Raw genomic sequence first — 225,700 nt, 5'->3', positions numbered from 1 at the left:
ATTGTAATTAGTTGTGATTTGTTTACTTAACCTTGCTTTTTAAAAATGGGGCAGTAGGCTGAGATTGACTAGGATATAGGGAACAGGTTGAAGCTCTGGAGCCCTCTTCCTAGAATTCTCTTATAAAATATATTACACCTTTTGATATGGTGTCTCTCTTCTCACTACAGTGTGAACTTGTTCTATTCCAAGTGCCTAGCACTGTGTCTGGCATAGCCATTTATTAAACTGAACTATTAACACTATCTTCTAAAGTCTTATTTTAATTACAGCACCCTCTTAACTGCATTGCTCACTTTATACAATGAAGGACAATGATACTGTCACTCTGAATGACATTTATTAGACTTTCAGAGACTTTTCAGTTGAACATTTGTGTCCTCATTAGAAAGGATTGGGGCCACCCATGGCAAATTAACTTGCATCAATTACTCAAAGAAAATGGAATCTTTAAGGATAAAAGTCTTAAAGTAAGCAAATAAAGATTTCCCCCCCAAAAAATATAATGAAGAAACTCTATTCATGGAAATGGTATTATACCGAATATGTAAATAAAAGATGCTGTGCACTTGCACTTAGGGCAGATTTAAGATTTCCATATTGCTTCCATTTTTTCTAAATTAAGAATATATGACTCCTGGGCCTCCCCTGGTGGCACAGCGGTTGAGTACTGGGCTGCGAGGCTGCCCACAGCCTCTGCAGCGCCGGTTCAATCCCTGGCTGTCAGAGAGGGTCCCACATGGTGAGACAGACCTCTCCTTCATGCCCGCTGCTCCCCTCAGCAGTGAACTTAGTCAGTCTGCCTGTTCTGTTCCCAGCTCTGGCTCTGGTGAATTCTCTCACCCTCCTGTGCTTCTGACTGTACCCAGTGCTTGTATAAATAAATAAATCTTAAACAATTAAAAAAAGAGTAGATAACTATATTTCCCTTTTATTTTGCACCATGGGCCATGAATTTGGGCCACTAAAATGAATCTATTTTAGAGATCACCTAAAGCCAACGAAGTTACTCAGCTTTGCTTTTCAGGAACCCCAGCTCCTCATTGGGTCATTTCTCTTCCATATAATTACTTTCTTTTCCTAAGGAACGATCACATTTCATATCAAATCAGTAGAGATAAACAAAAAGCCTGATTGGTGACTGGGTGGTAGCCACCCTGCTTTCTGGTCAATCTTTCCTGGCCTGATTCTATAGCTTTGGGTTCCCTAGCTGACTCTGTGCCTCAGTTAAATGGGTCTTCATTGAGAAAGTCAAAAAAATGTGAAGCATGAATATTCACATATTCAGTAGAGGGTAAATCTGATGCTTTAACAAAGGATTGAGACTCTGTGTTACCCACTGAGCCAGTTCCCTTCGGTTCATCTCCCATTAATTACTCCCAGTAACTGAACTATATTTAATTGAAGGATAGGATTTAAAGCGGTTTGATGTCACATAATTTGCTTTCACGTAGATTAGAGAACCTGTTCTGGTGCTGCCTCGGGGTGTCAGGGACTGGTGGAACGCTGCCTTGTTTCCAGCTGATTTGACCACACCCCCCAATTTAAGAAGGCAGCGCTATTAGAAACATTATGGTCTTCGCATCCTCTTTAGCCACCGAGCAGAGGATTCCCGCAGGTAGTTGGGAAGAAACCACAGACGTAGAGGGAAGCTCTTTCGGGACTATCTTCACCCAGTTTCTCCCGCAAAGTAGTAAGTGAGGTAGGAGTTTTGCCTAAAACTTTGCCGTCCGTTTCCCCCCCTCCCCTATTTTTTAATTTTGTGGAATTAAACGGTAAATGGATTGGGACTCTCAGGAGCCAAGGGGGGGTTTCTCTTTCTCTTTGCACATTTTTCTGTATTTTCCATTCAATGGCTTCATAACAATTTTCAAAAATACTTGCTAGTCTTGTTCGTATAGTCTGAATTCAAGACTACATTTCACTCTTTTCCGTGATTTAGGAAAGCAAAATCATGCACGTTTTTTGATACTCGCAGGCTGCTTGTCAGAAACTCTGAATTTTCTTCACATACTGGAGCACTTCCAATGAAATGAAGCTGTAGTTAAACACAGTCATTTTTCTTTTTTCCCCTCTTGCATTTCTAGTGAGCCTCTGGTTTTACATCCTTTTTTTTTTTTTTAATTGTCTTTTTTTTTCTCTCTTTTCTTGCATAGCAGTTTAATGAATTGCTTTTATAGAGAGGACGTTGTTGCTGGTTTGAGTCTTGGAAGCTAAACGCGCCTATTTGGAGTTTTCCCATCTTGAGACTCACAGTTCTCCAAGGGTCCACCCATCCTTCAGAGTACACTATGCCTGGGGGTCTCAAAGTCAGAGGGCATTTTTCCCCTCCTGGGAAAAGCTGAGCTCCAGCAGCACTCGGGTGAGAAACAGGGGGTGCCCAAGGCCCTTCCCCTCTTTCAGTGATTTTTAACAACAATTCCACTTTGTGGCTTCTCATATGCTATTAAACTCTTACCTCCTTTGAAAGTAGTGTTTTATGTGGGTTGTCTGTTCAAAAAGATACTTAGTTACTGAGCTCAAGGCATTGGGTTGTAGGCTTTCCTTATTACCTTTAGGATGAGATTTTTTTTTTTTAAATCTCAAGGTCAACTCTCTTCCTACTTCATATCATTACTGTGCAATTGAAGAGAGAGATCTTTGTTAAGCCACAAGAAATACTGATTCTAAGATGATAACCCTGGCAGCTCTTTCTTCTTGTAAAATGACTGACATGTGGACTCTATCATTGGCCTCCTTTTTAATAGTTTTTATTTTAAAAAGACAACTCTTTGGCTTCTCCTGGCATGAGCTGTGCAGGGAGGGTGGAGGGTGGCCCCTAGTACTGTTGAGATTCTTACCTGTTGTTCCTGAATGGAGAGAATGAGTTAATGTCTGCAAAGTGCTTTGAAGATGAAAAGACCTTTTCATGTGTTCAGTATTGTAGTTATTAATATTAATATTTGAAGAAACATGCTGCTTCTAATTGTGAATCAACAACTTCCATCCTTGCCAATTCAGTAGCGAAAAAACAAACAGTGAAGGCAGCCACGCAGCCACTTCCGTCTTGGTTCCGCTGCTGGGGATGTGGGAGGCCTGGAATCTGATTATAGAACGGGCATCTTGGCCTTATGGTCTTTTTACATCAAGGTGCTGGTGGGTAGAGGGGCCAGGAGACCTAGCAGCAATACGTGGTGGAGGGTGGGAAACGGTGTTATCCTTCAACATCTGGTCCTCTGTGAACCTTGGAGAACTGGTTGAGAACTTGGACCTGGACTGATGACAGGCCTCAGGTCATAATGGAGCAGGATCAGAACTGGCACCAGCTCTGGAGCAGGAATCAGGAAAACGGATGTACGTTGACTCTATTAGAGATTGGTCTTGCAACTGAGTACAAGCTGTTTAATGAGATTGTGCCATCTGTATTTTTTTCATTTCTAAAATGTGAATAATGATTTGTACCCACCTGTTTCACCAAGATGAGAACAGAAATAAATAGCACAGGGCTGTGAAGAATGAGAGCACCAGAAAGTTGAGGGACAGTCTGAAGGAACATTGTAGCAAGTTGGGTATGTAGGTGCAAGTTCCTAGGGGAGGGTGAGGCAAACAAATGTTCTGGAAACTCAAAATTGGTTTTGACATTTCTCTTTGATCACACAGAGTTTCAATGTTCTGTTGAATTTATTACTGATAATTCAATTATCAGTGCCTGATTTTATTTATTGGTGAACAGATCTGTTTTCTACAGCAACTCTCCTTTTCTAATTATTCAAAATTCCCATTTCTGCATCAAACAGCAGAAGGACTGGCTACTTCCTCCTCCTTACTCTTGCTCCTCTTTTTTGAAATTAAAAAATATTTAGTATTTGAGCAAAATAAATGTGGTATACAGCAGTTTAGTGCATTTGAGGCAGACCTTTCTTGAGTCTCTTCAGTCCTGGGAAACTTAATTTGGCAACTCATTTTTGCCGACTTACCTACTTTGTCCTGGCTCTATTGAAAATGTAGCTTTAGGGAACTCAACTTTTAATCTAGATGATTCTGGGGATACCTGGTTTCTACCACTTCACCTGAGGAAGGATAATAATCCTTAGTGTTAATCGAGTACTTAGTATGTTCCAGGACCCTTATTAGTTGCTTTGCTTGGACTACATTTAACCCCTGAAGTCTTTGAGGTGGGCACTCTTGCCTCAACAATGAGGGCTCTGAAGCTGGTTTAGTGGTGGGCTGATTGGAAACATGGGAATATATATTTGGAGTTTATTCTTGTATTTGGAGTTTAATCTCATAGGAATCTTAGTAGCTTTAAGACACACAAAATTCAGGTTGCATTTTTTGGCTTAGACTGATTATTTGCTTATCTGGAAGAATAAGACGTGGATTATGTTTTTTTCTTCCTAAGGGGACTCTGTAGATTAATTATTCATTGTTAGGAAGATACCAACTCTAAAGACTACAAAGTTTCCTAGATTGCATCAGTAAACCTCGCTCATTCTCTCTTGAGATAAATAGCTATTGAATTTCTACTACTTCAAGCCCCACCTTGCCTTGTGTTGGGTGCTCTTTGGATAAAAAGAAGGAAGACATTGAGTTCCATCTTTTGAAATACTTTAAGAGACAAGATCTTACCAGAAAATTGATCAAAAATAAAAGACGATAAAATTGTTAAGTGATGTGATATATTTATGAATATATTGAGAATTAGGATGGAGAAAAAATTATTTCTAGAGAAGGGAAGGAAGAATGCTCCTGATCAATCTCATTTCTGAAAGAAGAGAGTAGTTTGATACTCTGGTTGATATTCTTGGTACTATTTCAGGAACTTAGGTGAGGCAATTTGGGTAATATCTACCAGAATGAAAGTCAAACAGCAAACTTTTAGTGCAGATGTCAGTGTTCTCGATGGGGAAGAAATGAAATCTATACATTTTTAAGAGTTGTTGAAAAGTAGAAAAATCAGAATTTCAGTCATTTCACATTTAATTTTTTTCACTTTTCATTTTCAAATAATTTCAGATGCATAAAAGTTGCAAAACAGTACAGAATTTCCGAAAGATTTAAATTCCCTCAAAACTGTGAAAAATAGGATGCAAACCATTCTCCCTGATTATCTTTCAGTGCCTCTGGATCACTTACTCCAAAAGCATTCTTGCCAATGGAGAGAGAGCAAGGCTAGTTTTTTACCTAAGAGACTAAAGAAGCCAAACCATGCTTCTTAGGAAGGGCAAGAAGCCTTGTCAGCTGTGGCCAACATTGGTCTGTGGTTGGAGGAGCATGAATGTGTCCTGGGCAGCACACTGGGCTGAGCTTGTATTGCAGCAGAGATAAAAACCAAACTTCTGCTCAGCCCGTGGCAGCGATGTCTCCTCATCTGTTTCTGGGTGGGCTCAGCCCCCTAAGCACCTGTTTTGTTATAATTACTCGTGAATTAGAACAAGTTAGGCCAGACATTGACCTGCTACTCAAAGTGAGGGCCTCTGACCAGCAGCCTCAGCCTCATACTAGATCTGGTTAGAAATGCAGACTGTCAGGCAGGACCTCAGAACTGCAGAATCAGGCTGTAGTTGTAACCTGATTCCCAGCTGATTCCTATGCATAGCAGTTTGGGAAGCACTGTTTTAAAGAAAGAGCAAAAAACCCAAAAAACAAAAACCAAAAAACAAGTTTTTTTAAAGCAACCAAATAAAAACTATTGCAATATTTCCTGATGCCACTTTCTACTTCCTTCTATTTGTATCTAGTTGCTAAAGTATAACTCCACAAAAGGTCGACATTTATATCAAAAAGTTGTTGGTTTAACTCAGAAGCTGAATTGTTTTTCCACTTGTGCTATGCAATCTTTCAATGAGTTTGCTCCCCACTCTAAGAAAAATGCCTACATCTTGGTTTTATGCATAACAATGACACAAACAGACTACCATTCAACAGAAATTGGGCTCTTTTCTTTTGAGAAATTCTTGACTAATGCTACTCTTACCTATGATTATGGAAGGGAATCCTTTTATGATGATTTAAATGCAAGTCCTTTAAGAAGAGATAAGGGATGTAGGCCATCTGGATTCTAGCTTTAATACCTCAGTAAATAACTTGACTCACTGTAGGCAGCAAAAATAATAATAAAAGCATTATTTCTATTAATTGATATGCATACTTATAATACCATGAATAATAATGATAAAATTGCAATAATAATAATAATAACCATTATTTATTGGCCATTTCATCATGTAAAACATTCTGCTAAGCACTTTTATTTTATATAACCCTCTGAAGTGATTACTTATTTTCTCCATTTTATAGTTGAGGGAACAGGAATTTGTAAGGTTAAGAAATTCGTCCAAGGCCATATGCTCTGTAAAGAGCTCCAGGTTAGTCCACAGTGTATGATTCCAAAACTCTATCAATCTGCTAACCTCTCTGGTCTCAGTTGATGCAAATTAAAAATGGGCAGATATGATGACTTTTTCCTCCAACTCCAAAATCCATTGAATTGGTAAAATCTCTCTCAATATAAGAATGTCAGCAAGCTGTTTAGCATTATACTGAGAAATTTGAACCTTCCAATTTGGGCAATAAAACAAATGAAACTCCACCATGAAAATCGCAATCAGACGCAGTCCAAAGAGTTGCTTGCTGGATTTGTGAGATCTAAGGCAGCTGGTATCCTTTAGCTCAATTTTAAAAGGGCATTATTAAAGCTATCCTGTCCCTTTCATTGTTTTCTCTTTCTCTATCTTTATTTACGGTGCCTCTCAGTTTTGTTCAGAGCTCCTTGAGAGCAAGAACCATATCTAAATTCTAGATTATGTCTGACATGCTCCACACGCTAAGTTGAAAAGTAATTATTAAAAATTCTAAGCTCTTCAGGGATTTCTTTGGCAGCAAGCATTGGGTTAGAGTTGACATTTTTAGTTTGCAGTCCTTCTTTGGGTTTAACTTGGCCAAGAATCTCATATACCATGACCTCTGCCACATCCATCCTGATGAAGAGTCCTGAATAACATTCCTCCAACTCACTCTTTCTTGTATTTGTTTGTTCCTAGTTTCTTAGCTTAAAAAAAAAAAATCTATTTTTTTTAATTCAGTTTTTTTATGGTGCCCTACTATGTGCTTGGCACAGGACTACATCTGAAGACCAGCTGTGACCATTTACAGAATTTCATGGCTAAATATAGGGTTTGAGGAATTACTGTAAAATAATTTATTGATTGCTGCCTTCAATCTTGCAGAAGCTGTGCCCACAGGAAGGTTGATAGACTAGAAAAAGCAGAGTGTTAGTTTCTTTAAAGTTTCAGGCACTAGACTTGGCATTGAGCTTAGAAAAATCCTGGACTATATGTAAATGCAGCAAGGTTGTAATGAGTGTTTATGCTGCCCCATGTTGATGTTGCCATTCCAGCAGTGTCATGGTGAGGGATTTGTTTTCATGAGGAGGAAGCATAAAACAGTCAGTGAAACACTATTTCCAATTGCTATGGTACAACAAGCTAAAACCACCCTCTATGTTTTCTCTTTTCAAGAGTTATAAGTGAGTTACTCCTGGAGGAAGGGCAGAACAGCATATTCTTGTAATATTATAAAATGTGAATCCATTTTACTATTACAAAAAAGATTAGTTGAGCTGTGTCAATTCATATAGAATTTGAAAGTGTTATGTTTCATTAGGGGATGACGTTGTTAAGAGAAGTAGGAGAGACAGGGATGAGTCATTTTCAGACTGTAAGGGGTAGGGGACTGATACCAGTTAACTTGGGGAGAGAAGTCAGAAATGTTAACAATTCTGAGTTGAAACTTTGTGAACTTACACAGAAGCTGATAACACATGTGTCAGAATATTGCCTTTATTTGTCAGTGTTGGCTAGTTAAGTAAGGAATATTTCTTACTGTAATCAATGAAGAAAATGAGACTGTTATAGGTTTAGAAATTAGACAGAATTAGACAATTTCAATTCTTCTAATCATCCCCTCCTCCCATTTCTTGTAACCACAAAGATTCCTAGGGAAAGTATGGGATATTCTGCTTTCTAAATATGCTTAAATGTGAGCTTTTGGAGAAGTAGACACGGTAGCTTTGTTACACTGCTAGATAAGAGGACAAGGCCACTAAAGTATTTTAAAGATAAAGATAAACTACGTATGAGAATTAGGAAGAAAATGAAGTAAGAGAACATAGAAACTTGTCATTCTGGCATATTCATTAGTTCAGAGAAAGATATCTTCTTCCTTGTAGTTAGCATTAAGGAAATCTAACCTCAGGGTTGTCTGTGGCCACATGTCAACACACTGATGAGCCCCCCCTCCCCCTTTCTTATCCCAGAGATATTTTCAATCTCTTGAATATACTTTGATACAGAAACAGAACTCTTACACATATTATCTCCATTTCATGGACAACTTCTTTTCTTCATTCAGTCAGAAAGCATAAATGTGCCACTTGAAAAGATATAGTTCCTACTTTCAAGTAACTCCTGGTTCAGAAACAGAAGCAGACATAGCAGGGAATAACATGAGCTGAGGTAGAGGTGGTAGGGGGAAATTTCCCCCTAATGCCTGGGTTCTCTGGCTAGTTGAATAATCAAATATGCATCAGGCAGATTGGTAGGAGGAACAAAAACCCCTTAATTTAATTATGTACACATGGGGAATCCACATAGATATAGAGTCCAAGGTTCGTGGGGGGAAATGGAGGTATATGTCTCAAGCTAAGGAATGAGATAGGGGCCTGGTGCTTCAAGGAGAGAGATAGAGAGATGGGGAACTCACATAGTGAGGAGAGCGTGACTCATGATGAATCCAGATGCTCTGTATTGTAATTAGATGTTTTTCTCTGTCATGTAGATAGGTTTCTCTGATAAAAAAGATTTTCTTCTGGTAAAAAAGATTTTGTAGGTAATGCCCACAATTTTCATTCTTGTAGGTAGCTAAAGGAGTGATAAAAGTTTCTCATGAGACTACAGGGCTGCATTGTACCTCAACTTCAAATAATACACATGTTGGGAAGGCCTGTCTGAACATCTTGGGGGCCTTACCTCAGTACACTGTTAGTGTAAATCCTGTGGAGGAAGATCAAGGATGCCCATCCAACACCTAGATGTTTATAGGGGATGCTCAGTCTGAGGCTTTAAAAACAGATTTATGTGGTATTTGGAAAGAATGAATACGTGCTCAATCTATAAAGATGTTGCCTTGATGGATAGTCTCACTCATAGGAATTTAGAAAACCTAAATAAGGGACCAGGAAAAAGACTAATTAATACAAAGTAAAAATCAAAATCAACAAGCAACTATAAACCAGAGACACACTACGGGGGCGGGGGAGGGGCAGGGGGAAGAAGGACTAGGGTCAAAATAAGGGGGGGTGCAATTGTATGGGAAATATAACCAAAATGAAAATGCATACATTGTGCAAAAATGAAAAATGATGTAAGAATTATATAAAATAAAATATTAATTAAAAAATAAAAATAAAATGGCAGTAGCAGAAATGAAAAAAAAAAAATAAAGTGCAGGTGAGGCAGAACCCTCTCCAAATATACTCCATACCTCTCTAAGCAAAAAAAAAAAAAAAAAAAGATGTTGCCTTGATAATGAGAATGACAGTGTTTTCTTTAGCCTGTGAAAGGGATTGTCACCTGGAGTATGTTCCCTGGAAATGACTAGCTAGGCAGGAGGAAGCCCAGCGGTCTAGGGTAAAGGACTCTAGGTGCTTTGGTGGTGGGTGGTGTAGTGACATACATCTGCGGAGGTGTGTACCTATCCTCCTATATCATAGGCAGTGCTGTAAACCAATGTTATATCAATCAGTCAATCAATGGCCAGCCAGCCCTTTTGTCCTGTATTCCAGACCAAGAGGATCTCCTTTTTATAAAGATGAATGGAAATCCTAAATTGTTGATATTAAGAGAAATGTTAAATGCTATAAGTCTGCATAGCTTTCCAAGAGGAAAAAATAGGAAAAGGCTACCTTATTGATATTTCCTGTCAAAGCTTTATTATACAGTTTGTATTCCCCATCTGCAGTCTTCATCCCAAGATATATGTTAGCCTTAATTCCTGATCTATGAAAATTATAACATTAGACTAGCGCGTTGGTCAAATTTAAAACTCAGTGTCTTTGCCGGAGGTGATATAATTTTGACTTCTCTGTTAGGAAGGCAGTTTGTCAGTTTGATTACAAATATAGGATGTATACATATTTTGTCTCAATAATAACCAGGTTTAGGCTTTTAGTGAGAGTATACGTATTTTAGGAACTTTCATAATAATGGAATTGGGGACAGATTAATGATTCACTAATAAGAGACTCATTAAGAAAAGTATAATGCACACATAAATAGAATATGTGGCAGTCATAGAATTTGAGATGAAGAATTATTTATTGACATATGAAAGTGTTCATAGAATTTTATCAAACATCACTGAAAGAAGAGCACATTACAAAACAGCCGTGTGGAGAATAATATAAAGGTAAAATTACGCTCATATGTAATGTTATATTTATATTTGTATAAACACATGTAAAAACTCAACAGAATGTTGATCAAATGTTAGTATAATTATCTCTAACTGGGGAATTCTGGTGATTTTGACATTCATTTTAGGCTTTTCTCTATTATTTTTATTCCAATTTTTGCAATAAATATATTAGCAAAAGCAATTACTTACAAAAACAAAATTAAGGGGCTATTTATGGAAAAGTCTCGTCTTTTGTTGAGGAGGACATAACCCAAAATAAAAACTTTAGCTGTTCTCACAGTTGTCATCTAGATATGCAGGGACAGGGTTGGTGTGAGCAGGATGCAGCCTCCTTTAAGCCTCCTCTCTGGAGATTTCTAGCTCTTTCGCGACCTTGGCCTGAAGACCCCTCTGGCACTCCAGTCCCTCTTCATTCTGGGTTTCACTCATCCTCCCCCTGGAGACCTGGCACAAGGGAGTGTCAGTGTGTGTTCTCAGCTGGTCCCTAAGCTTGTGGAGGGTGGAAAGCTCCGGAAGAGACTGTGTACATTATGATGAACAGATCTCTCACCACAGAAAACTAGTTTTAAAGTGTTTTGTTGGGGCCTGCCTGGTAGCGCAAGGGGTTAAGTCTCAGCACTGTCAAGCTTTCTCCAGTCACTGCAGTATGAGTTCAATCCCTGGCCAGGGAGCTGATCCACATGGCGCAGCAGACCTCTCCTGTTTTGCCTGCTGCTCCCCTTAGCAGTGTATTTCAGTCATTCTGCCTGTTCTGCTCCCCACCCTGGTGAATCCTCTTACTTCCCCACCTCTGGCCTATACCCCAGTTCTTGTATGCATAAATAAATAAATCTTTAAAAAAAAAAAAGAGGTGTTTTGTTGGATGTGAGACATCAACATCAACCAGAATTAACTTTGTTGTCCTTTGCACAGATTACCAGTCTTTATCAGGAAAATCTATGATGGTGAGGATGGGGAAGTTCAGGAGAGTTGATTGAAGACCTTGCCAATTAACAGCATGGCCTCAGTCTTTCTCTTTTGTAATAAAGGGGTACTGTAAGTTAAAGGGCGTGTATAAGCCTCTGCCTTTTACTCCTATATTCAACATGTTTGTGTGCAAACTACCTCTCAACACTGCATAGGATCTGGGATACAGAGTGAAGAAATAAACTAAATCCTGACCCTGGGGTGGGAGTAGGGGACACCCTAATAGGGTGGGAGGAGGAGACACAATATAGAAACCAGTGAAGATCAGTGAGGAGTTGTGAGCTGCAGTTAAATGGGAAAAGTCTTCTTGGATAAGTTGACGTTAAATACTGAATAAAAAGAAACATTTCTCTTAGAATTGGATCACAAAAACAAACCAATTATTTCTAAGAATCTTTATCCAGGCCTGCAATCTATTAGGATTTTTCAGTCTGAAAATCAAATGCATTCACATCTGATCCACCTCCTAAAGTTTTAGTTTTGAGATCTGTTCACCAACTTAAAAATAGAAAGGATTTCCATTATGCCCCTTTGTCTGGCTTAAATTTTGGAGCTACCAAGACGAAAAAAGGCATAGTGCCTACCTTCAAATAGTGCAAGAGTTTAGTGGGACAGGCAAATAGAAATGTGTTTATAAAATATGTTACACATGGTGACAGAAATATGTGGGGAGCACAGAGAAGGGAGAGCCAGCTCTGGTGGGGTGAGCATGGTTTAGGCAAGCTTTTGGCAGCTTTAACTGTGAGATCAGTTAAAGGCTTTTCATCTTGAGTTATGTGCTCCTCAACAAAAGACAAAGTTTTCCATTAATAACCCAATAAATAACCACTTTTCTTTTGGAGGTAATTTCTTCTGCCAATATAAAATGTATTTATTACAAACATTAGAATAAAAAATAGAGAAGAATCTAAAATGAATGCCCAAATCACCTGAATTCCCGATTTAGAGAAGATGAGCCTGAAAACTTGGGGCAAAGGAGCTCACTAGTCCTGAGGACTAGGAAGGTAGACCAGCATTTCTTTGAAGGGCGATCACAGGGGAATATGGGCACCTGAGAAATGGCTCCACGTGCCTCAGGGAACAGCAGAATTCCACGTGGAAGGAGTGGAGAGTGCAGTGGAGCCTGGGAGGAGGGAGGGCTGGACAGGTGGGGGAACACAGGTCCTGGAGGCTGTGGCAGGTGGCAGGTCACCATGGAGGACCGTCATGGCAGCTTCCTGAGGACAGAGTCACTTCAGACTCATTTATCCTGCTGCTCTTGCATTGCTGCTCCCATTCAGGAAAAATGAACCTAGTTCTTTACATCTCAGTTACCAAGTATTCAAATCATTTGTTCATTCAAACAAGCCTCATGGATACTCGTAGTCTGGGGAATAAATCTTAAATCACACGGTTGTTTCGTATTTAGGTAATAAATATTTATAATGCCAAGACTGAAAATGCTGGTCTAGATGATGTTAGATTGCTGTCATGTGGGAGGGTCTCTTTGACCAGTAAGTAAAAAAAAAAGATCATCCAAACGCTCTTTTTGCCTTTTTTTTTTTGAAAAGGTTTATGTCTACAGCAGCTGTTCTGTGTCATAATCTACAAGTGGAAGTGGGGTTGTTCTTTTTTTCTTTCTCCAAAAAATAATAAAGCAGTAATCCATTTCTGTCCCTCAGTTATTTCCTGAGATGAGAGCCCTTAACAGCGCTGGCAACTCCCCTTTTTCTGCTTCCTCCCTGGGTGCAGGGCTTTTTCTCCCAGGGAAGAGTCATTCATTCAAATAACTCATGTAGCTTCAAGAACACGGCCCAGTTCTGGCTCTGAATGCACCACAGGTGGGGCCACAGGATCCCCTCTCACTTGGAAAGAGAAAACATATTTCCACGGAACCTTTTCCCAAGCTCTGCGGACTGTTGTTTGGAAGAGGAGTGTCTTCTGGTTGGCTGGCGGAACAAAACTCTTGGTGCCTCCGCACCGAGACTTCAGGGCATGATTGCCATTTCCTAAAGACCTTTTTCTTACACGTTTATAAGTAAAATAGGAATTCAGCAGGGCAAAGGTCTTTTGCTGTTTGGGGGAGTCTAGGGATGATTCATCACGCCATGTGCTCATACTTCACCCAGTGCAATCTTCCACAATTTCCTATTCTAGCAGAACTGACTACTTGCTTTTTTCCATATTGTTGGAAAAAAATCTTATGAACATTGCACACATTATCACCAATAAACTATATTATGTAGCTTTATCATGAGTTTGATAGGAGGTCCATGAGTTTGCAAGGTCCATGTCATGTTTACCAGAGTGTCTCCAGTGTCCAGAACAGTGTCTGGCACATACAGACACATCGTTATTATTTATCAAATGAATAAACAAGTTCTTAACAAAGGGAGCCTTCAATGTGCTTGTTGAATGAATGAGTGATGTCTGTGATGACTCAAGGGATCCGTGGAGCTTTGGGTAGAGGAAATCAAAGGGTGGAATCGTTTGCAGGAAGCAGAACTTCCCCCCCCTGACATATCCCAAAGGGGCAGGTTACTCTCCAGACTCCTGGTGGGATGCCCAGCTTTTCCCTGGGGGAAAATCATCACAGCCCATTCTCAGTATAACAGTCTATGTGGATCACTTTGAAGTTAACATCCATCGGTAGATCAAAACCTTTCAAGTGAGGGGATGTATGGATTGATGATGAGTTAGAATGTTAAAACTCAATTTTAAAGATTGAAAATGAGGAGTGCTTTGGTGGGAAGAACACAGTGAGCTCATGGAGACTATCGCAACACTTTGTGGTCAGGAGGAGCCTGCATTGTCTTCTGCTGTGCCCACTTTATTTGTATTTCATGATCAGTGTCCAGTGCAGAGGCTGACAAGTGGTAGCTGCTCATCAGTGTTGGAAACAAAAGCTGGAGAGGTGACCAATGACACGATGTTAGCAATATCCTTGGCCTAGAGTACTTTGATCTTTTCTTATTCTTCAGTTTTACCATAGGGGAGCTCGTCCCATGGGTGATTTTTGCTGCAGTGGAAATGAACTTGAAAATCTAGAACAAAATCTTGATCAACACAGTCTAACTAACCTTATTTTACTTTTTAAAAATTAATATTATTTTGATTGCATTTTACTTGGGTGGGGGAAGACATAAAGAGGCGGAGTTTTAGTTGAAAACAAACACAGCCCTAAGAGAAGTTATTTCTTTTTTTAAAATTATTTATTTATATGTATTTTACATTATTGCTCATTTTTAAAACAATGTTTACTTGTTTTTTCCCCTCAGGTGTAGTCCCCATAGAATTTCCTCCGCCAATTCATCCGTGCACCATCACCTCAGTCCTGTGTGCTTCTCCCTCCCTCCCTCTGATCCTCTCTGTCCCCCTCCCTTGCAGGATGTCTCTGCTTTATAATAGTCTGTTTGTTTTTGTGTTTTTTTGTTATGTTTTGTATTATTATTTTTCCCTCCTGATGTCTTATTTGGGTCCCCTATATTCCTCCTATAAGTGAAACCATCCGATATTTTTCTTTTTCCTTCTGACTTATTTCACTGAGCATAATTCCTTCTAGCTCCATCCATGTGGTTGCAAATGACATTAGTTTGTCTTTTTTGATTGCTCAATAGTATTCCATTGTGTATATATACCACATCTTCTTGAGCCAGTCATCTATTTTGGGACATTTGGGTTTTTTCCAGGTTTTACCTATTATAAATAGTGCTGCAATAAACATAGGAGTACAGGTATTCTTTTGAATCAATGTTTTTGTGTCCTTTGGGTAGATCCTTATGAGTGGAATTGCTGGGTCATGTGGTACCTCCATTTTTAGTAGACTGAGGAACCTCCACACAGCTTTCCATAGTGGTTGGACCAGTTTGCACTCCCACCAGCAATGTAGGAGACTTCCTTTTTCACCACATCCTCCACAACATTTGTTGCTAGTTTTTTTTGATATGTGCCATTCTTACTGCTGTAAGGTGGTATCTTGTTGTGGTTTTGATTTGCATTTCCCTGATGATAAGGGATGTTGAATATTTTTTCATATGCCTGTCGGCCATTTGCATTTCCTTTTTGGAGAAGTGTCCTTTAAGTTCTTCTGCCCATTTCTTGACTGGATTGTTTACTTTTTTTTTGTTGAGTTGTGTGGGTTCTTTGTATATCTTTGTGATCTGTCCCTTATCAGTTAGTTGTATGGAGTGCAAAGATTTTTTTCCCAATTAGTGGGATGTCTCTTTGTTTTGGAGAAGTTATTTCTTCAGAAGTTTTCTGGCTTTCTTCTTAGTTGCTCTGTGACTGTAACTCTTAGTATAATATTATATTCTGAGACTAACAATAGCATTTGATTCCATTTCATATGAAAGAAGTTATGAAGTTATGGTCATTGACTGCTAGGGTAAATCAAGAGGGGAACCAAAACTGTGAATTGAACTCCAAACATACAGCTCTTTCTTAACTTTTCTTGAAATGCTTCAGTGACTTCAATTAGCAGAAATAAAGTAAAAGGACACATACAAACGGGAAAGCATTTAAGTTGAAACTAAAATGTCACTAACAATAGGAATTTGCCCTTTGAGTGACATGCTTAGGAATTTAATCTCCGAAATCATGCAAGAGAGTTTTTTTAGTGTATAGTATTGAGTTTATGAAAATGTGTGAACTAATGCACTTCAGAAAGCATTTAGATCAACAGAATTGTTCACATGTATATATAAATGACTTTCCTGTTGACGGACAGCTAGCTGGAAAATCCCTTTAGCCAGAACATTCCTCAAGCGTTCTGGTCCTTCAGACTTGCAATGTAGATAATAGCTCTCAACAAGAGTTATTTAATAGCCCTTATCCTTTCTTCAAGATGAATCATATCCAGTCCCGATTTCTGAGCTTCTCCTTGTTTATCTGTCTTGTTTGATAGGGCTCTTCAGTAGAGCTTTTCAATTCTTCTGTTTTCTTAATTTATTCCTTTATCGATTAATTTACACCAAAACTGTGTATTCAGTTCCTTCCATATTCCAGACCTGCTTGGGGTGCCAGGAGGGTGACTTATGGGTGAGATTACTCAAAAAGATGCAAGACCCAGCACTGCTGGCTGGATGTGCTCCAGAAGATTTCTAACTTTCATGAATTCTTATTGCTGATTGTCTGCAGCGTGCAGAGGCCATGCAGAGGCCTTGCAGAGGTTGCCCATTATCTGTGCTGCCTCAGGGGCCTGGATCTGCCTCCCCGGGGTTGTCACTTTGTCTATTTATTTGTTTGTTTATTTATAGTTTAGGTAATATTTGGATACCCCCATCAGGTATTCCCACCATACTGCACCCACCACCAAATCCCTGGTAGACCACCACCACCATAGCATATTGTTCTTCCTTCTTTATTTGTTTTAGCCCTCTCCCAACCCTTTCTCCCCTTTGGTGCTGCAGTTATTTCTGATTTTTAATTCCTCCACTGTAACAGAAGGCAGTGACTGACAGTTCAAGATTCCAGCCCTCCAGGGGTTTCTAGTTGACATTCGTACACCCAGTAGCTCAGTGAACACTTTCTCTCCTGCAGGTCCTGAGAGCACCATGAGCTACTTTGTGGATCCTTCCGTGAGTGGCCCGGTCCCTTATTCAACCCCACGTCCTGCAGTGGTGGTAAGTGGGGTCCTTTTCCTGCTCTCCCCTAAGCTATTCTGCCTTCTCTCCTCCCCTTCCTGCATTCTGACTCTCCTATCCAGAGAGATCAGTGACCTAACTCAAAGCTGGAGTCAGCTTTGAGTCATTCAGAGGAACTAAATCGTGAGGTTATCTATCATGTTATCAGCATATAAAGTCAAAATCAAGACTGATGGATTTGCTGGGAAGGCTTTTTTAGTATGTTTGTGTTTCAGAGCATGTAACTCCAACATGATTAACAGTTAAAACCAGGTGATTTTTCACTTCTCAGTTCATTTGAAGATTTCTCACATATAGATTGGTGTACCATAGACCTATTTTCAGCAGGAATTAAATTATTTTGGGCCACATACATAAAAGGTAAACAACAGCTTTCTGATGACAAAATTTGAAATTGGAAATGAAAGCAAAAATAAGTTTTTAGAAAAATGTCATACATCCTAGAATAGAGGGTTAAAAGGAGCTTTAAGATAGGACTAAATGAAGTTTTTGTCTTTAGGCTTTATGCTTGATTTTCTAAAGATAATGCTATAAAGATTGGTTAAAACAAATGAAGAGATTGTGATTTCAGGAAAAAAATATGTGTCATCGACTCGGACAATTAGATTAGAAAGTCAAGCCTATGTTAATTCTCTTCATCAAGATTGTGATGAATTAAATAAGATTAATACCTTGTCTTAAAAAAAGCAACACCATACAAATTTGTATATATTCTGTTTTAGGTAGTGAATTTAAAATTATTTTAAGTGTACCGGTTGTAGGTATAATACTGAATTATCTGAACAGGGTATCTGGAAATTGTATGAGATTAAAAAAACCAAAAACCGAATTACTCTAAATGCATATTTCCAACTAAAGACCCTCAACCCAGCTGAATACACTGGGTATTTTTAATGCATTGTGAGTGATTTCTGCTGGTTTCAAAACAAAAAGCCTATTTACTCCCACCTTATCCCCAACAGCCATATCTGAAAAGCATTATCAACATGTGGGTTCCTTTTCGCTACAAATTTCAAAGTGGCTTTAGCAAACGCAGAAGGCTACATAAGAGAACTGCTAAATTTTCCCAGCATTTTCACTCATCACTTCTCTCTGGGCCTCACTTTCTCCATCTCTGGAACTTGTTAGGCAACTAAGAACCATAGAGCAAGCAGAAAAGTCCTTTAACTTCTTCACATACGTTCTGTCTAAAATCAACCCTTCAGTCAGTACAAACTCAAGTTCAACAAACCAGCTCATGTAGATAACCTCTAACTTTAGGCTGGACTCTAATAAACAAAGAATCTGTAAATTGTCTACAAAATATAACCTTAAGACAATGGCATTAAAAGAGCTAGCAAATTAACCTCCCACTCTTAATCTTAATCTGACACTTCCTGGCAGAGTGAGTGTAGCTTCACTAGCTTTCCCAGACAAGACAGTCAAAACTCAAGGTTGCCACGTCTTCCCAGTTTTGTTGGAGCATCTCTAGAGCTCAATGAATGGCATTTAATCCAATAAGTAATCCAAGTCCTGCCTGGTGCCCTGGTCCCTAAATTAGGCTGGACCACCAAGAACAGAAACTCTGCCCCAGATATGGGAAGGTTGATGGGGGGAAAGGGAAACCCTAATAGCAGTGGGTTTTTAAAATTGGAGTCATTTTGCTCCTAGGGGATTCTTGGTGGTATTTTGGTTGTCAAAATTTGGGGTGGGTGGAAGGGCATGCTCCTGAATTCTATATGGCAGAGGCTGGGGATGTAATGAAAGATCCCACAATAAACAATACAGTCCCCTAAAACAAACAGTTTTCCAGGCTCAAATGCCAATAATGCTTAGATTGAACGGCCCTGGTGTAGAGTTGCCTTGAGGCCAGCCTTGAAAGCAGGATGATATTGTGGTACAGATGGGCTAAGCAAATCTTTAATATGTGGAAACTAGTGATTTAGAACAAAGTCTGTATAGGGGAAAACGTGAGGATATATTTATAGCATGAGAGGCTGTGTTCATTGCCCAAGAAACAACCTTCTGAATATGACTGTCTTCTATTCCCTGAAGTTTACTAAGTTTCAGGCTCCTTATTCTTAAATTAGAAGCAGCATTAGCATACTTGATCATCTGCTATACTAGACAATGCTTAAAATAACCCCTGCAACATGGTGAACTGGTGGTGGAAATTCTCTGGGGGCTACACCTGAAAAAAAGAAAGCAAACATTGTAAAAAAATGAAAGATGATGTAAAATATATATAAATAAATTAAAAAAAATAATAATCCCAGCAATAGTCGTAAATAGTCGTTTTACACACAACTCACATTATCTGCCTCAGGGTCAGTTTGTCAAAAGCAGGACATGTTTCCCCATTGTAAGGTCAGTCCCCCTGGAGACCATTATGAATGAAGTGAGGTCACAACCGGGAGATAGAGCAACAACACTTTTGGAAATCGTCTGGCCATTGTGTGTGGAGGAGTGACGTGGTCAGGTTCTTACATGGATTGTGTGTCAGGGACCCTTTCATCCATGGGGAGGAAGTGCTCTTTCCTGTTATGCTACCTCAGCAAGCCCGGGGTGGCCCTGGAAGACCCTGGCTGCCCAGGTCCTCTCGTCTCATCTGCTAGAGCTGTGGGAGGGCAGGAACAGGAGGGAAGGACACACCTAGTTTTGACCAAACATGTCCCAGTCCCGGGCTACCTCATGAACAAAAAGGATGTGTGGAGGAGGTCCTGGGGACTATGGGAATTTTAGGAAGCACCTTGAATTCTTCAAAGGAAAGGAACAGACCCACCCACCCACTCCTCTCAGCTCCCAGGCCTTGGGGCGATAGTAATATATCTGGTGAGTGTGGTTGCTGAGCACGGAAGGCACTGAGACCCAAGAAACACTAGCATTTCCAGAAGACACAGCCTTTAGTCTACTCCATGCCTTGTAGTTTGAGTTGTGTTAAGGGCTTTGAAAATGTGCCACTTGTTCATTCTTTTTAGCTCAAATGCACTTTTCTTATAAACATACTGACTCTATTTTCTAAATCTGACATGAACCAGAGTTTCAGTAACTGTCCAACAAGACTTTTGTTGACTTGGGACTTGATTATTTGAAAGATTTCAAAGTTGTATAAATGGAATCACATTTATTAGACCATAATATCTTTGATTTTAAAGAATTATATGAGAGGAAACCAGGTTATTTCAGATACATGATCACTGAACAAACAGGAATATGACAGAGTGTATGTTGGCTGTCAGCTGGGAGGCCATTGACGGCGAGGCTGTCAGTCATGGACTGGTTTCAAGCATCACCTCCTCCTATCCTTTCTGTGTCCTTCCATTGGGATTGGTTGGTCTTTTGAATCTTCGGTGCAATGCCAGCAAAGGGATAGTATGGCCATGGGGCTTAGCTAAATGCTTTGCAAAAATGCACTTCAAACCATTGCCCTTAGACAAAACTCCTTGTCCCAGACACCTCTGTGATTGTCTGTGGAGCTTGCCAAACACATCATGGTTTGAGCAAATTCTCTTTTGTACACTTCCTGTCTTGCTTTCATGATGGATTGATTGATTTTTTTTATAGATTTATTTTATTTATTTATACATACATGAACTGGGATGTAGGCCAAAGGTGTGGGGGTGGGGTGAAGGGGGTGAGAGGATTCACCAGAGACAGAGTGGGGAGGCAGAACAGGCAGATCTACTAAAATACACTGCTGAGGGGAACAGTGGGCAGGAGAGGAGAGGTCTGCTGCATCATGAGGGTTAGATCCCTGGCCAGGGATCGAACTCATGCTGCAGTGGCTGGCGATAGGTTGATAGTGCTGAGATTTAACTTCCAGCGCCACCAGGGAGGGCTAGTTGATGGAATTTTTTTTTTTTTTTTTTGGACATATAACTCAATTTCCAACTTCTGAATTCTGATGAGGCAAAAGGAGGGACTACATTGCTCCTGCCTATTTTAGACCAGGCATTAAAAGGGGCCTTCTTGCAGCTCTGAGTCAGGCATCTGAGAAGACGTTGCAGTCGCTTATAATGGAAAGCATGTGGACTTTGGTGTCAGAGAGATGTGGGCTAAATTCTGACTGGTTACTTCTTAGCTATGTGACCTTGGACAAATTACTTAATCTGTCTGAGCCTCAGTGTCCCTGTCTATAAAATGGTGGACAGCGTATGACTTTCCATGTAAGGTCACTGTGTTGATTAAATCAGAAAATGCTTGATGACTGCCTGTCACAGAGATGACCTTGATTAATTTTCTTTGGGTTTATCATTTCGTCTCTGTTTGTCTCTCAACTTCTTAATTGTGTTAGATGTCTCCATGGAGAGGTGGAGATGATTCAACATACAAGGGTGTTGCCAGAACAAGATGGGGCTGCTGGGGTAGAGATGGAGACATTCTTATTGAGAAACTCCTTGCTACATCATTGCCCACCACTGGAAGCAGCTCCCTTGCCACCAGATCAAAGTTCCCTTGTAATGGGCTAGTGGTTTACAACCCCATTGTGTAAACAGACCTGGTTCTCTTATCTTGAGTAATTGCAGTTTAATTGGGTCTCCTTGGGAAGCAATTCCTTCTTACCCAGGGCTGTTCGCACACTCTTCACCTCAACCCCACATGCGCCAGGATTCCAGCCTCAGGATGTGCTCACAGAGGAGTCTGCCGTCCCTGCCCTTCTAGGGAATGCTTATTCCTGTGAAGTTAATGCAGACGCCCTTTTTTCTCTAGCAATCTTAGAGAGCAGTGGAGATGGCATTCAGGATTAGAAAAGTGGGACTAGCCCTCTAAAATTATAATGCAAATGGAAACTGGAAAAGAAATTTTATTCTTGTTGTTTGGGAGAGATTGCTCGAACATAATATTGAGGGGTATTTATAGCTATGGTTCTTAGTAGTAGTCAGAAAATCAAAGGAAAAAAGAGTGATAACATATATGTGATGTTATCATATTATAGCTTATCAAATGATATATCATTACTTACTACAGTATCTTTGAAAGGGAGGCTTTTCTAAGATACTTGGCTCAGACAGCACAAACTGGGGAACTTCACAGCCAGATCACAATCTAGAGACCATCTCTCAATATCAGAAAATTAAGATCCTAAGAGGTTAAATAAGTTGCCAAAATGAACAAATTGGCAAGGGTGGAATGTGGTCTAAGTCTCCTACTCCTGGCTTAGAACATCCCCTTAATCATTTTTCAGATATATAGTGATATCCACACATTTATAATGGACTTTTATTCATGCATCTTTGTGCCTTTTTTAAACGAATTGTACCTTTTTAAAAATTTATTTATTTATTTTAAAAGATTTATTTATTTATGGATACAAGAGCTGGGGTGCAGGCCAGAGATGCGGGTGGGTGAGAGGATTCACCAGAGACAGAGTGGGGAGCAGAACAGGCAGATCTACTGAAATACGCTGCTGAGGGGAGCAGCGAGCGAGACAGGGGAGGTCTGCTTCGCCATGTGGGTTGCTCCCTGGCCCTCCGGGGATCGAACTCGTGCTGCAGAGGCTGTGGATTGTTTCATAGAGCAGTGCTTAACCCCTTGCGCCACCAGGGAGGCCCCAGAATTGTACCTTTTTTCAAATGACAAATTGGTCTTTCTTGTTTGAAGGAAAAACAATTCTACCGTGTGGACAACTGAGCAAATCAGTGGGAATGAATCAATGCCCAGTCTTTTTGTTACGTCCAGTTCTCCCACCCATAATCCAGCATGAGTTCTGAGCTGGCCTCCCCTCCTCCTCACCACGGGGTGTCTGAGGCAGTCACTCATGGATTTCACCAAGGAGTCTGAGGATTTCATGCTAAGGGAGGAGAAGCTGGTAAATACCATGTCTCACCTGGGATCTCTCAGCACGAGAGTGTCAAGTTCAGGTGCCCAGTTCTGGCTCTGGGATTCAGAGGCTGCCCTTTCCAGCCCGGAGCAACAGCCAGTCTTCTCCTGCTGAGAGTAGACAGGCTGGGGTCTCTGGCTGACACAAGGAACTGCAGGATGGGCCCTATTACCACCAACTTGGGGTGCTACCCCAACACCAGGATGTGTCTTGGGGTGGCCTCAGCTGTGGCCGACGTGGAAGCCAAGCACAGCTGTTGATGAATGGCAGCATATCCCTGTCTCTATAGCACTCTCTTCGTGCCTCAGTTTTTTTTCTCTTTAGAAACTTGCCCTGTGTCAGGCCTGCCCTTTTACCAAGGCCCAAGCCCATCACCCTTATTGTTTTAGAAAGAATTTCCTGGCCTTGAGTCTAAAATTAGATTGCCCTTTGAGAGTTTCCTATTTGGTCTGTCCTGCCTCTCCTGGTGGCAGCACCACCCTAACCCCCTCCCCTGTGACCAGAACTTAGAACTCAGCCAAGTGTCTCTGGGCTGCCTCCTTCCCCTCTGCCTCTTAAGGGAGCAGGACAAATGTACCCCCCCTGTAACAGAAAGGCCCCAATGTCCTTTTGAATGTGCTTTGTCCTAAGCTCCCCCCTCAGCATGGCCAAAAAGCCTCTCCATGGTGCGCCAAGTATAAGGGACACTAGCTAACTTAGCATCTTCTGAGGGAGAGGAAGCCAGCTCACGAAGACATCTGTGGAGTCGCTCAGCCTGGGGTGAACAAGGAACTCTGTGCAATGAGGTGAGAGGTTTTAAGCTGAGAAACTGTTCAATTATCGCACAGACTTTTGTTGGGCCCCTACAACATGCAAGTCCCTAGAACTGTTTCAGAAGCCTGGTGTTTCCTTTTAGCTTCGCGTTTCTTCATTACTGAAACATGGCGAATATGGCACAGAGTCAGCACAAGAATACAAAGGCTTCCATATGCTAAATTCAAATTATGAATCCAAATTCTGTCTATGGCTATATTCAAATTATGAATCCAAATTCTGTTTGGCTCTCTAGGCTTCTCCATCCTGGGTAACGATTTATCATATGAAGGTTGTCAGTCACAAGGCCAGCAGAAAGAATGTGGATGTATCAGCAGAAAGGACACTTGGAGTTGGAAAGGAACTTGGAGATCACTGGGGCCAGCCTGCTCAGGAAGCCAAAACTTAAGGAGGTTAAGTGGCAGGCAGAGGGGACCCAGCTCCTGAGAAGAGAGCAGGGCTCGAGTCCAGGCTTCCTGACTTCTAGTTTTCTGTTTTCCTACCAGAGCTTAGGAATATCTAGAATATTCCTAGAATAGTTAGGTTCATGTGGATGGCAAACCACAGTGCCTCTCCCCTCAGGGCTAACTTGGCTTGGCCTCTGGGTATAAGATGCTTTTTGTTTTTGTTCTTTAAACAGTAGCATCTAGAAATGTTTATTATGTCGTCGATGTTTATGGCCCTCTACTTGGGCTGAACCCTGGGACTCTGCAGTTGATTAGAGAAAACCTGTATTTGCTCCCAGAATGTGAGTGCTGAGTAACTCGTGCCAGAGAAGAGTCAGGAGGGAGTTAGGGAGCAGACACCTGGACGTTCAAGGCTGCTTGGTGAAAGAGAGCAACAAACCTGAAGAATGGCTCATACCTGCCCTTTCAGGCACACAGACTCCACATTTGTGGTCTAGTGTGTCCTTGTTCTTCATTTCCACTGTTTCCATCTTTGGGGGCAGAGAGAAGGAAGGCTGTGGCTGTGAGGTTTGGCAGGGCTGGGTGGTCACAGAGAGATGGCGGCAGAGGAGGGAAGGGACCATTCAGGTCCCTGACTCTGAAGCACCAAGGAGCAGAGCTGGGAGAGGTGATAAAGTAGATGAGGCCTTACCTGGAGTCCACAGTAGCCATCAGAGTGGGTTCGCCTCAGGGGATTGGATAGGATGTGTCCCTCGTCCTAATGAATCCCAGACGCCTGGGGCTCTGCTTCTAGGATCAGAAAGACGAAGCATGGAGGATGTGGGCTGGTGTCCTCCGGCAGCCTCCTTCTGGGAGGACAAGAGAGAAGTACGTTTCCTACCTGGTTCTTCGCTGTGGGTGTGACAGAGTAGGGCGAGGCCATGTGCTTTCCTGAGATACCAATCTCAGGACCCAGTCACTCCAAGGCTGCCTGACTACCCACCTTTTCATCTCAGCCTCTGGCTCACCACCCCTAGTTCTCAAAGCTCTGTCCTTGGCTTCTAGTGTTCTGTGTACTTGTTTTTCCACCTATGTTTCAATTTGCTCCTTCTTTGTTGATTTGCCCTTTTCATTTTGCCTTTTAACTATAAACAACTTCACAGACCCATTCTTGATCCTTTCTCTTAATTTCCACTGGCATTTTCCTTGACTCCATATGCTAACTAGACCTTTAGTAACTAGACTTTTATGTACCAGAGACCCATACACTGCTAGGTCTAACCTTACTCCTTCTACTCCTCTTCTTTCATACATTTGCTTTAAGGACCCCCTCATCAAGCTGCTTGCTCTGCCATCCTTCCAGCTAAACACAACTAAAAGTAAAGTTGTCTCCACCCTCCTTATTAATGGACCTAAACTAACCATGGTGGAAGAAAGCAATCTAAATGTTATCTTAGATTTCCCTCCTTTCCTTCAACTCCTATCAGTCATAAATTCATGCTGATTCTTCTGTTGAATTCTGTCTTGTATTTCTTGTTTCCTCTTCACCTCTATACTTGTGACCTTATTCTAGCATTCCAACTCTTTTTTCATCACTGGACTGTTGGCAGCATTGAACTTGGGTGAGATGAGTAAAGCACTTACATGGAGGCAAAAATGAAAGCGTGCCCCCAAACTGAGTTACCACCCTAAACTATGTCAATGCAGTATTTTTGAAAATAAAATTAATGCAAAGATCATTACAAGCAAATAAATATCTTAAGTGAAGATTAGTACCCCAGTCTGTGGTATGGTGCTATAGGACATAGCCTACGTCAGCCTCCTCATCTGCTTCTGCCTAAACCATCCCAATTAGCACTATCAAGCAAGTCTTTCTAGAACATATTGATTCACCATGTCACTACCACAAGCAAACTTCAGTGCCTTCCTCCTAAAGCCAAATTCCTTTTGGTATACATGGTCTTCAACACTGTGAATTTACCCTTTCCCTCCCTCCTACTAATCATACACCCCCAACCCATTATAGGCATCCTTACTGCCCAAGAGCACACCTTTCCACGTTCTTGTCATTGCAGAACAATATCGTTATCTCTCTGCATCATCACCTCTCTGAGTCTCTCATTCTCCCTTACATAGTTGTATATGTTCCTTTGCATCTAGGTGTGTTATTGTCTTCTTTTGCTCATTAGATCCTTCACAAAATGTTCTAGGTTAAATCTTACTCAACCTTTCAGTTATTACCTAAGTCAGCTTCCTCCAGGAAGTCTTCCCTGCTGCCACTCCCCTGCTCTTACACATTGGTACTTAACCCTGTCACATTCCCTAGCTGTAATTTCCTGTTTACTTGCCTGTGTGCTCCTAAGGGTAAAGTTCATTTTCTTGCTCATATTGTATTCTTAGAAGCCAACATACTTGGCATGAATCAACTGCATGATATAGATTGGCTTTATGCATGCCCATTACCATAATTAATGTAGTCCCCATTAAGGGATAGTGGCTACCCTTCTTGAACATCTGTACCAGAGCCACACAAGCTTCATGTTGCACAAGTAGGAGAAAAGTCTGAAGTCAAATGGACCTGGGTTAGAATGCTACCACCATTAGTTTATTAGTTGAATAGCCTTTAGAAATTCACTTGCCCTTTTCAAGCCTCACTTTGCTCTTCTGTAAAATGGAGATAAAAGCACGAATTTTGTAAGATTGTGGTGAGGAATAAGTGTGACCATCTCTGCACAATGCTTAGCACACCAACTGGCACTGAGTGGTATGTAGTTAAGTTCCTTTCAGTATGACTTGTTGGATGAGTGAATGAGATCCAGTCCAATGTTCACCTTAAAACTGTGACAGGAACTGGAAGTGTGGCTTGCGGCTCATGAACTTGTCTCCAGTCACAGCCAGAAAAGAAGGTATCAATGAAAAGACTTGGCCGTGTTCTGGGTGGTCCCCTATCAAAGCAATGAGGTGAGGGCTGTGCTGTTTAGATTTCTGACCTGTTACTAACCTACTTCTTTCGCATCAACTGAGACAGTTTCACAATGAATTGGAACTGGTATGTGGTTCTCTTGAGTAAAAATGTCATTTTCACACTCTATGAAATAGTAAGTCAGTTTGTGAAATGTCTAATAACCAGCCAGGTGTCTCGGTAAGGACGTCATGCAATGTCTGGTTCATGGTGGGTTTATTGCATTTCTCTTCATTCTACATATAGGGTCCTCTGGCTCCACTGAGGGCAGCTAAAGAGGAAATATGTCTTAAAACTAGAATTTCATTTAAAAAATCACAAATGAACTATCCCTGTCAACAAAAAGCCTGACTTGAGGGTAGAGAGACTCATAAAAGTCAACCACAAAAACTGAAGCTGATGTTGCGTGAGATCGTTACTTAAAGACTTGTGAGTTGCTTACTGACCAGCTGTGTCATTCATATCTGAGTCATTGGTTTATCCCTAACCCTCTGCCTTCCATCTCTCCCCTGCACACTGCAACAAGATAAATTTTCTTGAACATATCTTTGTATATTACACAGGCTCTTCAGTGGCCTGTCATTAGAAAGTCTAAGCTTTTTTTGTGTGTGTAGAAAAACCGTGGTGTAGGACAGAGATACGGTGGGTGAGAGGATTCACCAGAGACAGAGTGGGGAGCAGAACAGAGAGATTTGCTGAAATGCACTGCTGGGGGAACAGTGGGCAAGATAGGAGAGGTCTGCTCTGCCATGTGGGTTAGCTCCCTGACCAGGGATCAAACTCAGTATCAGTGATGGTGATAGCACTGAGACTTAGCCCCTAGGCCACCAGGGAGGCCCAAAAGTCTAAACTTTTAAATCTGAATTCAAATGCCCTTCTGGTTTTCATCACCCTATCAGGGACTATAACAAAGAACCAGCCCTAATCTCTGAGGATCCTGCTTGGATGACCAAAGACCGAACTTGGAACATACTACCTGTCTCATAAGGATTTTCTAATTCAGGCAAATCACACACACACGGTTCCCAATGAAGACATTTGAAATGAAAATGACCTCACTTAAGGCCTTCTTTCTACAACCCTAAATACTTAACATTGAAATTCGAGGAAGGCTTTGAAAAGATAGGGGTAGATCTTGAGAGCACACAGCTAGTCTAGGAACTGTCTATCAAATGGATTCCATTGCAGAGTATCATGGAACACCTACTTAACTTTGAGCATTCAAAAGAAAACCTTATAATATTAAGATACAATGTCAGGAAGGTAATCTTAAGCCAGAATTATGGAATGTTTTTTGACTGAAGCCTAAGAGAATGTTCTTGACTGATGATTTCCCTGAATCGCTTGGTCACAAACACACTGACCTGCCATTGCTACATTGATATGCTTGTGCTTCTCACCAGCACTCCTGGTGTCAGAAGGCCCAGGATGTTAGCCAGAGACATACAGCAACTCAATCAGTCCCATGAGTGTGATTATATTCTCAGTACCTTTAGCCTATTTGGAAGATGAACAGTTCAAAGTAAACTTCATCCAGTCCTAGTTAGTTTTATGAATATTGTGAAAATAAATAAATCAATTCCAAATGAATGTACACAAAAACTTCTATATATTGGGTTCATGTTTCATTTTTCTCTGTACCAATGTACTCTCTTCTGTCATTTTACTGAATTTATATGAATGAACAGTTGCAAAACTGGGAGAGAGTAGATAGTGAACAATTGAATGTGATGTAATAGCGTTAAATTCTACTGCACCTCAAGGGGAGAGCAAGTAATAAGAGGTTCTTCAATTAGAGGTCTTTTGGGAGTTATTGAGCTACTCTTTAGGGATGAGAATACCAACTGAGGTTTACTAATTAGCAGCTTAACATCTACAGATTTCATCACATCTAATTCTAGCAGAGGTCATTTTTTTTTTTTTTTTTAAACAGGGGTCTTTATGGAGGTGGAGAGACCATAGAAGAAAGAATAAAAAAAAAATGTTGAGAATGGACCATTGTAAATCAAGACTTGTATTCTCAGGAAATCTTTCCATGAACCTGCTGCTTTTCCTTTTGTGTCTTAATTTTTAACCATCTTGCCCAACCCCAGAATTGTTAAGGGTCTCACATTAAAATTATCTTACCTTAGGCTTCACATATACTAATACTTGCATTTCATGTGATATGTGATTTTACTACAAACACTTCATGTATTATTTTATTTTATATAGAATTTTCTTAGACATGTTATTTCACTGAATGCCCCTATGTTTTGAGGTAGGGATTATTGTGTCCATTTTATAACCAAGTAAACTTAAGTTTAGATTAAGAAATATAAATAAATGGTAGAGCCACCATTTGAGTCCAAGTATATTTGACTTCAAAGGACAGGGTTTTAAGCACTGCAAAACAGGGCCTGCCATACTTGACATTTGTCTTCTTAAGAGCATACTGAGCAGATGGTGTATTTCATAAAACTGATCAGAGTAGCACAAGTCCCCAAGTGTTGGAGAAACTGAAAATCTCATCTAGCAATCAGTGTCCATAAAACCTATACATACTGAACAACTGAAAAAATGAGCGACTTTTCTTATGTAGGTCCATTTTTTGTTTCCTCATTAGCTTTTGTCACTTATTGGTTCTATGATACTAAGCTACGTCTTGTAAGACTATCACTGCATGATATTTTTACAGAGTAAGATAACATAAAAAAAAAAACAAAAAAAGGATTGTATAAATTTAAGATGACCTATAGCTGCCTTGCTGTTAACTGTGGGTGCTTATTTGAGAATTAGTAAAGGTCATCCTCAAGTACTTGAAGAAATGGATGAAAGTAAATGTATTCACAGACCAAGTCACGACTTCTTCTCCATCCCAGTGTTTTGTTTTTTCCTGGTAGGGGTAGGGTGATTGATAGTTGGTTCCATTCTATCATCTAGAGATGAGTCTGACTTACATGTGGCTGGATGATATAGTTATTGTTCCATTAGGGCTAAACTATCGAATTTTCCTCTTAATCTATTTCTGTTTTTTTTTCCCTGGCCACAGAGACAAGGACCTTATGAAGATCCTCGAATGGCCTATGGCTTCCAGTCCAATTATCACCAGCAACGATCTTGCTACCCCTTCTGGGATGAGATAGCCACACAGGAAGTCCCTACTGGTCTTGAACACTGTGGCTCAGGTAGGAACAAAATCAAAGACTGAGAATGAGGATAAAGTGGAAGGATGTGGAAATTTGATGATGGCTGCAGTCTCTGAAATGACAGCTCCTTTGTTTTATTTGGTTACGGGATGCTATTGTTCTCGAATGGAAAGTCCCAGTTTTCTCAACAATTTTGAGTTACTTTACTCTCCAATAACAGGAAGACTACACTCTAGGAATGAGCCCAGGAGTGGTTGTTTTCGATCTTCATTTGGTAAATAGTTGTGTCTACTGTGCGTTTCCTGAGATTTATCCATTTCAATTGGGCTGTTGACAGTCTTGTTTTGAGGTCATAATGTATGAACTGGATAAAAGAGGGTGTATGAGCGAGCTTTCTTACAGAACATAATGTCTGTCCTGGTCTCTTTGCAATCTTTTCCACCTCTGTGCATGCCCAGCTGCATCTGGCTTCTTTTTTTTTGTTTCTTTTTTGTCTCTCCAACTGCTCTTCACGGAAGCTCCTCTCCTCTCACACCCCTCCCCTCCCTGACCCGCCGGCCACACTGCTGCCCTCTGGCGAGCAGGAGCCACACGCCTCCAGAGATCCCCAGTGGAGCCTCTCCCAGGGCCTGAGCCATTGAAAGGCCTTCCTTCTAAGCTGTTTTGCACACACTGTGTGTCTCACACATTCCGTTAGTCTTTGCTTCTCTGCTAGTTTCTATTTTTGTTTATTTTTTAATCCAAAACGTAAAACTTAAATGGGGAATTCCAAAATGATTGATTTAGACATCAAGTTCAATTTTTCACGAAACCCGGTTGTGAAAATACACCTGAATATCAAAAGTCAGCTACAAGCTAGGCGTTCAGCCAGGATGAATTCTTGTCATAAGAAACATCATTACTCTTACGTGTTAAAAATACGTAATTCTGAGGAATTACCTAGAGGGAAAAGCCACTGAAAACTAATTTAAGAATAACTTTTTTGTTTAGTGTCTCTTTATTCCCACAAAACGATATAGTAAACTACTTTTACAATAGTGAAGAAATAGAATGGCTTGCTTTACTGTCCAGTCTTTACTTCTCAGTGGAAATAGACACAAAGCAAGATTCTGTGGTAGTTGGGGGGATTGGGGTAGTTGGGGAGATTGGGGGGATTGGGAAATCACAGAGTTACCCAGTTCTTCATCAGGGCAGAATGAATCAACTCCTGTGTCTCACATTCTCTTGATTTATTTATTTATTTATTTATTTTTAAAGATTTTCTTTTTTTTTTTTTTTTAAATTTATTTATTTTTTATTTATTTATACAAGTACTGGGTACAGTCAGAAGCGCGGGAGGGTGAGAGAATTCACCAGAGCCAGAGCGGGGAGCAGAGCAGGCAGAAGGACCAAAGTACACTGCTGAGGGGAGCAGCGGGCGGCTGGAGAGGTCTGCGCGCCATGTGGGACCCTCCTCCGGTGGCCGGGGAGCAGCCGGGGATCGAACCGGCGCTGCAGAGGCTGAGGGCAGCTTCGCAACCCAGTGCTCAACCGCTGCGCCACCGGGGAGGCCCACATTCTCTTGATTTAATAGTCATTGATCTCTGAGTTGTTTTTGCACACTGTCCTGAATTTGATAATTTATAAATTTAACATTTATAATGTCACTTTCTTCTTGTTATCTTAGTTCCTCTTAGTTCCTCCAAGCATAAATACACATATCTCAGCTATCTACCCATTTCAACAGGAGACAGGAGGATTTTGCACCTGTTCACAGTTTAGATCGAAGGACTTAACATTTTAAGAGATAAAAGAGTGATCCTTTCAGACACTAGACAAAATATATTTTATTTGCATAAGCAAAAGGTCAAATTGGTTGTGTCTATATTTGTACAACTCTTGAATCCTATTAAGGCAAATAGCTTAAGTTTTATATCTCCCAGTATATCAGAAGTTAAAACCACCTTGCTTAACGCTTTCAGCTCAGGATGGTGCTTCTGCTTGCTACAAGTTAGGTTTTATTAAAATCTGAGGTCATCTTTACACCTATCCATAGTCCCAAGACCTGAATTTGTCTTCTTTGTAGCCTCAGTTGAGAAACAGATAACGGTTTCTCAGTTGAGAAACAGATAAACCCCCAAGTGAAGATGATGTTTCATTCTGTTCTTCGTTAAGGTTCTCAGAGGTAAAAGAGATTTTATTTCAGGGCCAGTGAGACAGTGTCTGTGACGTGTGTAAAAAACTTCTTGGGATGAAACTGCTTTAAAACGCAAGAACTTATAGCAGTATAATAAATATAGTTTTCTTCTCACAGTCTACTTTATTGCTCAAGAAGAAGGAAGCTGGGGTCACCCAGACTAATGACTTTTGGGTAGAGTGGGAAGATGAGGGCATATAATAACGAGTCCGAAAATGACCTGGGGTGTTATCAACTGCATCCCAGAAATGCTAGAAAGCTCCAGGCGGGAGTTGTGTCTTGATGGCAGGTGATGTCTGTAGTTCCTCTGTCCTAGGCTTCCTCTGATAGAAATATCTGGCAAGAGCCCTGAGCTTTTCCAGCCCCTCCTTCGCCTTCTGAGGTCCAGACGAAGCAGTTGCAACAATTATTTCTGGGCTGTGGTCCAGCCTTCCTCAGTGATGGGTGTCTTTTGGAAGGAGATCTTGGGGTTATAGGGAAGGGAGATGGAGACATGGACCAACCAATGATTTCCCCAGCTGCAGCACATTTCTTAGGAGATGTGTTGAGCAAAAGAAAAAGAGAAAAAAATACTCTACTTTTTTTTTTCATCTTCTTTTATCCTATTTATAACTTCAGTTTCCTTCCCGTCCTCCGTTTCATGGCCATCCCCCACCCCCACTCCCGGCTCACGTTTGTGCTCTCAGAAGGGATGAATGAACTTCTTTTCCAAGGACTGCACATCTGTCAGTGACTGGAATACCCGACAGGAGGGGCCATCGAGAAAGGATCAGGCCCCTTCTGAATGTTGTCCCTATTCACCCAGGGACAGAGGCTGAGGACGAGGAGGAGGAGAGGAGAGTGGGAGGGAACAAGAGCAAGAATAGAGCTGATGAGCCTTACCAGGTGAGTGGGTCAGAATACTCAGGAATTGAGACAAGAAGAGAATCAGTGGGTTGGGAAGGGTGGTTATAGGGATGCTGAAGAAGAAAAAAAAAGTGTGGAAATAGCAAACAAAAGGGAGTATTAGTAGAGAGGTGGTGAATAATGGGAAGAGCAAACGAAAGATGAATGGAAAGGGGAAAAGAAGGGGACCCAGAAAAAGACAAGGCAAGAAGGGGAGGGGGACATGACATGAAAGAGAAAAATAGATGAATCTGAGGACATTAACTACACAGCTAAAAAGGGAAGCCACATTTGCATGCAATTGCCTGTGCAGCTGTACATTTCTTCATGACAATCTTGTAGTCATCATTTTCTTTCATTTCTACCTCCTCCTCCTGTCCGCCTCTTCCCCCTCCTCCCTATCAGCCTGGAGCCATTAGTGAGAGCCAATGGGGACGGAGAGCTGGTGTTCTGCATGAATGAATGGGCCCTTTCTGTCTCAGCTTCTCGTCATCCCTCTGTCGGGGAGCCTTGTGAATCAATGGAGCCCCTTAAACAAGACAGGGCTGAAATGTCTGTTACTGTTTATAGTCTGACTGGAGTGGAGCCCATGACCCTGCCTTCTCTCTCTTCCCCTCCTCTAGTCTGTTCCCCAACCTCAGCTCTTTCTTTCAGTCATCATTGCAAGAAGCTTATTTTTATGTCAGTCCCTTGCTCCTGTCTCTAAGACCTCATGGCCATTTCACTGCTGTTAACTATTATGACTAGTTCCTCTCCACAACCCCATAGAGAAGGCACTGACTAGGTGGCATTGGTAGATACAGGCAGTGAGCCTCAGAGTGGTGGGTAGGCCTACTGGAAGTCATGCAGTGCCTTTTTTCCACTGGAACTAGAAAACTGACATCCAAGACCCAGCTGAGCACCCAGATTACAAGTCACAGTCCATCCCATCAACTGATAGCTGTCCATATTTGATTTTAGCCTCATAATCACAATGATCATGAATGACAACCATGTGTGTCAGAAAATACAATGCTTCTATGGCATGTTTCCAGAGTGGTATGCCTCCGCATTTCTCATTTCTGAAATGGATTCGTCTTGAATCGAGTTGATGGATTGGATGTTGTGATCAAAGTATACTTTTGCAAAATAGTGCTTAGAGCTGGAAAGCTGTCTGTGTCTACAGAACATGGTAAACCCAACTTGCCCTCCTGGGAATGAACTTGTGCTTTGAAGCAAGACAATACTTTTTTCTTCCTGTACAATGCTGTTTGGTACTTTTTTGGTCATTGAACATAATAAAACCCTCATGTACCCACTTTCACGGCTTAACCCTTCACTTTACTCTTCATGAAAGAGGAAGTACCTACACTGGGATAGAAAAACATTTAGACTCTGGAGCCAGATTGCTTGGGTTTGAATACCTTCTCTTCCTAGCTGTGTGAACTTGAGCAACTTAGTCTTCCTAACCAGGTTTCTCAAAGTGTCAGAATTACCTGGCAGGCTTGTTGTGGGATTCTCATCCAAGGTTTCTATCTCAGTGGGTCTAGTGTGAGACTCAAGAATTGGCATTTCTCACAAATTTAAAGGAGGTATGGCTGCCGGGGGTCCAGAGGTCATACTATGAGAAATACTAAGTTAATGTGTATAAAGCTTGAAACTCCACTGTCACTTTGCAAATATGATTGACTCTTTGTCATTATAGCTCATTGTCCTGAAATACCCGAGAGTCTGGGCATCAGTAACCCACTGATGAATGAACACTTTTGGTGGCCAGTATCTGGAAACTGAGTAGCTCTGGAGACAAGGGGTAGCCTCAGTCCTTACCGCTAAGAAACTTTTGCTTAAGCGTGTACGTGGGAGTACATTTCCATGATAGAAAAAAATGGTTGCTTTATGAAATATGACACTTATTTATGAGATAGATGTTGGCAATGTAAGTGCGCGACTTCAGATCTCACTATTAAAATTTTCTAAAATAAATTTACTAGTAAAATGATAGAATGAAAGAATGTCTTTCCCAAATAAACTTTGGAAGTTCAAGGGGGAGCTATACTGAGAGTCTGAGTTCACGGTCTCTCTGGGGCCTTCTCAGACGTCCAGGCGGCTGGGAGAGATCAAACCCGCACCAATGTTTGGAAAGGGTTATCGACAACCAGGTGGGACATTTCAGCAGGAAAAACAGATGCCTCCAGTTTGGCTTTTAAGTGTTGAGAACATTGAAGGGATGCCAGAGAGACTTGTTAAATGGAGATTCACCTTTTGCTCTGAAATGTTTATTCTCCTAGCAGGTTTGTTCTTTCAACTGACCATCTCAGATAGTCCTGTGGTTTTAAAAAAATGAGATTTTAAACTTTGCTGCACTATCTGTTCCCTCCGGGTTCTGGCACGTTCGCCTTTTCTAGAGGACCTGTTTCAGGGCCTTTGTTCTTCAAAATGGTTCTGATCCGTGTATTGTATGTTTCTGGAATCTTGGAATGTGAACTATTCCTCTCAGGGACAATTTTGACTCTCTCAGATTCTAACTTGATAGTTGTGTCACTTGGGAAGAAGGAAGCTGCAGGAAGGGGGTTAGCTTTTCACAGGAGGCTGTGGTCGGATCCAGCTGCCCTGACCAGCTACTTCCAGGGGACAGCGCGCCCAGGGAAGCTGGCTGCAGGAATACCCTCTTCCCATCCACCTTCCATGTTTGAGAGGCCCAGAGGTTGCAATGAGGAAAGGCTGGAGGAAGGAGAAGCAGATCTCTCTCACCATAGCAGTAGTTCATTAGGAAGAGAATCCACATGCAAAAATCTATCCTATGTGTTGGCCCTCCTTCTGTCTTTCCGATCATGAGATTTCTGTTGTCATCTCCCTAGGGCAGTTCCTGACTCTGTTCTCCATAAGTGAAGACTGTTTTCTGCCTATGGACCGAATTTGCTCCTGTTTCCCAACATGACAAGGTCTCCTCCTCCCAGCCCCAGCTCCCTGCGTAGTTTTCCAGCCCGTGCTATTTCATATTTGCATTAAGAGAACTTTGGGTTTAAGATTCTGAGTATAAGCTGAAAGGCCTTGAGTCCAAGCAGAAAGGTTAGTATGGTGTGGAGGAAAGAGCAAAAACAGACCCGGACTCTTGTTCCTTCACATTTAACAAATGAGATACTTACACTTACTTTAAAGACTTCTTGTACACTTACTAGGTCATGGTATGTAGCAGGTGATCAATAAATGCTGCCTTCTTTTTCCTTCTGGCACCATTTAAGTGTGCATTTAAGTGAGGCGAAGACACTAGGGGTCCCACCCTTATCTAATGCTTCTTACCCGCTCTCATCTTGCCCAAGGCTAATTTTCTCTCTTTAATTTTAACATTTATTTCTATTGGGGTAACATTGGTTTTCAACGCTGTATGCGATTCAGAGATACAGGATTACATGTCTTCAGATATTTGTTACCACACCATATGCACCACCAAGGCACCCACAGTCCACCATAGCCCACTGGGCACCCTCCACACTCAGAGGCTCTGCACCATTCCTCTCTAGTCCAAGACCAATTTTCTGACACCTGTCAACTGTGCCTCCTTTTATCAGGGAATGGAGAGGTGTCTGATGAGGACCAGAACGCAACACAGCTGGTTTAAAGACCTGAGCCCTGGGACTCAACAGAGGTTTTGGCGGCTCTGGGTAGTGAGCAGAGGAAGAGCGTTTACAAATGCAAATCACTCTGCAAGTCCTTGGGAAGTTAGGTAGCCACGGTTGGCCCGGTTCAGCTTAGAACTCCCACTTCTGTGGGCTGAGCTCCCATCCATCGCTTCTCAAACATCCCAGGAAGTGACAGCATCGCACTGGAAATCCCTGCAGGCTGGGGAGAAAAAAAAAAAGTTCTCTTAACTTTTTCAAACCACAAATATTTGGTCCGAGTTGGGAAAAGGTCCCTGGGGCACCGAGTTCTTATTTGATTCAAGCAGTTTGACCCCTCTTCTGGAACTCCCGGGCGGGGGCTGGGGCCGGTGGAGGCGCGGCTGGCGTCCGCCCCCGCTTGGCTCGGCCGGGCTGCCCGGCTCGCGGCCGCTCGGCTCTGTGAATGGAAATCTCGGTGTGGGTGGATGATGAGGGGGCAGGAGCCGGGCAGGGAGGAGAGGGCTCTGTGAGTGTGCAGGGGTGGGTGGTGGATGCGCAGAGACAGCCTGTTTTTCTCCGTGTCTGGCCGCGGAGAGACTCTGCGTCTCTCTCCAGATGTTCGCTGTGTTTATAGCTGCTGAAGCAGGAGACCTAACTCCCTCATTAATAAGTTTCTTTCTGGCACTGCAGCCAGGGGTCTCAGCCCGGAGCCTGCAGCTGGACGAGGCGCGGTGGGGGAAGACGAGGGAGGAGGCGTCATGCTCCCTCCCCCGGCCTCCCGGTCCCTAACCCTCACCCCGCCTTCCTCCTCTGCAATCCTCCCAAAATACACGAGCACACAAAAAGAAAAACACCAGCAGATTTTTTATTTCAGAGAGTAAACACTTGGGCCATGGGGGTCTGGAGGTTATGGGAAAAGAGGAAACCATCAGGCTAATCAGGCAGGCACACACTTCCCCTCCTGAAATAAAACAGAAATCTTTGCTCCGCAGGGCTGGTGGGTTAACCCTGGCGCTGCCAGCCACGCTGGCTCAGGCAGAGCTAGCCCGGGAGGCCGGGCGGCCCTGGGCCAGAGTTTTCAAATCCAGAGCCCGCCCTGAGAAGAGGAGAGAGCGTCAACTCCTCGGACCTGAATGCCTTCCATTCAGTCAGTGCTAGTACATCTGCCCCATTGGGTTCTGGAAAGAGACAGTTGGAACAGAACAGATTCTGGACTTAGGTGCAGTTTTGCAGGAGGTTAGAGGGAATTATAGATCGTTTGGAGAGAGCACTCTAGGTCAGGCTCTCCCCAGAGCTCACTGGTGGATTATATCTGTTCAGAAATGGGCAGAGAGTTTAGTGGGACTGATTTTGGCCAAAGTTTTAACCCTGCCACATACCAGCTCTGCACCCATGGCCACATCAGTGACCCTGTCTGAGCCTCAGTTTCCCCATTTGAAATATAATAGCGCGTGCCTCAGTGGTGAGGCCCAAAAATCCATAGTGAGTGTGGAAATGGTGAGCACCAAAGCATAGCTTTCAATTTATGATTCCATAAATTACTTCACGTTGGTTGGAACGCTTCCTCCCCTTCTCTCTCTCTCTCTCTCTCTCTCTCTCTCTTTTTCTCTCTCTCTCTCTCTCCCTCCCTCGCTCCCGCCTTATTAAATGCTTTCAGCTTTCCTCTTCACTCATTTGCCCCCTTGCTGCCTGTCTGGAGAGCATAAATATCTCATGGGCCAGAAGTCACAGGTCAAACATGAGACCTAATTGCACTCTGAGGGAAATTATCCTTCCACTGATGTATAGGGCAACCTTTGGCTCTCTCCAAGGCAGCCGGTATGAGTGGTCCATCAGCTTTCTGTTCAGACCCTGCCCCCAAATCATGGTCTAGTCAGTTGACCATTGCCTCCCCCATCATCACTGATTTTTAAATTGTGGGGTATGATTTTCTTCTCCCATTCCTGAGCATCCCTGTTAGATTGGCTCAAGACCTTCAAAGAGATGTTTCACTCCTTGGCTTTTCTTGCTATTTAAGGAAAACACACTTTTGGACCCTCTGCCCATCTTTGCAGGTAGCTTTGAAAAACCACAAAACAAAGCCACCAATTCCTTAAGTTGTTTTGCTGGTCTTTTCCATACCTCCCCAGACTTGCTGAAGTGGCACTTGAGAAACAAATAGCAGTGATTTAAATATTCTCTGAACCAGGGTTCTAGCTGCTCTTGCACTTGTCACTTGATTTCTTATCTGCTCCGTCCATTGTTTTAATCAGCCGTGACTACTTTCTGCCAAGTCTTAGACCTACAGATTCTCACAGAGCAGGGGTGCTATTCCTGGATGAGTGTCAGGACTGTGTGATCTCTCAGGAATGACTGTGTTCAAGGATTTTTCTAAAAGCCTATAGCTTCCCTCTGATTCTCAGAGTGGCCCAAGAACCCCAAGTGGTTAAGAGCTACTGCCCTAGGGAAAAGGCACATCTGTCCTCCCTGGAGCGTTTAACATATTCCAGACTACACCAAGCATATTTCATTGAACTGGTTTGAATTCACTGGTATGAGCTTCCTGTCCATTCCTTCTTACCACTCTAGTGGGATCCAAGAGAGTGTATTTAAATCTGGAAGCTGTTTCCATCCCATTGTCTTAGAGACACTTGGCTCGGATGTCTTCCCTATAGACTAGCCGTCGCCCCTCCTTTTTCTTTTGCAACATCTTTTAATTCACGCTCCTTAGAATGATCTCTCCAAATGGACCTGTGGGCTTTCCTCTGTGAGGTGGAGCTGGAGATGGAGCAGAACACCATAGGAGAGTCAGGCCAGGGTGTGCTTGTCACAGACTTCCCAGTGAATGACCGAGATTTCCCCAGCATCCTTATCTCTAGGGGGTGATAGAGGTGGTAGCGGAAGTGAATGGTGCAGAGTGCCTCTGAAGGGGAGCAGGATCCAGAGCTAACACCCCCTCCAACTGTGTCCATAGGAACCATTAGGACACATAAAGCTCAGATACTCCAGATACTCTCCCAGACAATTGCATCCCATTCTGGACCATCCCTTGGTGTCTTCACCCTCATTTCTGATTTGGTTTCTCTTGGAACCATTGGCTGCTATAGCTATGGCCACCAACCAACTTAGACAAATGGAGAGAAGCTTCAGAACTCTCCAATCTGGCGAGAGAGATTGTTCTGCAACTCTGAACTGCCTGGAGATGTCTTACATCACCTTTGGTCAATACCAGTGGACATTTTAACTGAACAGGTTACCATGCCTGCAGGTTGACCTGCTGGTTAACACACCCCAAATATTCAGACATTTTATCACTATCTTGTATCTTGAAAAATCTGATTTTAAGGTCTTGAACAACAAAACCAAATTTCCAGTTTAGTATCTGAGTTTCATCTTTATTTCTGTGTTTCCTCTCTACTGATCTATAAAAAAGTAAAGTATATGGAATAAAATAGCTTGTACCCCACTCTTCAAATTTAAATAATCTTAGTGTAGAAAGTCCAGGAACTGTTCTGCCCTTCTTGAACAACCGGAGAGTAGAGTTGCTCATTAAATACTTTCTAGGTATGCTAAGGGTCACACTGCTGTGTTCTCTCACAATATTCATTGAGAGTGATAATATGCCCATTTTGCAGATGAGATGAATGTGGTTCAGAGAGGTAAAGTTACTTTCCCAAAAAAGTGTAATATCTGAGAAGTGGCAAGAGAGCCCACTGAATGGGGATCTTATGCCACAAGCCATGTTCTAATCATCATACAAACTTTGTAAGTCTTCACTGTTGCCTAGTGGCTAATGTCCATCTTCTAGAATAAGTGAACAGAAGCTTTATCAGCCTCCCCACAAACCAGAAACCTGTGACTATCTTAGGGAAAATAAGCTTCTGTGACCTGATATCTTTTGGACTTTCTCACTGGTTTGTTTTGGTCCAGCATTGGTTCTTAAGAGCAAAAGGAAGCACAGTGATTAGCAAGGTTGCTTGGGAGAATGGTTTTCCCTTTGTTGGGCATGCACCTAGGGGCTGTCGTGTAAGTATTGCCCTCCTTTTGCCCTCTTCTCCTCCTCCAACTGACTAACTCTGTAAAAGCAGACAGAGGCGCTGAGCAAAGTGAAACCCTAAGAAGTCTCTGAAAGGTTATACCCTTGAAGCTCTCCACAGTGTACATAGCACGTGCTGAAGTTTACACAGACTTCTCAGACCTCTGAATAGAGACACTAATTGTGGGGAAGCTGCTTTTCAGCACACAGGATGGGCTGTTCTCTGTGGGTTTTACTATCAAAAGGCTTTTAAAAGTGCAGTGTAGCCATTGTTGAATATTTCACAATGAATTAAATACCATTTCTCTCCTCGCAGCTGTTCCATGTGAGTGAGCGTAGAGTGCTTTTTTTTTTTTCCTGGCAGGAGACGTCTGCTGTATAAACCTCAGCGCTGGGGTAATGAGATTATTTGTGTGCGAATTCTTTAGGAAAAGCATTTCTTTATTTTAAACTCAATGTGATGCAGGGCTGCTGCTCTGGAGACGGAAGACCGGAGAGGGAGAGCCTCAGAAAAGAATGAAATTGAACTGTCTCCTAGCAGAACAAGGAGAAGCAGGGATGAGGGCACAGGGGTGGGGCTTCTCATCTCTGCACATTTATGCACATTTCCGCAGGGCTGCCAGAATCTCTCAGCCCTGCTCACTGTGTTCTGGAGGAGAGAAATTCTGTATATGTTTGTGTATAAACACGCACACATACACACACATATATAATTTTTTAGTAAACAACCACTTTCCCTCTGCCCTTTCAACATTCCTTCCTGATCTCACAAGTTTTTAACGGAATTAAAGGGACATTTGTTTTGCTCTCAATTTTTATAACAAAGAGCATTTAAAACCTTAAAATTGTAAAATGGACAAGGAAAACAGCTGTCTTATAACAGTTAAGGCACAGTCCAGAATTAGGACATAATCAACCTTGCTGATGCTGTGCCATTAAGTGCTATATCAAGTATCTACTTACTTGATTTACTTTTTTCCCTTGCTTGAATTACTTTTTCCCTTCAAAATTTTCATTGCTTTTCATCGAAATGCCGTTTCAGGTAAGCAATGAGTTGGAACTACGTATAAAATCAATTAAGATTAAATACTAGTGTAGACTTAACTCCTTCTTAAAGTATCATCAGGGAGTTACCAGCTGTTCTTTAGATCCATTGAAGACTAAGAAAAAAGATGGGAATGAATGGGAGAGAGGATTTAGATTAGCTGTGGTGAAATTTGACTCTGAAATCCATTATTAAAGGAGCTTGTGAATTACCTCTCCCCGCAGATATCTTCCAGGATATTTCAGAAGTTTTTTAAGTCATTTTTTTATTATTCCCTGCTCCTATCATATAAGACAAAAATTTCAGAACCTTTTAAGGAAACGGGAAGGGAGTGTTTAGGAAACTATCAAGTGGGAAGGAGCAGGTCAGATATGAAATGAAAATCACTGACTTTTGGAATAATCTTTAAATTCTATTTCAGTGAGAGAGGCAAAACGGAGCCTTCTGCTAGCCATGCTGATGGGAGACTTCAACAAATAAGATCGAGGGGCAACAGATAGAAAGTTTGAAATGTCATTTTGCACCTCTCCCATTGTTATTAATCACTTACTCTTTTCACTTTTCACAAACTTCCCCTCCAGGAACACAGGGAACACTCTGCCAGGGAGACTGGAGAATCGATGTCCTCCCTGTGGCTCTGAGACACACCATCTTTTGCCTCTTGCCGGTGTGTGTGGTACTTTGCATGGTGCAGGCGTGCCATGTTTGGCTTATTTCTTCTGTCATCATCATTATAAAAATAATTTATCTCTTTAAAGAAAATTTAGAAATTACAGTTAAGGGACAAGTTTAGTCCCACCACTTAAGTTAGTTCCTTGAGTTCTCTTCCATGGAGGTTTCTCTGGGAACAGTTCACTTGATATCACACAGACATCTCAAAGTTACACCCAAACTCATCCCTTTCTCTGCTGCCACTATAACTGGATCTTTCCACTCTGTGCTGTCTTGGTGAGTGTCACTGCTTTCTACCAATCACCAGGCTGGTTTACTGACTCCTTCCTTCCTGCTTTAACCCTGTGTGGGCTAGGACCTTTTGGTTTGTAAGTGACAGAAATCTCACTCAACTAGCTTAGAAGGAAAATGATTATTATTTTTATTTTTTATATCGTTGTTCATTTTTGTTTTTTCTTTTGTGGGACCCTCGCCAGTGGCTGGGTATCGAACTGGCACTGCAGAGGCTGTGAGCAGCCTCGCAACCCAGTGCTCAACTGCTGCACCACCAGGGGAGGCCCATCATTGTTCATTTTTAAACAATATTTGCTTCCCTCCATGCCCTCAGGTGTAGTCCCCATAGAGTTTCCTTCCCTAATGCACCTGTGCACCATCACCTCAGCCCCCTGTGCTCCTCCCTCCGTCCCTCTGATCCCTCTTCTTCCTCCTCCCCTGCAGGATGTCTCTGGTTTATAATTTTCTGTTTTTTTTTTGTTGTGTTTTATATTATTATTTTTTTTTACACTGATGTCTTATTTGGTTCCCCTATATTCCTGCTATAAGTGAAACCATCCAAAATTTTTCTTTTTAAGAGGGAAATTATTGACATAGAGAAGTGAGTTGTCCAGTGCAAGAGCCAACTTGAGGAACTCCGGAAAATCAAATAATCTTGTTCAGTCCTTCTTTACGCCTTCCTTCTCCTCATTTGCTTCTCCTTCTCTTCCCTTTTGCCCCCTATTCCTCACCCCCCCCTTTTCATCCTCTTTTACCTAGTCTTACTCTCACTCTCTTCCTCTTGTCCACCCCCACTCCACCCCAAGCTCTAGCTTTTGCTTCAGTAGAAAAAAGGAAGTGGGAGGAGTCCTGTATTGAAAGAAGAAGAAAAAAAATTTTAGGATGATAAAAACAGTGGGTGATCACTGTATTCTCACAGTTGGCCACAGGTCCATCAATTTTATGTCCTAAATATCTCTTGAATTTATCCCACATTCTCCATCATTATTGCCAGCACCTTACTGCAGGCTCTAATTGTGCTCCCCCACGCCCAGTGAGTACCTGTGTTGTGAAAGTTGTCGCTCAGTGTTGCAAACACTGACCTTTGTCTCGCTTAGACTCTGTGTGCCTGGAGGGTAGGGCTTGGGCAAAGCACGTTCCTAGCATCTAGCAGAGAGCCTGACTTGTCATGGGCACTCACCTCACACTTGTTGGCGAAACAAACCAGGCCTATTAAGTCCATCTGTCAGGAGTATTGTAATAAATGCCCAGGATTATAAAATCAGCTAAGTTGCGGACATTGAAAACAACAACAAAAAGCTAAAGGTTTTCAGAACAAATTTCTAAAGATTGGCCCAGAGGCTCTTTGTATTCTGGTTCCTCTCCCATAAGACTGAGGAACCCTAACCATTTATTTCTATATTCCCAGTGTTTAGCTCAGTGCGCACTCCCGAGTGGAGGGTATGATAAATGTTTGTATCCTGCTTGGACAAATTCATCACAGCTGGTGGAGGACTGGTTGGTGTCTTGGTCCTCAACTGGGTCAACTAATTCAGGGTCTCAGCCACATTTTTATTCTGTCCTGTAGCAATCAACACCTTCACATTGAGTTCTTATTCTGCTTGGAGTACTGGGGTCACAAAGGAGATGGCACAGTCGTCTCCCAGGAGCACAGGATACCCTTGAAGGGAAGGGGAGACAAGACAGATGCAGTCACACTGGGTAGGGTCAGTTGAGCACTGGGACAGTGGGAATGGTAAGGAGAAAACCGCTGCTGCAGATTAGAGGTTGAGACACATGGATGCAACATGGTTCCCTTTGGGGTCTTGTTCCAATTTGCATGAAAGTCATAGTGCAGGGAGCATGCCTTGAGGAGCTCACATTTGTCCAAACTTGGTCAGCAGAATGAGGACAGAGAGTTTGACTTGAGAAGGGGCTGTTTTACTGATGTTTAGAATAGTGGTCACTCCTGCTCTGCTTTATGTATCTTCCTTGGTTGTTATTCTTTCCTCCTCTACTGGGTGCTGAGTTTCACCTCCCTGGTCTTCTGTGACCCCTCCTGAGCTTGCCTGCTTGCCTTCAGAGATGAGTTTAGACTTCATCTTGCCTCCCAACCTGAATGAAATGTTCCATTCGCTAGGTCTGCTGCTCCTCACTTCATTAGCGTTGCCAATGTTTATAAAGCCAGGAGATAATATTTTTAGGTTCCATTTGGAGTTTCCCGGGCAGCCTCTCTCTGAGCCACTTAGGAAGTTTAGAAAAGAAGGTCATGGAAATGTTAGATGTTTTTCCACTGAACTTTGGTTCAGCAAATGGTCCTGAGATGATGTTCATAGACTCCACTGGGCAGACTTAGCTGGATGATAGAAAATTCTTTCTCTTTCTTTTACGTGTCTTGCCCTTCACTCTGGAGAAGCAGAGGGAATATTTTTTAAATAATTTTATTGAGAGAAACTTTGTTGAGGTATAATTCACTCCCTGTACAGTTCACCCATCAAAGTGTACATTTAAGGTTTTTAATATAATCACAGTTTTACAGCACCATAAACAAAATTTAATTCTAGAAGATTTTCGTCTCTCCTAAAAGAAATCCTATACAAATTAGCAGCCAATCCCATCCTTCTCCATCCTTCCCACCCTCAGGCTGTAGTAACCACTGCTCTAACTTTTGTCTTTATAAATATCGCACTCTGGACTTCTCTAATAAGTGGAGTCAGTCATGCAATGTGTGGCATTTTGTGAGTGAATTCTTCCATGGTTTTCAAGTCTCATCCATGTGGTAGCATGTATCAGTAATTCATTCCTTTTCATCACTGAATAATGTTCTATTTTGTGGATATGCCAATTTTATTTATCTGTCACTTGATGGACATTTGAGTTGTTGTTCACTTTGGGTCTACTATAAGTGATACTGTTGTGAGCATTTTGTGTAAATGTGAGTTTTTGTGTGAATATATGTTTTCATTTCTCTTGGGTACATACCAATGGCTGGAATTGCTGTGTCATGTGTTACCTCTATCTTTCACTACGTGTGGGGGCATCAGATTGATTTTCAACGTGACTGTGCTATTTTGCATTCCCACCAGCAAAGTATCAATCAGTGCTCTAATTTCTTCATATCCTCACCCATATTGAGCATGTCTGTCTTTTAGGTAGTAGTATCTTGAATGTGATATAGTATCTTGTAGTTTTGACTTGTGTGTCCTTAATGATTAATGATCTCCATCATTTTTTCAGATGTTTATTGATTATAGCTGTGTCTTCTTTGTATATTCAAATCATTTGCTCATTTTTGGCTGAGTTGTCTTTTTACTGTCAAGTTGAAAAAGTTCTTTATATAGTCTGGATTTAAGTTCCTTATCAGATATGTGATTTTCAAATTTTGTCCCATCATGTACATTGTCTTTTCACTTTTTTGCATCACATCTTGCAGCACAAAGGCTTTTGTTAGCCCAATTTATCTATCTTTTCTTTTATTTCTAGTGTTTTTGCTGTTATATTTAAGAAATCATTGCTTAACCCAATTACTATGTTTTCTTTTTCTTTTTAAGATTTATTTATTTATGTGTACAAGCACTGGGTACAGTCAGAAGTGCGGGATGGTGAGAGAATGCACCAGAGCCAGAGTGGGGAGCAGAACAGGCAGACTGATGAAGTATACTGCTGAGGGGAGCAGCAGCCATGGCAGGAGAGGTCTGCGCGCCATGTGGGACCCTCGCCGGTCCAGGGATTGAACCGGTGCTGCAGAGGCTGCGGGCAGCTTCACAGCCCAGTGCTCAACCACTGCACCACTGGGGAGGCCTTACTATGTTTTCTTTTAAGAGTTCTATAGTTTTCATCCTTACAGTTAGATCTATGATCCACTAGGCATTAATATTTGTTGATAGCATGAAATAAGGGGTTGAATTTCTTTCTTTGGCTTATGGATAGCTCACTGTCCCAGCACTATTTGACCCTATTGTCTTGACACTCTTGTAAGCACCTATTTTAAAATACATAGCCCACCTATATTTATGAACTATCTTCTTAATCTAAGTGTAATCATTAGTATGTAGTGGTTCTTCATCATGACTCACTATGCTAAATGAGTATTTTTTATGTCTAGTGAACTTGGTGGGTTGAGGATACCTGAGTTCTAAGTCTGGTTTGGCATGCAATTTCTTTTTTTTTTTTTTTTTTTTTTGAGGGAAGGGGATCTGAAAATAAACCCCAAATTTGTATTTATTATTTATTTTGAGCCAGGTAGTGTCAAATATTTTATGTACAGTATCTTATATAAAACTTGCCCCAAAATCCTGTGAGTTACTATTAACTCATTTTTAGAGAATAGTAAGTGAGCTGTACATAGCTGAAGTAACTTGCCAAAAGTTACAGTTATTAGGTTATAAACCCTGAACTTTAAGTCAGGTCAGTCTGACTGGTAGCCTAATATTAAAGACTATCCTGGGTCTTAAGCAATTTATGTGAAATCACAGCAACCAGGAAGAGGCAACAGAAATAGCAACTATGTGTGCAGTTTGTGAAGAGCGTAAAGTCTGAAAATCTGGTTATGCTAATAGTTATCAATTTTCTCATCTCTAAATAAGAACATTAGTACCTTCCCTTTACGTCCTGTATTATGGCCAAACCCAAACCAACAGTATTTAACTTTTAAGTTACTTCAGTGTATTTTCACTCCAAGGAGAAAAGAATTCAACAGACTTTTCTAGGGAAATTTCATTTAAGTGTTATGAATTAATTATATAAATCTCATTTAACACAAATTTGATCTTCCAAGACCTTAATATTGATATTTCTTTGTTATCCTTTTAATCTTATCTTTGATATTTTTAGAAGAAAGCCTCTAGCAGTTGTCTGGCAAGTACCCTGAATCTATTGCATTTACCATGTGTAGGACTTTTAATACAATGAATATATTCAATCTAGGCATCTTAGTGCAAGAACCACTATGAATCCACCAGATGCAGAAACACCGCTTATATTTGAGGTGTCAATGTATATTATATCTGAATCAGCCTGCCAAGTCCTCTCCCCATCTCTTTCTCTCTTCCCCTTCTTTCAGGTGCTCACTTTGCTTTTGGCGAAGGATTTGGGTTACGTGGTTTTAGAACAAAGCAACTTTTCCCAGATTGTATTGTTTGTACATTTATAATGCCATGTCCTACTCGTCCCGAAGTCTCTATTGGAACATGTTATTATAAAATCCCAATATACATACATAAATGGGAGAAACAATTAGAAATACATGTTTTGTGAGCAGCTGCTCTTAATTCCAATGCTTCCCAGCATCTCCCTGCTGCAGCTGCGAGGGAGCCATGTGGCAGACATGGAACATTCTGCGCACAGGAGTTCACTTCATGTCAGTTTCCCTTGCCCCTTAGTTCTCATGGGAAGGGACTCTTTCCTCCCCTTTCCCTTAATCCCCAGTCCCGACTTCACTCCTCTGGTTCATCTGTGAGCTGAGGCAGATACTTCCTTTGGAAGCCCACTGTATCCAGCTCCCAAGGATGGCTTTGCTTGTTCACTGTTTTGAGTGGACGTGGGTAGAAATGAATGTACCTATAGTTTCTTCTCTACCGTGCCATGCCTTTCCTCCTCCTCCCTCTTTACACACATTTTCTTGGTGGAGAAATAATGCTCACATGCTTTCTGGTATCTAAGGGATAATAGGTCCCACAAAGGGGGACCTCCCTGGTGGCTCAGGGGTTAGGCTCAGTGCTATCACCACCACGGCCTGGGTTTGATCCCCAGCCAGCCAGGGAGCTAACCCACATGGTGCAGCAGACCTCCTCTGTCTTACCCACAGCTCCCTTCAGCAGTGTATTTCAGTAGATCTGCCTGTTCTGTTCCCTGCTCTGTCTCTGGTGAATCCTCACATCCCCTCCACCTCTGGCCTACATCCTAGCTCTTGTATGCATAAATAAATTAAAAAAAAAAAAACAACAAATCTGTAAAAAAGAAAAAGATCTCACAAAGGATGACAAAAGACTTGGCAGGAGAAAATGACTTTTAAAAGTCTCTAGTGGTAGGTGAGGATGATTTGGGACGCACGGATGATTTGAAAGAGTTGAGTGGAACGTGTATCTTCAGGACTTTTTGTACAGCTGACTTGGATCAGAGTTGTGCTAGACCTTGGAGAGTCTCTCCACCCTCGACAGACAGATGCTGAGTCCTGAGGGCTGGGATGCTTGCCTTCCTTCTAGACATTCTCAGCGGTGCTGGGAGATGAAGTTGCTGGAAGTGCTTTGTGACTGCAGACAAGGTGAAGCATTGCTGTTATTTGGATCAGAGGAAAAGCAGCCATGCTTAATAAGGGGTTGAATTTCTTTCTTTTGCATGTGTATATCTCACTGTCCCCACACTATTTGTTCAAATACATATTTAGTTCTAAAATAAATTATCTTAAATAACCCAAAGTCTGTGAAGATAATGTGAAATGCACTTCTAAGGGATCCTATTTGCAGAATTACGTGGCCGGCTTACCTTGAAGTCATTGCTTAAATAACCTGCTAACTAATATGTATTGACATGAACTGTCAACACGGCTGCCCTACAGTCAGTTCTGAGCTCTTCCTTCTAAAGGGAGATTTCTGGTGTGTCTTGATTTGTCTATTATGCCTGTTAATAGTACTCAAAGCTTCCATTGGATTTAGAAAGTGGTCATTTCTATCTTATACAATGTATGCAATTTTCTAGGACTTTAATATATGTGTGTTTATGCAAATACTTAATTCTTTTACCAGTATCTCCATGACAATATTCACATTTGCAATATATATTTCTTATCTTATGTCCTCTTAGACAGAAGTACACTGACTGTGTGCGTCTGATAGTTTTATTTGATCAATACTATGGCATTCACACTTACATGCATCTCCAATTCTTTTTCCACCAGGCTGTTGCTGTACCAGTTTATTTCAGCCATATATATTATTTGATCTGTCCTTGATATATTAACAAGTGTGATGTTTACACGTTTAGTGGTCAATGGCTGCTTTGTGTTTATGGCATCTTGAGGAGAATGATCTACATAAAATACAGATCTATTTATCTTCATTTATTATCCTCTTCCACATATTTCAGAGGTTTTGGATGAGTCTCCCTTAAAGCAAGACCTGAGAATGGAGGCACATTGTTAATAGCAAGTAATAAAGAGCTATTGCCAGCTCAAATCTAATTTTGCAGATTTCTATCCATTATGACCATTATAAAGTGGGCATTCCACTTTAGCAAGTAGGAGGCTTGCCAAAACAAAGTGATTGCCAAATGAATGACTGTGTTTTCTCCCTTAGCCTCAGGTTAGAGGTTGTGAACTCCTTCCCAGATAAAGTTATTCATGGCTGCAAGATCATGGAATCTCTCTCTGTGATTCTAGGCCTAGATTTCTCTTCGAATGTGGAAGGCAACCTCAAATATTCGAAAAGCAAATCTTCTAAAAAGTTGAAATGGTAATGGTAAAATAACAAGTTCCCAAATGTCACCATGCATTGAGGTGAACTTATACATGAATCGTCAGACAATGACTTTTGCTACAGGTTTTATGTTTTAAGGATGGGAGTCATTCAATAACTTTGACTGTTTTTAAATGTTTGGGGATTTGGCAGAGTTTAAAATCTGTTTTTTCAAGTGTTTTAATTTTCTTTTTTTATTTTACTGCTAATTTTGAGGCCCATGAGTAGTTCATGGGAAACTTAAATTGTATGTGGAATTGCTTTATAATTTAGTCATTCCCTGTTGTGTATAGGCTATTCAAGAAGATTGGTGAATCTTCTTAAAAACACAGGAAAGGAAAGGATTGTATGTTTCAATGATTAAATGAGCTATAAACCTCAAAGACTGGAGTTTAGTTTGAAGAATTAAGCTCTAGAACTATTAAACAGATTTAGAAAATGACTGGTCTGCTCCTCTTCCATTTTATGATTTAAAAAAAAAAAGTGTATCTGACAAGTATGTGTGTGAGTATGAGATCTGACAGTGTCAAACAGAATCATGTCATCAAATAATAATATTCTTTTCCTAGTACATAAGGCCATTTGTATCAATGCTAGAAGTGGGCCAGATTTTATTATCTCAACCATTTGATATAAAATGGTTGCTTCATTCATTCACCCATTCATTATCTTACTCACTTATTTATTTAGTTATCTGTTCTTTCTACATTTATTAAGAGTTCACTATGTCACCATGTCCAAGTCACTGTGCTTTAAGCTGGAAATTAAACATTTGAGTAGAAGATGGCTGCTGCCTGGGAAGAACTCAGGGCTATTTTTAGAAGTGGAGAAAGTGCTGTATCAGAACGCTGCTTGTGCTGGCTTGAAGGCAGTTTGAGCTCTAGGGGAGGAAATGCCCCCTTTTATCCAGGGAACTTTGGGAAATCTTCATAGGGGCTGATGTTTGCTGTGTCTTTGACATCTTGGTGGAGTGGGACAGGTGCCCACAGCTTTCCAGAAGGGGAAAGACCTGCAAAAAAGGCACAGAAGGGCGAAGTACTCTGGTGTAGTCCAGGGATTCTAGCAAGTCTAGGACTGTTGGGGAGCAAGACCCCTCTTTGGGAAAGAAGGTGAAATGTGGTTGAAAGGTAGATGGGTCAGTTTTGCCCTTTGGGGCTTGGATTTTTTCTGGTTAGTAATAAGGAGTCGTTGAAGGAATTTGTTATTTCTACACCGTGTTTAAAAAATGGTTTTCTCTTATTTCTGCTTTCCAAGAAGTTTGTATTTCATCTTTCATAGAGGTCTGCGGGCTCTGCAGAGACAACTATCTGTGGACACCTTGGCCACTTCCGCAGGTTCTTCCACATTCTTGAACTTTTTCACAAACACTCCAATGGCAGGGCAGCCCTCTGGACTGTGAAGTGCGTAGAGTCCCTCCAACGGTTTCAACTCCTTTTACCATAATGTACTTGAAGTAGGGATTAACTAAAGTCTGAGATACAGATAGACATGGAGCAAACTCAACAATATTGACGAGGGTGGTTTTTCAGAGATTAGTGATTGGGGATGGGATGGAGGTATTTAGAAGTGGAACATTGGCTTGTCTGTCTCTAGGCGCTTTGCAGAGGTTTTGGATGGAGGAAAGCTAATCAGGAGACCTGCATGGGGAGAGAGGCGTGTTATTTAATTAGCTTTACAATGGGCTGACTTGAAGGCACGTGGTGGTTTTAATGGAGGGAGATAGATGTCCTTTTTTGCAGGGCTAATTGTTGGGAAAAAGCAGGGTCTTTGTTCAGGCCCAGCATGAGGGCTCTGATCTCTTGGAGCCTAGGGCTGCCCCTGCTTATAATTTTAGACAGAGCTATTCAAGGCTGCTCTATAGAGAAAAGAAGAACAAGAACAGTATTGTGTGTGCAGGATCAGTGCCCAAGCCTCCCCAAAGTCACTGGGGAAAAAAAAGGAGAGCCAGAGGACCCAGCCATGTGCATTTTAGAGTATTTCCCCATCATTTATTTGCTACGGTTGTTAGAAAGGGCAAAGCTACACTTTAATCAAGTTGGAGCTGAGGTGGAGTGACTTAACTAAATACCCCAGAAAACCAATTAAGTTCACTTTTTCAGTGATAGGGCATTCATCTTGCCAAAATGCAACGGGCAACTAGTAAGGACACTATGTGTGTTCCATGCTGTCAGTCTTGAAGGCTAGATGCCAGGTACTGGTAGTGCCAGAATACAAATTATGTAGCTGTTGCCTCCTAAATAGCTAAATCTGTGTTGCTAGAGGGCAATGTGGAGCAAAGGTGGTTCTGACTGACAGCAGAGGGGCAATGTGAAATGCCCTTGTCTTGGGTTTTTGTGGGCAACTGACCAGTCCAGGTATCTTACACCAGCAATTACAACACTTCATCTGAATTTCAGGTGGTAAATCCAAGCTTGGAGGAAATGCTGTATGGAGTCAGAATTCTGTAACTAAAATGCATGTGTCTGGCACCATTAAAGATGGTTAGAGGCCCAGGTTTACAGCACAAGGTGCTAGAAAACTTCTGGCTGTCAGAGCAAGCTAAGGAAAATGGAAAAAGCGAGAACAAAAAGAGACCTCCGCAAAGAGGATGTAATGATGTTTTGCCCACAGGAGCTGGTTTGGGGTACAAGGTAGGTACTGCTCAGAGGTGTGATCCTGCTTAGTCTCTGCCCAACTTAAAAGCCAACTGTGAGACCAATTGCCTAAAGTCTTATTTTGCTCAGGTTCTACAAAATTACTGAATGGGTAACAAACCTACCCCAGAGTGAGGAGCATGCAGTATTGGAAGGCACCCCAGAGGGCTCATATTCCTCTCTTGGCTACTAATATGCAGTTAGCTGTGCACATATGATTAGAACTTCCATAAGCGTATTTCACATCCGTATAATGGAAATCAGTCCCCTTTCATCCAAGGGGGATAGTGTCAGGATTTGTGCGACATGCAAACTCAGACCTAAACTTGTGTTAATTATTAGATTGTGATTTTCATGGTGCACATCAGGAGGGGCTACGTTGTTCTGATTTCTTTGTGGCAACACTGTGGACCACAGCTTGGATTGACTCCCATGAAAATTTCATGCTCACTAAATCCAAAATCACAATTCTGATTTTTAAAGTAGCGATAGCAGCTAAGGGTGGCGGATGAGTGCTCTTTCTGCATGAGACACAGCACCAAGCACGAGAGACACAGTCATTCCATGTGGAGTTCAGTTCTCTGAATTGGGCTCTATGATCAGCTCATTCTAAAGAGGAAGACACAGAGGCTTTCTGAGGCCAAAGGACGGAGAGCTGGATAGCTGAAACTCAAACTCTTACCTGCTACCAAGGACTGTGCTCTTTACCACTCTGCTGTATTGTCTCCTGAGTTACCTTAGAGTTTAAGTGCACTCAGAATAGGTAGGAAACCAAAGCCTGAGCGTCTATTTGGCTTGACACTGAGGTCTTTGTACGTGCTATCTGGAAGCAGGGCCGTTTATTTGGAGTTGTCGCCTAAACTCCACCCGCCAGTTCAATTCCATTTAACTAAAAAAATACTCCATGTGAGAAAATGTTAGCTCACTAAAAATGAGAAGTTAGAGATGTGGATGTTGAGCCTGTCCTGGACCTGGCATGGCTGTTGCCAGCCATCTGGTCTCTCTCAATGCTGTGGAGGTCCCTGAAAGAAAAGTCCATAATCTTTTTGATTTTTAAAAATTCTCAACGTTATTTAGAATTTTTAATTCCTGGAAAGGGCTTTCTCCTGGGAACCTGCCACAAGAGAGCAGACTGCTGTTCCTTCTTTCCTCCCACAGTCTGTTGCCAGCTCCCCACCCAGCTGCACCCCCTCCCCCCTGCCCCCTCCCCAATGGGTCCCTGGTGGCGCTTCCCACCCAAGGCCTTTTTGTGATGAAGTCTTTCAAGATGGTTTCTCAGTCTGGGGAAAACACATGTTTCTGATTAATCTGATGAAATATATTTCCATTAAGAAGTAACTTCTATATTTTCTATTTTCTTCATTCTCTACATTACCTATCATTTCAAGTCCCTAGTCTTTGAAAGCACTTCACAGACCTGACCGATTAAACAGAACCTTGTTGCACTTTGCACATGGGACTTGCTTCTCTTCTCTCCACCAACTCGAAGGGAAAAAGGTTTTTATTGTATAGGAGCCCATCCAAATAGATGAGATGCGAGCTGGGGTCTGTTCTACCTCATGCGTCACTGCAGAACCTTCCACCACATCCCCACTCCTGCACGGGGGCGAGGCGAGTGGTGGAGCACACACAGCTGGCTTCTGGTAAGCAACAGATGCCTCTCTTTTTGGCCCTTAGGAACAGAGAATTAAACGTGCACTGTAATCCCGGAGATGTTGGCTATCCCTTCTTGAGGTTGCTTTTCAACTGTCAACTTTGTGTTCTTGGCATATTTAGTGTTTAGCAAATTCTAAATATGAATGATTACTCTGGGCACCCTTGAGTTGTTTTTATGAATTTATGTTCCTGCTATTTATGAACTCATTGTACATGTTTTCAGCACATTACACACACTCAGACACACAAAGAGCAGCATGGAAACCTAAAAAGTACTGTGTATTTCGCTTCCTCTGTTGCTCTATTTAGCATTGGCAAAGGTAGGGCTTGAGTAAATTCATTGTGACACACTAATGCTGTGTAGGGGCGGATGCTTGAGGGGATCAGATTTCCGGATAAGATGTTTATGGATGACTACGATGAAGCACTCACAGAATGTTATATTTACTGATTAATCAGATGTTCTCATGTGACACTTTCCATTTTCCCTTGGGCCTATAGCTGGACCTAGGTCAGGAGGAAGTGACATAAACTAAGGTGTGTTCATCATGAGCCTCATCACAGCTCAGTAGTGATGATGGACCCTACACAAGCCAGCTATTTCCTTGGTTTCTATGGTTTATGATTAGCCTATTTTTCCATTGCAACATCTCCATTATCCATTAGCAGATACAACCAGGTAAGACCAATTGGCAGCCAGCCACAATCCAGTCAGCAAGAGAGGTTAGACCTTCTTTATGCATTTTTATGCCACCTGCTACCTGGTAGCAGCTTAGGTGATTCTACCTCTTTCTCCATTCTTACCTACTCTAGGTCCTTCCCATCCTCAACTCAGGTATTGGATGGTTACAGTAGGGTAAAAGGATTTCAAAAACAATGCTCTGGGAATTGGACCAATTATAGTAAATTTGAGAAGGATTTATAGCAGGCACTGAGCACCCTATGAAGTGCCTATCTATTCCTCCCCACAAAGATGGAAAAACTTTCCATGTATTCTCTTTTGCAACAGAGAATGGAGTTAACAATTATAGATCTTCCCTCTCTGGTAGTCAGTAAAACAAAAGATTCAACCTCAAGATCAGCAATTCCTGAAGACTGCTTCTGAGAACAGGAACATTCAGCTGTGCAAAAGTTCAGGCTGACAACAAAACCACTGGTTTGCCTTTGTGGTGAGCCACATGCCATTTTTTTACAAACAGCAATCCCCATGTACACTAGGATGAAAAATGAAAGGGATAGGGTGACCTTAGGCAACATGTTACTTTAAGGGAAGGGAGGTAGAATGTGGGAGGAGCAGAATAAAACTTTACAAAGACTCATTGGGAAAAGCATCGCTTGGTTTGCTCTTTAGGGTTAAACTTTGGGTAAATTTGAGGTCTCACATCAGACAAAGAAAAAAATATGACCCATACCTGATAGGTGGATAAAGACCCATATTGGGGATGTTAAAAATTACCCATGGATGAGTTAAATAATCAACACAATTTATTAAGCTCTGACTGTCTTGAGTTAAGCATTGGAGGTTGTAAGGTCAGCATAACAATAATGAAACCAGTCACCACCTGTACACAGTGTAGGTGAATATTTAATAGACACTCAGGGTGTGCCCATGCTGCTAAGTGTTAAGGGGCATCTTGAGGAGTGGGGGGGAAATTTTCTGCATGCGACAAATGTCCATGTCAGGGAAAGACTGAGAAATACCCTTTGTGACCAGTGGAGATTTCTAGTTTGACCTCCCGTGACCTCCAGAGACCCTTTCACCTCTACTCCACTCAGTCTCCTTTGCAACTCTTCCTACTTGAGGACCTCCTACTGACTTGATTTATTGTCCATCCATGACTGTTGGCCATGTGGGACATTAAATTGGCTCCTGAAGTTACTGGATCTATTACCAAGCTATAATTTCATTTTGAAATCTTAGGGATTTAGGTCCCAGAATGACAAGGACATAGAATCACTGTGACTCAACCTTTTCATACCACTCCCCCCATACCCCCCCCACACCACCATGACCCATTCTTTCCAGAGGAAATCCCTTCTGCTGCTCTCTGCTGTACCATCTTCACTTTTCCTGCCCAGGAGATTTCTTCTTGAACTTTCTGCTTCCTTTGCCTGATTTCCAATATCAAGAAATGATGGAGAAATTCTCTACCCCCTGGCGGCTCCTCCACATCTAGGGTGGTAAACGCTAATCTTTTGGGGCATGTAACTAGGCATTTCAAAATGAAAGCGGGAGGAGAAAGGGGAAGATTCCAGGATGAAATGATCTTAATTAGAGATTCAGACCACAAGTGCAAAGAACATCTGTTTTGAAGTTTGGTGTTGTCTTTGTAACCGAAGAGAAAAGCAGGGTGAAATCAGAGGAAGGCCTTAGCCTCCTGCTGGATAGAACCACCTGCACCTAGAGAGGGGGCTGTGTCCTCCCCGCCCCCGCCCTGGGAGCACAGAGCTCCATGCTAGGAGCCTGGTTATCTGCTTCTGCCATGTTATTAAAAGACATTGGTTCTCCTGCCATCTGTGCTAATGCCAATGCCATCATTCCTTTACTTCCTCGTGAGGCCAATTTAGGACGACTTAAATTGGAATCCAAATTACATGGTCCCCAAAGACTCACAGGGTAGCCTGCATTCTGCATTATCTGGACCCAAGAGGGAGAAATAACCTCAGGAAATATGGTCATTTTGCACCAGGGAAGCAAATTGACCCTGGATGTGGAGGGAGCCTTGACTGGCAGCTCCTGCCCTCTTTGCGTGAGCAAGGTCTGATTTACTGCAGGAGGAAGACGTGATGTCTAAACTGGTGGATTTTAAAATGTCGCTTGGTCTGTGGATTAGGCCAATCCATCCCACATTGTTGGGGCTGCAGATGCAGATGAATGGTTCATAATTACAGTCTAAAGAAACTGCAGACAGCAATAGAGCCAACCCAGACCCTTTTTCTCCTTACAGCCCATGCCAAGCTGTCTCCTACAGCGAAAGAGCGTGTGGTTATCCTGCCATGTGCTTGCCCAGAGACAGCCCATTCAGTGCAGAGCAGATTGTTAGAGTTCTAGAAATCGAGTCTGAGCATCTCTCTGTCCCTTTTTCGTGTCTCCAGGGTCCAGTAATTGGCCAAACCGAATAGCAGTGACTTCTGCTGAAGTGACATCTGTAAACACAATTGATGCCTTAGAATAAACCTACCAGGGGACCCAGTCTCCTGAGCATGTGGCCATTGGCAGAATGACTTATTCTTGTAAACTCATTTTTTAACTGGCAAGTAGGAGGCCTGGATGCAACCATCTCCAGTAGTCCCTTACCTCCTTCTAACAGCCGATAAACACAGCACAGATCACCACAGTCATGATCTTCTTTCTGAAAGAGAACTACACAGCACCCTTGTGATTCGGACAACAGAGATATATCTGTGGTTTTCTTTTCTAATCAGGTAGTTCTGGCACTTCTCCAGGGAGGCTGTAACTGGCCAAGTTCCCAAATCAGCCCGGGAAAAGGAAGCTTGGAGAGATTTTGCAACTAAATTGCTTGTTCTCCCTAAGTCTCCCTGGAGACAAATCAGGTAAATAGAGGGTCCAAGCTGCTCTGCTAAGGGGGAGCCATAGAGAAGAGTTGAACATGATTTCTATATTATTCTAACACATATTGGATCTTAACAGCAGTTAGAGTGATTTCATCATCAGCTGAATGCTTTGCATGCAGTGTCTCATTTACTCCTCCAACCAGCCCTAAAAGGTGGGTGCTATTATCATCCCTACTTTAAACACAGAGGATCTCAGGTTCTGGATTGTGATTTATTCCAAGTAATTCATGGAGCTGGTTAGTGGGTAGAGCTGGAATGTCAATTGGAGTCTTATTCCAGAGGGGACAGTACTCCTCTCATCTTTGTTTTATTGTGGAGAGTTCTCCAGCGGCAAGTGCTCCCCTCTCCCTGCCCTTCTGGGCTAGACTTCCCCCAAATGCCTTTCCCCTAATGGCTCATTGTTTATTGTACCTTCTAAACAATAGCTAATGAGTCTGTTCAGCCTGGTAGGAGAGCCAGGGGTGGTTTTATTCCTTGAAACAGCCCGGAGGTAGCAACACAAAAAGGTTAAGTTGTTTTGGTTGAGGTCACAGAGGCTTGCTGTTGTCAGAGACTTGTACCTCTGAGCCCCTACTTGTGTTCTTGAGCGGACCCTAAGTTTAATTACTGAGGCTTGGTTTCCTTTTCCTTCTCATCTCCAATCTTCCATTTAATTGCATCTTGATAATGGTAGATATCAAAGCACCGGATTTTTTTGTCCACCCCCCCTTGTGTTTTCAGTGACTCAACACATAGAAACTACTTGCTTTAGAGTTAAGCTTTTAGAAGCCTATTTCTGTGTGTGACAGGGACTGTTGCCATTTCTCAGAGAAAAACAACCACAAAAGTAACTCAGGTTGTTAATTGAGTCCTTTTTTTTTTTTTTAAATCTTACTTTTAAACCAGTAAATCATCATCTCTGAGTCAAAAACTTGTTCAGGATCAGCCGTTAGTGGTCTGAATGTTTTTTGCACCTACCTTCATTAAAGTATGTTTTACCTCAAAACTCAGAGATTCGTTTAGGTTTATTGATATTCAAGATTCAGGAAATAGACAGAGAAGTTATTCTAACACTTCCGGAGAGGGATCCTCTCTCTGCCATGCTTTGACATTGGGGTACTTTTTACATTTCTTTTTTGCTGAAGTTGGGCTGGGTTTATGTTTCTTATATATTGCATGTGTTTGAAGCAGTTCCTGTGTAAATGTGACTGTTTTCTTGATCACATCAATCCTTTTGCTCCCCTGTCGCCCCACTTCTACAGCACTTTCTTAAAAGATTTATTTTATTTCTGCATAAAAGAGCTGGGGGAAGGCCAGACGTATGGGTGTGGTGGTGAGAGGAAATACCAGAGACAGAGTGGGGAGCCGAATAGGCAGATCTACTGAAATACACTGCTAAGAGGGACAGGCAAGACAGGAGAGCTGTGTTGTGACATGTGGGTCAGATCCCTGGCTGGGGATGGAACTCAGGCAGCAGTGGCTTGCAATAGCTTAGTAGCTGAGACTTAACCCCTTGCTCCACCACGGAGGCCCGCCTGCAGCCTTTTTTGGGTCCTCATTGACCTGATTTTCCCAGAATAAGGAGTGTTACCACTTGCTGGATGTAATTCACCGATGTCTAAGGAATACTTAACAATACGATTTTGTTTTCATCCATGTGCAGGAGAAATAGCCTGCTGCTTGGGTGCCTTAAAAATCACATCTGGTCCTCAAACAACTTGCACCAGTGGATGGAAAGTAGGCTAAGCTGGTCTTGTTTTGCTGTTGGGGAACCGGGGCAAGAGTGAAATCAGGTGGACATGAGGGCTGGAAAACAGTTTTGCTCTGCCATGTGGGAAAAAGCTCAGATCTAGGGGTAGAACCACTGACATCTTTTCATTCATCTTCACCAACCTATAGTGTATCATATTCACCTCACCATGGGGTGAGGAGGAGTTGTCACAAAATAGAAGGTCATAGCAACTGGAGGCTATTGATAGTTCATCATTCAGCACGTATTTATTGAGCATCTGCAGTGTGCCAGGCACTGGGTTAGGAATTGCTTTTTAGAATGGGGCCATACAGAAAGGCCATCTCAAGGCCCTAAGAACATTTAGAAAGATCTACTTGTGTCCAAAAGGGAATGTAAATTTCCTTTATCAAAATTGATTACCTTCATCAAGCATGAACCATACAGACCTGATTGGATTATTAATATCCCAAATATGTGAAAATATTTTAACTTGATCATATTATTGTTTCGTGATTTAGGGGGCATTTCAACCAGATTCATAGTCGCTGTATAACTTCTGATGACAACAGTATTCATCTTGAACCTTAGGTAGAAGTAACATTCCTGAAGGTCTCTGGCAGCCCCAGGATTCCCCTCCAAACCTTCTGTTTTATAGGATCCCATTCCTTGATTTGCGCACTGAAATATTTTGAGCTTCTGTACTTTAGTACTGCATTAGAAAAAGAATGATTGACAAGTTGAATCATCACAGTTGAAGAGTTAGAAGGACTAAATTTCCCCATTGCTAGAATGGAAAGCGTATATGGTTTAATCATGTCAGGCTCTTGTAGTGGCTAATTTGGGGAATGGCAGCAGCAATGTTTAGAAAAGAGAGTTGAGCAGATTGGGGAAAAGAGAAAGGAGTAGTTTTGAGGAAACTGTGTTTGAAAATAGAGACATGCTCACCCTTGGATTAAAAAATACCAGCATTTTCTTAGAACAACATTAAAAATCCCAAAATTTCCCAAAGCAACTCTTGATTTTCTCACTTCTGCTGCTGATGTATTCGTAAGGCAGGACTGATTTAAGATCTGTTAACTTGCTGCTCATTTGAATGTGTGAATGTACAATTCATTCATCAGCTGTTTCCCCCAGCTTTTCCAGGATCAGAAGTGTCTGTTGTTGTCATCTGGAGGCCAACATTGTTTTCTCATACCTTTAAACACAGCTGGATCTCAAGTCTTTGTTCCTTCAAAAATTAGAATTAGTGTATATCAATGTTTTCTTCTGGTCACAGGAGGGGAAGAATCTAAAGTTTGAAACGGGAGCCTGAACTGTATTATCTATTTCTGGGTCCTTCCCTGACTTGTGGTGGGAAACCTGCAAATGACTAACACATCAGTGGGGCAGAACTGAGATTAGGTAAGCCGGTGTGTGAAAATTTATCAGAGGCAGAGGTTACAGTTGCAGACAAGTGGAGAGAGCTCAAAAATGCTTAGAAATCAGGAAACAGGATTAAAAATAGATTTTTTGAGGTTGTTCAGAAAGGTGTACTTTAATCTTGCATTTAATCAAAGACAGAGCTCAATGCCTGGCTCTAGCTTTACAAACTTGTGTCTATGTAAGTACCATGTGGACTGATCAATTTGTTAGTGAAGACTCACCATCTCCATTTACGATAGCCAATGCATCAGTGGCAAGTTGTTATTTATTTGGGATAGTAATGTGGTATCCCAACAGCCTGGAGTTCCCAAATGGAGCAAGGGCTGTGCACTGTAATTCTGTCATGACTCTGTCATTCTGTCAAGCTCTGCCTCCTGTTTCGGCGGTGCTAGTAAGAATGTCACTTTTACCTTGTAGTGTCTGCGAATGGACAGGCACAACGTTGGTCGATGGTGACATATTTCAAGGAACGGAATAATTAGAAAACATAGCATCTCCATCCCGCCATCCACTGCTGTAGGTAAACTAGAAGCGGGTGGAATCCCAAGTCTGGGTTCTAGTCCAAGGCCCTGTTCTCAACGCTCCAGGTAATGCAGAAGCATTTGGACCTTTGCTTTGGGTCTGGGTAGGCTGTGTCCATTCTTATCTAGGGCAGCGAATGTAGGTTTCTGCTCTTGCAGGTTGCCTCTGTCATTTCTTAGCAGGGGTGAGCTCTGAAAAATCGAAGGCTTCTCCGGGAACATGGTCCTGATTTTTGACTCACTAGCAGGCTGGAGTCCAAAATGCATTCGTGAGGACAGGGCTCCCAAATCCCCCTGCGCCTGCTTGCACGCACGCCCCTTCGGGGGCATGCCTCACGTCCTGTGTGTCAGTCTTTGTGAATGAATGATGCACACGCACTTGGAAAACTATGCTGCTACTGGGAGGGGGACAGGAGAGGGGTGACCAAGTATTCAAGAATGCGTGGAGAATCAGACGGACTTTCCCGAAAGGGTCGAGGCGGCCTGCGCGCCCAGCCGGCTCGCGCACTCGGGGCCCCCCCTTCTTGTCCGCCGAGGACTCAGCCGCCGGCGGGCTCCCCGCGCGGCTCCCCCTCTCCGCAGCGGGCGGGCGCGCCCCGGCCGGGTGCCGGCGCGGGTGGACGCGGAGCTCCGCCCTCCTCCTTTCGTTTTGGGTCGCCGGCGGCGATTGGGAGCGCTCCCTCCCTGCCCCGACCGCCCCGCCCCGATCGCCCCGCCCCCGCACCCCTCTCTCCGGGCCCCCCTCCTTGCGGAGATGGGGGGTGAGGGGGCGGAGGGAGCCGGGGCGCGCAGACCCAGCGGCCGAGGCTGGCGCCGCGAGGAACGCCCTAAAGAGGAGGAGAGCGCGCAGGGAGAGAGGGAGGGAGAGCGCGGCTGGAGGCGAGAGCGAGCTCAGGCTGCCGGCCGGCGGAGAGGAGGGAGCGGGCGAGGACTAGCAGGAGGGAGCGGGGCGAGGCTGGGACCCGGGGCGCGCGCACTTCTTCGCCAAGTGCCAACTTCCCGGGAGTGCCGGGCGCGCACCGTCTGGGCGCCGGGGAAAGTCGGAGAATTTGAGGTTTTAGGGAAGAAAGTCGGATCCCCCCCCCTTCGTCCCCTTCCCCTTTTATTAAGCCCCATTAAAAAGAAAACAGCGAGAATAACAGCCAACTTGCTATAATCCAGTCTGTCTCCCCACTCCTGGCACCATGAAGGCGGCCGTCGATCTCAAACCGACTCTCACCATCATCAAGACAGAAAAAGTCGATCTGGAGCTTTTCCCCTCCCCGGGTGAGTGTGACTGCTGAGGCCCCCACCCCAGTTCTTGGGGTCCTCGCTCCCCCCTTTGCTGTTTCCTTCTGTATAGTACTCTTCGGACTGAGAGGGGATGCTAGTGGCAGTGGGGAGAGGTAGAGGCTAGGAGGATTATTGGGGGCCAAGATCCTTTTTTGGGGGGGCATTTATTTTCACAGCTGTGTTTTTATAGTAATGGAAAAAAGCTTCTAGAATATCCAACTTCCCCATACCGGCTTTTTACTTCTTCCTGAAGGGTGAATCCTCTGGCCTAACTCTTTAATATTAGATGGGGTGGGCATTGCCATAAAGGGGGCATCATCCCCTGATCCTGCATGTCCCAGAACTGGATGGAGAACTCTGGGTGTAAGAACCAAAACCAAAACCCCTAGGCTGGCCTTGAAGCACATTTTCAAATGTCTTGCCTCCCTGAACTCCCCTGTCACATGTCCCTTTGCTCACTGTCACCTCTCTTCTGGGGTTAGGGTGAGAAGAAGAGAGGAGAACCAGGAGACGGGAACCTGAAATTATCATCTAAACTTCAGGAACATCCCATTCTATTTATACAGGCTTCTCACTTTCCCCATCTTTCTAAACTCCCATCTATCTGGTGCCAAAGATGTATTAGAAAAGGCAAAACATCCCAACACCAAAGGTGACTTTGGTTGGTGGTTGGAAGGATTTGAAGAGAGGTATAAGAAAAAAATTTCATTTAATAGACACAAAATTTAGTGCAAGCAGCTCAGTGGAGTCTGGACTTCCAGAATTCTTGGAGTCAATGCAGTTTGGGAGAGAAAGATGCTGTCTTTAAGGATAGGGAACTACCTGCTGTCCTTACAGTTGGAGATTTTAGAGGTAGGAGATATGTATACACACACCTATGTAGAGAGAGTAAGGCTTTCTGGAAAATAATGAATTGCAGTGCTATGTTGCCCTCTTGTCTTCGATTATCCATAAGTTTAGCTGCTGCTCCCTGTGGTTAATACTTTTTTGCCTCTCCCACAATTAGCTGTTTATTTTAACCCTTAATCTGTTTAAACTTTCAGCACGAACCAAGCTCTTGTTTTGTCATTGGGGGATTCTTCCGAAATGTTAATAAACAGATCTGGTCATGTCCCGTTAGAACCCCTACCCTTCACCCCAGTACTGCTGTGCACAAAGGAGGCAGGGCTTGTTCTCACAAGGAGGATCATGGTCTTAGCAATGCTAAGATCAACTGGAACCTGAACATTTCAGGCACTGAGAGCTATAGTTCTGAAGTGATATTGCAAGGATGGTTGCATTTGGGGCTTCAAAGAAGACAGAATAAATTCTGTTCGTTAATTGATTCAAAGCAGGTATAAAAGAAGTGCAAAGATAGTCCCCAGAAAAGATGTAAACTCAACTAACAGGTCCTTTCCTTCAGGATGACTTGTTTATATGTGTGTTTATGGGGAAGAGACAGACTTGGTCATCTGGGCAATATCATGAAGCTATGTCAGTCCACATACCTACAATGGGTCTTATGTACTGGAATGAAAAAGAGCCCCGGCAACACATGTTTTAGATCACAGTAAACAGCTGAAGCAGTTTTTTTCTTGAGGGGGTGTTTAGTATTAAATATTAGAGATTTTAAATCAATGGTGCTGTTCTTTCAGTTATTGATAAAAAATTAATTCTGGGCAAGCGACGTCCCTTTGCTTTGCCATCTGTAAAATGGGCCAGCAGGGCCTTGGTGCTGAAATCAACATCCATGACAGTAAGCACCTCTTTAGTGTTTCTCATTTTCAAAAAGCTTTACAAGTTACTTAGGAGGATTTGTATGCCACCTTTAATGCATGAAAATTTCACCTGGTCAAAGAAATCAGGCCAACTTCTGACATTTGTTTGAAATGAGATTTGATTTCTTACACTGTTTTGGGGAAAATAAAGGAAGAAACTTGAAAAAATGTTCCAACTAATTATTAGTTTTATTCTGGATGTTTAGAGGCATAAAGTTGAATATTACACCCTTGTAATATGTAGAGGCACAGAACAGATCGATAATTTATCTGTGAGCCAGTGACTGAAATGAAGATAATCCCTGCTTCTAACTCCTCAGTGTATGTTGCTTTGAGCAATGCTGCAAGTTACCTCTGAAGAGCACAGCAAAGAAACTTCAGTTGAGAACTAAACTTGCAGGTGCAAGGATGGAAGAAACATCTTCCTGTCTGTTTTTGTTGTTTAGAAGTGAAGACTCTGGCTAAGTGGGGATTTGCTTTGCCCAGCAGACCATATAGGACATGTGTTTAAAGTTTAACTTCTCACAGTGTGGCCGTGTGTCCACAGCTGTGACTTAAATATTTGTCAGAATGATTCTTTGGGGGTTGTATAGTTTCTTATGTGTGGAGACAACTAGTTTGGAATCTTATCTGGCTTAAATAATTAAACTAGAATTCCCCCACCCACCCAAATAGGAGTGCCAAAGAGAAGTCATAGAAGATAGGGAGTCAAAACAGCATTTTGTTTTAGTTTCAGCTAGTTTTTTTTTTTTTTTTCTTCTGGCTGTTCAGTGGCATATTATATCTGTATCCTAGAAGGGGAAGTAGAGGCACTGAGAGGCCAAGCCACATATCCGTTTGCCAGTAAACTGGGTTATTTGTTTGTCTTTGTGACCAGGACCTGATCAAGACCCTTTATTTATTTTTATTCTAGATTGAGATCTCTCTTAGGACTTTTTGACAGGTTTAAGCACCAAATTAGCATATACTTTGAAATTACATTGGAACTGAATTTTCCTTCTTGGTATGAACTGGAATAGACCATTTTGATTGCGATGCACAATTGCAAGGTTCTCAGATCTCAGATGGGCTAAAACAAAGCCATTGAGTGTCTATGAAGTTCCCTCCTGATGTGGAGCTGGCTGAGAAGGGGCCCTGTCCGGTGCCAAAGCAAATACATTCCCAGGCCGCTTACTTTTCCCTCTCCTTCCCTATTCCACCTTCTTGAGAGGTGAGCATCATGCCCAGAGAAGCACATGAGTGCAAATTCTGCCTATTTGCCCTTTTATAATAATAAAAGGACCAGCCCCGGTCCTCCCAGAGAATCCAGAGGGAAGAAGCTTTGTCCCTTGCCCAGTCCCTTTGGTAAGGCCTCTTCTTCAGCACAGGCAAGAAAGAGGGCAAAGCTGCCTGCATCACGGGGATGGCTCCTTCTGGACTTCTACTACCCTCCATTAGTGACCTAAGAGTCCTGCAGTTCAGAGTGGGGACTCTGGAGCCAGCCTGTCTGGGTTAGAATCCCAGCTCTGTCACTTATTAGCTGTGCAACTTGGGACAGATGACTTAATCCCTCTGTGCTCCAGCTCCTGTGTCAGTGAAATGAGTGGAATAGCTGTACCTCACAGGTAGACATGAGAATTAAATAAATATTCATGTGTGCAGCTTCTTAAAACAGTGTCTAGTCCATAATAAATTCTAATAAACGGTTAACTAGAAAACAGGTCAGCAAAAAATGACCCTGAGCTGTGTAAATTTTTCAGGGGCCCTTGAAATGATTAACAGGGGCCCTAATCTGTTTGAGGGAAAGAAGAGTAAAAGCTGGAGAGAACTTTTTCACCTGTTTGGCTGAGCGCTCAAGTCCATGGGGCTGGCTCCCTTCTGAGCCAGGCCAGCGAGCCAGCCCCATGAGCCAGGGTGCAGTAAGAGGCAGGAGGTCTCCAGGTCACGACTGTCACAGTTCAAGGCACAGGGTGGGTCAGTCACTCAGGGTGCTGGAGGCTGTCAGTGCTACCTCAGAGCAAGAAGGTCACCAAGACTAGGACCCAGGGGATATTTGCAGGACTGATGGAAAAGTAGTTTTTCATTTATGCATAGTTGAGAATTGTATCATGTCCAGTTATTATAAAGTATCTCACATTTTATTTATTTATTTGGTTGGCAGAGCTTGCATTCCTGGCATTTTTGGTTGGTTTGTATTGCTGTTTTTTTTTTTTTTTTTTCCTTCTCTCTCTGTGTAACATTTTTTCTTTCTTAAAGAGACCAGACCACCCTGTAGGAGGATGCCTCCCTTCCCGGAGACAAGCTGGTCAGTGGTCAACCTCTCAGAGCCGGGTCTGCTCTGGGCTCCATCAAAATCTCTGCACAACCAAGAACTGGTTAGTTAGGTCAGGATTTTTCAGGAAAGCGAAAGAACCCAGATAACTGTGCAATGGCTGCAGCGACAGCATAATTACAGACCTTTTCTCTGGTCTGTAGAATGAATTACCGTGGCTATGGTGGTGTTCTGGGAGCTTGCATTGGAGGTCAATCCTGCCATGCACAGGTGATCCGGCCATTTCAGAATCCCATACAGAGCTTGCATTATGAACCAGGCACATAAAATAGCACTGTCACAGTCCTCCTGCACTCTGGGCTGGAATGAGGTATTATTTTATCCATTTCTCAGAGAAGGAAATTGACATTTGGAGAGATGGATAATTTGCCCCAAGCTATGCTTAGAAACTTACCAACTGATGTGCTGTTGCAGGCACTTTACACCTAAAATTAAAGCACATTGTTATTCACAGAAACTTTGAAAGTTAAGAAGGCCTAAGAGAAGGCAATGCTGCTTGGTGCTTTGGGAGTTGAGGAGTTGCAGGGGCGCCTGCTGTCCTGCAGCATTCCCCTGTGCTGGAGGACAGCGCTGTCCTCTCGGCTTGGTGGTCCAGATGTTTTTAAGAAGATGCTCGAAAGTTCCAGCAACATTTGCCTCAAATTGCCAAGCAGGGAACCAGGGTTGTCTTGTTTTTCCAGTAGTGTCTCACAGGTGGGAGGTGATTATGTTTACTTCCAAGGTCACGTCCTTCCCAGAGCCTCCTGAATCTGCCTGATTTACCGCTTTCATCACAGAGGCTGCTTGGCGAATAATCTCTTGCCTTCTGGGCGGAGAGAAACATAGATCAGCAACTAGTTTGTTTTCTTAATGCAATTACTGGTTAATTTTCCGGCCTGCAAAAAGGCCATAGGTATCTACATTTGCTGTCTGCACAGCAAATAAGTTTTTAATTTATTTTTGCTTAAAATTTAGTGTTCTCATGTCCATTTCCTGGGTCAAGGCACAATGTAGTTATTCCTGCCTACTGGGCTGGTGTGCCCTGGAACTCTGCCCACACACCTGCTAGCCTTTCACAGCCCATGGCCAAAGGACAGACAGACGGAGATCCTTGCAGCTTGTCCATGGCAAGGTGTCAGTTTCTCTATCATTGCCTAATAGGGGGCATTTCCTCCAAATAACATCCTTGTGTTCACACAGTCATCATGGAGAGAAATTTATATACAAACAACACAGAAACCGTGCTTCTCTCTATCTAGCTGCTCCAGAATGAAATTGTCAGTCTCTGATTGGATTTGTGACCATGTTCACAGCATCCTAAGACTACTTTTGGCTTCCAGCTCTTAAGCTCTTCTTAACTGGAAGTTGGGGATGACAAGGCAACCCCAAAATCTATCATTTTTACTCACCCTGTGCCTATAGTTGCTTTTTGCTTTTTTCAGTTGGGTTGAAGTTACGTTTTCTCAAAGGGTGTGTAGATGTTTGTCCAGATTGCATAAATGAGCTCTTTCTACTTGGCTGCTTCTCTGAAGCCCTATTTCTGCTACTTTTCTTTTAATTTTATAGCTTGTAGTGTTTAAAGAGATACAGAACAAAATTGGTCTGTGGTGTAGGTTGCAGTAGATCTTATTTCATTGGCAGGGAGCCATGCTTACAGACCCACTCAAAATATTGCTGTTCAAGCCATAAATATTGATTGATTATTCGGCCAAATTTGTTATATGTTCCAGGTGCTTTCTAGTAGCTGCTGCCTGGGTCCCAGTCTTCCCTGGACACTTCAGTGTGGCTGCTTTTGACCCGTCAACTTTCATCAACTGTCCTTTTGAGTAGCATTTAGTTCTGTGTCAGAATTACAAAAGATTGGTCTGATGTGTTCTAGCACCCAAAGTAGCTTTGGAGAGTTTTGGCCTATGAGATTTCAGCTCTTGATGGTGTACATAGATAGCGAGATCATAGAATTTATCATCCAGCCTGGAACACTTTTGAGAATGTAATGGGTACTATTAATAATTGTACCAGAGCAATAGATATCGTCTGCAACTCTCTCAGCTTATGTAGGTCACGCTATGTAGACATTGAATTTGGGTGATAACATTCTTTGTAATAGATAGTCTTAATTACTAATCTTAGGGTTTAGTAAAGTAAGCGAACAGGACCAGATTAAGAGTTAGCAGCAATTTTAAGTGCAGTGTGGTTTCCTTCAACCGTGAGTTACATTCTTAAATTTGTGTCTGACGCACAGTGTAATATTTCTCAGCGTCTGAGAAACAACTAAAAATCAACCTCAAACAAGTTCAGTACAAGCATTTGAAACCTCTTGGTAGCTTTGGGTAGCTATGCTAAGCTGTTAATTTTTGCTTTGCAAGATTCTGCGGGGGAGCTGTAAACTTTCTGCATGATTGTGTGTGTGTGCGTGCCTGTGAAAATGAACTTCTTTAGTAGAGGTAAATGTCATCATTATACAAGTGAAGATAATTAAAATTTTTATTTGTTATGTTTATTCAAGATGAGAGATTTGACTGTTGTCATCAAAAGGGATGGAAAAAAAAAAGGTTCTTTGTGCCATTTAAGTGGGTAAAAACAAAAACAAGTAAAAAGGCGAGGCCTCAATTCTTTAGGAGGGAGGAAGGGCATGGTGGGTTCAATTGCAACATCTCTTTTGGCTAAAAAAAATATGTAGAAGAGTGGTGACAGAAAAAAGGAAGAAGGTATGAAAGAACCAAAGGAAATACGGGGAAAAAAAAGAAAAAAGGAAGGAAGGAATCTAAGTGATATGGTTCTCCTAAGAACCAAACCATAAGCTGGGGTAGCAGTCAGTCTTAGGTGGCAGGGAGTATATTGGGAACCTGTTGTTTCTACTCTGTGCGACCATTTCTGAATATTTCTGTACCTTCTGGGTAGATGGCTGGTCAGGATAACTCAGAGGAAATAGTCCCTGTTTTCCAGGTGTTTCCACTCTAAAAGTGTAGGCGAAGACCATTGTTTGAATTGATGGAAATGTTTGTGCATCAGCAATTCCTTATATTTTCTGTGCCTGTTTGGTCTTTTCTTCTAACAGTCCTAAGCTAGAATCATTTCATGGTTCAGCTTCAGGGGGAGCATGGGTGTATTGCAGAAGCGTTTGAAGGAGGAGGGAGACTAGAAGAGGGGTTATTTTCGATACAGAGAACAGTGTGGGAAGCATGCAGAAAGTTTGGGGTAAAAGAAAGCTCACATAAATATGAAGAACATTTAATACCTTGATTGTAGTAAGGGAAGAGAAGCTGACACATGAGACTAGGACCAATGTAGGAGCATTTTGAAACTCAGGGTGAATTTTGCCTTTGAAAGGAGAGACATTTTAAGGACACAGCAGTGTTACTGAATAGGCTTGTGAGAGAGGTGATATTTTTTTCTTTTTCTTAGCATTACTTACCTCCCACTCAGACTGTTAGTTGTTAAAACCTCCCTATCAGTTTATCAGAACAAGCGTTAAACCTCAGAGAAGACGACAGAATCAATCAGGTACATATTTTCAAGGTACAAATGGAAAATAAAAGACTCTAGGTCAAACAAGGGAACTCTTAAACTTGAGGAGTTTGTAGTTGCATGCGTTGAAGTATTTAGGATCTCCTACTTTGTGCCAGGTACTATACCTGCTCTCAAGTCATGACCTTTGTGTGCAATTACAGTTTTGTGTACGAATTCATTATTTATCATTCCTGCTTAACATCAGTGTGTTGTTGAGTCTGTAAAGCACAATCAGAAAATACAATTCAGAAAATCTACCACAGGAAATTTACTTACTCCAGGTGATGATTTTCATACTTCTAATAGTTACACATTTTTCTTATCTAATTGATATTCTTTGCCTAGATTTAAGATAATTATGTACATTAGGCATATGCTGTTATAGCATTGGAGCTAATTGAAGTGTAGTAATGAGGATTTATGAATGATAAGGGAAGACCAGTCAGCACAGTAGAAATAAATATAGTGTACAAAATAAATAGTAGTGTGTCTGTCCCCCGGGGAGGATGTACTGGCTGGGAAGTCTGGAAGCCTGGATTGTAGCCATAGCTTTGTTGGTCTGTGTGCTCTTGGGCAAGTCATTTCATTTCTCTGGACCTCATGTTCTTCATTGGTCCAAGAAATTCCCTGGAGACGATGACCAGTAAGGTTTCTCCTAACACTGGCATTTGATGACTATAGGGAACATCTAAAATAATGAAGCCTTGGAGAAAACCTAGACTGTTTTTCAAGGGGGTGTTTTTCTCCTAACCCCCCACATTCTGTTACCATTCAATCACTGGTGAAGGTTAACTTCCATGGATATTAGAAACTGTTACTGGCCTTGCTGAACAGTTGGAGAAACGGGGTGCATTGTCTCAGGGGTGCCTCTGGACCAGGAGTCACGCCTCCCTCTTGATCTTCCTCCATGAAACAGCTTCCTTTTTTTCCATAAGCCTTGACGACAGTTGCAGCGGAAGGCGGCTCCCGTGGAGGAAGGAGATGTAGGTTGGGGGTCCAGTAGGTGAGGCAGCCAGCCCCAGCTGCATCCTCAGGGCTGAGCGTGTGGTCTGAGCCCTGGGCTTATTTTATCCAAGCTGCCCTGCTCAGTGCACTACTCTGAACATAAACAGTCCCCCTCCTGCAGAGGGAATGCAGGCTGCTGAAAGCCACCTCAGCGCCTCTTCCTGGCAGACAAATGAGTCAAGGCCCTGCCTCCTGTTTGTGCAGAAGGAAGGGCCCAGGCCCGTTTGCTTCTGGCTGCTTGGGAAGGTTGTCAGTGCAGTGCCCGACTGACCCTTCAGTAGGCGCGGGCTGCCTGGGCAAGCGGGGGCAGACAAGATACCACCTGCTTCAGTTTTCCCCCGCTCCCCACCGTCCAGGAAGCTGCAAGTGTGTGTCAGGGTGTGGTAAGCATAGGCCGCCTTGCTTCTCAAAGATGTCCCTGCAGCAGGGGCAGAGCAGCGCCTACACACAGTTGTTATCTGAAAATCACTTTCTTGATGTTATTTCTACATTTTGAGAAAGGCCTGCCACGGTTACCCCTTTCCTTTAGAGTAGGGGCTTAAGGTCAACATGCCAATTGTGGCTGAAAAACAAGGGGGACTGCCATTGAAAACTGGTAGAGTTTCCTACTGGAACTTATGTAGACCCTGCTTGTTTCCGCTCATCTTTTTATTTTGTTTTGCTTCTGTTAGTTATAGGTATTGATGTGCTAACTCACTAATGTGTTAACTTATTACTGTGCCAAGAGCCTCACCGTTTCACCCTACCTCCTAATGACTAAGTGTTATTCCCGTTTCATAGATGACAAAACGGAGAAGTTAAGTGACTTGTCCAAGGCCACACAGCTGGTGCTTGGAGGAATTGAGATGCAAACCCAGCTGTGGTTAACCCTCACATTCTCTGTCTGCTGCCTTCAGAATTCTCAAAAACATTTGGATGTTTGTTGAATTTGGAGAAATATTTGGATTAGGTCTCTCTGTGTGTATTGTTTAATAGTTCACTTTGTTATAATTTGACATATGACTTCAAATAGGGAACCTCCAGGGCAGTGATCCTAAGTTTCATGAAGCTGAATTTCTCCAAATCCCCTGGTATTTCCATCTAGCCACACACATTTTAGTTTTTTTGATTTGATCAGTACACGGTACAGGCCACTCTAACAATAATAATTAATAATAACAGTAAAAACAGTAGCAGTGACCACTTGCTTGAGATCAGATAACCTCAGGGAGGCACCCTCTTCTCTTTTTCTGGAAATAATTGCCCCCACATAATTTACATATATTTAGTAGGTCCTACACAATTGGATAATTGGCTAATTATTGATCTTTGAGTTGGTCGCACCCATCACTATGACAAAAGTTCTGGAAAAACTGCACAGCTTTCTATGATGTCAAGCCACTAGCCAACATTTAGTAGTATGGCAAGTTAGTTCCTTCGCAAGACATTTAAAAAAAAGAAAGAATTACCCCACAAGTTACTAGACTAATATGCAATTTCCCTATGGTGCAGGTTGACCTTGGACTTTGAGAAATACATTTTTTTTTTAATTGAAAGAGTTTGTCCAACCTCTGTTTTCCTATGTTGAAATATGTGGCACATTGCTTTGGTGCTCTGGGCCTTACTTCTCCCCTTTACGCTAAATGACTAGCCAGAACATCAGGTAGCTAAAAGAGTGTTCAGGGAAAAAATAAACAAAACCCCCAAATCTTTGAGTTATGGGAAAGAATTGTGCCCAAGAGGTATATAAGATTTAATAACATCTTAGATGAGTGATTAACCCTCCCTCCACCCTGTCAGTTTCCATTTGGGGCAGGGCACTAAGTATGTACACTTGGAACTTAACAAAATTATTAGATTATTTCCTCCACATAATGTGTTGTTTCAGAGCAATAAAGTAAGTCCCTTCCTTCCCTGTGTTGGTCATTCTGGAAGCCAGAACATTCCAAGGCCAAACGACAGGTTGTTGCATTGAGAAGAATCCATTTAACACATTGCTGTTTCCTTAGGAATGAATATCAGTCTAAAGTAGACAGCAACACCCTTGGGTGCTGGGTTACTGGAGAAAAGGAGGTGAGCAAGGCAAGTAGAGGGTGGATGCCTGCTTGCAGTAGAAATGAAGATAATAGTTTTATGTTTGACATTTTTAAATCTGGGCACTAACTTTAATGCTTGCCAGGAAACATTGTGACTGCAAAGTGTGTCTCCTCAAACTGGGGTCCAGACCCCTGTCTTTGTGCTGTCCACTTGTGAATAGAGCTAACAAGACTCTTACCTTTTCCTAGTTTGAATATTTTCTTGGTGACAGCTGGGCAGGTCCAGCTATATTTTGGGTGATCCTTTACCTTTCATTGTCTGCTCTGAGCATCGGGAACTCTGAGTCTGTTTTCACCCTGAGCTGCCAGACTAGAGCCACAGCTCGTGGCCATCTCTGTGTACTCTATGGAGGACATTCCTAGTGAATGAGCTGCCTTTCATGGGGAGAGAGTGGGAGCATGAATGAGCTCACCTTAGAAAGTACTCTGGAGTCTTGATGATGCAATGAGTGCTATTAAATCAGGGGGAGATGGGATCCAGAGTGGCCATAGGGAAAACAGGAGACACTAACGGTGAGTCATGTATGTACAGGAAATGCATCCTTGATTTCACAGATCAAGGAGTTCAATCTTAACACCTTCCTTGCTTCTTAAGCAAACATTCCCCCAAAGGCCTGGATGCTTGCTTTTAGTTTCTGTACAGATCCCTGATTCCTTTTACAGGAGAAAGAAGTGAAACTGGTATTTAGAGAGACCTACTATGTGCCACATGCCTGGCAAGGCGTGTGACACAAATAATGGCAGTCTTCAGACAACCCTGTGAAGTTGAAGTAAAAAACCTTCATTTTGAAGATAAGAAATTGAGACTTAGAAAGGCTGAGTAATGTGCCTAAGGCCATAGGCTTTCAAGTCACAAATATGAGCTTAGATCTTCCTAATTACAGTCCGACCAACTTAGACCCTGGCGAGAAAATGCTCTGACATTCTCCCCAGAAGCTTTCATTGATGGAACAGCCTTTCGTGTGCTGTGCTTTTAAGCTCCTTGTTATTATCTGGGTGAGGAAGAAAGCATTCAGTTTATCTATAAATATCTGCCATTGGGATGTGTAGTTGTGAGAAAGTCAAAATAAATAGAGTTTAAGTCATTTCCATTGTGCATTTACAAATTCAAAATGGGCACGTGAACATTGCCAGACTAGATAAAACTTGCATATAGAATTGGTGCTGTGATCCCCATTTTCCTGATAGGGAAATGAAGGAATGAAGTAAGACTTCCACCTTATTGAGAATTCTCCAGGAAGGGGATATTCAGAGGCACAGGTGTAGGCCTTGAGGTCCCTTATACTACGGGAGTGGTTGTAGGAAATAAACACACATGAATGAATGATTGTCTACCTGCAGATAACTGCTGAATTAATCAGAGATTTTATTAATAAATAAGGTTTGTATTTATTTTTGGATTTCTGCAGACCTTTTATAGGGGAACTGTGACGTCTCTGTGTTCTCACCCAGGCTTTTCTGTGATGGACAGATTGATGGGAGAAATTAGAAATCGCAGGCTGGCTACACAGTCTCCAAAGCTTCAAGGTGCTAGTTGGATGAAACAGTGACTGAGGTTTTAAAATGAGATTGGGGCCTGGCAACTTGGCATTGGTTTCCCAGGGCTTTGATGAGTATGGGCTGCTCTCCCGCATGAGGGTGAAGAGCAAGAATGAGCCGAACCCTGGATGCCTCCAACTGCCTTGTTTTTAGAAAAGAATATTTTCAGTGTTTGTGGGCAAATCCATTTCCAAAGAATGAATATTTGAATTTCCAGAGCTGATGCAAGAAATACACCGGGCTTTTCCTACACAACCTAGTCACACATTTATGTGCAAACCTCAAGATTCCTGTTCTAGGACCCTAAGTGCGAAGTTCTTACATTTGTTAAGTGGATTCGTTAATGCCCATGTTACTTAGCATAAACTTGTGTTATCAATAAGTCCTCCTTTTCCCATTTGGTAGATAAGATTGCTAAGTCAAAGGGAAAGGGTTTACATTTCAGTTGCTCCAGGTAAGTCATCTTTGTCCCCGAGTCATATAGCCTCTCACTCATTATCTTGGTTATACTGGTGTCCCTTGGTGTAAACACCTTGGGGTCCAGGAAAGAGCAGGGTCTGGATGGGAGAGAGTCCTGGGTTAGAGTTCAGGCTTTCTGCTTGCTAACTTGTGCTTAGACAAATTATTAACTTCCTAAAGCTTGCCTTTCTTACCCTTACAAGGAAATAATAATACAGAGCTTTTGGGGCTATTGTAAGCTTTTGAAATAACTTCTGTAAAACCTTTCCCCTGCCACAGGGTTTCAATAAATGATATCTTATCATTCTCTCTTATGCTACCTTATTCTGTACAAATGTTCATTGCTGACGATGCTCTTATTACTTCAGTGGTTGTTAAAAATGTGGTTACTGTTAACCTGGTTACAGAAAATTTTCCACTTGACACCCCCATAACCAAGTGGGCCAGAGCAGTCCCTGTGGCCAGTTACAATATTTTCTTCCTCTCACGCAGTCTTACCAAAGTTGAGTTAGGGCATAGGTCATATTTTGAATTCTAAAGCATTGTTTCCAGACCTGACCCTTGCCATTATGATGAGGCCATTTCTTGAAATTGTTGTTATCAAGATATAGAATTATTTTATTTGCTGAAGGGATCACCTCTTTGCCCTGCAATAGTTTTCCTTTCTGGAAGGCAGCCTCAGCAGTTGAGTTTCAGGAGGAAAACTTTACTCCTTGCTGATACGGCAAGACAGGGGTGGAACTTACATTATATTGTGGTCACTTCCCAAGCCAGGCTTCCTTCCGGGTACCTAGCTGTGAAAGTCTGGGTCGATGCATCCATTTGGTAACTTCCTTGAGACTAGCCTGGGGGACTGAAAAGCCCACTGTCCTTTCTTCTTTATATGCATCTGTTTCTTCTGACTCTCAGGCAAAAGCCTTTTAGACCCTCCCAGTTCTAGCAGACTCTCCCTGGTGTGCTTTGCAACCGGAGACATCTATAGTAACTGTGTGCCTCTGAAGTGTGCCAGTTGCCAATTGCAATGGTTGATTTACAGTCAGAATTTGGCACCTAGAAAAGGGGATCCTGTGTCTTTAAACAGCTGTGTGCCAGTGTGTGTAAATGTGTTTGCTAATCCAGTGACTAATTCAGTATATTATAAAGCAGCAATGAGCAGGCCGCCAAGGCAGGGATATAGCCCAACTGGAGTTATGTGTAAGACTCAGAGAATTATTTCTTGAATTCTGCCATACCACCTGTCTGGAATGGACTGGAAATTTCATGTGTGTGTGTTCCCTGCTCCAGAGTCAGCACTTGTTTCTCCGGGTTCCCTGTCCTGTGTCCTGCTCCCCCTCTGTCCTCCATTCACTCTCCCCCACACCCCATTCTTTGGGTCAGTTTATTTACTCATCTGAGGGTGGAGCCTTACTCAATCTGAGTCAGGGCCAGAGAACCAATCCCAGCTGCTCTGGGGCATTCCAGGGGACGAAACTCATGATCCCTTTTGGAAAAGAATTTTCCAAAAAGATCTCTTTCGGTCACACTGCCCGTGACTGCACCTTTTTCAGTTCCTGTCTAGAGAGCCTGGCCCTGCGCATTGCCTGTTTTATCTGCCTTTATCTCCTGCCAGGGGTCAGGGAAGAAACCTCCTGAAAGAGCCAGGTCCGATGCAAGTCCCCTGAAAGTCTTACACACAGAAATAAAAAGATACAGAAAGATAAGTTTTTGGACAGCCTCTTCTCGAGGCATCTGTGGGGTAGGAGAATTCGAGGTATTCCCTTGTCTCCAGAGTCTGTGGCTCTCTCTCTTAGTCTCCACATAGTGGGCCCTGGGTGGAGCTCTCCTAGCCTACCCCCCGCCACCCCAGGCACTTCTGTTTTCTGCAGTCCACACACCATCTTTGAGTGTAGCTGTTCTCTCCTCTCAAGTCTTCCCTGTCACTAGTGCCACCATCTGACGTTGGTGTTGTACTTGCCACCTTGTCCCCCCTCCTTTTCTGCACCCCTCCACTCAGGACATCAGCAGGCTCTTTCCTGCCCCCTACCCCAGTGCTTCTCGAACCCAGCCACATCACTCAGTCTCCATCGCAGAACCTTGTGTCTTTGTATCGGTGGGCCCCTCACTGTTGTGAGTATGTCCTGTTGTGCTTATGTCCCACTGGAAGAGAAACCCCACACGAAGGCCCCATGTCTCCCACCCAGGAATCCCTGTTGCTCTGTCTGTGGCAGGTGGCTCACTAGCTCATTCTTTAAAAATAAAAACAGTGTTTTTGAAATTGAAGTACCATCCACATAACATAAAATGAACTTTTTGAAGCGTGTGGTTCAGAGGTTTTTTTAGTACATACACTGAGTAGTGGCGTCTCATCCGTATCCGATTCCAGAATATCTCATCACCCCCAGATGAACCTCATACCCATTAGCAGCCAGTAGCACTTCTTGAATAAAGGGATGCTGGGGAGGCTCCAGCGGGGCACATGTGGAAGTGGACCTCCCCGACGAGAGCCTCCCATTCTCCCTACACCCTGAGCCTTCTCCCTACACCCTGGGCCGGTACCTGGAGGAACTAATTAACCACTGCGAGGGTCGGTCCCTGCCTCCTGCCCGCTCAGGCTACCGCTTACTGTCTCCTGGTGGCTCACATGGGGAGGCTGCACTGTGTAATGAGCTGCTGTGCGTCTGGGCAGACATAATGAGTGCTTTCACCAGCTGCATGCAGACCATTCAGGCTCTGAGCTTGGGGCTGTGGCTGCAATTTCCTAATGGCTTCCTGATGAGGCAGAGTCATTTATTAGCAACGGAGGAAGGCTGTGCATCCCTGTCTCTCCCTTTCCCACCTGACGCAAGCAGATGGAGAGTGGCTTTTGCTCCCTCCCCCTTTCTGCATTGATCACTGTTTCTCTGCTCTCCACCCATTGGACTGTTCCGCCCATTGATCTGGAGATCTGGTCTGCCTGGCGACTTCTCAGCCTCTTGGGTTTGCCAAGGTGAGAGGCATCGGGATGCTGTCTGCTCTGGGCCAGCGTGGGCGAGACTCCAGGGCAGCAGTGGGATTGGCGGATGTCTATGTCTGGGTGATTGGGGCCATTAGGAGAGGCCCTTACTGAAGGGAGGGAAAAAAGTCTGTGGAGGCCAAGAGAGCACAGCTAGGTCTATCTGTCCTTGACCCCTTAGCTCCTGGCCATCTAAGTGCACTTGGTTTTAGAACCATGGCCTTTGTGCGAGACATAAGACCTTGTTAGTAAGGTGCATCAAGTTAGGCTCACAGGCCAATGCCTCTGATTTTATGTTCTGGTTTGTCAGTAGGGTTTGTGTATTCTCTCAGCTCTATCTCCGTGTCTCTGTTAGGCTCTGTGGAATGCCAACCTAGTGAAATTGGTAGTGATCTAGGACCTTTGAGTGACACCATGGTGACCTATTCTCCTTCCACTGCTTTCATAGTTAAGGTCTCATTAGATCTCTGAAATTAACTACTTCCTTCCCTTTTTAATTACGAATAGCAACCTCAAGTTTTTAATTACGAATAGCACCCTCAAGTTTCAGAGCTGTTTCATACAGTGGTGTCATGCATTTGCAGTTGGGTGTTGAAGACGAGTTGCTTTATAAGCTCTGGTATTTATTGGAGTCACTGTCAAAATCTTTCTTATTTTTTTACAGTCTGTAAAATTCCAAGTCATGTTCATCAGAGCTCTAACGGTGCTGTTCCTCTGTGGTTCTTAAGAACTTGGGGAGGAGTAGTGTTTGTCCAGAATGACGAACTCGATGGTAGTGAAGATAGGAGGGACACCTCCCTCTCTGTCCACTGCTATAAATAAATAGGAGTGGTGTAGAGGAAAAAAAGTACTGGACAGGGAGTCAAGAGGTCTAGAATTAGTAACCATGTGACCAAAGGCAAGTTGATGTCACCTCCCTGAGCTTCATTTTCCCCATTAGTAAGAGAAAAAGCTTGAACTAGATGACTGCGCAGTCGAAGGTCCCTCCTAATTCCGTCTTCCAGGAATAGTGTAGGACCCGGGACCAGTGAAAGCTCTGCTCCTCCTCCTCTTTACCAGCAGCTAACTTTTCATTCATCTTATAATTATGTCAGGTTGCCAGGAAGGCGCGCGTCCCTCCAAGGAGTTGTTAAAGTTTTACAGCAAATTCTGTAAATTCCTCTTTCCTGCTTTTTGGCCCCAGATGAGGCTTTATACACCATGTAACCATTTTGAAGGTGAGATGGAAGCGCAGAGCCCAGAAAAGTGAACACACAAGTGGAACCCACGGGGTGATGGTTATTGATTAAGGCCACAAAACAGACCAAACCTGAAGGGAGGTAGGGGCCAAATGATAGCTTAGGTGCCCTAAACAAACCTAAGAGTGGCCTTGGATGATAGGGTGAGTGGTGAGGAGCCCGACGCTTTAGGAAGAATATGAAACTTCTTCCTCTGGGTTCTGAGTATCTCCTTGGCAGCCCGGGAAACTATTGCCTAAGTCCCTCACAGCAGTGGGATTTCTGATTCTTCCTTAGGGACATACATTTGAATTTACGAAACCGAGTGTGGCCTTTATTTTGTGATTGGTGAACGCAGAGTGCCTGATATGGGCAAGTCCAGCTGGCCTGTTTTGGGCGGTGCTTCGGTGTTTGTGTATGTAGCTGGCTTGCAGTATTTTTGTAGGCTGGGACAGGTCGAGAGAGGAGCTGTCTCCTGTGCCTGCAAAGCACAGTATGGGTGGGAAGTCTGGCAGCTCCTCTGATGTCAGCCACCCTCAGGGTGGGGGTGTGTGTCTCTGCCTGCACTCCGCTCCTGCCATGTGGCTCCCACCTGGCTGTCTTGAGTGACTCTGGGGTCCCTCTGCCGGGCCCTTGGAGCTGAAGAAGGGCATGCTCAGCCTGCTGAGAGCAGCGGGTGGGGAGAAGACAAGGCAGACTGCTCGACGAAGTCCTGGGAGCAGAATAGGTGGGCCGTGCACATACTGAGATCATCCATTTGGTATATTTCAGGTGGTCAGATGTTCCATCTGGGTGTCAGTGTCTGCTGTCTGCTTAGAACAAAAGCTGTTCAGGCGTATTTGCCTGCCACAGCCTTATACATGTTATCTCAGATCTCCTATAATTCGAGTTCATTAGCTCCCCTGCAGTCTGCTCCCTGCACATCTTGACTCATGGACTTGAGTCGGGCCCAGGTGAGGGTGGGTTAAGGAACACCAGGCTTCACGTTCAACCATTCTGTTTGCATTGGCCTCCTCCTGGTCCAGCACTTGCCTGCTCTATGCTTAAGCTTTTAAATGATAAACCGTGGAAGTGCTTGCCGGGAAGCCCTCTGAATGCAGTGGCATTATTTGGGAACTTTTCCCGTGAAACGCCCTAATCTATTTAAATGAAAAAGAGAAAATTATTCCAGTTTAAGTTCCTTTCTACCTACTGAGTGTCAGTTTTCCAGAAGCAAGGAGGGAAGTTGGTGAGGGAGCTGGTAGGTATGAGTTTGGAAACTGAAGTCACTTCCCAGGGAAGCTCTGTCTTAAGCCCCACATTTCTTGCCTTTGGGAGATTCTTGCTATTTGCTTAGGATTCTTAGGGCTGTAGAGTTGGACTGGATCCAGGGGTGCAGTTGCTGACTCTATGGGGTGTCTGTTAATGTTGAGGACTGTCTGTGGAGACTCACAATGAAAGCATTTCACAGATCATGCATCCCCTGGCCTGGCCTCTGTTCATTACCAGGTCGGTGACAAATACAGGCTTAGGTGACCAAGGCTGGCTCTCCTTGGTAAACCAGAAGGACGATTAAGAATTTCAATAACAAAAGAAAAAAGAATTTCAGTTACACAATTGGGAAGGGTTAAAATTGATTATCACTGCAAAGTCATGTTAAGAACAAAAGATAAAATTTCCAGAAAAAAAAGAAAAGAAACTGTCAAAAGGGGCTGAACTAAAGGGAAGGCAGAGAGCCTCCTGTCTGAATTTCAGCTCCACAGCAGTGAGGCTGGACTGGCTTGCAGATAAGCTCTTTCACGGTGCCCCAACCTTATATTCTAGACCTGATAGGACTCCTGCTTGGGGAACCACAAAGCATACCTCCATCTGCTGGTTAGTTTTCCCTGGGCCTCCCCACCTTTCTTTGACCTCTGGAGAGAGAGGCCTTAATTGCTTTGGACTAAGCAATACTTCCATTTCTGCTCTGTCCTCTCAGTGGTGGCTGGTTTTAGCAGTGGGCAAGCACACGTCTTCATTTGGCTGAATAGATCCTTTAGGCTAATCAGAAACGATGCCAGTGAAAAGAGCCTGTTCCTGAGCAGGCAGCATTCTTGGTGACCTCATCTTCCTCCCAGCGCGGGTCCAGTTGGAGCTGTGCATGCAGGGCAGACTTCCAGTTCCTCCTGTCTGGGTCTAACAGTGGCAGATATAAATAGACCAAGACTTTGTCTGTAGCCATTGTTCTCTAACTGCCCATTGTTTTCTGGAAGCTAAGAGACTGTCGCTTGCTTGCTAGACTCTTCCTCTCTCTCTCTCCCCCTCCGGTGTTTCTCAGTCTCAGTCTTGTGCAGAGATCTGAACCCCAGCTCTACCGTCTCTCCCAGTGCCTTTGCACTTGTCTGTAGCTCAGTGGGAATCTCGAGAGGAAAACTGGTTCCACAATGGGTACATCAGCTGATAATCAGATCCTCCTGTTTTAACTCTGGCGAGGCTTTTGTCTGGGTCTTTCCATGATAGATCTGTGTTCAAAATGAGTATCTGTGGACCCAGTAGTTGTAGAGTTCAAGAGGATTTGTAACTGCTTAAGCAGCTACACCCAAAGGGTCGTGATTAATATGTCAATGACAGTGATGCGTGGTCTCTGATGTCACGGTATGACACTCAGTGCTGGGGTACTGCCTTTCCTACAGCTTTATCAGGGGCTCAGATTAGAGATTAGAGAACACTGCAGAAAGCACAGTTGGTCATTGGCAGATGGTGCAAAGCTTACAGGGTGAAAGCAGATTCATGCAGTAGAAGAGATCTGTACGCATGAAAACATGAATCAAAACAAAAAAGGTGAGTTTCAATATGGATGAATGTAAAGTTATTAAGAGTCCATTACTGTAGTGGAATTGGCTCAGCATTACTTCCTATGGAGAAGGTCTGACAGTGGTGCTGAGTGGCTTTTGGAGAGTGGCTGTTAGAAAAATCACGTGCATCCCAGAAGTGTCTGGAGTAAAATGGTCCTCTTGGACCCCTGAGAAGTGTGGTGCCTGTGATGCTGTTTGGGAACACGAAATGATGCTCTGTACGCTTGGGGTGAGGCAGGGAGGGGGACAGTCCAAGGCCTGACTTCGTGAATGGTTGAAGGAGCCAAAGAGTTTAAAAACATGGACGGAAAGTGATGACAGACGGCGTGATTAAAGCTGTTGAAAGTTGTACCGGGTGGCTCCAACCAACAGAATTAGGGTCGATGACTAGAACTCACAAGATGGAGATTTTAACTCGGTGTGTATAATCATTAAAAAAAAATTATTGCAGTCCAGGAGTGAAATTGAGTGGCACTAAAAGTAGGAAACAAATGAATGCTTAAATAAAGTGTTGTATGAAAGGGCTCTGCCGGCCTCCTGGGACATGGTGACTGTAGCCAGCCCGGCCACCGCCTCCAATAGTCATTACTCACGAGCACTGGGAAGTTTTGGGCCACTCTGTATGTGTGTTTGCTTCAGTGCCTGCATTTGGCAAGTGGAGAAGATTTGCCTGTGGACTGGGGAAACGGACTTCTCCCTGTATCCCTGGGTGGAAGACAGACTGTCGTACTGTATGAATGTGTATGAGTGTGCTTTTTCCTCCTTGGTCCAGATTTATTTATTAAAAGAAAAACACATCTGCATAAAAAAGCCTTAGAACACAGGAAGAATGTCCACTTTGTTTTTCTTTCTGCAGCACCAAGCCGTGTGGGGTCCCAGCTTCCTCTTAGGGTTTTTGAAGATTGGCTTTCATCTCAAACAGGGCTTTTTTTCCCATTGGAAAAAACACTCCTTTTTTGGTTTAAAAATGTATTTATATAATGTATAAATAAATAAGAAAGTTGAGAGAGAATTTCCTTTTAAAATTAATGGAAAAAATGCTGCTTTCTGAAGATCTTTAATTGGGAGTAAGTAGCTGGCTCTTCCAGCCCAACTTCCACTCTACTGTCTGTCCATTTATTCTGGTTTCAATATTTCAGTATTCTCTTCCTCTGCCTTTTCCTTTCTTTCCCTCTGCCCTCTTCTTGCCATGTCTTTACTGCCGGCACTTCCTTCTGGCCAGCTCCTCCCATCTGCTTCCCGAGTGGACAGGCCCAGGACTTCTCCTCCCTCGTTTCCCTCAAGCCCCTCTCCTTCTGCCTTTCTCCTGGTTTGCGTTCAGCCACTGGAGCCCTCGCTAGAAGAGGCCTGTCTCTGTGTTTGTTTCCTGCGTGGGAGGGAGAGGCAGGCCTTGAGCAAACAGTTCAAAAGTGTAGAAAAACTTTACCTCGTCCAGCCTAAATAAACGGACTCCACTCCATTTGTTTGCCCAGATTTTTTCCTTTGCCCATGGAGAAAACGCCTCAGGCTCCACCTTGACCAGCCTATCCTTCCTGGTGATCCCCGAGAGCCCCTTTCCATGCCTGTCCTGCCTCCAGTCCCCCAGACCGAGTGCCAGATAGGCCCTGGGCCCAGCCTTTTTGATTGGGTTCTGGGCAGAGCAAGCCTGGAGCCCTGACCTTTGTGTGTTGCTGCTCCTGTCTGCAGGGTCCCAGGGAGCAAGGTGTTTTCCTTCTCCAGAAGGAACTGGCTCTGTAATGAAAATGATGGAGAAAAAGCAAAGAAATGCTCTTGTGTCCATCGTTTCTGCTTCCCCTGCTTTTAACTCTGCTAGCAGGTACTGGCTTTAGTGTCTGAAGACCTAGCTGTGAGTTGTAGTTATAGCACTTGCCTGGACTGATCATCTTGGTTAAGTCCTTAAGTAACCTTAGGCAGCCTCAATTTCCTCACCTATAAGATGGCAAAAACACTCCAGCTTGCTTGTTTCTGGGATACTAATAGGAAACAAATTGTCTAAAATGTGGAATTTTATTGAGAGAGCAGCACTCATGGTTATAGATAGAAATCAAATGAAGTTAAAATAAATTGACCAGCATAATTAACTGACACCTTAAGACTCCCAGAGGGTGAGGCTTCAAAGACTGATAGGTAAAATAGAAGTAGTGCAATCTGGGAGGGGAGCAAGATGTAGGATGCAGTATACTCTCCGTATTCTTGAGTTGGCTTATCGTAGTCTGTGTTGGTACCTTTTGACCTGATTGTGAGTTGAAGGCTGGGCAGGTGTTTGCCCTCACTAGGCAGTGTAAGGTATGGGAAGAACCAGGAGGATCTCTTGGCTCTGGGCAAAGTCATGGGCTTGAAAGGATGCTTTCCTACTCAGTAGTATAGAGACTGTGGCTCTATGATTTGTGGTTGAAACCAAGTGGAATTACCTATATAGGCAATAATTTGAAATCTGAAGCATTCTGTAGATGGCTTTAAATGATCACCTAAGAACTTTATACTCTAAAGCACTACTTCCTTGCTGTGGGTCTCCTTGTAGGTATCCTAATCTCAAGAAGTTAAAACATTCTTTTATATCGTGAGAGTGACATGCACTTAAGGACAATAAATGATGAGGTGAAATGTAGCTTGGGTTTTGGCAAATGCCTAACATACAGAAGAGGGATTTGATCACAAGTGGTTACTTTTGTTGTCTGCCTTGTTGACACTAAGATAGTTCCCTTAGAAAGTGTTCAAAACCAGTAAGCGTCATAGGTCCCCTGGATCTTGTAAGCTGTGTGGTGTTGTCATGGCAAAACATATATTTTAGATGATTTTTTTATTGCTACAAAAATGCAGATTAGAGGATGAACTATAGATAAGAAATTAGTATGTTGTGTTATAGACAAAGACAGATTCAGGGAATGTCAGTTTCTATCAGTGTCTCTGAGTATGATTTTTATCCTCATTTTTCTCAGTTGCTGAGTTGGACTTGGGGGAACTGCCAGAGTCCTCCTTGCTATCTCTCCAAGCATTGGGGAATAAAATTATGTAACTATTTAGTCTTTATATTTTACAAGATGCTTTTCACGGTTGTAGTTCAAATCATCAATTACATAGTAAGCACCTACGGTATATTCAGCTTTGGCATTTTCAGACAAAATTTAATCCTCACGGTCAGGCAGGCAGAGAATCCCAGAGAATAAAGAAACACCCCATCTCAGTGTTCTTCAGAGCCTGCCTCGCTCTCCTTCCCTGGCCGGGGCTGCTAGAGAAAACGGGTGTTAAGGAGTCTTTCTGGCAGGGCCCATTCATTCAACTATTTCCTCTTTCAGGCCATTTGCCCAGTGTTTAGGGTGGGAGATTTGAACTGTTGTAAGGAAAGAGCAAGAAAATGTAGCTGCGGGACCCAGGGGGCAGTTCTGCTTTCTGGCTCAGGTCCTGGAGCGGAAGAGCCTCTCTGGGTTTCCCTGAACACCTGGAATTGATTTGGGGTTTGCTCTGACTTCGAAACATTTGCTGAGGTGGAGGATGGTGGAGGGGTAGGAAAGAAATAAATCCAGTGATTAAAAATAGCTTTTGCATGTCAGGTGCCTGAGCGAATTTGGGAACATGCCTGCAATCCCTTTTGTCTGGCAGGTCTGGGCTGCGGCGCTGCCGAATTACAACTGCTTTCATTTGTTTTTCCTGCTCCCCTACCATGTAATGGTCAAGGGCTCATTGGAACCATGTGTGAGCCTGGTGAGTCACCAAATCCTCAGGACTTCAGTGGTAATAATGTGTTAAAACTCCTTTTGGGGGATGGGGCAGGGGGTAGATGAGGGGAAGGAGAGAGAAGACTGAAGTCACTTCCTACAGATGTTTGGTGTGTTCAGCCCTCTCTGCAGGCTGCTTTCCCAGGCCTGGCTGCAGGACCTGGGAGCATGCCGTGCCTCTCAGAGGACCATCTCTTTTGTCCTGGGGCTGTTTCCCTCCGAGGAGAGGCATCTACTTCAGAGTTGGCACATTGTACCCAAGCAGTGTCTGTTCCCTGGTGGCGTGGGCGTTGGCAGCAGGGCTGAGATGCTGTGATTGGAGACAGGCTTGCATTTTTGGTCATTCAAGTCCTTGGATTTTCTGTGCAGCTGCTTTCTCCCTTCTTTGGAGTAGTTTTTTATTGGCTGGTGGCTTCAAGAATGGGGTGTTGAGAGAAGGCAAGAAACCCAGTTGTGTGTCCAACTCATTGATAGGAGCCTGTGTCAGGGTCCTGGGTGTCCATTATTTGGGGCATTTATCAGCTGTGCTTGCAATGGGTGGCCCAGTAAGGGCACTGAGCCATGTCTTACTTAGTTCTTGCAGGAGCCAGGAGTCTTCCTTGCCCCTCACTGCTTTGTCACCCATTGTATATATGAAAACAGAGCCAAAAGGGCTGAGGAGAGACACTTATTTCCCTTCTTTGCATTAACCTCCGCTGGAAGCCTGGTGGATTATGCCAGCCTCCTCAGCTGCAAGTCCCGTCCACCAAGTTTTTGGGAATGACTACAGGATTTGGAGTCGGGTGTAGAAGAAAGAAGGGCCCCCTGCAGCCCTCTATACGATCCTCTCTTCCATGTGAGAGGGCAATAGTGATTGCTTTTGAGATTCCCTTACCCATTCTTCTGAGATATTGGCATCTTCTTTGGGTAAGTATTAGAGACCAGTAGCAAGTCTCCAGGGAGGATGAGCTCCAGAATCAGAGTGAGCGGTCATTTCTCTCTTTGGGTGCCTGAAGGAGTAGAGGTACCTTCTCCCTTGCTCTGGGCCATTGGGCAACTGCCTTTGAGTATGTGGCAGAGTCCTCAGCCTTCAGCTGCAAACTCCTTGTTACAGCTATAAGGTCGTGAGAACACTGACAATTAGGAGATGCCATCCCTGTGCTCTTCCGCTTTAGTGGAGGGATCAAAGGGGCTGGCTTAGCACCACCCTGATCTGAAGCCATCACTTTCTGATCGTAGGTCACCATACTCCAGATCACGATAGTGTTGTCTTAAAAGGCGTTCTCTGGAGATCTATAGGGACTACATCTGAGGGGAGAAATCAAATGCTGTGCAAAAATTAACAATAATGTGAAAAAATTAAGACATTTAATTAAAAAAAAAAGTAGTTCTCTGGTTCACATGAACCAACATTTTTAATTTGGACCTAGATTTGAGCACCGTGGAAATCACTGGAGCCTTGTCTTTTTTTCTTGAATTGATCTGGCTCTCGTATGCTTGCATACACAGATCCTCCTTTATCTCAAAAATATCCCGGTGACAATAAAATACTTGTGGGTGGAATGACATGTTGTCTGGGATTAGCTTCACAGGTAGTTCCTCAGTGTATGTCTTGGGGGTGATGAAATTAAAACTGGTAGTTCTGATAGAGCCTGGCATTCATGCTACTGTTCTCTCTACTTTTGCATATGTTTGGAAATAGCCATAATGAAAAATTTAAAACCCTATGAGGGATGGAGACACTTTATTAATAGACTTCTTTTTACAACTGCATTGATTAAATGGCTTACCCAGGGTGATGACATTAGAGGCAAAGCTAAGAACCCATGGATTCTGACGAGTGAGCCAAGTCAAGCCCAGTGCATGTCCCCATTAGATCTTTCCTTGTCTTCAGGGTCCCCAATCTTTCCAATTGGCACAGTTCTTCTTTGTTCCTTCCTGGATGAACCAGAATGCTGCTTCTTGGCTTTCTTTCACTTAAAAAAATTTATTTTAGTAAGTCTTTAAGTAACTAATTAACCTTATATTATGTGCGCATTTGCCCATCAGGGTGACTCAGGGGTGAACATAGGCAGGGAAGGAAGCCGGACTGTCATTTAACCTGTGTGACTTTGTATGGAAGGAAGGAAGCCGCACTACTCTCAGTCCCAAAAAAGGAAGAGATTACAGCCCGTTCTGTAAATGGCTTTTAATTATGTTTTTATGAAGCTGGCCATATGAAACTCTGGATTTTTTCTACCCAGGAATGGTTTTGTTTAAGTTTTTAATTATTTCCTTAAATATATCAATTTTCAAACTAAGAAATAAAAGTTTGCTTTCAGCTGTAAAAAATCCCATTTTCTGATCTCTTTCTATTTATGACAACAGTAGATTAGAGTAGAAAGACCCTGAATTGAAGAGTTGAAAGACTGGGGGCCAGCCCTAGCTGGATCCCCTCACCTCTGTGACTTCAGGCCAAGCTTTTGATGTATTGGAGTCTTGCTTTTCTCATCTGTGGTACTTTCCAGACCCCTGAGTAGTTGCCCTGTGAGGACACTGTGGAATGGTCCATGTGAAGGCTTTTAGATGGAAGGCGTCCTTTTCTACCATCTTTTATTGTGCTTCTCTCATGGAGCTTAGCAGATAGGGTGTTTTCTTAAAAATTGAAAGTGTGTAGCATTCTTGTGTGGAGCAAGTCTACTGGCATCATTTTTCCAACAGAATGTGCTAGATTTTTGTCTGAATCATGTTTAATTAAGGTCTGTTTGTTGTTTCTTTAGATGTAATGCTGTTGTACACTTGACACAGAGCTTATATGCACTGGGAATAAAAAATACTCACATGGCTTGCTTTATGGCAGGGAAGGGGAATCGAACCCGCATTGTCTCTGGGTGAGACACGTAACACTTAGTACCCCATTCTGGCTGGGTCTGCCTAATGGAAGTGCAAGACTGCAGCTCATACCTTGCACCGCTGGACCATGGCTGTCCCTTATTGCTGGGACAGCAGATGCTCCAGATTTTTGGATACCAGATGCTCCAGATTTTTCTACCATATATTTGAGAATGACAACAGGAGAAACTTCTCAGGTTACTAAGACCTAGGTCTTGAAGTTCTTTCTGAACAAATGCTCCCTCAGGCTTAGATACCATGTTTCAGGGTAAGGTTCTACATAGCAATGTTGATATAAGCCATTCGGTTTTTAGCAACTTAATTGACCGCTATGAAAAGGCGCCTGCTTCCTACAGGCCCACACACTGCAAGTGTGGCCTGGACAGGACCGCCAGGCTGACGACTCTCCCTGCAGGCTTGTGCTTCCTGCCAGGGTCAGGGCATTTCCAGGTTCTCACTTGTTCTCTAGGGGAAGCAGCTGGAGTTACACTGGCCTGCCCACCTCAAAGCCACCTCCAGCAGCCCAGCCCACATGCACTATTGTGATTAGGAGACATCCTGATCTGGAAAGGCTTATGGGTGGTGAACAGCCCTTAACTTGGAGTTTACTGAATTGAAACCCTTGTTTTACATTTCACGTAACACATTCGTGGAAGGGTGTAATCTTTTGTTCATGGTTAGGCCACAATGACAAGCAAGGAGATATTTTCCTGCATTCAAAATACCTCTGGCTCATGGTGCCTGTGGAAATTCCAGCAAAGCTACCTGCTCATGTTGGTCTGAATACTGTGCAGATTTAGTAAGCGCAGGTTCAGAGAGTTGTTAATTCTGCACCTCGCTGCTTTCTGAAACTTAGGGTGATTCTTATAAATATCAATTCAGATTTGGGATCCTGAGGAACAATCAGTGGGCAAGAGCTAATATAATTACAATATTATTTGTATTTTCAATTTCTAATTGAAAGCATTGTCATTGTGCTTTTGCATCTCCACCATGTTGGCACCGTCTATCTCCAAGTCATGTACCTGGCATTTTGGGACGAATGTGGTGTTTGAATTTAAAATATTGTAATTAGTAACACAAAAGCAATTTCAGTACTCGACCATAGAAACAATTAGAGGCATTGCTTAATTTCTAGATGCGTTCCCTAAAATTAAAAATATTTGGTACCTAACACAAAAGTATTATAAGTAATGAGATAAAATGTGTAAGAATAACAGAGATAACTGCTTGGGCTAACTCGCCTCAGATTCTCCACCTGTGTGATGTATTCATTATTGCTGTCGATCAGTGTGATTAATAGGACTGTTATAATCAGAACTAGGCACACAGAGAATTTTTGCACTCATTTTATATGAGTTTAATATTTTATATTAGTATCTACTTTTGAATGTGATTATCCATCATTTTTGTGCTATATCTGTGCTACTGAAAAGATAATTCTGGCTAATTGTTACCTCTTTCTTAGAAGAGGTTTGATTATTATTACTATTTTTTGAAAATCCTCTGAATTTATTCAGAAAAAAATAAGATTTTATAAATTTCTTTGATGAAAATACTACAAGAATAAACAGCATACTAATAGGACTATAAGAACTAAGCAAAAACAGGACTCAATTACAAATGAAAATTTATAATGATTATTATTTTTTTAAAACAACCAAGAGGTCACATTTTAAAAACATGGATAAAGTGCTGACTTTGCTGTCTGAAACCTCTGGGTTCAAGAGCAATGGTTATGCTTTCTCCCAAGCCAGTTCTTCAACTGCTCCAATCCCTTTGCACCTGTCCCTTGAGTACAGGGTTGACTATCACCAGTGGGCCATAAGCACTTTCTCAGGATCTCCAGCACTGAGAAACCCAGGGACAGAATAAGCCACACGCAGGCTGGGCGCAGGGCCCCAGTGCTGCTGAAGGCATGTGGGCTGGGCTGCTGGAGGTGGCTTTGAGGTGGGCAGGCCAGTGTAACTCCAGCTGCTTCCCCTGGAGAGAACAAGTGAGAACCTGGAAATGCCCTGACCCTGGCAGGAAGCGCAAGCCTGCAGGGAGAGTCGTCAGCCCGGCGGTCCAGTCCAGGCCACACTTCCACAGTGCGTGGGCCTGTAGGAAGCAGGCGCAGGGCAGCCTGTTCCTCAGGCTCTCTGCTGTTGTCCTTGGCCTTCTCATCCTTCTGGCACTGGACTGCTTAAACGGTCCTGTTTGGAAGATGCCTGGGGTCTCCTCACCTGTCTCATCCTTCAGTTTCAGTTTGCAGCAGAACCCTGCTCATCCGCTTAGTCTGGCCTGCATCTTCCACATCTGTTGTCCTGGCCAATTTCCGCCATCAGTAAAGTCCTTTTCATCGAGTCATAAATCTAACTGAGGGAACAAACACACAAAACAAAACCCACACAGTTCGAATTCATGAATTTGTGTTGGATGGAAGTGAAGGGAAGGAGAATTGATTCAGTTTGGGAAAATATTTAATTCACCAAACATTTGTTTATTGACTCTGGGTTTAACCCTGTCTTAAGGGCTAGGATGCTGCATTTGTCCCTTCTTTCAGAGCAAATATTCTCTGGGTTGAAAAAAAAAGAAAAAAAGAACCCCTTTCTATTTAGTAAAACCAGCTTCTGCTCAAAGAGGAAATATTGCAGGACCTGACACTTAACTGTTCTGGGGTGAAAGGGGAGCACTGATGACTTCTTAGTGACTCATTTGATGATCACGCCATTGTTTGAAGGACTGGATATTACGTAACCAACATTTTACTCCTCTCCCTCCCCACCTCCCCCCAGTCTGGGATTTTCCATCATTTTGTCAATCTTCCTGGAGGCATGTTGATTTTTCCATTAGATTTTTTTGGGCATGTCCCAGGGCAACCCAAACTCACCACTGCTTAGAACTTGAGATTCCCCCGTCAGTGGCAGGGCCTGGGAGAGCAGCTGAGTGGATCCTCCTGTTGTTTTAGGGCAGAGGCTGGGTGTACGCAGGTCAGAAGAAAAGTACCTCCTGCCCTTCTGATTCTTACAGTGTCATTACCCTTTATTTTTACATACAGAGGCAATCTCTTTGCTTCTCCCCCCCCCCCCCCCCGCCCCGACATTTGGCATCTTTTCCCCCCTGTGTTTCCATTTCCTTCAGCTGATACCACGTTATATATGTGCAGGGAATTTTTTAACTAGCCAGGGTTTAGAGATGGCTAGTTGAGAACTCCTACAGTAGTCCAGCCTGGAACTCAGCCATATGACCGGTCAGTTACTTATGATACACTGAAGATTCAGCTCTCGAGGAGGAGAGCTTCTGCACATTACTGCAGTCAAGTGAATGGCTGTCTAAAGGTCACAGGAAAGCTGGTAGGGATTATTGGGTCACTTCTCTGCTTTATTAACTTTTTGTGGTAAATTTTACCTGAGGTAAGTGCAAGAGGATGTTTTATCTTAGCTATATTTATGTATCTTTTGTTTTGAACATGATTTGCAAGTACAGGAGGGGTTGAACATAGCAGATTGATACATGTGGCAATAGTAAAGGATGACACCCTTGCCAATCCCGGATTTCCATACCTTGCTCTTAACCACCTATGCAAATCCTCCATGCACTTATGTTTTTTGCAGTGCTACTTTTTAGTCTAAGCCACATTCATCACTCATCACAACAAATGCAAAAAGTTTTAAATAAATCATCTCGCATCCATTCATAGTTGTCTCCTAAGCATTCTTTACAGAGCAGCTAAGGCAATCCTCTCATTTATCTTTTTTTCACAGACTTAAAAATTTGATAAAATAAACATTACATAAATTTACCATTATTAATTTCTTTATATAGTTAAGTGGCATTAAAATACACATAATGTGCTAGCATCACCACCATCCATCTTGATTCTTTTCATCTTGTAAAACCGAAACCGTACCATTTAACAATAGCTCTTGATTCCCTGCCTTTCTCTGCACTCTGGAAACCACCCTTCTGTTGTCTGTCTCTATGAATTCCACCACATACCTCATATAATTTAACTTTTTGTGACTGGCTTAGCATAATGTGACATTTCATCTGTGTTGTAGGGTATATCAAAATTTTATTCCCCTTGAAGGCTGAGTAACCCTCCATTGCATGTATAGATCACGTTTTGCTAATCTGTTCTTCTGTTGATGGATACTAGGTTGTTTCCATATTTTAGATATTGTGACAAATGCTGCTGTGAACATGAGTGGATAAGTAACTCTTCAAGACTCTGCTTTCATTATTTTGGGCATACATAAACTCCTAAAACCTAACGATAACAAAACCAAATGGTCAACCCTATCAAAAAATGAGAAAACCTTATTAAAAATACTTGAAAAACATTCCTCCAGAGAAGATACACAAATGGCCAGTAAGCACATGGGGGTAAGCGCAAGATCAGTAGTCATCAGAGAAATGCAGATGCAAACTACTATGTGATACCACTACCTTCATTGTGATGGTTACTGTTTAAAAAACAGAAAGTAACAAGTGTTGGAAAAGATGAGGAACCCTTGTGCACTGTGGTAGGAATGTAAAATCATGTAGCCACTTTGAGGAAAAGAATATGGCAGTTTCTTGAAAAATTAAGAATAGGTGATCTTAAAACAAAGTGTAGTCATGCTCTGTATTTCTCAGCATAAAACTCTCAATGCCTCTCTGTTTTGCTTAGGATAAAATTATAAATTTTTGGCATTCATTATCTCTTCATCCTCCTTCCTCTGTCCTCTGACTACTCTGTCTCATTTGTATTGATTTTTTTTTGATACCAAATGCACCAAGATTCTCGTCCTCTCCCCCAACTCATGTCCTTCATTTGTGCTGTTCCTCTTATCTAGGATCATGGTTCTCTAACTTTAGGTATCATCAGAATCACCCGGAATCTGTGTCAAAATACAGGTTTTTGGGCTCCACTCCCTAGAGATTCTGACTCAGGAAGTCTGGAGTGGGGCTGAGAATTTGCATTTCTAACAATTTCTCACAATGCTGATGCAGCCGGTGTGAGGACCACACTTTGAGAACCACTGGTATAGAGTATTTTGTCCTTTTTTTTCACTCTGGTTAGTGCTTTGCCTCTCAAGTCAAACTTCTCTCTTCTAAGGGAAACCTATTCTGATTCTTCCAGACTTGCAGGAATTTCTGTAATATGTTAGTTTCACATATTCTCCTTCCTCTTTGAAGCCCTTACTGGTGTTGTATTTGAATGTTTAGCTGTGTAAACAGTGTTTTAATGACCGAATCCCCTGCCATAATCTGAGATCCATCTTCATGAGGGAAGGGATCATTTCTGTCTTGTTCACTGCTGTTCCTCTAATTCATTGCACATAGTGTTAAGAAATGATTTGTCAAATGAATGAGTATTTTATTTCCTCTTCATATGTAACTGGAAGTAAGGAGTAGTACTGATCCTTTTAGTGAGTAGTAAGGATATGTAGGGACTATGGGTGAGAAAATAGAGCTGCATAGAAAGAATAAGCATATTTTGCTTGTCAGGGATATAGAACATTCCAGTAAAGAGTCTGTTTTTTTAGGGGCCCATCATGGTATGGAAAGTCCCCCAAAGTGTACCTGCCCCAGTGAGGATATTATAACTGTTATTTCTCAATTTGTCTTCTTTAGACTCTCCATGCCCTATTATATTTCATTTAGGTTTTTAAAGTGAGGTGTAATTGACATATAATATTAAGTTCAAACAGTCTTTCCCCAAATAATAATAACTTGATTTTTATATATATTATGAAGTGATCACCATAATAAGCCTAGCTACCCTTCTCATCACCCGTTTAGTTTTTATTTTTCATGTGCAACATGTTACTTTCTTACAGATATGGAATGTGCAGACGTCCCACTGTTAACCCCAAGCAGCAAAGAAATGATGTCTCAAGCATTGAAAGCTACTTTCAGTGGTTTCTCAAAAGAGCAGCAACGATTGGGAATTCCAAAAGGTATGTTTGGTAGTTGGAAAAAGAGAGGGTGGAATCAGACTTTTGACTGAAACTAGTATTATTATCTGTAGTGTGAGATAGACATGGTTACTGACCACACTTCAGTCAGCAGCTACTGACGGTTGCAGATGTCTTGTTCACACAAATGTCACCACACATGCTCATGCATCTCCATCTCCCAGGCTTGTGGCTGCCATCTTGGTCTTTGGGCACTGGTTCCCAAACTTGTTTGTATCTTTAGAATTGGAATTTTCAGAACATTCCACAACTGTGCTGAGAACAATTACTGGAAGTGTCAGTATTTTTGAAGCCCCTCTGGTGATTCCAAAGTACAGACAAGTTTGGAAAACACATTCTGGGCCTCCATTGGATGAACTTAGCCACCTTCCTTGGAACTTACTGAGTATTTATTCTTTTCCACGTGCTTTGGTGAACTGTATTTATGCTTTGGTTTATTCAGGAATGGAAGGGACTAGAACTGTCAGATGAAATGCCTGAAGAACACTTCAGCCTTCACCAGGGGATTGAGACCAGAACAACTGAGAACAGAAAGGCCCTTATTTTATGAGTATGAACAGTAATGTCTGTGGACTAGGCCAGTTCTGCTAGATAAGAAACTAAGGCTTAGACAAACCCAAACCTTAGATAAATTCTGTGACTATCTATATACCTTTTCCTGCATACACTCGTATCCACAAACCTCAGCTGACAGCAATGCCCCGCATCCTTTAGAATCACAGACAGAATAAAATGAATTCTGATTACTTGGTTTTCCAGTATCTTAATAAACTCATCCTGCAAGAGTTGACAGGGTAACCTTGAGATCAGGTTGGCAGTGCTGTGGCCACTGCCATCATCCCAACTTTTTAAGCGTCATGAACTTGTGTAGCCAAAATAAGCCTCGAGCCATGTATGAAGATTATATATTATCTGTTCTACAGTGCTGCTCAGCATAGGGCTGTGAGGTGCATGTATATTGCAAGGTATCTGGCCTAATACCAGCACCTAATAATATTGTTATTACTAATTAGTATTTGAGTGACTTAACTGTTACTAATTGCTATGATTATTACCATAATTAAGATAAAAATAATGAAGACAATGGTCTCAAGTGTAAGAGTTCAGAGGAGAGAGAACTGGTGCAGTTGCCAGAACGCACTTGACTGTTAATATTGCCATTCAGGAAGTCATCTGCTCCCTTGTCCCAGGCTTAAAAAAAACAAAACCCACCAAAACATTCTAATGGAACTAAGGCAGGGAGAGAGGAGAGTCATGGACTATTTGGAGGGAGGGTAGAGAATTCTGGGGTGTTAACTTTTGGCTGCTGATAGTGATCGCCTGTCTGGCAAGATGGAGAAGGTGGGGATCTTGAATGCAGCAGGAAGGTTCTGGGAGGTGCCCATGACATGCATGGGCTTGCCATCACAGGCTGGTGCCTCCTAACTCTAGATATCAGAGAGCATCCTGAGCTCACCTCAGGTCTGTTAGTGTCTGCTCAGAACCTAACCTGCTTCATCTTCATTTGATCCCTTCCCCAGATCCCCGGCAGTGGACAGAGACCCACGTTCGGGACTGGGTGATGTGGGCCGTGAATGAGTTCAGCCTGAAGGGTGTTGACTTCCAGAAGTTCTGTATGAATGGAGCTGCCCTCTGTGCCCTGGGCAAAGACTGCTTTCTGGAGCTGGCCCCAGACTTCGTTGGGGACATCTTATGGGAACATCTTGAGATCCTGCAGAAAGGTAAATATGCAGGCCAGGGTGAGGTGGGTTTATTTGGGAGCAGGTAGGGGAAATACACCTGCTGGTGGGAGCCCGATGCCGTTAGCCATGGGGTCCTAGCACAGTGTGCATGTGTACAGAGAATTGCCTACACGGTGCTTGGCATGGAGCAGGTGCTCAATAAATGTAGTTTCTTTTTCTCGTGTGTTGATGGTTCAGATGTTAATCTTTAGCAAGATTATACTCCTAAAACTTCTTGGTATGCAAAGTTCTGATCCTAGTCCTTATCGCAGACACATGCACTGTTTGGACAAGCGGTGCCCACAGACAACTCCAAGATAAGTTTTTTTTTTCCCTGGCAGTCTTAACTACACTCCCTTGATCCGTGGCAGGGTGATACCTGGCCATGTCCCTCAGAAAGCTTAGCTTCTCAGAGCTTATGAGCCAGACGGGCTCCTCTGCCTGACTGGGATGGCTAGTGCAGCGCACCTTTTCATCTGAAGCAGAAATTGGGGTTATGTCAGGACACCGTGTTGCAACCTTGTAATGACATGGCCTCCCAACCAGCCTCTTCCAACCTTTTGGACCAAGTGACTCATGTACCACAGTCCTGGCCGAGTATAGAAACAGCAGCAGGCGGCAAACTTGGGTGTTTTTGCGCTTATTTTTCCGAATTTCTTCTTAAAATAAATTGCAGTTACCAGCAGTCAGCAGTGCCCTGCAGCTGACTGTAAGCCTAGCAGCCTGTTGCCCTCTCTGACCCAGGCCCACCCTTTCCCTGCGGTCACCAGCTCCAACCCTGGGTACAGACGCTGGGGGCAGGGAGCAAAGCTGAGGATTAGCACTTTTATTCCATACAATACCTTCCTTTGTTTAAGAAAATTTGCTACTCTATAGTGCACCCCAGAGACCCAAATTCGACTCCTTTGGGCACAGAAGTTTTATCTTTCTTCTTCTCTTCAGCTTCTGCTGAAAAATAAATAAATAAACACAAGTCAAGAACGAGGCGGATCTCTCCTTGGCAGCCACACAGGCTTCCCCGAAGCACCGATGCATTCGTCTGTCCATGCACAAGCTCCCGCTCACATGTGTTGACGTGAGCAACCTGTTTATAGAGGGAAAGGCTATGGCCAGCTTCTCACAGATCTGATGTAACCCTTGGCTTGTAAACACAGCAGAGGATTCTAGCAGACTGTTGCCCAAATATATTCAAGTACAATATTTTCCTCTATTTCTGGCTGTGGAGAGGCCAAGCATCCCGGTGTGTGTAGGCCTGCCCCTGAGTACAGTTGTAATTCGTATCTGAATAACATCTCCTTGTCTCCAAATGCTTTAAAATTCACCTTCTCTTTGGATTCTCTAAGCACCCCTGAGAGACTGGATGGACATGTACACGCACTGCCCCCATCTGTAAAATGAGGATGGGTTGGCGTTTCCTCCTTCCTATCACTCATTGCCTTAACTGTGCTTTGTTTTGTTTTGTTTTTTAACTTTAGTTCTTTTCACTTTAACTTCCTGTTCTGTGTTCTTTGTATAATAATATGGACCCGAAGGGGAACTTCTTGGTCCCAAGACAAATTTGGCTTACTGTACTGCAAAGGAATAATAGAAGCGAATTAGGAAATAATTCAGTTTGCTCGATAGCAAAAGTCATATCATTCCACCCTCATTGAGAGAAGCAGTAAGACTCTCTCTTCAGATCCTTGAAGAGCTGAGCTAGATGTTTGTACTGAGGCTGCAGCTTTTGTTCTGTAATTAAACTGATGCTACACAGCACCAGAAGAACATAGCTGTTTGGGGTGGGGTGCAAGGCCAAAGGTGCAGGGGATGTTTCCATCTGATAAGCTGCGAAAGCAAAGTTTAATCATTTTATCTCAACTGGGAACTGTTTTTCTGTGCAGGCATAAACTTGTTTTCCCAGCAACCTCTGCTCTCTACAAGCTATCAAATACGTGAGGAAAAACCCAAACCAACATTTTCTCTTTATGTCTGATTCTTCAGTGAAACACGATCACACTCTTTCATACAATGGTTAGAGGCCACACCACTGGATTCCAGGGTAATGAGAGGGTCCCCACAGTTACCTTAACTCTGTGGAGAGCCTTTCCATGCTCAGTAGCCCCGCCTCCACATTTCTCACTCGTTCCTATGGAAGTTGGCATCTGGGCAGAACTTTGTCTCTGGGGCTCCTCTCTCTTTGCATGAACCCTGTCATAGTTACCAGTCACATGACCAGTGTCCTGCTTCTTACCCACACCTGAACTTGAAATCTGAGGAAAATACACAAAACAAAAACCAAACTTTTGTTAGAAGAGGAGATGGAGGATATACAGTCTACCTGTCTAGACACTGCAGTCTGTTTCTGCAAGATGGTGAGGGTTGGGGACTCATTCAAGTTCTGGGAACTTCCCAAGATGTCTTTCAGCTTTATTGCTGATGTGGTACATGCAGGCATTATAATGAGGCTGAATGTCTTCCCTTAGAGACCCTGACAGATTACTCATTGATTCTCTCTCCAAGATAATAAATCCCCTTTTGCAGCTACTGAAATAATCAGCTTACCCATACTTCTGTGATCTCATCTCTAGACAAGGCCCAGTCAGGGTAAATTCAGACACCAGCTCAGTGAGTGAACATGCACATTTCTTAGAAGGGAGGCTGAGATCATTGCAGTCCTTTTATCCAAGATCCTCTCGGGCTAAGTATGATTTGTGTGTTGACCTCTTTGTTTGTCCCCCATCCTTTCTGTTGCAGAGGACGTGAAGCCATATCAGGTTAATGGAGTCAACCCCACCTATCCAGAATCCCGCTATACCTCGGATTACTTCATTAGTAAGTCCATCCTCCACCTTTCCTCCCTCACCCCTCCCTTGCTCACTGTCGTGGCAGCTTAGGGAAGCTGACCTCAGGCTCCTTTGTGGGAAGTCTATAGAAAATAATACATAGAAATACACTTCTTAAATGTAGGCTATTTTTTATTGTAGGATTTCCACAAAGCACAAGGCTCCAACCTATTTACATATTTTATTAACTTGCAAGTCCCTACACAAGGATCTCTCTATGTTTAACATGAAAGTCAGAGAGACTACAACACGAAAGTCAGACTGTAACTTGACTCCTAAACTTTTGATCATATTTGAATCTGGGTTAGCGACCCTGGTTCTTAGCTTTTTACTAGTAGATACTCCAAGTTTTCCTTTGAAATCTTTCCTCTGGAGTGTGCCAAGCAGCTTCACACACTATTACAGAAAATCAAGCCTTTTTCCTTCTAGTGGAAGAGATCTAGCTACGCTGGAGAGTTAGCTTGAGGGAGGGACTCAGGGTTGAGCTGTCTTGTCTGATGGCCTTCCTTTCAAAGGGAGTTTTTAATAGATTTGTTGACATTTAATCTTTTTACTTTATTAACATTTTTATTATAACAACTTTAACTTCTGTCTGTAAAGAGTTTACTGTGCCAGAAATGTCCTTTGGCATTTTGCATGTACACTGTCATTTGGTCTCCATCACAGAATTTTGAGGGAGATTGCAATCATTTCTATTTTCGAGATGAGGAAATTAAGTCAGAAAAGGGAAGTATCTTATCAAGGGCTGTAACTATTAAGTAGTGGAGCAAGGTTGAAACCCAGGTCCTTCTGATTTAAAAGGTTTCCCTTCTGGTCTCTAAGGTAGCAGCTTGTTTTAACTTTGGGGGATCATTGTGTATGGGGAGGGACCGCTTATTCCAAGTGCAAATCTCTCCTCTCTCCAATTGCACACACTCTGTTTCCAGGCTATGGTATCGAGCATGCTCAGTGTGTTCCTCCTTCCGAGTTCTCAGAACCCAGCTTCATCACTGAGTCCTACCAGACCCTCCATCCCATCAGCTCAGAGGAGCTCCTCTCTCTCAAGTATGAGAACGACTACCCCTCCGTCATTCTCCGGGACCCTCTGCAGACAGACACCTTGCAGACTGACTACTTTGCCATCAAACAAGAAGTTGTCACCCCAGATAACATGTGCATGGGGAGAACCAGTCGTGGTAGGTCAGATTTTGTCTCTAAAAGCCTTGCATTTCCAAGAATTACCTACTTTGTGAGTTGGTCAGCTCCTATTATTTTCTTTTTTTCCCATAATTGGCCCTGTACATTCCTGAGTTGTAGCCTTTCTACCTTAGGCTGCCAAGATATTAAGATCTTTCCAGCATGGAATTTTAACCAAGTCCATCATGGTGACAAAGACTTTGGGTCCCTGGTGGAGTTGAAGTTGGTCAGGATCACCAGTAATCTCTCTTATGGGGGTAAAACTTTTTATCGAATCACTCTAGTTGAATATGGTAATTTTTAAAGGTATGCTTTACTTTCTTGGAGAGAATTTTACTGAAGGGGGACACAATTAAATAAAATGGTTCTGGTGACCTTCCTGGAAAGCCCTTAGTCTCTCATGTCACCTGGTGTTTCTCCAGGCGTATTCCTGGGTCAGAGTGCAGATCCTGGCTTGGTGCTTGAACAGCCTCTGCCACTCAACTGGGACTCTGTAGTCCTGTGACTTCTCTGATTTGGAAAGAGGCAAGATTACTGACCAATGGTTTATTCAGAACCAGTCATCATCTGTGTGGTAAAAGCATGCATTTAGCTAGAGAACCAGGGAAACATGTGTTCAGAGGGTCCCAGAGAATGTGCTTTTGCTGACGTGACTCTAATGACTGATTAAATATTCACTGACAGTGAAGTAAATGTTTTACAATATAGCTGACTGATTTATGAAGCAAAGATGGTTAAATACAGTCCATTTTTAAGATCAGAACATAAACACTCTGAAACACAGTTCTCCTAGTAAAGTGTCCAAATTGTTTTGTTTCTGAGAAAAGTGCAATCCATCGTATTTGGAAAGGGTTTGTTCATCCAGGAAGAATTAACTGATTGCTCAAAAGTTGGGGGGAAAAAAAAGGTTTTTCCAATGGATAAATAGGAAAGAATTACAAACAGGAAGCGGACAGGAGAAAACCAGTCAAATACTCAGGGGGTTGCTCACAGAAGCCCAACTTGCCTGGCTTTGTGGCGGTTTCTGCTTGGTGAAGGGCCTGCTCCCTGTTCTGAGGCTCCAGGATGGGGGCCCAAAAGGCATTGTACTTTGAAGAATCATCCCTTAGGCATCGTGGGTCGTGAACATGGTCATCTTCTTCGAGTGTTCAAGCTCTCACTTCCTCCCAGCAGGCCTTAGGATAACCATCAGGCCCTGCCTAGGGAAAGTCCCTCGCAAAATCAGAACCTGTAACCTTCCTTCTTAGGGCCCCTGGGTGTTTGTGTTTCAGACTGAAGGGTTGGGTGGGGCCAGCTTTGCCTTCCCCTTTTTGATTCTTTTTTTATTTTTGGATGCATGTCTATTTACACATGTGTTTGTGTATCTCTTTTCTCTGGCAGGTGAAAAACTAGAACAACTTTATTTCTCATGGGGCTTTCTGTACCTTAACGTGATGAGGCTGAGTCTGTGGGTTTGGGGCTCAGCCATGTTATAACTGAGGAGATCAGCTATCATTTTGTTTTTCAATTGCGTCTGATTCTGTCTTGATGTCATTTGTCCTTCATTTTCCCTCTTGCTTGATTCTGGGTTGTGGTCCCTTCCAGTCTCAAACCAATGACTGTGGAGCAGTTAGTGACCTGTACAAAGAGATATGAAGAGTTTCTCTCTGGCTTTATTCCCTCACCCTCACACCATTTGTCCATTTTGGTCAAGGCTATTTTTCGAATGTTAGAAGTTCTGCAACAGGACATATTCCAGAGGCTGATTGACTCTGACATGGTTGGATTGGTCTAGACTGAAAGCATTCCTCTTAGCTGGTTGTTATTAATAATAATCATAGTATTCATAGGCTGCATTATCGTAGACAAAGTGCTTCTATGTCTTACTGACTTGGTCCTGAGAACAGTCTTTGTGCTGATCGGATGGGTGGGCTGCTGTGGGGCTAACCCACTACTGTTCCGAGGCCTGTTGGGTACGGTCTAAGAGCTCTGGAGGGATCTTGCTTTTCTCAGAAAAGCTGCCCAGTGGACCTCTTACAGGACATATGTCACCCTGCAAGAGCACAGTAGCATTATCTAGTGCCTAATCCAGTTGGATTCAACCCATTTTTGGAGAAAATACCAGTAAATGAAGATTCCCAGCTCCAGGATTGTGAAATGGAGCTAAAGCGAAAGCAGCTCACGGCTACAACCCACACTTCTCGCCAGAGCTCTGCGGCTTATGTTTGAGAGGCTGCCAGAGCGGCCATGGTCTAGTTCAGCCCCCTGATCCTGGGGACTCCGTGGAGGCGCAGCTAGCTTGCTCATAGAGATTCCTGGCCTTGTGTGTCCCTCACCCCACCCCCCATATAAGAATAGTTGACAGCGACAGAGTCGTTTCTGAGATACTTTTTAAGTATAAATACTGCCTAAATATCAGTGACTTGGTGGGGGAGTTCTTCATGAAAACATGAATTCTCTTTTTCAGGCTTTTGGTGTGTTTGTCTCACAGAAAAATTGAATGACCATTTAGATGGAAAGCTGGTATGAGCAAACACCTTTTTATGAGAGGCCACAAAATTTCCTGTTCTGTTAAAAAAAGGTTATTGCATTCTGGTCGTGGGCAGTTTTCCTGAGTCATCTAGTGTGGATTTCTGGAAGGGATAATTCCTTCATTCTTAATAATAATGAAGAGTTGCAAATGTGACAGTGGACTGGGTGGGCAGGGGCTGGTCTCACTCCATTTGCTTTCTGGAGCTTACTCTTCTTGGAATGGATAATTGGAGGAAGGAATGGATGAGATGAAATAGATGAATAACTACCTTTCTATTCTAAGCTGTTTTGGAGGGGTAAGAAATTTAGGAGATCTACAGCAATCCCAATTACATATAATTGAATATATTTTACCTGGATTTTTTTTTTTTAATTTTGGAAGCAATGCATCTTCTTTCCTTATTATTACATATTTAATTTTGATTTGGTTATCAGTTCATATTTCAGTTTCACTGTTCAATCAATGTCTATCATTATGGAAGGGAAAACTACACTAGAAACACCATATAAGGTTGTATAGGACAGTCTTTTTCTGGGATTAACGTTTATAGTTGATCAACCATCCCTGGACAATTGTAGATTGACTTGTAGCATTTCTACAAACATTGATGTCACATCTTTTTGCCTCTTGACCCGTGTTGAATTGAGGTGACTGTTTAGTCTCTCATGATTTAATTCAGGTTGCCAGTAAAGTATCTAAAAGTAGAACCTAAAAAATGCCTGTGAGGCTTTTCAGCTCCTAGATGGATGTATTCTTCCCCGCCCCATTTTTTTGTTAGCCTTTTTCTAAATGGCATTTTTACCAATGGAAATTTCTCTAGGAGCTATTACGCAATCATAGCAGCTGTTTATAACCTGGTTTGGGAAATTAATGAACTTGCATGATCTTGTGGTCAGTTAAGAATGCCTTAAGCAACTCACAGAGTAAAGGATTTCTGACATCGCTGTGGACATTAACTCTTTAGTCAACTCTTCTGTTTTTTATTACTCACACTTTTCCCAAAGAAATACATATATCAGGTACAAAGGTGTATTTGGAGAGGATAAAGATTTTTTTTAAAAATCTATTTTTTAAAAATTCTGGAAAAAAGCATCTGATAACTTCTTTCTCTATTTAAGAAGGCATAGAGACAGAACGCATGATTCATTTCAAAATAGTATTTGGAAAAAATGTTGAAAATAGTACTTTGGTTCCAAGGTCAAGGAAGGTCAATCTACTGGTCTTCATCTGATGGATTTTTTTTTTCCTATGAGCAAATATTTTACAAAATCGGGCCTTTTGAAATCATCTCACTGATTTTAGTTGGAATAGGGAATAGACACTGCTAAGATTTCTTCGTCTATTGATTGGATCCAAGGCTCTAGAATTCTTAGGGTCCCAAATACTATCTGCCTCTGGCAAAGTTGAGCTGTGTTCGCCTCTGAGTCTCTGTCCTGGGAGCTGTAACCCAGAAAAGCACAGTGGCAGTGGACTCAGAACGGGGCCCCATATGCAGCGCAGCCCAGAGTAAACCCATAAACTTCCATTCCCACAGGCCTGTCCCTTCTTCCATCCCTTCTGCGGATCTGATTAGCACTCTGTCCTCACTAAGAGGGTTTTTACAGTTGTCTTTTCCCAATCCCTCCTCCCCTGCCCTCTTCCTACCTCCCCCTTTACCTCCAGGTAAACTCGGGGGCCAGGACTCTTTTGAGAGCATAGAGAGCTACGATAGTTGTGACCGCCTCACCCAGTCCTGGAGCAGCCAGTCATCTTTCAACAGCCTGCAGCGCGTCCCCTCCTATGACAGCTTCGACTCCGAGGACTACCCAGCCGCCCTGCCCAACCTCAAGCCCAAGGGCACCTTCAAGGACTATGTGCGTGACCGTGCTGACCTCAACAAGGACAAGCCTGTCATTCCTGCTGCTGCCCTGGCTGGTTACACAGGTAGGCACTCTGCTCCCAACTCAGCAGCCTCTGTGCCTGATGCCTTGGGGCTCCGTGGACGACACTGCACACCTGTCCCCAGGCCCTCAAGTCAGCTTCTTTCTTTTTGGGGAGAGTGGGGAGGAGGAGACTGTGAGAGGTGTGGTCAGTCTCTCAAGCCACTCTGCTTGTAACTGGCTATGGATTTGGGGAGCAAATGTTATCATTCTACCCCAAGGGATCATTTTCAAGAATGGTAGGAAAAACTTGTCATTGAAACCTTTTTCCAATTCTGGAAGGAAGGAACTATAATGATTTGGTGTTTCTGGAAACTCTGCCTAATTGGGAGTTCTTTCTAAACACAAAACCAGCAACAACATCTCTTCAAGGCATCATGGAATGGCCTACATTCTAGATTCTTCTGTAGTGGAGTTCTCAGTGGGTTAGCTCTTCACATGGGAAAAAGCACCTTTAGTCACTCGAAACTGTCCAGTCCTGGCCTAGATAGGAGATCCTTTTTCTCACTTAGCTTTGTTAGTGATTGTTTTCTTGGAGTGAAAGTTATAGTAGCAGTGAGTGAAGAAATATAGAGAGGATGATGTCAATGGAAAGTTTGGTCTTTGAGAATCCTGTAATAGAGCAAAACAATTCATTATCTGAGTGGGTTGTAATGAACCTGCTGCCTAACTTTGGAGACATTTGAAGACGGCATCTGATAAATATACAAGGAGCATTAATTTGTCAGTGATCAGATCCTTTTTATTAAAATTCTAGTGTTTCTAAAAATTACAAAGTATGCTGTGAGTGGAACTTGTTTGAACCTTTCAATACTTAGCAGTAGTCAGTTTTCCTATAATTTGCTCCACCGTGGATAGGTTAGCATGTGGGGACCCTTTGTGGGGTCAACATCAAAATCTGTATTTCTGTTGAGAAATCGGTTTGGTCTTCTGAATGCATTAGATCCTTATTCTTGTGATCAGGGCAGTCACGGGTTTTGCTAGGGAACCAGCTGACCTTTGAGAACAACTCAAATATTTAGAAGAGTTGCTCCTTCAAATATCAGGCGTGTGTCTTTATGCTGCATTCTGAATCACCCAGATTGCACTCACTGCATGAATTATGTCTGTGTTTTGAGGTAGGACATGATCTGTCTAGAGAGCCATGGACCAGCGAAGGAACCTTAAGATCCCTGTCTCTTCTCGTTACCATATTCGCTTTGAACATTTCTAATATGTGGCCACTCACGGCTCTTCAAGGGAGTTCTTTCTCATCTCCGGACAATAGACTGTTCCAAAATTTGCCCATATCCAAATATATATTGAGTCTCTTTCAAAATGCAGGAGAGTGCTGACTCCTGTACTCATAACCTCCAGGTATTTTAAGAATAAACTCCAGTTGGACACATTCATGTATGAGGGAGAAGTGCTGCCCAGTTAGGAAGAGAAAGAAAGGACTGAACCTAGTTCCAAAATGACTTTGTGGGCTTAGGAGGTAGCTGGGAGTTCTAAGTGGTCATGTTCACTTCTGATTGATGATACAGGGAAAACTATACTTTCGTAATTTGCCGAAGAGCGGAGGCCAGCTCTTTGACAATTTCCACCCTCACTTTCAGAACCAGATCATCATTTAGTTTCTCCTTATTAAAGATATTTCTTTGTTCTCCCTGACATAATCACCACTCTCACTACTATCAACGCCCACAACCATACAATCATTAATTCTTCTCCTGTGATGTTTTTCATCATTCTCTTTTAGCTAGAGAAGGGATTCTGAAAATTTTGCTAGTTAGGGCAGCTTTGTGGATAATGAAAATGAATAAACTGACTTAAAATTCTAAAGCTTGGGTTATTGCCAGAGAAAATCTTACAGTAGAGTTTGACCTTCCTGGGATAAGATTCTGGTAAGGATCCATGGTAAAAGGTCTAAAAGTATATAGAAATGATAAAAGCCCAATTTCAACTGCAGATAGAAACTCCTCTGAAAATCTTACATATATTTATTACTGAATTTTATATAATATATGGGAGATGCCTGCGGAGCTGGTAGTCAAGAATTTTGATTAAGATGAATTTAGTTCATTTACAAAAATTATCTGAAAGTTAAGGGATCTTTCCAAGTGTCCCAATTTCAAGGATAGAAGGAGAAGGATGACTTAGAATTTCTAAAAATTAGGAATGAGTGTGAAGTCCAAATTAGGAACATTGACTGCCATCAATGAGATTGTTAACCAAGATGCCACTCTTGCAAGGTTTCTCTGGAAATCCAAACCCAGAGCCAAAAGATAGGGTATCAAAAGCTCAAGAGCACAACTGATCTGGAGGTCAGAGTTATACCTGATGTCACACCATTTGTTTTATTAGAGATCATGAATACTAATTTTAATTTGTTAGATTGTTTTCAATAGGTGCATGCATGTGGGCACACACCTCCCTTCCCCCACTTTGTAAGGGGATAAAATGTCCAGTGAGTGGAAGAAAGAGAGGGTGACGATCAGTTAAAGTTATCCAAGAGTAAAGCAGTCATTTGAATTAGAAAACATTTTTTAAGCCTGTTGCCATGCAGTTGTTTCTTCTGTAAGTGGGGATTTAACATGTCATACTGTCTTAACTAGTGGTGAGACATACTGACCAGAAACCAGAAGTCCTCCATGCCCCCTCCCAACTCTAGCACACTGTGTGATTTTAGGCAAATTTATCTTGTACCCTTTTCTACTTTTAGTGAAGTCGAAGTGTTCATCCTTATCTTGGTGGTAGGAGATTTGTGAAAATGTAATTGAACTAAATCAATCAATTAAATGAGCGCTGGACATGTGCTAGACTGGGTGCTGGAGTGGGGGAAGCTCAGTTGCAACAAGTCAATTATTTTAACAAATATTTCTGAGCACATGTTGAGTGCAGATAAGCTTTAGTGGCCTTTGAAGGGTCAATGTCTTTTTGAATTCAAGATACTGTAATTGGATTTTCTTCCTGCTATGTTCTGAATGAGGGTCCAGATTTGTTAGGCAGGTGGTAGGCAGCCCAAGTTTTGGTGACTTTTTCATGTGTTCAGAATTGGGTGAACATTTGCCCACACTGCAGATGGGTTGCCTGGCTCTGGCAGCCTGGTTGAAGCTACTTACCATTTTGATACATCCTGTGGGGGGGGGGAGGGCTGGAACATATTCAGTCCCTCCATCACCTGAGGAGCAGGCAGTGAGTGGAATGTGAATAAATGGGCCTCCAGTTTATTACAGACATGTTGAGATGAGCTGAAGTTTGGAAAAGCACTTTGGAAAATGGAAATCATCGTATAAGTGTTGGTAAAACTTTTTATTGCTCGCAAAAGTCACACCTATTTTCTTTCTGAAGTTTTGCCCTCCTGTTTCTGTTGCATTCCATTTCTTCACAGTGTGTGGTCACACAGTAGGAGCACTTGTAGCTTTATTGCACTGGCTCTTGATCCAGACTCTACGGTGTATGCAGAGATTCTCCTAACTGGGAAGAGAGTCCATTTTCCTGCTTCTATCATGCTAGGAGCCTCGGTCTTGGTCCTTACCACCTTCAAAAGAATGCATTTTACTTCTTCATACGATGTCTTAGTTACTGCACTGTATGTGTGGAAATCAGTTAGAAACTGAATTTTCACATTCTCTTGCACAGTTACATTCTTCCTCCAAAGATAAGAAAATTGCATCAACCTTCACTGGGCTCCCATGGCAACTTGTTAAATTAGGTCAAGATGTGGGGGCAGATAACATGGCTTGAAAGCCTGCCTGTTAGCTGAGTTAAGAATACATCAAATGCAATGCTGGCTTCCGCCAAAATGTACCTTCTTACCTTACTGTGAACTGCTTACGGTTATCAAACTGATACAATCAGAAAGCTCCATTTTCTCTTGTTCAAAGATACATTATGAACCTCATGTAATTATAAAACCATCTGAGAGAAGTGGCCCAATATTTTCATTATTTGCTAGACTTAAGCAAAATGCTCTCCAGGTCCTTGAAAAACATAAGCATCTCTCTTCATCTCTCTTCTCCCCCTGCCCCGCCACCGCCCATCCCAATCTCAGTAGGTTTAAAATAATAGACTGGGTTGTCAGATAGTATTCTCCGTCCCTTTCTGTTCCTTCAGCCCCATTTTATAGAAGATGAAACTGAGGTACAATAAAGGTCTTACTCAAGGCCATATATTTCTGTCTGCAAAGAAGATACTGCCGGAGCTGCTTCATAAGTGCTTAGATCTCTCATCCGAGTATGGAATGTTTCTTCATAGTGAGGAATGAGAATCCTTTTTGGTAATCTCAGTTCTATAGAGTTAATTAGAGGCCTTGTCTCTCTCTCATCATTAATTAACACTATATGTAGGTGGGCAAAGGGCATATTGGAGGGGTGGAAGTAGCCTTTGGTTTCATTCCAGAATTACTGGTCAGTAAATCACCTTTATCTAGCTTCATTCCAGATTGCCAGACATGGCCACAGATAAGGAGTCCATTCCTATCACTTCTGCAGTTGTTACTGAGTGAGCCTGGTGATGATGTTCTTGTTCTTGGCATCTCAGTATACTTCCACCTTTCCAGTTGCAATTGTGAATGAAATGGTTAGGATTTCTTTTTCCCTTTTCTCCCTGGAGCCGGAAAAATGCTCAGCTCAAAGCCATTCATTAACTGTAATGAAATTAGATTTTATAGTGCTGTGCAGATCTGTGGATAGATAGTTCCTCGATTTCCTTAAGGCTAAATTTAGGACTATCTGGAATTCAAATTCCAAATATTTTTTGTATGAGACATCTCCCCCCACCCCCCAAATGTACCAGTTTTGTTGGAAAAATAAGTCCCCTACATTCCCCTGTAGGACCTCTCATTTTACTTCCAGTCTGAAATAGGTATTTTTATCATTTTGTAGATACCACTAGGACCAGCCTCAGGCCATACCATAAGAAAGTCCCTGGGCCAAGCCTAGAACCTTGGAGTTCTAGCTTACAGTTGAGTTGTAGGATTCAGTAACTCAAAGCTACTACTAAAACATGTTTGTGAAAATAAACAACTTTATTGCAAAAGGAAGTGCTTCAGAGTCCTTCAATTCAGACTGAAAACCGAGATTTGGCAGCATTACCTGAAATCACAGTTTTCTGAAGAAAAGCTGGATTGCAAAATAATCTCAGTGTATTCAAGTGCAAACAACCACAGAGGAAACCTGTGGGGATGAACCCAAATTTCTGATAAGGAAAAGGGAGAGGAGTGACCCCAACGAATGAGTAGTGCAGTGTGAATTCGGGCAGGAGATTTTTAAAAATGTTAACCTAGGTAGGTGTGTTATTAAAACAGCCTAGAAATTTTTAATTTGGGGGGGTTATTACCTGAGCCAAACTCTGGGATACAGGCTTGCCATGAAAATACTGTTGGTAGAAGACAACATACATTGAGAAAAGTCATGAAGAAGCAACTTACTGACATGGGCATAGAACTCTGGTGCCCATTTATTGCAGGAACCATCTTGCACAGGGCCCTGCGGCTCTTGGCCAACCCTGATGGAGCTGGAGCTGGCTTGTTGTGCTTGCAGGAACTCAGCAGTCTCCACAGAGTGCATCCCTGGGTAGCACCAGCCCATCTAGGATGGAAAGTGGTTAGAAATGAGAAAGGCAGCCACAGAATGTCTCCCCTTTCTTGCTTGGAGGCCTCAGTGATTAACAAGTTGCAGAAAAACAGAGAGACCCCCTCAAACCCAAATGGAGCCTTGCCGTCAGCGGGATTGCAAAAACTGGAAAGGATTCTATTTCTCCGTGCAGTGTTTGTGGGTTCCAAGGGGGTGTGTGGGAGGGAGTAAGGTCTCTTGCTGGAGTAATGTGTGAACAGGCTGCTCGGTTCTGAGACCTATAGGAAAATACTTTGAAGTGCAGGGTAGGAGAACTCCTAAATGGTGTGCACTGGGGAGGAGAAGCCCTTTCTGTTGTCTGCATAGCATCTTAATGCTTCTGCCTCCGGATTCCTTAGCAACGGTTTTTCTTTATCACCTGCCCCCAGTAGAAAAAGATCACATGGTGGAGCGTCCAGCCTCACTATTATTTTTTTCTAAAGACCTTTTAAAACGTGGCAAGTGAGGCTTCCCTGATCTCTCCATTTGCCTTTGAAGACCACAGTGGGATGGTCCAGCTTGATGTCTCTCATTTTGGCTACTGTGATGCCTTCCCAAATGCTTTCAGGGTGGAAGGGGCCCAGATACGCAATTTACACACCCCTGGTGCTGTTGACGGCTATCTGAGGCCTAGTGGCTGCCTGAATTTTGGATGGCAGGAAACTCGCCAGTTAACCCCTCTTTTCTTTTCTTTTTAAAGATTTATTTTTTATTTATACACTAGCTGGGCTACAGGCCAGAGGTGCAGGAGGGTGAGAGGATTTACCAGAGACAGAGTGGGGAGCAGAACAGGCAGACAGACCGAAAGCACTGCTGAGAGGAGCAGCGGGCGAGACAGGAGAGGTCTGCCTTGCAATGTGGGAATCTCCCTGGCCGGCCTGGAATAGAACCCGTGTAGCAGAGGCAACCAACATCTTCACAGCACTGCACTCAACCCTCTGCGCCACTGGGGAGGCCCCCAACCCATCTTTTCTTGCGTGTTTTAGAGGAGCCTCTAAGGCTCACTTTTTTGGGTCACTATTTCTTTAACAAAATCTAAGTGCAAATAATGGAATGGGGTGGTGACTGTTCTGGAATTCCAGTCTGTCTCCAGTTTGAAGCTCCACCTTTTTGTCTTTGAAGTGAAATGTTTCCACTGAGCAGATTCAGCCAGCCTGCTCCCCAGGCATCTACACAAGTCCTTGCTGCCTTTAAACTTACAGGCTTTGGAAACTCCCCATAGCCATCCTGGGGATAGGCCCCGCCAGATATCCCAGATACTCCTGCTTGAGCCCTTTGGCATCTTTCTCCTTTCTCTGGATGGCCTTCCCTGAGTAAGCAGTGGCTCCTTGTGTAGCGCCTCCATTCAAGAGAAGCTGTGAACCCTCTTCCCTCTCCCTAAAGTGAATGTCATGTTGATGGCTCTGGTAGTGTGCTCATTGGCTCCCAGGCATCTCTGGGTGCCTTCAGCTTTTAGTCCATGCTAAACACACCAGAGTGGGCTCCCTCCATGCTGTTTTACCTCTGGTTGTGTTGCAAGGGCTCTATCATGTGGGCTTAGGAGCAAAACCTCTAGCCAACCTGAGAATGTCTTGGCTTTGCCCCCCAACTGTGTGACTATGGGCGAACATGTCTGGGCCTGAATTCTCTTATCTGCATAGGATTGTCATGTGAGCCAAATGAACTGGTTTATGGAAACCACGCAGAAGAGTTCCAGGTACAAAAGTCTCCCGTGTAGGTCCTAGTTGTTGTCGCTATGACTGATCATTCTCCAAATGTTTTGCCTCTCCAATATAATTCTACATTCTCTGAGGTCAGGAGACAGTATATTTTATTTACAAATTCTAGTAATTGATGGCAGTGTCTTGGGGCTGCAGTGCACATGTGCTAGCAGATGAGGTCATGTCAGCATTCGGTTCCAGCCACAGATGTGTTAAGCTCCTAGTGTGTGCTGGTCTTGTTAATATACATGACACTTTTTTTTAACTACCACCAAAAACCACATGAGGAAGGTTCTCTTGTTCTCATTGTACAAATGAGGGAATCGAGGTTCAAAGGGAGAGGAAGCCTAGCCCAAAGCTAGACAATAAACAACAAAGAAGGTGCCTTTCAACATTTTTCACAATGTTAGACAACAAATGAGCGTATTTGCTGTTAGCATTGTGTTAGTTTGGGTCTGCTAACAAGCAGACGTCAAGATGGGATTAGACTTGCAAGACCAGACATTTATGGGGAGCATGGCAGGGGAGACGTCCATGAAGGACAAAGTGGGACCAAGCGGGAGAAGGCAGAAAGCCTCAGCTCCTGCTGCAGGACTGTCACTTGTGAAAGGAGGGAAGAAAGGAGATTTAGGTAGGAAGAGTCTCTAGCTGCTACTCAATTCCAGGCTGGTGGTGGTGGTAGGGGGCGGGGTTTCTCTGGGTCACAGTTGCCCTGTGGAAGGAGCTCCAGCTCATGGGACCCCTGGCTCGAGCAGCCCCCAGAAAGCGTGGCTGGTTAGGCATGTGGGGTGGCTCAGCTGTGCTTCCTGCAGCAGATCTGAGCAGCACGTTGTCATGGCGGCCACCATCATTTGCCCGCTGCTAAACGTGGGTGGTCAGATAGTTCGGCTTTGCTCTCCCATCTGGCTTCCCGTAGGCAGTGCTCAGACAAGGTCTCCGTGCTCTTGGTGGCCCTTGGTTGGCTTCCGAGCTCCCAGCCTGTTGTTGAAGGTAACCAAAAAGCATCTTCTCGTGTGTGACTCACCTTTCCCTGAGAGATAATGAGAGTGAAAGTTCTCCTGAGGTGAGTGAATGTGAAAGTTTAAACTCTGAAACTGGGATGGGACTGGCTTTGCCGAAGAAAGGCTCACAGGGAGGTGTTTCATAAAGGCAAAGTGGGTGCAGTTTCTGGTGAGGGCCCCTCAAGTCTAGTGGCTCTGTCTTTTCTTCTTTAAAGGCATAGGTGGACTTTCTCAGCTCATCACATTGTGGTAGAACAAAAAGTACTTTTCTGTTACTTCCATGCTGTGGTTAATGTTCTGCTTTTGTTATTCAACTCAGTTTGGCTACATTGTCTTTCCTTTGAGGTCTGCTTATTATTTGCTAGATGAATGCTTGAAAAATTCAATGTTCAAATGATCCCGTAAGGTCTAGTTCACTTCCACAAGACTTCTAATATGCTTATCTAGTAATTTCTTTCACCCTTGACATGCAAGGGAACTTACAAATATAAATTGTCGAGGTTACATTGAGAACCCTCCTGAGAAAAGGTATAGGCCTCAGAGTTTTCAAATCTAGTTTTCTGATCCATTTTTAGCAACTTATCTTTCTTTCCTCGTGCTACCTAGATGCCTAGGAAGGCATTTTCTTTTGATGTTTACATTGGCTAGAAAAAGCGTTTCTTTGATTTATAACAGAATTCTAACCCCGGACCCTCAAATCCCAACCTAACCCATTTCTGGTGACTTCTTAAAACAGTTACCTAGAAGACATCAGGAGGAAAAAACTCTAAAGAAAACCCACTTCCTGACTTGAGTTTCACGGGCTCGCTGTCCATGTCTGCTTCTGAGTGGTAGGCTGAGGGTGGTTAGACAGAGTTCTGGCGTTTAGCAGAGAAGGCAGCTGCATTCAAATAGAGGCTGCCCCTTTAAGAGAGGAGCAGGCTTCTTCCCCACTAACCCCACCCTCCCATCCCTCACCCCCACCCTCCCATCCCTCACCCCCACACATATTGTACTTGAACACATGCAGGTGTTAGGAGCCTCAGCGAAAACATGGTCTTTCCTCCTTAAGCTAAAGTGTGGAACAGTCTTGTTCTCAGCCCAGGCAGCTTCTCCAGCAAGCCTCCCTGCCAGTGAGAGCCTCACTATGTTCCAGGCTCCAGAGGGGCAGCCTAAGGGGTTGGAGGATACTGATGGTCCCCTGATGATGGACTGTGTCTCTGGGTCCTATATTCCCCACATGTGCTGAACTCCTAGGTCAGCCCCACCTGATAACTAGGTGGAATGTACTTGGTGAGGAGCGTGATTGATAAGGGAAAAAAGCACATTGGGGAAAAGAGGATCTAAGTCTGTCTGTGGCCAAGATTTCCCCAAACCATAAATGTCTCTGATACTTTCACTTGCAAAGCAGTTTGCATCTGCTCTATCTTCGTGCCTCCTTAACTTTGAATTAGAGCAAGAATTTCATCTCTCACTTTAAAAGTCTTAAATTTAAGCTGTTTGCATCAACACTATTTTTTAAAGTTACATTTATATACTTTCACCTTCTGTGTTTTAGTCTCCAATGTTCTCCTTTTCCAAAGTTGCCTTATAAAAGCCAATGTAATTCTTGGAAATAGACATATTTTATTTAGTGCTTTTGCCCTGCCTTTTTCAATTCCACCTTTTTGGCCTGATCTTTCAAAGCCTGCTTTTAAACATACATTTTCTGTTTTATTCTTCTGTTTCATTTTTTCTTGTATTTTATGTCATCCTCAAACTGTTGTGCATTGTGTACAGTACTTTATATACTAGGGACTCACTTGATAGCTCCGCAAAATAAGGAGGAACAGAGTCTACTATATACATTTAACAAATAAGAAAACTAAAGTTAAGAAGATTGAGTTGCCTGAGATCAAACAGTGAATCAGGATAGAATAGGATCAAAGCACTGGGCCCTCAACTCCCCACTTTGGCTTTCCCATGGGTACACATACACACACACACACACACACTTAACCTCCACTGCCTGACTTTTTTTTTTTAATTAAATGCTTCCTCTTTACCTTTGGCCTAATGTATCAGAGACATGGACAAAGGCTGGACTTAATTGATTTAAGAATAGTTGTCTGTCTTTCTTGCTTTGATAGATACTGGCTATTTCAACAATAAATAAATGTAAGTTCATGAGTTGTGTGCTATCTTTATGTTCTGGAAATGTAGTTTTCAAGCTCCCGTTAGAATGTTCTTTTGGTGATGAGTGGAATTATTATACCTTCTAATATTGCTGCCCTTGAGTTACTAGCTATTGATACAGGAACACATGTAGAGAATATATTGAGTCTGCAGTGATTCATTAAGCCAGTGTGTTGGCTAGTTTTGGAATCTACCATATATGGATCATGTTAGAGATGAGATGAGGTTGGTTCAGGCTGGGGGCAAAGGAAGAGCCTAACTCAGAAGAAATGAGAAAGACACCTACAGGCAAAAAGCCAAGCCAAATTTTCAAATAGTCCTTACCTTTCCTTTTCTTTTGAAAATCTTGTCAGTACCTTTATTGCCAAAACACCCAGCATTGTGGTTGCTTGAATGATGTATCACTAGGCAGAAAACTCTGAGCTTCAGACTGAATTTGCTCCAGAGAGCAAAAAAATGCAAGGATGTGTTTTCTTTACCATTCAGTTTCATTTCCTAAGCACTTAATGGACATACAAAGATTTTGAAGACTTTGTGAATGATCATTGAGAAAGGGGGTGCTACTTGAACACTGGAGTTACCCATTCCACACCAGAAGTGAGTGCTACTAAAGTGGAATGAAAGAGAGACTGTGACCAGATGGATCATTTCTGGATTCTAGTATTCTGTTTTTTGCCCTCATGGTTTGGCTGTGGGTAGAGACACCTGGGTGGAAAGGAGGGGCCAGTTGGACTCGTTCCTCTGTTTTGGGACCCACCTGCCAGATGGGTGCTTTTGGGGCAGAGTCAGCCCTGTTGCAAGGGTGACCAACCATGAGAGTTTCATAGGTTAAATGTGGTGTCCTGCCCACACTGAGGTATCTGATTTGACTGTTTTAGAGTCAAGCTAAAGTGATTAGCATCTCAAAGTAGCAAATCAGTCCCCAAAGGACAGGAGGTGTGGTCGTTTTGGGGTATTTTGGGGCACATGTTGATAAAACATAGCCTGGGAGTCACCCATATTGTTTGGGTCCAAATATAGCTTAATAGAGAGATAAACAGTTGGGGTAACTTTTAAAATCCTTACACCATCAATGAGAAGAGGATTGTTTTAGTAATACACTGTAGTAAATGTTCTGAGAACATCTCTGCCAGGCCAGATACCATACCTGGCAATGAGAATATAAGGAGCAACAAGATGGACAGCCCCTTGTGGTCAGGAGCTAACAACTGGAGTTAACTCAACAACAAATAAGCTTTTGGATGGTTGGGGTTTGTAGACGAGGCATTGTTCCAGGCTTTGGGTGTTAGCAGTGAAAAACAAAAGCTCCTTGTCCTTGCATCATAGATTCTAGTGATAGCAATGGAGAGAGACTAAACCATCAGGGTTGAGTTTGGTGTAAGCAAACCATGATGGAGGCTGCTTGCGAGTGTCTGTCTTGCACTCACCCCCATCTGCAAGGAAGTCCCACCCCTTAATTAGTTAATTAATTTTTGCTGGTAAGCAAATGCAGACTTACTATACAAATATGAAAGACATGCTCCTATTTCTGTTTTGGAAGTCAACTCTTACGTGTTAGCCTTGCGCTGGGGCACAGATGACGGGGTGAGAACTTGCAGTTGAAATAGAAAGGAAAGACAGTCAACAGCAGTTCAGCCTGGAACTGGCCGTGAACTCATTGCCCTGGACAGACAACCGCCAGGCCTGGATGACGAGAAGAAAGATACCAACAGATTGCTACATGCAAAGGACTGTTATCAGGAGTATCTTATGAAAATTTTATCCCAGCCCATTTCTCTGTATTTATTTAAGTTGCTTACTTGTTCGCTTCTGGACTCAGGAGCAAAAAGGCAGAGTGGTTTTAATAATTAACCCTCTTCGAACTAGATGGTCCCCACCTGATACTTCTTCTGAGGTTGTACCATGTTCTTCACATCCAGACAGTTGTGTTATAGTAAGAACTTTTCTCTTACCCAGAAACTGAGAAGAGCAAAGCAGTGAGAGGAAATTCCCCACTGCAGCTGGTGAGGGAGGGCTGGGAGGGGACCGCAGGGGGTGTGGAGGCTGAGCTGGTTGGGGGTGTAGTGTGTGTGTGGTGCCCTCCCGTACTTCTGGGAGAGAGGCTTCCTTGTGACAGGGACCCTCTGTTGTTGTGGCTCAGAGCTTCCACTTGAGAGGCATAGTTTCCCAGTGATGCCACCGGATTCCTGATGTGTGACACTGGGGGCAGCGTGGTGAAGGACGCCGTTGACTGACTTGGGGCCCCAGACAGGGGCACCATTGTGAGTCACATTTAGTGTGTGAGCTCCCCCTTCCCATGACTGGCACTATTCTTAGTACCAGGCTCTGCTCCCTGGGTCAGAGGTCACTGGGACCACAGTCCAGTTGGGTGGGTGGAAGAGGCCTGGCTCAGGGGTGAGGGGGAGGTGCAGGGAGAATAGAGGGAGAGGCTTCACAATTCTGGAATATGTTGGAGCAGGGGCCAGGGATGAGCCCTGCAGCCCTGAGGGTCTGGGCAGACTTAAATTAAGCAATGCAAAACATCCTCTGGGAGAGCTGGTAAGTGGGGGTCTGGCCTCATCCAGTGTTTCAGCAAGTCTGGGGCATAAGAACTTCCCACGACTCCAGATGTGGATGTTGCTGGCCAGTCTCTGTAGCCAGCAGGCATTCCAGCCTAAGAGCTACTCCAAACTGTGGCTTCCGGCACTGTTATCAAGAGCATCTTACTTAAACCTTGTCCTACTTCATTTTTATACATATATATTTTTTAAGTTGCTCGCTTCTTAGCTCCAGAGCGAGAGGGGGATGAAAAAGCAGGGGGAGTTTAATAACTAACGCTCATCGAGCTGGATGGCAGGCCTTCCAGTTTCTAGACAAAGAGAAGGACTCGAAGCATGACTAACAGTAGGAGGAATTTACTTGAAGCTGTGTTTAAAAAAAATTGAGATGGTAGACTTGAATTTGAAGCATCTGAAGGGTCTCCTCTGGAGGTCCCTGATCTGACGTGAGGATGGCATGTTGTTGTGGAAACAGACTCCTGGGTTAGATGCTCCTTAGTCCTGCCTGGGCCCAAGCCTGCCTTGAAGCCAGCATTCTGTCCTGACACTGCATTTCTGCCCATGAGAGTAACTGCCTGACCTTCCTGTTTCTATAACTCCCCACGACCTAAAAGGGTAGCAAAGAGGTAGGAAGGTGAAATCTGGGAGGGATCATGCTTCCTTTCATTTGGTCACAATGTGGGCTGTCTGAAGGGTGAGCAGCGACTTTCAGAAAACCCATTGAGAGTGCTGGGTGGGCCCCCAGCCTTGAATTGCTCTTCAAGAACTGGGGGCAGGAGATCTGAGCTGACCTCGCTGCTGTGTTGACATTCCTCCTGGGAAGCCAACCAGACCTTTCTTCCCATCCGTGTGCCTGAGCTTCCTTAGGCGTCTGCTTTTCTCATCTACCCTCCTTCTTCCTTCTGGTAGAAGTGGGTAAAGAGTTTGAGAATACAACACCCAGGCCTGTGTCCTCAGTTCCTGAATTTCTGCTTTATATTCTTTATGAAGAAAGAAAATTCATAATGAGAAAAAATAAATCTGCAGACAAGGATGCCCATAGCCCCCAGGCCAGATCCGCACAGTGAAAGGCTTGTGGGGCATAGGGAGCCTGTGGGCCTGGCGTTGCTGTTGGGGAAATGGTACCAGCAGGAAAAATCGCAGTAATAATTCCATCCAGGATTTCTTCCTCCATGAGCTGGTTCCTACAGCATGAATTGAAGCTGTCTTCTGTACTTTATGATTGCCCACAGTCAAAGGCAAGGGCTGTAGGGCCTCCCTGGTGGTGCAAGGAGTTAAGACGCAACCTATGAAGCTGTTTGCTGCCTCTGCAGCACGAGTTCAATCCCCAGCCAGGGAGCAACCCACATGGTGCAGCAGACTTCTGACTGGTCCGCTGCTCCCCTCAGCAGTGTATTTCAGTAGATCTGCCTGTTCTGTTCCCCACTGTCTCTGGTGAATCCTCTTACCCCCCACACCTCTGGTCTGTACCCCAGCTCTTGCATGCATAAATAAATTAATTTAAAAAAAAAGGCAAGGGCTGTAGTGTTCTTCTGGGCCTTCCTCTCTGGCCTCATGTGGGCTGCTCCCTGCCAAGACCAGGACTTGCCTGGAAAGAAGAATCCTGATATTTCCTTCCCTTTCCTCACCTTGCTGTAATTAACCCCCTACCCTCCAAAGGAATTTTAAGATAAATAGTGTGAGAGGGGTTTTTAAGGTAAATAGTGGGAGTGAGGAATGGTGAGGTAACATAGTCTAGCAGGGATTACAAGGGGCCTGACCAACTGAACTGGAAATATGATATGTAGAGGTGGACAACGAGGTCGCTAGTGGTCAGGGGCCAGGAGAACCAGTCTAGCTGAGATGCCTCATGGCTGCCATGAGCGGTGGAAGAGAAGTTGACTTTAAAAGCCTTGTTCTGCTATTGCTTGGATCCCGACACCCAGGCAGGCCGCTTGGATGGGGCTCTATCCTGGTCTTGCTTAGGGGCAGTGTAGTGCCAAGATGAGGACTGCCTGGGTTTCCGCCTGGCTGCTCGGCTCTAAATTGATTGGCTTTGGACAGGTTACAAAGACACTCTGTGAGTCCATTTTCTCCGCTGTAAATGAGCATAACAAATAGGGTGACAATAGTATCTATAGCATGAGTTATTGTGAGCAAAAAGTGAGAAGACTTTTTATAAGGCATCTAGTGTGTATGGTACATAGTAGGTGAACATTAAATCACGGCTCTTGTTCGTATTATTCTCTCCAAGGGTGTTCTCTTTCTTTTCTCTCTCACTGTGTGTGTGTGTGTGTGCGTGCGCGCGCGCGTGTGCATGTATGTGTATCTGTCTCTGTCTCTTGTCTGTGATCTTGATCCAGGATTTACATAGTCTTAGGGTAGATTTTTCTGTGTGTTTCCCTTCAGGGCTCCTCAGGGGGTGTATGATCATTTTGCATTTGTTCAGCTAAGCTCTTTTGTCACCAAGCCTCATGCTGTTGCTTTTCATTAATTCCATTTTTCCAGCAGAAAAATCATATACCATTTCTAAATAGACTTGCTTTCGTTTTAAGTTTAATTTTGTTATTGAAATAACTTTGCCTGATAACCTTATATCAGTTTCAGGTATGCATCATTAAAGCCAGCATGTGTACTTACTATGTTGGGTTCACCACTGAAGTCCAGTTCTGTCCTTTCTGCATCTGCCCAATGACTTCTCACTTGCAGAGCAGGCTCCCTAACACAGAGGAGTGCTCCTGAGCGTTGTATCACAGTGTCACTTGCCTGAGTGCTGAGCACCTGTGTAATGATTCACACGCCTTGTGTTTCCAGGCAGTGGACCAATCCAGCTGTGGCAGTTTCTTCTGGAATTACTCACTGATAAGTCCTGTCAGTCTTTTATCAGCTGGACAGGAGATGGCTGGGAATTCAAGCTCTCTGACCCAGATGAGGTAAGCGGGGAGTGACTCCATAGGACTGCAGAGGGAGGATGAGCGAGAACACTGGAAGGGGAGCTTGTGGGCCTGGGTGACATTTTCTAGAATCTGAACTCCAGCACCGCCCCTGCTACTTAGGTGATTTGGAATGACCGTTCAGACAGTGGCTTGTCTGAACCTCAGTTTCATCATTTGGAAAATGAGAAAATATCTATGCCACCTGTTTTCTGGAGTTAACTGATAGGAGGCACCTGAAGTCCTGGCCCTGGCACATAGTAGGCCCACAATAAATATGAGTTGCCTTCTCTGACTTGGCCTCTTTCTGGCGCCCTGGCTCTGTGAATCTGAGTGGGGTCTTACAATACAACAGGCCTTGGAGGGTTGGTATGATTTGTTCATTCATTCATTCTCTTATTCCACAATGGTCATTGAGTGGTAATTTGGTGCCACGCCATTTCTGAGGATAAAATAAACGAGCAAGAGGGAACAGCATCTCTGTTCTGGTAGACGCGAGAGGACTGTGTGCCCCGGAACAGAATGAAAAGGGGCCCTGTGATGAAAGGCACATCTGATTGTAGCTCGGGACCATGCCAGCCCCTCACACTGTATTTCCTACTTTCAAAACAAAGACTTCCTACTAATTCCTAATAATATAGGGAAAAGGGAGGGTAGAGAGTGGTGCTTTTCTTTATTTTCAATGTCAGTTACTCCATTACATAGAAGTTGAGGGGTTCTGTGTTTTAATCAACATAAAGAATCAACTTGACTGCCCTTCTTGACCAACTCTTGAAAAGTAGAATTCAGAATATAGGCCAGAAAAACATCTTCCAAGTCCATGAATCTCTGACTGTCTTACCTGTACACCTGGGATGCCTATGAGTGAGTATAGGCATAAAACATGTGATGTTGGATTCTTCTATAGAATTTGACCTTTCCTCACTCCTTGCCCCTTTTTAAAAAAAATTTTTCAGGTGGCCAGAAGATGGGGAAAGAGGAAAAACAAACCTAAGATGAATTATGAGAAACTGAGCCGTGGCCTACGCTACTATTATGACAAAAACATCATCCACAAGACAGCGGGTAAACGCTACGTGTATCGCTTCGTGTGCGACCTGCAGAGCTTGCTGGGGTACACACCCGAGGAGCTGCATGCCATGCTGGACGTCAAGCCCGATGCCGACGAGTGACGGACACCCAAGGGGTCAGGAAAGCTATGCTGAGACATTTCAAAGAACAGCCACGGCGTTCAGACTCTTAATTTTTAAATGTTATTCTATTTTTAATTTTCCAGAACTCGTTTTTACGTTCAGGGGTGGGAGCTAAGTGAGCTGCAGCTATTATCGATTGTGCTCAGTTGTAAAACGAAAGCAAGGATTTGTGGGGTGGGTGAAACAAGAAATTCTTGAGCAAACTTTCACAAGACAGAGAAAGGTGTTCTTAGAGGCCAGATGCGTCTGGCTTAAGGGAGGCGGTGACTAACGTGTTCAATCAGTTTGTAAAAATCATCCAGGGTATTGAGTTGTGGACCTATTAGCAAAAGGAATTTACACATCAGGAGGCTTGAGATGAATGAGAGGCAATTAATTTGCTTTTGTTTTTAGGTCTGGTAAGGACAAAAAAAAAAAGCAGGAGGTGGGATAAAACATTGTGTCTGGGGGATGCACTAGAACCCAAGGACCTTTTACTCTACTTTCCAAACAAAGATGGACTTCAGTGGGGAGGGGCCAAAACTGTTTTTGTGTTAAAATTTATTTTATTAAATTTTGTGCCAGTATTTTTTTTTCTCTTAAAAATCGTCTTAAGCTCTAAGGTGGTCTCAGTATTGTATCATGCAAGTTTGTTTTATTTGCCGGCTGAGGATTCTGTCACAGTGAAAGAAACTGTTTATATAGACCCCACTGGAAATGCAAAGCGCTGTCACGGAGATTGGGGATCCCAAATTCATGTGACTTATATATGAAGGAAAAAACAATGCTGATTTGGGTACAAGGGAACTGTGCATGTGAATTTCATCTATAATTTTTTTAAAGATTGTTATCACACCCCTCTACTTATTTGTCATCAGTGGATTATCGGGGTTTGGGCTTAACGTTGAGCTAAGAAGCATTAAGTCTTTGAACTGAATGTATTTTTTCAGCCTTGGTTTTGGACCACAGTAAATGTAGGAGCACTTGTTGAAGTCCCAGAGAGGAAATCAAAGGAGGAAGATTGGTTTGGTTCTTTATTGGTTCTCTACCTATAACCTATATGGCTTGGAAATACAAGGGCATTACCCTTACATCTTCAGAAATAAGTCCTGAATGCATGTCATTCCAAACACCCTACACTTTGTCCATTACAGCTTATTTTCCTGGCATCCCCGCACTTATTGCTTTCCACCACTCTATTTACAGGAGAGAGAAGTGTGCAGCTTTCTGATTGGTTTGGAAAAAAAGAATAACTGCTGACATGACGTGAATTGAAATGTGTTTGGTAAAGCCGTTTGGACTTACAGGGTTTGGGGAACAGTGGAAACTAAGGGAGCATATAAATAAAATGTGGCTTCCCTGTCCTTTGGAGAAGCAAGACTTTCCTTTGAAGAACTAAGCCAGCTAAGTGGGATGTCACGTGAGACTGTATGCAGAGTGAATAGTGTAGTAGCAATTAGGGCCTCACACTTGTTGTGCGATCTTATCACAGGGAGAGTGAAGATTGATAACTGCAGAAGAGAGGAATGGCTTGAAGGCAAAGGAAACATACAAGGGAGCTGGAGTGAAGAAAGTAAGGTGGTCCATGAGATTTGAATATAATTTTAATTCCCCCAAAGTTTAAACAGACATAGTCATTGGTGGTCATTGTCTTCCTGCTGGTTGTGAGGGTGATCTGAAAATGGGGTATGAGGGGAACGGCATCTACTAGTGAGGAAAAGTGCCTAATACAGTCATCCCAACCTTGCCTCCCCTCTCCCATTATTAGGATGTTTTATTGGGAAGATGAGAACAGAGGGGCGGCTTTAAGGACTTTTGTGAAAGAGGTGAAGTATTTAAAATGGGCTTCTCAGGGCTAGGCTTTCTTGGGCTCCTGCTGAGAAGCTGGAGTACTAACTACCTTCTAGCTCATCTTCAAGAAAGTGGATTGTGTCCTTCCAGGTCTTCTTGCAGATCCTGAATTGTCAGGAACTTGGTTGGTTCTGTGATCTGAGTTTCCTCATTCTGATGAATTGGAATGTCCACTTGGAAAGCAAAAGCAGTGTGTTTTGATCTTCTTTCAGATGCAGGTGCCTTAACAAAGCTCTCAGAATATTTTAGGAGCAGCTCAGGGAGTGGTAGGTGGAACTGTTTGAACTACATTGTTTTCTCTTAGATTATGTGATCTTTTTTGGGCACTGGGAAAGTGTGTGTGTGTGTGTGTGTGTGTGTGTGTGTGTGTGTGTCTGTGTGTGTGTGTCTACAGACATGCAGAACTGCAGCTAACATCATCATACCTGAATTTTCTAGTTAAGTCTTTACACATTTCAGTAATGGGCAACAGTTAAACCAAGGCCGGACACTGGCCATTGCTTGCTTTTGCAACCAGGCATAAAATCGCTTTCTCAGCTCATCCACCCACCCCATTCAATTTATGCCGAAAACTCCCCTTGTGTGAGCGTAACTCCTTCAGTAATTCCGTAGCAGATAAGCATAAGAAAGTGCCTCCTCATGCTCCTCAGCCTGCTGTTTGCTAAGATGCCCTTTCTCTCTAAGTCCGCCATTTTCAGTATCTGTAGATAGTGTATTAATGAAGATAGCTTTGTCATTCTGGCCAGATGCTTTTTTCTCCTTCTGTCCAAAGGCCAGAGACCATCCCAGGAAGAGTGGTGAGTGGTTTATACACTGGAAATGTAGCAGAATTGTTGCATTTATGCTTTTTAAAAACACATGCTAACTTCAGAGGAAGGATGGGCAAATCTGGTTTAGCTGGGTGAAACCCTTAGTTTCCTGGAGATGCCTTAACCCATGTCGGTTTTGGCTGTAGGGTTCAGAGGCACTTTGCTTCCCGCCTCCATTCAGGGGAGGAACTTCCCTGGTTTTGTGGCTGTGGGGGATTGGAGGTAGCATTCAAAGATCAGATGTGCTTTTCCTCACTTTGGAGATCAACACTCTGGGTTTTAGAGCATTAACCTGCCTAATCTTCGTGGTGAAAATCACACCTTTTCTATTCTAGTCATGCTGTGCATGCTGCTTTCTCGTTGGGGTCTATATAAATGTGTTGAACTCTTCTCTACATTCCAAAGAAGTTTCAAGGAACCATAAATATATGTATACATATACATATATAAAATATATATTAAAAGGAAATAATCTCTATCAGGAATACTGCCTCAGTTATTGAACTTTTTTTAAGAATACTTTTTTTTAAGCTGAGAAGTACAGGGGTTTAAAAAAAAAGATGTTTTATTGTGTTTGACTATTTTCCAACTTGTATTTTCATATAATTTATATTTTTTAAAAGCTGAAAATTTAAAAGCAAGATGAAAAAGGAAAAGCAGGTGCTTTTTAAAAAATCAGAACTGAGGTAGCTTAGAGATGTAGCGATGTAAGTGTCTATATGTTTTTTTTTAATGCAAAAAAATTTTCTTACTCGGGAGGTTTTTGTTCGTTTATTTTAGTAGCTGATGCTGGCACATCATTTTGCTGGAGAGTTTTTTATATACTGTAGCCTGATTTCATATTGTATTTTAAACTGTGTGAGATTAAAAACAAAGAAATTCATTCATAATGATGTGGGTTGGACTCAATTCTTTTTCTGGTTCGTGTGTGAAGACAGGACAAAGTAACCAACCAGAGACAGGAGCACAAAGAAATGCAGCTCCATCTGGCTGATCTCACTGACCCTGGATCATTTCAGATGTGGGTAAAGTGAGAACCACACTAGGAATACGCGGGGGGAGGCTATAATCTTACATCCCAGTTATTGGATGGATGGTGTCATCCTTGGTGGAATGTCCCTGGCTTTGTTACCTCACCTTGTTTATGCTGAAAGATTAATGGCCATGTGAAGACAACTTTTAATGGCTCAGCAGATCCACATTTGATTTCAACTAGGTAAAATTTTTGCTGTTGACATAAAAAGCTGAGTTTCAGTTCATCCCCAGGACAGAAACACTGTTCTTGTTTCTGTTCAGACACTAATTTTGATCCAGGCCAATTTGGGCTCATCACATCTAGTACCTTGGTCCCAACTCTTTTGTTGGGGCAGAAAATTAGGAATGATACTATACGTCAGAACCCCCAGCAGCCTATGTCAGAAAGAAAATCATATTTTTAAGTGCTTTGGGGAGGAGTGCTTAGGAATACATATTGAGTGGTGCTTTTCTCTTGTTGAAATTGTAGAAGGTGGATGTTTTTAATTAACACCAGCATTTGCAACATGAATCCTAACTCACAGCTGGAAAGAGAATTTTTGCTGAATTGTTCACAAAGAGAGCTCTGTTTTTGGAAAATCTGTTTCTTCAGGCCTGGAACTTGAGGTTTGCTGAGTGCACGTTAAACACTGGCTGTGTGGTCTAGTGGTTAGAGAGCCCGGCTGACCTGGAGGAGAGCTCTGATTCTTACATCCCCATCCAGGCACGACCACTCACTGGGAGCCTTTGGGAAGATGCCTTGAGAACCTTCTATTTTTCGGTCTTCAGCTGCAAACCTGGGCAAAGCCACAACTCCTGAGCCAACCTGAGGCCACATCTGAGCTGTGCTCCCCCTGAATAAACAGCACGCAGAGAATAGGTTTCTGCCTCAGTCAAGGATTTGGTCAGAGAGCTTTCTTGCAGTGCCAAGTCACTGTTATTCTCCAAAAGTATCCGATTTAATGCTGACCAGGTTAAAAGAATCAAGATAGGCTTGATTCAACTCGGCTTAGACCTCTGAAACTAGGATATAGAGTTTAGATGGGAACTCAGAGAGTGGGGTTTGGCAATCTCTCTCCACGCTGCTGAGCCCGCCATGTTGAAATCGAGGTGGCGGGAGCTGGGGGAGATAATGATATCTTCTGCAACAATTGCAGGATTTGGGGGGTAAGGGAGTCAAGGCTAGAAGGAAACTCATGGAAAAGAGGGGGGTGTACAAGAGAAGCTGGTGGTCAAAAATCTATAGGTTTGACAAGTTTAGGGGAGCTTGTAATGTAAGTCAGGTTCCCAAGGATGGTCTGGCTCACCACTGCCATGGCCCTGGAGCTCCCCATTGCTCCCCTAACAAAACAAGAAGTAACATCTTTTTGTGCAGTGAAGTGTAGCTTTTCCTTATCTTTCAAAATTAATACATAAATAAGAAAAAGGGCATAAACAAAATACCCTCCACCATCCCTTCCTTATATATAACTCCCTACACTTTTCCCCCTTCCGTCACCTCTGGTAACTGTCATGCAGAGGCTACCCATGTGCACTAGTTTATTTTTATTTTGCTTTGTTAGTTCATTTGCTTTGTTTCCTTAAGTTACTCATACATGCAAAATCATCTTTTTGGCTAATCCCCTCCAGTTCCTTCTATTCCATGGCCAATGGTGAAACTTGATCTTTCCCTATGGCTGAATATTCATTGTGCATGTTGAAGTGTAACTTTTTAAATCTAAAATGGAGGAGGGTTGTGCTTTGTGTTTTGGGTAAAGTGAGACAGGCAATGGAGACCAGCGGTTGCACAAGGACTGGCTGGGGGCTGGTCCTATGCCACAGCTTTCAGTTTAGCCTTATTACTGTTAGGGCTCACCTGTGGCCAAACACACAAGGTACAGCAGCTGGGTTGTAGGGTGATCTTTGCATTCTGGCACTCCTTGTTTGCACACACCCATGGACACTCAGTCGACGAAACCTCCCCCGGAGGAGCGTGCACTTCCTCTTTGGCCCTGTAGTTCAGCCCCACACATTGACATTCCTGCCTGGCCCATGTAGAATTTGAGTTTGTGACCCCTATTAAGGTATGTCTACATTCCATGTTTCCTTGGCATGATGTTCATTTTATTCCAGAACCTGCAATGGAAATGAGTACAAGGGATCATGAGATTCATCAGAACCATCTGACAGAGCCCTTGTTCTTTCCATTACACCATGTTGCTTCCCAAGAACTATGAAAGTTCTCTTTGATGATGCCGGCTCATGGCCCTGGTTACTGGAGGTACAAGTCATACACCAAATGTGGGACAAGAACAGTCTTCTTTCAATAAAGAAGCCTCCCTACTTTCATAATGCTTCTGACCTCTGCTTTTCCCCCAGGGTTTCTCTGGGAAGATTTTGTGGTGCAGTTCCAGTTGTACAGAGATTTCTCGCTAGATATAGAGGTTCTTGGCCTTCAGAGAAGGTGCACCAGGACCTGGCCCAGGGCATTTATGGGGACATTGGGATCCCTCCAGGCTATGAGAATCACAACCTAAGAACAATAACAGAGCAGAAAGGTACTTTCCTGTCACCTCTTGCAAAGAGGCAGAGAGATTTATAGCATCTGATAACAGCTGGTGTTGATCAGCTGGTGAAAATTTTAAAAGGCCCCAAGTTAAGAAAAATATTTATTGAAAATTTAAAACTGCAAATTAAGGGGTGAGCTGACTCTGGCCTCTCTGCCTATTGGTCAGTTCCATTTCCTCTTTCACTTAATGTTCCAGTCCCTTTCCCTTTTCCATTTTCCTGGGAAAATATTTCTAAGCTGGGAAAGCCACTCTCATCCAACTGCCTGGTGTATCTCCATGTGCTGACGCCCAAAGTCGAGATAGCGCTGATCATCTGCCCATAGCAACACAAGAAAATCAACAGCGGCCAGGTCTCATGACACACAACGCAGTCCTCAAGGCCCTTTGGGGTTTGACAGTCTTGTCTCTAATCTCTCACTCCTGCCATTCAGGCTCTAGTGCTCTTTCAGCCACAGCATGTTTACAGAGCTTTGAAGCTCGGTCAGCCTGGTCATTGTATGGGCTGTGATGTTGAGGAGCAAGATGGTTCTCAGCAGCCACTTGGGGGAATTACTGAGGGTCAAGAGATAGCTGTGACCTTGTCCCTGTCCACCCCATACTGTCAGCCTGAACCACTGACCTTGGGCAGCAGCAGGCTGTTTTTAACCATACTTTAGTCAAATCTTGAAATTTCAAGCATGAATTTTCGTGTACTCTTTAAAAGGATGTCCCCTAGATGTGCCTAGTAGTAGTGACTCGAAGAGGTACCTCCATCCTCACAAGGCTGGAAAATTGGTGAGGACTATTGACTTTAATGCAGGGTTGCCTTTTTGAGGCAAGAATACTCCAAACGTTAGGAGAGATGGAACTAAGAACTGCCAAAAGGCTTTGGGAGTAGGATAGTATTCATAAGAACTGGTCATAAATCGCATGGATCTCTGGGGATGGGCAAGTTCAAAACTAGAAGAGATGGACTGGGAGAGCCTCTCTCCCCTAATCTGCCTCTCAGACTGATTTTGGATCACCGGTTGACACTGGGCTCAGAGCTAAGAACACCGTAAGGGAAAATATAAACACCTTTTCCTTTACTCTGCTTTTAGCAAACTAAGAGGTAAAGACAAGTAAAGGGAAAATCACCACTCACTATAATAATAGTATGGTTTGCTCTCAGAGGAATGCCTAAGCTGGAAGAATTTCTGTCCTCAAGCAGTTAGCTAGGTGGAGAGTAAAAGAAGCTCAGTTTGAGCCTCAGATGTGAGCAGTACGGGAGTGGATAGAGAAATGGGAGGCTGGTGATGGAGATAGGGCAAGTGTGAAAAGGAGGAGCGCTGAGGGTTAGGGGAGGAGAATGCGGAGATGACTCAGGACCTGTGGGTCATGTCTGAGAAGACAAGGTGGAGCCCTGAGGACCTTCCAGTGGGTGATTGAGAAGTGCTTAGAAAAATCATTCTGACTTTACAGCAGAGTGGAATCAGAGGGAACAAGAAGGCAGCAAGATCATCTGGAGAAAGGTTGCATTGGTTCAGAGGAGTGCTCACTAAGAGAACCAGCTGTGAACAGATCAGAAAGGTACCCAGGGTAGTGGGTCCCTGAGTTAGGACCAGGACTTTGGGTTGTCTGTCAACATGACTATGAGAGTCCTTCTTGATCCCAACCTCATAAGAGATCAGATTTTAGAACTAGAGAGAATCTTAGAATTAAAATCCAGTTCCCTCATTGTAGAGAAAAAGACTTTAAGGTAAGAGGGTTTAGGTGACTTGTCTGAGATCACGTTGCTACCTGCTAACAGAGGTAAAAGTAGGCCCTAGACCTGCTGACTCAAGGCGAGTTGTTTTATCTGATGAGGATGCAGGGCTTATCCCTCCAAATGTGGACGAGAAATAAGTCCATCTCTTCCTTACCGCTCTTCCTCCTTCTTTTCTTCCAATCCTTCCTTCCTCTGGGGACAAAAGTTATTTAGCTTACAAATGTATGTGACAGACCTCCCTGTATGACTGACAGGTTGTCTTTTCTCATCAGGGAGCTAATCTCTCCCCGGAGTCCTGGGCATCTGTCTCCACCCCAGGCTGTAATTGGAAGAAAAAGAGAAGGTCTTCATTCCTCTGCTCCAGCTGCCTGCTCCTCACCCTCCTGATAGTTTCTGAGCTTATTGAGGGACTTCTGAGCATTAGTCCCAGAATCCACTCTGAGACACAGGAAACAGCAGGGGTGTGCTTGACGGGGACTATTACAGATTCCATTTCCAACTCAGCATTTCTTGCCATCTTGTATCTTAGCCTCACACCCCATGTCTTGGACTAGTAATCTCCTGTCTGCCCCCCACCCCCACTTTTTTTCCAATCTTCAAGACCTTCCTGATACTTCCTCCTTCCTCATCAATTTTCTTTATTCTCTACCTTTAGTTTCCTCTCTGTCTCTCATTGCTTATATTTCTGGAGAAGAAATTTAAAGGGAAAAGTGAATGCATTTAACACCTTGTCCTGTGACTTTTGAGCTATGTGACCTCAGGCAAGTTATTTCCTCTGAGCCTCACTTTCTTCATCTGTGAAATGGGAACAATAGTACCAGCCTCACAGGCTGTTACAGTGATTGCCAATTCATACGCGTTGGTGCCTGATATAGTAAGTGTTATATAAGGGGGAGAATTCATAAACCTGAGGCTACAGCTCAAGAAAATCATTCTCTCCCTTTTTAAGGACCATTTTTTTTTCTCCTCTGACCAGGAAAAGACCTCATTCAGAGCATCCTGGGTCAGGAGTGTGCAAGGCTTTCTGAACAAAGAGGAGCATCTGTTTCCCACCCTCCTAGTCCTTGGCCAGGTCCCTGGGTGCCAAGGCCTCCCTGCCGCTATGGCCCTGCCCACTGTCACAGCTGCAGGTGGGCAGAGCGCTGGCTCCGCTCATGGAAAGGCCAAGGCTATTCCGGTCAGCTCCAGGACTCAGCATTTTCCACTACTCCTTACTCTGTTTGTTTTCCTCCCTGGGCTCCCCCTGCTGAGTGGGGACTTCTGAATGATGTCCAACAGCAACGTTGGGCCTGCCCAAGTCCTCTCCCACTACGAGCTCCAAGCCCTCCTCTTGTCTCCTCCTGTTGGCAGGAGCAGGGAAATGGGGCCCGGCTGGCCTGTGCAGAAAGCACTCACACAAAGTGCCATTGTATGGGGCTGGTCTGTGGGAGACAAATGAAAGGGATTTCAAAATCAACGGCAAGTTATTTTTATCCAAGAAGGGCTAAAATGCCTTTATTTTCCATCTTGGAAAACAAACCTTAAGGGATCATTATACTGCACAGTGTTTTCATTTACTCTGGTATTCAGCATTTAGAAGGGAGGCTTCTGAGACCTGGACTCACAGAGCGTGCAATCTAGAAAATCGGGCTGTGGTAGCTGACAGCCCCTGCTCGGATGGCGGCCTGCTGGGGATGGCCCAGAACCCGCTGCTGGGGGCCTCCAGCTTGCAAGCCCTCCAGCTTTTCTCTGGCCCTGCTCTCATTGCTGACTTTGCTCCCCCAGAGTCGGTTCCTCCTCCTTCCACCCACCACTGATGCCGGGCTTCCTCACAGGCTGCTTTCTCATCCAAACCCTCAGCCTCTGAGCTGGCTCACCTCAGCTTTGCTCCAGGGCAGGGGTCTCCCAAGGGGGCAGTGTGCATGCTAGGGATAGCACAGAATGAGAAATAGGATCCTGGGAGGAAACCACTTGAAACTTTTTGAAAAATTGAAGAATAGGGGTCTCCCTGGTGGTGCAAGGGGTTAAGATGCAACTATGAAGCTATCCACAGCCACTGCAGCATGAGTTCGATGCCTGGCCAGGGAGCAACACACATGGTGCAGCAGACCTCTCCTGTCTTGCCCACTGCTCCCCTCAGCAGTGAATTTCAGTCAGTCTGCCTGTTCTGTTCCCCACTTTGTCTCTGGTGAATTCTCTCACCCTCCCACACCTCTGGCCTGTACCCCAGTTCTTATATGCATAAATAAATAAATCTTAAAAAAATAAATAAATAATTGAATTATAATTAAGAGACAACATTATATTAGGTTTAGGTGTACAACGACATGGTTTGCCATGTGTTTGCAAAGCAGAACGACCCCCACAATATCTATTTCCCATCTAAGCAATTTTTTGAATTTGCAGCGCAACCTTATTGTTGCAGATTCCATGCTGCACACTATATCCTGTGGCTTATTTATCTTATGGCTGGAAATTTGTACCTCCGGATCCCCTTCATCTTCTGGTAGTTTGTCCATTTGTTTTCTTTAGATTCATATATCAATGCAATCTTAGGGTATATGTCTTTCCTTAGAACTTTTCTTCATGTTTATTTTTAGTCTAAAAACATGAAATTCATTTTTATTTACTAATATTGAAATACATACCTGACCCTAGAGCCTTCTTTCAGACTTTCTTGGATCACTTGTGTATAGTGTAGACATCGTGAAGGACAGTGGTGTTATGCAATGTGAAGAAGGGTCTGCCCTGGGGCTCTTATTTCTCTTTTGCTTTTAGTACGCTAGAGTGTTTGGAGGTCTATATATACATGATGCATAGCTTTACAAACCAGATTACCTAACTTTCACCAAATAACCTTCACAAGATGAGCAATTGACTAGAGATGTTTCCTGCAATGCAACTAGATCATAGACAACAGGAATAATTCAGACACATGAAGACAAGGAAAAACCCGATTACTTCTTCTGTTCCTGGAACAAATTATTTGTTAGGCACATAGTGAGGTTAAAACAACCTTGATTTCATTAGATTTGGCCACAACTTTTCCTAAATTATCAACACTAGATTAAAAATAGATTCACATCTGTTGCCACTAATGACTATGAGTGCCCTGAGGAATTATCAATCAATACTGATAGACATGAGCTAATGAATCTAATTTATAAACAAATATGCATAATATTCACGTTAGTGCTTCAAGATAATTACCAATGGGAGTATATAGGATCAGAGAAATTTTGCAATGACTGCTCTAAAGGAATATAAGCTGTGTGCCAGCAAGATTTCCACTTCTGGTAGAGAAAACTCGGTATTTGTTATCAGTTAAAACCAAAATTTAAGTTCTGACTCCATCATTTCATAAACTATGTGAGCTTGGGACTACATATAGTTTCTCTGAGCATTAGTTTCCACAAAATCATAAAGATTCCAGTACTTAACTCACAGGTCTATTTGGAGAATTAATTAAATCATTCATGGGAAATACACAGAACAACCCTTAACATACAGCAAGTGTGCCAGAAAGACTTGCTTACTCATTTTCACCTTACTTCTGCTGGAAACTAGGGAAGATAAGAGAGTTCAAGATGAAGTTCATTCTCTACTGAACCTACTATAGATCTTCAAGGAAATATGCTTGTGACCAAGAAAACCATTTGTCAACATAGATGGGCTGTTCTTGACTCTAAGAGGAGAGTCAAGTTTGTGTATGTGTTTGAAAGCCACCCTGGGGACCTTCCTGGTGGCTTCCTAACAAATGGCTGTACATTGATTTTAGTCCAGTTCCCAAGAGACCATTTTTCCCCTTTGCGTCAGAAGGTATAACACAGCAGTGCTCCAACTGGCAGCAATTAACCCCCATGATGCAACTCAGCTAAAGGTCCCAGAAGTGACTAAGCCCTGGAAACTAGGAAGCCCCCACTGCCTGGCCTTTGGCAGAGGATTTGGCATACTCTTGCCTATTATAAAAGAGGCAGTTGTGGGAGTCAGTTGGCAGAGGAACTGGAGAGTGAGACTCAGTTCTTTTGGTCCCCATTTTACACACCAGGGTATGAAGGATGGTGGAGCCATAAAAGCAACCCTGTTTTATAACTTGCTCAAACTACAATTTAGATCATCTCATTCAAGTCGTATCTAGTTAAGAGACTAGTTTGCACCCTCTAGATCCCCACTCTAAACAGAACTTAGGCTCAAGTTGTAATTCCATATCCCCTGCCCTTTCAAAATTGGACCTGGGAGAACTTTCTGGAAGCCAGACACTCCATTTTAAGCTTTAAGAAAATGTTTCATGAATGTTTCATTTTAAGCTGGAGACGCAAGGGAAAGCAAATGAGGTTAAAGCCCAGCATATAAAATACGTTGTAGAGATTGAAAGAGATTCATTTCATAGACAATCTCCAACAAAAGGTGGAGTGGTGAGGAAAGTCCTGTACTCAGAGGACAAGGAAGCTGCTGTGGCCCACTGATATGGGGGTGACCTCACGGGTGTGCTCACCGCAGTCCATTCCAGACAGGTGACCAACCTGTGAGTCAGGCTTGCCTGGGGAGGAGATAACTGATAGGAAGAATACGCCCATTCCAGTAACCTGACAGCCTTGACCCTTGGCCTTTGAGTGGCTACCCCATTTGGGGACAAAACAGTCTTTGTCCTTATAAGCTGCCCACAGGTTGTAAGGAACACATTCCTTCCGGCTACTACCTCCTACCACACAGGGTCCTGCCTATATCTTGGGCTTTCTCTGAGCCACCCACTTTCTCCTTTCTCAGGTCAGACTTCCTTGGGTTTCAGATTAATTATTCATGATTTGTGACTCTGTCTTTTTAAGAGAGAACTCCTAGAGCCCAGAGTGGCAATTCTTAAACCTGCAGACAGTGATATATTTCTGGGACTTTTCCATTCTGTCAAATATTCTTTGTTCCCTGAATTTCCGGTATGCTTTTGGAGAGCTTACCTCTTTTTTTTTTTTTTTTTTTTAAGAATTAAAACATAAGGGCCTCCCTGGCAGCGCAAGGGGTTAAGCACAGCACTATGAAGCTATCTGCAGCCTCTACAGCATGAGTTTGAGCCCCAGTGGGCCAGGGAGCTACCCACATGGCACAGCAGACCTCTCCTGTCTCACCTGCTGCTCCTCTCAGCAGTGTATTTCAGTGAGTCTGCCTGTTCTGCTCCCCACTCTGTCTCTGGTGTATCCTCTCACACCCCCTGCACCTCTGGCCCATACCCCAGTTCTTGTATGCATAAAAAAAATAAATCTTAAAAAAAAAGAATTAAAACATGTACTTCAGAAATAGGCAGCCTAAAATCGAATCTGGCAAACTTTTATATATAACAACCTGTCTGAATCACCAATTTCTCTTTTGCAAATGAAATGCCTACTTTATTGAATTGTCATGTTGATCAAATGGAATAATGTGATTAAGTGTCTTTTAAAGGGCCTGATATATAGCAGATGTCCAATAAATATTAGTTTCTTTCCCTTCATTTGTTCTACAAGGTACAGAGTCTTCCCCAAATATATCCGTTCTTTTCAAATACAAGCTGTATGTATTTTTAAAATAAGATTTTATATTTTTTGAAACTGAAGATGAAGTATTCAGAAGATAAGAAATTATATAACCTACTACTGACATATTGGTATATATGTCCTCAGAATTTATACATATGCACATATATTTGATTCTAAACATGCTTTTTCATTCAGGTAAATTTACATACAACGACACGCACACTTCTTAATTATTCAATTTGACATCTGTGTGAGCAACATCCCAAAAGCTTCTCATAACTACTCCTATAGATAATCACTATTCCAATTTCTTTTATCATAGGTTAGTTGACCAATTCTTAAATTTCATATTTCAGGGGACTTTGGACAGAGTAGTGAGAAAGGTTTTGCATCAGTCATGGAACAAAATTAACCCTGGACTAAGTACTGTTTTACTCCTGCCTGAGAAAGCTTAAAAGCAAGACTCAAAAGAATTAAACTACTTCAAATTTTAATTTGGCTCAAGCATATTTTTAGTAATACAAAAATACTGAGCAAATCACAGAGTCTGGCATCCAATAAAAGAATTACCAGGCATACAAGAAGTAGGGAAATATGACCCAGAAAGAGGGGAAAAAATCAGTTAGTTGAAAATTTCCCAGAAACAACACAGGTAATAAAATTAACACACAAGCAAATTAAATGAGCGTAACAATTTCACATACTCAGAAAGCTTTAGGAAAGAATGAACATTCTATGTAGAGATGGTGGGGAATCACAAGTCAAACTTTTAGTGATAAAATTTATACAGTATGAATGATGGGATTAATGACAGATTTAATACTGAGAAGAAAAAGCGTAGTAAACTTGGAGTCATAACAATATAAACAATCAAAAATAAAGCATACAGAAAAAAAAAGATTGATAAAATGAGCAGGGTGTCAGTGAACTGTGGGAATACTTGAAGTGCCTGTGAAAACACGTAATTGGTGTCCCCAAAGCACAAGGGATAGAAAAAGCATTTGAAGAATTATTAATGACACACATTGTTCCTAATTTGATTAAAGCTATAAACTCACAACTCCAAGACACAGAAGTCCAACTAACTGCAAGCACATGAAAAAAATTATACAAAACACATTGTAAGCAAATTGCTTGAAACCAGTAATAAAGGAGAAAACTTATAGGTAACTAGGAAAACAACTTACTTACAGAAGGTAAAACAAAAGAATAACAGTAGCTCTCTTATCAGAAGCAATGCAAGCAAGAAGACAGTGCACAACATCTTTAAAGAAACTAAAGAAAAAAGTCAACCTAGAATCCAATACCTTGTGAAAATATCTTTCCAAAACAAATATCTTTTCAGATATAAAATATTGAAAGATTTTACTAGCAAGAAAACTACACTATTAGAAAAGATAAGTTCTCAACATCAAGAGAAAAAAATTTGTAATTCTGAGTGGTGATGGGAGTTAACCAGACTTATTGTGGTGAACATTTCATGATATGTACAAATGTTGAATCAAAATAAAATAAAATGAAAGCAATTAAAAAGGAAATCACTAAGGACATTTCTCAAGCAGATAAAGATTGGAGTAAACACAATAGAATTAAGAGCTTTCCAAATGGCAATTAGGAGAGGAAACATAAAATATGTTTTATTGTTATTGAAATCCCTTTGAAGGAATATTGTTTATAGCATACATAGGAGCGATGTAACACAGGGCTTTTGCATATGTAGAAATGAAATGTATGACAACAGTAGTTCAGGGGACAGGGAATAGAAGTTTATAGTTTCAATCTATGTAAAGTGTCATAATATTCCTTGATGAATGACTGTGGTATGTGAAAAACATATTCTATAAACCTTCAATCAACATTAGAGTAATATAACAAAAGAGATAAATTGGAATAATAAAAAATATGAATTTAATAGGAAAGAGAGCACAACAAGAGAACAAAAAAAAGATGGAATAAATAGAAAAAAATAACCAGCCAGGTATATTTAAAACCAACCATATACATAATCATATTAAATATAAATAGTTTACTCAAAATTAAAAGTAAGCAATGCCAGAGTGATAAAAAGAAAGACCAAGCAATGTATTAAGAAATGTACTTCAAACATAAACAGGTTAAAATAAAAAATGATATACTAGTCAAAATAAAGCCAGAATGGCCATATTATTATCAAAAAAGTAGATTTTAGAGCAAAGACCATCACCAGGGATAAAGTAGTCATTTAGTAATGATAAAGTGGTGTTTACATCTCTAATAACTGGTTTTCATTTTACTTGGGACAGAAACAGATAAACTGAGAAGAGAAATAAAAAAATCCATAGTTATAGTCAGAGATTTAAATAATTGATAGAAAATGTAGATCAAAAATCAGTGAGCATTGGGTCTCCCTGATGGCCTATGGGTTAAGTCTCAGCGCTATCACCTCTATAATCTGAGTTTGATCCCTGGTCAGGGAGCTAACCTACATAGCACAGTAGACCTCAATCTGCCTGTTCTGCTCCCCACTCTGTCTCTGGTGAATCCTCTCACCCCCCACACCTCTGGCCTAAACCCAGTTCTTCTATGCAAAAAAAAAAAAAAAAAATCTTTAAAAAAAAAATCAGTGAGTATTTAGAGGATCTATAAGATTTGAATACTATTAGTCAAATCGACTTAACTGAGAGTTTCAGACAACTATACCCAGTTACAGCTGAATATGCTGTCATAACAATATGACATTTACCAAGATAGACCACGTGTTGTGTTTTAAAACTAATCCCAGTAAGTTCAAAAGGAGTTGAGTTGTAGAAAATCTATTCTATATCCACACGGAATTAAATTAGAAACTAGTATTAGAAAGACAGCTGGAAAATCCCCAAATAGCCCCAAACTTACATTCATATATAACTCATGGGTCATAAATCAAAAAAGAATTGCAAATTATTTTGAACTGAATGAAAATGGAAACACAACACTAAAAAATGTGGATTCAAGTGGCTTTAAGGGGACATTTATAGCATAAAAGACCTTAAATTAGAAAAGAAAAAAAAGGCCTCAAATCAAGGAACACAGCTTCCATCTTGAAGAAACTAGAAAAAAGAATTGAATGAAGCCCAAAGAAAGTAAAAGAAAAGATGCAGAAAGACCTGAGTAGATCAGGTTTCTGTTTCTAGACCAATTAAGTACAACCAAAGGTCAAGGTTCACACAGAGGAGCTATGAATGGTTATCAGCCCCTAAGGGTGGCATCTGTAGTTTCTAGAAGAGAGTATAGGGGAGGAAAACCCTGTTGGTGGCCATGACTGAGCCACTGATATATCATAGAAAGAGGTTCAAGTGTTATCTAAAATCAGACCTCGGGATATACTTCACAAATTGTTTATGAACATTAGCTTCAAATATGGATTTCCTGAGGAAATAAAACTTCATTTCATGCTGAAAATATTCATATCAATTATATGATAAAAAAATCTTAAAAATGCAAATAAACTTCATCCCATCTTTCTGGTATTCAATTGCATAGAAAAATCACACTACCAGCAACTAGAACCTTTTCAGACTCTTCATTTGTCTTCATCCAGACATGCAGTATGTGATTCCCCTGACACCGAAGTCTGTGGCCTCCAGCTCTCATTGCTTCATGCTGCTGCAGTGACATCAGTATTCTGGGTTTTCCCAGATGTGAGCCCAGAGGCTCTTAGTACACTTCGTACAAGTTGTTTTTGGATTAGGGAGAGTAACCAGACAGGTTTAGAGGAGGCTTCCCTATAGCCTAAAACAGTGTCCTTACTGCATTGACAATCAAAATTAAATTCAAAGACAGGAAAATGAAACTCAGGACAAAGTCATTCCTTTTGGCTGTTAGATTTTTTTTAGGTGTTTTTATTGTGTATTCCAGGGTAAGGAAGTACATTAAGTCCTTCCTGCTTCATCTCTCATAGGCTATACTATATTCATGCAGTGTCTTTTTTTTTTTTCTTTCCCATCAAAGACTTGCCCAATTCAATCTCATGCCTCTGGGCTTATGCAACTATTGTTGTCTTTGTCTTTTCTGTGTAGTAAGAGTAGACTCATTTGCCAAATTCCAGCACAAATATCTCTTCCTCTATGAAGTCTTGCCCTAGTTTTTCCTTCTGTTGCTACAGTTCTTCCTTTTTAAGTTAACCTGCAGCATTTGGGTTCTTTATTATTTTTCAACAACATTTAAAGAATTGGTTGAACAGCTATTTTGTGCCAAAGTATTTGACTGGCTCTTGCATAGGATGCAAGTATACAATGAAAAGGCATATTTCTTGCCAACAAGTCTGTTAATCTCAGGGAGAGAATAAAAAGGAAAATACCACATAAAATGATTAAGAATTACAATGTTTTTGTGGATGTAGGAAAAGGAATAGGTAATTTTCTCTCTGCTCCTGATGGTTCTTTTAATGTGAGAAGAGCTGCATTAACTCTCCAGCCTCTTTTTCTGCCCCTCACTTACTCCACTCCAAGGAGTGATAAATTTGACTGGTGACTTTTGAAAGAAGAAATTAGCTTTCTTTATATGGGATTCATGTTCTTTTCTGTTAGCCCCTGCCATAAATCTTACACTGGTAGGCCCGCCAGTGGGGAAGTCTGACTCATTCCATCTGAGTCTGTGCCTTGGAGGATAAGTTATCTATTTTCTGGAGTTCATTAGGTAGCTCCTTTGTCTAATAGCTCACAGGTATAAGCATCTCATCTCACTATTGTGCCAGCTTTCTCAGGAATAAGGCAATATTTTGGTATTCTGTTGCATCTGCTTTTTTGCTTTTTTTTGGTCCTTTCAACCCATTTATTTCAGAGCTCAGATAGGCTAAAGTATACAGTGGGAATACTCTGCAACAAACTGTTCTGGGAAAAGTGGATACCCACATGAATAGGATGAAACTGGACCCCTACCTCACACCATGCACAAAAATCAACTCCAAATGGATTAAAAATTAAAAATAAGATCTGAAATTATAAAAATCCTAGAAGAAAACATAAGGTAAAGGCATCATGATGTTGGTCTTGGCTATGATCTCATGGATATGACACCAAAAGCACAGTGAAGAAAGCAAAATAAACAAACAGCACTACATCAAACTAAAAATCTTCTGAATAGCAAAGGAAACAGCAGAGTGAAAAGAGAACACATGTGAAAGGAGAAAATATTTTCAAACCATGCATCTTATCAGAGGTAAATTTCCAAAATATATACAGGAACTCCTATAACTCAGTAGTAAAAACCCCAAATAACACAATTTAACATTAGGCAAATGACTTGAATGGACAGTTCTCAAAAGAAGACATACTAACAGCCAATTGGTATAGGAAAAGGTGATTAACATCACTAATCATTAAGGAAATGCAAACTAGAACCACAATAGGATATTACCTCATACCTGTTAGGATGGCTATAATTACAATGACAGGAGATAACAAGTGTTGAGAAATTGAAACCCTTGTACACTTTTGGCAGAAATATAGAATGGTATAACCATTATGGGAAATAGTATGGAGGTCAATAAAAATGTATAATAGGACTATCATATAACCCAGCAATCCTTCTTCTGGGTATATCCAAAAGTATTGAAATCAAAATCTCAAAGAGATACCTGCATTCTTATGTTCCTTGCAACATTAATTGCAAAAGCCAAGATGGAAATAACCTAAATGCCCATCAGTGGACAAATGGATAAAAAATTATCACATACACAGATAATGGAATATTATTCAGCCCTATAAAAGAAAAAAAGCCTATGGTTAGCAACAATAAAGATGGATCTGGGTGACATATACTAAATGAACTAAATCATTCACACAAGGACAACACTGCATGTTTCCATTTATATGAGGTATCTCAAATAGTCAAACTTAGAGAAGCACAAGTGGTGGTTGCCACAGGATTGGGGGGGGAAGGAAAAATGGGACATTATGATTCAATGGGCATAATGTTACAAATATACAAATTGAATAAGTTCTAGATATCTGTTGTATAGCATACTGCCTATAGATGACAATATGAACATGGTGTTGTGCACTTAAACATTTGCTAGGAGAAAAGATCTCATGCTAAGCATTGTAACTACAAAAAGTAAAAAGCCAAGTGACACAAGAAAAATTTGTTGGTACTGGATATGTTTATTATCTTGATTATGGTGTCAAGGCTGAATGCATATGTCCAACTCATCAAATTGTGTATATTAAAGGTCTGAAGTTTTTTGTGTATCAATCATACTTCAATAAAACTTAAAAGAAATAGAAACTGATATGGTGGAGGTGAGGAGTTTCCATGCCTTTAGGCATGGTTTTGTGCTAGTCCATGTGAGTGGTGATGAGGGACTAGGTTAAGCAATAACAATGAGAAGGGAGCAAAAACAATAGATTGTAAAGAAGTAGATTCTATAGAATGTGGGGACTGAATGCTTGAGATAAGGGAGCTGGAAGGGTCCTTCCTGGCTTCTAGATTTCAGGTTGAATCATCTGGAAGGATGGAAAAGATGAGATGCCAATGATCAAAACTGTTGTCTTACTACCTAAAATATTGCACAATAATTCATTGATAATTCAACTGCACATTTCCATGACCTCCTGAAAAAGAGGGACTATGACTTTCACTTAAGTATCCAGAGGGTCTTGCACATTGCTTGATGTATGGTAGGCTTAAAATACTTGATTTTTAAAATATTTTGGAAAAACAAATACTTCCGTTGAGGGAGGTATTATTCCAAATGCTTTACAAATACAGGTATACCTTACTTTATTGTGCTTCACAGAAAATGTATATTTTATACACAGAAGGTTGGTGGTAATCCTACATCAAGCCAGTCTATAGGTGCTATTTTTCAAACAGCATGTGTTCACTTATTTCCATCACATCAAATTAAGGTGTATACATGGTATTCTTTACATAATACTACCGCACACTTAACACAGTGCAAATAACTTTTATATGTGTCGGGAATCCTAAATATTCTTGTTACTTGCTTTACTGTGATATGTGCTTTAGTGCAGTGGTCTGGAATTGAACCCCCAATATCTCTGAAGCATGCCAGTATTATTTCCCAACCTCACAGGATAAGTATTATTTCCCTCACTTTACAATTTAGGAAACTGAGGCACAGAGAGATTCCCCTCACTTGCTTAATGTGATAAGTCACCAATCTGGGTTTTAAGCACAGGCAGTTTGGTTTCAGAAACGTTGCATCTAACCATTCTGCTACCCCAAATAACTGTATGAAGCTCTTGGAGCATGCCAAGGTAAAACTTCGAAAGTGACTTTCATCCACTTTCCACTGAACTGTATCTTCAAAACTCAGCTCAGAAGTCTTCTGACATCCAGCATTACCCTGACCCCAAGGTTGGGTTCACTACCCCTCTAATATGCTTCCACAGTGACCAACACCGACCTCTGTCTCTGGACAGACCCTACCCTCTTGTTACTTACTTCTTTGTCTTGCTCTGTGGTGTGAGTTCCCTGATAGCAAAAGATTGTGTCTAATACCTGTCTGTGTTCAGAGACCTAGAATTCATTGATTTTGGCTAGACCTAGGGAAAAAAATGATCCAACAAGATAGAGACTCTTGGGGGCAGGGTGCCAGGAAGACCCTGGAAAGATGGAGTAGCAGTTGGTGGGGAGGGGAGGTGAAATGCAGGTAGAGCAAGAGACTGCACAAAGAGACTAAGCCCTTCTAATCTTGCAGAGAGAGGGAGTCAAGGTAGAGAATTCCCTGCCAGCGAAGGCTCCAAACATCTGTTTCTCATCTTACTATCCACTTATGATTTTCTCCCTCTTCCTCCCTCTGACTCTTGGGGTTGGCTGCAGCCGGAAAGCCCATGTGGAAGTAAAGTTCTCGGTAAATCACCGAAAAGGCTCCAGGGCTTTAGGGCTCATTTTTCACTGAAAAGAGCCAAATCCATCAGAGGCTGGTGAGGAATAGTAAGGAAAGCCTGGTCTAGGGTATCTCTGGTCCTGTTTCTCCTCTATGCAATCAGTAGGCAGTGTGGAATGGGGGTGGTGTGTGTGTGTGTGTGTGTGTGTGTGTGTGTTCTTGAACTTGTGTTCATGAGTCCAGGTGATGTCTCACAACTTTCCTTGCAGCTCTCCACAGGAGTCAGATCATCAAAGTATCTCAGTGACTGAGCTTTGACTGTCCCCTTCTTACTTGCCTGTCCCTCCTGCTAAGGACAAGGGTGTCCTTCCATGAGAAAGTGGCTGCAGGGGCCAGGTCTTTGCCAAGGCTTTGCTCTGTGCTTGCCGCCCACAGACTTCACAGGAAAGAAAACAGGGAGGGAGAGAATGCCCAAATGTCTTGGGAGTAGTGGCCAAATTGGACCAGAGCTAGAGAGAGCAGACTGTGAGAGCACAAAAATTAAGTAATAGTTGAAATATCATCTTCTGGAATCTCCAAGGGCTGGTGGTAAAACTTATTTTCTCTATGACAGGGTTGCCTTCATATTTAAGCAACTTTCTACTTAATTATTTCACATTGCCATTTGGGGAGAGCGAGGTTGGGGTGCAAGTTTCCACAGGCTAGGAAAATCACAGATGAGCCTGTTAGGGCAGCTGAGTTCCAGGCTGATAGCTCTAAAACTATGGGTAGTTTATTAGTCTCCAAGTTTTTACTTTGTTGGCCTTTGAAATTCAAGTGATGCTGATTAAGAATAAATCAATTTTGTTGTAAGGCATGGTGTTAATAATTCCCTATTATGAACTCCATTGTTTTGGGAAGGGTGGTGGTGGGGGGTTTATTAGAACTTCAGACATTGTGGTTCTTTCTGGAAGCTCTGAAATGATCTAGAATAGGCTTTTGTGAATAAGGCTGGGTTCAGGGTATTATCTGTGGTCTCTTCTACTTCTGAGATTCTTAAAGTTCTAGAGTGATAGTAGAACAAATTCTCACTCTAGGAGTATTTCTTTTAACGGATTGGCTCACTTTAACAGACAAAATTTGAGACTCACATGTTATAAAAAAGGATTTCTGTACCACATCCAAGTGTGAAGAAATGCCTGGGAAACACAGTCTCCAAAAAATGTTGATGATTTATGAGAATAACAGATGAGATTATTTGAAATTGAGACCATTCCTGACGACCTAGGACTCGAGGTTCCCATTGCACAGCGCCTTTCCAATTTATTTTTCAGGATTCCAAGAAAGAACCTCTAATTTTTCACAATGCTTTCTACAGATTTCCATTTAACCCTCAGAATACATTTTTCAGTTTTTTCACTGGGTGGGAAAGGTAATAGACTGGCTGAATTATACTAAGAGGAAAGTGATTAATACAAGAACCTGAGGGTTATGGGAGGGTGTTTGCACTGAACTGAACCCCACTCAACCTTAAACAAGGGCGTAGTGTCCCGGTATTGGGGGCCTAGATTCTTCTGGGGGGTGGTGCTCCCCACAGCCTTGTTTTACTAAAGCTCTGCCATTGGGACAATTTCCCATACCTGCCCCTACCTCCAACTTTCCTTAGAATGAGTTCTCTCCCAGAGACTCCACAGGGATAATAAAAATAAAATTTTTGGATGACCCTAACTATGAATGTAACAGAAATACACAAACATGTTTGAATCTAGCAGCCTAGATTGGCTAATAATAGTAGCAACAGTAACACACCCCACTATTGGTTGAGTGCTAATCACCATGCATAAATTATGTCATCTAATTGTCACAACAATACTAACAGGAGAGTGCTCTTATTACCTCTATCTGCATATGAGAAAACTGAAGCATGGGGAGAGAGGTTAAATCATCTGCCCAAATTCACACACCTGATTAAGTGGCTGAGGCTTTTTGTACCCAGGGTGACTAGCTGCAGTTTGAGTACTTATTCCCTGCTCCCCAAAAGGTTTGGTGTCTCTCTGGAAACCGAGAGGTCTGAGATGTAAGTCAACATTTAGCCCAGAACCTCTGTGGAGTTATCACTTGACAAAATCTTCCACCCTAATTATTGTAGAAATACAGTGGACACTTGCAGTCTTCAAACAGCATGTCTCCGGGAGTCAGAGGCTTAGCCTTCTTCTATGTAACACTCCCAGGAGAAAGAACGGCTGGTAAAGTTTGTCATTCAAGCTTCTTCAAGAACATACCAAATATGAGAAGACAATAGGTGATTCTACCCATCCCACTACCCCCTCCCCCTTTGATATGATGAGAAGAGAGACAAAAACAGAGATAAGTGTCTCCAGATCTGGGTCACCCATTGAGAACATCCTAGGATCAACCAGCTCAGCCAGTGGGAACTGGATCCTTCTAAGACATCCTAGAGCCCAGTGAGGGCAACTCATGGGGGCCACGCCCACGCGCTGCCTGTACTATCCCTATTACCAACACATCCCACACTTTGGAGAAGGGACAGTCCCCTTTTGTCAGTCTCACAGAGTCCATTGTCTTAGAGCCTCCCACTTCCTTTCACCACAGTGCTCCACACTTGGATGGGGAACCCCCTGTTGAAGTTTTGGAGGGAAAAGTAGGCAGCAGGTGGGAGAGTGAGTTCCTAACTCTCTTACTGCAGCTGTGACCTTTAGGTAAAGTCTGATTCTTGGGGCCCTCAGAGCCCATAGTAGGCTCTCCCAGGCATGTTATTTGCATATCTTCCAATTGCCATAAGCAGAGCAAGGGCTAGAGGACAAGTTCTGTGGCTGGGAGAATGCAGAGTGGGGACCACGTCTGTGCCTCAGATGATGAATGCAGGGAGATGCTTCAATAGAGATGACCGCAATCTGAAATGGCCCTTCTTAGAGGCTGAGGGAACCCGGCTTTGAAGGTGCCTGAGGGTTCTCCCAACACTGCCTGCCGCAGGGTTGGGGATCCCTACTCCCTTCGTTCTCCATGGGTCTCTTGAACAGGATGGGTAGAATTTTTTTCCTGGCATGAGACATGATGTGAAATGAAGGAATTTCATACAGGTGGTTGAAAGAAACTCTGCTTGGAATTTGAAAGCTTAGTTTCAAGTCTAGCAAGTTGCCAAGTTTCCTCAAGCCCTATCTATAAGCAAAAGGAATGCCAGCCATTTTGTGGGTTAGCTGTCACTCAAATTCCTCCTCAAATGAGGTGAGAAAGTCAAAAATGTTCTGTCAATCCTAATGGATCATTCTCCTATAAGAGGAGAGTGATTATTGCTGTAGTAGTAATATAGAATTTTGTTACTAACTATACAAGGCAGTCTATTAGCTAATGATACCTGTGTTCATTATCAGTTACTAATAGAAGCAATTAATATCTTGCCAAGAGATACTGCATTAAGTATGTTTATTTAACTTAATAAAACCAATATTTATTGAGTACCCACTATATGCCAGGAGGCACTGTTCTATGAAGTGGCAATTCAGTTGAAAACAAGTTCTTTCATGGGATTTGCTTTCTTTTGGGTGAGACACACAATTGACAATTATATGAAGGGAATGAAAACAATACACATGAGTGGCCACTCTCATATAAATGACGCAGGACATGGAACCATCTCTTCAGTGGAAGCACGATGGTTTTATGTGGATGGTGGTCTTTGGAGGTTGTGATGTCTGCGCCGAGCTTTGGGGAGGTGAAAAGCCACTCACATGAAGGGGGTGGTGCACCTGATGGGAAGAAGGGCAAGTGAATGTCCCATGCAACAGCAAGCTTGAAGACCATCAAGAAGGTGACTGTGCAGATTCAGGAGAGGTCTTGGCCTTGGGCGCCACAGCAAGACTCTTTCCATGGAAGCCACTGGAAGTTTCTGAAGGGAAGGAGTGTGATCAAATTCATATTTGAACAACAGCTGTTATTTGATATGAATTAGAATGAGGCAAGGTGGCACAGCAGACCTCTCCTGACTCAGAGATCCTGAGTGACTTTTGTGAGGTTCTATCCTTAGTAAATGTTGATAAAAGGTGAAAGATTTATGTGATCAGAAGAGAAAACAGGATATCTTTGTGCTAGAACCAGAAATTGTACCCCAGGCTGCTCTGTGTTCTTAAACCTTCAGGGTATTGTTTCCCTCCTGTAAAGCCTCTGGAAATTACTGCCAACCATGCGGTTAATTGTGGCTGCGCAGTGGATGGAGGGAGTGGATGAGATGGGAGAAGAGTCCTGTTTGGGTGGGGTCAGGCTGGTGGTGGGAGAGGCCAGGCAGCTGTTATTCACATCAGGGTCCAGATGGCGGTCTCATGGCAGGAGGAGGCCCTGCTCCAACCTCCCGTGGGTTTTCCTGTCTCCGTCACAGGGTCTCCATTCCCACCACAGCATGACCCAGCCACTCTGTTTGTCTTTGTACCCAGAGTGCTCCACTGAGGCCTGTGGTCACAGAATGGCTTCCCTCCATGCTTGGCCTCAGGTTGCAAGCCATAGGGTGAAGATCGGACAGTTCTGTTTTGCCATAACAGCTGCCTCCATGGCAACAGCATGTGATATCACTGGAACAGCGATTTGTAGGACTTATGAGCTGGAAGGAGGGAGAGAGGCTGCAGAGAGCGGGAGCAAGACCAAACAAGCAGGGACCTGGCCAGTGCCCCAAGGTGTTAGCCACACATGCCCTTTCTGTGGTCCTTGTCACGTCCTGGCTTTTGATTCAGGCTTAGCAAATCCAGATGTTCCTTAATAGCAGAGGCATACTTGACCTAGTCATAAATGTCTCTTCATTTTTCAGCCAGTCTGACAAATATTTGTCATAACCTCAGTCCGTGAGTCCCAGGACACTTTCAGGCTGGAGGGGGTTAATGAGAAACAACCCTTACAGCTAGCTACCCCTCAGCCATGCCCAGGCCAGCAGCATTGCTGTCCAATGGACCTCATAAGACATCCGAGCAGTCTTTTCTTAGAAACAGGAAATTGTCTTCAGCCAAGTACAAATGAACTGAAGCACCCAGAGACCTGAGGATCGCTCCAAACACAGAGGCCTGGAGGCAGACAGGGAGGGCTGAACTCCTGGCAGGGTCTCCCCGACTCACTTGCTCATGAATGGGATTGATCTCAGCTGTGTTCCCAGCCTTTATTGCGTGCACTCAGACCATTGTGTCAGTGCTCAGAACACATTCATTGAAATATTTGCAGCAAAATCTTTTTCAATTCTAGGGGTGTGTGTGTGTGTGTGTGTGTAGTATGATACTATTACCTCTGCTGTTTTTCATAACTGCATGACCTTGGATTCACTAATCACTAGCATGACTTGCAGCTGAGGCAGGCACTTAATAGAGGAGAATGGAATAAAATAAAGATTATGTTTCTAAGTGCAGCAGCAGCAGCACTGACGGGAGTGCTATGTAAAGGTGGACATTTGTTGTGTCTTATTTGCCGAGCTGTTTCACATGTCTGTAAACTATCATTTCAAAGGATAAATCAATATTTCTGTGCTCTTTGAGGACCAGGAATCTATCTCTAAGTTCTCCGTGGCAACCCCAGCAACCTAATTTCATGCCTGAAATTAGTTCTTGATTCATCAAGTCCTTAGTAAGCCGGCACTGGAGTAGGGGGTGTTATTTGCCAGAGAATGAATGAAGAAAAATAGGACAGGGAGAGTTGGTGTTGTGGTGGAAAAGAATTTTCTCTTAGTGATGGTGGTGGATGTTTAGGGAAGGTATGTAAGACTTAGAAGAATAAGCATTAAATCCTGACTTTGATACCAGATAGCTGTGTGACCTCAGAGAAATGGTTCAGTGTCTCTGAGTCTCCATTCTCCATCTCTAAACAAGACTTTTAATACCTACAAGTATTATTATTATAATAACTTGGGATAAAAATATTCAAGGGTAGGAGAGAATGTAATAGTGTCTAGCACACAGTAAGGCCTCATACACCTTTAATAAGTTGGCATTTCAGCTGGTTTGGTTCTGTAGCTCAGTCTTGTTTACATGGACCATGTAATTTATTTTCCCATTTTTGGAGCTCACCATATATTTTCACAATCCACTAGCTTACCTCCTAAATTTCTTTCCTATAGGCTCAAAGCCAGAAAGCCTCCTCTTGTCCTGGGTGTGTTGCTTCTCTGAGGGGGGCCACTTGACCTGAGTGTGTCCACCGTTCCCTCTAGGTTATGGTAATCATCAATGCAACTGAGTAAGCATGTCATAAAAACCTCAGAGGGCCTCCTCATGTATTTTTGGAACTGTGGGGTATCAACCACAGATGGGACTTTTGAGGTGTTTTTACCTAAAATCAGGCTTGGGATCAGCAATAGTGACTGTGCAGGGCCCGCCCTTCCTTTATGCACAACTGTGCTGAGACCAGAGCCTGGCTATGGCTGAGCCTCCTCCTGCTCTCTCCCCATGCCTGCCTGCCACCACCTACACAGCGTGCCCCTGAGGACTCTTCTGGAGGCAGCTGCCCTCCCCCACCGATGGCACTTGGGCTTTCCGATGAGCCTGCCAGCTGAGGGAGTGGTTTCTGTGGTAGGGCCCACCACAGCTCATTTTCCATTAGGGTCACCAGGCAACCATCAGAAAGCGACAACTCCTGATGCAAACTCTGCTTCGCCCAGGGCAAGCCCTGGAGACCTGATGAAGCCTGGGCTAGCTCTAGGGCTGGATGTGTCAAAGGTGTGTGGCTTTTGGGGGTGGCCTGGAGTGCTCTATCCAGTGCTGGTGAAGCTGTGGGGGAGGTGGTAGGTGGTGTTGCCATCATCAGGTAGAGACAGTGAGGTTGAAAATCAGAAAACTTTGACCCCAAATGAAGCAATCTCTTTGGTCTCTTCTGGCTGGAGCATTTTTTCAATTAGGGTGTCATCTAGGAAATTGCTGTGTGTCTTAAAAAGATGATGCCGACATCTCATTTTAATAAAACAATTGACAATGCTCAAAGCAGATTTATTTCCATAATTGAGATTTATCCTCCAACTGACTGAAGGATATAGGATATTGACTCCATTTTAGAAGAGGAGAAAATGAGGCTCAGAGAGTGGTTCTTCAGTCCAGTGTCATCAGTGAGTGGTTTATTGGCAGCCTCTTTGTGCTCTTCCCATATCACATGGTGGTGTTCATCTGTCATCTTTCCTGGACTCTGCTTTCCCTTGAAACATGAGCTAATTAATCAAATCATTTACTTATTCATTTAACAACACCTTTGCCATGCCAATCACACACCAGGTATTAGCATAGAGGCAAAGAAAACACTCAACACCCTGTCTTTGTGGCCCTTGAATTCCAAGAGGAGAGAGGTAAATACGCGTGAAAGTGGGGTTCACAGCACTGCAGAAAGTATAGCAGAATTGAAGGTTGGGGAGAGTCGGTGTGGACTTGTGTTGGGGACAGAGGAGAACCTCGGTTTTATACAGAGGATCACAGACAGCCTTCTAATAAGCTGCCATTTAATGGGACCCGAAAAGAAGTTGAGGGAGCAAATCCTCATGGTGGTTCTGGGGCAGGCACTGGATGGCATGGGGAGTTCACCTCCGCACCCTGCTCTCCATTGCAATATCGATATCCCAGTGAAAGAGGAGACTCCCTCAGGAAGTAGCTGGTCCAAGTCTTGCAGCTATATGTAGAGGGGAGATTGTGCAGACCAGATCTGGCTCCAAATTTCTGCTGGTGACCACGGCCCACCTAGGACACGTCAACAAAGCTCATGCTGGCATAATAAAAACAGTAGACTTTTTTTTTTAATGATTTACTTATTTATACAAGCACTGGGTACAGTCTGAAGCGCGGGAGGGTGAGAGGATTTACCAGAGCCAGAGCAGGGAACAGAACAGGCAGACTGATGAAATACACTGCTGAGGGGAGCAGCGGGCATGGCAGGAGAGGTCTGTACGCCATGTGGGACCCTCTCTGGTGGCCGGTGATTGAACTGGCGCTGCAGAGGCTGCGGGGAGCTTCGCAGCCCAGTGCTCAACTGCTGCGCCACCAGGGGAGGCCCAACAGTAGACTTTTTGTTATTTGACTTCCATTTTATTTCCTGTTTATATTTCATATCAGGCAAAGGAACCAGAGTCCAGAAATTATAGTTAACCTCACGTGCTGTAGTGAGAGACTGGGGTAATGACGATAACTCTTCTTCCTATATTGTCACACGCCAGGCACTAGGCCAAATACTTTATTTGTGGTGTCTCATTAAATTTTCACAAAATCCTATGTATATTTTTATCTTCATTTTACAGATGATGAGCTTGAATTGAGTAGCCAAACTGCTTCTTCACACCATGAGCTGAGCTTTTGTGTCTTAAGGAATGGGGGAAGAAAATTATATGTGGCAAGAGCTGATGGAGGGGATGCATGAGGGCTAAAAGCAGAAGAATTTTAGGGTCAGTTTTGTTGGGATCCCATATTTATACCCTTAATGGAATAAATTGGGATTGGTGCTAAGTGAAATTTTTTCTCCAAATTTACACTATGGAATCATAACAAGCAATCTATTAACTCACTAAGAAAACATGGGGGAAACTTCTGACATACTTAACATACTTAACACTTTTCTTATTAAAATACAAGCTCATTGGCAAAACAAGAACATGCAGAAAAGAGTGCATAAAATTAAAAGAATTTTTAATCTTAGCACTCAGACAATCTCCATGACCATTCTGATACCTCAGTGTTCTGTCTTTTAGGCCTCCTTAAAATAAGTAATTAAATTAGAAGAGCTCTTTACCTATAATGATGCCAGATCACCTACCTTATGAATTGAGCTCAAGCTCAGTCCCCAACTCCTCTTACAGCTCTGGTCCCCTCTGCTTATCACCTTTGAGTTGCATGGGAGTTTATGGGAAAAGCCAGGCCACAACTGGGCCTTGTTGTCTCTGGAAGGATTTTATCTGACCCCAGGCTCTGGCACAGCCAAAGGGCATCCGCCTCTGCTACTGAGCCATACATTTCCCCTGACAGCAGCTCCTCTCAGTCCTCCCAAGTCTGAACCTTTGCAAGCAGACAGCAAGATTCACAGCTGTCTGCCTTCTCCCTGTCCTCCCCCAGATGAGTTGAAACCAGATGACAGAAATCTAGACAGTCCCAGGGAGGAGAAAGGATCCACTGCAAACCAAGCAGGAATGGACACTATCTGGTCTCAGCTCAGACTTTGACTTAATCGCAACCACATGAGAAAAATAAGGGCTATAGAGCAAGGCTGGGATGAGAACAATTACCTTTGGAGAGACTAATGGGGCTACGGCTATTGCTGCATGAGACACTATGCTGTTGTGGACCTTATTCTTTTCTCAGCTGTAGTAACGGTAGCTAAGGTTTATAGGATGCCCAACATTTGCTCAGCGTAGAGTTCATATTCTGTGAGTATCGCATCATTTGTTCTCTTAACACGCTGCTAAAATAGATGCTCATTTTGAAAATGCAAACACTGAGGCTGGAGGTAAGTCAGGTGCCCACGGCCACCAGCTGGTAAGGGGTGTCTTTTAGGCCTCCTTAAAATAAGTAATTAAGTAATTAACTGCCTTTGAAAGAAGGCAGTTTTATTGCAGACCCCAAATCTCTCCTTGAAGTTTAATTTCATTCATTCACACATTCATTCATTCATTCACTCATTCATTCATTGACTAAATAAATACACTAATTTAAGCTACTGTCATGTCTCACCTATGGATGAAAGGTGATAATAGGTTCCTTAGACTCGCCTTTCTCTGTATAAAATAGAGAATTTCAACTTGGTATCACTTGGGAAGATTTCGATACCACAGCTCTCTGCATGTATAAATTCCAATCATGTCCCTTATTTGCTTAAAGCATTTTCTCAGGCAAGGTCCCACATTCTGTACCTGGCTGGACTTCAGGGCTCTGCTCCAGTTCCCCCCTTCCTCCTTCCCAATCTCCTTTCATACACCCCCTCACTCTCCGAATTCCTCCAGGACCTGTTACATGCTGACCATAATTTTCTTCTCTGTTTGTATGGTTGACTCTTACTTATTCTTTTGGTCTTACCTTGGCAAAATTGATGACAAAAGTGGCCACATTTCTCCACCCCTTCTCTCTACTTTTCACCATGTGACTTTGCAGCTCTGCCCATCAAGGGCTAGATTTGCTTTTCCTAACCTTGGATCTGGACTGGCCTTGTGACTCACAGAGGTGAAGAAAATGCTGCAGAAGGGATGTTGTATCAGTGCCAAGCCAAGCCTCAGCTGTCTTGATGGCTCGGTCTGCTCTCTGGAAATTCCAACATCAGCAGGCGAATAAGCCTGGCCTGGCCAGCTGGAGGGTCCCAGACCAGCCAAGTCCCACTGACTGGAACACAAACTTCTGAGGCAGCCCCCACTGAGGTCAGAGACTGGGTCCAATCAACAGAGTTTCTCTTTTTTATTTTTATGTTTTGAAAGGACAGGTTTATTAGGAACAGGAGAACGGAAAAGAGAGGCACCTGCACAGTTACAGGTGGGCAGAGCTGCCGCTGCTGCTTTGCAAAGGAAAATGTTTGTGAAAAAAAACACCTGCATAGTCACAGGCAGGCAGAAGAGCTCAACAGAATTTCTCCATTGATCCACAGACTTGTGAGCAACAAGTGGAGGTTTTTTTTAAGTCACTAACCTTTGGATCGATTTGTTAGGTGGTAACAGCTTAACTACTTTGGGGTCACTTCTTTTTTTCTCTTCCCATCAGATCTGTTTCTCCCATTTATCTACTCTCATAGCACCTTGTGCTTGTCAACTGTAGCCTTTAGGACAATTCTATCAAAGCTGAAAATTGTGTAATTAACACCTTTTTTTCCCTCTGATTAAACTTAAGCTTCATGAGATCAGAGACCATAACTGATTCACTTTCTGAAATATTCCTATCATCTAGCACTGTTTCACACACAGTAAATGCTAAATAAATGTTGGTTATGAAAGAATGTATTCACTGAACATTTATAAAGCACCATCTATGTATTAGGGATTAAGCAAGATTCAAAAATAGACAAATGAATAAAACATAGACTTTATAGGTGCTCACATTTTAAATGTTGGGACATGAGCATGTAATTAAAAATTGTGGACCAAATCAGTAAGTGTAATTGAGGACATTTTTAATGTTGATGAGAGACAAGGTGAAGTAGTTGGTTGAATACATTTGGAAAAAAGATTTTTGGAAAATGCTATTTAGAGGAAATATTTCAGATGGTAAGTGTGTTGCAATGGATATTCAAATACCATGAGTAGTACTGCCATTAGCAATATGATTTTTCAGAATGATGAAAGAAGCTTGTTAAATTTCCATACAAGACAAGTGTAATGTTCCCTCAATTTACATAGCAGTTACATTTATGGAAAATTTAAACCTCATGAAACCTTGTTTCTGAAATGTACAAAAAATTAGGCCCAAGATTTTTATATGTAAATGGAATTGTTAGACTCAGATAATTATAAATAGGTTTTCACCCATGTGAGTAGGTCTGGGGAGACATTTGAAAACTGAGAGGAAAGTGGAGTCATTTCTGCTGCCCAGGACTGTCGTTTTGTGGGAGAATAAGCATCCTGGTCATTGAACACTCAACAGAAGTAGCTTCCCCTCTGGAAAAGGTGACAACCCAAAATATACTTCAGACTTCCAAGATGCTTTTACCACATGGTGCCACATCTGTCTGGAAGCACTAATGCAATGAGATTTGTTTTGCTTCATGTTTTGATTAATGTTAATGTTTGATTAATGTTGTTTTGATTAATGTTAACATTAATGTTTTATAGACTAGCAGTATTTGCAAGGCCTCACACTATCCATACAGGTCAATACCTGTATACACTTCCAGGTCACTTTGGTATTATTATAAACATGACTCAGCAGACTTTCTTGAAGAAGAAGAAAGATCCCATTATTTCCAATACTCTAAACACTCCATTTCTAACCCTGAAGCAAATAACCTTAATATGTGAATCGTTCACAAGGAGGGTGTGTTCAGGAAGCCCAGAGAACTGACAATCCCACAGTGCTGGGAATAGCCCACCTACAAACTCACTGCCTGCTTTTGAGGGGATGAACGGCTTGGAAACAAATTAAATTTCCTGGAGACTCATTCTAAATAGAGTGAGTCCTCGTTAATTTTTGCTGATAGAAATTGTTTGGATGAGTGAGGAATCCCGGTTGTTATAAATTTGTAAGTACTTCAATATATCATTTTAGAGGGTATACAGTCAATGAGCAAACACTGAAGCACTTACATTACATGAATTCACTGTGCTACTATTTTGAGAATACAAAGAATACTAGTAAGTGTTGCTGAGCTTCAGGGAACTGAACGTCTAAATGTGGAGATAGAAGATAATTGAGCAAAATTTACTGATATCTACAAATGCCTATTTGAGTCTGTAAGGGGCGGGAAGGGACACGGAGCAGGTTTTCTATGACCAGAGCAGATGGGTGAAGGAAGAGAGTCCTGGAATCCTCGGTGGCTTTTGCAGGCTTTTGTTGGGATTTACCAGGCACATGGCAGGCAGGGGTTCTAGGGGGCCGGGAGGCTGGCAGGCCTCCCAGCCCCTAGCAAGTCTTCACTCTATCTGGGCTCTCGGGCTTTCTCTGGTGGCCTTGTTCTCCGCTCCCTGCTCTTCTCGTTGTTCTCCTTCTGGTTCTACTGGTGTCACCGTGATGCTGCCCTTAAAAGCCCAGTCTTAGTCCAGTCTTATCCCATCTACATATGCCCACACCCTACTCCAGGTGCCCGCCATCAGGCATGCATTCAGGACCACGGGGTTCCGTCATCTATCCTACTGGGGGGAGGGCAGAAAAGCCTGATACTTTTTACCTTACCTTACAGGTCGCACAGACACAAGGACTTTAGGAGTTCAGGGGCACCAAGGACTAGAGAGTGTCCAAGTAAGTTTTCATGGAGTCTAGACCAAGCTCTAAAGCATGAATCAAATAAGAACATTGGGGATGGTAGCCCAGGAGGGAGCAATGGCACGGACAAAGAAGAGACAGAAATAGGAAAGTTATGTTCTAGACTATCAGTAGACTTTTCTGGTAGGGTCATTTGAGGCAGTGGCTAATCATACGATTAAATTGACAGTTTATTTATTTATTTATTTGTTTAAAAAAATACTCCTGTATTTTTCTGCAGAAAAAAAATTTTTTTTATATTCCCCATACAATTGCACCCCCTTATTTTGACCTGAATCCCTCCTCTTCCCCCCCTCCCCCCATAGTATGTCTCTGGTTCATAGTTGTTTGTTGATTTTGATTTTTTCTTTCTTATAGTTATTCTTTTTCCTGGTCCCTTATTTAGGTTTTCTAGATTCCTGCTATGAGTGAGCCAGAAACTAATCATCTTTAGTGCTAAGATATCAGAATTGGGGCTCTCAGGAAAAAGGGGCCTTTGCACTTTTGATGGGGAGAAGACCACAGTTTATTTAGGTTTGGGGAGGAACACTTTCTCCCCTCCCCCCACCCTGGTTTTATTTCATCGTGGATGAACCACTAGTACAGACATACTCCTGTATGTCTCAATCCCCTATCTCAAACCTCCCCAGGCAAGGAGGAATTGTTGTGATTGAGAATTTGGGAGATAAAGCAGGGTATGATTATTCACCCCCTTCCTCAGGCCTCTCCTGGGAAGTCCTGCAGAGGGTGTATCCTTGCTACTTGTACTCTTATCTTTGCAGAGTGAGGCCTGTATCCAAATGTGTTTGTGATTGGGTAAATTTGCCTAACTCAGAACCAAATATTTGCATGCCTGCTTGCTGTCTCTGCTGTAATAGCAATGACATTTTGATCTCCACCTGTTTAAAGCCTGCATTTCTCTCAGCTAATTCCAATTTAGGTAGAAGCTGGCTGGTGCTTATTAGCCTCTACCACATCAGAGATAAAAAAAAAAAAAAATCCATTTAGACACAGGTGGAGGAAAATCTTCACCAATACAAAGGCCCTAATGAAGACTCACTGAGGAAATTGTGCCTGATAGGACTTAGACTTAAAAATTAGTTTGACACTAGAATAGTTAAAGTCCCAGAGCAGTAAAGAGAGAAATTTCAGGATGCTTTAGCCCTCTATGACCCACTTGGTTGAATCAGACCCATTGCTTGTTTGTGTAAACAGTTTTATAGGAGCATAACCATGTTCATTCATTTGCACATAATCTATATTTGCTTGAGTATAGATATATGCCCAATCACTACATTTATTTAAATATCTTAATCAGAATGCAGTAGTTGTAACAGAGCTTGTGACCTACCAAATCTCAAATTGTTTCTGAATTCTGAGCAGTCACTGAAAATCAGATACCATTTATAAATGTCTCATTTAGTTTACAAAGGCATGATTTACTAAATGGAAAGTCCAAGGCAGATTGTGAAGGGAAAGGAAAGGTCTTGAATTGAACTTTAAAAGATAAGTAACCTTCCAAATAAATAGCCATAACTAAAAATTTCTCATTAGTTCATTCTGTCAATAAAATTAATTCTTGTGCTGCTGGTTTGTGGATAACAGGCTGTATTCTTGAATTCATCTGCTTTCGAGCTGAAAAGATTCCTGTAAATCCCACCTCATTCCCAAGACTCAGCCTGACAGTTGGCTAAGGATTATCAACTTTAAGCTCTGAAGCCTATTGTTATAAATCCCTACTCCTTGAAATATCAATAGTTAAAAGTACTTAGTAGAGTCCTTTGCATGAGAGGCTGAGATTGCCCTTTTAAAAGACAAAAGTTCTATCAGCCCTCAGGTAAGCATAGAGGAAAGCAGACAATATTTTTAGATGAAACTAAATTAACCATAGCTTCTGTCATTAATTTATTACAGTCATCAATAATATCCAAAAGGAGGAGCACAAAATTCTCCATGGGGTTGGGGAGGAGTTATACATAACTACTTTATAAAGATTTGACAAATGTTTCTCCTGAGGATAAAAACATATTATGGAGACTGACGACATTAATACATCTCTGAATGCTTCCAATCCATAAAGTGTACAGTCTCTGAAACATTTATATTAATGACATTTTATCTACATAAAATGATCCTTTGATTTAACAGTGCTTTCCATGCAGCTCTGGAAGTATCACTGAGCTAGTCAGGAAATATAGGGCCTGCCAAGTTTACCTATGAACTTCTACTATTTGTCTCTATATAAGGAGAAATAACAAATATTTGTGATTGTCCAGAGCTTTCCAGGAAATCCCCAAAATAGTTTTGGGTGTAAAAGAAATTCTAATTTTTTAAAAATTTGTATTTTCTCTTAGGAAAATAAATTCAGAAGAGTTCTAGAAGTACATTGGTGACTTGATTGAGATAGACTCATAGGTACCTGAAAAACACCAGTGTGAGGGTTTATTTTATGTGTCAACTTGTCTGGGCCAACATGACCAGATAATTGGTTAAATTTTATTCTGGTTGTTTTTATGAGGATGTTTTTTGATGAGATTAGCATTTACATTGGTGAATTTTGAGTAAAGCAGGTTGCTTTCCAAAATAGGAGTGGGCCACTTCCAATCAGGTGAAGGCTTGAATGGGATAAAAGGTTGGCATCTCTGTACAAGAGGGAATTCACCCAGCAAGTGGCCTTTGGACTTGAAATATAACCTCAGTTATTCAGCTGCTGGCTCACTCTGATATTTTCCTTGATCAATAAAAACCACATTCTATCACCCCACAAGCACAGTTATATTTTCCTGCTACTATCTTTGCTATACAATAATAATCACTCATGTTACTAATAATTTGTAACTAAATTCACGTTTACTTTCACAGGGAAAAACTGGGAGGTAAGTGATTGATAATTATCTTTGTACATACAAGTATTTTAGCAGACTTTTAGGGATGAAGTCAGCTGTGGTCACACACATCCCTTTGATGCCTTTCTAAAGTGGAAAAAAAAATATATTTGTTAACATGACCCAAAGATATAGTGACTCCATGACATATAAAAATAAGCAACAAAATTGGATATATGGTGATATATATTATGATCAATGTTTTAGTAGTCTATCTTCATTGGAAATTATCCAGGTGTACAAGAGTAGCCTTCAGTTTGATTTACTATCAGTCCAAGTTAAGTTAACTAAAGATCTTGGAAGTTATTTTTCAGCTCAAACATTGTAGAACACAAAACTTTGTTAAAATTATATTTTAATTTAGTTGTACCTATAGTGTTACAATTTTCACAGTCATATTGATTATGTAGAAGGAATTATAGCTAATTTGTTCAGTAAGTCAATATAAGAAATTTAGGAAGTTCAGAATAACTAGTCTTTTCATGAAAAAACAACTCAAATCTTATAAAAACAACTACATGCTTATGTAATACTTAATACCAATACAGCCAAGGTTTAAAACATGGCTATTTTCAAATAAAATGACCAAATCAGAATGATCTAGCCAATAATTCATCTTGATTACACAAACTTGTATTTTTAACATAAAAATTCTTCTGTGCTATCAGTTTCATAAAACATTTTATTCCTTTAAAGCTTGTTTAAGATATTGGCTATTTAGTTTCTCTATTTTTTAAAAAAATATTCTGAATTCTGGGAAAAGATTAAATTTACCTAAGCACTTATTATCCTCTCTAAACTAATTAAAGCAACTCCTTTAATTTAAAATACTTCATGACTAAAATTCCTTTTTTTAATTTAAAATATATTTATTAATTCATTTAAAAGCAAACTATTACATGTTAACATAAATACATTTTTATGAAAAATAACTCTATTTCCCCAAAGGAAAAATGCTTACTGAGGGAGTGACAGTGTTTCATTTTGATAAATCTCATTATTGTTTGATTTAATCAAATATTTCTGGATTCTTATTTCTGCTTTCACATTCAGTCTGCTGTGATATGCTGTTTTGATTGAAGTATGTGAAGAAAATCCAACTTTACACAGATACATAGTTGGAAAAGCTAGGAATGATGTGATAACCTTTTGAGATCATTGTGGATATTCTCTGATACTGCACCAAGTGACAAGTGGTATTTTCTTTTTTTAATATATTTTTTACATCATTCTTCATTTTAAGTAGTATTTTCTTAAAGGTGAGTTGTAATATATAATCTGAAAAACTATCAATGAACTTTCTAAAAAAGATTTATTTATTATGCATACAAGAACAGGGGTACAGGCCAGATATGCAGGAGGGTGAGAGGATTCACCAGAGACAGAGAGGAGAACGGAACAGGCAGACTGACTGAAATACACTGCTGAGGGGAGCAGCGGGCGAGGCAGGAGGGGTCTGCCGCACCATGTGGGTATCTCCACCGCCAGCCGGGATTTGAATCCGCACTGCAGAGGTTGCAGACTGCTTCACAGCTCTATGCTCCATCCGCTGCACTCAACCCGCTGCACCACCAGGGAGGCCCATCAGTGACCTTTTTGTGTTCTATGATATTAAAATCCATTCTTTCCATAACTTGGCCATTACAAAAATAGATGAAACCTTGCCACTTACCACAACATGGATGGAACTAGAGCGGATTATGCTAAGTGATTATGCTAACTCAGAAAGAGAAAGACAAATACCGGATGATTTTACTCACCTGTGGAGTAAAAAGAAAACAAGCAAATGAGCAGACAAAACCAAACTAAAGCAAACCCTGGAATTTGATTGTGGAATTGAGATTGCCAAAAAGGGAGGTGGAGGATGGGAAGCAAAGTTAGGAGGGGGCCCATATAGAGGATTATGAGTGCTTTTTTGGTGGATATGCAGTGTAATATACACTCCTATAGCATTGTGACCCTATACCCTTAAAACATATATAGTGTTGTAAACACTATCTCAATAAAAATAGCAAAGGAATTCATTGTTTCACGCTGAACTTTGAGCAGATGATTTTGTAACATTATGCAATGTAATTTCCTTATATACTCCAAAAGCAGAAAAATATTTCACATTCATGCACTGAGAGGGAGAGCTCTTCCTCTCTTTTAGATGACAAGTTTACCTGTACAGCTATAAGTAAATACAAAAACAAAAACATACCAGACTTAATCGCAACTATTTGCTCTCCTTTTCAGGGGGTGTAAGATAATTACTTGAGCTTAGAAAGACAGAAAGACAAAAAAGGTTAGTAAACCCGATTTCCTGCTGTTTCTCATCTTAGAGGAGATCATTATCATCCATGTTCTCAGATGAAAGACGTAGATTCCCAATCGTTGTTGCCATCTTTGGGGAATCATTCATCAGCTGTGCACAAATTAGACCCAGAACCAGACTTGGCTACTTACAGAAACAAAAACAAAACACAAAATTAGGAGGAAAGAAAACAGAGAAAGAAGACAGATTAGGTTGTAGTAATGCTATTTAAAAGACATTCTTGCATTTAAGCTATTTGTGAAATGGGCTTTCAGTCAATACAGTTGCATTGACTGGGCATCTCAGTGGCCCTCCCAAGCTGTAAAGGAATAATTTTCAGAAAGTTAAAAACATAACTCTCATTCAGATATAGAAGGACTGCCTCTCAGACATTAAATCTTACCATTCCTTATCAAGGGAACCAGTAAGATGGAAAAATGGGCTCAAAAAGAACAACTTTGAGGAAATGGGTATTTTATAGGCATAAGAAAATGTAAGAATAAGATTGCTAGAATAAATGCCAAATTGCCTTATGTCCTACAGGGTAATAAAACTGTAATCTTTGAGATTATCTTCTTTACCAGACAGAAGTATGCTAGTTAAGCCGGAACTTTATGATGTCTGGGCTCTGATCAAATTGTAATAGCAAAGTCAAACAGAAAGAAATTTCCCAGGAAAATGAAAAGAATCCTTGCTCAAGCTTATTAAAGAATGCTTCTGTATGATATCTAAATAAAGGGCCACTCTGCCTTTTGATTTCTTCCAGGTTTTGAGCAATAATTTTTATGATTTCATTGTCCCTGTACTATTTGTATGACTCAAACATGTTTTGTTTTTGCAAAGTATTCATTCCTTTCAGATTTCCTGAAGCAGACTTGATTCATAGAGATCAAGCATTTTAGATAAACTTCTCTGCTGGCCTTCTGGCATTTTTTCCCATGTAGAGCATCCCAAGATAATGGCAGATTCTTTAAATAGTAAGGACTTCCCTTTCTTTTTCTTTGTTTATTCAAACAATCCATTTTTCTCTGGAAGTAGTTGCAGCTTAGGACTCCTAATCGAACACTTCTTTCAAAATTTCTGCAATTAAATTATGCAATTTTTCCTGAGTCTCTCTTGAAGCTATGGATAAGCTACATGTAATCAAAGTTCTTCAATGTTTCCCTCTTCAAAATAACATGTCAGATGCTATAGGACTGTTCCTGGTTTTGGATTTTAAAGTTAGCGTCTCACACAGCAGTGCTCTGCAACACAAATGGAAAATAGTTACCTTTGAAGTTTAAAGTCTAGATCTACTTTCTGGATGGAGAATTGCAGTTGACACAGCCAACAGTTGCTCTGCAGCATCTCTTCCTATAGCGCACCACAGATTCTCCTCCCTGGCCTCCTGCAATGCCTAAAGGCATGTATTAGGAAGGTGCTCTTTTCCCTTTGATCAAGGCCTTGTCAGAACTGGCACAGCTTGCACGTGTGTACTAAGCCCCCTTCCCCCATTTGTTTGGCATTCTGCTGAGATCTGTGGGTGTTAAGGAAAGCAACTCACCTGCAGACACAACTGCCATAAACTATAGTGACTTACAGAGGTCAAAATCCCATATGGTTTACTTCTAAAGCCTGAGACCTAAATATGCCTCCTTGAGCTGCTCTAGTTAAAAGCCAACCACACAACTATAAAAACCAGCCATGGCATAAGGTCAAAAGCCCACGAGACTTAGGGTTGCTAAAATCTACTGCCTAAAGCTGGCACTCAAGACCCCATAGGGAGCTTTTATCTACAGGTGCTGCTTAGTTTTCCCAAATTCCAATCTTTTTCTATTTGTGAAGACTTTCAGACCATTATACTGAATGCTGGAGCTTATGGGGATATTACAGCACCCCACTTATTTCTTGCTTCAGTTTAGACACTGAGAAATGGACTATGGAGTCAACAGGTGGAGGATGAATATAATGCTTTTACTATAAATGAAGAAGTTGGAGAATATGGCTTAGATGTGAAGGTCCCTTGGGCTTGAGAGAGGCTCTGTGCTGCCTGAGCCCTCCTGTTCTGCACTCACCCACAGGCAGAGTTGCTGAAAGCTGTGCAGAGGTTTAGGCCATGTGGGTGAAAGATCTGCCAAGGTAGATGATAAAGGCACATTGACAAGTTACTCTTTCAGCGAACAAAAAAATGAAAGGGAGGCAGGAACGTCCTCTAACAGAGGTCTTTGCATAACAGACCATGAAATCCAACATTAGAAACATGGAACTACATTCATTTTATAAACCAGAATCTGGGAACATAAAGCCGGACAGACCTTGCATTCTCAGAATTTCCCATTCATACATTCCTCATTTCTCTGTTGATTCAAAAACATTGATATTTTACTATGTGCCCCATATTGTGCCAGAAACTCAAAAATCTGCTGGGATTTCCAAGGTAGTGTGAAAGACAGAAATTGAACAAATGTCTGCTCATGCCATAACTGCCCAAATGAAAGAAAAATAAAAGACTCTCTTATTTTCTCTTGTAAATAAGAGAAAACCCAAAGCAAATGGATTTATGGAAAGAAAAGAATTTTATTTACTCACATAACTAAAAAATTGAAGTCTTTGGGCCTATTTGGCTACGGGAGTTTCAAAGTGATTTAAATTTGGTCTCCTTTTCCATTTCACAGCTTTGCTTTTATTGTAGAGATGGCATTTTGAGAAAACTCTTGTACACACCAGTTCTATACCTCATATCTCACCTTAAATCCAGTAAAAAGAACAAGAATCCTTGTTCCAGCATCCTCAGAAAGAGTCTGATTGGGTAATAGATCCATCTCCATACCAATCACTTCTTGGCTTAGGCCTGAAGCACATGGAGCCCCACCAGAATGACACAGGTGGTCTATGAATGAAGGGGAATGGAGTTCCCCAGAAAGAATGAAATCCACTTATTGTTAGAAGGTTGAATGGATAGAGGGACATAAAAGTCATAGATGTTCACCATGATTGAATTAATCTGGGAGCATAGAGAAGACTCCTCTTGGGGAGAAAAGGCATTTCTGTGGTCTAAATGATGTGTAGGAGTGAGGTGTATTTTAGAGATGGTGAAGTGTATTCCAGGTAGTGTGAAGAGCATGGATGCAGATTGCTAAGGAGTGTGGTAGGGAACATGTATGTCTCAGGCCAACATGACATAAAATACGACAGAGAGACAGAGAGAGAGAGAGAGAGAGAGAGAGACAGACAGACAGACAGACAGACAGACAGCAGAGGAGGCTTGGAGATGTAATAGGTATCAGACTATATCCAGTTTTATGGAACAGAGTTTGTATCCTTTTGGCTTTAATCTACCAAGGAATTGTAAACAAAGGACTAAATGGGACAAAAAATGAATATTTTGTTTTTACCTGGCTGACTATACTATTCCACAGAAAACTTTCCATTATGATTTCAAGGTTCTTTCCATTCTTTAAAATGTCCTCAAAGATTGAAATATCTAATATTTCTTCAAGTAAGTCACCCCACGTCTGGACATTAGAAATCATTGTTCTCACCAGAAATATTTGGTCTTATGGTTTTAGTGGGAATGGGATATGGCTTGAATACTGAGAGAAAATATAATTATCATTCTAGTATGTTGATTTAGACTCACATAATCTTCAAGTAGTTTTTTATTTTTCAGTGGTTGGAACTGGACTAGTTCTAAACAGTAGTACCTAACTAATGTAAACACTAGTTAACATTAAGAAAAGGAGCATGAGTGTGTAATGTCTCAATATGGCCTTCAGGTCACCAAACCTGAGGTGTGGGAGCAGAATTACAGGGTGAAGGCTTGGCTCCATTCTCCGTAGAGTCAAGATATCTGGGTAAACAGAAAAATTGTAGAGAACAGAGGAAATTGGACCATCAGCCAGTGAGGTCCCCTCAGATTGCTGCCAAGTCTTTCACCTTACCATTCTCCAGAATATTTTTTTTTAAATATTTATTTATTTATACAAGCACTGGGTACAGTGAGAAGCGCAGGAGGGTGAGAGAATTCACCAGAGCCAGAGCGGGGAACAGACCAGCAGGCTGATGAAACACACTGCTATGGGGAGCAGCGGGCATGGCAGGAGAGGTCTGCGCGCCAAGTGGGACCTGCACTGGTGGCCAGGAATCGAACAGTGCTGCAGAGGCCGCGGGCAGCTTCGCAGCCCAGTGCTGATATTGGCAAAATCTGTTATCTCTCAGGTAAAAATATAACTATGTGACATGATAGTTTTCTAAACTTTCTGTGGGAATCATTTTGCAATATATGCATATATATAATCATTATCTTATTTACTTACTAGTGTAAAACTAATGCATTGCTTGCAAATCAAAACTGCAATGAGGGCCTCCCCAGTTGAACGCTGGGTTGTGAAGCTGCCCGCAGCCTCAGCAGTGCCGGTTCGATCCCTGGCCACTGGCGAGGCTCCCACATGGCGCACAGACCTCTCCTGCTGCCACTGCTCCCCTCAGCAGTGTATTTCGTCCGTCTGTCTGTTCTGCTCCCTGCTCTGGCTCTGCTGAATTCTCTCACCTTCCCACGCTTCTGACTACCCAGTGCTTGTATAAATAAATAAATCTTTAAAAGAAGAAAAACTACAATGAGATACCATCTTACACCAGTGAGAATGGCACATATTAAAAAAAACTAGCAACAACAAATGTTGGCGAGGTTGTGGAGAAAAAGGAACTCTCCTGCATTGCTGGTGGGAGTGCAAACTGGTGCAACCACCATGGAGACCTGTGTGGAGATTTCTTGACCTACTAAACATAGAGCTTCCATATGATCCAGCAATTCCACTCCTAGGTATTTACCCAAAGGACACAGAAACATTAATTCCAAAGGGCACCTGCACCCCTATGTTTATAGCAGCACTATTTACAATGGCTAAGCTATGGAAACAACCCAAATGCCCAAAAATAGATGACTGGATCAAGAAGATGTGGTACATATACACAATGGAATATTACTCAGCAATCAAAAAAGATAAACACATACAGTTTGCAGCAACATGGATGGAGCTGGAAGGGATCATGCTTAGTGAAATAAATCAGAAAGAAAAAGAAAAATACCAGATGGTCTCACTCATAGCAGGAATTTAGAAAACCTAAATAAGGGAACAGGAAAAAGACTAATCAATATAAAGTAAAAATCAAAATCAACAAGCAACTATAAACCAGAGATGCACTGGGGGCGGGGAGGGGTGGGGAGAGGAAGAACTAGGGTCAAAATAAGGGGGGGGGTGCAATTATATGGGGAATATAACCAAAATGAAAATGCATACATTGTGCAAAATGAAAAATGATGTTAGAATTATATAAAATAAAATATTAAAAAAACCTAATGCATTTTTATATATATGTCAGTTATATCTTAAGAAAATTGAAAAAACTAGGAAGTGACCAATGGAAAAAGTCTTGCTTATGCCAGATATGTATAGCTGCTGATTCAGAACTATAGGAAGTCTTGGACTATGAAAAAAAGGGAAGAATGGATAGTAATGGACAGTGTCTCTCTCAAGAAAAGGGAGATGTTGAATGAAGCCTTAGTTTCCTGAAAATCAAAAGTGTAGAAATTCTGAGTGGAGGTCTTAGAGACAGAGCTATAACAGGACACATTTAAAAGCTGTCCTAGTATTTGACATGCAGAGAAAAGAGTAAAGATAAACTTGGCCCCTTGGGGTGATGTCTGCTAAGGTCTCCAGTTCAGAATGTTTCTGGTAAGGAAGCCGTGGGTGGGTGGTTTTATGGTTTTAGGGTCCTGTGCTGAAGGGCCTTGTTTTGGTCCTTGTTTTGGTCAAGTCTATCTAAATGTATGTACATTGTGTCTTTGCTTCTTGTGCTAAGGCCACTTCTCCACAAAGTGGTGAACTAAATAAAATAACTACTCTAGCATCAGACCAGTTGTTTCAGTTATTTCAAAATTGGCTAGAAGACAAAAAGAGATAAAAACATTAGCTTGAACTAAGAGGCTATCAGGCTGTGATGCTGAATTTTGAGTTAGTTCCAGAACTTGAATACATAACTCATTTAGGCAATTTCTATCAGATCTATCATTACAGGCCTGTGTCTATTGTCAGAGAGGTTTGTAAGCATTTTGTGGGCTAAGAAATTTGAAAAATTGTTATAAGTCTCTTTCAGACAGTCCTTTAAGAATGACAGCTCCTTTTTGTATTTCTTTTTGGGATCCAAAATGTCATGCAAAGGACCAGCACTAGACCCTTCATAGTGTGGAGGCAGATGAAATCTGGCAAAGTAGTGATGGACTTTGGTTTTGCAAATTGATGACTGCACATTTGAGGATCGGCTAACAGTTCCCTCTTAAAGAGTGGCTTTCTCAGCATACGGGAACCACAAGAGTTAGGAAGATCTCGAAGCAAACTAGCTGGCTTGAGCCAAGTTCCTAGGAATAATATAATGAGTTGCTGGGGGCTCTTCCTACCACAAGTAAGGATGTATACCACAGCCCATATGAGCTCATTTGCAGAGTTGCTAAGTTTTATTCTACCTCTCTTTAGCCTTGTTCCAGATGAGAAGATTTGGTCTTTGGGTCCCGGGTCTCTGGAAATAGAGTGTTCTGCCATTCTTTTTGTCTTTATCTTTAGACAAAGACATTTTGAGGTCTGTCTGCACTCAGCGTGACAGTGAGAACTGTTCATATCTATGTAAGTATATAGGAAGAGCACTATTCATTTATTATGCCTTAGACAACTCTCTTTATTATTATTATTATTAATTTTATATATTTTTTTACATCATTTTTCATTTTTTGCACAATGTATGCATTTTCATCTTGGTTATAGTCGCCATACAATTCCCACCCCCCTTGTTTTGATGCTACTCCCTCTTCCCCCCCGGCCTGTAGTGTGTCTCTGGTTTATAATTGCTTGTTGATTTTGATTTTTACTTTATTATGATTAGTCTTTTTTCCTGGTCCCTTATTTAGGTTTTCTAAATTCCTGCTATGAGTAAGATCACCTGGTATTTCTCTGGGTTTTTTTTTTTTTTTTGGTTTATTTGGCTGAGCCTGATTCCTTCCAGCTCCATCCATATTGCTGCAAATTGCATGAGTTTATCTTTTTGGATTGCTGAGTAATATTCCATTGTGTATATGTACCACATCTTCTTGATCCAGTCATCTATTTTTGAGCATTTGGGTTGTTTCCATAGCTTACCTATTGTACAAAAAACAGAGACACACTACAGGGAGGGAAGGAGGGAGTAGGATCAAAACAAGGGGGCAGTGGGAATTGTATGGGGACTATAACCAAGATGAAAATGCATACATTATGAAAAATGATATAAAATATATAAAATTAAAAAATAATAAATAATAATAAATAATAAATAAATAAAACAAAAAAAGATTGAGGTGTTGGGAGGATAGGACCTTAGTGATAAAATGGGTGCCACTAGAAGATTTGTGGTAGACCACACTAATTTGCTATTCCTTTCTGTGTTCTCCAACCTATAACCTTGACATATACTTTCACCTTTGCGTGATTGCTTATTAGATAAACATGTTTCTTTCCTTACCTTCAGAGGCATATGAATGTCTCTTTTCAGAGTAATAAAGATATCATGATTCAATAAGAAAACATCAGTCCAGCTAAAAATAGGCGGAGGAACTGAAGAGACATTTTTAAAGAAGTCATCCAAATGGCCAATATGTTCATAAAAAGATGCTCAACATTATCAGGAAATGCAAATAAAAACTATAATGTGATATCACCTTCATGTCTGTTAAAAGGACAAGTCAAAAAGACAAAAAAGTAGTGTTAATGAGGACATGGAGAAAAGGGAACATTTAGGCACAGTTGGTGAGATTATGTAAATTGGCACAGCCACTATGGATAATAGGCTAGAGATTGCCCCAGAGATTAAAAATCATAAAAATAATATGACCCATCAGTCCCTATTCCAGAAATGTATCTGAAGGAAGCAAAAACACTACATTAAGAGATATCTTTATGCTCATTTTTATAGCAACCTTGTTTACAATAACTAAGATATGAAAACAACCTAAGTGTCCATTAATAAATAAATGGATAATGAATTATATGTGTGCGTATATATGTGTGTGTATATATATGTATTACACTTACAGTGGAATCTAAATAAGTAAATGAACAAATACAACTCATAGAAAATTATATCAGATTTGTGCTTAATCGGGGGTTGGGAAGGGGGGCTTTGGATGAAGATGGTTGAAAGGTACAAACTTCCAATTATAATAAATGCTGGTGATGCAATGTACAACCAAATGAATACAATTAACACTGTTGTATGGTATATTTGGAAGCTGTTAAGACACCAGATCCTAGGTATCTCTTTTTTATACCTATATGAGTTGATGGATGTTTTAACTTATTGTGGTAATCATTTCACAGTACATGAAAGTCAACTCATTAGGTGGTATACCTTAATCTTATATGGTGTTATGTGTCAATTCTACCTCAGTAAAACTGGAAAGACTCACATATATATTTATATATATAATACATAAATAAATATCTGTATAAATTTATATCTCTATAAATATATATAATTATATATAGTTCATGTATATAATTATATATAGTTCATGTATCATTATATATAGTTCATGTATATATAGTTCATGTTACCTTAGCTATACATGCATAGTATATGTGGAGTTGGGCAGATTTCACAAATTACACTTGCTTTCCTTGTGCCTTTCCATAGGCTGCTGGACAAAGGCATGTTGGGAGATCCAATGCCTTGGCTAAGGCTGCTCTGAAGAAATAGTGAGTGAGGCAGCTCTGGCTTTTTTCTAATAGACTCCTAAGTCATTAAATGTAAGAACAGTAAAGACTACCAGAGGCCACTGAGTCCAAGCCTCTATTTTTTTTTTAAATTTATTTATTTATTTATGTATGTATGTATGTATGTATGTATGTATGTATGTATGTATTAATAAAAGCACTGGGTACAGTCAGAAGCGCGGGAGGGTGAGAGAATTCACCAGAGCGGGGAGCAGAACAGGCAGAAGGACCGAAGTACACTGCTGAGGGGAGCAGTGGGCGCAGGAGAGGTCTGCGTAGGACCCTCCTCCGGTGGCCGGGGAGCGGCCGGGGATCGAACCGGCGCCACAGAGGCCACGGGCAGCTTCACAACCCAGCAACCCAGCGCTCATCCGCTGTGCCACTGGGGAGGCCCCCAAGCCTCTGTTTTACAGCAAGAGAATCCAAGGCCCAGAAAGGAGAAGTGACTTGCTCAGGATTCTTATTTAAGGAAGAATTGGAACAAGCATTTAGATTGCTGACTCCTTGTCAAGCGCTCTTTTTGTCACCAGCAAAAGACTCAGGGGCCCTTCTTCCCTCTCTCCAAACCCTGGACCTATGAGTATGGGGATATTATAATTTTATACCCAGTTATTTCCTTCTGCTCTCAGACTCCACCAGTTTTCCCCTGGGAGAGTTATTTGCAATTTCTTTCCCTGTCCCCTGAGAGTCCTGGTTCACTGTTCAGGCTGGCACAGAAAGTGCCTTCCCAGGGGCATCCAGGACTTGTCAGCAGTTTTCATTCCCTCTGGGACAGAAGTAGCAGGACCTCAGAACTCCCACTTCTTAAGACTCAGCTCAATCTCCACCTGACTCAGCAGAAGTTTCTGGAATCTTCCCTTTATATGCCAACCAAGGCTCCAATCGACACTAACCAGAAGTGGTAAGTCACCTCTGTTTCTGTAATGAGAAGACCAAAAAAGCTGATGATGACCATTGAGAAAGAAAATGCACAACAATAAACACAGCGCTCTCGGCTCTATAAATAACCCTAATTAAAATGAAAACACCAGCAGAGTCTCATCTTTTTTATTTTTTCTGTTGGACATCATGGGAGGTCCTTGAAGCAGAACCTCTGGGGCTTGCCAACAATAACCAGGCCCTGAGAAGGAGGAAATTTCTATGCTTCTTTAATTTTTCTTGCCAGCTCCAATCTGACTCTTTTCTGAGACTTAGTGCTGGTCCTTATCTCTTTCCCTTTCGTTTTTTAAGGGGACTTTTAGAGCCCCCATATCTGACTCTATATTCTCAAAATTTCATGCATTATCAGGCTGATTTATGAAAGCAGTTCAGTGGGGCTTAGTTCATCATACAATTAAAATAGTGCCATGGGGGTTTCCCTTGGAGGGAGGCGCTCTTGCTGTTCTAGTCTCATTTTTAAAGGGACCAGATAACATTAGACATAGCACAGAAGCCTTGCTCTCTTACAAATCAGTGGGAGTAGGAGAATTGGCTCTGCTGTTTGAGGGGGCTAAGAAGAGCCCTGGGTTTGATAGGAGGTACATGAGAGTGGCCCAGACTCTGTACATGGGGTGGGGGTGGGATGGAGGGAGGTGCTGCTGTTGCAAAGGACCAGCCTAAGAGCAAGCCCTCCTGCTACAGGGATTACAATGGGTCACACTACAGAGCTCAGGGTCCAAGGAAGAGAAGGCAATGCAAGAAGGGATCTGTAAGAAGACAAATCATATCACCCAGCTTCAAATTAAAGTTTATCAAACTTAGAAATTACTATCATTCAACTTCTAGTTTAGTAAACCTTCTAAGAAGGTTAGTTTGCTCAAGTTTGCATAGATAATCAATGGCAGAGCCAGGGCCACTCATCAACCAACAGGCTCTAGGTAGTTCCTTCAGAATCATGAGATGTACTGCATTTGTACAGCTCATGCCAACTTTAGATCTCCAAACATTCCCACGCAGCTAGACCACAACAATTTATTGGGCATAAATATTTAGTGTCTCTGTGTGCTTCCAAGCATCTTGTGATGAACTCTTACATTTTTCTAATGACGTCAAATGGTTCTGTTTCTAACCTACCTCTTCAACCAGCTGTAATAATTAAAACCATATCATATTCATCTTCATAAGAAGGCTTGTGATTATATCAGCCTTTGCTTCCATACCACCTCTGGCCCAAGATGTCTCTAACAATAGTCTTGGCTTAATCTATATTTGTTGATGGAAAGAATGACTAGTCATCACAAAATAGGATGTCAAAGTGCAAAAGTATAGGGTGTTTCTTGAATTACTTGTTTAGGAGGCAATGTTAAGCAGTTGAAACACTGTGCTTCCTGGAAAATGTGTGTTTCCAAGTCAGCATTTTAGCGGGGGGGGAGTGAGGAGTTATAGGATAGGTGCAGGAGAGACACTATCAGCAAATAATCCACAAGATTCTAAACAAATATCCCAAATAGATCAATGTCATAGGCATTGCTGACATGCCAGTTCTTTTGAAGATGGGGAAGCAGTGGGGGAGATATTAGTTTGGGGGTCAGAAGACCTTTGGCAAATTACTTATTCACTTTGAAATTCCATTTTCGTATCCACAGAAGAATAATTTGTATCAGGTCTACTTTGTGGATTGAATGAAAAATAGCCCCAAAATAAATTTAAGCTGCTATAATTTTTCATTTGAGGTGGCTTCTGGCATTTGTCCTTTGTGACTTCTCCACTCATTGTGCTTTTCTTGTTTGTCGCTACTCTTGGGACCCAGGGATTTTATTTATAAGTAAATGGAGTACCTGCAGATCAGTGAATTAACTGCTAGTGTTTCTTCCAGCAGCTCTGAAGCCATAATCATGGATTTTGTATGAAATTGTTCTTGACAACATTGTTAATAGTTCTTGAGGGTCAAACATAACCTAAATATCTAGCTATGGGAGGACTAAATAAAATATAAAGCACCTGTTTTGATACATATATGCATTTATTTATTTGAAGAATTGCTGAGCACTATATGCATTATAAATCAATATATATTATATTTATATGTGTTAAATACTTTAAAATATATATCTGAAACATATATATGTATATATATTTAAGTATGGAAATATCTCCAAAAATATAGAAGTCAAGTGTAAGCACTATTGATTTTGTCACCCAATCAAGATTCTTTTGAGAGTGAAAATATGTGCTGTTAATAATATAACTGGAAAACAGGCATATGTATCTACCTTCACACATTAATCCTTCTAGTATTTTTCTTTCTTTCTTTTTTTTTTTTAAAGATTTATTTATTTATTTTTACAAGCACTGGGTACAGTCAGAATCATGGGAGGGTGAGAGAATTCACCAGAGTCAGAGCGGGGAACAGAACAGGCAGACTGACAAAATACACTGCTGAGGGGAGCAGTGGGCGTGGCAGGAGGGAGAGGTCTGGGCACCATGTGGGACCCTCACCGGTGGCTGGGGATTGAACCGGTGCTGCAGAAGCTGCGGGCAGCTTCGCAGCCCAGTGCTCAACTGCTGTGCCACCAGGGGAGGTCCTCTTCCGTGTTTCTTAACTTTGTATAGGTTTCATTTTTTTTTTTTAACAAAAACAAATTTCATATTTTGGAATAACTTTCGATTTACAGAAACGTTGTAAAGATAATACAGTTCCTATACACTCCTTGCCTAGTCTCCCCTGACACCAGCCATCTTACATTATTATTATGGCACATTTGTCAAAACTAAGAAACCAAAATTGATGTATTAGTGTAAGTAATCACCAAAATCTAAAATAGATTTTTCAACTTTTTCAAAATGTCCTCTTTCTCAATCAGGATCCAATCCAGGATACCATAGTACTTTTAACTATCATGTCTCTTTAGTTGTCTTATTTGTGATGGTATTTTTCCTTGTTTTTTGGTCATCATTAGAGTTTTGAGTAATACTCACCAGTACTACTGGTAACTTGGGTTTGGCTGTGGTGTTTATAGTTTTGGAGGTTTGGGGGGAGAAGGCTATAAAGTTGAAGTCCCTTCCTCATCATAACAGATCAGGAACTGCATGTATCAATGCCTATCTCTGGTGAGGTTGATCTTGATCAGTTGATTAAGGCAGTTTTGCCAGGTTTTTCCACTGAAAAGCTATTTTACTTTTCAAATGGTATTTCAACCGCATGATTGGAAGCTGATTTTGTTGGCTAATATTTTTTTTTTTTGAGGGACCCTCACCGGCTGTTGGGGAACGAACTGGCGCTGCAGAGGCTGCGGGCAGCCTCGCAGCTCAGCGCTCAACTGCTGCGCCACCAGGGGAGGCCCTATTGGCTAATATTTTCATGGGTTTTCTCTGATTTACAATTTGTCAGGTCTGTAATTCCAGAATGAAGACTGAGGTGGGGTTAAATATTCCTTTGGAGCCACTCTCCTTCCCTGACAATCATAACCGCTAGCATCTTAAGTGTAACTTCAAAAGGTGTATCTTTCAAAGAAGCCAAGTCTCCAGAAGGGCCAAGTCCAGGTCAAGAGGTTCAGGACCATGGGATCAAAATGTAAGCCACACGTGGCTTTTTTAAAAACATGTGATCTCAAGTCTCAGAGTCACTCCAGGTTGGAAGTTTGGAAAGAATGAAAACACTGTGCTGGGTGCTAGCAGTAAGAGGGTTCATTTTCTATAAAGAATTTTATATATGTATACATTTTACATCATTGTTCACTTTTACATCATTTTTGTACAATTAGGCTGGTATGCTTTCTCCTTTCAGGCGTATTCCCATAAAATTCCCACCACCAATTCAATGTGAACCATTACCATAGTCTCTTGTGCTCTTCTTGTCCTTGTTTTGATTCCTCTATCTTTAAAACAATGGTGAAATGCCCTAGAAGTCAATCTGCTCTTTTTTAGTATAACATGCAATAGCATTTCTATAATTGGTAAAATACTCCATTTTAACAGGGTAGACATCTTACCTCCTCCACTCCTTTGGCAAACCACAGGCCTCCTGGATCAGGAGATTTGTGTGGAGTGCTCCTCCCACCCTATGGCATCTTGAAAGTATCATTGGCGTCTTGGTCAAAGGCCTGAGTTCAAATACAGCCTTTATTGTTTCCAAGTATTATTACTTCGGCAAGTTACTTATCCTAAATATGTTTTCTCATTGTAAAGTGTGACTAATAATATAATTTTTGTGTGGAAAAAATGAGTTAATTTATGAAAAAGGTTTAATGATATGGTAGAATTCAATAAAGGAAGTCTTACTTCAACCACTTCCTTCTGACAACTATACTAAAATATGTCAACATTGAAGATAGAAATACTTTCTCTATATAATGTTCTCCAGCCTCCATAATAAATGCTTTTGGCTTTTGAAAGTGCATACTGTACCCCCAGGAAGTAATGGAATCCTGGGCAGAATTTTCAGGGAAGTTTGCTCCTCTGGATCTTGTGATCCAGCTCCAATATATTTGACTTCCTAGAAGTGTGAAATTCATTAAAGATCTTTCAAAACCCCCAGACATAGTACAAGTGACAGCACACGTTTCCTTGGGTGTCATATGTAGGAGACCCTCCTTAGGGTGAAGAATTCCCCTAAGGTGCCTGGTGGAGCCAAGCCTGAGTTCATGGAGCTCTCTTTGCTGGCTTGGAAGGATGGAGTTCATGCACCAGTCACACTCAGTTTATTTTATTTTCATCATCATTATTGTTTGTGATTCTGAGCACATTCCATGGGCTGAGACATCCAAAGCTTGGAGATCATAAATTCACATTTAGAATCATCCAAAGAATCTGCGAGGTTGACAGTGAACAGTGTCTTGAAGGCTAACCAAGTTCAGAGGCTAATAGTGCACAGATTGGGGACAGTTGAGCAAATTTGTCTAGTGGAGCAAATGACACAAACCCTTGTATCTTTCCTGCAGTAAACTAGAGCAACTAGATCAAAGGTCAAATGCCACACAGATTCAGGCTGAAAAATTTCATGGATCACTTGCCTTTTCACCCCTCATTGCTGTCTCTGTTGTCTGTATCTATGGAACATGCACTTTGCTGGAGCTGTTAAAACATCCCCCTTGGCTCCCCTAAAGAGGGAAAAGTCTTTATCATTTGCAATATCCCTGGGACAAACTAGAACTTTCAGTAACAACAAATTTTAGCAGTGTAGTTTTCTTATCCCCCAGGAGCAGCCTTTCCTACACAGGGAAATACTACCCTGGGATTAGTACTTGAAAGATGACTTAGAATTTTGTCATCCTAGATATGCAGAGCATTTATACCACATAAATTAGAAGAATTTGCAAGTGGAGAGACGTTGCTCTTCTGTGAGTGAATTTGGGGGTCAATGATTCTAGGTCTCTGCAGGAGCTGCATTTCATTTTTTCTGACTTGTTTATGCCACATTGAGCCTACACGAGTAGGGCACCTTGTCTAGTCCCTTCCATATGAAACAAAATTAATGAAGGTATCAGCTCTTTTTGGGCCTCAGTTGAACCCAGAGCCATATGGTAACCTTCCTTTGAGACTAGCAATTTAAGCAGGCAAACTCGAACTCCTTCATGAGAACAGTTCTTAAATCCCAGTTGAAATTGGATGAAAAGTAAAAATTATATCTAAACTCTCTTTGTTAATGTTTATGAAATATACATTTAGCTACTTTTGCTAGCATAGATGGTTACCCAATTAGTTTGGCCATCAGACATCCTGAGAACCCAAATAGAAAAGTTCCAGTAGACTAATAATTCCATTTTTATTGTTATGAGCTCTTGTTGATTCTGTTGGAGGTACATGGCGAGTACAGGGAGAAGGGGTGGGGCAGAGCAATGCAGAAAAAAACATATATTTTAAAAATGTTTTTATATTTATCCTATAGATAGGTGGAGAAAAAAAAGAAAATGAATTTCCCTCCCTGGGCAGAGAGGAGCAGATAGAAGAGATTCTGTACACTCTTTAACTGTATCACTGTGCTAGAATCTGAAATTCCCCTCTTCTTCATCACTGTCATTTCCAGTCTGTGAAAGGTCTTTCCCCAGTGTTTGGGTCACCTGAAGTTGGTGGAGAGAGTTTAGAGCCTTGTTATTGGGTGAGCAGGACACAGACTGTATGGCTTAGTGCCAAGCAGCTGAGACCCAGACTTTTCTGGCAGCTCCCCCTCTGGGTGTGTACAACATAACTTAGAGACCACTCCAGTGAGTCAGAGCATTAGAAGAAACTGTGAACTTCTGTTGGAAACTATGAGAAAAAGAGCAAAAGCAAGGCAAGTGCCAGTTATTGCCAAGCTCAAGCCCCACTTGACTTCTGAAATGGAGATAGTCATAATACACCAGGTAAGAATCGCAGGACTTTTGTGAAAGGATACCAGATTGTATGCCTACCTGTCAGAGCACACAGAAGATACATCTAGTTCCTCTCAAGCTAATAGATTTGTTGGATTTTATTTTTCCTTTTTCATGATTAATATTTCTGAGAGAATTTAAAAAGAACAATGTGGTAAGGCAGATGGGCCATCTTCCCTTTCAAGGGATGATGCTGAGAGTTAACAATGGAGGTGAGAAGGTAGGTGATTATAGTGTTTGGGTGGATGGGCTGTGGGGCTCATCAATCTGTGTTTAAGTCCTCATTCACTCTCAAAATCAGTCTGAGCTTGGACATGTTTTTAATGCTTCTTGTTTTTCTTATTTTCTTGTAGTTTACAAGAATAGTTCACTGTGTTTTATCTAACAGTTTTGGTTTTCTCATCCACAAATCAGGATATTGCTAAAATTAGCAGCAAGCTAAGGTTGTGAAGACTAAATCAAATAATGCCTGCAGTGCTCAAAATGTATAAACTTCCATTCTCATCAATGATATGCCAAGTTAGAGCTGCTCTTGCCTCTCATTGGCAGATACTTTTGCTGAGGTTTGTTTATTTTTAATTTTTAAAAAAAATTATTTATTTATGCATACAAAAACTGAGGGGTTAAAGGGTTAAGTCTTAGCACTATCACCACTATAGACTGAGTTTGATCCCTGGCCAGGGAGCTAACCCACATATGAGGCAGCAGACCTCTCCTGTCTCACCTGCTACTCCCCTTAGCAGTGTATTTCAGTAAATCCACCTGTTCTGCTCCCCAGCTGTCTTTGGTGAATCTTCTTGCCCCCTGTACCTCTGGCATACACTCCAGTTCTTCTATACAAAAATAAAATAAAAAAAAAATTAACTGAGTCTCATGTGAATTGGCACTGAGATCTGACATCAAAAATGGCAATGTGGGGCCTCCCTGCTGGCGCAAGGGGTTATGACACAACCTATGAAGCAATCTGCAGCCACTGCAGCATGAGTTCGATCCACAGCCAGGGAGCTACGCACATGGTGTGGCAGATCTCTCCTGGCTCGCCCACTGCTCCCTTCAGCAGTGTACTTCAGTCAATTTGCCTGTTCTGTTTTCCAACTCTGTCTCTGGTGAATCCTCTCACCCCCCACACCTCTGGCCTATACCCCAGTTCTTGTATGCAAAAATAAATAAATCTTTAAAAAAATGGCAATGTGAAGTCAGACCCTAATAATGGTCATCTGAGAAGAGCAAGCAAATGATGCCTCTGCTGTGTTCTGTGCTGGTCAGAGAGCCTTGAGAGAATCTTATTAATTTCTGAGGACTGTACTTTAAAATGAACCTTGGCATACCAGAACAAGTTCAGAAATCTGGAATCAGTGTAGCGACGAGCCTTGGAACCATGTCTCCTGGACAAAATCTAAGGACATTACCAATACCTTCAAATATTTACAAGGGTGAATGATTGAGCACTTTAACCCCCTAGAAAGAGGAACTGGTGAGATTGAAATTTTGTAGTGGGGAAGAAGTTTAACCAACATTTGCTTTCATGAAAGGAAAATAAACCCCATAAAGGTAAGTATTTTGGTTTGTTTATTGCTATCATCTTGCATCCAAAGTACGGCTTGAACTCTTAGTTGTCATTTAACAAATATTTGTTGAATGAATGACTCTATTTACAAATTGTCAGAACTACCTCAACATGGTATTCTTCATACCTGGAATTATCCAGGCACAATTTTTGATGAGATGTGATTGAAGAGATTCAAACGTGAAATGTGGGCTGGACTTGGTGAACTTCAAGATGGATACTGATCTAGAGATAGCATTCTGTCTTCTACCAACCAGCGAAAGAAAGGACCAGTGCCCAGTGAACAAACACACAGTTTGGTGCCCTTCCAAAGCAGTCTTTCAACAATTCATTTATCCCCCAACACATCAGGCCCCCACTCTGAGCCTTGGTTATAATGAACTCATGGCAGGCAAAGGAGTTCATTCATTAACTGAATGATTGTTATGGCCTCTCTGATCTAGCAAAGACACAGCTTTCAGATCTGACTTCCATCATTTTCTTCTAAGAGTTTGCCTGGATGGAGTCTGGTAGTCATCACCCACAGGGCAAGATTCACTGGGAATCCAGCTTGGTGAGTCCTCCTTCCTCTGCTCATCACCTCTCACCCCTACTGCCAGGGAAATGCCTGCAGTCCCTTGCTTAGCTATTTGTCCCCCTTCTGTTCATATACTCCACCCCCACACTCTTTTTCTTTTTTTTATCAGAACTGGAACCAAATTCCCTGAGCCTCTACTGGTGTGTAGACTCTGAATATAAACACGATCCCTGGCATTAATCACGGGTAATAGAAACCAGAGATGAACTGTCACGTAGCTGGCTAGCCTGTTGCTGAGTCAATGCAACCTTTTAAAAACACACTAAGAAATACACACACAGGCTGGGAACAGAGCATGAAAGAAATTCCAAAGAATATTTTTCTTCCTCCCCACTTTTGCTTTTCTTTTTTTAATTGCAGAGGAATTCAGTAACCAAAAAAACACAAAGCATTAAAAATAGAATCAGGACTTCTAAGGATCTGAAATAGAGTAGTATGTGGAGAAAAAGCTTTTTAGTATTTATACGTCATTCTTGTAGCAAGAGATTTAACCATTTCAACATGGAAAACATACATTGTCCATCTGGTGCTGCCTCCTCCCTGCAGCTGCTGCCCTGGACAGCCATGCTGTTGGGTATGTGCTGTAGTGGACAGAGAACCAGCCTTGAAGTTAGAAGGTCTGAGATTAAATTTTACTTCTTTCTCTTATTTCTGTAAATTTGAATAAATTATATCATTCTTAAGTTTTTGTTAGCTCACCTACAAAGTAATAATAAAAGCATCCACCTCACTGGATTTTTTTTTACACTTAACTTTTGCCAAAGCAAAAAATTTATTAAAATGGGGTTTGATCTTATCCAACACTTAGAAAATAATTATGCCTAGAATGTAGGAAATAGTTGTTATGTGAAAAAATTTCTGAAAATTGTTTTTATACCTGACATTTTTTGTGAATTTGCATATATGAATCTTCAAACCATGTCATTTGACATAGCACTTTTGCATTCACGAGACTTCTTTTTTTAACTATTGTTTTTTTTTTAATTTTATATATTTTTTACATCATTTTTCATTTTTGCACAATGTATGCATTTTCATCTTGGTTGTAGTCCCCATACAATTCCCACCCCCCCTATTTTCTCCTCCCCGTTCCCACACTCCTGCCCCCAAAGCATGTCTCTGGTTTATAGTTGCTTGTTGATTTTGATTTATACATTATTATAATTAGTCTTTTTCCTGGTGCCTTATTTAGGTTTTCTAAATTCATGCTTTGAGTGAGACCATCTGGTATTTTTCTTTTTCTTTCTGGCTTATTTGGCTGAGCATGATCCCTTCCAGCTCCATCCATGTTGCTGCAAATTGCATGAGTTTATCTTTTTTGATTGCTGAGTAATATTCCATGGTGTATATGTACTACATCTTCTTGATCCAGTCATCTATTTTTGGGCATTGTTTCCATAGCTTAGCTATTGTAAATAGTGCTGCTATAAACATAGGGATGCAGGTGTTCTTTGGAATTGATGTTTCTGTGTCCTTTGGGTAAATACCTAGGAGTGGAATTGCTGGATCATATGGAAGCTCCATCTTTAGCACGTTGAGGAATCTCCACACAGCTCTCCATAGTGGTTGGACCAGTTTGCACTCCCACCAGCAGTGCAAGAGAGTTCCTTTCTCTCCACATCCTCGCCAACATTTGTTGTTGCTAGATTTTTTAATATGTGCCATTCTCATTGGTATAAGATGGTATCTCATTGTAGTTTTGATTTGCATTTCCCTGATTACAAGTGATGTTGAACATTTTTTCATATGCCTGTTGGCCATTTGCATTTCCTCTTTGGAGAAGTTTCTTTTTAGCTCTTCTGCCCATTTTATGACTGGATTATTTACTTTGTTTTTGCTGAGTCTCATCAGCTCTTTGTAGATTTTTGTGATCAGTCCTTTATCATTAGTGCTGTGTGAAAAATTTGTCTCCCAATCGGTGGGGTGTCTCTTTGTTTTGGTTACTGTCTGTTTTGTTGCATAGAAGCTCTTTAATTTGGCATAATCCCAGCTGTTTATCCACAATGGATTTTAATGAAGCTGTAATGACAAGCATTTGTTCAGTCTAAACCCTGAAACAGAATAGGTGCTTGACAAAGGATAATTAATTCTATATCTGGTTGTAGTTGGGAAATATATCAGAAGCATGAAGCCTGACACATCCCAAGAACACAATAGATATTTTGCTTTACCCAAACCATTCCTCCATAAATCAAATATAGGATGTGCATAATTTGGCAAAAAGTCTATATGTATGAATATGTAGGTATGTCTGATATGGTTTTTGTTATGGTGTTTCACACCAAGAGAATAATATTTGCAAAGATTTGGGATGCTTTATTTGGCCATGCTAACACTCATTTACTGTTTTTTTTTTTTTTGAGTATAGATTATTATTTTTTTTTAAATAATAAATTTTATTTTTATATTCCCCCATACAATTGCAAACGCCCCATTCTGACCCCAATCCCTCCCCTCCCGCCCCCCACCCCCAAAAAGTGTCTCTGGTTCATAGTTTTTTGTTGATTTTGATTTTCACTTTCTTATAGTTATTCATTTTCCTGGTCCCTTATTTAAGTTTTCTAGATTCCTGCTATGAATGAGACCATCCAGTATTTTTCTTTTTCTTTTTGGCTTATTTCGCTGAGCATGATCCCTTCCAACGCCATCCATGTTGCTGCAAATTGCATGTGTTTATCTTTTTTGAATGCTGAGTAATATTCCATGGTGTATATGTACCACATCTTCTTGATCCAGTCATCTATTTTTGGGCATTTGGGTTGTTTCCAAAGTTTAGCTATTGTAAATGGTGCTGCTATAAACATAGGAGTGCAGGTGTTCTTTGGAATTGATGTTTCTGTGTCCTTTGGGTAAATACCTAGGAGTGGAATTGCTGGATCATATGGAAGCTCTATGTTTAGTAGGTCCAGAAATCTCCACACAGCTCTCCACAGTGGTTGGACCAGTTTGCACTCCCACCAACAGTGCAGAAGAGTTCCTTTAACACTCATTTACTGTTAGGATCAGCAACCACACAACCAAGGGTGGAAAAATATAGAACCTAACCCCAATGATTCAGAATGATACTGTTTAAAACGAAGACACTTCTTAGAAGACATATACTATTAATGCAAGATAAATGGCAAGGTAAAAATTAGAGGTGACTTATTCTCTCGATTTTCACTTGGACATCCATCAACCACAATCTGCTTAAGTTTTAAGCAGATATCATGCTAATTAGTGCTTAAGCATTTTGTTTAGCTTCTTTACAAATCCTAAGCTTCATTACTTTCTAGGCCATTTTATAATAATCTGGTGTGGTAGTATTGATGTAGTCACCCCCATTTCATACTTATGTTAGTAAAGAGGAGATGATAAATAATTTCCAGAAGTGACTGCTGTATCTGCTATGGAATTAGTCTGAGGGTTCAGACAGGTTTTGAGTTATTCTGAAATAGAATGGCTTTGGTGGAAGCAACCTAGGTCTGCCCAATTATCTCTGATTAACTCCTGAGCACAATGTTGTGAGTGTAACTCATGGAATGCTGCATGTTAAGTGAGTAAATATGCCCCATATGGGTAGGCTAACCATTTCATGATTCACCATTCAAAACAGAACCTTTGTGAGTGTGACAAGGGCCACTACAATAAATATTCTGGAGTAATGTGTATAAATAAGACTGTCATGGAAAAATCCAAGACATACAACCATGCCAACTAATGCATACCCCTGGAGAACTGGCTGAGACTCTTGGTAGAGGAGGGAGTCACCTCCTACCAGGTCTCTTCTCCTTGACCCTGAGCTTACCGTCCAGGTGCTCTTGGAGATTCTTGGTTTAGAGCCCTGGAAATGACATCAGACCCAGCCAACTGAATATATCCTGTTTTGTATTGCATTTAGTGGGTACCATGTGCAGAAGAGAAAGTTTCATGTAATTATAGTTGATTATATGAATGGTTCTTATTGACTTAGTCTACACAGCAGGAGTCATTTCTACTTGGCTCTCGAATGTAATGTGGAGAATAAAATATTCCACAAATGTCCAGAACATGGCATTTTTTAATTTGGGCAAAAGGGTTACTTCTTTTACTTTCAAAAAGTTTTCAAGGAGACTGATTTCATGTTTCTATCAAATACAGGTTTTCATAATTTCCTCTTCTGTGCAAGATCATTTGATATTCTTATAATACCTCTGTAAATTTGGCTCCTAAGTGTGATTCAAAGCAAATCATTTAAAATGGCATTTTGATTCAGTGGAAACAATCAGGACTAGAAACAATAGTATTTTGTGCTTTGGTCCAAGTCTGTCATTGACTCTCTCTTGACTCAAGCATTCTTAGTGTTTCTGTCTGTCTGACACTCTCTCTTGCAATCTATTCATATGTTTACCTTCCAATTTATATGTATATGTAAAAGCAACGTGAACAAAGATACCACCATCACCATCAACAATAACCACCAATGATCTTGAAAACCTATTCAAGCTCCACGTGTATGTGATTTAATGCTAATTTTATGTTGATTATATGATTGTGAGCTAGGTAGCTATTAACCAGATAGTCTGATAGTCTTCTACCTATCATAACGCATTCAAATTCATTTTTTAAAAAGATTTATTTATTTATTTATACAAGCACTTGGTACAGTCAGAAGTGCAGGAGGGTGAGAGAGAATTCACCAGAGCCAGAGCAGGGAGCAGAACAGACAGACCGATGAAACACACTGCTGAGGGGAGCAGCAGGGGCGGCGGGAGAGGTCTGCATGCCCTGTGGGACCCTCGCCATTGGCCGGGGATCGAACTGGCACTGCAGAGGCTGTGGGCAGCTTTGCAGCCCAACGCTCAACCACTGTGCCACCAGGGAGGCCCTCAAATTCATTCTTAAGAATGATAACTGAATTGCACAATAAAATAGTCTTATATTTGAAAATAAAACAAAAATTTTTTGGTCAAAGATGTCTATACAGTATTTCAATAATAGTGAATAATAATGAAGATTATCACTTAATTAAAATAACCAACTAGGTTAAGAGTTCAATAATTGATGGATACCTCTCAATGTTATTTTATTCCTAGCATAGGAATTAAAAAGTGTGTATCTATATGAAAAACATTTGAGGTAATAAGAAGAGAACACAGGTCAAAAAATATATCAAACTGGCAATTTGTTACAATACATTTTGGAATGAGAAAGAAGATTGGAAGGCAATACATTAAAATGAATTGTAATTGTGTTTGATGATTGAAACTATGGATAGTTAATGGAAAAATAAGACAAATGTGTTTATTTTCCAAATATTCTTAATAATTTAAAGGAACATAAAAGCTAAATACTTTTCAAAGAGATCAACATCATCTATTCTAATTATGTTCACCCTCTATGAGGAATCCATCTTGTTTCCAGGACTAATATTTACATGCGCTTATCAACAGGGAGATTTCAATTGTTTGGACTCTTCTGATTTCCTGGAACCTGAGCTGGTTGGTTGGTGACTATTTGAATAGTAGTTCTGCTTTTTCTTTTTCTCCAAGTGAAAAGCTTTTGGTCTACTTGTATTTGTCATTGAAGAAACATCTGATTGGGGATTCTTGGCATCATTGAGGTTGACCTAATAGGAACCAAGTGAAAAAAGCAGGTGCTCTTTGTTCCTTAGCGGGGGCAGGAGTCAGTGTCAAGTTTATCTGGGGGATTCCATGATCCTTGCTTTTTTGGCTGAGCTGAACTTATTCTTTCTAATCCCATGTATTGAATCATTTTTAAATTTTTATTAAATTTATAACTTTGTTTTTTAAAGTAGGCAATTCAATTTTTTTTTTAGTGTATTCACAGTTGGCCAACTATTACCTAATTCACTTTTAAAGCAGTTTATAACCCCCCAAGAGAAACCCGAGACTCATGAGCAGTCACTTCTGTCTCTCAACATCCCCTTTTCTCAGGTGAGGCATTTGCTAGACTACCTTCTGTCTCAATAAATTTTCTTATTCTGAGGGTTTCATGTAAATGGAATCATATGTCATCCCTGTGACTGGCTTTCTTCACTCAGCCTAATGTTTTCATGGTTCATCCAGGTAGTAGCATCTGGCAGGGCTTCATTCTTTTTTTTATGTCTGCATATTAATCCATTTTGTGGATCTATCACATTATATGCATCCACTGATCAGTTGGAGTGAGGCTGATGGTATAGTGGTGAGCATAGCTGCCTTCCATTTATCATTTATTTGGGTTGTTTATACCTTCTGGTTATAAATTATGAATATTCTTGGGCAAGATTTGGTGTGGACTTATATTTTCATTTTTCTAGCTTTACAACCTGGAATAGAATTACTAGGCCATTTAGTAACTATATGTAAACACCTGAGGAACTGACAGAGTTTTCCAGAGCAGCTTTATCATTTTATACTTTCATCAGCAATATAAAGGGCTCCACCTTCTCCACATCATCACCAATATTTGTCATTTTCTAAATGATTCTAGTCATCCTAGTAAGTGTGAAGGGGTATCTCATTGTGGTTTTGATTTGCATTTCTCTGATAGTTCCTGTAACAAATAGTATACTGTTTAAAGATAAACTGAGATACATTAAAATTTTCAAGTTTACTTGAACAAACATTGATTCAAATCTGACAGCAGCAAACCAAATGTGGTTAGAAGCACTCCATCAGTAGGAACTAGATTCTATAGAGCAGATATGGAAGCAAAGCAAGAAAATGATTTGATTGGATATAGCTTAAGCAATTGCCTTATTTAGAAGAAGCTTGTTTGCAATTTATGATTGATTTTTATTAAATTTTCTCAGATACAAGTTGGTTCTGGCTTGATTATTTTTGTTTGTTTTGCAACCAAGGCATTAGAGTCACCAAAGTCTAATGACCTCCAGGTTTAATTACTTTAATACCCACACAAGTATTTCTCCTGATTGGATTTAAGAATCAGGGATTTTATATCAGGGATTTTATATCAGGGATTTTATATCCTAAACCTGGGGTGAGCAAATGACAATGAGAGACATGTGTAAAGTTAGCTTTAATCGGTGGAGGAAAACTTTATTAGCTGAGTCCTTGACTTGGCAAGAGGCTAGCAGTCTCCCTTGAGAGAGAATTGAGTGTAAGGTATTCCTTTTAGATTGGAGACTTTGCCGCCAGCTGGCTGATGTCCATCAGTGATCAGCACATTAGCAGATTTTGCCCGGTCCAACACCTCTGCACTTGCCCCATGGTTTGTTTGTCTAATGCCTCTTCACCAACATGAGCAAGAGAATCACATCTCCCTTGAACATGCATCCATCTTGCAGTTTCCCAGATGACATGTGCTTGCTCTGACCTTGGCAGTTTGTCTCACTCAGCTGCTCCATATATCAAATGGGTTGTGTTAAAACTTAGTTTGAGAACAAAATGTAAGCAAGGGAGGAATGCCTCTTTTTGCAAGACCTGAAACCCATCATTTAAAAGTAACTAACATAGCACTGAAGACAAGTGACAGGACAATGGATTATGAGAGCATGTGTTCTCATGGGCCCAGGTGGCTTAAAGAATTCTCAATTTTTGTGCATGCTGGAATGACCTAGAAAGGCATATTTTTGAGCAAGCATATCTGATCCCCTGTATTTGTTGATCTGATTCAGGGCAGAGCTTAAACAACTGAATATTTTTGTTAAAATATACCCCATCATTACCCATGTTATTTGAATTGAGTAGGGATATGGATAATGGCTAATCAAGAATGGTGAATAATTCAAAGTTGTAAATATTTGAGTTGAGAATATAGACTACTTTTCTTATACTACATTTGCTTTAGATTTGTTGTGAGTAATAGGACACTGTTAGAATTATGTGTACATACTGGCATGAAGAGACAGTAGGAAACATATTTTCTATTATATGCCCATAGGATAGATAGCAGACTTTCACTATTTATGCTTAAAGCCTTCCTTAGTCTACTCCATGTCTATTTCTTCAAGCTCTTGTTACTTTCCCACATTATAATCTATACTTATAATTCTTTGAATGTGTGCTTTCTTTAGCACTTCTTTCTTTATGATTATGATCTGCTGTTCCCTTTGTCTGCAAAGTTTCTCTGTAAACTTGTCAGCCTGGTGATTTTGTGTTAATTCTTCAAGATTCAGCTCCCTTCCTCCAAAACCCACCATTCCCTCCTTTGTGCTATATGCATACCTTATACAAAAACAATTACTTTCTTCTTTCTATATTTATTGAACAATTGTTATATGTTGGACATTTTGCGAGGTTCCAAAATAATTGCCACATGGCCTATTTCTCTTTTGGCTTTCTTAATAGAGTAAAAGGGAGGGGGATGTAGATAATTGCAATGTAAACTATGCTAGGAAAATTTTATTAGGGAAATTTTAGGGATGCTCAGTGAACATTTGGAAGGGACACTTAATCTAGGGGTAGATGTCATTGATGGTTTTTGAATAGTTAACATTTGAGCTAAGTCTTGAAGGATGAATAAGAATCAACTGGGGAAAAAAGGGCAGGATGGCAAACTAATGGTGAAAGGAGCAATAGCAGACGCGTCTCGATAGCAGAAGGGAGGCACAGGCTGCAAGTCATCAAGACGGGTGGAGAGCAGAGAGTGAAAGCACTACAGGAATGAATGGGAAGCTGAGGGTAATTGTGGTGTGAGATAAAGCTGGAGAAGTATACTAAGATTGTTTCAAAATATTTTTTATAGCTCTTATTCATTCCTCTTCTTAAGAGATAGCATCTTGTTTTGTTTAATTTAAACTTATATTTCAGGGGCTAGCACAATATAATTTTATGGAGGGCATTCCAAAACTGTTCATTGAATGAATGAATGAATGAATGAATGATTGAACTCATGGGCAGGTGAGCTATAAGACTGGAATCACAGCTTAACTGTGAACAGTCGAAGTAGAAAAAAATACAGATTTTTCCAAAGCATTTGCTTGACTTTGAGAAGGACGTTGATTTTGTTCTTTTTACCCCCTATTTCATCTATTTTATTACCATATATTTCCTAAAGAGAAGGTCTGGCCAATATCAAAACAAAGACCTGACTCTGTTTTTAATTACCTTTCTCAAGGCTTCACTAGCAATGCAAATACTGCCTGGGTCTAACTTGAGCAGCAAACAGAAACATTTTGTCTGCTTTCCTTGAAAGCACTGAATGGTGGGTGTCCATACAGCTTATATTGATAAGGGTTGAATTTTTTGGCTTTATCTTTTAATAGGAGTGATAATGCCTCAGCCAGCTATGCTATCTGGATGCTGATGGTGGGAACAGTCACCAGAGTGATGTACTGGGCGGTAGTGGGGGGCCCTGGGTTAACCTCAGAGAAACACAAATATGAGGGGGTGGAGGGGTTGCTTTCCATGAGAATCTGTCTCACTCTCTTTCACAGCCTGGCCCACACCATCGGGCCCTTTGCCAGTAAGCAAAGCATTGGATTATTTTTTCCATTGGTCAGAGGAAGTTTTCTTTTTTCTTTTTGTGAATGAAGATAAATCCTTTCGTTTTAAAGGGGAACGTTAGGAATTTCATTTTAGTAAAATGAACAGCCTGCTTAGATTCCCAGGAAGCCTTGAAGAAGGTGCAAAGCCTGAGGCAACAAGGGTCTTTGGAATCATGCAGATGTGAGCGTAAATCCTGTTTCTGGGCCGGACCAGCTGTGGGTCCTTAAAAGTTGCTTTACCTCTGTGAGCCTCAGTTTTCTTGATTATGACATGGGGGAACTTTTAGGTAAATAAAATAAGTGCAAGGAAAATATTTAGAAGACACTCAATATTTGTTAGTTTCCTTCTTTTGCTTTTGAACTAAGACAAAGGATTATAGCTGCTTCCCACCAGTCTTCTGTATATTGGGAACCAAGTCTTGAATACAAACCTAAGATGCCCAAGGGAAAGCTTTGCATATACAATGTCTTATCTTGCCAGCTGATCTCATGCATTTCAACTCACCAAATATTTATGGAGTGTGTGCTTGGGCTTCAGACTGCTTGAGACTGTGGAGTTTACAGTTGCATGAGAGATAATTACTGGCTTCTGTTTTCAAGGAACTTATCTTTCACTACAATGACAAAACTTTTTATGTAGGGCAGACAAATAGTACAAGGCATTATGTGTACACGTGTGAGTTCATGCATGCACATGTGAGTGTATGTGCAAACATGCACATAGATAGTTTGGGGAGGCAAGGTATTAGCTATTGCTGGAGGAAAGAAAGGGACTTCTTAACTTTTATTTTGGCCAGGGTGGGAGGGGTTGTACAGGAGCAGAGCTGTCATCTACAGGCACGTTCTTTCTTACGGGTGATGATTTGGCCAAAGACAGAAGCCTCTGGGTTTAATGAATACCCAGTTAATTTCCCTCCTAACACTGTTCAATGTTCCTTTAAGTGCCAAGAATCCCCAACTGTAGAAATCTGACCTGTCCTTCCAGTCCCTGCTCATCGGTGACCGTCTCTATTAAGCCTTCTTTCCTTCAGAATATTAATTACTTAATGTAGACAAGATACGCACTTTAAGAGGGAATGAAATCTGTCTTATATTTCCTTAACAGTGTGACACTAGTTCCCAAACTGGCCTGGGAACATAGAATAACTTGCAATACCCACCTCTTGGTGTTTCCTATCCTCTTCTTCTCCCATATCCCTTCCTACCAAGGTCAGAGAGCAAATGTTTCTTTAGAAACAGAGTTCCTTCTGCAATGAGCTTCCTTTGAAAGTCAACTCAATGGTCAGAAGAAAAGACAGAATGGTATGTGTTTTGTGACACTCTGGTCTCTCTCCACAAACCCATTGGCACCATATGGATCAGTGGGACAGATGTGGGGCAGACACAGACATTAAAGAAGGACTTGAAGAACACGCAGTATAAAAATACTTGGAGCCATGCCATTTGTCTGCTTCAAGGAGATGTGACAAGTAAAAATTCTCTCAGCTTATACCAATATACTACAAACCAAAAACATAGAAAACAGAAAACACAATGCAATCACTGCTGGATAATTAATATTGCTGATTTTCTCTTTTGACATGTGTGAATTGATTTAAAAGTAGCCTGTACATACTACAAAACTATCACACCACGATGCTAAACTCCATTAATATTCTTAGTTTACTACTTTCTACAATGGGAATGATCTTTAAAATGGCCATCGAACCAGAATGATCTGATGGTCTGGAAAGACAGGAGAACCTTGACTGTCTTTCTAAGCATCCTAAAAAGCAATGCATCCAACAGGAGAAATGAAATCCAGTAGACAAGTCGATGGCTGCTCTGGAATTTGTAGGGAATGTTCAAGACACAAAGTTTCTTGAGAATGGTTGAAATTCTTGCTCAGTTTCTGATAGAGTAGAGTTCTAGTCCTATCAGCCTCACATCCCTTAGCTGCCCTGGGTTGACTTTGTTTATCCCTGTAGTTGTAGATGTAAGCTGAGTGACCTAGTGGAAGAACAATAATAGCAGGTCTCTTCTCAGCTCAATAGCCAAGTGCTTAAATTACTTTCTCTGGGATTTAAGGTCCTGTCTAGATTTGTGTCAATCCTTTATCACAAAGAGTTCTCTTATTCTTTCTGCATTTTATCGGGAGGGGCTAGCTTTCTCCATTTTTCTTTAAATTACTTTCTCCCTTCCTTCCTTCCTTCCTTCCTTCCTTCCTTCCTTCCTTCCTTCCTTCCTTCCTTCCTTCCTTCCTTCCTTCCTTCCTTCCTTCCTTCCTTCCTTCCTTCCTCCGTCCCTCCCCCCTCCTGTCCCCCCACCCCCACCTTTTTAAGTTGGAGGCAGCTCTCAAGTGCTTTTAGCAAATGGAACAGCTGGTTTTTGCCACTGTGGTGACTGAGTTCATAGCACTTTCTTTGCCTTTTCCTTCCTAAAGCAAATGGAAATTCATTGGCAAAGATATGAAGCATTATGTTTTTTTCCAACTCTTTTTTTATCTGGAGAAAACATTGGAAAAACAGATTGCATGCCTAGGCTGCAAGCTCTTGAAGTTCCCTCCCATTTCAGACATATTATCTCAGTAACCAGAGCAGTTTAGATAACCAGTGTTTCACTTCAGTTTACCCCCAGGACAAGTAGACTGGGCTCTTTTTCATCTGTGGGGACTAGAACTGGGCTTTTTCAGGAATTCAACTCCATCAGAATAGAGGGGGGAGGGAATTTGAACCAGACTCTGCCAGTCATTTCCAAGTGAAATAGTCTTTTTTGAGGTATACATATTCAAGAGAAGGGGGAGTTAGCGCCACCCCAGGGTAGGCAACAGGACTTGTTTCAAAGGGTCCTGCTCTGGCCCTCACCTGGAGTTCATCCACCCTTTCTAGGACACACTCTGGGTAGAGTGACCCTGGGATTCCTTGCCCAATGGCGATGAGCCTTCCCCCAGGGCCATCTGGGTTTCTTCCTCAACTGCATTCTCGGGAGAGGAGATGGTATGTACATCTGAAACCTGAAGGGTAGCTAAAAGATGACTTTATGGGGTGCAGATGGAGACTGAGCTTCCATGCAGGAGGACAAAATCAGGAGTGGAATAAGAAGGGGTGTGGGTTAAGGGTGGATTCAACTCACGTTTTCATGATTTGGTGCAAAGTCAGAAGAGACTGAGAATCGAAATTTAACTCTTGGTTTTTATGAAGGTAAATGTGACAAGGTATAAGGACAGTCAATTAACTAGATACAACAGGTTTGAGTATACGTTGCTCTCCATTTACATTATCATGCAAGGTCCCAAATATTGGAGGAGAGCCTGTGGGAAGATGTTTTGTTGTTATTTCTCTGATCTCTTGACCTGATGAGCTGAGACAGGACTAAGGGTTGAATGTATTTGTTGGGTGGATCCACCTCTCTGCCTTCTCCTTGGAAGTAGGAAGGAAGTTTTCTGTTGTGGAGAGAACTTGAGATTTAGAGTCCCTTCCCCCAAATCTGGATTGCACAAACACTTGTTAAGCACTGCCCTTCTGTCAAACACTCAGACAGATACTGTAATTGATAAATCACAGGCAACATTTTCAGAAAGTTACAGCAGGAAAACAGATGAATAAAAAATAGTGACAAGACAATGTGTTTAAAACCACTGTTAGCCAATCTATTTTAAACAAATAAAGGTGGACGTTTTAAAGATTCTCTAAAGTCTCTAGATGAAAAGTTGACAAAAGCTTCATAGGTGACATTTAACCTGGGATTATCATGTGTGCCAGGAGATGGGAGGAAACAAGACTGGAGGGCAGGAGCTGTGCAGAGGAGTGAAAGATTTTTTTTGAAGGTTTATTTATTTATGCATATAAGAGCTGGGGTGCAGGCCAGAGATGCGGTGGGCAAGAGGATCCACCAGAGACAGAGTGGGGAGCAAAACAGGCAGATGTACTGAAACACACTGCTGAGGGGAGCAGCGGGCAAGGCAGGAGAGGTCTGCTGTGCCAAGTGGGCCACCCGCCTAGCCAGGAATCAAACTCGACTGCAGACAGATTCATAGTGCTTCATCTTAACCCCTTGCGCCACCAGGGAGGCCCCAGGAGTGAAGGATTAAGAAGAGCTCTAACCTAGATTTTAGAATTAACTTTGTCACTTACTTATTGAATGACTCTTGGTAAAATACTTAACTTTTCTTAACTTCAGTTTCCTTTTCTGTGTGATGGGGCAATAATATATCATTACTGTTATTAGAAATAGTGGATTTAAAATACATTTTTAAAATTGTAAATAAAATACTAACCAACTTTTAATGATTGTTGAAAGTGAGGCTTCTGGCCTTGGGTGACTGTATCCAGCTGAGGAATGCTCTGTGGATTTTGGCACACGAAAGCTGGGATATCTCCTGGGGGTCCTGTTGGCATGTGTCCTGAGAAAGATCATAGTAATATCTGGACTTTCTTGCAGTAGGAACATTGGGTGTGGGATGGGCAGGCCTACAATTGGCACAAGGAGGAAAATCAGACATAGCAGGGATGCAGATGCCTTATAGCACCTTTTTTTCTTGGAAATAAGCCAGTGTTTTACACTAGCCCAGAAGTGACACGAGTGTTATCAATAACATCTTCAACATTTGCAGTCAGTCTCTGCAGTGCTCATTTGTACAGCCTTGCATCACCAGATTCCATGTTCTTCATCATTCTCATTAAAGATACAGGGATTCTGAATTCTTCTATTGGCAGAGTGTGACTGATTACCAAGTAACTTGCTGATTTAGAAAAACAAAGTGTCTTGTGTGCTCTGGTCACTTCTTCAGGCCCCTGACTGTCCAACCCTAATTGCCAAGGCCCAGCCCAGCAAAGACATGCCAGTGACAGTTCATCTTACTTGGGGTCATCTCCTTCCGGGCAGACCCCCATGGCCCAGAGGACACTGATAGCTTCTGTTTCACATCTGGTTTTACTTGGAGCCTGGACTTCGGGTCACTGCCTTGGCCCAGTGATCTCCCCTTTCACCTTCATTCCCACTCCAGGTCAGGACAGGGATACCGCCTCTTCTCTCCCCATCCCTCAGGGCCTCTCTCTGCTCACTGACTGGACTCCCTGGGTTGCTGTCAGTCCTCCTGGGGCCATGGAGTCTGCGGCTGTCTCCATGCACCAGAGATCTCAGCCCTCACCAGCCTGACGCTGTTCTCCTCACTCAGTGCAGGACTGTTTGCTACTCACATGTGCTCCGCCTGACCTTTGGGTCTTGAAATGTCAACACACACATGCAGTGAAAGAATCCAATCTGCTAGAAGCATTAGGTCTTCAAATAGCCAGAACTCAGGGAGGTTTCTGGACATAGGCATTATATAGGCTGCCTTTTTTCCAGGCTTGTCACGCCTCCCCCGCCTTAATCATGTGGGTCATAGTGGAGGGTACATGCCTAGATGCAGAGCTGTATTGCTTGTAGGAAAATAGAGAACACAGAGTCTTCTTCATCTCCTCTTGCTTCTTTGCAATATACACTTCATCCCAAAGGGCTTGCATAAAAAAATGTTCACTGCGAGAAGTTATTACCTGGTGGGTAAAGGAGCCCACTGTAGTTGCATTTGTGGTTACAAAGGAAACACACTAGGAATAAAGGATGTGGTCTGTAATCTCAAAGAGTTTATAATCTACTTCTTTTTAAAAAAGATTTATTTTATTTATGTATACAAGAACTGGGGTGTAGGCCGGAGTTGGCAGGGTGGGGGAGTGAGAGGATTCACCAGAGACAGGGTGGGGAGCAGACCAGGTGAATCTACTGAAATACACTGCCAAGGGGAGCAGCGGGCAAGACAGGAGAGGTCTGCTGCGCCATGTGGGTCAGCTTCCAGGCCAAGGATCGAACTCGTGCTGCAGTGGCTGGCAATAGCTTGATAGCACTGAGACTTTAAGCCTTGTGCTACCAGGGAGGCCTTATAATCTACTTCTGAAGATAGAACTAACCCACATGAAACCTTGGCAAACTAAGATAATTAGGAAGTGCCTAATTGTGCAACGCAGGTTCTAAATGCCACAAAAATATCAGAAATATGACATCATGGAGGCTGTGAAGGTTGACAAGACTACTTGGAGGAGTGGGTGACTGGTAAGTCACAGATGATCACTATACGTTTCCTACAAGTTGGTGCATTAGAAAGAGAATAAAGATGAAGGGGCTCATGGACATGGAGTTGAATTGAGCATGTCATGCTTGTAACACAGTGACAGGTTCTGGGTGTGGAAATCAGGCTGAATAGGTGGGGTGAGTGGAATAAAAGGAAAATCCTTGCTAGTTGTGCAAGTTTCTATTTAGTGCTGTTGATGTTCCCTGGGTGTGTTCATCAGGGTAGAGTGTGCTAAGCACGGGTCACATTTCACTTTCTGAGCCAAATTTCTCATTGCAGGGGGTTTGGGAAAATGTTGCTGTTATCGCAGAAACTAAAAACATGGGGCTGCAGATAAGGAGGGTAGGGTGACTGCAGGTAAGCAGTAAGGGTCACTGAGATCGGTCTCTTCCATAGCAAAGCCAAACAATCCAATCCTTCACACCCACACACTCAAACCAAAATGAGCATGAAATGGGAAGGGGGTACTGAGAAAGGAAATTACGTGTCTGATATGCAAAAATACAGCTGGGCCAGAATGACTGTGCAGGACAATTTTGCTTTAATATTATCGTTCCTCTGGTAAAGTGTGAAAATCTGTGGAAAGTTTTACCCTGTGAGTGTAGGGTAAGTGAAAATTATCAGGCTTTTCTGCCCTCCCATTATTAGCATTCATGATGGATCCCTGTGATCCAACATGCATGTCTAATGGCGGCCACCTGGAGTAGGGTGTGATCATGCATAGGTGGGCACATTGGGTTGAGACTGGGCTTAAAAGGGCGGCATCAAGGGGACGCCAGCAGAAAGAGACAGAGCAAACATAGCAGTGGTGGAAGAAATGAGTAGAGAGAATGAGGAGAAAAATGAGAGGAGAGAATGCCAGAGAGTCCAGAAAGAGTGAAGACTGGCCCTGGGGCAGGAAGGCCTCACAGCCTCCTGGCCCCCTGGTACCCATGCCTGCTGTGTGCCTGGTAAAAGCTCAATAAAAACCTGAAAAGCCACCAAGGGCTCCAGGACCTTCCTTTACCCATCTGCTTGGATCATAGAGATTCTGCTCTGTGCCTTCCTGTGGGTACAGTGAGGTTTAGAATATAAGCCTTTTGAGATTATACATGCATTTGTCTGTTTATGCCACGAAATATATTGAGTGTCTATTATGTGCTAAGTCTGCATGTATGTACCTTGGTGTTTGCATTTGAGTCACAGACTCTTTCCTCACAGAGCAAACAGTCCATCAGGGAGAGAGCTAATAAATGAAGAAGTAAGTAGAAGGTGGAAAACTATTTATTCTATCATATTCAGATGGATAAGCAAAAAGGACTTTAAGAGTTCCAAAACAGGGCCTCCCCAGTGGCGCAGTGGGTTTAGCGCTGCACTGTGAAGCTGTCCGCAGTCTTTGCAGCATGGGTTCGATTCCCTGCTGACCAGGGAGATACCCACATGGCACGGCAGACCTCTCTTGTCTCTCCCACTGCTCCCCTCAGTCTGTCTGCCTGTTCTGCTCCGGGCTCTGTCTCTGGTGAATTCTCTCACCCTCCCGTGTCTCTGGCCTGTACCCCAGTTCTTGTATAAATAAATAAATCTTAAAAAACAAACAAAACAAAGACTTTAAAAACAGAGCATAATTGATTCTCTCTCCAGAAATGGTCCTTTTCTCGTACTCGAAGTAAGGCTGGGATTAAAAAAAGCAAACCAAAAACCATCAGGGCATTGTGAGGTAATGGCAGGGGTTGGGGCTACCTTCAAGCAGACTATTTTCTCAAACTCAGTATGAGAACCCTGGACAAGCACAAAATGTGCTTATGGAGAGAGTGGTAAGGGGGATTGAAAGTAGATGTGCTTTAGGAAATGCATCTTAATTGAACCGATGGATGCATAGGAAAGAGTGAGGGCTGCAGGGCAAACCTAGGGGTAAAGGGGTGACCTGGGTGTGTATACTTACCCATGCACTTAAGAATCTGGGAGCAGGACCCAAAAGAGGCACACGGATTTATTTATTTACAGGGGGAACGAGAAGAGGGAGAGAGAGAGATTAGTTGGTCAATAGGTCCTACTAGCAACACTGAGCTGAGACACCCTGGTGCAAATCAAATCTTGAAAAGAAAGAAATCTTAAGAGTGAGCATGGATTCAGCTGTAAGACTCTAACTCTGTTTCTAGTTCCCAGAAGCTCCCCGTTCAGGAAGTCAGGTTTACAGCATGCTGGAAGATGTAATTTTCAGTACCAGGGATCTCATGCATACGGAGATGGAGGTGGAGTCCATAAAGACCTCAGGGGGTGGTTAGTTCAGGACTTCATTCATGGGCTCAGAGTTTGCTCCCTTTAACATTAAAAGTTGACAACATCTGGGTTTCAAATCAAGTATCTTGCTTTCCACCTTTGTGAGCTTGGATAAGGCTCCGTTTTCTTGCCTGTAAAGTTCTATTAATATAATACCTTCTGGATGACTATATTAGATTATTATGTAATATCTTAGATCTATTTTATAATATATCTAGTCGAAGTATGTAGTCTCTAGAAGAATAACTAAATGGGAAGAAATTTCCTTTCCAAAGAAAGTTAACGGCCCTATTACAGGACTTCTCGCCTTCCCACTTTTGTCATGTTGGGCTGGACAAGTTCTTGTGGGGTAGGGCTGTCATTGTAGAATGTTTAGGAGCATGCCTGGCCTCACCCACTAGATGCCATTGGCATTATTCCTTCTCCATTTGTAACAACTCAGAATATCTACAGACATTGCCAAATGTTCCCCTGGGAGTAAAATTATTCCCAATTGAGAACTACAATCCTAGAGAAATGGTATCCATACTCTTTTATCTAGGAGGGCCTCAGAATAATGTCCAGTTTGTGCTTGACTACTAATAGTGAACATTATTCAGAATATTCCATAAGTTTTTAAAATTGTTTTCTCATTAAGTACCACTAAATATTTGAGATAATAGAGCATAATAAAAGAATAGGTGCCATAGGGAAAGTAATCAAAGAACTCACTATTTAATAATACAATATTTATAACAAATTTTCAAAAGATTAGAAAATAAAGTCTAAGAAATCTCTAAGAGTGTGTAATAAAATACAGAGATAGAAAATATAAAAATAAAAGATTATAGACATGGTTAATGAATCCAAGAAGTCAAATATTTGATTAACAGGTTTCCAGAAAGAGGGCTGGCTGCACAATACAGGGAGAATACAAAAGAATTAATTTAATTATCAAGATTTAAACTGACTTACACAGAAATACACTTATTATCACAAATAATAAAAAAATCTAGAAGTGAATGATTGATTTCATTATATCACCAAAGTTCTAATTTTTCCTCATACTTCTCTTTTGTCATTTTTGTTGAGTTTGCACAGATCTGGATAACTCCATTCTTGTTAGAAGATTACTTAGGCAACTAGATATTTCATACAAATATGATAATGGACAGAGGAAAATAGGGAATTCTATTCTTTAATTAAAGACTTTACAGAAGATCTCTCAGCAAGTTTTCTGCCAAGCTTCTTTGTCTAGAATGGAATATACACCTACTCTAAAATCAATCATTAGCAAGGTGAAAATATTAACATGGTTGATTTAGCAAAGGACAGATAGTAAGGGAAGGATAGGATTCTGGATAAAAACAGGATTTTGTTTGATGAAAGAGGGTTGTGTCTGCTACAATGTAAATCAGGGACTAAGCTAGTAAGGAGCACTGGCTCTAGATATTATAGAACTGATGCAGGAAAGCAGGAAAGAATTTCCAGGAAAAAGAATGGGTCAGTCTAGAGTACATCCCAAGCATGGAGGAAGTTAGGTAGGAAAATTTATATAAAAGGAGAATGTAAGTTTTTATTAAAAAATCTAAATTATGAAAAGGCAAAATATTTATTTAAAAATAAGTAAAGTTCCAGAGAAAGCATAAAACTTTATAGGAAAGAATGGCAAGTGTGAAAGACTACTTAATTCTCCTGTGTTTAATATTGACATGGTCCTAATAGTGAAGACACTCTTGGTTGACTGTCAACTTCTAGAATCAACCCACTAGTGAAAGTTTGTTATAGAATAAAAATCAATTTCCATGTGTTTTGATGACCCAAAAAAGATAAATAAGGGAGAAATTAAAAGGTAAAAGGTGTAAAAGGTTGGGGGCAGGGGTAATGGTTTGCTGAAATTCAAACGTAAGAATAGGGATTCTAGGGCCTCCCCTGGTGGTGCAGGCGGTTGAGCGCCATGCTGTGAAGCTGTCTGCAGCCTCTGTGGAGTCGGTTTGATGCCGGCTGGCGAGGGTGCCACATGGCAAGCAGACCTCTCCTGTCTCGCCCATTGCTCCCTTCAGCAGTGTATTTCGTCAGTCGGCCTGTTCTGTTCCCTGCTCTGTCTCTGGAGAATCCTCTCACCCTCCCGCACATCTGGCCAGTACCCCGGTTCTTGTATAAATAAATAAATAAATAAATCTTTAAAAAAATAAAAAAAGAATAGGGATTCTAATATTCTTATCTGACACAGTGGCCAGATAAAACAGTCAAAAGATACTCTCTTTAGTTTGAAGAATAAGAAATAAAACAGTAATAAATAATTATAGGAAGATAAAGAATAAATGTTGTAGTTATTTTGATTTATTGAGATATTGGGTACAGAGGAAGGTAGGGTAAGATTGTATGAGCTAGTTGTTAATTTATCATAGCCAGAACGCAAAAAAGAATGTACAAAATAAGTAAGAAGTAGAGGCAAAAACATATACTATCTAGAGACATGATGCTAACTCTCAGAAGAAAACAGCCAAATGAGTTAAAATTGTTTGCTCTGTTGGGGGTAGGAGGGATGGGGAAGATGCCTTTTTTGTATAAGCTCTATTTATTATTTCTTATTTCAACCATGTGCACACATATCATTTGATAATTGAAAATGCATTGTAAAAATGATTTATTTTACTTTCTATAGACACATTCTGTATTATGCCTTTTCCACCTACAGCTGCATCACAAACATTTTCCTTGCTATTACATAACCTTCATAAATGATTCAATTTAATGGCCACATAGCATTTGGCATTGTTTCTTTGGAAGTCCTCATTCATTATGTTTGTTCTCTCTGTCTCCCTGTATCTATGGAAAAGCAAAAGAAGTGGGTGAAGCTTGGGGGAGTAGATTATGACCAAAGAAAAGGTTTTTTTTTCCCTTTGAAAAGAACTAAATCTTGAACTGACCCTCATTAATACCATGCATTAGCCAAGTTCAAAGCCTCAGCAGAGCTGCAGAGGCACTTGCTCACTGTGGCAGCCCTGGGTGGTGCACGCACACCGGAGACCTGCAGGGTCAGAGAATGCTCTCTGACAGCCTGGAGAGCATCAACCTGAGGCCGCCCTTTGCACTGACACTGCCCTCAAGTTCATTTGAAACTGGGGCTGCCAGAACGATGAGGCTTCATTTGCAAAGTGAGGGTATGGTTTTAATTACCCTTTAGATCCATAAAAAAGCCGGGGGTGGGGGTGGGGATAGATTTATGGCTTTAAATTCTCTTCTTTGCCCTTTATAAAACAGTATTTATCAGGTGTGGGGCACATGGCAGCTCTGGGGAGAGCCAGACAGGATCAAAAGCAAAGTATAAAAACCTTCCCCTTTCAACATACCTAATCTCCTCCTTCTATCTATAAATGGCCACATTAACCTCACAACTCAGAAGAAAGATTCATACTGGCACTCTGCTGTCTGAGGTATCAAGAGCAAGCGAAAGGCTGGCTTCTGTGTGCCAGGCCTCACTTGCCTCTCTTTGATGTTTCTCTCAGAAGAACTGAATGTTGGCCAGCAGCATGAGGGGGATGCTCTGTGCTGCCATTTTGTTGGGTAGAGAAGCATTGCATCCCTTCTCCGAGACTAACCCTAGAAAATGGTTGGAAAACATGGCATTCATTTCTGCAGTCTCTCCACACAGCAGACAGTGTAATCTTTAAAATACCTAAATCTGATCCTATATTTCCACCACTCAAAGTACTCCATGGGTCTCCTCTTATCTTTAGAATAAAATTCAAGAGTCCTTCCTTAGCATTAGATACTGGGCCTACTCAGATTATGTATCCCCACATGATTTCCTGTATTCGTTATTAGCCTGACTGGCCTCACTGTTTATTGAAGTTTCTGAGCATTCTCTTGTTTCAATGCCTTTTGTTTGTTGACCGCATATCTGAAATTCTCTTCCAACAGATGTCATACTTCTAAAATAACAATGCTGACCCTTTTGTATCTCTTCACACATCTTATTGTAAGTTCCTCAACTCCGAAGACTGATTTATCCACTGCTATATCTCCATTGCCTACAATAGGCCTGAGCTATAATAGGTTCTTAATAAATATTTGTGGAATGAATCACTGAAATTCCAATTTATTGGAGTTTCAAGTGGAAATGTCAATAAATGCATGCATTCAAACAATCATCTTTGACTATGACCATCAGTGTAATACAGAAAATCAATTACTAAAGAACATCAATTAATGAAGAACTATACAGGAAATCATTTAATAAAGAACTATAATTTCAGCTTCTGTTTGAATGCCTTATGTCATAAGAATTTACCATCCCAGAGGCAGTGAATCCCTCTTTTAGGAAGAGCTAATGATATTTGAATGTTGTGTTCATCTTATAATTCAAAGCAAAAATAACAAGTAATCTGATTGAAAATAGGCAAAGAACTTCAACAGACTTTTCTCCTAAGAAGATGTAAAACTTGGGCCTCACTGGTGCCACATGGGGTTAAGCACCACACTATGAAGCAATCCGCAGCCTCTGCAGAATGAGTTCGATCCCCGGTCGGCCAGGGAGCAACACACATGGCGCAGCAGACCTCTCCTGTCTTTCCTGCTGCTCCCCTCAGCAGTGTATTTCAGTTGGTTTGCCTGTTCTGTTCCCTACTCTGACTCTGGTGGATCCTCTCACCCCCCACATCTCTGGCCTATACCCCAGCTCTTGTATGTATAAATAAATAAATCTTAAAAAAATAAGATGTAAAACTTAACAGTAAATACATGAAAGATATTCAACACCATTAATCATTGGGAAAATGCAAATCAAAGTCATAAGGGGATAACACTTCACCCTCATTCAGATGACCACTAATATATACATTAAAAAAAACAACAGAAGATAAAAAGTGTTGCAGAGTTAGAGAAATTGGAAAGCTGGTATATTCTTGCTGGAAATATGAAATAGCACAGCTATGAAGGAAAACAATATGGCACATACTTAAACAAACACGCAATTACCACAGGACCCTGCACTTCTATTGATTGATATATACCCCAAATAGTGAAGAGCAGAGACTCAAACAGATAATCATACACCCATGTTCATAGCAGCATTATTCACAACAGCGAAAAGGTGGAAACAACCCAAATGTCCATTGATGGATGAATAGAGAAGCAAAATGTGATATATGCACACAATAGAATGTCAGTTAGTCTTAAAAAGGAATGAATTATGAGCATGCTACAATATAGATTAACCTTAAGAACATTGTGCTAAGTGAAACAAGCCAGTCACAAAAAGACAAATATTATGTGCTTCCAATTATATAAGGTACCCTAGGGTTGTCAAATTAGTAGAGACAAAAAGCAGAATGGTGGTTGCCAAGAGCTGGAGGAAGGAGGGATTGAGGAGTTATCATTAAATGGTTCATTTGGGAAGATGAAAAAGTTCTGTGAATGGATAGTGGTGGTGGCTGAGCAACAAAGTGCTTGTGCTGAATGTCACCGAACTGGAAAGACTTCAAAATTGGTAAGACGGCAAATGCCATGTTAACTGTCCATTTTATCATCATTAATGTTTTCAAATAAAATATGCCATTCAGAAAAATTTCCATAAAGGAGCTTTTTCTGCCCCTGTGAGCCATAGGAGGAGCCTCTTACAATATTAATGAAAATATCTGAAATCAGTAATAGATGATTTCAAATCTCTGTTCCAGACAAATCCCCCCACTCAAGTGCCTATAATCTTTCCTATGTGACCTGTTTTCTATTTATCTGTCTTGATCTGTCATTTAGCTCAGAAATGTCAAGATCTTAACTGCCAGCAATGTTCAACAGGTAAATTTTGCAGCATTTTGTCTTTTTTTGGGAATGCTATATATCTCCATATGTATCTTGAGATGTTATATGGTATTTTTGGAAATGATGAGTTTTGCAGTCCGATGAACTAAACATTTATTGTTTGTGTTACTGTTTGTGTTACTATTTCTGCAGGGTTTTCCAGAGCATTAGACCAATGTTCACTGTCCATTTCTAAGAGTAAAAGAGAATATTTGGAGCTTTTCAAGTATGTTTATTCTCAGCCTTCTTTTCCACATCAGCTCAGTTTTCCATGGCGCATTATTTGGGAAGTTTTCACTGTGAAAACTTTGTTGCATTTGTGGAATTTCATCAGTTTTGAGTTTTCCTTTCAAGAGTGAGTGCCAAGCACAGAATTTCTTCTGGATCTAGGTTATGGGGTTTTTCAGTTCTTGAAAAGAATTTCCCAGAAATGTGCTCTGAGAAAGTCCACATGATTTCTGGTAGGATGCAGAAACATATGTTCTGCATCTATGAGACACTGCCACCCAAAATAGACATGCAGATCATCTCAAGTGCCACAATCATGCTTTGAATTTTCCCAAGCACACAACTTTCATTTACGGACCCATACTTTCTTATTCAAAATCAAAATTCCCAGATGTATCTTGTAATTGGGGATCTGTGTACTTTAGAAATATAATGTCTATCTCAGCATATTCCCCCCAGCAGAGTCTGGAGCCTCACCCTGTAAACAAAGGTAGCAGTTTTTCCTGAATATTCGTAAACACTAGGATACAGACTATAACTGAATATATCAGTGTTAATTGCCAAATGACTTTTAGTGACTCACTGAAAATAACTTTTAGTTTTAGAGGCTCTTTTATTTATTTTTTTTGAATGGTGAATAAAGGATCATAGGCACATGAGTGAAAATGAGACTGGGTTAATGTTCAGTCTTTTTTTTTTTTTTTAAAGATTTATTTATTTATTTATACAAGCACTGGGTACAGTCAGAAGCGTGGGAGGGTGAGAGAATTCACCAGAGCCAGAGCAGGGAACAGAACAGGCAGACTGACGAAGTACAGTGCTGAGGGGAGCAGCAGGCAGCAGGAGAGGTCTGTGCGCTATGTGGGACCCTTGCCCCGCAGCCGGGCATTGAAACGGCGCTGCAGAGCCAGCAGGCAGCTTTGCAGCCCAGCGCTCAACCGCTGTGCCACTGGGGAGGCCCAATGCTCATAGTCTTTTGTTAATAACAGGCTCTCATATTTCTCAGTATTCGAATCTTTGAAGGAACAGTGCAGAAGTTTCCATAGAGGGAATCTTCAACAAAATAGGGGAGGGGTAATTGTTCTTCAATCTACTCTCCCTGATCCCTCCTGGTTGGCTCTCTCTAATATCATCTTAGAAAGATGAGCTACTTGTTCTGTTTTGCCACCTTCACACAAGGAAGGTAAAAACCTTCAAGTTATTGGAAAACAAAACAAAATGGTGAGGACTAAGCGATTATGGACCTAAAGTCACACAGCAAATCTAGGATGGTAGACTGACAATGGAACCACAGAAAAGATGGAATGTGCTTCCTTCCAGTCTTTTTATTAATTTAGGCTTGACCTTTTGCATGTTTTATTGAACAAAACAATGTACATATGCTAAATTGAAAAACAAGTATCACTTCACTTTTGCAGTGGGATGACTATGATCAGAAATTAAGAAGTATGACTATGTTACAACCTATGTGACCTTTGGCAAAACCCACACCCTAGTGCCTCAGTTTCCCCATCTATACAACGAAGATCAAACGATCATTTTATGGTCCATTTAGTATCTCTAATCCAATCTCTAAGCAACCTTCTCCACAAACAGGTTAACTACAGGTGAGATATCTGTGTGGTGGTAAAACAAACACAGACAAACAATACCGGCAATTTCCTGCTCCTAGAGAATATCTTTCCAGAAAAGAATGCTACCCTGAAAGACACACATGGAAATTAATTTCCTCCATCCTTTTGGGCATTTACTCTACTCATAGCAGATTGTACTATATATTCAGGGGTTCCAATAAGGATTTCATTTAGATTTCATAAGTCTGAATTGCAAACGTTAATGAAATGCCAATATAGTGCTTAACAACACATGCTTTGAAGTTCCTCGAACATGCACCCCCAAAAAGAGAAGAATTTATAAGAAAAATGCCCAGACATGGAACTTTACCCTGTCATTTGTTTGTGTTTTTTTTTTAGGAGTTGAAATATCTCTTAAATGCTCAGTTCTGAACAAACAGAAAAACAGCAGGAGAATAAAAAAACAAGGCTGAATTTCAGTCACACAGATCTCAGCAAGCAGCAAAAATAAACTTTTGAAATGATGTTCCTTTCCACATTTCCCAGAGGCAGGTTTGGTTAAAAGTAATTTAAAATCACAGATTCATCCTCCTGCAGGCCCACTTCCCTTGGCTTCCTCTCTCTGCCCGGCCTGACTGCTACTTCTATAACTTCTTCCATATTAATTAAAGTTTCTGAGATGTTGCTCTTTTTTCTCCCTTCCTCCCTGGGAATCCCCTAAGAACATAAATGTTGGAAGGCAAGTCGATGACTAATTCTGCATTATCCTAATTTCAGGAAAACCAGCACGGAACCATTTCTTGGCGTTCACTGGGCCCACGCATGCCTTTGTGAATGACGTCCAGAGAAATGAGTGATCCCCAGGCTATCACCACGAGCTACGACAGATCTTAGGTCCAAGACAGGCACTTTCTCCCCCCACTGCCTGCTGTCCCAAATTAAAATAAGACAGTTTCCCTCATAACTCTCTGTTGCAGTAAATACCTCAGGGTATGGCACAGAGTAGACAGTTTCAACCATGACATGAGCTCCATGGAGTTAGGTCCTTACAAGTTCAGCACCTGAGAAAAATTAAGAGGAGTATTGAGAATCATATCCAGCTGGGCGTTAGCATGTGTTAAACAGGGTTTTGATGTTAAAGGGTTTTAAGTGCGTGACTAGTACACCTCAGGGCAAGGCCCAATCTTTCCTGAGAATCTGGTCTTGCTTTTCTTTCTTTTCTCGTCTAATCAGTCCCATTCAGTTTTCAATTCTCTTTCTCACTCTGCAAAGTGCCAGACAAATTACTGGTATCCTCTAGGACTCTCTGGTTTCTTTTTGGTTTTTTGAATGCAAAACTTCTTGAGAATATTTCAGAGTATATCTTGCTCAGGACACATTGAATAGAATTTTAGGAACATAATTAAAGCAAGATTTATATTACTTCAATAGCTGTTCATCTTCCACGTTCTAATTTTATTCTGGAATATGCATATTTTCCTAATGTTTTATTTCTATTTTTTCTCTAACATTCTTTTTGCTCTTCAGCTTCAACAAAGTGTCTTCTGAACTATGGACTGTCTCAAAGTGTTGAGGTTATAAACACAATATTGCTGATATTCAACTATTTTTGTACTATTAAGTTGACAGTTTCGCTTGCCTCAACCAAACACGTGTAAAGTGATTTGGAATATACCCTCTTGCATCAGCAGAGATTTTTTTTTTTCTGAAGTAGAGAAATTTCGATACTGACACCATGATCTTTATTTAACATTGTAATGTAGAAATTTGAATATTTTTAAGAAACAGTTCTGCTTCCATGATTTTGTTTGCATATGGTACAAGGAAACTTCTGTAATATTTTGCCTGCAACAACCTTCAGGTTTTGCTTGTTGAATTACATTCTGTACCACTTAATATTTGCTTTGGATATTTCACTCTCTAACAAAGACCTAGGACTAATTTGTGCATTAAAATCAAAAGACCACCTTGCTTGAGTGAGTTTCTACTTTGTATCTATAGCTTCTGCTAACAGAGGTCTCAGCTTAGCATGGAGTTCAATTCCTCTTTTCTGTCACAACTAACAGACGCCTCTGTTTCAAGGGAGGAATATCAGGTGCTCAGTGATAAAATGAAATGTGTTTAGATACAAGCAGTGTGGGATTATGGTGCACAGGTCAATGGGGGGTGGGAATTTCACAGGGACTATAACTGAGATGAGAATGCATACATTGTACAAAATAAAGAATGAAGTAAAAATTATATGAAATTTAAAAAAGAAAGAAAGAAAGAAGAAAGAAAAAAAAGAAGGCACCTGGAGGCAGTGAGCCTGCACGTGCAGGGCAAGAAGGTGAATTTACATTTCATGATGTGAAACTGGACTTTTCTTTCTTTTTTTTTTTTTTAAGATTTATTTATTTCTATAAGAGCTGGGGTACAGGCCAGAGGTGCAGGAGGGTGAGAGGATTCACCAGAGACAGAGCAGGGAGCAGAACAGGCAGACGACTGAAGACACTGCTGAGGGGAGCAGCGGGCGAGAAAAGAGAGGTCTGCCGTGCCATGCGGGTATCTCCCTGGCTGGCTGGCACTGCAGTGGCTGTGGACAGCTTCACAGCACTGCACTCAACTTACTGTGCCACTGGAGAGGCCCCAAAACTGGACTTTTCATGTACATTTTTAATACACTGTTCTTCTGAATTAATTTCATTTATTTTTATCCTAGTTTTCTTGTACAGAATATAAAGCCTAAAATAATAACTGTTACTGTGTTGATTCCATTTACAGTAAAAAATTATTTCCTCGCATTAAATGAAGACAGTTTTATATGAATGTGACCCACTGGATTTCTAATGAGAAGCTCAGAACACAGGAAAGTGATTTGAGAGACTATCTTCTCAATTCTGCCAAAGATGGGGCATAACTACTACTGGTCGAGATACATGACTACCTACAGTGGATGCCCTGGAGCATCAGAACTGAATTCTCTTAAAGAACACTGGTTGGAAAAGGCTGAATCACATGTTTCAAAGTGAAAATCCAGAGTGATAAAATCAGAAATAGTTTTTCGCCATGTCAGAAAATCAAATAAAAGTTTTTGGAAGTTCAGTCTTTCAAAGGTAAAATTTCTGATATTATTTTGAATGATATTTAAATTCAGTTAAATACAGTGACTTCACTGAAGGGGGAAGTCCTATAATGTCAAAACACTAACGAGGATGTAAAATAATGATACTTCAATAAAAAGTTTAAATTCAGTTAAAAATTTCAACATTGATTGCTGAGTAATATTCCATGTGTATATGTACCACATCTTCTTGATACAGTCATCTATTTTGGGGCATTTGGGTTGTTTCCATAGCTTAGCTATTGTAAATAGTGCTGCTATAAACACAGGGCTGCAGGTGCTCTTTTGAATTCATCTTTCTGGATCCTTTGGGTAAATACCTAGGAGTGGAATTGCTGGATCATATGGAAGCTCCATCTTTAGCAGTTTGAGGAACCTCCACATAGCTCTCCATGGTGGTTGGTCCAGTTTGCACTCCCACCAGCAGTGCAGGAGAGTTCCTTTTTCTCCACATCCTCGTCAACATTTGTTGTTGCTAGTTTTTTTAATATGTGCCCTTCTCACTGGTGTAAGATGGTATCTCATTGTAGTTTTGATTTGCATTTCCCTAAACTTATGCAATTTGCAGCAACATGGATAGAGGTGGAAGGGATCATGCTCAGCGAAATAAGCCAAAAAGAAAAAAAAAAATGGATGGTCTTACTCATAGCAGGAATTTAGAAAATCTAAATAAGGGACCAGGAAAAAGACTAATTATAATAAAGTAAAAATAAAAATCAATAAGCAACTATAAACCAGAAATACACTACAGGGGGTGGGGGTGGAGAAGGGAGTGGGGGGGGTGGGAATTGTATGGGGACTATAACCAAGATAAAAATGCATACATTGTGCAAAACCGAAAAATGATGTAAAAATATATAAAATAAAATTAAAAATAAATAAATAAATAAAGCAAAAAAATTCAACATTGAGATAAAATTATGTGCAAATGCAAAGTTAGGTGGAACAAACAATCATAATATGATAAATGACAAATGATAATATGATCAGTGCCTTTACTGAGCAAAGAACCAATGGAACAGAAAGCAAATGGAATTAATGGGTACACATTATTCACATGTGCCCATCCAAATAAGGCATGGAATTCTACAGTCAAAACAGAAGCTATTGTTGATAACATTTAGAACAATTTTTATAAATACAGCTAAATAATTAAACTTTCTGTTGTGTAACTGATGTTGAATATTTAAAACAATAAATAAATAAAAGGAGGCATGAGTTTAGCTACCTGTCATCATTCAAAGTTTACAAGTGTTTAAATTTTATATAATTGACCCATGTGTCAAGATATTAATTTTTTTTGGTAAATTAGTTCTTTGATTTTAATTGCATTTTGTTCCAAATCATTCAGAAATCTTTTATTAAGGTTTCTAATAAGTACTATACCACATAACTTTTAGTTTTAGAAACTTAGAAAATTGCAGTTACTGAAAAGAAAATTTGCATACAAGGGGATCTTGAAAATTATAGAAATGCAGAAGAATTATTAATACCAATACCAATGCAGGATTACTCTGACTCAATGAGACTTGCAAACTCAAACCAGGGTAGGAACTTTAATTCTGAAAATAAATTGAAGTATCTCAATTTTTTGGGTATATTCTTTTAACAGAATTTCAGAATTTTTATTTTTTATATGTGAATTTATATTTTCTATCAGGATAAAATTGAGAAGATTTATAATTTTGCAGCATTTGCAATTTGTGAAACATTTAAAAAGATGCAAATTAAGATACTTATTTAAAGAGTTTGGCCCTAAAATTATTTATCAAATAAAGTAATTTGGATGGAAATCAAAAGACAGAAACTTTGAAGATATTTGAGCTAAAATATTTGCATATATCCTTACAGAGAATTAGAATGAGTATATTGCATGTCTATCAGCATTTACTGTGATCTCACCTGAGCATTTTCCCAGTACAAAATAATATGGTCTACAAGAAGAGCCAATTGACAATGTCAGTCATTTCAAATTTACTTAGTTAAAATTTAACTTTCAAGATGACTGCAGGAATCATTAGAGCAAAATTAAAAATAATATTTCTGACTTAATAAAAGTATATTCTTCAGAAAAAATATTCATGACACAGTTTTAGACATAGCTATGGCTAAGAAACTAAAGTTCATAAAGATATGCCAAGAATACTTACTCTGCTCATGTTTTCTAATGTCCAGAAAATGAAGCTAGAGAAATTCTGAAGTTTTTGCTTCAATATACATAAATAGATATGTTAGTCTTTTAGAGATATTTTTGATAATATTTTTGAATAGAGCTATTTGTTATCTACCAATATTATAAAACCAGTTTTTCATAAAATTTTATTGATTTACTATTTGTTTGCATAACTATGATTTAGGGAGCAGAGCTTCAGACCTCAACCTGTTTGCTTCACTCTCCCACCCCACAAAGTCACCACACTATCAAACTGACACCATCTACTCTTTCTTTTTGCCCCTTTTCCATTCTCCTCTGGAAGCCACTATATTTTTCAGAGTCTCAGTATTATTGTTGTGTAAAAACAATTTTTAAAATCCAGAAGTGACCTGTGGAATAATTTTTTCTTTCTTTCGATTTGACTTTGTCCAGTCCTGATTTCAGGGCCAGTTCAAACCTGACTTGGTAGGAAGGATTTCTCTGAAATCCATCATAGGTTGTTCATCATCTGAATCATTTTTAATTCTCTATTACCTTGAACTGAATTATATTTTCATTTATTAACTGTGGTGTATGTCAACTCTCATAGCTTTTTTGTGCCTATGAAGAGTTGGCACTGAAAACAATGTGTGTTGTGGCTGACAATATGGTCACATCCCATCCAAGGATGAAATGCTGGGTAATTTGGGTTTTAGATGGAGGGCAAGGGATGTACATAAATGGAATGTATGGCTGTGGCTAATGAACTGTTGTAATAATTTTCCTTCCAACTGCAGAAAGAGCTCTTGCAACAGCTCGAGTCCTGCAGATGATAAGAAAGGCGTGGTGGTGGTAGTGGAGTGGAGGGATGTTGTTAGAGACTTTATTTTTAGTATATCAAAAAGGATGAAAGGTGAGGCTAGAAGAGGGATATGTAATAATGTAAGAACAGATGTATTCTAGCATAGAAATTGGTTAATATGGTATTTTAGAAGTATGGCAGGGAAAAGAAAGTGTTGCTCAAAGACATTAAAGAAAAGGAAGAAAACCTTTATTACATTAGGAAAATACGGAAGAGAAAATGAATGTTGAAATTGTATATTGACTCTGATGTATTTCACCCTAGCAGAATCTAAAATGTGGAGCATTAACATTCATTAATAGAAACTGATTGTACAGGGAAATGCAAATCAAAACTACAATGAGATACCATCTTACACCAGTGAGAATGGCACATATTAAAAACTAGCAACTACAAATGTTGGCGAGGGTGTGGAGAAAAAGGAACTCTCCTGCACTGCTGGTGGGAGTGCAAACTGGTCCAACCACTAAGGAGAGCTGTGTGGAGATTTCTTGACCTACTAAACATAGAGCTTCCATATGATCCAGCAATTCCACTCCTAGGTATTTACCCAAAGGACACAGAAACAGTAATTCCAAAGAACACCTGCACGCCTATGTTTATAGCAGCACTATTTACAATAGCTAAGCTTTGGAAACAACCCAAATGCCCAAAAATAGATGACTGGATCAAGAAGATGCGGTACATATACACCATGGAATGTTACTCAGCAATCAAAAAAGATAAACACATGCAGTTTGCAGCAACATGGATGGCGCTGGAAGGGATCATGCTTAGCGAAATAAATCAGAAAGAAAAAGAAAAATACCGGATGGTCTCACTCATAGCAGGAATTTGGAAAACCTAAATAAGGGACCAGGAAAAAGACTAATGAATACAAAGTAAAAATCAAAATCAACAAGCAACTATAAACCAGAGACGCACTACAGGGGGGGAGGGAAGGGTGGGGAGAGGAAGGACTAGAGTCAAAATAAGGGGGGGTGCATTTGTATGAGGAATATAACTATAATGAAAATGCATACATTGTGCAAAGATGAAAAATAATGTAAGAATTATATAAAATAAAATATTAAAAAAATAGAAACTGATTATAAAGAAAAACTATCTAACTATCTAACTAAAGTGGTAATACAGAAAAGAAAGAATTGGTGTAAGCAATGCTACATAAAAACACTTTTTAGAGGTTCCTTTGGGTATACCACCTCCAGCATTAGCTTTCAGAAACAAACAACAGCAGCAGCAATAACAATGGCAGGAGACCCTAGTTATTTTAACAAGAGGCTATGGACACAAAAGTTGGAAATCAAGGCACAACTAGCACTCAATTTTTTTTAGCACTTAAAGTTTTATTATTTGGTTAAGAACATGTTGAATACACCATGTTCTATGTACATAAAAGATTAACTTCTTAGAGGGAATATTGTATACCATTTCCTGCCTGTCAGGCATATTTCTTGGAGACACTGGTTTTCACAGATCTTCATAACCGAACAATTTACATAGATGTGGGGAAAAATGAGCAAAATGTACAAGTAAATAAGATAAAGAATTTTAACTTCATCTCGGCATGGAGAACATGGAAAGAAGGATACATGTTTTCCTAGACCACACTTTCCAGACTGTGAAGACATACAAGGAGAAAAAAATTAACTTTGGCAAGTTAATGTGTGTTTAGAGTCTCCCAACATTCTTGAATATTCTTTTGAATTATTATTAAGAGAAAATTAGGGGGCCTCCCTGGTGGCACAGCGGTTGAGTGTTGGGTTGCGAAGCTGCCAGCAGCTTCTGCAGTGCTGGTTCATTCCCCGGCTGCTCCCCGGCCACCAGAGGAGGGTCCCACTTGGTGCACAGACCTCTCCTGCGGCCCGCTGCTCCCCTCAGCAGTGTACTTCGGTCCTTCTGCCTGCTCTGCTCCCCGCTCTGGCTCTGGTGAATTCTCTCACCCTCCCGCGCTTCTGACTGTACCCAGTGCTTGTATAAATAAATAAATAATAAATAAATAAATAAATAAATAAATAAATAAATAAATCTTTAAAAAAAAAGAGAGAGAAAATTAGGAAACTTTAATATGTTGTAAAGAAGAGTTCCAGAATTGGACTTTAGGCCTGAATCTTTTTTTTAATCCAGACAAATAGTGACCTTGGACAAAGCAATTCAGCCCTGGGTCTCAGTTTCTTTACCTCCCAAAAGAGGAATTATTCTAGATGACAGCTGAGATACTTGCTGACACATGATTTTAAAGCCTATGTAGTGATAGTGTGACCCATGTATCCAAATTGGAAGATGCAAGGGGTAGAGCTGATGAGAACAAAGGAACTGTCCAGGGTCCTTAGAAACACTTGGTTCCATTAATTCTCCGGAGTTATGACCAGAAAACAAACACAACATGAGTTCATCTGTTAGTCATCCAGCATTTCCATTATGTTAACTACATAGCATGCTAGCATGTCAGTATCAAGTAGATATAATTCAATATGAAAGCAATTTCCTTTTACTTAAGCAGAGAAATTACATATATGGAATTTTCTCTGTTCTGTCTCCACTAGTTGCTGTTCTTAGACCAGTCATTTCATTCGTCGTTTGTGATATTCATCGGATATCACAACAGTTTGCATGGCATACTTGTAACGTTGATTTCCCAAGAGTCATCTTGGGAGATAAGAGAAATTTCACATTGTTAAAGTGGTAGAGGGGAGAGAGACTTTGATAAACACACTGTTGACCTTGGCACAAAAAATAAAGACAAAGAGAGGAGGAGGAGGAAGACATGTGAGACAGATAAGGGGAGCTAGTTACAATTAAACAATCCTCACTTGCTTGACCAGACCACATTGAAAGGGGTTGCTGTTGGCGGTGTAGTGTGTGATATATTAGCCTCTCACAGCTTAACCTTGTACTCTAGCACTAATCGCCACAGATTTTTGCTGATAACTGACTTTGGTGGGTGGGAAAGGTGCTATAAGAATGTGATACTGATGAATCTTAGTGAGAAATAGGCCTAGTGGGTAGAAAAGGTAAAGTTCATAATTTCTTGTAACCTATTTACCAGTTTATGTATTGAAACTCTGCTCTTGTGACTATAGCTTCAGCCTGGATTTCATTTCATCTTATACCACCCTCACCTTGCCTCCTTTTTCTGCTCTGGGTTGAACTTGAAGCCAGAGTTTCCTTTCCATGGATTCTGGGACATTGGATTGTTTTGAGAGCAAATGGCTTCTTTCCAAATCAACCCTCCTGTGGACCCCAGGACAGAGATGTCTTTTCACATTTGAATATAAAGATAGTGGCCAGGGATTCAGTATCAGAAATCTTTAACTCTTATTCATTTCATCCCTCTGTCTGACATACTGTTTCTATGGTGCTCACATGCTGAATTTCATGGGGGTACTGGGCTTGGAGTGATTATGTTGTATTATGCTAAATCCAGGTTGTTCCTTCTTTTTGGTGACCAAGGATTGTCTCTTGGCTCATATCCTCTGCCTAGCCCTTCCTTTTCTGAGGTGTGTTTTCTCCTAAGATTCTCATCAGGTCTTCATGCAAATGGTCTTGAGGGTCACATAATGATATCGATAGATACCAGCTTTCTAGATTTATGTCCAAACACACTCAAGCCCTAGAACTTGGTAGAATTTTAGTTTGGGCTTCAGGTGTTTCCTTATATATCAGAAGTGTTTCTTCCAGGATAGAAGAAAGGTTTGTAGAAGTCAGTCTTTCAAATTGATAAATTTGCTTGTGTCACTATGCAGGCTAAGGCTTATGGGGTAGAGATCTGAAACTTTAGGTTCAGAGTGACAGTGAGGGATATTTAGGCAAATGTGATGTTCAAAATGATGACAGCACCTTGAAGCATACTGCAGTGGCAAGAAAACTCCAAGGTAGTATTGGTAAGAATTAGACAATATCAAAATTCCTGTTTAACACAGAAAGACGTTGGTGTCACCCAGTGGACTTGGAGAATGCATAATTTAAGTCCAGACACATGGATTTATTGAATGGAAACAACTAATAGGAATTAACCCTTAGAAACATGTGGGTACCAGGACTCTTCACAGACACACTGGACCCCAGGTTTCAGTGATTACTGAGGAGAGGCAAGGTGAAGGATGGCTCAGAAATTCTGGGAATTACTGACTGAAAGGGCTGGCATTTCATTTGTTTAAGCTGAGAACAAATAGGAGCATATTAGAAGAAAGGGGTTGTTTTTTCCCCCCAGCATATCAAATTTGACATTTTTATTACATAATAAGAGGAAGCTGCTGGTGGTCAAAATGTGTGTGGATTTTTCCTAAGAAGACAGCTTCAGAAATATTTAACATCCTACATATTGATTTTGCTTCTCCTCCTTTTTTGCCTCCTGAGTGTTTTCTCTGTAATTATTATTATTATTTTTAAAAAGATTTATTTATTTATATAAGCACCGGGTACAGTCAGAAGCGCGGGAGGGTGAGAGAACTCACCAGAGCCAGAGCGGAGAGCAGAGCAGGCAGAAGGACCGAAGTACACTGCTGAGGGGAGCAGCGGGCGGCAGGAGAGGTCTGCGTGCCATGTGGGACCCTCCTCCGGTGGCCGGGGAGCAGCCGGGGATCGAACTGGCGCTGCAGAGGCTGCGGGCAACTTCGCAACCCAGCGGCTCTACCGGGGAGGCCCTTCTCTGTAATTAAATGATTTCTTATATATTTATCCAGTGATTCTAGGAATTTTGTATCTGGGAAGTTTTCAGGTTCCCAGCCTACCACACCACTGGAAGCAGGCTTGGCGTTTGTGGACCCTCAATAAATACTACTGGGCCTCCCCTGGTGGTGCAGCAGTTGAGCTCTGGGCTGCAAGGCTGCCCGCAGCCTCTGCAGTGCCGGTTAGTTCCCCGACAGCCAGCGAGGGTCCCATCAAAAAAAAAAAAAAAAAAGTGAGTGAATGAACTGAAACATTTGAAAGGAAGATTAAGGTAAAGACTTCAACAAAGTAGACTAGGAAAATTCAGAGTAGGAAAGCTGAATTTCGTGGCAGCATACCTAGCTATGACCTGGGTGGCAGAAAGTCTGTGGTGCTTAGAGACCATTAGGTCTCTTTCAAGAAACCAGTTTCTATATGATATGAGACCAGAATCCAGGGTGGAAGGTACCAGAAAATGTATCCTAGGAAAACAAGGAATGTGAGTGTGAAGGGAAGGTGAGAGAGAAAATGGTGTTGTCTGAGTGGGAAGCAAATTTGAAGAGTTTCTTTAAGATATGAGATAATAAGTTGGGAGTTTGATGCACATCTCAAGTAAATGTTATCTAGAAGTTTGGAGCAAACCGAACTTAGTTTATTCATGGACTCCTCTGATTAATATTGGACCTTCAACAAGTACTAAAAGTTCAGCATATTAGAAGCAAAACTATGACAAGATTAGAAAATAGAGATGGTAGTCTAAAATCCGCAGTTTTATACCATTTCAGAATACGATGATCACTTTCTACCCTCCTTTGCAAAACTAACAGATAACTACAGTCATGTCAAAAACTCTAACACGTGAAGCTATGCAAATTTGAATGATCATAATTTTTTTTAAGATTTTTTATTTATGCATACAAGAGCTGGGGTACAGGCCAGAGATGGGGGGGGTGAGAGGATTCACCAGAGACAGTGGGGAACAGAACAGGCAGTTTGACTGAAGTACACCACTGAGGGGAGCAGTAGGTGAGTCAGGAGAGGTCTGCTGCCCTGCCCATGGCCAGCTGGGGATCGAACTTGTGCTGCAGAGGCTGCGGATTGCCTAAGAGTACGGTACTTAACCCCTTGTGCCACCAGGGAAGCCCCATGAATGATCATAATTTTAATGCAGGATCCATAAACATTGAAGCAGCAAAGCCCTCACTTAGTATCTATGAATACAGGATTGAGGAAGAGCTTCTGTATACATCCCTAGAATCTTTGAAGGGCCATTGAATATTTATAGCAGGCGAAGTCATAACTTGATTTTGTCCAGGAGTATTTAGTTATACTCACTGAACTCACTAAACCAGCTGTTTTTCTCAAAGAACCAGATGAAGGAAGTAGCAGAAGTGGTGACAGAGAAGCAGAAATAGAAGACCAGAAAAGGTGAGAAAGCAAGAGCGAAGCAAGAGGGTGATCACAGTTTCACACTGTTTATATCATTTGTTTACCCTTGTGCTCTCAGAGTAGGTGATTTATTAAATAAGGCCCTTGGTAATCACACTACCAACTTCTTCACTAAAAATAGGAGTAGGTTGGTTGGAACTTCTTGTAAATTTCATAAAAATTAACATCAGATCCATCTGCTATCTTTTGACAGCGTGAGATTTCAGATGCTCAGTTCTGTCTGTTCCCATTAGGCTCTATGTCAGCAGGGCCAGTGTCCTCACTGACACCCCATCATCGGTCTGTCAGAACTCCTGGGACAAGGTCTCTGATGGGCTGGTGTGGCCCCCATTCTGGGGACAAACAAGCACTGGTCACAAGGACTCACTAGCATTCCACATGGTTGCCAAATGTCGTGAGGCATAAAGCTTGTGGTCGTCTGCTGTTTGCTAGGATGAGATTAATTAGGGAACAGGCTAAACATGCACGTTGCTTTCGGATAAGTGGAGGGCTGCCAACTGAGGCCACGTTCTTAGCCCTCCTCTCAGAAACATTCACCCCCAGGGCCCATGTAAACATGCACTCATACTTGCTTATGAAAACTTCTCTCCAGTCCCAAATACAGCCAGCAGAGAATAAGGAAGTTAAAAGATATGGCAGAAATTCCTTTTCTCAATTTCTCAAATTCTATTATACTGATCCAAGTAAATGGATCTTATTATAACCCATGCTTAAAGGTTTGGCTAACGGTACACTGAATTGACAAATGCGTTTCTGCTGAGGATGTTTACTAGAAAGATATTTAAATAATTTTCCAAGTGGAAATACAGAGGAGGAGCATGACTTATTTCAAGATCTGACATGGTGACAAGGTGCTGAGGGGGTGGGGTGATTTTGGATGCTATTTCATAGGACTTCTCTTTCTCTAAAACTTTATTTTGTACACATTTATGAGTTCAAGATAAAAATGCTCACAAAGCATAATCTGAAATTTTAGTGAGGGTTCCCTTGGTACCAGGAATTTTATCTGGTACTTGATGGACAATGTTTCTTATCTTGCAAAGTAGGTTCTTTCACAGATGAGAAAATGGAAGCTGAGAGAGAGAAAACACTTGGTCGGAAAATAGAATTTCTTAGTGGTTCAGAGCCCATATTCTGATATCATATTACTTGGGTTCAAATCCTGATTTTTTTTTAACTTATCAGTTAGAAGATTCTGGGCAAGTTTCTCATCCCTTGTGTCTCAGTTTCCTCAGCCATCAGTGGTGATAATGCTGGAATTGGCTTCATAAGCTCTTATGAAGATTAAATAATACAAGACATGCCAAGTGCTTAAACATTGACTGACATAGTGGAACATTACATAAATACTTGTCATGATGGTGGTTATGGTTTAAGACCACAAAACTGGTAAGTAGAGGAACCAGGAATCAAACCAAGTTCTCTCTGGCTGGAGCCAGTCTTCTCTCTGCTACACAATGCAAGTCTCCAAATTGGTTTTGCATGTGTTCTTTGGCAAATCATGCAGTGTTTCTAAATTTTAGTTCTTTATCCATAAGATATAGATGATGATAGTAATAACAAAACCTCCCACTTTATTGGGAAGATTCTATAAGACAACAATAAGTACAGTTTGGAAAACTGTCAGGTGCTGTGCCAACATACATTGCTGTTCTTATCAGTGATGAACAAAACAATCTGCCTCAAAGCAAAGGGTCTTGCATTTTCACTTCCACTATATTTATTGCCATGCAATTAAAATTTTATCATGTATACTCACCTCTAAATTTATCTTGGAAGATGCAACCACTGGGGATGGTCACAGTTCTGAAGTACAATATAAGGTAGCATTTAACCACTCTGCTGGACCTTCAATAACACTTGTCTAAGGTAGGAAGGAAAAGTAAAACAAAGTGTTTTTATTAAAACAAATGTTTGGGACTTGCATTTATGTTTATGTAAAAATCGAGAGAACATAGTAGTAGCCAACAAGTTCATTATGTTGGCACAGAAAGTTCAATTTTTTTAAACACCAAGTTCATTGTCCTCAGCTGGAATGCATGATTTCAGTTACTTTTCGAAAGGTCAGTTTATTTCTGGGAGGGATATTTCTGCAATGCTAAGAATCAGAGGCCAAAAGGGTAAAGAGGACAGGGCCTGTGGAATAGATTATATCCCTTCCTGAGCTCCCTTAGGGAAACTTAGAAACTAGAGCTTAACAGTCCTAAAGTAAAGACTTCCACTGTGGAATGGAATTATGATGTTGCAAGAGACCCATTTAATCAAATTTAGTTTTGTCTTGTTCAGGTTGTCTCTCTGCCAACTCATATCCATCAGCTCTCTCAAAAAATAATTCATAATTTATCATCCGTCCACCAAGCATATACTGAATGCCTAACCCAGACTAGGTGTGTACACTGCTAGTCCAAGAGGAAAGACATGGTTTGTGCCCAAGTTGTACAGCCTAGTGGAAGAGAGAGTGTTGCCAACAATTTGCCTCAAGAACTGCAGTGTGCTAGGCGCCCCATAAATGTCTGTTTTTGAAACAATGAATTCATGTGGATGAAGTGCAATAGCAGAACTGTTGTGGTGAAAACAGCTTTTCTTGTGGTCTGGGACCATTTTCCAAGGGAAATGACATTTGTGCAATTTGGGGAGACGTGTCAGAATTTGCTGTTTGGGAAGTGAGTGGGAGTGGATGGGAAGAAAGAGGTGGTCCCTCGGGGAGTGCTGCTTTATTGAGGATTCCTGTGTGAGGGAAGAAGGCAAAGGCATCCAGCAAGATGCACACAGGTTGGGAGGGTGGAGGGTTGGGGCAAGCTGTCATTGCTTTGATATATTTTTTTAATGAATACAAGAACTGGGGTGTAGGCCAGTGGTGCGGGTGGGGTGTGTGTGAGAGAATTCACCAGATACAGAGTGGGGAACAGAACAGGCGGATCTACTGAAATACACTGCTGAGGGGAGCAGCGGGCAAGACAGGAGAGGTCTGCTGCTCCCTATGGGTCAGCAACCTGGCTGGGGATCCAACTCACAGATGCAGGGCTGGTGATAACTTGATAGTGCTGAGACTTTAACCCCTGCACCACCAGGGAGGCCCATGCTTTGATATTCTAAATACAAGGAAGTTGAGTCTATTCTCTATTTTTGAGGACACCCAGATTCATCTAACTAATCATTCTTTTGTCTTCTCAGCACTTCACACTCACAGAAAATTATTAACGTCTGCCACATGGGCAGAATTGTCTACTGAGTCCAGGATTCTGGTACTAAAGCCGACCCCACCCTACACCAAGGGTTAAGCTCACACCCACTGTCTTCACTATTGAGCTGGCTTCTCCCATGATGACTAAGGCTTGGACATCAAGTGACTGAGGCTGCTGGTATTGCAGAGCTGGGCTGGTCAAGGCCCCAAGGGGGTTGATCCTACCAGAGCTCACCTGAATTGCGCGCAGTTGGTTGCTTGAACTGGCACCCTGGTTTCCTTCAGGCATGTTTGGAGGGGCTTCCTGGGCTGATTTTAGATACTTATGATGTCTTTTGAAGAATCACCTAGGGGAGTGTGCTCAGGTCAGTAAAGGGGTATTGGATGGTTAGAAAGCCTTTGTTGGTTTCCATGCCGTGGCATCCTGTGAAGGCCTATCAAGTTTGTAATTGTTTTTTAAATGGATCTATTTCTCACTGGACTGTAGATTCCACAGCCAGAATTGTCCCTGCTGCTCCTTTGATGCTGCATTCAAGTACATAGTAGGTGCTCAGTAAACATTATTGAAGAAGTCTTTGCCTGGGTATGTGGTTGGCCTTGTGCTCTCCTTTCTGGCCCCACAGGATATGTAATTACTTTTGTTGCGATGCAAAGGATGGGTGAAGTTTTTATTACAATGTAGGCCCTCTGGACCACTTTCCCTGAAGGAAGGAATGTCACAGACTCTTCTCTCTCAAAAAGAACTGCTCCCTTTTGAAGTGGTACCTGAGGTACCCAGAGCAAACCTTTCCTCCTCTTGAATCCTTGAAGCTTCCTGTCCTCTCACAGGCCAGCGCATTGACACTTAGGAAATGCCTGTTGAATTGACTTTTTAATGTTCTATACAAGAAAACAAAAGGCAAGACATTTCACATTTTTCTGAAGTAAACAATTTGATAAAGGTCATAAGAAGGAAGAGAAATTTACAAGTATAAATTTAGATTTGGGAATGATCCCAACACTTGTTTGACATCTGGGGATCCTGAGATACAGAGGTTGACATTCTCTGCTCGTTCCTGGAGTGATCATTTGCAAAACCAACATCTGAAGCCAACTGTCCCACTCAGGAGAAAGAAGGTAAGCACACCTGGCCTGTGACTGGAACACAGAGAAAACAGAGACTAAAGGTGGTGAAGGCAGCTGAATAAAGAGCCCAGAGTGTGTACCTTATTAGCCTTGATTTCCTCTTAACTTTGAAGTTGTCTCCAAGGCTTTGAGAGTTTTCTTTTATTCATATCATGCAGCTCTGTGCCTCCAGACAGCTCTCACACACACACGTATCTGTAATTTCTATAGACAGCTTTGATGGATATCCGTGAGACCACATGTTCCTCCATTCATGCTTTTTCTTTCTCTTAAATATTTATAAAGGTTCACAAGCAGAAATAAAAGTCCCTCAGATTCAGAGCCAACTAAAAATAGCACTCTGTTCCTTGCCAGGCAATCTGGCATCAATCAAGGCCATCGGAAAGATGCTAGGGAGGAAAGAAGAGGAGCTGATAACCTTTTTATCGAGATTTTTAGTCATCCTTCTCTGTTATTAATAAGTTAGCAAGATTGGCAGTTTGGGATGCAACACAGATGTTTTTGGGGCCCTGCTGCTGAAGATAGTTGTGTCTTTATGATTTGCTGATAAAATGTGTTCGTAGGCAGAGCAGGCTTTCAACGAGCAATTGCCACCGAACTCTAGTTGTTGACAAAGGAAAGGGTGGACAGGATCTTTGGGCTGGGGTGGGGACTCCATGAGCTCTCTAGATACCTACCATTTCTGTTCTTTGGGTTTAGGCTTCCTTTGGGGCCATATGTACGAAGCTGCGATTGATGGATACACTCAGGAACCATTACTTTGCAGCTCAGGTGGCACATATAGGCAACTCAAATCTTGCAGCTCCCCAGGGTTATTGAGAAGCTAGGTAGTCATTTTTCCTGTTTCAAGTTCACCCCTGCACTACCTCTAACCGGCAGACTTGAAATGTCATCAGGGGATTCCGGTCACTTTATCTCTCCCTGAGTGTTGCTGTAAAGGGTGGGGGTCCGTTACAGAAAACTGCAGATCTTGAAATTCTGTTAGAATTCTTTGATTCTCCTTTTCCTGTCTGTGGTCAGCTATTTAGCTTCTTTTGGGTGGGAAATCTGTTTTTGGACTCTAATTTTTTTTTTCCCCTGGCTTTATCCCTGCCTCTTAAAACTTTCATTTTGCTTTTGAAATCTTTGCATTTCCATTGATATGGTAATTTTTCATGGATATGGTAAATTGGTAGTAAAGACAATGGAAAGTGTAGAGGGTAATGCCTACAAAAAAAAAAAACAATAGGAAACACCTCTAATAGTTCAATGTTTTATCCTGTCATCTCTTTAGTCCTCTTAACCTGGATTTAGTTATTGGGAAGGAGAAGAAGAAAAAAAGTTTACACACATAGACTTGTGGTAAAAATAAGGAGGCTTAAAAATCAATTCAAATTTGAACCAGGTAAATGTCTTTATGTGTACCTACAGCCTCCTTTTCCCCACAAAAAACATTTATTCCTTTGACATCAGCTCAATTGGTTGAAAAGATTGGTTGAAAAGAGAAAGAGTTGTGCAGTTTTTTTTTTTCCAATATTCTCTTTCAGTAGCTATTTTGTTGTTCAGAAGATGAATTTTGTTCAGAGATACTTTTATGTATAACTGAAAAGTGGAATAGACAAGCGAGTCCTAGTTATGTCCACTTCCCATTTTTTTCATTACATAAGCTTTTTTTTAAGTTATAGAATGCATGGTTGACAGCATATTTTTATGGTTTTTATTATTTGCTGCCTAATATTAAAATAAGATTGTACTATGTGATTGTTGTGATATTTATAGACAGAAGTGGGTGTGAGAGTGCATCAAAAGTTGTAAGCAACTGTCTGAAGAGAAAAAAAAAGTAGTGTGTTTATTATTGACGAGGCTGAATGAAATGAGGAGTTAGAAGTTTAAATATATTGGGAAATCTCACAATATTACCGTTGCCTAATTGACCCCCATTTCAGCTCACAAGAGTTCCTAAGTGTCTTGATGTTATTTCTCAAAATTAACATAAATTATTTTTATTTCTGTGCAAATATAATCTGTTATTTCCTTCTTAATATTGAGGAAAAGTGCTGGCTATTAGACTTCATGCAGACAAACCTTGGATCTTGAAGACTTGTAAAATTGCTACCATTTTCTTTGTCTTTTCCTTATATTTCTGGACAATCAAGTGACATCTCTAAGATCCATGAATGTTTAACCTTCTGATTATGAGACCAGTTGATAACTTTCTCCTGCTATAGACATCCATTCAATATTCCTCAATATACAGTTACCCAACATTTCAGGTATGCAGGTATTATGTAAGTATCAAAAGAGATACAAAGATGCTTAAAATGCAATTCTTGAGCCTCCCTGGTGGTGCAGTGGGTTGAGCACAGCGCTGTGAAGCTGCCCGCAGCCTCTGCATCGCGGGTTTGATTCCTGGCTGGCCTAGGAGATTCCCACATGGCATAGCAGACCTCTCCTGTCTCTCCCGCTGCTCCCCTCAGCAGTGTATTTCGGTTGTCTGTCTGTTCTGTGCCCCACTCTGTCTCTGGTGAATCCTCTCACCCTCTTGCACCTCTGGCCTGTACCCCAGCTCCTGCATAAAAATAAATAATTTTTTTAAAAAATGCAATTCCTTTTTCAATGTGTACATATAATTTTCCTTTATTAAAAGACAATTTCTTGTACCCTTCGTCCAGCTTCTCCCGATGTAACATCTTGAAAAAAACAAATAACAATATCATAACTGGGATATTAACATGGAGACAATCAAGAGACTGAATCACCACAAAACTCTTCATTTTGCCCTTTTCTGGCCACATACATGACCTTCTCATGTTCACTTCTTCATTAACTCCTGCAAGCACTATGGCGTTCTCCATTTTTACATTTGTCATTTCAAAAATGTTAAATGGAATCGTAACAGTTTATAATTTGGAGGGGGATTCAATGCAGTTCTTCAAGTTTCTTTCAAATACGTGAAAGATATAAACAAATATAAAAATAGTCGAATCCATTATAAAGTATGACATAGTGTGCTAGGAAACAGCTTCCGATATTTGGGGCTGTTTCTCTTGCAGCCAGGATTCACAGGAGCAGGAATTAAGAGGTGGAAATGGGAGGAGCAACACTCACTATCCCTAGTGACCCACTAGCCAAATTTTTGCTTCTTGTTCCTGTTGACTTTATGTTCCGCTGGCCTAGAGCCCTTAGATATAAAGGAAAGAATTGTTCCACAAGGAGACACAGAGCTGGAAATTAAGACTGTCACCTGACTATTTTTGGTTCCTCATGCCTCTGAATCAACAGGCAAAGAAAGTAGTGACTGTGCTGGCATAACTGGTTCTGACAACCAAGGGGAAGCTGAACTATTCCTCCACAATGGAGGTAAGGAAGAGTATATTGGGGATACAGGTGATTCCTTAAAGTTTCACCTTGCCCTAGGATTAAGGCCAATGGAAAATATAATAACCCAATCGAGGCAGGACTTCTGACCTTCAGGAACGAAGGTTTAGATTATCCTCCCAGATAAAGAATCATGATCAGGTGAGGTGCCTGCCAAAAGCAAAGATAGCTGGTCAAACTTTATTTTGGGGTGTGTCTGTAAAGGTGTTTCCAGAAAAGATTATCATTTAAATGGGTAAACTGAGTAAAGAGCTTCTTCACCAGTGCAGGTGAACATTTTAGTCTGATGGAGGCAGGGGAAGAGTATGTTATCTGGTACATCCATCTTCTCCTATCTTCAGTCATTGCATGCATGGTTCTTGGGAACTGGAATTTATACCAAGGGCAGGAGGCTTGAAGACTATATAGTTGCTCAACTATTCAACTCTGATACTTTACTGCGAAAGCAGCCACAAACTAATGTCATGAATCGGGATGGGTATGTTTCACTAAAGTCATATTTATGAAAGTGCCTGGCTAGGCTGATGGGCTGTGACTTGCCACCTTTTGGTCTGGAGAATTGAGAGCACTGTACCTGGAGTGAACTGAAAATTAATGGTTAATGCAGGCTATTGAAATTTAGGTTCAAACATTTGATGTTTTTCTGTTGTAATAAGATACCACTGGAG

The 225,700-nt window shown here is 41.6% G+C and overlaps 1 protein-coding gene and 1 long non-coding RNA gene across 6 annotated transcripts; one reads left to right on the top strand and one right to left on the bottom strand.

The window, feature by feature from the left end:
• The first annotated feature begins 1,589 nt into the window (after positions 1-1,589).
• ETS1 (ETS proto-oncogene 1, transcription factor) lies at positions 1,590-124,522 on the top strand. 4 transcript variants are annotated; one of them, XM_054693199.1, is made up of 10 exons: positions 1,590-1,702; positions 16,939-17,021; positions 30,014-30,149; positions 94,985-95,104; positions 96,643-96,843; positions 99,577-99,654; positions 100,592-100,840; positions 105,016-105,276; positions 121,052-121,170; positions 122,127-124,522. In XM_054693199.1, exons 2-10 carry the CDS (start codon positions 16,953-16,955, stop codon positions 122,340-122,342), a joined length of 1,449 nt encoding a protein of 482 aa, XP_054549174.1. In that variant the 5' UTR covers positions 1,590-1,702; positions 16,939-16,952; the 3' UTR covers positions 122,343-124,522. The 4 variants fall into 4 exon arrangements, with proteins under 4 accessions (XP_054549174.1, XP_054549175.1, XP_037361505.1 ...); XM_054693200.1 differs by lacking the exon at positions 105,016-105,276; XM_037505608.2 differs by lacking the exons at positions 1,590-1,702; positions 16,939-17,021; positions 30,014-30,149 and adding an exon at positions 62,590-62,969.
• LOC119240840 (uncharacterized) lies at positions 88,044-95,344 on the bottom strand. 2 transcript variants are annotated; one of them, XR_008551068.1, is made up of 4 exons: positions 95,200-95,344; positions 92,050-92,115; positions 91,403-91,535; positions 88,044-88,282 (listed from the first exon to the last, which is right to left on the bottom strand). It is a non-coding gene; the product is annotated as an uncharacterized LOC119240840 (long non-coding RNA). The 2 variants fall into 2 exon arrangements; XR_005124207.2 differs by lacking the exon at positions 92,050-92,115.
• Positions 124,523-225,700: the final 101,178 nt, after the last annotated feature.

Source organism: Talpa occidentalis, unplaced genomic scaffold (genome assembly GCF_014898055.3).
Source record: "Talpa occidentalis isolate TD23 unplaced genomic scaffold, MPIMG_talOcc4v2.1 talOcc4.12, whole genome shotgun sequence".
NCBI classification, from domain to species: Eukaryota; Metazoa; Chordata; class Mammalia; order Eulipotyphla; family Talpidae; genus Talpa; species Talpa occidentalis.
This window is presented reverse-complemented; position numbering and strand designations above follow the sequence as displayed.

Bases quoted from the DNA above. Each gene is read 5' to 3' on its own strand.
- ETS1 (XM_054693199.1), top strand. From the start codon at position 16,953: ATGAGCTACTTTGTGGATCCTTCCGTGAGTGGCCCGGTCCCTTATTCA. The intron at 30,150-94,984 runs GTAGGAACAAAA...ACTTTCTTACAG, and splicing joins TCTTGAACACTGTGGCTCAG to ATATGGAATGTGCAGACGTC. The intron at 121,171-122,126 runs GTAAGCGGGGAG...AAAATTTTTCAG, and splicing joins AGCTCTCTGACCCAGATGAG to GTGGCCAGAAGATGGGGAAA.